The 253,214-nt window shown below is 42.1% G+C and overlaps 9 protein-coding genes and 1 long non-coding RNA gene across 11 annotated transcripts in view; 7 read left to right on the top strand and 3 right to left on the bottom strand.

Annotated features, from left to right (window-relative positions):
• Window positions 1–61,451: 61,451 nt before the first annotated feature.
• Window positions 61,452–66,250, top strand: LOC124286490. The gene is made up of 2 exons (XM_046722865.1): window positions 61,452–61,563; window positions 65,939–66,250. The coding sequence occupies exons 1-2, from the start codon at window positions 61,491–61,493 to the stop codon at window positions 66,217–66,219; spliced, it is 354 nt and encodes a 117-aa protein (XP_046578821.1). The 5' UTR covers window positions 61,452–61,490; the 3' UTR covers window positions 66,220–66,250.
• Window positions 66,251–67,550: 1,300 nt separating this feature from the next.
• LOC124286501 lies at window positions 67,551–78,627 on the top strand. Its single transcript, XM_046722875.1, has 18 exons — window positions 67,551–67,788; window positions 69,756–69,895; window positions 70,566–70,719; window positions 71,158–71,231; window positions 71,688–71,895; window positions 72,460–72,599; window positions 72,918–73,092; window positions 75,619–75,777; window positions 76,025–76,034; window positions 76,175–76,184; window positions 76,335–76,406; window positions 76,589–76,598; window positions 77,005–77,014; window positions 77,197–77,206; window positions 77,389–77,398; window positions 77,549–77,622; window positions 77,805–77,814; window positions 78,458–78,627. The coding sequence occupies exons 1-18, from the start codon at window positions 67,551–67,553 to the stop codon at window positions 78,625–78,627; spliced, it is 1,674 nt and encodes a 557-aa protein (XP_046578831.1).
• Window positions 78,628–78,823: 196 nt separating this feature from the next.
• Window positions 78,824–80,757, top strand: LOC124286489. Its single transcript, XM_046722863.1, has 3 exons — window positions 78,824–78,996; window positions 79,659–79,707; window positions 80,219–80,757. Exons 1-3 carry the CDS (start codon window positions 78,833–78,835, stop codon window positions 80,546–80,548), a joined length of 543 nt encoding a protein of 180 aa, XP_046578819.1. The 5' UTR covers window positions 78,824–78,832; the 3' UTR covers window positions 80,549–80,757.
• Window positions 80,758–82,989: 2,232 nt separating this feature from the next.
• On the bottom strand, window positions 82,990–158,336 carry LOC124286491 (interleukin-12 receptor subunit beta-2-like). 2 transcript variants are annotated; one of them, XM_046722866.1, is made up of 18 exons: window positions 157,454–158,336; window positions 129,879–130,953; window positions 121,910–122,187; window positions 119,557–119,695; window positions 114,415–114,438; window positions 111,441–111,589; window positions 110,919–111,055; window positions 109,521–109,695; window positions 105,313–105,401; window positions 102,531–102,738; window positions 102,298–102,431; window positions 100,269–100,428; window positions 99,462–99,605; window positions 98,988–99,152; window positions 98,293–98,374; window positions 97,098–97,155; window positions 94,940–95,047; window positions 82,990–93,273 (listed from the first exon to the last, which is right to left on the bottom strand). In XM_046722866.1, the coding sequence occupies exons 2-18, from the start codon at window positions 129,950–129,952 to the stop codon at window positions 92,425–92,427; spliced, it is 2,973 nt and encodes a 990-aa protein (XP_046578822.1). In that variant the 5' UTR covers window positions 129,953–130,953; window positions 157,454–158,336; the 3' UTR covers window positions 82,990–92,424. The 2 variants fall into 2 exon arrangements, with proteins under 2 accessions (XP_046578822.1, XP_046578823.1); XM_046722867.1 differs by lacking the exon at window positions 114,415–114,438.
• A 7,729-nt stretch (window positions 158,337–166,065) lies between these two features.
• On the bottom strand, window positions 166,066–175,679 carry LOC124286520 (glutaryl-CoA dehydrogenase, mitochondrial-like). Its single transcript, XM_046722890.1, has 11 exons — window positions 175,508–175,679; window positions 174,449–174,487; window positions 173,758–173,892; window positions 172,761–172,884; window positions 172,385–172,494; window positions 171,649–171,778; window positions 170,658–170,877; window positions 169,542–169,645; window positions 168,592–168,717; window positions 168,194–168,354; window positions 166,066–167,016 (listed from the first exon to the last, which is right to left on the bottom strand). Exons 1-11 carry the CDS (start codon window positions 175,605–175,607, stop codon window positions 166,946–166,948), a joined length of 1,320 nt encoding a protein of 439 aa, XP_046578846.1. The 5' UTR covers window positions 175,608–175,679; the 3' UTR covers window positions 166,066–166,945.
• A 1,633-nt stretch (window positions 175,680–177,312) lies between these two features.
• LOC124286536 (phenylalanine--tRNA ligase alpha subunit-like) lies at window positions 177,313–187,778 on the top strand. Its single transcript, XM_046722902.1, is given in 14 exon segments — window positions 177,313–177,476; window positions 178,652–178,789; window positions 179,204–179,305; window positions 181,879–181,962; window positions 181,964–181,998; window positions 182,200–182,292; window positions 182,590–182,718; window positions 183,151–183,266; window positions 184,634–184,718; window positions 185,155–185,254; window positions 185,802–185,967; window positions 186,578–186,655; window positions 187,082–187,196; window positions 187,505–187,778. Coding segments are annotated over 14 exon segments (1,497 nt in total). The 5' UTR covers window positions 177,313–177,341; the 3' UTR covers window positions 187,626–187,778.
• A 2,649-nt stretch (window positions 187,779–190,427) lies between these two features.
• LOC124286518 (protein phosphatase 1 regulatory subunit 7-like) lies at window positions 190,428–213,028 on the top strand. The gene is given in 13 exon segments (XM_046722889.1): window positions 190,428–190,468; window positions 191,529–191,801; window positions 192,733–192,891; window positions 195,697–195,787; window positions 195,789–195,887; window positions 196,190–196,258; window positions 197,935–198,066; window positions 198,915–199,019; window positions 205,064–205,194; window positions 207,502–207,567; window positions 207,827–207,917; window positions 208,274–208,345; window positions 211,882–213,028. Coding segments are annotated over 12 exon segments (1,239 nt in total). The 5' UTR covers window positions 190,428–190,468; window positions 191,529–191,637; the 3' UTR covers window positions 211,942–213,028.
• Window positions 213,029–214,418: 1,390 nt separating this feature from the next.
• LOC124286519 lies at window positions 214,419–233,819 on the top strand. Its single transcript, XR_006901050.1, has 3 exons — window positions 214,419–214,561; window positions 233,002–233,005; window positions 233,804–233,819. It is a non-coding gene; the product is annotated as an uncharacterized LOC124286519 (long non-coding RNA).
• Window positions 216,019–237,872, bottom strand: LOC124286517 (transforming growth factor-beta-induced protein ig-h3-like). The gene is made up of 15 exons (XM_046722888.1): window positions 237,609–237,872; window positions 230,057–230,158; window positions 229,394–229,528; window positions 229,123–229,217; window positions 228,614–228,801; window positions 225,870–226,061; window positions 224,779–224,929; window positions 223,882–224,022; window positions 223,161–223,373; window positions 222,068–222,204; window positions 220,763–220,933; window positions 219,793–219,891; window positions 218,518–218,664; window positions 217,633–217,723; window positions 216,019–217,178 (listed from the first exon to the last, which is right to left on the bottom strand). Exons 1-15 carry the CDS (start codon window positions 237,773–237,775, stop codon window positions 216,877–216,879), a joined length of 2,331 nt encoding a protein of 776 aa, XP_046578844.1. The 5' UTR covers window positions 237,776–237,872; the 3' UTR covers window positions 216,019–216,876.
• An 8,006-nt stretch (window positions 237,873–245,878) lies between these two features.
• Window positions 245,879–253,214, top strand: part of LOC124286541 — an 18,986-nt gene continuing 11,650 nt past the window's right edge. The window contains exon 1 of the mRNA XM_046722906.1: window positions 245,879–245,957. The gene's annotated coding sequence lies outside the window, so the exon portion shown is untranslated. The remainder of the gene's footprint in view (window positions 245,958–253,214) is intronic.

The following is a 253,214-nucleotide window of genomic DNA, read 5'->3' as shown; positions in this document are numbered from 1 at the left end:
TCCACACTGGTCACATTCAAAGACAAGTACTGGATACTGGGGATCTGACCTGGAATATCGTTAATGGGATCGTTAATCCTTCCACGGAAAGACAAGCATGAGGTACAGGGTCTCTGTTGTCCTGGATTCTCTATGGGAAGACAAGCATGAGGTACAGGGTCTCTGTTGTCCTGGATTCTCTATGGGAGACAAGCATGAGGTACTGGGTCTCTATTGTCCTGGATTCTCTATGGGAAGACAAGCATGAGGTACAGGGTCTCTGTTGTCCTGGATTCTCTATGGGAGACAAGCATGAGGTACTGGGTCTCTATTGTCCTGGATTCTCTATGGGAAGACAAGCATGAGGTACAGGGTCTCTGTTGTCCTGGATTCTCTATGGGAAGACAAGCATGAGGTACTGGGTCTCTGTTGTCCTGGATTCTCTATGGGAAGACAAGCATGAGGTACAGGGTCTCTATTGTCCTGGATTCTCTATGGGAAGACAAGCATGAGGTACAGGGTCTCTGTTGTCCTGGATTCTCTATGGGAAAACAAGCATGAGGTACTGGGTCTCTATTGTCCTGGATTCTCTATGGGAGACAAGCATGAGGTACTGGGTCTCTATTGTCCTGGATTCTCTATGGGAAGACAAGCATGAGGTACAGGGTCTCTGTTGTCCTGGATTCTCTATGGGAGACAAAGCATGAGGTACTGGGTCTCTATTGTCCTGGATTCTCTATGGGAAAACAAGCATGAGGTACAGGGTCTCTGTTGTCCTGGATTCTCTATGGGAAGACAAGCATGAGGTACAGGGGATCTAATCTTTCCACCATGCTCTATTATGAGATCATCCTTCAAGATGAATATGTTACTGTATGTCTTCCATCATTACTAATCACCTTTCACCATCGTCTATAAGATGAACAGTCAATAAATGGTCAATACTAACTCTGTCGTTAATTACGAGACTAGATAGCAGGACAACTACCTATAAATCACGTCCATTACATACACAATTCATCTCCATCTGCACTGTCTCCTGTTGCAGGAAAACATCGGAACACCGCGGATAATGATTACAGCCGCATGGGAAGAAGGAAGGCAAAAACGGACACAGATACCAGAAGATGTTTATTATTACCTTGCTGTTACAGATGGAGGTCTTGGGGAGCAGGTCGGGCAGACATGCTGGCGACACACTCTCATCATCATGTTATTATGTTATCATAAAGCATTGCATTGTTCGGTAACGGATAACACCTTATAGACATCTCCTTTGTGAGCAAGGTTGTTATACAGCACAGATGTTGTGTTGGTACAGATGTTGTGTGGGTACAGATTTACAATACATCAAGCACAAGAGAGGGGGGAAATTATTTAAATTTTTCTTCCGGGTTGACTTGAGGAGCACCTTCACTTTAAACTCTTTCAAAATATATTAAAAAACTTAATACACGATAAATCAATCAACATCATGTAAACTTGAGAGTTGGATTTCCTGAACACTATCGTGACTGTGAGAATTTTTCAGCTTCATTTGTCCTGGATCCATAAACTAAATCACAGACCATACATTCAAAATGGCCACAAACAGTTTGATGGGTATAAAAATAGGTTTTGAATTATTTGAGTTGGTTAAATTTATCGCATTTTTCATCAAATGAATTATAGTGATTATTATTTTTTTAAGTTTAGTCGTGTTGCCTGGGCACAATGATAATATTTTGTCAATGCCATTTCATTATTTACTATGCCATGGCATGCAAATTGAACACTATTTCGATCCTTGTTTAGATTTCAAACTGTGACTCAAACACTCACTTGACTGAACAATCTAGACAAAACTGACAACATTGAGTGAGTCTAGTTTTACGCCGCACTCAGCAATATTCCAGCTATAGGGCAGTGGCCTGTTAATAATCGAGTCTGGACCAGACAATCCAGTAATCAACAGCATGAGCATCACTCTGCATAAATCAGCGAGCCTGACCACCCAATCCCGTTAGTCGCCTCTTACGACAAGCATGGGTTACTGAAGATCAATATTCTAAGCCGAACCTTCACGGGCACACTGACAATAGGCTGTGACAACACCATCTACTTTGAATACAGTTTCAGTGTGACACTGATTGAATATTGATGAGTGTGGCATTCTGACACAGCAACCCATGCTGTAAGACTGACTGACTGAGTTTAGTTTTACACCGCTTTTAGCAATATTCCAGCAATATCACGGCGGGGGACACCAGAAATGGGCTTAACACATTGTGCCCATGTGGGGAATCGAACCCGGGTCTTTGGCGTGACGAGTCAACGCTTTAACCACTAGGCTACCCCGCCCCCCCATGCTGTAAGAGCGACTATAGAGATCGGCAGTGTGAAAAATTTCCCTAATCGTGTGGTCCCTAGCTAGTAAAATTTCATCAGGACCACTAAATGATAGCTTTGCAGTGGTCCTGGTGGCCAGTGAATTTTGTATTGATGGTTAAGTATATCTATGAATGTTATTTTGGACCAGTAGATTACAGACAGGACCATTAATTATTGTCCTCTCACTAGTCCTGTTGTATAGTGGGAAATTTTGAAAGGTTTCTTTCCCTGGATCAGTGACTGACATCATGAACATCAACTGTGCAATTGGGATATGAAGATATGCATCAAGTTAATGAGCCTCACCCATACAACAAAACCGTCTGATGACCATGGCACCTCGCGTCCACCCAACCTCACCCAGGTCCACCCAGCCTCACCCAAGACCACCCAGCTTCACCTCAGTCAGGTCTACTCAGCCTCACTCAGGTCCACCCAGCCTCCCCGGGGTCCACCCAGCCTCATCCAGGTCCACCCAGCCTCACCCAGTCTCACTCCGGTCTACCCAGTCTCACCCTAGTCCACCCAGCCTCATCCAGGTCTACCCAGCCTCATCCAGGTCTACCCAGCCTCACCCAGGTCCACCCAGCCTCACCCAGTCTCACTCCGGTCTACCCAGCATCATGTCTTCACAAAACATCTTGATGCCGACATTTTAATAAACCATTCAAGAACCATTTCTCAGTATTTCAGAAAGCACAGTTGGTATATTTTTTAAATCCACACTGAAAGATTTGCTTGTTGCCAAACTCATGTAACAACCTAACGTAAACACATCCTCAAAGAATGGAATATATTGTCATATTTTTATCAAAACAAAAGAAATTTCAATATTTCCAATTCTCACAATAGTTCTGCAAGCCAAGCAGTTTCCTTGGGAACCAAACGATCATTTAATTAAGTTTACCAACTCAAAGGAAGATTATGTAGTTCTACAATGGAACAGCTTAAGTCGGCATTCCAACATTTGCTCTTCATCCCTTGGGTTCTTACATAGCAATTTCTGCAAGGCAGCGTAGAAAAACTCCATTACCGGCTCATGTTAAATAATTGCATTGCAACACACGGCGTCATTACTGTAACATAAAAATCCCTTTGATGGCAAAATAGCACTGCATTGGTTCAATGTTTAGGAAATTGCAATGTTTCAGTGAAGTCACCCGCGCCGCACTGGGGCTGAAGTGATAAAACACACCAAGTGCATTAACGTAATCAATAGTCTATTTCGGGGTGCAGCCCTGTTACGCATCCGTTTCAGCCACATGCGCAACACAAGGAGTAGACAGCTGATGTGCATTACAACAGCACAACACTGACTTAGGGTTGATCCAGGAACCCACCTCAAGGACCAGGGGTGGAACTTTTAATATTACTTTTTACAAGCTGAAAAAACACAGAACTGCATCGTAGGAGAGTTTCGATCAGCATCAAGTCAATTAACAAAATTGGAATGCGTTGAACACGGTCGGTATCATTCGCTCAAGGCTTTTGGCGCCAAGCATCAACAATCTTATCTTTAAATGCTGTTCAGGATGGCCAAGACCCACAAGTTCTGTTACCATTTCATTAAGATACACTATACATTTAGAAATTCAGTAAATATTTTCAATAAAAACTTGGCCCATAAATCTTGAAAAAGCTGGCAAAGAGCAGCATCGCGATCCAAGTCCTGAAGGTCGACCGCTACATCAGCACAAAGACTGGCCACTTGATCTATCCCCACTTTACAGCATTACACAAGGAGCACACCAAAAACACAATTTGCGTGATTGGTCAACAACCAAAAGCCAATATTTCTGTGTCTGTTTGCAAAGTGCTCCTCAGAAGGCTGTCACTTGTACCTTAATCAGCACCAACTGACCCACATCATGTGTCTGTGTGCTCCTGAACTGGCAACAGTGTATCACACTCGGGTATCACTGTTGGTACCCCAGCAACACAGATCGATGTTGGTACCCCAGCAACACAGATCAATGTTGGCACCCCAGCAACACAGATCAATGTTGGTACCCCAGCAACACAGATCAATGTTGGTACCCCAGCAACACAGATCAATGTTGGTACCCCAGCAACACAGATCAATGTTGGTACCCCAGCAACACAGATCAATGTTGGTACCCCAGCAACACAGATCAATGTTGGTACCCCAGCAACACAGATCAATGTTGGTACCCCAGCAACACAGATCAATGTTGGTACCCCAGCAACACAGATCAATGTTGGTACATTAGCAACACAGATCAATGTTGGTACCCCAGCAACACAGATCAATGTTGGTACCCCAGCAACACAGATCAATGTTGGTACCCCAGCAACACAGATCAATGTTGGTACCCCAGCAACACAGATCAATGTTGGTACCCCAGCAACACAGATCAATGTTGGTACCCAGCAGCAACACACAGATCAATGTTGTTGGTACCCCAGCAACACACCCCAACAGATCAATGTTGGTACCCCAGCAACACAGATCAATGTTGGTACCCCAGCAACACAGATCAATGTTGGTACCCCAGCAACACAGATCAATGTTGGTACCCCAGCAACACAGATGTTGGCACCCCACAACACAGATCAATGTTGGTACCCCAACAACATCAATGTTGGTACCCCAGCAACACAGATCAATGTTGGTACCCCAGCAACATAGATCAATGTTGGTACCCCAGCAACACAGATCAATGTTGGTACCCCAGCAACATAGATCAATGTTGGTACCCCAGCAACACAGATCAATGTTGGTACCCCAGCAACACAGATCAATGTTGGTACCCCAGCAACACAGATCAATGTTGGTACCCCAGCAACATAGATCAATGTTGGTACCCCAGCAACATAGATCAATGTTGGTACCCCAGCAACACAGATCAATGTTGGTACCCCAGCAACACAGATCAATGTTGGTACCCCAGCAACACAGATCAATGTTGGTACCCCAGCAACACAGATCAATGTTGGTACCCCAGCAACACAGATCAATGTTGGTACCCCAGCAACACAGATCAATGTTGGTACCCCAGCAACACAGATCAATGTTGGTACCCCAGCAACACAGATCAATGTTGGTACCCCAGCAACACATCAATGTTGGTACCCCAGCAACACAGATCAATGTTGGTACCCCAGCAACACAGATCAATGTTGGTACCCCAGCACACAGATCAATGTTGGTACCCCAGCAACACAGATCAATGTTGGTACCCCAGCAACACAGATCAATGTTGGTACCCCAGCAACACAGATCAATGTTGGTACCCCAGCAACACAGATCAATGTTGGTACCCCAGCAACACAGATCAATGTTGGTACCCCAGCAACACAGATCAATGTTGGTACCCCAGCAACACAGATCAATGTTGGTACCCCAGCAACACAGATCAATGTTGGTACCCCAGCAACATAGATCAATGTTGGTACCCCAGCAAAACACAGATCAATGTTGGTACCCCAGCAACACAGATCAATGTTGGTACCCCAGCAACACAGATCAATGTTGGTACCCCAGCAACACAGATCAATGTTGGCACCCCAGTTGGTAACAATCAATGTTGGTACCCCAGCAACACAGATCAATGTTGGTACCCCAGCAACACAGATCAATGTTGGTACCCCAGCAACACAGATCAATGTTGGTACCCCAGCAACAAACATCAATGTTGGTACCCCAGCAACACACATCAATGTTGGTACCCCAGCAACACAGATCAATGTTGGTACCCCAGCAACACAGATCAATGTTGGTACCCCAGCAACACAGATCAATGTTGGTACCCCAGCAACACAGATCAATGTTGGTACCCCAGCAACACAGATCAATGTTGGTACCCCAGCAACACAGATCAATGTTGGTACCCCAGCAACACAGATCAATGTTGGTACCCCAGCAACACAGATCAATGTTGGTACCCCAACACAGATCAATGTTGGTACCCCAGCAACACAGATCAATGTTGGTACCCCAGCAACACAGATCAATGTTGGTACCCCAGCAACACAGATCAATGTTGGTACCCCAGCAACACAGATCAATGTTGGTACCCCAGCAACACAGATCATCAATGTTGGTACCCCAGCAACACAGATCAATCAATGTTGGTACCCCAGCAACACACATCAATGTTGGCACCCCAGCAACAACACACATCAATGTTGGTACCCCAGCAACACACATCAATGTTGGTCCCAGCAGCAATCAATGTTGGTACCCCAGCAACACAGATCAATGTTGGTACCCAGCAACACAGATCAATGTTGGTACCCCAGCAACACAGATCAATGTTGGTACCCCAGCAACACAGATCAATGTTGGTACCAACACAGCAACACAGATCAATGTTGGTACCAACACAGATCAGTTGGTACAAGCAACACATCAATGTTGGTACCCCAGCAACACAGATCAATGTTGGTACCCCAGCAACACAGATCAATGTTGGTACCCCAGCAACACAGATCAATGTTGGTACCCAATGTTGGTACCCCAGCAACACAGATCAATGTTGGTACCCCAGCAACACAGATCAATGTTGGTGTACCAGCAACACAGCATCAATGTTGGTACAGATCAATGTTGGTACCCCAGCAAGCAACACCCCAGATCAATGTTGGTACCCCAGCAACATAGATCAATGTTGGTACCCCAGCAACATAGATCAATGTTGGTACCCCAGCAACACAGATCAATGTTGGTACCCAATGTTGGTACCCCAACACAGATCAATGTTGGTACCCCAGCAACATAGATCAATGTTGGTACCCCAGCAACAATGTTGGTACAGATCAATGTTGGTACCCCAACAACACAGATCAATGTTGGTACCCAGCAACATAGATCAATGTTGGTACCCCAGCAACACAGATCAATGTTGGTACCCCAGCAACATACATCAATGTTGGTACCCCAGCAGCACATAGATCAATGTTGGTACCCCAGCAACACAGATCAATGTTGGTACCCCAGCAGCAACAGATCAATGTTGGTACCCCAGCAACATCAGATCAATGTTGGTACCCAACAACACAGATCAATGTTGGTACCCCAGCAACACAGATCAATGTTGGTACCCCAGCAACACAGATCAATGTTGGTACCCCACAACACAGATCAATGTTGGTACCTCAGCAACACAGATCAATGTTGGTACCCCAGCAACACAGATCAATGTTGGTACCCCAGCAACACAGATCAATGTTGGTACCCCAGCAACACAGATCAATGTTGGTACCCCAACAACACACATCAATGTTGGTGCCCCACAATGTTGGTGGTACCCAACACAGATCAATGTTGGTACCCCAGCAACATAGATCAATGTTGGTACCCCAGCAACACAGATCAATGTTGGTACCCCACAACATAGATCAATGTTGGTACCCCACAACATAGATCAATGTTGGTACCCCAGCAACATAGATCAATGTTGGTACATTAGCACCCCAGCAACATAGATCAATGTTGGTACCCCAGCAACATAGATCAATGTTGGTACCCCAACACATCAATGTTGGTATAGATCAATGTTGGTACCCCAGCCCACAGCAACACAGATCAATGTTGGGTACCCCAGCAACACAGATCAATGTTGGTACCCCAGCAACACAGATCAATGTTGGTACCCCAGCAACACAGATCAATGTTGGTACCCCAGCAACATAGATCAATGTTGGTACCCCAACAACACAGATCAATGTTGGTACCCCAGCAACACAGATCAATGTTGGTACCCCAGCAACACAGATCAATGTTGGTACCAACACAGATCAGCAACAACACAGATCAATGTTGGTACCCCAGCAACATAGATCAATGTTGGTACCCAAGCAACATAGATCAATGTTGGCACCCCAGCAACATAGATCAATGTTGGTTGGTACCCCAGCAACATAGATCAATGTTGGCACCCCAGCAACATAGATCAATGTTGGTACCCCAGCAACATAGATCAATGTTGGCACCCCAGCAACATAGATCAATGTTGGTACCCCAGCAACATAGATCAATGTTGGTACCCCAGCAACATAGATCAATGTTGGCACCCCAGCAACATAGATCAATGTTGGTACCCCAGCAACATAGATCAATGTTGGCACCCCAGCAACACAGATCAATGTTTGTACCTTAGCTGATGTTGACAGGCGGAGTGCGCTGCGCTCTGTGTGTTCACCAGTAATTGTAGGAAATACCTCCCGTGCCTTCAGTAAAGTCGGCCTGACACACATCCACAGGGGTGGAAATAACTCTAAAATTGACAGTGTACTCGGTACAGTGGCACATGTAAAGTCACTTGGACTCTCTTCACCAACACTCCACTCACAAAAACTTGGACACTCTCCGCCAACTCTCCACTCACACAAACTTGGACACTCTCCGCCAACTCTCCACTCACACAAACTTGGACACTCTCCGCCAACTCTCCACTCACACAAACTTGGATACACTCCACCAACACTCCACTCACACAAACTTGGACGCTCTCCACCAACACTCCACTCACATAAACTTGGACACTCTTCACCAACGCTCCACTCACACAAACTTGGACACTCTTCACCAACACTCCACTCACACAAACTTGGACACTCTTCACCAACACTCCACTCACACAAACTTGGATACTCTCCACCAACTCTCCACTCACACAAACTTGGACGCTCTCCACCAACTCTCCACTCACACAAACTTGGACGCTCTTCACCAACTCTCCACTCACACAAACTTGGACACTCTTCACCAACACTCCACTCACACAAACTTGTACACTCTCCACCAACGCTCCACTCACACAAACTTGGACGCTCTTCACCAACAACTCATCTACCTCACTGACAACAGTCCTTTTGGGCTGTTATGGATTTTCTGGCATATTACAACACTGTTGGTTTATCTGGCCGCATGTGATAGCTGGAGGAGGGGGCTCTTGTACTAGATGGGTTGGGAACCATTGTACACTGTTGTAGGTTTTAATATCCTGGGGCCAGTGACTTGTATATGTTGAATATTTCAGTCTGAGGACACCATGACTTTCATTCATTATATGGTCTGCATTCTGCTGTTCTTCCAGCTTGGAATCACTGCGCTAGACCAGAGGACTGTGTCACCCCAGCCATTACATCCATCACAGGTCATGAAGAAGGCGATATCAGTGAATCAGTGACATTGTAGGAGATGCTACTTGGTGAGTGGGTGAGTGAGTATCAGAGTGTCCGGTTGAGTGTGAGTGAGTGAGTGAGTGGACAACATCAGTTCACACACAGTAACCATATTAGGAATCAAACCCTGACCTTCAACATGATGTCAACTAGTCTACCCACCAGCTCTTGTGACCTGACAACTCCAGTGCAGAACAGCCTATTAGAAAAGTAGTGCATAGAATGAACTGTCCGATGAAAGCAAATGCTCAAATACTCAGCACAGCAATTCACACATGGTATTCATGTTATTGCTATTTTATATGTATAGTGCGACCAGAAATTATTGAGACTTTTAGGAATTTGTTTAATTGGATTTCTAGTATAAACAACCTTGACCAGCAATCAAGTGCTTGGTTTCATTCAAGAGAGACAACTCTGTTAATCCTTTTTCACTAGTTTGTGAAGAGTTATCCCCCTTTGTTTACTTGCTAGCAGACGACATTTTCAGTGATCCTCAGTATGGATGATTTAGAGAAGAGAAAGTTGATTTTAGAGTATTATAACATGGAAATCAGCTAAAGTGATTTCAAGTAGAACAGGCCTCCCTTTGTCCACTGTTTATCATGTTTTGAAAAATATTGCAAATGGATATGGCATTGAGCACCAGGGTGGCACAGGTAGGCCTGCACTGCTGCCCATGGTGACTTGACAAAATACTAACTGTTCACCTGTCTTTGAATCTGGAGTTATGTTCTGCTAATATTCACATTTAATACGTGAGTAATGAGTGAAAATTTTTAAAAAAAACTACAATCTTAAATTCTCAATAATTTCTGGTTGTACTGTACATACTCTTAAAAGTGATGGGGAAACACAACTTTGAAAGATAGTCCCTTCTCTCATTTCCTGCAATTATTGAGAAATCACATTCAATTTTTATTCCACATCAGCCAGTCAGATTCACAGAACATTAGATAACACACATACCTCGTAATGATCTCTCCACAACATGGAAACATAAACTGTACAATATCAAAACACCTCAGATCAACCCTTTGAGTGAAGCTAGTTTCATGCCACTCTGAGCAATATTCCAGCAATATCACAGCAGGGGTGAACAAGAATGGGATTCACACATAGTACCCTTGTGGTCTAAAGTTGATTGCCAATAGTTATACTTTAGAGGTTACAGTTGGAAAACCATGAATAAAAAATAAAAATTACATCCATTTGACATTTTGATGGGTAAGAGAGATACCATTATTTCAATAGACTACCTCTGAAGACTGTTAGAGGTAACATTATACCGAACCAGCCCTACTCAATATTGAATGAGCCGGCGTTGTAGACAGGAAGGGAGTGACCATGATTCCTAAATGCATCCATTTTGTGAGTCAATCAGGATGGCACATGACATTTCAGACAATTACAAAGGTCAAAATTGAAAACTATCTCCCAATACTGAAATCATTTTTTAACCGCGTATCAGCCTTACTCATCAGATAGAAGTGATCACGAGAGTGAATACAGTGCAGATCAGAAATAGCTGCACCTCATAACATGGTATCAGTGTTATAGCTTTGTGTTACAACACTTGAGAGCCAACAAGGACATTATGATGGCACTGGCTGGTGTAATGATATGGTAAGACATGGCGATGACTGTATTGCGATACAAGGCTTTGTGTTACAACACTTGACAGCCAACAAGGACATAATGATGGCACTGGCTGGTGTAATGATATGGTAAGACATGGCGATGACTGTATTGCGATACAAGGCTTTGTGTTACAACACTTGACAGCCAACAAGGACATAATGATGGCACTGGCTGGTGTAATGATATGGTAAGACATGGCGATGACTGTATTGCGATACAAGGCTTTGTGTTACAATACTTGACAGCCAACAAGGACATAATGATGGCACTGGCTGGTGTAATGATATGGTAAGACATGGCGATGACTGTATTGCGATACAAGGCTTTGTGTTACAACACTTGACAGCCAACAAGGACATTATGACACTGGCGGATTATGTAATGATACAAGGACATAATGATGGAACTGGCTGGTGTAATGATATGGTAATGATATGGCGATGACTGTATTGCGATACAAGGCTTTGTGTTACAATACTTGACAGCCAACAAGGACATAATGATGGCACTGGCTGGTGTAACGATATGGTAAGACATGGCGATGACTGTATTGCGATACAAGGCTTTGTGTTACAATACTTGACAGCCAACAAGGACATAATGATGGCACTGGCTGGTGTAATGATATGGTAAACACTTGACAGCCATAACAAAGATGGCGATGACTGTATTACGCGATACAAGGCTTTGTGTTACAACACTTGACAGCCAACAAGGACATAATGATGGCACTGGCTGGTGTAATGATATGGTAAGACATGGCGATGACTGTATTATGGTAAAGACTGTATTGCGATACAAGGCTTTGTGTTACAACACTTGACAGCCAACAAGGACATAATGATGGCACTGGCTGGTGTAATGATATGGTAAGACATGGCGATGACTGTATTGCGATAAAAGGCTCACAATACAATTCATCAGGGAAAGAAACCTTTCAAAATTTCCCACTAGACCACAAGACCAGTGAGTGGACAATAATTAGTGGTCCTGTCTGTACTTCACTGGTCCTAAATAACATTCGTAGATTTACTTAACTACCAATACAAAATTCACTGGTCACCAGGACCACTGCAAACTTATCATTTAGTGGTCCTGATGAATTTTTACTAGCCAGGGACCACAGGACCAGCATAAATTTTGCACATCATACATGGATTTCCAGCTCCTGTATCGCAATACATACAATACATACAATACATACATACAATACATACAATACAATACATACAATACATACAATACATACATACATACAATACATACAATACATACATACATACAATACATACAATACATACATACAATACATACAATACATACAATACATACATACATATAATACATACATACAATACATACATACAATACATACATACAATACATACATACAATACATACATACAATACATACAATACATACATACATACAATACATACAATACATACAATACATACATACATACATACATACATACATACATACATACATACATACATACATACATACATACATACATACATACATATATACATATATACAATACATACATACATACAATACATTACAGGTTGTGTTGATGTAAAACATGTGAATAATAACAGGAACAGTTCAAGGATCAGTTTATGCAGATTCTCTAGCTAGTCCTTATCAGTTACCGGAGTTTCTCCCTTACTATATTCCATCTTTGTCTGGGACGTAAGAACAGATTATTCAGGGATGTGATTCATCTCCAGAAAGGGAGAGAATATGAACTTATGAATTCGAAACAGTACTGGTATATCAACCGTATCAAATCCTTATTTTGGGGTTACGCATCGTATCATCCCCTCGAAGTATGGCTACATCTCAACTAGCCAGAATGAACTCTTGTGTGCGTTACACACTGGATCTACGCCTGGAAAGGTATGTGTGCCCATGACGTTAGGTGATTTGGTTGGTTGGTTATTTAACGCCGCACTTGGCAATATTTCAACTACCTGTAAATAATCGAGTATGGACCAGACAATCTAGTGATCAACAGTTATCATGAGGTTAGGTGAGGGGTAGAGGAGTAGATGAGGAGAAAAAATATATGGTAGATAAGTGGACGGTGAGGTTGGGGGGTAGATTAGTTGGGACGGGGGATAGTTGTCTGTAAGAGAAGATGGGTAGGTGGGTAGATTGATGTCTGGTTTGAAGGGTAGATGGGGAAAGTATTTATTTGGGTATAACGTAAATAGGTAGATAAGTAGATTGTTGTCTAGATAGGAGGGTAGATGGGGAAGTATTTAGTTGGGCATAACGTAGATGGGTAGGTGGGTAGATTGTTGTGTAGATGGGAGGTAGGTGGGTAGATTGTTGGGTATAACGATGGGAGGGGGTAGATGGGAGGGTAGATATTGGGTTGGGTATAACGTAGATGGGTAGGTGGGTAGCGTGTTGTCTGGATGGGAGGGTAGAGGAGGAAGTATTGAGTTGGGTATAACGTAGATGGGTAGGTGGGTAGCATGTTGTCTAGATGAGGAGGGTAGATGAAGTATTCGGTTGGGTATAACGTAGATGGGTAGCTTGGGTAGCTTGTTGTCTCGATGGGAGGGTAGATGAGGTAGTACTGGGTAGGTATAACGTAGATATGCAGGTGTTGGGTGGATCTTAATGTGTTATATGGTAAGGTTGGTTGACCAGTTAACAACAAACCAGTTAAGTCTATCCACATTCTAGCTGACAAACAACCAGGTTATGTCAGTGATCAATCATTAGTCAGCCATGACCGCTGCGTGGCAGTGATGATTAATGGATTCCTTAAGTGATTCACAACATTATTGTGGGAGTTTTACATCCACTATCTAAACATAAAACACCAACCATACTCTGTACGATACACAACCTACCCAGAGACAAATCCAAAGACAAATGGCGTTAACATATGGCCATTATCCCATCAGTCTCTCAACTATATTCTCTTCCATCAATTTACACAAAGTTTATGATTTCTGTGGATGGTCTGTCACTCAATGGCCATAATGTCAGGCACATAAAACAACATAAAATACTGGCTGCGTATCACACAGATAATTCAAGTGACCAATTATCATGCTTAGGAGAGAGAGTTGGAATTAGTGCTACCTTGAAGATGAATCCAGATCCAGTTATATCACAACAGCAAGTCTTAAGTAATGCCTGAGAGGACTGCTGTCAACATGTTAGTTAGATGTGTCAACAATCTCATGAAAATCAGACCTATGACTCCAGTTACACAAATACACACCTGACACTACAGATACTCCTAAACCCACTAAACAACACCCAAACCTTCAAACCTTACGTATATTTCTTATCCAAACTGGCCCTCTAGTTCGCACATAATACGGCATAACCAACCAGTACCAATATATAAAAACACACCAAACAAACTAACTTCATACACTGAAAACCCCAAAACAAAAACAACAAATACCAACCAAACCATCTCCTAGTTCATCCACCCTACCACTTCTGTCAAATGTCCAAAATAACATGGATTTATGCAGCCATAACACCCCCTTCAGGTTGTCATATCTTTCAGTCAAATCACCCCTCATTCAATCAAACACAACATGGCCTGGTGGGCCCCTGTGAGAAATACGCATTATGTTGGAAAGCACATATTAAATCTACAAATCATCATTATCATCATCATCATCATCCCTCTGAGTGAAGATCTGATGATATATCTATTGGCCTCGACCTCCACTTGGCCAGTGTCAAACTGATATGAGTGTACGAAGCATCCAGACAAGCTGCATGTGCTTTATGTATCTCAAGAACAAATTAGTGAGTTCTGAAGGCAATGCAATAAAGATGCACCATCATTTTGTGTGTATATATTACACATTCTTCCACTTTTGAGGGCCTGAAAAATATACATAGTAAAGAGAGCATTTTGGTGGTTCATTTGTGTTCTGTGTTGGTTTTCTTTTGTTTTCAAAGTTTTCTAATATTGTGAGTCAGTAAAGTTTTGTTGTTGTTTAATACGTCACTCAGCAATATTCCAGCTATATGGCGGCAGTCTGTATATACTTAAGTCTGGACTAGACAATCCTGTGATCAACAGCATGAGCATGGATTTACAAAACTGGGATAAAATGATTTGTGTCAAGTAAGTCTGCAAGCCTGACCACGCAAAACCCATATTAGTGGCCTCTTATGACAAAGATGGCTTGAAGGAGACAATTGTAGCCCTGTGGGGAATCGAACCTGGGTCTAGGCAACCCCAACGCCCCTCTTATGACAAAGATGGCTTGAAGGAGACAATTGTAGCCCTGTGGGAATCGAGAACCTGGGTCGAACCTGGGTCTAGGCAACCCAGGCAGCCCACCGCCTCTATGACAAAGATGGCTTGAAGGAGACAATTGTAGCCCTGTGGGGAATCGAACCTGGGTCTAGGCAACCCCAACGCCCCTCTTATGACAAAGATGGCTTGAAGGAGACAATTGTAGCCCTGTGGGGAATCGAACCTGGGTCTAGGCAACCTCAACGCCCCTCTTATGACAAAGATGGCTTGTAGGAGACAATTGTAGCCCTGTGGGGAATCGAACCTGGGTCTAGGCAACCCCACCGCCTCTCTTATGACAAATATGGCTTGAAGGAGACAATTGTAGCCCTGTGGGGAATCGAACCTGGGTCTAGGCAACCCCACCGCCTCTCTTATGACAAATATGGCTTGAAGGAGACAATTGTAGCCCTGTGGGGAATCGAACCTGGGTCTAGGCAACCCCAACGCCCCTCTTATGACAAAGATGGCTTGTAGGAGACAATTGTAGCCCTGTGGGGAATCGAACCTGGGTCTAGGCAACCCCACCGCCCCTCTTATGACAAATATGGCTTGAAGGAGACAATTGTAGCCCTGTGGGGAATCGAACCTGGGTCTAGGCAACCCCAACGCCCCTCTTATGACAAAGATGGCTTGAAGGAGACAATTGTAGCCATGGATTGTCACCAGTTCATTTAGAAAGCTGACTAACTAATTACTCCTCACCTTGATTGGGCACTCAAATTCCAATCAAGGTTCACCTGACCCAACATTCCGAGGGTTGGCTTCAGACCATGCAAAGGTATCAGAGTAGGAGATCTGGCTTTAACGAGATTGCTGTTCCAAAAGCTCAGTGTACATTTACATGCAAACATGGACTTGCACAACGAGAGAACAATAGTTGAGGTAGTACTAACATTTAGCTCAGGCTACTTGAACTGAGACATGAAATTAGTTTAATTTTATGAGTTGCCAACCTATTGAGACTTATTTCAGTGATCTACTTCTGTTTGACAATTACATTTATCTTGTAATCTATGGCTTAGTATGTTTCTCAGCAATAGGCCCGTGAAGATCCGGGTTAGGATATTGATCTTCAGCAACTCATGTTTGTCCCAAGAGGTGACTAACAGGATTGGGTGGTAAGGCTCGCTGACTTGGTCGACACATGTCATCGTATCTCAATTGCGTAGATTGATGCTCATGTTGTTGATCACTGGTCCAGACTGAGTTATTTACAGACTGCTGCCATATAGCTGGAATACTGTGGAGTGTCGCATAAACAACAAAACAAACAAAAATCTCTCAGCAATAACTCGAACTGAATACTGTTTCTGATGAGAAAACGTTGTTATACCAGTAATCCTGTCCCTTGCCGTGATATTGCTGTAAAAAGCAGCATAAAACCTCACTCAGTTACTCATGAATTCACAGATTCATGACGTCAAGATGTTCATAATGACAGACCCACCATTGTGTCAACTCACTGGTATTTCACAACATGTCATAGTTGGATTTAAATAAGAAAATACTCCAACTTTAAATTTTCATTCCAGACTATGTTTTCAAATAAATGCAAAAGTATTATTTAAAAAACACCAAACAAAATCGCACTATTTTACTGAGGCTGTAGTCAATTATATTTTTTTGCATCTGTTCATGTTTACTGCCAAAATAAATGCAACACTTTCTTCAGGAAGTAAGTACATTATTATGTGGATAGTGAAGGGTAATAAAGATAATAATATTTTTCAAGGGTCATAAATTATCATTATGCAATAAAATCATTTTGGGGTTTTTTAATTCATGAAAAAATGACACTAAATGACAGCCAGGGAATACAATTTATAGAAACATGATATATAAATGGAAATGTGAATTAATTATTTGAGCCACTTACCCAAATAGTCACACGGGGCTTGTATGTATTGAAAAGTGGCGGGACTCTCAAATCAGTGCATGTGGTTGACCCATACAGTAATCTCACCTGGCTGGTCAATCTGTCACAGCGCCGCTCAGTGGACACGCCGGAGCTAACAGAGTTACTGCCCTTTGACTGTCAGCAAAGCGGTATCTTTCAGCCAAGCCGTGATTCAGTGATAACGGTTACTCATTGTTCACACTACGTCATTAGCTACTTTCATTTTATTTGCACAAGGATCTATACAGAAAGTCAACCGACAACATATAACACATTATGCCATCTATAAAAGTATACTGCCCTGTTACTCACCAACTTCTAACATGCCAATCAAACAGAAATACTCGTTGATCCACAAAAACTCGCTACATTTGTATAAGCCAATGATAAACTATGGAGTTACGACAGGTCGTAACGTTACGAACGCTTTGTGGGTCGGAATTGTGGATTCTGATTTCTAAATCATGAGCGTGTTAAATGAATAACTATTTATGTGTATAACACACGACGTAACCGTCGTAAGAAGTATGTCTATTAAACAGTCTAACACTCTTCTTCTCAATAAAGGTCTCATTTCAATCTCGGGGCGGTGGGGTAGCCTAGTGGTTAAAGCGTTCGCTCGTCACACCGAAGGCCCGGGTTCGATTCCCCACATGGGTACAACTTGTGAAGCCCATTTCTGGTGTCCCCCGCCGTGATATTGCTGGAATATTGCTAAAAACGGCGTAAAACCATACTCAGCTCAGCTCAGCTCAGCTCATTTCAATCTGGATACATATATGTGAAGCTGGAAGGTATATGAAACCGTAAAACGGCGAGGGTCTCCGTTTCTGTAATCGATGCGGGAACGAAATCACTTACTACACAAGACGACTATATTTGTAAAATGAATTAAAAATAATAAAACGCTATCTGAAATATCAATTGATCTCTGTACTTACTTGAAATCCACTTGCCAATAGGTGCGTCTTTCAGTAAGGTAGATCTTTACTGATGCTAGTTTAACATTGGTAGGTTGGCGTATCAAAGATGCGCAACTGGAATCGTTTCGAAAGTGACATAGTGTCCAATTTGGAAACTACCGGTGTTCGTTGAAATAGAAAGGAAAGTGCGTAGGTGTTTGTGGAATTATGACGTAGGAAGGAGATTGTACGAGCGCTTCTGTAAACCTCTAGCTAACCACTACGCGGGTTGCCTACACTGTCAACCCGCGTATTGCACGGGGACACGGGTGTACGGGTTTAGTGTTATTTGAATATATTTTACGTTTTGGTGTAGCTACATGTCAGCATAAAGAACGCTGGTTTAGGGGAGATGTGTTTCCATTTCAGACGACAAACACACAAGGCAGCATATTGCACGTCATGCCGGACACGGATGTAATGTTTAGGTGCGCTTTCCAACATAACATGTATTTCAAACACGGAAGAGGTGCGGAGTGGTCTATCGCTATATATACGTACCGTGTGTGTGTGTGTGTGTGTGTGTGTGTGTGTGTGTGTGTGTGTGTGTGTGTGTGTGCGTGTGTGTAAAGGTCATTTTCAGCACTTGAGCTTTGTTTGTAAAATAATAGTGGATGGTGTTCCGCAAGAATGTGTATTTGTGTGTGTGGGATATTTTTGATTTTATTCGACAAAACATCACACATGAAAGCGTGGGAAGTCTAGAAGTTTATGGAAGAGATATGTCCTAACACATTATTTATAAAGGATAATATTTAATATTATATTCGTTTGATAACAGAACAAACACACATTCATGCGTGACGTGCTTGAAGTACACATAATACACAGACAATTGGAATAATAATACTTACAGTATTACCAAGCCTGATATAAATAATATTCTTCAGATAATATATATTTCATTAACCTGTTCAAACTAAACAACATATTCCCTATACCCAGTCCCTATAACTGTCCCTATACGATTTTCTTCGGAACTATAGTCTAACACCTGGCTGTCCCTTTCCCTGCACTCCTCCTTCGTAACAAATAGTGAACTGTGTCTATATTTTAATGATAGTTTGTTAAACAACTTTTTTTATTTTAGGACATAAATTCTGCAAACAAATTACAGAGTTGGTCTGATGTTTTGATTATGATCAGCGTTTCATTGAGTTTATTGTTTATTAGTTTTCGAGTTAGATTGCAATTCATCGGTCCGCTTTTGAGCCAAACGGACTATAGAATAAAGAGCGAGGTTAATTCTTTTCTATTTTTTTTCTTTTTTTCTTCAGAAGTTATCCAGGAAATCATATGGCTCGGGAACTCAACACCCCATACCGTTAAACATCAGTCTATAGCACTATTGTACTTGGTAGGGGGACGGAAAATACGACATGAACACATTATCAAACTGAAACTAAGTTAAAGCGACAATATCCGCTACGATTACCGTGTGTCATTTCCTGTACGTGTGTTATTTCAATGTACGGGATCATCGTGACCCAGCGACACGGATGATTACCCAATCCACTGGGTATTCAGGGGTAATGCGGAGACGATAAGTTGACATGACTCACTATCTGTCAGACCATGTTTGAAGTCAACTGCATGTCAGTAAGGAATCTAACAATCATCATTGTGTCACTAGCAGGAAATTCCTAGTCCTAAATACCTGAAACCCTACATAAGTCTTTTGGTGATTGAGTGAGTGAGTTGGATTTTACGCCGCTTTTAGCAATATTCCAGCAATATCACAGGGGGGACACCAGAAATGGGCTTCACACATTGTACCCATATGGGGAATCGAACCCGGGCCTTCGGCGTGACGAGCGAACTCTTTAACCACTAGGCTACCCCACCGTCCCTATAAGTCTTTTGGTGCTCAGTGACGTATGGTCGCCGATTGATCGGGCACCATTTTCCCGACCGTTGACATCTGTTGGGAGGTGAAATGTTTAACTATTCAAGATCACGTGCTTCCTATAGCGGTGAGCATGCACGTGTGTTCATGGCTGTGCCTGCTACTCCTGACTTCAAGTCGGGCTTGTGAAGTTCCACACCACTGAGCTGCCATGTCGTAGGGTAACATGGAGGTGCCACTCAGCATATACCGACTCCGGGCCGACCTGGTTTGTTTTATCTCCAGACGCCAAGTACGTATAATCGTTTGGTGTGAAGGGGCCAAGGTGTCGAAACACAACTTTAGCTCTCCAGATGTTCTATCTACAATACAATGGAGGCTGTTTATCTCATGTTGTGTAGAGACGGGCTGTCTTCCCTGGCCTGGACCAAACCGGGTGGGAATCAGGGTGAGATGGCGCCCCCATCAGTCAGTGCTGTTGATCGGGTGGTCTGGCTCTTTTGCCCGGTTGATATGGTTACCGGACAGTGGCTCATGATAGCAACCGCTGTGTTGACTTGTACAAGCACTATTGATGACAGCCGCCATCATAGAAACAAGCTGTGTTGACTTGTACAAGCACTATTGATGACAGCCGCCATCATAGAAACAAGCTGTGTTGACTTGTACAGGCCCTATTGATGACAGCCGCCATCATAGAAACAAGCTGTGTTGACTTGTACAGGCCCTATTGATGACAGCCGCCATCATAGAAACAAGCTGTGTTGACTTGTACAGGCCCTATTGATGACAGCCGCCATCATAGAAACAAGCTGTGTTGACTTGTACAGGCCCTATTGATGACAGCCGCCATCATAACAACAAACTGTGGCTGAGCTGGCTAGGCGGCTTTGTGTCCTGGCGATTATGTGCCTGATTCTGAGGGTGTGGGTTCGAAGTCTGGATGAGACTCAACCCAACAATAGTACTAGTATCTGTACTTTACTAAGAAAGTGTAATCCCAAATATAACATAGGCTACATTTGACCACTTTCAAAATGGCATTGTGCAATCAAAGCTGTACAAGCTGGTCCCAAGACATCCTTCAGCCTACAATCGCTAACGTCCTTGAAAGACGTACCCGAGGCGATAGCTTAAAGTCACCAGATCTCGTTTTAAATCGCTAAGCATGGTCTGTTTTGAGAATGTTTTGAATGTCTACAGATAAGACGCGCCTGTAAACACAAACTGACACTACTTCAAACGACGAAGAAATATAAGATGTCATAAGTGTTTCTCAGATGTCTTTAAGTTCAGATGTCACTATAGGTATGACGAAGTCAGTGATCAATAGGAGCAAAGACTGCCCCATGCTTCAAGTGCGTGGCCATTCACAGTTGGGTGTTTTAGCCTTGCTAGAAAGCTATGATAATATTGTTATGAGACAGCCATATACATTGCATAACAGTGTTTCACTTACTATACTTCGGGCTCAGGGAACATAAACAAACATGGAGGGTACATCAACCCATGTCCCCCTCGTGACCAGTGAACAACGTATAATATACATTGAACTTGTAGATTCAATAAGAAGCAGTTTTACCTGATCTAGACAGAATGATCTGGAAAGAACTACAGGGTACTAAGCCTATGGGTTGCTGGAGAATCTTCAAGAATTTGCTTTGGGAATATTTAAGGGGAACGAGTTACAGCCTCTCATCTCACATTACATTTCAAGTTCCCAGAAGACCAGGGCCCTTATTCTCGAAACGTTTTTAGACCTAAGAATTCTTATCTTTGATTAGAAGGGGCTTAAGAAGTTCGTAGGGCTACGAACGTTTAGAGAATAGCTAGCCAGCATTGCATTTGTAATCATTATACACAGGGACACTCTCTGCCTGGCCCCTTCCTCTAAGTTGGGTAATTGTTGATTGGAGGTGAATACCATGTGTTTACTGCTGTAATTACTGATGTTATACTATACTGCCTTGAAAGATGTACTGCTATGGTGATAACTTTGTTTTCAGCTGTTTTGTTTCGTCAACTTAGTTACATTGAGAATATATTTGTTGATACAGCACAATTCTTTCTTGTTAGATGGTTTCTCGCCTAGTTCGTTTCCCGACTGATTCCTGCTTACAGTTTTAGTTTCCTCTTTGGAGTGAGTGAGTGAGTGAGTTTAGTTTTACAGACTGATTCCTGGTTACAGTTTTAGTTTCCTCTTTGGAGTGAGTGAGGTTTAGTGTGTGAGTTTAGTTTTACGCCACACTTAGCAATATTCCAGCTATATGGCGGCGGTCTGTAAATAATCGAGTCTGGACTAGACAATCCAGTGATCAACAGCATGAGCATCGATCTGCGCAGTTGGGAACCAATGACATGTGTCAACCAAGCCAGCGAGCCTGACCACCCGATCCCGTTAGTCGCCTCTTACGACAAGCATGGGTTACTGAAGGTTCATTCTAACCCGGACCTTCACGGGTCTTCCTATTTGAAATCAACACGTGACAACATACAGAACATCAAAGAACTGATGACATACAGAACATTACAGGACTGATGACATACAGAACTGATGACATACAGAACATTACAGGACTGATGACATACAGAACTGATGACATACAGAACATTACAGGACTGATGACATACAGAACATTACAGAACTGATGACATACAGGACATTACAGGACTGATGACATACAGAACTGATGACAAACAGAACATTACAGAACTGATGACATACAGAACATTACAGAACTGATGACATACAGACATTACAGAACATTACAGAACTGATGACATACAGAACATTACAGAACTGATGACATACAGAACATTACAGAACTGATGACATACAGAACATTACAGAACTGATGACATACAGAACATTACAGAACTGATGACATACAGAACATTACAGAACTGATGACATACAGAACATTACAGAACTGATGAACATTACAGAACTGATGACATACAGAACTGATGACATACAGAACTGATGACATACAGAACATTACAGAACTGATGACATACAGAACATTACAGAACTGATGACATACAGAACATTACAGAACTGATGACATACAGAACATTACAGAACTGATGACATACAGAACATTACAGAACTGATGACATACAGAACATTACAGAACTGATGACATACAGAACATTACAGAACTGATGACATACAGAACATTACAGAACTGATGACATACAGAACATTACAGAACTGATGACATACAGAACATTACAGAACTGATGACATACAGAACATTACAGAACTGATGACATACAGAACATTACAGAACTGATGACATACAGAACATTACAGAACTGATGACATACAGAACATTACAGAACTGATGACATACAGAACATTACAGAACTGATGACATACAGAACATTACAGAACTGATGACATACAGAACTGATGACATACAGAACATTACAGAACTGATGACATACAGAACATTACAGAACTGATGACATACAGAACATTACAGAACTGATGACATACAGAACATGATGATGACATACAGAACATTACAGAACTGATGACATACAGAACATTACAGAACTGATGACATACAGAACATTACAGAACTGATGACATACAGAACATGATGAACATACATACAGAACATTACAGAACTGATGACATACAGAACATTACAGAACTGATGACATGAACATTACAGAACATTACAGAACTGATGACATACAGAACTGATGACATACAGAACATTACATACAGAACTGATGACATACAGAACTGATGACATACAGAACATTACAGAACTGATGACATACAGAACATTACAGAACTGATGACATACAGAACTGAACATTACAGAACTGATGACATACAGAACATTACAGAACTGATGACATACATTACAGAACTGATGACATACACAGAACTGATGACATACAGAACATTACAGAACTGATGACATACAGAACATTACAGAACTGATGACATGAACATTACAGAACATGACATACAGAACTGACATTACAGAACTGATGACATACAGAACATTACAGAACTGATGACAGAACTGATGACATTCAGACATTACATACAGAACATTACAGAACTGATGACATACAGAACATTACAGAACTGATGACAGAACATTACAGAACTGATGACATACAGAACATTACAGAACTGATGACATACAGAACATTACACAGAACTGATGACATACAGAACATTGACAACAGAACTGATGACATACAGAACATTACAGAACTGACATACAGATGACATTACAGGACTGATGACATACAGAACATTACAGAACTGATGACATACAGAACATTACAGGACTGATGACATACAGAACATTACAGAACTGATGACATATAGAACATTACAGAACTGATGACATACAGAACATTACAGAACTGATGACATACAGAACATTACAGAACTGATGACATACAGAACATTACAGAACTGATGACATACAGAACATCACAGAACTGATGACATACAGAACATTACAGAACTGATAACATACAGAACTGATGACATACAGAACATTACAGAACTGATGACATACAGAACATTACAGAACTGATGACATACAGAACATCAAAGAACTGATAACATACAGAACTGATGACATACAGAACATTACAGAACTGATGACATACAGAACATCAAAGAACTGATAACATACAGAACTGATGACATACAGAACATTACAGAACTGATGACATACAGAACTGATGACATACAGAACATTACAGGACTGATGACATACAGAACATTACAGAACTGATGACATACAGAACATCACAGAACTGATGACATACAGAACATTACAGAACTGATAACATACAGAACTGATGACATACAGAACATTACAGAACTGATGACATACAGAACATCACAGAACTGATGACATACAGAACATTACAGAACTCATGACATACAGAACATTACAGAACTCATGACATACAGAACATTACAGAACTCATGACATACAGAAAAGACTTCTTGTCAGTATTCCTGCGGAGTTTGGGTCCCGATCCACAAAGCGTTCGTAACGTTACGACCTGTCGTATCTCTATAGTTTATCATAGGCTTACCAATGTCGTAGCGCTACGGACGTTTTGAGGATCGGGACCTTGGGCCTGGTAGACAAGCAGTTGATAGCAGGGGCAACCACACCGGCAACGCTGCCGGGTACGACATCATGGAACCAGTACTCTCGCGCTGAAAGAACGGAATTCGCCACTAAACCCAAAGACACACCAACGTGGTCGACCAGTGAATAAGTCGACGACGCCTCATAGAAGTAACGCCAACGTTAGACATTCTTTGTTCCTGATGGACGGTGGAGGATGGTGCAGACGTGGGTCATCCAACAGGGCTGTCGGTGTCCTGCTTCGAAGGTGAAAAACATAGCGGCCCAGGGCTGTTGTGGTGAGATTTGTGTCCCTGATCTCGGACGACATCCAGGCTTACCCTAAAGTCCCAATTGTGCTCCCCCACAACAAAATTAATAAATTTAATAATAATTTTTAAAATAATAATAATGATAATAATAATAAAATCGAAAAAATTAATAATAAATAATAACATAAAAAATAAACACAAATTAAAATAAATCGATAAAAAATGAATAAAACAAATAAATTATAACTAGAATAAATAAATAATTAAATAATAATAGAAATAATTAAAATTTAATCTTCAATGAACAAAAATCCAAACAACAAGACACAAAACAACAACAAAGCACAACATCCGACACACACACATACTCACACACACACACACGCACACACACACACACACATCGCTATTCAATTTTGGTTCAATATAAGTATGTTTAAACCCCAAATGGGCGGTGGGGGTAGCCTAGTGGTTAAAGCGTTGGCACGTCACTCCGAAGACCCGGGTTCGATTCCCCACATGGGTACAATGTGTGAAGCCCTTTTCTGGTGTCCCCCGCTGTGATATAGCTGGAATATTGCTAAAATCGGCGTAAAACTAAACCCACTCACTCACTCACTTAACCACAAATACAATGTAAGTTATCTACCCTAGTCGGGTACTCGGTGTTTCTTGATCCCGTGCAAACCCTAATAGCAACAGCCCATATTAACACTACTGTTGTCTCTAGACAATGGTCACCTCGCACCCTGAAGGAGGTCCTGTCACAAGTATCAAACAGTCTCTTTTTGAACGCTCCTGAACAATTATCTTTAAGAAATCTGTAAATTAGAACCCGCACCGCTGTTTCAGCCTCGTAAATCAAAATTACCAAATAATACAAAGTCCTGGCCGCAATGATCCTTTACTTCTCTTCCCCATTCTGTAACCTAACACTCCCCGGACCAGTGGGTTCCAATACCAGGACAAGATCGTCCACTTCCGTGCCACCCTTTACAGATCCTCTGATGTCTGCCCACCCGAGACAGACCAACATAAACATGCATATGCTTGTAACCCAGCGCTTTATACCCCGTTGTGCTGTTGGGTAGACAGGAATTACACTCATGCATTAGCTTGCTTTGTTTTGAGAATGTAGACCAATAGGTCCTTGGTTAAGTGTCGCCGGCGGTAAAGTCACTGCGGGTGTATCCTTGAGATCATTACCTCGGGGTCATTGGAAGGATACATTAAACATCAGCCGAAAGGATATAAGCAGTCAGAGACATATTCTAACTGATGTAAACAGGAAAAAGCATTATGTGAATGGACGACTGAGAATCTGTGTTGACACCGGGTGTTCGTGAAGCAGGTAAGCGTGTCTTGCCCTGTGGCTCTCATCCTCGATAATCTCCAGGGTATACGCTACGATAACTCTCCACTACACCCTAGATGCATCCATGGCTTGGCCCGATAATTATATTACCCCCCTTTGCTGACTTTTTATCCAATCAGGTGTCTACACTGGGAAGTTGAGCGAACCAATCACAACTCCTTTTCGCTTCTTAAATTATCTAACCGTTAAACTTGGCAGCACAATTGATGCAGAGGTACTCTAGAAGGAGTTGTTTCACATATTTTTTTAAAGTTTCAGATCTGTCAATTTGTCTGTATAATTTCCCCTAAAATCTGAGTGGCGCTGTGAACAAACCTTCGCGACTGCGACCGCTATGGATCCGTGGATAAGCCGTGGATGCATCCAGGGTGTAGTGGAAAATGATCGTTACGTATACCCTGGAGATTATCGAGGACGTGTGGCTCTATGTGAACCTAAACAGTCACAGTTGCTGTACTAACGTGGGGACGGTGGGGTAGCCTAGTGGTCACAGCTCGTCACGCCGAAGACCTGGGTGGTTCGATCCCCCACACGGGTACAATGTGTGAAGCCCATTTCCCTGTATCCCTCGCCATAATATTGCTGGAAAATTGCTAAAAGCGGCGTAAAACTAACCTCACTCACTCACTGTAATTATATTGATACCATGCGAGCATCTAACCCGGCCATCCTTGCACAGATCAGCAAGGCGTCGAGTATCATTTAATATGTTATTCATATTTGTTAGTTTCCAATAAAAAGGGCTACAGACATATCAGTAATACAAGGTAGATAATTATTTTAATGTATTGTTTAAAGACGTATCAGTAAGAGTGGTGACGGGTTCTGGAACGTGTGTGATATTTGTTACCTTGAAGGCTGAATTCTGAACATGTACGGAATCGTGTGTACCCGAGGTGTACCCAAGGTGTACTCAGTGTGCAAAATAGTTTCCAAATCTTGTTAGCCAGTTGGGCTAACTATGCCCGAAAGTTACTAGCCCTCAAAATAGTTCACTATCCTGAAATTCGAATGTCGAAACTAAGCAAAAGATTGCAAAAATAGGGTTTCATAATTAAGCTGCCAATATGATGAACATTTTTGTCAGGCCATAACCTTGCATGATTTAAAAGTGTATTATAACTGAACAAGTCGGGGATAGTCATATATATACTACCCATCAAAAGTTTAGACTCACTAGTGTAAATGTAACCACATACTTCAGTCAGCTGTTCTAAACTAGAATTTGCAAAACATTCCATACTGTTTAAAGGTACAGTTTACACATGAACTGATGTATTGTAAAACAAATTCATAATGTTGAAAAGATTTTGTCATCAGTTCAATAAATGATGAATCTCAGTGAAAATTGGAGAATTCTGAACAAAACTTTACACCATAACGCAGCTGTTCACATGCACGATATTTGCACATGCTTTTCAGCAATTTGCTGCATAATCTTCGTGCAATTCATCTGCATAATATTTGCACTTGGTTCCCTAAGTTAGTGGAGAAATTCATCTTCTATGTAACCACACACACACACACACACACACACACACACACACACACATATATATATATATATGGAAGAACGAAACATGTTGGAGAAAAAGGCGTTCTGTTTTTATTTATCTATGTAATATATATATATATATATATATATATATATATATATATATATATATATATATATATATATATATATATGTAATATAACATATAGTGAGATCTTCAAGTGAGTCTAAACTTTTGATGGGTAGTATATTTACAAAATGACCCCATGAAAATTCACTATCCAGTCGGGCCAGTGACTGTGGAGATTAATGGCCCGACTGAATTATAAACTCGCCACAGGCTAGCGGGCCAGTGGCTATTTCGCACACTGGGTGTACTTGTTGGTACAAGAAACGTAGCCTGGGAGTTTCACAAAGAATGCACCGACATTGTCTTTTGTGCGAGCTGTGATCGATGTAACGGCAGGGGAGAAACAATCTTCACAGAAAGATGATAATAAGGCACACATCTTAATATCATATATCACAAAAGAATTCAAGCATGCATAGAACGTAATTGCATTTTATCCCGCTGTCTCCTAGTTACAAGGTTATCAGACACCAAGGTCATCAGACACCAAAGTTATCAGACACCGTATACAAGGATATCAGACACCAAGGTTATCTTAAACCGTATACAAGATTATCAGACACCGTATCCAAGGTTATCAGACACCGTATACAAGGTTATCTGACATCGTATCCAAGGTTATCAGACAGCATATCCAAGGTTATCAGACAGCATATCCAAGGTTATCAGACAGCACAAACAAGGTTTTCAGACACCGTATACAAGGTTATCAGACACCAAGGTTATCAGATACCGTATACAAGGTTATCAGACACCGTATCCAAGGTTATCCGACATCGTATACAAAATTATCAGACAGCGTATCCAAAAGGTTATCTGACACCGTATACAAGGTTATCTGACACCGTATACAAGGTTAGCAGACACCAAGGTTATCAGACACCGTATCCAAGGTTATATGACACCGTATACAAGGTTATCTGACACCGTATACAAGGTTATCAGACACCGTATACAAGGTTATCAGACACTGTATCCAAGGCTATCTGACACCGTATGCAAGGTTATCAGAGAGCGTATCCAAAGTTATCAGACACCGTATACAAGGTTGTCAGACACCGTTTCCAAGGTTATCTGACACCGTATCTAAGGTTATCAGACACCAAGGTTATCAGACACCGTATCCAAGGTTATCAGACACCGTATCCAAGGTTATCTGACATCGTATCCAAGGTTATCAGACAGCATATCCAATGTTATCTGACACCGTATCCAAGGTTATCTGACACCATATACAAGGTTATCTGACACCGTATACAAGGTTATCAGACACCGTATCCAAGGTTATCTGACATCGTATCCAAGGTTATCAGACAGCATATCCAATGTTATCTGACACCGTATTCAAGGTTATCTGACACCATATACAAGGTTATCTGACACCGTATACAAGGTTATCAGACACCGTATCCATGGTTATCAGACACCGTATCCAAAGTTATCAGACACCGTATCCAAGGTTATCTAGAATCGTATCCAAGGTTATCAGACAGCATATCCAATGTTATCTGACACCGTATTCAAGGTTATCTGACACCATATACAAGGTTATCTGACACCGTATACAAGGTTATCAGACACCGTATCCATGGTTATCAGACACCGTATCCAAAGTTATCTGACACCGTATCCAAGGTTATCTAGAATCGTATCCAAGGTTGTCAGACAGCGTATCCAAGGTTATCTGACAGCGTATCCAAGGTAATCAGACAATGTATCCAAGATTATCAGACAGCGTATCCAAGGTTATCAGACACCGTATCAAGATTATAAGACACCGTAATCAATACCGACCACGGAGCAAGTCGTCGCTGTCGTACCTGTATATTGTTCTCTGAGGCCGAAGACTTCTCGAATGTTTCAAGGTTGAATCTTGTCTACGTTTACATATATAGTTGCAAATGAAGAATAATTCAGAAATACCCTGGTTTGTTTATATAGGTGATATGTACTGTGTTTTCAGTGTAGAGTTAGGTTGCCTGAAGACATATTGTAGCAAAATTGAATTGAAACCGACTCGTGAATCGGACATGGGAATGGAAACACCGACGTACAGGACGTCGTGGTATGGTAGTCTTGTGGTTCAAACGTTCGCTCGTCACACCCGACTTCATTACTACATGGGTACAAAATAGCAAGACCACTCCTTGTGCACCGCCGGGGGTTTACTGCAATAGGAACAGAGTAAAATTCAACTCACTCATTCACTCTTCTATTAGTATCCTGTCATCTTTCCAAAACGATTTTAGGTATGTGTCCATGTGGTTTCAGATCAGATTCTCTGCTGGACGATGTCGTGTGCGGTCCTGTGACAGGGGATGTCTCAGTCATCAGTGACAGTGACGTCGTACGAGTCATTAGTGGCAATGATGTCGTCCCTGTTGCCGTTGCTTTTATTCTGTTTTGGAGGTCAAAGCCAGTTTATCCCCAACAAATATGGAGGTAAAATGTACAATTTGGACGTCATTGTTTGGTCCAGGAGTATATAACAGTTATGTAAGGTCCAGGAGTATATGACAGTTATGTCAGGTCCAGGAGTATATAACAGTAATGTAAGGTCCAGGAGTATATAACAGTAATGTTAGGTCAAGGAGTATATAACAGTAATGTAAGGTCCAGGAGTATATAACAGTAATGTAAGGTCCAGGAGTATATAACAGTTATGAAAGGTCCAGGAGTATATAACAGTAATGTTAGTTCAAGGAGTATATAACAGTAATGTAAGGTCCAGGAGTATATAACAGTTATGTAAGGTCCAGGAGTATATAACAGTTATGAAAGGTCCAGGAGTATATAACAGTAATGTTAGTTCAAGGAGTATATAACAGTAATGTAAGGTCCAGGAGTATATAACAGTAAGGTCGAGGAGTATATAACAGTAATGTAAGGTCCAGGAGTATATAACAGTAATGTAAGGTCCAGGAGTATATAACAGTAATGTAAGGTCCAGGAGTATATAACAGTAATGTTAGGTCCAGGAGTATATAACAGTAATGTAAGGTCCAGGAGTATATAACAGTAATGTAAGGTCCAGGAGTATATAACAGTTATGTAAGGTCCAGGAGTATATAACAGTAATGTTAGGTCCAGGAGTATATAACAGTAATGTAAGGTCCAGGAGTATATAACAGTAAGGTCGAGGAGTATATAACAGTAATGTAAGGTCCAGGAGTATATAACAGTAATGTAAGGTAACAGTAATGTAATGGTCAGGAGTATATAACAGTAATCCAGGAGTATATAACAGTAATGTAAGGTCCAGGAGTATATAACAGTAATGTTAGGTCCAGGTAGTATATAACAGTAATGTAAGGTCCAGTAGTATATAACAGTAATGTAAGGTCCAGGAGTATATAACAGTTATGTAAGGTCCAGGAGTATATAACAGTAATGTTAGGTCCAGGAGTATATAACAGTAATGTAAGGTCCAGGAGTATATAACAGTAATGTTAGGTCCAGGAGTATATAACAGTAATGTAAGGTCCAGGAGTATATAACAGTAATGTAAGGTCCAGGAGTATATAACAGTTATGAAAGGTCCAGGAGTATATAAGAGTAATGTTAGTTCAAGGAGTATATAACAGTAATGTAAGGTCCAGGAGTATATAACAGTAATGTAAGGTCAAGGAGTATATAACAGTAATGTAAGGTCCAGGAGTATATAACAGTAATGTAAGGTCCAGGAGTATATAACAGTTATTTAAGGTTCAAGAGTATATAACAGTAATGTAAGGTCCAGGAGTATATAACAGTTATTTAAGGCTCAAGAGTATATAACAGTTATGTAAGGTCCAGGAGTATATAACAGTTATGTAAGGTCCAGGAGTATATAACAGTTATGTAAGGTCCTGGACTATATAACAGTAATGTTAGGTCCAGGGCCCACCTGCACAAAATGATCTTAGCGTTACGAAGTTCATTTGTCTATGTTATAGCATGGGAGGTACGATCACCTTAGCGCCGGGACAGCTTTGTGCAACGGGAGCAAGGAGTATATAACATTTTTGAACAGACAAAGTAAATCACAATACTACCAACTGATCGTTATCTTTTCACTCTTCTTTGTTTTTAGAACTCCGGGAACCAACCTCAATCCAGTATTTATCGGAGAGACGGTTGTGTTTAAATGCCTCGTCACTGATAACAGTTTGCTTGTCAACGGCTCCTCCTCGACCATCTGGATGCGACGTTCATACTCCAACACCCCCATCGGCAGGATTGTAAATCAGACGGCGACGTCAGCGACGATAGAGGTGAATGTGACGTCCACCTCAGACTCCCGCCTGTACTACTGTACCCTGTCCACCCCTGGTGGAGACTTTGGCCTGGGGTATGCGTCGGTTGATGTAGACTGTAAGTAACAGCCAACCAATACACAAAAATCTCACTTTTTACTTGACGGAGAGAGTTGATCAACTTATGACTTTATCAGTATTTCGATGTTGAATGCCCATTAATCCATTAATAGATCGGTCAGTTAATTCATAATAATAAATGATTCAGTAAGGTGCTACATTATATTCCCATAGTCTATTCTTTACTGTCTATCGGCTAATTCTTGCAAAATCTTTTGATGAGTAATCTCTTTTACTTAAAATTTTCTTCAAAACATGAATTTAACACAAACATTTTTTACGTACTTAAGTGGCAGCGTGACCTTTAAGTTCATCGCTGTAGAATATGAAGCTTAGGGCAGCATTTTGTATTTTCGGTGTTTCTTATCGCCTGACCGACCCTTCTAATTTTATTGCCGACACGCCCCCCCTCTCCCAAAAAACCCCACTTTTTCCCCATTTCAACACCGCCGACTCGAACTGAAAACGTACCGCCTCGTCATATAAAATGTTTATCTAACTAAAATATTTTAATCAGTCGCCGCTACAAGTTCAAAGAACGCGAGAAATAAGAATTATAAATAAATGAGAATCAAGAACATTAATCGAATAATTTTGTCTTTTTTAAGCTTTTTCTTTCCACACTTGCACCGCATTTACCTGTTGCTCAAAACATAACACGCTGATACAATTGGTATAGCCAATCAATCAGACCACTAACTCACTCACTGTTTCAGACCCCCTTGCCCCTGTCACCGACTTGAACTGTACCGTGCCTCCGTGGAGGACGCAGCTGGGTTGTACATACACCCTGCCTCTACCGTACCGCCACCCCGAGGACATCCTGGGAAACGTGTACTACTACCCTCAGTGAGACATCCATCTCTATCATAACGCTAGTGTCGGTAGATGTTGGAAGACGGGGTTCCCTCAGTGAGACATCCATCTCTATCATAACGCTAGTGTCGGTAGATGTGGGAAGACGGGGTTCCCTCAGTGAGACATCCATCTCTATCATAACGCTAGTGTCGGTAGATGTGGGAAGACGGGGTTCCCCCAGTGAGACATCCATCTCTATCATAACGCTAGTGTCGGTAGATGTAGGAAGACGGGGTTCCCTCAGTGAGACATCCATCTCTATCATAACGCTAGTGTCGGTAGATGTGGGAAGACGGGGTTCCCCCCGTGAGACATCCATCTCTATCATAACGCTAGTGTCAGTAGATGTTGGAAGACGGGTTCCCTCAGTGAGACATCCATCTCTATCATAACGCTAGTGTCGGTAGATGTAGGAAGACGGGGTTCCCTCAGTGAGGCATCCATCTCTATCATAACGCTAGTGTCAGTAGATGTTGGAAGACGGGGTTCCCTCAGTGAGACATCCATCTCTATCATAACGCTAGTGTCGGTAGATGTAGGAAGACGGGGTTCCCTCAGTGAGGCATCCATCTCTATCATAACGCTAGTGTCAGTAGATGTTGGAAGACGGGGTTCCCTCAGTGAGACATCCATCTCTCTATCATAACGCTAGTGTCGGTAGATGTAGGAAGACGGGGTCCCTCAGTGAGGCATCCATCTCTATCATAACGCTAGTGTCAGTAGATGTAGGAAGACGGGGTTCCCTCAGTGAGGCATCCATCTCTATCATAACGCTAGTGTCAGTAGATGTTGGAAGACGGGGTTCCCTCAGTGAGTCATCCAGCTCTATCATAACGCTAGTGTCAGTAGATGTTGGAAAACGGGGTTCCCTCAGTGAGACATCCATCTCTATCATAACGCTAGTGTCAGTAGATGTTGGAAGACGGGGTTCCCTCATTGAGACATCCATCTCTATCATAACGCTAGTGTCGGTAGATGTGGGAAGACGGGGTTCCCTCAGTGAGACACCCATCTCTATCATAACGCTATAGCTAGTGTCGGTGGGAAGACGGGATTCATGTCCTCATACTTATCTCTTATACCGTTAACCGTCATTGTACCGAACAATTAGATGATATGAGATACGTGTCAAATGTTAAAAAGCAAATACCACCTGAAAAAAAATATGGGAAATCCCCAACTTCCTCAATGTTAACATTCAGGTTAGATATTCAGGTGACACATTAAGGTTATAGGACATTCAGGTAAGAATTCAGGTGAGACATTCAGGTAAGACATTCAGGTGAGATATTCAGGTAAGACATTCAGGTAAGACGTTCAGGTGAGACATTCAGGTAAGACGTTCAGGTGAGACATTCAGTGAAGAGATTCAGGTAAGACATTCAGGTGAGGCATTCAGGTAAGACATTCAGTGAGACATTCAGGTAAGACGTTCAGGTGAGACATTCAGGTAAGACGTTCGGGTGAGACGTTCAGGTAAGACATTCAGGTAAGACATTTCGGTGAGACATCCAGGTAAGACATTCAGGTGAGACATTCAGGTAAGACGTTCAGATGAGACATTCAGTTAAGAGATTCAGGTAAGACATTCAGGTGAGGCATTCAGGTAAGACATTCAGTGAGACATTCAGGTAAGACGTTCGGCTGAGACATTCAGGTACGACATTCAGGTAAGACATCCAGGTGAGACATTCAGGTAAGACATTCAGGTGAGACACTCAGGTAAGACATTTCGGTGAGACATCCAGGTAAGACATCCAGGTTAGACGTTCAGGTGAGACATTCAGGTGAGACATTCAGGTAAGACATTTTGGTGAGACATCCAGGTAAGACATTCAGGTGAGACATTCAGGTAGGACATTCAGGTAAGACATTCAGGTGTGACATTCAGGTAAGGCATTCAGGTGAGACATTCAGGTAAGACATTTCGGTGAGACATTCAGGTAAGACATTTCTGTAAGACATTCAGGTAAGTCCAGACGTAGGCATGTTTAGGACACCGTCTGTATTCTGCTTCAGCGAGACTGTCACTTTATGCATTATGAATCGGAGTTCCTGCTCTGACTGGCAAGTCAGGAAGGTAAAAAAATAACTTAATTTCCGGCATATCAAGGTTCTGATATTGTTCAATTTCCACCAATAGTCAGTGTCCTTCCAGTGATTCACCCCACCACCCCACCCCAGAACCAGAAATATCCAATAACCCATTGAGACTGCCTCTTCTAGGCCCTGCACAAACGTTCAACGTGACAGAAAAATATTTTTTAAATCTGAAAAGAGAACGACTCCTTTTTTTAAATCGTTATGTTTCCCTCTAATATCCCAACAGCTCCAGTGTCTGGTGTCACTGGGTTCCAAGGCACAATTAAACATACCCTTTTCACGAAGTTTTCAAAGAGGGTCATACGGCATTTGCTCAAAAGTTGCTTGGTAGAAATAATTATTTACAAATTTACACTTACAAATCCTACGTATCAATGACCAATTTGATTTAATTCTCAAAGGCGTTGCCTCAGGTAAACATTGCCTTGCCTTGCCTTGTCATGTGTTTGTGATGGGTATCGCCAGTGGGACAGGATACATTCACCTTTCACCGTAATCAACGGAGTCGTCACTATTTGATAGTAATTAATAAAATATATGCTCTGGGGAAGTTGGAATTGTGCAGCCGTCTGTGCTTTTCCGCTTTAATTTTCTTACAGAAATGACCGCCGTGATATTGCTGGAATATTGCTAAAAGCGGCGTAAAACCCAACTCACTTACACACACACAGAAAAAGAAAAATACGCTTGAAGAATCATCTATTGTAGTTTGTGATACTGTAATTGGCGTTCTTTTACAAGACTGTCTTAACAATAATAATTGATACGCATTGTATAGCCTTGGTGTTTCCTGTTTTAGGCGGGGCGGTGGGGTAGCCTCGTGGGTAAAGCTTTCGCTCGTCACGCCGAATACCGGGTTCGATTCCCCACATGGGTACAGTGTTGTGAAGCCTATTTGTAGTGTCCCCAGCCGTGATATTGCTGGAATGTTGCTACAAGCGGCGTAAAGCCATACCCACTCACTCATTTACTCTTTTTTGGCTTTCAGGAAATACATCGAATCAAGGAGCATTTGCTACAGTGGCCTCGACAGAAACTTCTCCTTACCAGCGGGAAACGATCTGTATTCTAACTACAGATTCCAAATTAAACTTTGGCACAACCGAAGAAATGTTTCCAAGGTGTCGAAAGAATTCACTGTCCGGCCAATTGAAGTGGGTAGGTATTGCAGGAATTCTCTTTGAAGCGGTCCAAATACATGCAAGCATGGTCTTTCTTACATTGTCTAATTATGTCTGGTTCACATTTGCCCTGCGATGGGTCTACGGCGCCCGTAAACTGCCCGTAGCTCCATTTCCGTGCGGTCACCGTGCGGCGGGAGGCGGTGGCCGTGCGATTATCGCACGGTTCTACGGGCGCCGTAGCCTCTACGATTTTGTCAAACAGCGAAGTTTGACAAATTTGGAAATACGTAAGCCAGTAGTCCGTTGGTAGCATCGCACGGGCATCGCACGGAGGCCGCAGAAATCGCACGGCAAGTGCACGATCACCGTACGATCTCCGCTTAGCCTCCGCACGGACGCCGCACGGGCTCCGTACGATGTCCTTTCAGTAGCTCCGAAGACCGCACGGAAACCGCACGATAACCGTACGATTTCTGTGCAGCCTCCATGCAGGTTTGCTTCGGCCTGTCACCAAGGAAATCGAACGATGCCTTTAGGCAATGTGAACACAAACGTCGTAGCCCGCGGTCTCCCACGATGCCTAAAACATCGTACGGAAAATCGTAGACCACGGCGCCCGTGGCAAATTAGATCCTGGTCTTACTACACTACATGCATCATTTCACCCAGTTCACCACCAACGATCACCACCATACAAGACCATGTACGCAAGGTCTCTAGTTGTATCATGGTAAGGTCAAAGTCACCATAATTAAAAGAGAAAAAATTATTATGTTAGATATGCCGAAGGTACAAATTACGAATACACAATATATGTATTATTGAGATAAACTCAAATCAAAATATTTTTGAATGACTCAATTATGCAGTTGATCAAAATTGCTGTACAGCTTCCTTCAAACTTAAGGTCTAGGTTCATTACTAAGCCTGTCTTTAGTTCCAGTCGTTCATTTCTTCAGTCCAACCATTATATGCCTTTGCGTATGCCTTGGCTTTATCGGCATGTGTTATCTTTAGAAATAGTCATAAATATTTCTGTGACGGAAAACACAAGTAAGCAAGAAAGTGGAGTGTAACTTGATCAGTAATATTTTCAAATTCAGCTCCCAGAAGCTCTCTGTTTTAACACAAGCACATCCATTTTTATTAAGGTGAGCTACTGTACGTCTAGTTTTGTGTATTTTCTTCCCGGGCTTACCACAGTGCCGTGTGTAACTTACCAAGTATATCTGGAGGCGTGTCTGACTTGTAGTTATCCCACCGCCAGTCGACAATGTACGTGTCACGGAGAGGAGGGCAAGGCGTCTCCAGTTGTCATGGCAGCCCGATCATTACATAGCATATGTATACCGTGTCACGTATACTGCTGTGTGGGGAGACGTCAAACAGGTAAGCATGTAGAATGGAGTCTGTCTGCAAAACATAGTGAAGAAATCATTTAAAACCAATTCGGGTTATGCATTTTCTCTATACTTATGTGCAGTATATCATTAAAAGTACAAATTTTTAGCATTTTTTATATTGATTGGCTTGTGTATGATACTTTTCGCATATTAATGACAATATAAGACGTTATGTGCATTTTATATCCAATTAAGGAAACTATCGAAAAATAAAACAACCCCAACAATTACGTTTAAAGGAACGTCTCTCAGCAATACCTATGATGTATCACATAAATGTAGAGGCGTGACTAACTTTCTATTGTTTCAAAGAAATCTTCCAAGGCTAGCAGTATCTTGTATATACGTGTAGGTGTGACAACTCACTGACGCTATAATGTCCTTGTTGTTGGAATCAGCTACTGGCGCCAGCACTTACAAAGGTCAATAACTCTTGAAAGTAGCATTTAATAAAATCACTGGAAGTCATTTTAAAAACAATCTGTTCTTTTAGATTTGGACAGTGCAGACAAAGTCTTCAGAGATCGTCTTACGGGAACTGAGTCCATTCACCAACTACTCCATCTTAGTTCAACGCCGTGAAAGTGATCTAGTGGCAGGGTACTGGAGCCAGGGGCGCGCGGTCACTGTCACCACGCTGGCCGATGGTAGGTGTGGGTCTAGGAGACACGGTGGTCATTGGTCAAGGTGACAAAGCAGTTGCGGTTCAAGGTGACTCGGTAGGTGTGGGTCAAAGTCACTCGATAGGCCTGGGTTAAGGTGACACGGTAGGCGTGAGTCAAGGTGACACAGTAGGCATGAGTCAAGGTGACACAGTAGGCATGAGTCAAGGTGACTCGGTAGTTGTGGGTCAAGATGACGCAGTAAGCGGGGTCAAGGTGACTCGGTAGGCATGAATCAAGGTGACTCGGTAGTTGTGGGTCAAGATGACACAGTAGGCGGGGTCAAGGTGACTCGGTAGGCATGAATCAAGGTGACTCGGTAGTTGTGGGTCAAGATGACACAGTAGGCGTGAGTCAAGGTGACTCGGTAGTTGTGGATCAAGGTGACACGGTAGGCGTGGATCAAGTTAACTGTGTAGGTGTGGGGTCAATGTGATTTGACACGTGTGATTGAGGGTCAAGGTGACCTCGATAGCTGTGATTAAGGTCAAGGTGATGACAATAAGTAAAATTTAAGAAATACACTTCGCTCTAGCACCATGTATAGTGTAATAAAACACACTTTTGCCCTGAACTATTATAGTTAAAGCACGAGGACGCTTGCGAACTGTATTTCTTTTCTAAGATGCCAAATTTAATACTTTCTAAGGATAATTACGATTAATATAAGACAGAAAACAAACGACGGTGTCTGTGACCTAAATTAAGAATCCTCGCACAGGGCTAACTGGCGCGCGGTTCTATTGATGTGTCTGCCCCCTTACGTTAAGACGAACGTTACCAGAAAAAAACAAATGATAACAGTCTGATGACGGTTTACGTTCGGATTAAATATCTTCTCTGAATTATTTTAATTACATCTGTTATTAACATAAACCATATGGGGCAATATGAACGTTGCATTTCTACTACCAACGTAAGTTTAGATCAGTACATCCAGAGGAAGTTGAGTAGTCAAGCGACATTCCACGATTGCATTGTGGGAATGTAAACATTGCGAACGTTACCGTGTCGCTGAAAACTTGTGAGTCGAAATGACACATTTTAACGGTCGTAAAACATAAACGTAATGTTTCCACCAGTGATGTTAGCTGCGTGAAACCAAGAAACGGGATGCAACGGAGTAGTTTACTGTAGGAGGCCGTACGAGGCGATGACAACTGACATGCTTCGTGACGTCGCTTTCATTGTGACGTAATGTAAAATGGTTCGATTACGAGGGGGGCACACTAGAATGGCGCAGTGACGGGATAACGTCATTCAATTGTTACGTCATCAAAAAACTATACCTTTATTGTCTTTCAGTGGCATTTAGAAGTTGTACATTGATGTCCAAGAAGTTTAATCCATAAAAAATATCCTATACCTTTATTGTCTGATAATGTATTTTTTTTTTTTCGATTGTTCTAACCGCTAGGCATCTTAGAATGTGTTATAATCTTCACTTTCAGCTCCAGGAAGAGCACCATGTGTATCACCTGCCGTGTCTGGAACTGCTGATGGGAGGGTTGTCGTGTACTGGCAGGTGGGAACTAGTTGCTTTATCAGGATAGTGGCGTGGCGGCCAAGTGGTCCATACCACAGCAATTAGCTGCCAGAGTTCCTTGGTCGTGCCAGGATCCAGAGGTCGTGGTTCGAATCCAGTATTCTCCTGATTTTGGTCCTCAGGATAACATGCGTGGACAAACCTCCGCTTTAGGCCTCACTTCTGATAGGCGATAAGCCACTCAGGTACATGATACACCGCATCTCTCAACATACACTGACATACAAAGGAAAATACGCTCTTGATGATTTGGGATAATATTTTTCCAAGTCTAGATTTCTTCAGTTTCAGGGAATCTCAGGTTTACTCTTTTATCATGTTGTGTTAAGAATTTAACAACGTGTTTTCTGTATACATTTTCATGTGGGAGACTCTCAACACGACCATTGGAGTATCGCATTAAGTGTCGTCGTTTGGAGGGTTTGACTGCAACATAGTTTACGGGGTTCCACCAATGTAATTTTCATGTCCACAGCCTCTGTCACCTAAGGAGGAGAACGGGGAGATGCAAGGCTACAGCGTCCAGTGTGAAGATGAGGGGGAGAGACGTGTTGGTCCCGGGAGGTTCTCAGCGACGCTGGACATTCCCACTGACCAGCGTGGACTGTGGTGTGACGTGTACGCGGTCAACAACGTCGGGATGTCGCCCTCGTCGTCCCTGTATATACCATCACGAAGGTCAGGTAAGAACTTGTTGTCCCTGTACATATCATCAATAGGTCAGACCACTGCAATAGTATGTGTGTGCCACCACGCAGGTCAGATCAGGGAACTCTCGCAAGTCCTCATGTGCTCAGACAATTTCTGAAGTTCTAAGACAATTTGTTTGTATGTTTCATAGTTTTCTATTGCTCAGACACGGTTTCTCGGTTTTGACAAATTATCTGGTACATCAAGTGCTATTTTGTATCAGGTACATATGATACATGCCATCACGGAGGTCAGGTACATATGATACATATCATCGCGGAGGTTAGGTACATATGATACATACCATCACGGAGGTTAGGTACATATGATACATACCATCGCGGAGGTTGGGTACATATGATACATGCCATAACGGAGGTTGGGTACATATGATACATGCCATCACGGAGGTTAGGTACATATGATACATACCATCACGGAGGTTAGGTACATATGATACGTGCCATCACGGAGGTCAGGTACATATGATACATACCATCACGGAGGTTAGGTACATATGATACATGCCATCACGGAGGTTAGGTACATATGATACATACCATTACGGAGGTTAGGTACATATGATACATACCATCACGGAGGTTAGGTACATATGATACATACCATCACGGAGTTTAGGTACATATGATACATACCATCACGGAGGTTAGGTACATATGATACATACCATCATGGAGGTTGGTACATATGATACATACCATCACGGAGGTTAGGTACATATGATACATACCATCACGGAGGTTAGGTACATATGATACACACCATCACGGAGGTTAGGTACATATGATACATACCATCACGGAGGTTAGGTACATATGATACACACCATCACGGAGGTTAGGTACATATGATACATACCATCACGGAGGTTAGGTACATATGATACACACCATCACGGAGGTTAGGTACATATGATACATACCATCACGGAGGTTAGGTACATATGATACATACCATCACGGAGGTTAGGTACATATGATACATACCATCACGGAGGATAGGTACATATGATACATACCATTACGGAGGTCAGGTACATATGATACACACCATCACGGAGGTTAGGTACATATGATACATACCATCACAGAGGTTAGGTTAGACCACACGCCTATACCGTCACGGTGCTTTGTAATACTGAAACATTAACCCCTGAATTTGTTTTCAGATCTGACCCTGCGGGACTTCTGGGTGGCGGGTGGAGAGGGTGACACCAACATCACCTTCCTCTGGGACTCGGGGGGTCGGGAACAACACAACTGTACAGCGTATTGGTGTCAGGCAGCAGACCTGACGAACTTGTGTCAGGTGAGACACAATATCATCAGACACAATATCACGCCACAGACAGACACAATAACACCACATAACAAGACACAATAACACAGCATAAACCAGTCACAATAACACAGCATAAACCAGTCACAATAACACAACACAACCAGTCACAATAACACAGCATAAACCAGTCACAATAACACAACACAACCAGTCACAATAACACAACACAACCAGTCACAATAACACAACACAACCAGTCACAACAACACAACACAGCCGGACACAATAACACAACACAACCAGTCACAGTAACACAACATAAACCAGACACAATAACACAACCAGTCACAATAACACAACACAGCCAGACACAATAACACAACACAGGATCACACGGGATGGAGAATACAATGTAGCACTTCTTATCACAAGGCACAGCAAAAACCAAACACAATGCTGCAAGCACAACTCTGTACAACACAATATATCACAACACTGAGTGCAGAACAACATAATTAAAGGCGCGCTTCTAGCCGTATATGTCTGAGAAACAGTCCCGCTTAAGACCCGGGTTCGAATCCACATATGGGTACAATGAGTGAAGCCCATTTCTGGTGTCTCCCGCCGTGATATTGCTGGAATATTGCTAAAAGCGGCGTAAAACCAAACTCAGTCAGTCAGTCCCGCTTAAACATATCTACCGAGAAGTATTACAAGGTATACAGGTACGGCATTAGACTGAGGATAGTCTCTGAATGTACATCATTTTTATAGAAACAAATAATCCTTATAAACCAAAAAGAAATCGAGACTTGCTTCCTTTAGGACTTCCTTCCGTTTTGCAGAAAGGTCTAGACATAAGGGGAGATAATGCGGTTCAGGGACTGAGAGACAGACTAGTCCGCTGTCAATGTTAAAGGTTTTCAATTTGTTTTCAACAGAACCCTGTCCAGTGGGAAACCGTGTCGTGCGACCATCAGAATCTGACCCTCGATACCGGTCACGTGATAGCTGACCAGCGCCTCATGGTGGGCTTCTCAGCGCAGTTGCCTGCCCCTGGAGGTCCAGTCTGGACCTCCATCAAGTGGCGGTATTGCGTCTATGCACAACGCAAAGGTTGGTACATAGGGTATTTTCTGTTCTTTATAAAGCATATATATTACAGTACAACCAGAAATTAAAGAGAAGTTAAAGATTGTAATGTTTTATATTTTTTTCACTCATTACTCACGTATTAATGTGAATATTAGCAGAACATAACCCCAGGTTCAAAGACAGGTGAACAGTTAGTATTTTGTCAAGTCACCATGGGCAGCAATGCAGGCTTCAATGCGGCGGGGCATACTACTGATCAAAGTAGTTAGAAAGTCGTGGTCCATGCTGTCCCAATATCCATCTCTTCTTTCATTTCAGCAATATTTGTCAGATGTTTCTTATTGATACTTTCCTTCATAAATCCCCAAACATTTTCTATTGGATTTAGGTCAGGGCTATAGCTTAACCAATCTGATAATGTCATATTTTGGGTCCGAAATCAGGCCTGTGAATTCTTTGAACGATGTTTTGGGTCGTTATCCTGCTGGAAAATCCAAAAAATTCCATAGAACACGTGAGCAGATGAAAGTAATGTCCCTCGAGAATATCTGTGTACCGCTCACTGTTCATATTCCCTTCAAATACACAAAGGGCGTTGCCCCTAACACAGATATGCCACCCTACACGTTAAATTCCGGACTGTACATTTTTTCAGTTTGTTTGGTCCAGAATTTCAGTGTATTAGGAAACAACCACACACAACTTTCACCTGAGAAACTCACATTGTCCCAGTTAAAATTTCTATGCTGTAAGCACCAGTTCAACCTTCGCTCCTTTTGTTCACGTTTCATGATCGGTGATGGAATTCCTCGACTGTTCTGCCAACCCATGGCATGCAGCTCAGTTCTAATTGTCTCCTTACAGACAGCCACAGTTCCTCTATCAATCATATCCAGCCTTAAGTTTTCTAAACCCCTTCGTTTGTTTTTAGAAACAAGAATACCAAGCCGCCTCCTGTCACCGACAGTCAATTTTCTGGGCCTACCTGCGCCTCCCTGGTGCTCAATGCCATATCCATTTGCAATATTTTTCAAAACACGATAAACAGTGGACAAAGGGAGGCCTGTTCTACTTGAAATCACTTTAGCTGATCTGATGTCCTTGTTATAATACTCTAAAATCAACTTCCTTTTCTCTAAATCATTCATACTGAAGATCACTGAAAATGTCGTCTGCTAGCAAGTAAACAAAGGGGGATAAGTCTTCACAAACTAATGAAAAAGGATTAACGGAGTTGTCTCTCTTGAATGAAACCAAGCACTTGATAGCTGGTCAAGGTTGTTTATACTAGAAATCCAATTAAACATATTCCTAAAATTCTCGATAATTTCTGGTCATACTATATCTCATCGAGTTACCTGAAAACAATATGCTTTCAGAGAGGCACTATTGTCAGTAGACAGGTATCTCACAGTAGATTGCCTGCATATTGCTGGTGATATTCACGATCTATATCTCAACTGTGTCAGTCTGGCATTAGACAATAAACACCAGGATCACGGGCATAATTATATTTGAGTTCTGATCACTTCCTTAGGGTGTTAGGTATGAATGTATGTATGTGTGAAAAAAGCAGATTGTATGACGTCATCAGGCTGCTGCTGATTGATGTGACGGCGCATGCATTGGTGCTGGTGGTGGTCACACAGAGTGCTCTGAAACCACGATCCTTTGTTTACTGAGACAGTTTACTGTTTACTGAGACTGTTTACTGTGACGTTCACTTTGGCTTTTACGACATACTGAAACAATGGTTGGCTCCGTACATGTGCCTGAGGCCATCGTTATTTCGTGCTACCATTGATATTTAAGCAGACACGACGTACCGATCAAAGCATCACTCACTCACTCACTCACTCACTCATTGTATGAGTGACTGTTGCAGTCCCTCCAGCCCCCGATGGGTTCCGACTTTCCCCGAGTCAGCCCCCTCTGAGTGTGCACGTGGAGTGGAGACCCCCTGCCTGTCGACAGAACCCCGCCCACATCACCAGTTACCTCCTGTCATACTGCCCGGTGTCAGGGACTGCTGACCACTGTTCAGGTGAGCTTTGTGTGGTCTTTAGGACTGTTCAGGTGAGCTTTGTGTGACCTTCAGGTCTGTTCAGATGAGCTTTATGTGACCTTCAGGTCTGTTCACGTGAGCTTTGTGTGACCTTCAGGTCTGTTCAGATGAGCTTTGTGTGACCTTCAGGACTGTTCAGGTGAGCTTTGTGTGACCTTCAGGTCTGTTCACGTGAGCTTTGTGTGACCTTCAGGTCTGTTCAGATGAGCTTTCTGTGACCTTCAGGACTGTTCAGATGAGCTTTGTGTAACCTTCAGAAAGTATATTGTCCTTTTCTCATACGCTTAACGGCAACTGTTCAGATGAGCTTTGTGTAACCTTCCGAAAATATATTGTCCTTTTCTCATACGCTTGACGGCAACTGTTCAGATGAGCTTTGTGTAACCTTCCGAAAGTATATTGTCCTCTTCTCATACGCTTGACGGCAACTGTTCAGATGAGCTTTGTGTAACCTTCAAAAAGTATATTGTCCTCTTCTCATACGCTTGACGGCAACTGTTCAGGTGAGCTTTGTGTAACTTTCAGAAAGTATATTGTCCTCTTCTCATACGCTTGACGGCAACTGTTCAGATGAGCTTTGTGTAACCTTCAAAAAGTATATAGTGCTCTTCTCATACGCTTGACGGCAACTGTTCAGATGAGCTTTGTGTAACCTTCCGAAAGTATATTGTTCTCTTCTCATACGCTTGACGGCAACCGTTCAGATGAGCTTTGTGTAACCTTCAGAAAGTATATTGTCCTCTTCTCATACGCTTGACGGCAACTGTTCAGATGAGCTTTGTGTAACCTTCAGAAAGTATATTGTCCTCTTCTCATACGCTTGACGGCAACTGTTCAGATGAGCTTTGTGTAACCTCCAGAAAGTATATTGTCCTCTTCTCATACGCTTGACGGCAACTGTTCAGATGAGCTTTGTGTAACCTTCAGAAAGTATATTGTGCTCTTCTCTTACGCTTGACGGCAACTGTTCAGATGAGCTTTGTGTAACCTTCCGAAAGTATATTGTCCTCTTCTCATACGCTTGACGGCAACTGTTCAGATGATCTTTGTGTAACCTTCAGAAAGTATATTGTCCTCTTCTCATACGCTTGACGGCAACTGTTCAGATGAGCTTTGTGTAACCTTCCGAAAGTATATTGTCCTCTTCTCATACGCTTAACGGCAACCGTTCAGATGAGCTTTGTGTAACCTTCAAAAAGTATATTGTCCTCTTCTCATACGCTTGACGGCAACTGTTCAGATGAGCTTTGTGTAACCTTCAGAAAGTATATTGTCCTCTTCTCATACGCTTGACGGCAACTGTTCAGATGAGCTTTGTGTAACCTTCAGAAAGTATGTTGTCCTCTTCTCATACGCTTGACAGCAACTGTTCAGATGAGCTTTGTGTAACCTTCAGAAAGTATATTGTCCTCTTCTCATACGCTTGACGGCAACTGTTCAGATGAGCTTTGTGTAACCTTCAGAAAGTATATTGTCCTCTTCTCATACGCTTGACAGCAACTGTTCAGATGAGCTTTGTGTAACCTTCCGAAAGTATATTGTGCTCTTCTCATACGCTTGACGGCAACTGTTCAGATGAGCTTTGTGTAACCTTCAGAAAGTATATTGTCCTCTTCTCATACGCTTGACAGCAACTGTTCAGATGAGCTTTGTGTAACCTTCAGAAAGTATATTGTGCTCTTCTCATACGCTTGACGGCAACTGTTCAGATGAGCTTTATGTAACCTTCAGAAAGTATGTTGTCCTCTAATGTGGAACCCTTTTCAGGTTCCAGTAGGAGCATGGTGGTGGACGGTGATGCCGTCAGCTATCTCATCAGCGACCTTGAGCCAGGAGCCATCTATAAGGTCAACATCCGGGCGGTGTCCCAGGCCCTCCAAGGTCCTTGGAGTGCTCCTGTCGTAGGACGAGTCGAGGATGGTAACACTTCTCTGTAATAATACAATGTTGTTCTGCCATTCTCATTTGACTAAGACGACAAACGACCTTTCTGGTGAGTGATGAGTTGGCCTAATGTCCAAAAATGTTCAGTGTTTGAAGCCTTTATTGGAATACATCTACAAACGGTAGAAACATCAACTGACTCATTTAACACATCAGTGATAGTGTAAGCACAACTGCATCACTGGTACAGTCATCACACAGATCTCACAAACATGTAACACAGTGATAACATTCACCTCTTTTGAATATGGAAGTCCACATGGTTGATCAAAGTTTGTATCTTTTAATGTTTTGTCAGATGCAAATCCTTTGAAGATAATACTGGCTGTCACCGGCTGCTTCTCATTCATCCCGGTCTTCATCTTGTGTTTCCACATCGTCAAGAGGTATAGTCTTTCATAGGCATTTAGAAGCTGCAAGAAAATGAAGTGGGTGAGTTTGGATTTACACCGCTTTTAGCAATATTCCAGCTATATCACTGCGGCGGACACTAGAAATGGGCTTCGCTTTAACCCCTTGGCTGCCCCACTGCCCCGAAGAAAATGAAGACATGACATTTTCTGGTAACAACTTGTTTATTGTTTGCAACGATGTTCTAGGCCTCCCGTTTCATCACATGAATACTGAGCAAGCGGACTGGGTTTTGTATATATCATGGTCGAGTGTGCAAACATCCACATTGTGAATCACGACTTTTAATCCAAGGAAGTGTCTTCATGAATATGTATTGAAAGATGTATTAATTTAGCTCAAAAGTTTACAGGAGCAGTTTTGCCGTAAGTATATCTTGATATGTGTACCAGCCTCTGACTGGGGAGTTCCATCATGTAGCCGTTGTGTCTCCCCAGTACATGCATGCTAATACTCAGTGTGGCGCTAGCGTAGCATACCCAGGAAACCAGCCTGACAGACACAACTTTTCAAACAGGATCCTACTGGCTGAAACCTCTTTCGTCTTGACACCTTTCATTCGGGTGTGGTTTCGTGCATATTCATGCCCTTAATACACCCTCTCCATTTGAGAACCGGGTATCGAGCTGAATACCTGAATATTCATGCCCTTAATACACCCTCTTCATTTGAGAGCCGGGTATCGAGCTGAATACCTGAATATTCATGCCCTTAATATACCCTCTTCATTTGCGAGCCGGGTATCGAGCTGAATACCTGAATATTCATGCCCTTAATATACCCTCTTCATTTGCGAGCCGGGTATCGAGCTGAATACCTGAATATTCATGCCCTTAATGCACCCTCACCATTTGAGAACCGGGTATCGAGCTGAATACCTGAATATTCATGCCCTTAATGCACCCTCTTCATTTGCGAGCCGAGTATGAATCTTGAATGCATCAACTATCTACATTTCAGGGCAAGGTCATCATTGAGAAGAGGACATTCATATTCATACCCGCCTTTTGTAAGTTCCAACAGTTAAACTCTATTTCATGCCTGTGAACAAAAAGATAAATATTATCTACATCATTAACAGTTACTGGATTGAGATATTTTGCATGGATACTATAAGTTACTGCTATAACGCGACGTGATTGTAAACTATCGTCCAAAAGAAACTTGGCAACTAATTTTTTTAATTGTTGAAAGACATATACTTTCACCTGAGAAACGTAACCAGAACTATTCCGTCCACGTGTTAGAGATGCGGTATTAAGAAAAACCAGAAAAGAAATGCCCTAACACAAGAACAGCCTGAGAGGGCCATAGGAATGCTGCAAATGGAGGTACCACAGACCCAAGCTGCAAATGGAGGTGCCACAGACCCATGCTGCAAATGGACATTGAACTGCTCCCATAATACTGTGGGCAACTTGGTCCAGTGACTGAGAATAACAGGTTGGACAACAGACAGACGAGATACAGGCAGGCCAAGGGTGAGCACGCCCCATGAAGATCGCTACCTACGCACCTTGCATCACTGACGAGAGCAGGTTCTGCATGTTTTATTCTGATGGCAGACAGCCTGTTTATCATCGAGGAGAGGAACGTACTGCCCGATGTTGCGGACAAGAGGTCGTACCCTTTGGGGGCAGGTGTGTCATGGTGTGGGGAGGCATTTGTATTGAGGAGACGCCAGTGGTAATCACTGATTGTAACTTAATTGCCGTACTCTACAGAGATGAGGTCCTACGCCCTGTCGTGCTTCCATCCCTTCAACACCCGCAGGGTATTGTCAACCGACACGACAATGCCAGGCCTCATACTGCTAACGTCGTGCCAAACTTCCTTAACGTCAACATCGTTCATGCGTTACCCTGACCAGCTCGCTCTCAAGCCCTTAATCCCATAGAGCACCTTTGGATATCATGGACAGACATATTCGACGGCGACAACAACCTTACAACATTCGTGATGAACTCATTGCGGCCCTCCATGAAGAATGGCGACGCATCCCACGTGACGTCATCAGGCGACTGACGAATTCAGTATGTAGGAGCGTGTTTGCCTGCATTCAAGCTAATCGAGGTCACACGTGCGACTAGGGTGATGCATAACACTTTGAAAAACTGTTTTGTGTACCCCACATGGACATTACGAGCCATATTCAAATATTTGTTAATGGTATGATTATGACTGTTTGTAGAAGGTTTTAGCACTTTTTTGCATAATGGATTTAAATCGGCTGCCAAGTTTCTTTTGGACGTTAGCTAATATTCAGACGGTTTCTGCTGTGGAACTATACATTTGCCACTATTTGGTGGAAGGTTTACATACACATGAGAACAGGTATGATGGAAAGTCGAGCAGGTGCTTCTAGGTCTGTGTGTAGTCTGTAGACAAACATATGAGAGCAGGTATGGTGGAAGGTCGAGCAGGTGCTTCTAGGTCCGTATGTAGTCTGTAGACAAACATATGAGAGCAGGTATGGTGGAAGGTCGAGCAGGTGCTTCTAGGTCCGTATGTAGTCTGTAGATAAACACATAAAAGTAGATGTGGTGGAAAGTCGAGCAGGTGCTTCTAGGTCTGTATGTAGTCTGTAGACAAACACGTGAGAGCAGGTATGGTGGAAGGTCGAGCAGGTGCTTCTAGGTCCGTATGTAGTCTGTAGACAAACACATGAGAGCAGGTATGGTGGAAGGTCGAGCAGGTGCTTCTAGGTCTGTATGTAGTCTGTAGATAAACACATGAAAGTAGACTGACTGACTGAGATTAGTTTTTCGCCGCTTTTAGCAATATTCCAGCAATATCACGGCGGGGGACACCAGAAATGGGCTTCACACATTGTGGGGAATCGAACCCGGGTCTACGGCGTGACGAGCCAACGCTTTAACCACAAGGCTACCCCACCGCCCCCATGAAAGTAGATGTAGGGGAAGATCGAGCAGGTGCTTCTAGGTCTGTGTGTAGTCTGTAGACCTACATACACAGGGGATATAAGCATATAGACGACTGTACAAATGGATGTCGGCATGGGCGACGTACAGGATGAACGTGTTGTGTCGGTAACAGCTGCATATTTGTGATGTCTGTTGCAGGTTCCTCTGAATGCCTACGGCCCTTGCCCCATAGTGGAATCTGGCGAGGTTGAGGAGGTCATTGATGACGGAGGATCAGGTCATGTAGTAGAGGAGGTCATTGATGACGGAGGATCAGGACATGTAGTAGGGGAGGTCATTGATGGCGGAGGATCAGGTCATGTAGTAGGGGAGTTCATTGATGACGGAGGATCAGGTCATGTAGTAGAGGAGGTCATTGATGACGGAGGATCAGGTCATGTAGTAGGGGAGGTCATTGATGACGGAGGATCAGGACATGTAGTAGGGGAGGTCATTGATGGCGGAGGATCAGGTCATGTAGTAGGGGAGGTCATTGATGACGGAGGATCAGGTCATGTAGTAGAGGAGGTCATTGATGACGGAGGATCAGGTCATGTAGTAGGGAGGTCATTGATGACGGAGGATCAGGACATGTAGTAGGGGAGGTCATTGATGACGGAGGATCAGGTCATGTAGTAGGGGAGGTCATTGATGACGGAGGATCAGGTCATGTAGTAGAGGAGGTCATTGATGACGGAGGATCAGGTCATGTAGTAGGGGAGGTCATTGATGACGGAGGATCAGGACATGTAGTAGGGGAGGTCATTGATGACGGAGGATCAGGTCATGTAGTAGGGGAGGTCATTGATGGCGGAGGATCAGGTCATGTAGTAGGGGAGGTCATTGATGACGGAGGATCAGGTCATGTAGTAGGGGAGGTCATTGATGACGGAGGATCAGGTCATGAAGTAGGGGAGGTCATTGATGACGGAGGATCAGGTCATGTAGTAGGGGAGGGCATTGATGACGGAGGGCCAGGTCATGTAGTAGAGGAGGTCATTGATGATAGAGGACCAGGTCAGTTAGTAGAGGAGGTCACTGATGACAGAGGACCAGGTCATGCAGTAGAGGAGGTCAATGATGACAGAGGGCCAGGTCAGGTAGTAGAGGAGGTCACTGATGACAGAGAACCAGGTCATGCAGTAGAGGAGGTCACTGATGATGGGAGGCCGTGTCATGTGGCTGTGGAGGTCACTGATGATTGCGGAAGAGCAATCTGTGTTTTGGGGGAGGCAATGGATAATGTGTCGGACACTGTCGGTGAGATAGGACCCTCAACTCCAAATGGCACAAGAACTCATCTTCTAAAAGATCGTGCATCAGTTAAAAATAGTGAGTATGTCTTCAACATGAGTCAGGCCGATTCAAACAAATCACCCCCACATAGCAACCAGTCCTACTCCAAGTTGACACTCACAGATGAGTCGGGATGCTGAGACAAGATGGAGGCAGTTTTAGGAGGCGCTGTATCGATGTGCCGTGCAGCAGTGAGAACCCGGATGTCCCTACTGCAAGTAACGCTGTGCATGGTTTGTTGATGGCGTCATGGTTTATTGATGACGTCACCGGGTGGACGTGACCTGTAGACATGTAGACCCTTATCACACGTGACCCTGACAGACCAGCGGATGGCCAGACCACAGATCCAATCAGGGAACTGCCAAGCGCCGGAATGTCACGTCCAAGGTGTTCCCCTTGACTTTTATTCTTGTATTGTTACCATCGTCAGTGTCTTGCTGATGAAATGCAGCATGCATGTGTTTACAAATCGTCACTGTAACCAAGGGGCAGGGTTTTCAGTCACTTGGTGAACTGACAGAAACATTTGCCAAAGCGAAACTGGCGAGACATATTTCACACATTTACCGTTTTTCCACATTGACATATTTCACACATTGACAGATTTTTCAGTGATTTTCGACATTGACTGAATTTCCATATTGACTGATTTTACATATTGGCCGTTTTTACACAGCGATTTTATACATTGACTGAGTTTCCATATTGACCGATCTTACACACTGACTGATGTTACACATTGACTGATGTTACACACAGACTGATGTGACACACAGACCGATGTTACACAAAGAATGATGTTACACATTGACTGATGTTACACATTAACTGATGTTACACGAAGACTGATGTTACACATTGACTGATGTGACACACAGACTGATGTTACACAAAGACTGATGTTACACATTGACTGATGTTACACATTGACTGATGTTACATATTGACTGATGTTACACATTGACTGATGTTACATATTGACTGATGTTACACAAAGACTGATGTTACACACAGACTGATGTTACACAAAGACCGATGTTACACAAAGACTGATGTTACATATTGACTGATGTTACACACAGACTGATGTTACACACAGACTGATGTTACACATTGACTGGTGTTACACATTGACTGATGTTACTCATTGACTGATGTTACACATTGACTGATGTTACACATTGACTGATGTTACACATTGACTGATGTTACACATTGACTGATGTTACACATTGACTGATGTTACACATTGACTGATGTTACACACTGACTGATGTTACACATTGACTGATGTTACACATTGACTCATGTTACACATTGACTGATGTTACACACTGACTGATGTTACATGTTACACATTGACTGATGTTACACATTGACTGATGTTACACATTGACTGACTGATGTTACACATTGATGTTACATTGACTGATGTTACACATTGACTCATGTTACACATTGACTGATGTTACACAGACTGATGTTACACATTGACTCATGTTACACATTGACTGATGTTACACAGAGACTGATGTTACACAACGACTGATGTTACACACAGACTGTAATGTACGTTACCAGACTAGACGCACACAATTGGATATATCCGGCAATGTTTTAGCGCACTGTTCCCCTCTGTATCTGATCATGGTGAGATGAGGACGACTGTGTGAAGATGTCACATTGGTTGCTTTCAAGCTTTGATATCATATAATATAAGAACTTTGTCTAGAGTGCATTTATCCACTAATTAAAGATATTCTGACTCGGGAAAGGTGTATGTTGTAGCGCTGTAGCGCCAGGTTGACCTGCAAGACTTAACTATTGCACTATGGAAAAAACACGCAGTCAGGCCAAGCCGCGAGTTTAGCTTTTGGATGGAATTCCTATGAATGCAGGAGCCGAGCAATTCTTTGTCACAACACATTTATGTGTGAAAAACTCATTTAATCCACAAACTTGTTATTTCCCAATATTCATTACATAAATGTTTCCATGAAAGAGGTGTATCGAATCACGTGTAACTTCAATTTCATGATGCTGTCACTTCAAACACTACCCATCAAATGTTTAGACACCCTTAGAGCATGGTTACATCGAAGATGAACATCTCCATTAACTTGGGGGAACCAACTGCGAAACGTATGCAGATGAATTGCACGAGGATCATGCATCAAATGGCTGAAAAGCATGTGTAAATATCGTCCATGTGAACAGCTGCCTTTTGGTGGAAAGTTTTGTTGAGAATGCGTCAATTTTCACTGAGTTGCAAGTGCATGATTTATTGAACTCCACAATAATCTTTTCAAAGTTACGAATTTGTTTTACAATACATCAGTTCAGGTGTAAACAGTACCCTAAAAAGTATGGAATATTTTGTAAAGTTGACTGAAGTAAGTGGTTATATTTACACAAGTGAGTCTAAACCTTTGATGGGTAGTATTATCTTGGCAGCTTCCCGTTTGTAGAAATATGAAATCTTGCACTGTTTGGCTTTTCGTGTTTAAGGTCTCAACACTTTCCATGAACGCAGGTTCGTGTATAGACTGACACGGTGAACAGTCGAGTCTACACAACAGTGACGAGAAATACTATACTGGACAGAAAGCGGGATATCTTTCTTCAGTAGAAACACTTCCCTGCCACATATTTCCTGCACGAGCCATTTCAGGCAGATATAGTTACTCAGATATCTTCACATGATCAGTGGGTTTTAATGCCAACGACGCACGCAGAACAAAAAGGGTCGTACATTGATGGATGCCATGCTAGACAGTAGAGGGAATGATGCTTAAGCGCCGCGGTCAAGAATACTGAAGATACGTCAAACTGGCCTTTAAAAGACTGGACCAGATAAACCACTGACTGACCGTCAAGGGACAAATATATGCACAGATCACACGATTATGAGTCAGTTAATCTCATTTACTGTGAAACATGACACTCTTAAGGTCAAATTACCTGATGTTTAACTCGCATAATAAGCTAAGGCGTCGTGATATAACTAAATGCATCACTCACTCACTCACGCACTCACTCACTCATACCAGATGACTTCATCCTGTGATGAAGATACAGAAAATAAAGGTTTCCGTGGCAACAGACCCGTGAAGATCCGGGTTAGAATTGATCTTCAGTAACCCATGCTTGTCTACCCGTGAAGATCCGGGTTAGAATTGATCTTCAGTAACCCATGCTTGTCTACCCGTGAAGATCCGGGTTAGAATTGATCTTCAGAAACCCATGCTTGTCTACCCGTGAAGATCCGGGTTAGAATTGGTCTTCAGTAACCCATGCTTGTCTACCCGCCGTGAAGATCCGGGTTAGAATTGGTCTTTAGAAACCCATGCTTGTCTCCCCGTGAAGATCCGGGTTAGAATTGATCTTCAGCAATCCATGCTTGTTGTAAGAGGCGACTAACGGGATCGGATGATCAGGCTCGCTGACTTGGTTGACACATGTCATCGTAACCCAATTGCGTAGATCGATGCTCGTGCTGTTGATCACTGGATTGTCTAGTCCAGACTCGATTATTTACAGACCGGCGCCATATAGCTGGAAAAATGTGGGATAATATTACTCTGCGTGCGGCGTAAAATTAAACTCACTCGTTCCCATGCCAACACAAACACTTCCCTCATAGCAGGCACTTCCTCGGACCAGTAAGTTTAATAACGCGCTGTTTATCTCACATGCAATGGATCTCGTCATGACACGCACATAACGTCTGTCTACCCGTCAATGGATATCGTGTTTCCACACAGCATTACAAACTGTGATCAGAGGTGGGAAGTGATTTCTGATTTCCCGTCAGATGTGAAGTGAAAGAAAAGACACTCGTCAAAGTCAAAGTCTACTGGTAAGTAAATTCAGATTTGCAATCGTGTATACAGGGTACAACTGGCGCTAGCATGATAGCCAGCGTCTCCAACGAGACTATCGTGACCAGGACAAGGTTCAGACTAACGGCTAAGCCAGGCATGCGTAACGTAACGGAATATCGCGTATTTGGCGAATACAATGTTGGCATGCAGGAGAGGTTGTTTTCAAATCTCAAACAAAGCACTGATGTAATTTCCTCCCCCTTTGTTGAGCATAATCCCTTCACCATTCAGATATTATTTTCCCCTTACACCAGTAGCTTCGTAAATGTATGTATATGTCAGGGTAGAGACTGCGATCTTGTAGAATCAGAGATTCTACCAGTAGAGATTGCGATCGGAGTCTCTCCTGGTACAGACGCTGATTCTATAGAATAACCTATGCAATCGCAATCTCTACCAGTAGAAGCTCAAATCTGATCCTACTAGTAGAGATTGCAATCTAAGTGAATATTTAGAAAAACAAAATTTACTTTCATATATTGTAAAATGACATCTTCCATTGAAAAGTGCACACTGTTTGTCCAACTTAATGTTTACAAACAAAATGGAAATAAAATATTGTTACTTTGTTTTCATTTATGATTGTTATTGTAAATAAAAGTAATTCTAAAATGGAAAAAATATTTCAATGTTTATTTTAGAAAATCTCACACTTTATTGTGAGTGCTAAAGTCAGCTATGTCCGTCAATAAATGACGTTAGCAACATTTAGGTCCATCATAAATGTGACATTATTTATTATCAACAATCACTGATGTGTGCACATTTCAATGTAAGATGTCGAATATTCACATAAAACAATATGTCACAAAAGTGAGTTTTGTCGGATCCATGTCACCTTCTTAACATGTCTCTGATCTCACCTCTCTGACCAGTAACTGACTGGTGTAACTGTTCACGGTGTCCTCCCAGGAATCCAGTCATTTCCCCACCTGGTCAATTCCTCACCTACCATTTCCCCACCTGGTCAATTCCTCACCTACCATTTCCCCACCTGGTCAATTCCTCACCTGCCATTTCCCCACCTGGACAATTACACCATCCAAATATATATCTGGCCGGTCATTTTCCCACCTTCCTGGGTTTTTTTGGTTGTTATTTCACTCAAATATAAGAGTGAATGAACAAGAAAAGTGAATGAACAAGAAGTAGTGTAAAATACATTTCATTCTTTAATACTGAGGTCCAATCCGGCTTCCACAGTACTGACAATATTTTTGTGTTGGGGACTATAAAAATATCTAAATAATTAGCACTTCATTATTAAGGGTAGAGTTTTCGATTGATTAAAAACATATATTTTAATGTAAAATCTTGTGTCTCACTAAATGAAGGCTTTACTGATTCCTTTGAGTGTATGTATGGCGTTTGACAGGGCTGTCAGTTGTCACCCTAATCGAGGGAGGAGGAAAGATCGGCCTAGCACAGAGCGAAAGATTATGCCCCTTTTGTATTGTACCCATTATTGAGTCTGAACATCACTTCTGCTTAGAATGTAATTTTTATAATAATCTTCGTCAGGCCCTGCTCCCTATTTAAAGTGTTATTACACTTTTCCATCTCTCCATATATTTGTACAATTGCTGTCATCTTATAATGCTTCTCTTCTCAATAATCTAGCTAGCTTTTAAGAAACGTTCACAATTTCTCAACTGAATTGATGCAATGTGGTACTCTACCTGATTTTATCTCATCTCTCATACATCATGTTCTATGTATCTGTATAATGGGCCGGTGGCCCCTTTACTGAAATAAACACAGTTTCACTGGAAACAGTCTAGTGTTACATCTGAATAAAATGCATATTATTGTTCAGCAAATAAAGTGTCTTTGTTGTTTGCCCACAGATGAATCGGAGTCTCTGCCAGTTGAATTGGAAACTGTACTGGTAGAATCTCCGATTGTACCAGCAGAGACTCCGATCGCAATCTCTACTGGTAGAGACTCCAATCGCAATCGCAGATCTCAATCCCTACCGTCATATATATCTCCATGGGAACACTTGGTCCTTACTTCCTAAATATCTTCTCTTGGTCTTTAAAGAGACCCTTCTTTCTTTGGTTCTTTTTTGGTCTGTAAATGTAAATTTAAAAAAATGTACAGCTAAACCTGGATATACCGCCACCATCCGTCCAGACAAATTTTGGCGGCAATTCCAGGGGCGGTATATCCAGGGGCGGCAATTCCAGGGGCGGTATATCCAGGGCTGGTATATCCAGGGACGGTATATCCAGGGGCGGTATATCCAGGGACGGTTTATCCAGGGGCGGTATATCAAGGGGCGGTATATCCAGGGGCGGCAATTCCAGGGGCGGTATATCCAGGGCTGGTATATCCAGGGACGGTATATCCAGGGGCGGTATATCAAGGGGCGGTATATCCAGGGGCGGCAATTCCAGGGTTGGCAATTCCAGGGGCGGCATATCCAGGGGCGGCAATTCCAGGGGCGGTATATCGAGGGACGGTATATCGAGGGGCGGCAATTCCAGGGGCGGTATATCGAGGGGCGGTATATCGAGGGGCGGCAATTCCAGGGGCGGTATATCCAGTGGCGGTATATCCAGGGGCGGCAATTCCAGGGGCGGTATATCGAGGGGCGGTATATCAAGGGGCGGGATATCCAGGGCAGTATATCCAGGGGTGGTATATCCAGGGGTGGCAATTCAAGGGGCGGTATATCAAGGGGCGATATATCCAGGGGCAGTATATCCAGGGGCGGTATATCCAGAGGCGGTATATCCAGGGGCGATATATCCAGGGGCGGTATATCCAGGGGCGGTATATCCAGGGGCGATATATCCAGAGGCGGTATATCCAGGGGCGGTATATCCAGGGGCAGTATATCCAGGGGCAGTATATCCAGGGGCGGTATATCCAGAGGCGCGGTATATCCAGGGGCGATATATCCAGGGGCGGTATATCCAGGGGCGGTATATCCAGGGGCGATATATCAAGGGGCGGTATATCCAGGGGCGGTATATCCACGGGCAGTATATCCAGGGGCGGTATATCCAGAGGCGGTATATCCAGGGGCGGCAATTCCAGGGGCGGCATATCCAGGGGCGGTTTATCCAGGGGCGGTATATCCAGGGGCGGTATATCCAGGGGTTGTATATCCACGGGCGGCAATTTCAGAGGCGGTATATCCAGGGGCGGCAATTCCAGGCGCAATATATCCAGGGGCGGTATATCCAGGCGGCAATATCCAGGGCAGTATAGGGCGGTATATCCAGGGGTAGTATATCCAGGGCAGCAATTCCAGGGGCGGTATATCCAGAGGGCAATTCCAGGGGCGGTATATCCAGGGTGGCAATTCCAGGGCGGTATATCCTGGGGCGGCAATTCCAGGGGCGGTATATCCAGGGCGGTATATCCAGGGATGTATATCCAGGGTGGTATATCCAGGGCAGCAATTCCAGAGGCGGTATATCCAGGGTAGCATATCCAGGGGTGGCATATCCAGGGGCGGCATATCCAGGGGCGGTATATCCAGGGGCGGTATATCCAGGGGCCGTATATCCAGGTGTGGCATGTCCAGGTGCGATATTTCCAGGGGTGGCATATCCAGGGGTGGCATATCCAGGGCGGTATATCCAGGGGCGGTATATCCAGGGCGGCAAAGGTATATCAGGGGTGGCAATTCCAGGGTATATATAGCAATTCCAGGGCGCGGTATATCCAGGGGCGGTATATCCAGGGGCGGCATATCCAGGGCGGGGGCGCGTATATCGAGGGGCGGTATATCAAGGGGGCGGTATATCCAGGGGCAGTATATCCAGGGGCGGTATATCCAGGGGCAGCAATTCCAGGGGCGGTATATCCAGGGGCGGTATATCCAGGGGCGGTATATCCAGGGGCGGTATATCCAGGGGCGGTATATCCAGGGGGGCGGTATATCCAGGGGCGGTATATCCAGGGGTGCAGGGGCGGTATAGGGGCGGTATCCAGGGGTGTATATCCAGGGGTGGCATATCCAGGGGCGGTATATCCAGGAGCGGTATATCCAGGGGTATATCCAGGTATATCCAGGGATGTAATTCCAGGGCTTGGCAATTCACAGGGGCGGTATATCCAGGGGCATATCAGGGGCAGTATATCCAGGGGCGGTATATCCAGGGTGGTATATCGGTATATTTCCAGGGCGGTATATCCAGGGCAATTTATCCAGGTATATCCAGGGGCGGTATATCCAGGGGTGGTATATCCAGGGATGGCATATCCAGGGGCGGTATATCCAGGGCGGGGCGCGGTATATCCAGGGCGATATATCCAGGGGGCGGTATATCCAGGGATATATCCAGCATATCCAGGGGCGATATATCCAGTGGTGGCATATCCAGGGCGGTATATCCAGGGGCGGTATATCCAGGGGCGGTATATCCAGGGGCGGCATATCCTGGGGTGGCATATCCAGGGGCGATATATCCAGGGGCGGTATATCCAGGGGCGGTATATCCAGGTAGTTACAAGACCGTGCTTGAACTAATGCAAAAAACATTGCCGGTGTAAAGTGACCCATGGGATAAGTTTAACCCTGAACAGACAAAGAGTTTGTGTGTAACATTTCAAAGATATTACTGACTGTAATTCTGCTCCTTATAACTCCTCGTACTGGAATAACCGTTTCCAGGTCACACCAAACTCTTCGCCATTTTAATGAAATGGCACTGGGGTAGCCCCAGTGGATATCAACGTTCGTCAACCAATAGGTCCGGATTCGATTCCACATTGCAAATTATCGATGTTCTGTGCTACTGTATATCATAGATTATACCTACACGTGAAATAAAATAACACTGCTAATCATCTTCTTACACATAAATTAAGATTTCTTTATATTTGTAAGTGGAAATGTAACTCTATGAATGAATCATTCTGTGAATGAGACGAAACGGGTCACGCGCCCTTGTACAGCAATACAATGGAAGATATACACCAAAGGATAAGATTGAACCAGTGATACATGCATGTTTCGGAATACTTTCAATAATTCACGTATGCTAGGATATGATCACCTTTGGCCAATGTTAGGGGGCCTGGATTCAGGTGGGGCTAAATTAATGTTCACGTGTATGTTTATTGCTGTTGTTTTGCTGAAGTTTGCCATCCGCTCAGTATGTACACAGAACCACTACGGTGGAATTGCAATTTGTCTCTCGTGTCCCTCGTAAAAGAATTTGTTTGCAGCAATTGGCTCTTTGTTTATTGCAGGTCTCATTCTCTAATTCCAACCTTCATCACACAGGATTGTCTCCCCATCCTCTGGTCACGCCGCACCTGTCCAATGTCAAGGTCACTGATGATGTTAATTTCCATCATATCAACGTCGGTGTCCTTCCGCCCAGACAGATACGGAAGTAAATTTTAGATGTATATATACTCAGCCGCAAAAGAAACGTCAGTACGAAATCAAAATTAGATAGGCACTGTAATCAAATCATTACAGAAATGGACATAATAAGAGGAACATTTTTTTGTGTACAATATTTTGACACATCAATGAATAATTCAGCACAATTCCAAGACATTACGTGAACGTTTGCAGTCTATTCAGACTCTTGACTTCAGTATCTAGTGTGACCACCACGAGCGGCAATAACTGCAGCACAGCGTCTATGCATGGAGTGCACCAATCGATTGATGAAGGCCATTGACACCTTGAACCACACTCTGAGAAAGGCCTGGCGCAATAAATCGGCTGTGTTCGGCCTTGGTATGACATTATTCAGTCTCCTCTGAATTTCAACCCAAATATGTTCAACTGGGTTTAAATCAGGACAAAGTGCTGGCCACTGCATAATGTTGACACCGTTCTGCTGTAGGAAGTCCCATGTAGCTCTGGCAGTATGGGCCCAGGCGTTATCATGCTGGAAAATGTTGTTCCGGTGACGTGCGAAATGTGGTATGACATGGGGTCTGAAAGCTTGGTCGATGTAGCGCACCGCTGTGATGCCGCCTCCTCTCCCTGGACCAAGGTTCTGGAACACCACAGGACCCACTCTCTGGTTCAGGCCTATTCCACCCCATACCATGATGCTTGCACCTCCCCATGAGACTCTTTCCATAACACATTGGTCTGAGTAAAACTGGCCACGTCGTCGCCATATTCTTGTTCTGCCATCTGCAGTTGATACGCAGTACCGGCTCTCATCTGTGAACAGAACAGTTCTCCATTGCCTGTATCCCCAGTTTTGGTGTTGTAGGGCAAACTGTAGACGTTCACGCCGATGACGAGGGGCGAGGATAGGTTCACGGTATGGTCTCGGCAATGGAGGTTCCCGCTGTTAAGACGTCGGCGTACTGTATCTGCACTGATTGGTCTTCCGTGTGTTCCCACTGTCTGGTGTGATGTTTCGGTTGCCTGCATGAAGGGATTCTGTACATGCTGTCGCACAACATGGCGGTCTTGTCGTCTTGTGGTCACCCTTGGTCTGCCAGTAGGGGGACGATCACTTGTGGTGTTGGTGGCCCGGAACGTTGCTGCAGTCTGTAGATGGTCCGAACGTTGACCTGGAAGTGATTGGCAACGGCTTGTGCAGTGTGACCAGCTTTAAGTCTTGCTAGAGCCTGGTTCCTCTGAGCTGTCGTGAGAAGGGGCATCCTGCTGACATTGTAATGTGAATGTTTCAACCAGGTTTATGGTGCATTTTATAGGGCTGGTCCTTGTGAACAGCAAGTGCAGCATGAGTTGCATGAAAAACATGGAGAACACTGTACCATGTCCAAGATCAGGTTGTGTTTTCGAGACCATTTCTAGGGTTCAATTCTGAGTTTGGGAAGGAATGTCTTTGCTTAGGTAAAGTTGGAGATGTTTTCAAAAATAAACAATCAACACATTAAAGGAGTTTACAGTTATCCGTTTCTGCGAAGGAAAATTCTAAACTGACGTTTCTTTTGCTGCTTAGTATATTTCCATAGAGTGCATTGTCATGTTCAGCTTGACCATGCTTTGAACACTGTTTAACCTGAGAATGTCAGAGAAAGTGATGCAGAAAATGTGTAATTTTGACAAACACGCCTGCACAAGTGTGGGGCTGACCAATTAAACCACGAGGTGGACCGGGGAATCAAACGTCCATAGCTAGGAGGCCGAAGGAGGACGAAACTCGGGTCTGCGATTTGGGCCAACAGTGGCCTACTTTGGTCACTGACAATGACATGTAATAACAATAATGATTATCAATAAAATCTGGTGGTAAGGTGGTCCAATGCACTCAAGGGTGGCCCCAGTCATACAAGACGCCCTATCCGTTGTGCAGAGTTTTCGTCCCCCTAGATATCAGGGATCCTATGATTGTTGATCGAATCCCAGTTCCCAACGCCTGGAGCCTGCATCAATTCGGACGTTATTACCAGCATTGAGATGACATGATGTGATAAAACTGGAACGCACTGTTAAACTCGGGGTTAGACTCAACTCCACTCGCTCATTTACACACGGGAATTAATCTCTGTGGACCTAAAATCACAAGATTTTGCAGCCTTGATAATTGGCATAAGTCCCATATTGTTACGGAGATATTATTAGTTACACAGAGTTTTGAAAGCGTGTACAGGACTGTAAGACCCTTGTAAATTCCATTTTCCTGGCGCACCCTTTCGAAACACTGTGTGAAAATATATTACCCTTAAGATCTCTTTAAAAACCATCATTCAATGAAAATAACCAGAAACGACGCTTTATCTTAAAGGTAACAAGAGTTTCGTATGCTTTCAGCTATTGACCAATCATAATTCGACAAAATTGATCTTAAGGGTACTAGCAATCTTTATGTCGAATAAACACGACAAAGGTGTAGATACATGAATTCGTAAATGTAAAACACAATCGAGTCCCCTCGAATCCTTTAGGATCATCGTCACAGTCAGCTAATCCATGACAAAGTTACGTCAAGATTTAAAAGTCTCGTGTGACAGCGACGTTCAGTGAATCTTTTCTTTAATGTCTTGACCAACCGCGATCCCCTTGTATTTTTCATTCGTCGTTACGCTATGAACAAATATCTCACATGAAGGGATTCTGTACATGCTGTCGCACAACATGGCGGTCTTGTCGTCTTGTGGTCACCCTTGGTCTGCCAGTACGGGCACGATCATTTGTGGTGTTGGTGGCCCGGAAACGTTGCTGCAGCCTGTAGATGGTCCGAACGTTGACCTGGAAGTGATTGGCAATGGCTTGTGCAGTGTGACCAGCTTCAAGTCTTCCTAGCGCCTGGTACTTCTGAGCTGTCGTGAGAAGGGGCATCCTGCTGACGTTGTAATGTGAATGTTTCAACCAGGTTTGGGGGTGCATTTAATAGGGCTGGTCCTTGTGAACAGCACGTGCAGCATGAGTTGCATAAAAAACATGGACAACACCGTACCGTCTCCGAGATCAAGTTGCGTTTTTGAGACCATTTCCTGGCTTCAATTCTGAGTTTGGGAAGGAATGTCTTTGCTCAGGTAAAGTTGGAGATGTTGTCAAAAATGTACAATCAAAACATTAAAGGAGTTTACAGTTATCCGTTTCTGCAAAGGAGAATTCCAAACTGACGTTTCTTTTGCTGCTTAGTATATTTCCATAGAGTGCATTGTCATGTTCCGCTTGACCATGCTTTGAACACTGTTTAACTAAGAATGTCAGAGAAAAGCCCGAAGTGATGCAGAAAATGTGTAATTTTGACAAACACGCTTGCACAAGTGTGGGGCTGACCAATTAAACCACGAGGGTGGACCAGGGAATCCAAACGTCCATAGCTAGGAGGCCGAAGGGACGAAACTCGGGTCTGCGATTTGGGCCAACAGTGGCCTACTTTGGTCACTGACAATGACATGTAATAACAATAATGATTATCATAAAAATCTGGTCATAAGGTGGTCCAATGCACTCAAGGGTGGCCCAGTCATACAAGACGCCCTATCCGTTGTGCAGAGTTTCGTCCCCTGTAGATATCCGGATCCTATGATTGTTGATCCGAATACCAGTTCCCAACGCCTGAGGCCTGCATCAATTCGGACGTTATTACCAGCATTGAGATGACATGATGTGATAAAACTGGAACACTGTTAAACTCGGGGTTAGACTCAACTCACTCGCTCATTTACACACACAGTGGACCTAAAATCACAAGATTTTGCAGCTTTGATAATTGGCATAAGTCCCATATTGTTACGGAGATATTATTAGTTACACAGAGTTTTGAAAGCGTGTACAGGACTGTAAGACCCTTGTAAATTCCATTTTTCCTGTGGCGCACCCTTTCGAAACACTGTGTGAAAATGTATTACCCTTAAGCTCTCTTTAAAAACCATCATTCAATAGAAAATAACCAAAACGACGCTTTATCTTAAAGGTAACAAGGTTTCGTATGCTTTAGCTATTGACCAATCATAATTCGACAAATTGATCTTAAGGGTAATAGCAATCTTTATGTCGAATAAACACAACAAAGGTAGATACATGAATTCGTAAATGTAAAACACAAATCGAGTCCCCTCAAAACCTTTAGGATCATCGTCACACAGTCGCTAATCCATGACAAAGTTACGTCAAGATTTTAAAAGTCTCGTGTGACAGCGACGTTTCAGTGAATGTCTTCTGTTAATGTCTTGACCAACGATCCCCTTGTATTTCATTCGTCGTTACGCTATGAAATATCTCAATGTGTAAAACCATTCATTGTGAGATGGAATGTCCTGCTAATGGTAAATAAATCCACTCCGTTCCTGATCACACGTGCGTCTCATTCCCAGAGCTTCAAACAAACCTCGATCGAGTCTTTATCGGAGAGACGATTGGGTTTAAATGCGCCATCACAGACGACAGTTTGCTTGTCAACTCCTCCGCTATCTGGATACGACGTCCAAACACCAACACGTCCATCGGCAGGGTTGTGAACCAGACGGTGACGTCGGCGACGATAGAGGTGAAGGTGACGTCACCCTCTGACGCCGGCATGTACTACTGTACCCTGTCCACCCCGGGTGGAGACTTTGGCCTGGGGTATGCGTCGGTTGAAGTGGACTGTAAGTAAAGGCCAACCAATACACAAAAATCGCACTTTAATAAATTTAATTTACTATAATTTAAACGGATTTTTCTTCAAAACATTATTTTAACCCGCACGAAACTTAAGTTTCGCAATTTCACAAGATCGAAATGTTCCGCTACTAGTTTATTAAAAAATACATCTAAGCAGAAGTTTTATTGGTCTTTTGGTTCCTATGGAATCGTTATGAATATTTACTTAGCGACAAGAGAAATACTAGAGATACGTCCGTGATAAGTCTTTTGTTGTTACCTTGTTGTGGTCAGATCCCCTAGCTGCAGTGACGAGCTTGAACTGCACCACCCAGTCTCAGCAACTCCAGTGTTCCTACAACCTACCCCGAGACTACCTCTATCCGGAAAACATCACCGGTCGGGTGTCTTACCACGGGTGCGTTACTCCTACCCCGAGACTACCTCCACCCACAACACATCACCGGTCGGGTGTCTTACCAGGGGTGCGTTACTCCCTACCCCGAGACTACCTCCACCCACAACACATCACCGGTCGGTGTCTTACCACGGGTGAGTTACTCCCTACCCCGAGACTACCTCCACCCACAACACATCACCGGTCGGGTGTCTTACCACGGGTGAGTTACTCCCTACCCCGAGACTACCTCCACCCACAACACATCACCGGTCGGGTGTCTTACCACGGGTGAGTTACTCCCTACCCCGAGACTACCTCCACCACAACACATCACCGGTCGGGTGTCTTACCACGGGTGAGTTACTCCCTACTTACCCGAGACTACCTCCACCCACAACACATCACCGTCTTACCACTGGTGAGTTACTCCCTACGCCGAGTGGTCGGGATTAGTCTTACCACGGGTGAGTTACTCCCACAACACATCACCGGCCGGGTGTCTTACCACAGGTGAGTTACTCCCTACCCCGAGACTACCTCCACCACAACACATCACCGGCCGGGTGTCTTACCACAGGTGAGTTACTCCCTACCCCGAGACTACCTCCACCCGCAACACATCACCGGCCGGGTGTCTTACGACGGGTGCGTTACTGTCACCCGATCCCGTTTGTCGTTAGTCATATGTGTATATGTAAACCTGAGTTTAATGGTGTGTAAAGCCCGTTCCAGGCCTTACCGAAGAAGAAATAATTCCTAATAATTCCTAAACATTTTACTGTAGTCATAAAATATCTTTGCTAAAAGAACATTCCCCTTCACCATGAGCATAAGTATCATTCGTTACCACTCGCCCCTTTCCGTAACCTCCAAGAAGACTCGTCCCCCTATTTAACTCAAATGCTCAGTTTGAGAAGTGGTGGTTTCAGCATTTTTATAACAGAATGTGGGTGCACGTTAAAGTAGACAGAATTAATCGTGTAACATACTGGAGTATATGTAACTTTGTGGGGTATGGATCCAGGTCAGAAGCGTCTGTTGAAACTGGCACGAACAGATCCTTCTCACTGCCGCCTGGATCTGACCTGTATACGCTGTACGACTTCCAAGTACAGCTCCTGTACAGCGGACGAAATGTGACCTCGACGTCTGAACTCTTCCACGTCAACCCGATGGATGTAGGTGAGAAACATTGTAAAATAGTACAGAATGGTCAGTCGACCGCGTAGACAACAACCAAGGGACGATAACTCTAAAAACACAGTATTCGATATTTTACGAGCACTTCATATGTTTGCCGCCACTGACAATGAGTGCAAGCAATTGAACAACAGTTTCTACTACCACAGAACACACGTGAATGCCTGTAATATACACATTCAGAAACAAGCAATGGTTGGGTATCAGGTTTCTTTATAGTTCTATGTAACTGTTGTTGGCTTGTGTTTGTTCCTACAGTGTTATACTTCTGTCTAACTGTTGTTGGCTTGTGTTTGTTCCTACAGTGTTATAGTTCTGTGTAACTGTTGTTGGCTTGTGTTAGTTCCTGCAATGTTATAGTTCTAACTGTTGTTGGCTTGTGTTAGTTCCTGCAATGTTATAGTTCTATGTAACTGTTGTTGGCTTGTGTTAGTTCCTGCAATGTTATAGTTCTCTAACTGTTGCTTGGCTTGTGTGAGTTCCTGCAATGTTATAGTTCTGTGTAACTGTTGTTGGCTGTGTTAGTTCCTGCAATGTTATAGTTCTATGTAACTGTTGTTGGTTTGTTTAGTTCCTGCAATGTTAACTGTGTGTTGGCTTGTGTTAGTTCCTGCAATGTTATAGTTCTATGTAACTGTTGTTGGCTTGTGTTAGTTCCTGCAATGTTATAGTTCTATGTAACTGTTGTTGGCTTGTGTTAGTTCCTGCAATGTTATAGTTCTATGTAACTGTTGTTGGCTTGTGTTAGTTCCTGCAATGTTATAGTTCTATGTAACTGTTGTTATTTGTGTTAGTTCCTGCAATGTTATAGTTCTATGTAACTGTTGTTGGCTTGTGTTAGTTCCTGCAATGTTATAGTTCTATGTAACTGTTGGCTTGTGTTAGTTCCTGCAATGTTATAGTTCTATATAACTGCAATGTTATAATGTTCTATTATATAACTGTTGTTGGCTTGTGTTAGTTCCTGCAATGTTATAGTTCTATGTAACTGTTGTTGGCTTGTGTTAGTTCCTGCAATGTTATAGTTCTATGTAACTGTTGTTGGCTTGTGTTAGTTCCTGCAATGTTATAGTTCTATGTAACTGTTGTTGGCTTGTGTTAGTTCCTGCAATGTTATAGTTCTATGTAACTGTGTTGTTGGTTTGTGTTAGTTCCTGCAATGTTATAGTTCTATAATGTTATAGTTCTGTTGTTGGCTTGTGTTAGTTCCTGCAATGTTATAGTTCTATATAACTGTTGTTGGCTTGTGTTAGTTCCTGCAATGTTATAGTTCTATGTAACTGTTGTTGGCTTGTGTTAGTTCCTGCAATGTTATAGTTCTATGTAACTGTGTAACTGTTGTTGGCTTGTGTTAGTTCCTGCAATGTTATAGTTCTATGTAACTGTTGTTGGCTTGTGTTAGTTCCTGCAATGTTATAGTTCTATGTAACTGTTGTTGGCTTGTGTTAGTTCCTGCAATGTTATAGTTCTATGTAACTGTTGCTGGCTTGTGTTAGTTCCTGCAATGTTATAGTTCTATGTAACTGTTGTTGGCTTGTGTTAGTTCCTGCAATGTTATAGTTCTATGTAACTGTTGTTGGCTTGTATTAGTTCCTGCAATGTTATAGTTCTATGTAACTGTTGTTGGCTTGTGTTAGTTCCTGCAATGTTATAGTTCTATGTAACTGTTGTTGGCTTGTGTTAGTTCCTGCAATGTTATAGTTCTATGTAACTGTTGTTGGCTTGTATTTGTTCCTGCAATGTTATAGTTCTATGTAACTGTTGTTGGCTTGTATTTGTTCCTGCAATGTTATAGTTCTATGTAACTGTTGTTGGCTTGTATTTGTTCCTGCAATGTTATAGTTCTATGTAACTGTTGTTGGCTTGTATTTGTTCCTGCAATGTTATAGTTCTATGTAACTGTTGTTGGCTTGTATTTGTTCCTGCAATGTTATAGTTCTATGTTACAGTCATCCCCAAAGCAGTCAGGGGTGTTGTTGTCAGAAATACGACAGCGCGGACTCTACAGTTGTCTTGGCAACCACCTGATGATGCACTTACGTATACGTTTCGAGTCACGTGTTTGGTTGAGTGGGACAACGATGAACAGGTGCGTCAAACGAACTTGAAGCTTATTTATTGATTGACTTCATCCTCGAAGTGTTTTTAACGATCCTAGGTCCCGATCCACAAAACTTTCGTGGCGCTACGACATTCGTAAGCCTATGATAAACTATAAAGTTACGACAAGTCGTAACGTTACGAACGCTTTGTGGATCCGGACCCTGATGAGATGGTACGTTGGTGAAGTGGTTCTGACGTTCACGAGTAAAACGTGATTCAATCGCTCAAGACCCTGCACATAGTCGGGTGGGCAGCAGAGCCCTTATTCTCGAAACGTTCGTAGCCCTAAGAATTCTTAACTTTGATCGTAGCCCATGTGTTAAGAATGGGCTTAAGAAGTTCGTAGGGCTACGAACGTTTCGAGAATAGCTAGCCAGGATCTTGCGTTTCTTGTCTTTTCTTTTAGCACCAAAAACAAATACGGATAGCTTTGTGTTTTTTACACTATGCTATTGTTTGGTCATCATTAGCAAATGTGAGAACTGAAGAGTAAGTTTGGCACTCCACATAAAGCGGTGCAATTCCCTGTAAAATTTCTGTCTCTAAGTACTGAGATAAACGGAGGTCAACTTAGATCAACTCTTAACTATGTTTTTGATTTTCATTACAAAACTTAGCCACTGGATCTTCAATAAATCCCTTATCTTTAATTTCAGATACACAGCATTCAAACGGACCTTACCCAGACAAACTTGTCGAGCCTGAGTCCATCAACTAATTATACCATCAACGTGCAGTGTCGAGAACGTCATCGCCAGGATGGTTACTGGAGTTATGGATCCGTCATGACTGTAAAGACGCTGGACGCCGGTAGGTGGCAGTCATGTAGGCTCAGGGTGATACTATTGCTGCCAAGACGCTGGACGCCGGTAGGTGGCAGTCATGTAGGCTCAGGGTGATACTATTGCTGCCAAGACGCTGGACGCCGGTAGGTGGCTCAGGGTGATACTATTGCTGCCAAGACGCTGGACGCCGGTAGGTGGCAGACATGTAGGCTCAGGGTGATACTGTTGCTGCCAAGACGCTGGACGCCGGTAGGTGGCAGATATGTAGGCTCAGGGTGATACTGTTGCTGCCAGGAGGTAGTGCCATGGATCGTATTTCGGCGGCGCTGATTTCTGGTTGTAACCAATATGTTGACTACCCGTTTATCCAGACAGATGTTTTGTAACACACCGCTTCAAAAATTTCATCCCTCAAGTTAAAACATATCAACAATGCGTTGATTCTGAATTACTTGGCTTTTAGTTCCAGGAAGAGCACCACGTGTATCACCTGCCGTGTCTGGAGCTGTTGATGGGAGGGTTGTACTCTACTGGCAGGTAGGTAGAAGAGCCGTGTCTGGAACTGTTGATGGGAGGGTTATACTCTACTGGCAGGTAGGTAGAAGAGCCGTGTCTGAAGCTGTTGATGGGAGGGTTATACTCTACTGGCAGGTAGGTAGAAGAGTCGTATCTGGAACTGTTCATGGGAGGGTTGTACTCTACTGGCAGGTAGGTAGAAGAGCCGTGTCTGTAACTGTTGATGTGAGAGTTATACTCTACTAGCAGGTAGGTAGAAGAGCCTTTTCAGCATCACGACCATAGTGATACCGGCTATCACAAGTGCGATTTTAACCAATGGGAGTTATTGATTCAAGGCATTGAAAACAGTATACATGGTTTTGGCAGTCATCATAAACAAAAAAGAAGAAATATCACCATGTCATCGTTGGGAGAGATTGATAGCTCCGGGGTTTATGGGATCCACTGAAGGTATACACATGACCATGTCCACAGCTTCTGTCGCCCAAGGAGGAGAACGGGGAGATGCAAGGCTACAGCGTCCAGTGTGAAGATGAGGGGGAGAGACGTGTTGGTCCCGGGAGGTTCTCAGCGACGATGGACATTCCCACTGACCGGCGTGGACTGTGGTGTGACGTGTCCGCGGTCAACAACGTCGGGATGTCGCCCTCGTCGTCCCTGTATATACCATCACGGAGGTCAGGTAAGAACTTGTCGCCCCTGTACATATCATCAATAGGTCAGGTTAGACCACCACAACGCAGGTCTGATCAGGGAACTCATGTGTCGGACATGTTGTTTGTATGTTTGATAGTTCTGGTGACCGGACAAAATCCACCCCAAAATTGCCACCCCGGACAAAATCCACCTCTTCTTAACAAAAAAATGGACAAAATCCACCCTTCTCAAATTGCGTCGGCCGTTGTTTGCGTTTTTTTAAATGTGGCAAGATGACTAAACATGTCATTAGGTTTTTTTTTCTTAGGGTGGATTTTATTAGGGGTGGATTTTGTCCGGGGTGGATTTTGTCCGGGTGGATTTTGTCCTAGGTTGCAGTTTTGGGGTGGATTTTGTCCGGGTGGATTTTATCCTGGATTCGATAGTTCTATATTGCTCAGACACGGTTTCTAGGTTTTTGACATGCTATCTTGTGGTATAGTACATAATATGCTGTTTGGTATCTGTATATAGTATGTGCGGACTGGGTGTGTCTCGCTATGTACAGTTGCGGTGTAGGGTTTTACTATGTAGGGGTGCTGTATTTCAGAGCTGACCCTGCGGGACTTCTGGGTGGCGGGTGGAGAGGGTGACACCAACATCACCTTCCTCTGGGACTCGGGGGGTCGGGAACAGCACAACTGTACAGCGTATTGGTGTCAGACAGCAGACCTGACGAACTTGTGTCAGGTGAGCGACACAACCAGACACAATAACACAACACAGCCAGACACAATAACACAACACAGGATCACACAGCATAGAGAATCCAATGCAGCATATCTGATCACAAGGCACAGCACAGCACAACCAAAACACAATACTGTGAGCACAACTCTGTAAGCACAACATATCACAACACTGAGTGCAGTACAACACGATTATAAGCACGCATATTTATCTGCTGGCAGTATGTGTGTGAAAAACAGTCCTATTTAAACATATCTACCGAGGAGCATGACAAGGCGTGCAGGTCCGGCTTCATTTTAAAAGACTTTCAACTTTCAGGCCTCGGTTCAGTGGGAGACCGTGTCTTGTGACCAACGGAATCTGACCTTCGATACCGGTCACGTGATAGCTAACCAGCGCCTCATGGTGGGCTTCTCAGCGCAGTTGTCTGCCCCTGGAGGTCCAGTCTGGACCTCCATCAAGTGGGATCATTGTGTCTATGCACAACACAAAGGTAAGGTGTAATATATACTACCAACAAAAAGTAAGGGAACTGATGAAATGACAGTGAATGTGAAATTGCTCTGAATGTCCACAAAATCAAATGTGGGCGTAAAGTTCAATATCTGGTGTGTCCACCATGTTGGGCAACACATTCACGACGCCTTGATGGCATACTGTTGATTAATTTCCGGATGGTTGCCCGTGGTATTGCCCAAAGAGCTGCACCAAGCTGGGCCAGATTGATGGATGCGGGGTCCCAGGCATACACCCTCCGACCGAGAACGTCCCACAGATGCTCAATTGGGGACATGTCTGGGGACTTAGAGGGCCAGTCCAATGTCTGTAAGTCCTCTTGTCAGAGATAAGCGCTGACAACTTGGGCACGATGTGGTCTGGCATTATCGTCTTGGAATTGAAAATTCCTGCCGATAATTCTAGCCAGTGGAGCCATGACAGGATGCAAAATTTCGTCAACGTATCGCTGACCAGTCAAGGATCCATTAACGATGACCAGATCTGATCGCCTGTCATGTGTAATATCGCCCCACACCATGACACTAACACCCCCATATCGATCATGGTCAATAATTGCCGCTCTGGCATACCGCTCACCGCTACGGCGCCAACAACGTTTTCTGCCATCTGTGAATCTGAGGCAAAACCTTGACTCATCTGAGAACATGGTGTAACGCCAATGGCGCAAAGCCCGTCCCTGATGCTGCCTAGCCCATGCAAATCTTTGGCGCCTATGGTGAGCTGTAAGGGTAACACCCTTGAAAGGCCGCCTTGCTTTCAGACGTGCTTGATAGAGCACAGTGAGTGTACGGAATTCCCTGTTGATGGCAGGTGCTGATTTGAACCTATTGCGTAGGGCCATTTATGTAATGAGACGATCCTGTCGTGATGTCGTTGATTTTGGTCTGCCACGCCCAGGTCTCATTGCAACCCCACCTGTTTGACGGTACTTGTCCCACAGGCGTGAAATTACACTTTTTGATTTACCCAACATTCGGGCAACTTGACACAGTGATGTCCCCCCCTCTATCATCACCACAATTCTCCATTTTGTTTGTTCATTGAGATAATCATACTGCCTCGGAGACATTTTTCAGCATGCGTTCAACTCTCTTGCATTAGTGATTGTGAGTTCTCCAATACGTTGACAGAGATTGACTTCTGTGTGCACGTACGCGTGCATCACGTGTTGGTAATGCATCATGTGGAGTTTCATTGTCATTGGATGTTGCGTTCGGGTGCAACGCTACGGTAACGCACCCTTTCACCTCTACGCTTGCTGCATTCAATTTCTAAGTTCCCTTATTTTTGGTCGATAGTATATATATATATATACTTAGAGAAAAAAAATGAGATCGCATAAAATTTCAGAATTTAATCACGTCAAATATAACAGACTTGAGTCATTGTTTATGGTATAAATGAAGGTCAGTATCGGGCCCCCTTCTCTCGACACTGTCTGGCAACGTCTGGGCATTCTTCCAATCAGTGTCCTCATTGTATATATAAATGTCCTTTATTTTTCCTTGAGTATATAGGATTTTATATATTGGCAGTAACGGCCAGTGTGATGGTAACAGATTAGTAAAACGCGTTTTCCTCATATTTGGACTTGCTTTGTCTGTTAGAGATGAGGCCTTTTTAGCATTCATAATTCCAGCCTTTAACGTGGACAAAATTTCCCAATATTTTGGCAATGATGGCTGATGATTTTCTATTTTCATATACTCTGTTGTTTATTCATGTTGACACTTTACTTGCCGCTGCATGTGTTTGTGATGATTGCCACTGTGGAACAGGGTAAGCTCTTTAAGCTGGTGTTGTACACCAGGCACAATCACTACTTGACAGCCACATGCTTATGAATCGTACGGTGATTTGAATATTGACGAGGGTGTGGGGAAATGGCGTTTAACGTGCTGTTACAGAATGTTTCACGTGCGGAGCGATGATCAGGCCTGTCTGGTGTTGCTGCTTGTACTGGTCCAGACTAATGCTGGCTTTATGGTATTTGCCCACTGAGATACCAAGCTACAATTTTAAGTACGCGGATTCTCGTCGACCAGTCCTGGATGTATTTCGTAAATGCTGAAATCACAAGCACCATCAGTTAACGTCTTTTGTATCACGTTGCCGGGATAAAACCACCAATATTCCGCTTTCGGCAAGCGCTCTGTCTGCTAGACCATGGTGAATAGACGTCGTGTGTGTTTTTCGCACGGGTGGCTTCCTCTTGCACCTGTGAGTCATTTAGAGCAGTACCTCTTGTCGATTGGAAAAACGCCAAAATATACGCCAGTTTACACTGTAGCATTTCAAACTTCATAGTCATCACACGATCATCAGGGATATTCATAACGGCTCAGTTCACTTTGTCTATTAGCATATCACTGCCTCATGAATATTCATAGGACTTCAAGCGAAGGATCGATTGTTATGTAAAAACGTATCAATTAACATTAAAAAAACACTACAACACGATGAGTTGAGTTCGTGTCAAAGTTTGAAATGACCTTTGCAGTCCCTCCAGCCCCCGATGGGTTCCGACTTTCCACGAGTCAGCCCCCTCTGAGTGTGCACGTGGAGTGGAGACCCTCTGACTGTCGACAGAACCTCGCCCACATCACCAGTTACCTCCTGTCATACTGCCCGCTGTCAGGGACTGCTGACCGCTGTTCAGGTGAGCCTTGTGTAGTCTTTAGGACTCTTCAGGTGAGCTTTGTGTGACCTTCAGGATATGTTCAGGTGAGCTTTGTGTGACCTTCAGAACTCTTCAGGTGAGCGTTGTGTGGCGTAATGGACTGTGCAGGTGAGCGTTGTGTGACCTTAAGGACTGTTCAGGTGAGCGTTGTGTGATCTTCAGGACTGTTCAGGTGAGCTTTTTGTAACCCTCAGGACTGTTCAGGTAAGGTCTGTGTGACTTTCAGGACTGTTCAGGTGAGCTTTGTGTGACCTTCAGGACTGTTCAGGTGAGCGTTGTGTGACCTTCAGGACTGTTCAGGTGAGCTTTGTGTGACCTTCAGGACTGTTCAGGTGAGCGTTGTGTGACCTTCAGGACGTTCAGGTGACTGTTTCAGGACTGTGCAGGTGAGCTTTGTGTGACCTTCAGGACTGTTCAGGTGAGGTCTGTGTGACCTTCAGGACTGTGCAGGTGAGCTTTGTGTGACCTTCAGGACTGTGCAGGTGAGCTTTGTGTGACCTTCAGGACTGTTCAGGTGAGCTTTGTGTGACCTTCAGGACTGTTCAGGTGAGCTTTGTGTGACCTTCAGGACTGTTCAGGTGAGCTTTGTTAGTGAGGACAGGACTCAGGTGAGTTTTTTGTGGCGTTCAGGACTGTTCAGGTGAGCGTTGTGTGGCGTATAGGACTGTGCAGGTGAGCGTTGTGTGGCGTATAGGACTGTGCAGGTGAGGTTTGTGTGACCTTCAGGACTGTTCAGGTGAGCGTTGTGCGACCTTCAGGACTGTTCATGTGAGGTTTGTGTTACCTTCAGGACTGTGCAGGTGAGCTTTGTGTGACCTTCAGGACTATGCAGGTGAGCTTTGTGTGACCTTCAGGACTGTTCAGGTGAGCTTTGTGTGGCGTTCAGGGCTGTTCAGGTGAGCATTGTATGGCCTTCAGGACTGTTCAGGTGAGCTTTGTGTGGCCTTCAGGACTGTTCAGGTGAGCTTTGTGTGACCTTCAGGACTGTTCAGGTGAGCTTTGTGTGACGTTCAGGACTGTTCAGGTGAGCTTTGTGTGACCTTAAGGACTGTTCAGGTGAGCATTGTGTGACCTTCAGGACTGTTCAGGTGAGCTTTGTGTGGCCTTAAGGACTGTTCAGGTGAGCTTTGTGTGACCTTCAGGACTGTTCAGGTAAGGTCTGTGTGGCGTTCAGGACTGTTCAAGTGAGCTTTGTGTGACTTTCAGGACTGTTCAGGTGAGCGTTGTGTGGCCTTCAGGACTGTTCAGGTGAGCTTTGTGTGACCTTCAGGACTGTTCAGGTGAGCTTTGTGTGACCTTCAGGACTGTTCAGATGAGCGTTGTGTGGCCTTCAGGACTGTTCAGGTGAGCTTTGTGTGACCTTCAGGACTGTTCAGGTGAGCTTTATGTGACTTTCAGGACTGTTCAGGTGAGCTTTGTGTGACCTTCAGGACTGTTCAGGTTAGCTTTGTGTGACTTTCAGGACTGTTCAGGTGAGCTTTATGTGACTTTCAGGTCTGTTCAGGTGAGCTTTGTGTGACCTTCAGGACTGTTCAGGTGAGCTTTGTGTGACCTTCAGGACTGTTCAGGTGAGCTTTGTGTGACTTTCAGGACTGTTCAGGTGAGCTTTATGTGACCTTCAGGACTGTTCAGGTGAGCTTTGTGTGACCTTCAGGACTGTTCAGGTGAGCTTTATGTGACCTTCAGGACTGTTCAGGTGAGCTTTGTGTGACTTTCAGGACTGTTCAGGTGAGCTTTATGTGACCTTCAGGACTGTTCAGGTTAGCTTTATGTGACCTTCAGGACTGTTCAGGTGAGCTTTATGTGACCTTCAGGACTGTTCAGGTGAGCTTTGTGTGACTTTCAGGACTGTTCAGGTAAGCTTTATGTGACCTTCAGGACTGTTCAGGTTAGCTTTGTGTGGCCTTAAGGACTGTTCAGGTGAGCTTTATGTGACCTTCAGGACTGTTCAGGTAAGGTCTGTGTGACCTTCAGGACTGTTCAGGTTAGCTTTATGTGACTTTCAGGACTGTTCAGGTGAGCTTTATGTGACCTTCAGGACTGTTCAGGTAAGGTCTGTGTGATCTTCAGGACTGTTCAGGTGAGCTTTGTGTGACCTTCAGGTGAGCGTTGTGTGGCGTTCAGGACTGTTCAGGTGAGCTCTGTGTGGCGTTCAGGACTGTTCAGGTGAGCTCTGTGTGGCGTTCAAGACTGTTCAGGTTAGCTTTGAGCAAGTATAACTTTGCAAAGATTATGTAATGGAATTACTCAAACAAATTACTGTTGTACCTGTGGAAAACAATTACCTGTGATGTTCTTAAAGAAATGTCTGTCAGTCTTCAAGCGAACTCACAGCCTCTAAGGGTGATGGTTGGGGAGGAAACTAACATGCCTCTCCTTCCACTGTTAGACTGACTGACTGACTGACTGAGTTTAGTTTTACGCCGCTTTTAGCAATATTCCAGCAACATCACGGCGGTAGACACCAGAAATGGGCTTCACACATTGTACCCATGTGGGGATTCGAACCCGGGTCTCCGGCGTGACGAGCCAACGCTTTAACCACTAGGTTACCCCACCGCCCCTCCACTGTTAGAGTGCAATAACTGACGTATTATATACATGAGTATATGCCGTTGTGAAGAATGACATTTACCTGAATATTTTAAACCCTCCACAGGCTCCAGAGGGAGCAGAGTGGTGGACAGTGATGCCGTCAGTTACCTCATCCGCAACCTTGAGCCAGGAGCCCACTACAAGGTCAAAATCCGGGCGGTGTCCCAGGACCTCAAAGGTCCTTGGAGTGCTCCTGTCAAAGGACGAGTCGAGGAGGGTAACACTTTTCTGTAATATCATCTCTAGTCTACGAGTATATGCCATGTGTCCAGATGAACATATTAGAATAGCATTCTTCTACATATGAAATATATTAACAAGAACATTTTCACCATTTAAACCTTCATTTCGAAGTGAATTATTTTTACATTGCATAACAGTTAAATCAGTGTTGGCCCTAGGTATAAAAATTTAGGAGTCATCATGACTCCCTGATGTCATGAGAGTCACCTCTATTCCTTTTAAAGAGAAGAATCTCAGATATATAAGCAATATAACGAATATTCCTATTTTTGCAGAACTTCAACCGTTGAAGATAGTCCTTCCAGTCAGTGCATGTCTTTTACTTCTTGTAGGCATTCTCTGTGGCCTGCTTCTTAAGAGGTCAGTATATGTCTTCAGCTGACTTGGCTGAGACCAGGCACGTATAGCTGGTGTCTGGCGTGAAAAAGGAGATACCGTTAAGTTTTGTCCGAATTTCAGTAATTTCTACATTTTTTGTCAATTAACAATGAAAGTGCTGTGATAATGTTATCATTTGGTATCTTTACTGCGAACGGAATACTGACTGTTACCTGAATGATATGTCAAAAAGGGCGAAATTTACGATGTACCTCATTTTCAACCTATTTTGCTTTGCCTAAAATGACACAGGGTACTATCATACAGCGTCTGGAAAGTGTGTTTGTGTGAGTGATGTATGCTGGATTTTATTCTACTTCACAGTGAAGGTTGAAGAGAGGGATACATATGTCTCACTGTTGGCCCAGAGGGGTAGCCTAGTGGTTAAGGCGTTCGCTCGTCACGCCAAAGACCCCGGTTCGATTCCTAGAATGGGCACAATACGTGAAGCCCATTTCTGGTGTCACCCGCTGTGATATTGTTGGATTATTGCTAAAGGCGGCGTAAAACTAAACTCTCTCACTGTTAGACAGGCGGGTATACTCATGTTTGTTGCGTTGTATGTAGTTGCTCTTACAGTCAACTCACTGTTAAACTGTTGATATGTATTTATGTCTCTCTAAGTTCCGCTGTTAACTTTCCAGAGCAAGACAGTGCTTGAACAAAAGAGAGGAGTTCAGTTATCCATCCATTGTAAGTTGCATCAAGTCATTTGCAATGTTTCTATTAAACTCGAAGATTTCTTCTGTACACAGTGTAAAATTATTCGGTAAACATAACCTCATCCTCCACAATTTAGGTTATTATACGTAGTGACGAATCATCACCAGATTGACAAACACATGGTCATGTGTAGTTTTATTTCCCATTTTGCAACTCTGTCTTTAATACTTACTTAACGTAATGAGCAAGTTCGTAGGAAAGAAAGTGATGTAGAGTTAGAAACTGGTCATTTATAACAGAGGGTATTTGGGGTCGAGGAAGGGAGGTGTCACCCCCAACGTATACCAGTCTCCAGGGACGGTTCACCAGCAAATTATACTTTCTGCGGAGGGTCATACAAATAGTACATATAGCTGGAGAGGCCATGAGAGGGAAGTTAAATATTTTCAAAATCCTGCATCTCAACCCCATCCCTGAAACACATACACAGGCTCTTATACTTCTCGGTGAACAAATTAGAAATGTACGTTGTGTCCTGCAGCGTGGCATGGACGACTCGACCAGGCTGCCAAACACAGAGTCAGAGAGGGGTAGCTGCCAAGAGACTGGACGTGTTTCAACAGGAAAGTCAAGCCCGGAATCAGTTCAGTGTGAAGTCACTGAAGGTAATGGATCTGAAGCGTCTGACGAGAAACAGGAAGGGTTTACATACACCTGGAGTTACGGCTCCACCCCCAACTCCTTCTACAGTGTGGTGGCTAGAGCTGTATGTCCAGACCTGTCTGACCCATATGTGCGACATGAGGTGTGGGGGACGACACTGGGGGGACAGGTCACTGGCACTACCGTCACAGATACTGGTTGTGAGTAACATTGGGTGGACATGTCACTAAATGGGAGAAGGGGGTGATTGATTGGTCGTGCACCTGTTTGGCATCAGTCAAGGACTACGTGAAGGTGGTGAAAAAATGTTGGACATGGGTCAAGGACTGGGCCAGAAAGACAAGCTTTAGGACGTGGGTCAGGGATTAGACGAGGCAATTAAGGTTGTTGAACATGGAACAGAGACACGTTGAGGGCAGTTAATGTTGTTGAACATGGAACAGAGACAAGTTGAGGGCAGTTAATGTTGTTGAACATGGAACAGAAACAAGCTGAGGACAGTTAAGTTAGTTGCCTCAACTAGTTTCTGATCCATGTCCAACACCATTAACTGTCCTCAACTAGGTGAGAGGACAAGAACGATGGATGCTGGACTTGGGCCAGACTGTGACTGGGGGTTCCAATGATGATGGATGGGATGGAGTATGTTGAGGAAGTTCACAGATCACGTGAGCTGAGAGATCTTCATGGAATCATCGGGAAGGCCTCTGGACTGATGCATTGTCACTGGAGAAGTTCTTATTTGTACAAGACTGAACAGAAGGAAGTAGTGTTCTGAAGTGAGCTTACATCACTCCATCGTATTGGACGTTTCCAGAGACTAGTTCTGAGTGAAGGTGGTTTGTGTCCAAGCTATATGTACAGATACCATGGAGGATTGCCTGTGTAGATGACACAGAACACTTACAATTTATCATGAAACGAAGGAAACCACACAATTCATTCTACAACATAACCTTTTTCACAATTAATTATAGAAGACGCTCTCACAATTCACACTCACAATTCATTATAGAAGACGCTCTCACAATTCATAATAGAAGACGCTCTCACAATTCATTATAGAAGACGCTCTCACAATTCATTATAGAAGACGCTCTCACAATTCATTATAGAAGACGCTCTCACAATTCATTATAGAAGACGCTCTCACAATTCATTATAGAAGACGCTCTCACAATTCACAATTATTAGAAGACGCTCTCTCACAATTCATTATAGAAGACGCTCTCACAATTCATTATAGAAGACGCTCTCTTCACATTCATTATTATAGAAGACGCATCTCACAGATTCATTCATTATAGAAGACGGCTCTCACAATTCTTATACAAGACACTCTCACAATTCATTATAGAAGACGCTCTCACAATTCATTATAGAAGACGCTCACAATTCACAATCACATTCATTATAGAGACGCTCTCACAATTCATTATAGAAGACGCTCTCACAATTCATTACAGAAGACGCTCTCACAATTCATTATAGAAGACGCTCTCACAATTCATTATAGAAGACGCTCTCACAATTCATTATAGAAGACGCTCTCACAATTCATTATAGAAGACGCTCTCACAATTCATTATAGAAGACGCTCTCACAATTCATTATAGAAGACGGCTCATTATAGAAGACACTCACAATTCATTATAGAAGACGCTCTCACAATTCATTACAGATTACAGAAGACGCTCTCACAATTCATTATAGAAGACGCGGCTCTCACAATTCATTATAGAAGACGCTCTCACAATTCATTATAGAAGACGCTCACAATTCATTATAATTCATTTATAGAAGACGCTCTCACAATTCATTATAGAAGACGCTCTCACAATTCATTATAGAAGACGCCTCACAATTCATTATAGAAGACGCTCTCACAATTCATTACAGAAGACGCTCTCACAATTCATTAGAGAACAATTCATTTCATTATAGAAGACGCTCTCACAATTCATTATAGAAGACGCTCTCACAATTCATTATAGAAGACGCCTCTCACAATTCATTATAGAAGACGGCTCTCACAATTCATTATAGAAGACGCTCTCACAATTCATTATAGAAGACGGAAGGCGGCTCTCACAATTCATTATAGAAGACGGCTCTCACAATTCATTATAGAAGACGCTCTCACAATTCATTATAGAAGACGCTCTCACAATTCATTATAGAAGACGGCTCTCACAATTCATTATAGAAGACGCTCTCACAATTCATTATAGAAGACGCTCTCACAATTCATTATAGAAGACGCTCTCACAATTCATTATAGAAGACGCTCTCACAATTCATTATAGAAGACGCTCTCACAGAAGGCGCTCTCACAATTCATTATAGAAGACGCTCTCACAATTCATTATAGAAGACGCTCTCACAATTCATTATAGAAGACGCTCTCACAATTCATTATAGAAGACGCTCTCACAATTCATTATAGAAGACGCTCAGATGCTCTCACAATTCATTACAGAAGACGCGAAGCTCTCACAATTCATTATAGAAGACGCTTCATCATTATAGAAGACGCACTTCACAATTCATTATAGAAGACGCTCACAATCATTATAGAAGACAATTCATTATAGAAGAACAATTCATTATAGAAGACGCTCTCACAATTCATGAACACAGACACTCATCAGCGTTTACAACATTTATTTCAGATTTGTACATTCTACCAATATTCATGCTACAGGCAACTGAATGTGTTCATTAGACCTGGGCAGTGTTTTCCTTGTTAACAGGTTGCCTCGTAAAAGTCACACAAGCTACAAAAAGGTATCTCAAAAACCAGTGTTTCCGATTACAGCTTCATCTGCCAGTCATGTTGGCCAGTAGCAAATGAAAATACCATATGAATGAAAATGAAATAGAAACATTGTCCCTTGTTGATTCAGTGTCATTGTATATGTGTCAAGTGTTGACATGCAGCTGAAAAGGTTGAGGCTCACATATTCAGTAGCACCAGAATGTTCAAATGTCTTATACCACTTCCGGTAACTCGACAGAGATTCGTTAAATTTACCTCACCTTGCAGGTTATATGTTGGACTTTCTCCAAAGATTTGACCATAACATTGTCTGCTTCTGACCCAACATCCCAAGTATGCAATCAGAATAGATCGTTATTTAACCATGCGAGTGAAGTTAGTGATGTATATCAAGATAACAAATATTGCCTACAAAATCCAAATGGAAACATTTGATGTGCTATCATGCATTTAATGATTGGTCGAAACTCTGTGCTTATGGTAGTAATGGATGTTCCATTTATGTTACTGAAAATAGACATATAAATGATTTAATATGTACAGTGATATGATATGCATTTTCTATGAAAACTTCTGTCGGAAACAAGGACCGTCAACCCTCAGATTGCCTGGGTCTCCTTTCCCAAAGCACCAAGGTGATCGTAAGTCACTAAAGTAAACTCCCAAAGAATGGGAGTTAAGGTTAACTTCAGTAAAGGATGCTTCGTGAAAGGATCCCTGATCAATATCCAGGTTATATCAGAGAACGGAAACACTGATCATGATGTGGTTTCAAAAATACCTCTTCACATACAGTACAACAACAAGCTTACAGGCAGAACACAGCAAGCAAATCATCATGTGTGGATATTTAGTGTTTAAAGCTGTAGTTCAGTCTTCTCGAGCGTCAAATCAACAAGCAGATAACACCCAAACACAAGTTAAACCAGAAGAAATTATATCCCACAATAAGCAAATTTGGATTCCATGAAGAAAATAACGATCCATATTCTACAGGTTCAAGCTTAGAGTTTTGTTTTCCTTTAATTGTAGTCAAACAAGCATGGAGAACTGCATTTCAGAAGGAGATGCTTTACTTCATTTATTAACAATGGGTGCATGGAATGGTTGTAATTAATGTTATGCATGATGTTAACGAAGACAAACTATTAGAAAAAATACACAAATAAAATCCATGAATATATGGTGAAAAGAGTCTGTCATACACATAATGTTTAGCACCAAAAGACACACGTTTGTTGTAAATCACCGGATTTCCATGATATTTTTGTTACAAATAAAAACAGCTTGGCATTTCAACCAGTCAATTAAAGGGAGATAACCGTTGCAGCAATTGGTCCCTTGCCACATGATCAATCAGCGATGGCAATTTTCTGCTGATCCGCTGATTTCCGCAGATTTTATTTCAAATTGATCATTCTGAACCTGCCATTTGATGACACAATATTAAGTTTTCAGCTGAAAATACTTATGGGCACAAAGTAAATGCACTTTTGGTTTAGATAACAAAGTTGGACAACACAAGGTCATATAGTAAACTCAAACAGCAAACACAAACAGTTATTGCATACTGATAAACATGCATAGACAAATGGTTAAATACCATCTACAGAGGTTCAACGGTTACATCTACCAAAAACATCTTTATCACTACAAGTGCACTGCACTACACTTACAAACAACAAGAGATTCAGCTAACAGTGGGAGGAAAGCCAAATGCTGAGTTGGAGTATGGCATCTGTAGTCACTGGATCCCGACAAGGCAAAGGGACATAACCCAATAACTGCTAGACTGACTGACTGACTGAGTTTGGGTTTATGCCGCTTTTAGCAATATTCCAGCAACATCATGGCGGGGGACACCAGAAATGGGCTTCACACATTGTACCCATGTGGGGATTTGAACCCGGGTCTTCGGCGTGACGAGCCAACGCTTTAACCACTAGGCTACCCCACCGCCCCCATAATAACTGCTAAAACTTGAGCAATGCTTGATTACCTTAATTCACCATTCATGATTATTTCCTTACAGTACACCAGGACATGAGTTTATATGTGACTGTCCTTGTCCAAGATCAACAGAAGCACATTAGGTGTTGTTTTCTACAAATCTGGTTTGCAGATTGTCAGGAATGTTACAACATACATGTATATTCAGTTGATGATTTTTATGATGAAAATAAAGTTTGACAATCATGCTAAAGAAACAAAACATTGTTTGCAACACACAGTACCACCATAATGACATAGAATTGGTTTCCACAATACCATTCATAGCTTCACCAGCACTCCTAACTGTAAGTGTGCTTGTTTCCATGGAAACACTAAAAATTAAAAACATTTCTGTCAACATCCAACAAAATGCAAAAAGAACCAATAACTAAAGAAACTGCCCAAACCAAAACATGATAAATGATTAGTTTGATTTTATTTTAATAAAAATCTGGAGACAGAAATCTTTGAACAATCTAATAAAACAACACAATTCAACTCCTCCACATTTTAAAATGTACCGAGACTCCAAGGTGTTGAGGTGGATATCACTGTGATGGCATCAGCACAGGGAAACTATAACAAGGAACTAAGTGAGGCAAGTGTACTGTGGATCTGTGACCAGCATATGGCAAGGAAAGGCAGTGTCTGAAGAAAGATGCTGGGGAATTACCCATTGTTGTATGTGGAATTTTCGAGATAAAGCCGTCAAACATTGAAACTGGACTATGTCTGAATTGCTTGAAATAATGATGTTGTATTGACAAAACATAATTTGCCAGTGTTGTATTGACTAAATCATGACATACCAGTGTTTAAATACCTCTAAATCTACATCTGTATGTACAACAACTGTAAGACAGAGACTGATGGATCTATGAAAATAATGAGACAGTTGCCACAGTGATGACAGGAGGGTCTGTTTGAGCAGACCCCAGTGATGACAGGAGGGTCTGTTTGAGCAGACCCCAGTGATGACAGCAGGGTCTGTTTAATCAGACCCCAGTGATGATAGCAGGGTCTGTTTAAGCAGACCCCAGTGATGACAGCAGGGTCTGTTTAAGCAGACCCCAGTGATGATAGCAGGGTCTGTTTGAGCAGACCCCAGTGATTTGAGCAGACCCCAGTGATGATAGCAGGGTCTGTTTGAGCAGACCCCAGTGATGACAGCAGGGTCTGTTTGAGCAGACCCCAGTGATGATAGCAGGGTCTGTTTGAGCAGACCCAAGTGATGACAGCAGGGTCTGTTTAATCAGACCCCAGTGATGACCACAGGGTCTGTTTGAGCAGACCCAAGTGATGACAGGAGGGTCTGAGCAGACCCCAGTGATGACAACAGGGTCTGTTTAATCAGACCCCAGTGATGACAGCAGGGTGTTTAAGCAGACCCCAGTGATGACAACAGGGTCTATTTGAGCAGACGCCAGTGATGACAACAGGGTCTATTTGAGCAGACCCCAGTGATGACAGCAGGGTGTTTAAGCAGACCCCAGTGATGACCACAGGGTCTGTTTGAGCAGACCCAAGTGATGACAGGAGGGTCTGTTTGAGCAGACGCCAGTGATGACAACAGGGTCTGTTTAATCAGACCCCAGTGATGACAGCAGGGTGTTTAAGCAGACCCCAGTGATGACAACAGGGTCTATTTGAGCAGACCCCAGTGATGACAACAGGGTCTATTTGAGCAGACCCCAGTGATGACAGCAGGGTCTGTTTAAGCAGACCCCAGTGATGACAACAGGGTCTATTTGAGCAGACCCCAGTGATGACAACAGGGTCTGTTTAAGCAGACCCCAGTGATGACAACAGGGTCAATTTGAGCAGACCCCAGTGATGACAGCAGGGTCTGTTTAAGCAGACCCCAGTGATGACAACAGGGTCTATTTGAGCAGACCCCAGTGATGACAACAGGGTCTGTTTAAGCAGACCCCAGTGATGACAGCAGGGTCTATTTGAGCAGACCCCAGTGATGACAACAGGGTCTGTTTATCAGAAATGCCAGGCAAATGAAAGTATATACCCACATTTCATGGTGAATAAATACAATTCGGACAAGAACTAGTTATTCAATGGTGATGTATTGGATACGTTTTACAGTTATGTTTCAGACAGTAAGTTAACAGTTTTCAGGCCTCTGTTTTCACCCAAGGAACATTTTGCAATTATTTAGTCAAATTTTCAAGCGTATACTTTCTTTTTAATAGTATACATGTATAACTTTGAACTAGGCTACTGGCTTTATTGTACAACCTTCTGTGGCTAAGTCAAAACATACCATGAAAATATTTTATAAGGTTTAGATTCCAACATGAAAATAGTATCTGATTTCACGTTCATTCCTTATATTGAAATTAGTACTTTGAAATTTGTTCACACAAACAAGTCCCGAAATAGATTTGAAAACAAATAACAATTCTTTTGCCCAATATATAGCAGGCCCCTTTATACAGAAGACAATAATCTATCCTTGTAAGGAATATCAACTTGATGTCAAGTGCAGGTGTCGTGTCTTAGCGAGTCTTAAGGATTGAAAAAAGAAACAGACAAAAAAGAAAAGACAATTTTTGAGAGAACCCCTGTCCCGAAATGCTTCTGAGTACAATAAATCAGGATGTTATGATTTATTGTACAGTGAAGCATTTTGAGTTGAGGGTCATCTCAAAAGTTGTTTTATTTTGTTGTTGTTTTTACTCTTTAATCCGCTCAAAAACACGAGGGCCTGTGGTGTCAAGTACTTCACTTTACAAGCAGAATATCATACTATGCAAAGATTTTGAACGGTAATCGTGGTCTCTTCACTTGATGTTGTAAAAGTCTACCTAAAGACATAAAAATATTTTATGTACATCTGAGGTCTGACAGACGTTTTCAGTGACAGATGTTAACACAATGTCTATGGAATCCATAACAGAGACTATGACATCATCAGTCACAGATTCGCCTGAGGACCAGAACAGACCTGGGTCCAGAACATCTGACCACAACTATGGCGGCAGGTCTTGAGGTACCATCTGACTGTGAACAAGGTCTCATGGAAATTTACATAATATCAACGCCTCAGAATGAAAAACATAACTGTTTGAATGAATTTCAAAACAATTTGGAAAATATCAGTATGAACAAAATAGAATTAAAAGAAGAACAATAAAACAATAAAACAAAAACAAAACAAGGAGCAAGGGGAATGTCGGGAGGAGGAGAAGGGTGTATACGTACAAACAGACCAGCTTGTCAGCTCCTATCTGTAGATTATTGCTAAAATCACGAATTAAAAGTTGAGAGGCCTGCACCTGATGGACGCGATGTTACTATCATTGTACAGTTCTCTGGTCAATTAGATCCCCAGTCTGAAATGGACCCTTCATTTCAACAGTTTTACGCTCTGTTTAAATGAAAATGCTAAAAATAGTATCCCAATAAAACAGCACGTTACATTAATGAAATGCAAGACTGAGTTGCCAATGTCACTTCCTTAACAAAATTGGGCAGCGGGCGGGCCCTGGATATTTGTCACAATGCACCAATACCAAAAAGAAAATACTCTGGAAAAATAAGAATTAGGCCGATAAAAAAAATCATAATGAGTGCTGTTGTACCAGGCAGCTTGGAATCCTCAACTGTTAAGTGCACACAGATTTCACTTCAAGCATAATGATATATTGCTTTACGACTATGAATTAACATGGGATAACTTATAAAATAGGTTTCTGGGATTTCAAATGACACATTATATGTATGTAAGTATTGAGATGTTTCTATTCTATACAGTAAGGTCATACACAACTATATCGAGCTGTACTAAACAAAATCTAGTCTAGAATAAGTGACCTGATGTTTAACAATGAGCAATGGTTCAGCCATATCACACTGAAGAATTTGAGAAATAACAAAAGCTTGAAGCAATGATTCCTAGTGCTTGAAGCAAGTGACAGGATTACTCAACCTTGAACAATTGTTACAATTACTGGTACTTGAAGCAATAGTTGTGATTAATGAACTTGAAGCAATCATTATGATTATCAGCCTTTGCCGATTTTACTGGAGCTTGGAATCTTAGAGAAGAGAATGAGCTCAATCTTCCAAGAGCACTGGTAAACCTATGGCTTTCTTCTAAATCGTTACAACATGGCTGTCTTCTAAATCGTTACAACATGGCTGTCTACATCCACACAGTCATAAAATGACATGTCTCAATTCCACATCATTCATAAAACTTTAACACAGAAAAATTCAAACGGCCATTTATAACAGAGCGACATCGTTGACCGACAAGCAACTACCACGAGCTTATTACAAGCACTATAATGTATCCTCCTCGACTTGACCCACACATCAGAAACAGCTGACAAGTCACGAGGCGGAGAAAAGATGGAGGCTTGCATTGATCAACTTCCATTCAATGGTAATACTTTCATGAGAGGACGGATATATTACGAAATAATGATTGAAAAAACTGACTTACACGGTTACCACAATTAGCTAACATTCCTGTCAACATTCAATTTTTTACACAAAGAACGTCAAAAAGTTGGTAAGCATTATAGGAAGGGAGATAATGGAGGTTGGTCAGCAATAGAGGTGGGCGACTGATTACTCCAAACAGATGAATATTTAACTGTTAGGGTTTAACAGACTCAATCAGCTAGAGACAAAAGCTACAATAGAATAGTTACAACTAAATGTACAATATCACTGAAACCTTCATTATGTGTCAACTAGCCAAAACATGAGAAACAGTACTCCAGCACTGAAGATGACATGGATGATGTTGGCAACAACGTCAACTGTTAACAAAAACAGCAACACTAACAAAACCTGCTGTCAATATTGATATTCAAATATTCAGACATACGTTTTGATTCTGGCAACATACCTAACAAATATGACCAAGTAATGGCCTAAAAAGATATTTCCAAAAGGCTGCCATGGAGGCCATATTGAATGTTGAATGTGAACCTCTTGAACAAATTCAGCTTAAACAATTCTTTCGGATGTGGAGTTTCAGTTTGGTTGGTACAGTGGTTTCTGGGGACAAGATCATTTAGACATTCAAACAGGCCGCGACCAAATATCACTTTACTCGGGTAAGCTAAGAAGAATAACCGATATTTTCGCACAAAAAAACAATCGCTACACTACATTGTCTGTTGTTTCTGGTGACTGAAACCATCCTAGTCTCATGATGTTGTGAGCTACAACACATGTCACCTAGCATTTCCTAACTTTCCTCAGAAGATCTGATCGATCGAGACACTGAGTTTATTTTTATGCCACGTTTAGCAATATTCCAGCAATATTACAGGAATACCACAGTGGGGACACCAGAAATGGGTGTCACACATTGTACCCACCTGGGGAATCGAACCCGGGTCTTGAGCGTGATGAGCAAAAGCCTTAACCACCTATGCCCCTTGATCAATTATATAATACTGTTGTGTGATAACGATACATACATATCACATAAGCTTATGACATTATGTATATATGAAGGTAAAGTACTGTTAGATGACCACTCCACCAAAAGGATTTTGTTTCTGTTCAGTCAAGATCCTACACACAAAACTAGAAGACATAACAGTTGCCTTCTCTTCCACTGTGAGAGGACCATTTGTATCATGGATGGGATGAGGTGCCATTTGTATCATCCCATGTTGTCATACTCTCAGACAGAGGATGGGATGAGGTGCCCATGTTGTCATACTCTCAGACAGAGGATGGGATGAGGTGCCCATGTTGTCATACTCTCAGACGATGGATGGATGGAGGGTCAGCAAGGATGACTAGAGGCAGTTACTGAAAAAATACTCCTCTCCCCACAACAACTTAACACTCCAGATACACTTGAGGCAGTGGATTATTGTCTTCAGGTGCCTCCACGATGGAGGACTGTAACTGTCGAGATGATGCCATCAGTGCTTGAATGTATTGAATAATTGGTACATAAGCGACTTCACGTTACCTTACACTACAAACATAACAATATACATTCCCGATCAAAGACATCTTTTTACAAACATGATTAACATGTGAAATGATCAGCTGATAATGCTGGTTCCTTAAAATATGAAATCTCAATAACAATATGTTTTTCAGAACTTGTAAAAATTGCACATTTTTTAATAATATCTTGGGGTTTTCAAGAAATATATTGATAACAATTTCTAATACTACTCAATGTACTAAAGAGATCAAAACCCTGAACACAAGGATGAAATATATTTGCCGATGCCCAGTAAATTAAAAAACATTCAAAATCAATGAATAGATTGGATTGTTTGAACATGAGACAGGTATACTTTGGGCAAGTAAATGTCTACCATGTTCAATGGATTTGTGAAAATACTATTGCTACAAAATTCAATCTGACAAAATATCAAAATTGAACTTCCTGGAACAGAGGAACTTCTATTATATTGCCACAGAAAAAGACAACACATATTACAGGTAAACCTTGTTTTTGCAACCATTAGTGCAATGGGAGATCTCACTGCTGTATGGCTATGTCAGTTCAATACATGTTAAGTAACCCCTGTTTGAAGGTGACAGATCACATGGGCATGTAAGGTATAGCGCTGACACAGCTGTTGCCATCAGGGCTAGAGTTCACCTGAGGACGTCCAAAACTGCATCATGAAACAAGGAGCTAATGCCATAACACCATCAACAAATAACAATCGGTAAATGCTTCCAGGAAATGTTTTACACTTTCCGTTTCCTCTGAAAGTTAAATATTGTAATGAATATATAAACTAGCAGTTATTGCCTGCTTGTGAGATGTGATCTATTCATGAGGACACTGACCTCTAGAGGTCGGCTGTCAGATACATTCATGAGACAATGTCCTCTAGAAGTCAGCTGTCAGACATGTTGGTGAGGCCCTGCCAGTACTGTATAGGTCAACTGATTGTCATGTTCACATGAGCAGGGTAAGTAGTGGAGCCCTGCAACAAAATCCTTACACCGAGAAGCAAGTGTTCCAAATTTCATACACGTTTGCAAGCTAGCTTGAAGGGTTGATCTGTGGGTTGATCTACGGTGTGTTTTGCCATTCAAGTGTTCTTGTTGTTGATGTTTCAGAGTGACGATATTGTGAGGTATTCATCTCATACACAAAATTATCATTGGTTACTGACTAGTACTATTTCCAGAATATCATACGGACATAAAAAGCTGGATTTCAAAACAGAGAATATGGCCATCATTGTCTATGTCGTAAGTCACTTCACCGGGATGGTTTCCACTCAAACTGATGTCTCACACATGATGTGCCTGAAGGGTTACACGAAATACAGATGATGAAGTCTGGCAACTGACTACAGCTTGGTACTGATGTCTGTGACGGAAATGTAACTGGGGTTTGCTTCTGTTCCAGCAGGAGGTTGTTCAAATCGGGAAATCTCCTCCAGCGCATGTTCTTCTAATGGGAGAATGGCGGGGTGTGCTGCAGAAACACATGCCACATAGTCCGGGTGTGTGGGAGATTCTGGTGAGGTTTGCACATCATCAGAACCAAGACCAGCCTTCATATAGGCATCCAAGGAACCTGATGTTGACCTAGAATTATCTGACCTTGACCCAGAATTATCTGACCTTGACCCTGCAGATGTTTCTTCTCTACAAGCATTCACCAATGGAACTGGTACATAATTCTCATTGAGGATAACTGGTGGGCTTGTGTTGGAAAGGTAGTCAGGATGAAAAGATCTATAAACCTCAGTACCGACTGTCTTCACACAAGGAACTCCATTAGTCACCTGCTGTTCTTGGACATAGTCTGGGTGGAAAGGTTGAGCCACATTGCCAACAGCGGTCTCCACATTGGGTGACATATGATTCAAGCTGAGAACACCAAGATCTTTGTTGGAAACAACTGGATCTGCTCCCGGAAAACTGGACACTGCTGTGTCAGAAAACAGGGAGTAATTCTCTGGTGGTCTATTACCATGGGTGGGTTCAATATCACCTATTTTCTTGTAGTCTGGGCAATGAACAATTCCATTCTTGACATCAAGCTGATTTGGGTCGATGGCCACCTGAATTCGATCTGGGTCACTTGTCAGCTTCACGACAGCCTCAGTAGGCAGGCTGCCAGGCTGGCCACAGTGCATGTTGGTATCGGAGTTGGTCCTTGTGCTGTCGCTGGAACCGGAACGGATCACATCCTGCAAGTAAACATCAGTGTTTTCCTTAACTGATCCTAGAACTAATCCTGTAACATTCCTGTTACTACTGTAACTAATCCTGTGACTGTTCCTGAAACTGATCCTATACATGATCCTGTTACTAATCCTAAAACTGATCCTGTAGGTGATGGTGTTACCTATCTTAACACTGATCCTGTAGGTGATGGTGTTACTGATCCTAAAACTGATCCTGTAGGTGATGGTGTTACCTATCTTAACACTGATCCTAAAACTGATCCTGTAGGTGATGGTGTTACCTATCTTAACACTGATCCTAAAACTGATCCTGTAGGTGATGGTGTTACTAATCCTAAAACTGATCCTGTAGGTGATGGTGTTACCTATCTTAACACTGATCACTGATCCTGTAGGTGATGGTGTTACCTATCTTAACACTGATCCTGAGGTGATGGTGTTACTGTCTTAACACTGATCCTGTAGGTGATGGTGTTACTGATCTTAAAACTGATCCTGTAGGTGATGGTGTTACCTATCTTAACACTGATCCTGTAGGTGATGGTGTTACTGATCTTAAAACTGATCCTGTAGGTGATGGTGTTACCTATCTTAACACTGATCCTAAAACTGATCCTGTAGGTGATGGTGTTACCTATCTTAACACTGATCCTAAAACTGATCCTGTAGGTGATGGTGTTACCTATCTTAACACTGATCCTAAAACTGATCCTGTAGGTGATGGTGTTACTAATCTTAAAACTGATCCTGTAACACTGATCTTAAAACTGATCCTGTAGGTGATGGTGTTACTGATCTTAACACTGATCCTGTAGGTGATGGTGTTACTGATCCTGTAACTGATGTAGGTGATGGTGTTACCTATCTTAACACTGATCCTGTAGGTGAAATCTTAAAACTGATCCTGTAGGTGATGGTGTTACCTATCTTAACACTGATCCTAAAACTGATCCTGTAGGTGATGGTGTTACTTATCTTAACACTGATCCTGTAGGTGATGGTGTTACTGATCTTAAAACTGATCCTGTAGGTGATGGTGTTACCTATCTTAACACTGATCCTGTAGGTGATGGTGTTACTGATCTTAATGGTGTTACCTACTGATCCTGATCCTGTAGGTGATGGTGTTACCTATCTTAACACTGATCCTAAAACTGATCCTGTAGGTGATGGTGTTACCTGTAGGTGATGGTGTTACTGATCCTAAAACTGATCCTGTAGGTGATGGTGTTACCTATCTTAACACTGATCCTGTAGGTGATGGTGTTACTGATCTTAAAACTGATCCTGTTGGTGATGGTGTTACCTATCTTAACACTGATCCTGTAGGTGATGGTGTTACTGATCTTAAAACTGATCCTGTTGGTGATGGTGTTACTGATCCTAAAACTGATCCCTCCCTTCTTCATAACATAGCAACATGGTGATTTTAGTTCAAATACACTCGACTAATTGTAGTATGAAAGTTAATTTTTTATGCTTCTCAAAAAGGTGGTAATTCCATAAAAAAAACAACCCACCAACTTACGATTTATGCACATGTACTTGTAGCATGTCACAGCGACAATCAAATCAGGATTTATACTCAGATATTTTAGGTCACAGCATGAAGATCAGTGGACACCTCCAGAGGAGTAATTGACAATCTTCTATTTGAGACCCTAGTTACCTCCTCCGTGGCCCTTGTTTGGTTGGTTGCGCCCATGGAGGACGACTCTGACGACGAGGTATCCGACCTCAGCATGTCATGTGATGGGGATGAATATGGGCTTGTCCACTGGAACAGACAAACAGGTTATCAGGACAGGACATATCCCCCAGTCAGGTTCACTTTCAGAAGAGAGTTTGGCTTCTTACACCACAATTTGGGTTCACAGCCTTCAGTGAAACCAAAATGTAACATCAGTAAGTATTTTTTCAATATCGCAAGTAAAAAACACCAGTTCAACCCTAGACTAATCTGTAAAGTTTCAGTGTTTCAATAGTAAAAATTCCATAATTTTGGAATTCTGCCTCAGAAATGAGCACAATCCTCAGTTTTAGTATTTGTCTAAATTGTCATCAGGAAAATCAACCAGAAATACAAAAATAACAAGTGTTTGACACTGATATGACAATGTCCCCCAACCGCCAAGAATGGAATATCTATATTTACTACTATCTATTTTTTGGTCACATACAAGATGCCTGAAATGACTGGTGTCTGCATAATCACCCAATGTAGGCTGTCAACATAATTGAAAACATTGAGTGCAATGTTTTATGAAATATCGCGTTAAAATAAGTTTGAAAAGCGGTCAAAGTGTTGTGGTGACCTTGAAGATAAGGTCAAGGTCACCCAATAAACTGGTGTCTGCATTATCCCCCCAATGTAGGCTGTCACCAAATTTGAAGACATTGGGTACAACAGTCCATTAGTGGTGTAACGATTCATAGATAGTATCGATGTTTACATCATCAACTATGCGATACGAGTGCATCGATACAAAACACATTTAGGCAATATATCAGGATATTTATATCGAGAGGGTCCATTGATGTATCACCATAAGAGACGATATATACCGATACAACTTAAATATTACTTAAAGGAGTATTGCATTAGGAATAGGACAGGAGTCTCCTTGAAATTCTTCAGAATTTTAAAAACAAATTGAACATTTTACAAACTCTGTGACCTGTAGAATACTTGTCTTCAAGTAATTGAAACATGCAGATGTTTTAGTTGTTTGACAAATAACACCATTTGTTAACAACTATGAACGATGTCTTAGCTTTGTTGAGAAAGAGAACTAAGAGAAGATAAAATTAGAAGGCAGACTTAAGAGTTTTTTTCAGTGATTCTAAATTCTGCTATTAATTACATTGAGTTGATTGTGAAAGCACTGGTGTAGAAACAACTTTCCAAGGGAAACTTCACTTTCAAATGTAAATATATATATATTAGATCAAGGTAAAAATAAAGTTTCAGTCATTTTATCTACCATATCTGTTCTGTTATCACAGGGTGGAAGTGCTGTCCACATGTAATGTGGAGTTGTCCCAAAAGCAACTCCATTTCCTCGCTGGACAGTGAAAGAAGAACAGTGGCGCAAGAGTTATGGTAAGTTTACCTCGCATTTGCATTATGTTGCAAGTATATCAGGTTTTGCCATTTGGCAGAAGGATCTAGAAAGTAACAGATCTTTCTGTAATAGCTTGACACCCTCTGTATTCATTACAATTGCGCGTTAGGCGAGGGCACCCTCCTGAATGTCGAAAGAAAATGATCGTTTCAACACGAAATATGGCATCCTCATCAGCAGACACACCTTTTTTTTTGCTGTCAGTTCTTAGATATAGTGATTTTATGTCTTCATTCGCAGTTTAGGCTTCAATGCATCGGTAATTTTTGAGTTATCGTCGAAAAATCAAACCGTACATTTTACATGGAGTTGTTTTGAAACTGTTCATTGCTTTGAATGTTTACGTTGAAGTAACTGTCCATGTAGTTGCATGGATTTTAGAGCATTAACTGTTGAAACCCCACAGTAACTTACCAGCTTTATAAAAGGAAACAACAAAAGCACCAATTTCCCACATGGGTACAATGTGTGAAGCCTATTTCTGGTGTTCCCTGCCGTGAAATTGCTGGAATATTGCTAAAAGCGGAGTAAAACTAAACTCACTCACTTACTAAGCTGGTGTGATAGTCTACATAAGGTAAGACATGAGTCATTTCCTTGATGACGATCACTTTAACCAGCAGGTAGATGATAAACACTGCTCAATATTTTCGATACACCTGTGAAACTTTTGAAGGTGATGACATTGCCACAGCAACTCACTTTGGGTAAGCTGATTGTTTCTGATCTCCAACACTGTTTTCTCCTTCTGTAGCAGCATCTGCAGAGGAAACCACAGGGGCTGTTTTCACAAGGAACATGAACACTGCTTTACAATTGTTAATATGTGTGACCCACTCACCTTTTCTCTCTTTCATTTGTTTAAATTACCCTTTGTCAGCTTGGATCAAGATCTTTTCTCAAATTAAATGTCAAGTAGGTACATTCTAATTCCCCACCAGAACAGACCTGAGAACAGAACCATTAGTTCCTTGGATTTGGGACACATGGTAATGTTCTCTAACTGCTGGTATCAGACAGTGAGTGAACACTGCTTCTGTGAATGGTATTTTGGTTGTGACAGCATGACAGCTTGATGTGGGAAGGAGGCCTGAAGTGATGAATCCCTGACATTTTTAACTTTGATGAAATTTATTAATACTTAGATGTTTCTGACAGATGAAGAAACAATCAGGTTCCTGAAACATCTAAGGTAAGCAACTCTGCACAACAAATTCTGGTTACCTAATTGCCTGCCATCCCTCCTTCTGATAACACGGTGACATGCTATAAATGTTCTCCGTGACATGCTATAAATGTTCTCCGTGACATGCTATAAATGTTCACCGTGACATGCTATAAATGTTCTCTGTGACAAGCTATAAATGTTCTCTGTGACATGCTATAAATGTTCTCCGTGACATGCTATAAATGTTCTCTGTGACATGCTATAAATGTTCTCTGTGACATGCTATAAATGTTCTCTGACATGCTATAAATGTTCTGTGACATTCTATAAATGTTCTCCGTGACATGCAAAAATGTTCTCCGTGACATGCTATAAATGTTCTCTGTGACATGCTATAAATGTTCTGTGACATGCTATAAATGTTCTCTGTGACATTCCATAAATGTTCTCCGTGACATGCTATAAATGTTCTCCGTGACATGCTATAAATGTTCTCCGTGCAGGCTATAAATGTTTTCCGTGACATGCTATAAATGTTCTCTGTGACATGCTATAAATGTTCTCCGTGCAGGCTATAAATGTTCTCCGTGCAGGCTATAAATGTTTTCCGTGACATGCTATAAATGTTCTCTGTGACATGCTATAAATGTTCTCTGTGACATGCTATAAATGTTCTCCGTGACATGCAATAAATGTTTTAGGACCCATGGATGTCATGGAACTACTTACATGGCAATGACAACCGCCAAGATAACACAGACAATAGCTGCTGCTACAGCAGATCCAAACACCAGAGGGGAATCAAAATATCCTGAAAAATAAGAAGCATATTATTGATGTTGCACACAGAATAGAAGCCTCTGTACCAGTGCTCATGATCTTCACCGTCAGTACTTCATCACAATTATGTCATTCGTTTGAATACACTATGTTCCTCTTTCACACAATACTTCACAGGTTTTTCCACCCTTTGTTCCTCTTTCAGACTATTCACCTGGTACAGGGGGTCAGGTAACTCACCACGATCTGATGGAATCATCTGTTACAGGGGGTCAGGTAACTCACCATGTTCTGATGGAATCGTCTGGTACAGGGGGTCAGGTAACTCACCACGATCTGATGGAATCATCTGGTACGGGGGGTCAGGTAACTCACCACGTTCTGATGGAATCATGTGGCACAGGGGGTCAGGTAACTCACCACGATCTGATGGAATCGTCTGGTACGGGGGTCAGGTAACTCACCACGTTCTGATGGAATCATGTGGCACAGGGGGTCAGGTAACTCACCACGATCTGATGGAATCATCTGTTACAGGGGGTCAGGTAACTCACCATGTTCTGATGGAATCGTCTGGTACAGGGGGTCAGGTAACTAACTACGATCTGATGGAATTGTCTCGTAAAGGGGGTCAGGTAACTCACCACGTTCAGATGGAATCATCTGATACAAGGGGTCACTGATTGGTCCAGCTCCAGCGGAGGACAAGGCTTGTAACCTGAAGCTGTAATTTGTCCCAACACGGAGATCCACAGCGACATGTTCGGTTGTAGTCAGGTTGTAGGTGAAGTTCCTCTCATTGATGATGTCTGAAAACAGCAGCATCACATACACTGCAACCTGGTTCAGATCTGGACCAGACAAACCAGTGATACACACATGGATGACTGCTGTTTGTGCATATGACACGTGCACTGTATTAAAGATGATTTCCTGTTTTCATTTACAACATTTTACAAAACCAGAATTCATTTGGTGATATGTTTTGAAATAAACAACTACCAACCACACTTATACATCAGCAGTGATTACTAAACATGATCTGTTTCAAAAAAAAGTTGTTTACACTCCATAGAGCTTATACAAAATATACTTTGTTGGAACGGAAAGGAACATACTATTGCCAGCCACTTCTCCCATGTACAGCCGGTAGCTGGTGATGAGTGCTGTGTCAATGCACCTCGTCTTGGGCCACTTGAGCTTCAGACTGGAGGGGGAGGCTGTCTTCTCCACCTGGAGTCCTCTCGGCTTCACGGTTGGCCCTGTGTACGATACAGCGGGAAACTTGAATAACAAAAGACATGTTTCACTTTATCAAGCTACACATTGTCTCGTCTCTGACTATCCCGTGACTGTAAACTGTTCACTGCCTGTACATGGGCTGTTCATTGTTTAACATTGTCTGTACATTGTCTGTTCATTGTCTGTACATGGGCTGTTCATTGTTTAACATTGTCTGTTCATTGTCTGATCATTGTTCACAGTCTGTTCACTGGCCATTTCGGGGTTTGGGGTAGCCTAGTGATTAAAATGTAAACTTGTCATGCTAAAGGCCTGGGTTTGATTCCTCACATCGGTTTAAAGTGAGAATCCTATTTCTGGTATCCCCCATCTGATATTGCTGGAATATTGCTAAAAGTCTTGTAAAACCAAACTCACTCACTCACTCACTTGTGTGTTGGCGTCTGTGTATTATCTGTTCACTGCCTGTCCATTGTTTTTACACGACTGTCTGATACTTGAGTGACTATCTTGAAGTGTATGAACAGTTTTGACCATCCTGAGCCAAAGGTGACATTATCATAAACAATAATAACAGACTCAGAAATGTAAATATGCTTTAACTAACATTGACTATCACTGATGGACTAGATATATCTTCCTTGAAATTCATCAACTTATTTAACAATGTGATCTACTCACGTGTGAACCCTCCACGACAGTACACTCCGACCACGTGATACCCAAGGTCACGTTTTCCAAGATGGCTGACACACCAAACAAGTAATCATCAACAATGACCGTCTCATCAGGGATCAAGAATGAGGTCTTGTTGACCTCAACTAATCCCCATTTCAGGAGTTTCTGGAAAAATGTGTGACTTTTCTATAATAATGTACACGTGAGAACAAACATACCATACTCCCACCATATCACAATCACCTAACAATGGAGGTTATTTCATGCAGACTAATACAAACATTGATGCAATGTCCTGTGATCCGACAGCATACATAGCTCTGCCTTCAGTCTAATTAAAGGCAGGTCTTTCACTTCAGTATGATATACCTCTGCATGAACATATGACAAAATCTTAATAAGGAGTAGCCTCAGGCAAACTTTTTAATCAAATAAGCATTGTGTCTTTTAAAGTTTTGGCAAAAGATAACAATTCCTTGACTCCAGCACATAAGAACCAACCAACAAGAAACTCCCAGAATGTATATATGAAGGCGTCCATAGATCACAGCATAGAAATCGTAGCAGAGCAAATATTAGTCTGTAATGAGTTCGGTTTCTCTAGTGATTTTCTCAGTGTTTCACTGAATATATATCAGCAATGGTCTTCAAGAAATCAGCGATGGTCTTCAAGCAACGCTTTTTTCCTAAAGTTATCTCTAAAACCTGTAATTCTGTCAAGCACAGTTTTGATATTAACCACTGACGTTAACTATTGACGCAAATTATTTACGTTAACTATTGATGTTTTGACATATACTGGTAATTGACTCTAACTATTGATGTTAAAGCGTGACAGAAATGATCAATATTGACTATTAACGTTAACTATTGGTGTTAAAAGTGTGACAGAAATGATTGATGTTGACTATTAACGTTAACTATTGGTGTTAAAAGTGTGACAAAATGATTGATGTTGACTATTAACGTTAACTATTGGTGTTAAAAGTGTGACAGAAATGATTGATGTTGACTATTAACGTTAACTATTGATGTTAAAGTGTTACAGAAATGATTGATGTTGACTATTAACGTTAACTATTGATGTTAAAGTGTTACAGAAATGATTGATGTTGACTATTAAGGTTAATTTTTGGTGTTTAAGTGTGACAGAAATGATCAATGTTGACTATTAACGTTAAATATTGATGTTAAAGTGTTACAGAAATGATCAATGTTGACTATTAAGGTTAATTTTTGGTGTTTAAGTGTGACAGAAATGATTGATGTTGACTATTAACGTTAACCATTGATGTTAAAGTGTTACAGAAATGATCAATGTTGACTATTAACGTTAAATATTGATGTTAAAGTGTTACAGAAATGATCAATGTTGACTATTAACGTTAACTATTGGTGTTAAAAGTGTGACAGAAATGATTGATGTTGACTATTAACGTTAACTATTGATGTTAAAGTGTGACAGAAATGATTGATGTTGACTATTAACGTTAACTATTGATGTTAAAGTGTTACAGAAATGATTGATGTTGACTATTAACGTTAACTATTGATGTTAAAGTGTGACAGAAATGATTTATGTTGACTATTAACGTTAACTATTGATGTTAAAGTGCTACAGAAATGATTGATGTTGACTATTAACGTTAACTATTGGTGTTAAAGTGTGACAGAAATGATCAATGTTGACCATTAACGTTAACTATTGGTGTTAAAAGTGACAGAAATGATTGATGTTGACCATTAACGTTAACTATTGGTGTTAAAGTGTGACAGAAATGATTGATGTTGACCATTAACGTTAACTATTGATGTTAAAGTGTTACAGAAATTATTGATGTTGACTATTAACGTTAACTATTGGTGTTAAAGTGTGACAGAAATGATCGATGTTGACTATTAACATTAACTATTGATGTTAAAGTTTGACAGAAATTACTGATGTTGACTATTAACGTTAACTGTTGATGTCAACTACTGAGGTCTTGACCATGGTTGACATGTTTAGAGACACTGCGAGATAACTTGACATACCTCACACTTCTTTCTGATCGTTGATCCAACGCACCAGTACACATACAACTCAGATATCTCCCCTTCAGGTCGCTTCCACATGGCCTTGACCTCTCTGTCAGACACCATGATGGTAAAATCTTCAATTTTTGTACCTGTAGGATATGAAACTCAGTTGAAACAGTCCACCAACAGACCCCATGCTCTCTCTTAAAAACAGCTAAAGCGAGCTTTGTTGAAATGTTGACACTGACCTTGACCTGTGGGTGGTATGACAATTGTGGAGGGGCTGCCGGATGCTCCCACACTGGTCTCGGCATCCAGGGAGATGACATGGCGTTTGTCACACGGCAGACTGAGAGCTGTGAACTGGAACTCGGCAGCATCCAGTGTTCTGCTGATACCGTTGTACTCCACCAAATACTGGGTGATCTTCCCATTGCTATCTGCTGCTCTTGGTTCCTGCAGCAGAGTGTCATGTGACTAGGTGTCCGATCACTCAGGTGATCTCGTGACACACTTAATAACAAAATGGCTACTGTCAAATTTATCACATTGGGATATAGATAGGTCTTTATACCCCCAATACGGTATTTCCTTACACCAACTAATATGTTTTCCTGGCAGCACATCCACATAAATGCAAATGTTATGAAATCTGGCTGTTGTTGTTTTGAGAGAGAAACAAAACTGAGATTAAAAAATACAAATGCTAATTTTTCACTACACATTTTACCCATTGTATAAAGTCTGGCAGTTCAAGATATCCTCCATACCCGCCAACATATTGGAAAGCTTCAGTTTATTAAATCCAGCTTTGCCTGGTCTAATGACACAGTTATTACTTTCACTAGTCTCACAACTATTGAAAATACCATTCTAGAAACATGACAAAATGTTCACAAATGTTGGTGCTCAAGAAAAAGGCTTTTGTGGTCTCATATCTGTTTAAATTTCACCCCAAATTCAATGTTCTTCCAATAAAAACCGATACCTGCATTTTGAAATCTAAAAAAAAAATAATATTTTTTGGACATGGAAAGGACATGCCAATATACATGTCAACTCTCTGGACTGCTGAACAGTGTCAAGTGATATGTTGAACAGTGTCAAGCAATGTGTCAAACAATGTCAAGCGATACTTTTAACAATGTCAAGCAATACTTTGAACAGTGTCAAGCGATATGTTGAACAGTGTCAAGCGATATGTTGAACAGTGTCAAGTGATATGTTGAACAATGTCAAGCGATATGTTGAACAGTGTCAAGTGATATGTTGAACAGTGTCAAGCGATATGTTGAACAGTGTCAAGCAATGTGTAAAAAAGAATGTCAAGCGATATTTTGAACAGTGTCAAGTTATACGTTGAACAATGTCAAGCGTTACTTTTAACAATGTCAAGCAATATTTTGAACAGTGTTAAGTGATATGTTGAACAGTGTCAAGCGATAAAATGAGTATGAGTGATAATGTGAGTTTGGTTTTATGTTGTACAGTGTCAGCGATGATGTTGAAGTATCAAGCAATATGATGAGCAGTGTCAAGCGATAATGTTGAACAGTATCTAGCAATAAGTTGAACAGTGTTAAGAGATAATGTTGAACAGTGTCAAGCGATATGTTCAACAGTGTCAAGCCATATGTTGTACAGTGTCAAGCGATATGTTGAACAGTATCTAGCAATATGATGAGCAGTGTCAAGCGATAATGCTGAACAGTATCTAGCAACAGTATGTTTTGACAGAGTCAAGCGAAATGTTGTACAGTATCAACTGATAATGTGGAGCAGTGTCAAGCGATATGTTGTACAGTGTCAAGTGATATGTTGTACAGTGTCAAGCGATATGTTGAACAGTATCTAGCAATATGATGAGCAGTGTCAAGCGATAATGTTGAATAGTATCTAGCAATATGTTTGACAGAGTCAAGCGAAATGTTGTACAGTATCAACTGATAATGTGGAGCAGTGTCAAGCGATATGTTGTACAGTGTCAAGCGATATGTTGTACAGTGTCAAGCCATATGTTGAACAGTATCTAGCAATATGATGAGCAGTGTCAAGCGATAATGTTGAACAGTATCTAGCAATATGTTTGACAGTGTCAAGCGAAATGTTGTACAATATCAACTGATAATGTGGAGCAGTGTCAAGTGATATGTTGTACAGTGTCAAGCGTGATATGTTGTTCAGTGTCAAGTGATATGTTGTACAGTGTCAAGCAATATGTTGTACAGTGTCAAGCGATATGTTGAACAGTGTCAAGCGATATGTTGTACAGTGTCAAGCGATATGTTGTACAGTATCAAGCGATATGTTGTACAGTGTCAAGCGATATGTTGTACAGTGTCAAGCGATATGTTGTACAGTGTCAAGTGATATGTTGTACAGTGTCAAGCGATATGTTGTACAGTGTCAAGCGATATGTTGTACAGTGTCAAGCGCTATGTTGAACAGTGTCAAGCGATATGTTGAACAGTGTCAAGTGATATGTTGTACAGTGTCAAGCGATATGTTGTACAGTGTCAAGCGATATGTTGAACAGTGTCAAGCGATATGTTGTACAGTGTCAAGCGATATGTTGAACAGTGTCAAGCGATATGTTGTACAGTGTCAAGCGATGTGTTGATGAGCAGTGACTGCTCCAGCTGGGTCGTCCAGCATCCCAGCCAGACACCCCTATTAATCCAACTAACTCACACCCGTGGCCAAAGCACGAAAATGTATTTTCCAGTGGTTGCATTCCTTTAAGTACTATTTCAATTGAGGTACTTAAAATTGCTTGAAGATCTTTAAATAAAAGCACTTAGCTCAAGAAGAGATCACATTTTGTACAGATACCCTGTCCCATTGGATCTCAGGGAGATCTTGCGAATGGAATGAACACTTCACAGCAAATGATTGTTTTCCCAAAATACCCCTAAAATATTTAAAGGATAATCTATTCAATAGCACGAAAGGCGAGTCTCCAGTGAAACTAAAATGTGACCTTGAGAATGATCAGAGTGTAAGTAAATGTTGCAAACAGCTACTTCTTACCTGCCAAAACACCGTGACATCATGGACGTTGGAATGACAGACCTCTGAGTAGAAGCTGCCTTGTGTAGTGTGTGGCCCGGTAGACGGCACTGTCAGTGAGTGAGGGAGTAAGATTTTATAAAGATTTCAGCAATATTTCATCAATATAACAGCAGGCAAAAAGCTTAATACATTGTACTAAAATCACATTGCTGGTTTGAATATTAAGAGCGAAGACTTTCACCATTTGACTCCTGCACTGCCACTGAACCCGATGAATTGGAAATATGAAATACATGAAAGGAAATGGTCAGTGGTACTTAGCTTCTGGAATTTGGTACCCGGTGAATGTCAAAGATCATGCCAAAGTCAAATGTTAGACATTAGATAGTGATAAAGCACACAAACCTACTTTCAAGATATTCGTCATTCAAGAGTGAGTGAGTGAGTTTGGTTTTACGCTGCTTTTAGCAATATTCCAGCAACATCACGGCGGGGGACACCAGAAATGGGCTTCACACAATGTACCCATGTGGGGATTCGAACCGGATTCTTCAAGATATTCGGTCATTCAAGAAAAATATTAGTGTGACATGAATTAAAATATAATTTTCTTGTGCTCATTCAGACTTCTGATAGTGTGCAAAAAAAAGACACATTATGTTTCATTTACAGGGAATTGAGGTTTTTTTTGCTCTAAGATACTGTAAGCATTTTGTGTTAGTTATCACTTTCATGCCAAAACAAGTTTGTCATACTCTTTCTCAAATATAGATATTTGTATTTGTGTCAACCCACATCAGATTTACACAAATAAGGAAATGGGCGACTCTGTAACATTTTTAACACTTAAATGTCAAGGAATGTCGGAATCAGATCCTTGAGATGCTTCTTTATAGCTGGGAACATGGGTCCATTTATCATCCTCACTCTGGGCGGAGATTTCTCTCAAAACATCGTCATCAGAGAGCATGTGTCCTGCCATGATTTTGTGGCTTGTCATGGTCTCGCCAAAAGGGCACCACACGTATGTGCCTCATCCTAATTATAGGCATGGGGGCGGTGGTGCAGACTATTGATAAATGCGTTCGCTCGTCATGCCGAAGACCCGGGTTCGATGCCCAACATGGGTACAATATGTGTAGCCTATTTCTGGTGTCCCCGCCGTTATATTGCTGGAATATTGCTAAAAGCGGCGTAAAACCAAACTCACTCACTATAGGCATGATGACACTCTGCACCTTGCCAAGGTAGGGGAGATAACTCATCCTCATATAGCAATAAAGGGCCTTGAAAACCAAGAAATATAATTATCTTGAAAAATCATGATGTGGGTAGTTCACTATTTTACCCCAACCCCAAATGTTCACCTACATCTTGAGTTAGCAGCAGCTCTGACTAACGTATGACCTTCACTACTCACACCCAACCTCCAACACTCACACCCAACCTCCAACACTCACACCTGACCTCCGACACTCATACCCGACTTCTGACACTCACACCCAACCTCCAACACTCACACCTGACCTCCAACACTCACATCTGACTTCCGACACTCACACCCGACCTCCAACACTCACACCCGACCTCCAACACTCACACCCGACCTCCAACACTCACACCCTGACCTCCAACACTCACACCCGACCTCCAACACTCACACCCGACCTCCAACACTCACACCCGACCTCCAGCACTCACACCCGACCTCCAACACTCACACCCAGTCTAAGTAAACTTTGGCTCAGCATTATTCGTTACACTGTTATACTGAGTCTAACAAAACCTTGTGGAAGGTCGCGTCAGGTAACCTTTGAGGGACCTATGACCGTCCAATCGACGGACGAACAGATTTAACCAATCAGACAACAGCTACTATTTAGGGTTTAGCGGGACTTACAAAATGGATATTCTCTTCCCCGGTCGCCAGCACTGATATCATAACAAATGAAAACCCGCATAAAACACAGATATATGACCTGCAGAATATACTCTTTTGGGTTTCTGTTGCTAATATTTCCGCAAGCTGACATCCTTGAATACTGACAAAACTCTATTCTCAGTGACTGTTTACTCACTCTTGTGGCGTGCTCCATGTGCATCACTCGGAAGTGATCGTATGGAAAATAGTATTCGGAATAGTTAGGGTACAAAACTTTTTCAAGGTAAAAGTTCAAAAGGTATGTGCGAATGTTAACGTTCGCGATTTGGTAAGCTGTGTTCTGATTGGTCCATTGAAAAGGTCAGCTGACGCGACCTTCCACAAGGTTTTGTATAGCAGTGTAACAAACAATATTGAGCCTAATTTTTTTTAGACTGCACTCACACTCAACCTCCGACACTCACACCTGCGACCCAATGCTCACACCCAACCTTCGACACTCACACCCAACCTCCGACACACCTGCGATCCAACGCTCACACCCAACCTCCGACACTCACACCTGCGATCCAACACTCACATCCGACCTCCAACACTCACACACGACGCTCACACCCCACCTCCAACACACACACCTGACCTCCAACACTACACACCCCACCTCCAACACTCACACCTGACCTCCAACACTCTACACCTGACCTCCAACACACTCCAACCTCCAACACTCACCACCTGACCTCCAACACTCACACCTCCAACAGTCCCCTCCAACACTCACACTCTGACCTCCAACACTCACACCCCACCTCCAACACTCACACCTGACCTCCAACACTCACACCTGACCTCCAACACTCACACCTCCCACCTCCAACACTCACCTCCAGCACTTCTCATACCTGACCTCCAACACTCACACCTGACCTCCAACACTCACCTGACCTCCAACACTCACACCCACCCCACCTCACTCACATCCACCCTGACCTCCAACACTCACACCTCCCCACCTCCAACACTCACACCTGACCTCCAACACTCTCACACCTGACCTCCAACACTCACACCCTGACCTCCAACACTCACTCACAACTTGACCTCCAACACCTCACACAATTCACACCTCCAACACTCACACTTTGGACCTCAACACTCACACCCCACCTCCAACACTCCACCTACACTCACACCCCTACCTCCAACACTCACACCCCACCTCCAACACACACCAACACGCACACTGACCTCCAACACTCACACCTGACTGACCTCCAACACCTCACACCCACACCTCCAACACTCACACCTGACCTCCAACACTCACACCCACCTCCAACACTCACACCTGACCTCCAACACTCACCCAACCTCCAACACTCACACCCCACCTCCAACACTCACACACCCTCCACCTCCAACACTCACACCCCACCTCCAACACTCACACCTAACCTCCAACACTCACACCTGACCTCCAACACTCACACACCCACCTCCAACACTCACACCTGACCTCCAACACTCACACCTGACCTCCAACACTCAACCCTCCAACACTCACACCTTGGGCTCCACCTCACAACACTCCAACACCCCACCTCCAACACTCACACCTGACCTCCAACACTCAACTGACCTCCTCCAGCACTCACACCCTGACCTCCAACACTCACACCTGACCTCCAACACTCACACCCTGACCTCCAACACTCACACCTGACCTCCAACACTCACACCCAACCTCCAACACTCACACCCCACCTCCAACACCTCACACCTCCACCTCCAACACTCACACCCCCTCCCAACCTCCAACACTCACCTCCACCTCCTCCACACTCACACCCCACCTCCAACACTCACACCTGACCTCCAACACTCCTCACACCCGACCTGACAAAACAACACTCACACCCAACCTCCAACACTCACACCCCACCTCCAACACTCACACCCTCCACCTCCAACACTCACACCTCCACCCCACCTCCAAACACTCACACCTGACCTCCAACACTCACACCCCACCTCCAACACTCACACCCCACCTCCAACACTCACACCCCACCTCCAACACTCACACCTGACCACCTCCCAACACACACCTGACCTCCAACACTCACACCCAACCCCAACACTCACACCCCACCTCCAACACTCACCTGACCTCCAATACTCACACCCCACCTCCAACACTCACACCCTGACCTCCAACACTCACACCCCACCTCCAACACTCACACCCGACCTCCAACACTCACACCCAACCTCCAACACTCACACCCGACCTCCAACACTCACACCCGACCTCCAACACTCACACCTGACCTCCAACACTCACCATCTTCTAGTGTCCTCTTGGTCCTCCTGATCTTGTTGCTCCAGTATCCAGTGGTCAGTGAGGGTCGGGTGTCAATCTCCACCTCATACTGGGTGTACGGCCTCAAGCCGGTCTCCGTCCTACTGAAGTGTGGAGGCTCCTCATCAAAGTTAGGTTTAGGTGGGATGCGGATTTCCTGTTGCCCAGATTTAAAGTTACGTCATTTGATAATAGCTTCCAAAACAATAAATAAATATAACCCCGAACAACTCTAGATCTAGACCAGTTCTTGTAGACATGATTTGTAAAAAATGAAAAACCCGGCCTTCTGTTCCAGTGGTTGATATCATGATCAACAGTCCATGTCGTCACGGCAACATGAATGCCAAGCAACCAAGGTGAGCATGACTGAGTCATGGCATACACAGTATTTCTACTACAGTTGACCTTGGTGGTGGGTCAGAGGCCCATGACAGGTGACTTGAACAATCACTGTACCAATACACCTCTATATTGGAATACTACTTTCTAAAAAGTCATGATTGTTGCTCGTGTTTGCTGAGATGGAATGAGGTGAGGTGAGGTGAGGTGAGGTGAGGTGAGGTGAGGTGAGGTGAGGTGAAATTGGGTTTAACGTCGTGCTTGAGAATATTTCGCTCATATGACGACGTGTGTATGTGTATGTGCGGCTGCTTGTACTAGCCCAGACTTAAGCTGGTTTTATAGTGCTAGCCCACTGAGATACCACGCCGCAGTGAAGCATGAATACCCCACTCAGACACTTTATACTGACTCCGAGCCGACCAGTCCTTGTTGTACCCATTAATGCCGAGCGACAGGCAGGGACCAACAAGTACCATATTTTAACGTCTTTTGGTATGACGCGGTCGGGGATCGAACCCGCGACCTTCCGCTCTCCGGGCGGACGCTCTAACCACTACACCACGGAGGCGGTCATGAGATGGATGACTTTCAGAAAATAGCACATGTTCTGTTTTCATGCAACAGGTACAGGACCAGCACACAGGTTTCAAACCCTGGTCAATATGGGTACTTCAGTGTTAATTTCCAGCAAAAAGTGGCAGCTGTATTTGTCACATGAAGAAAATTAGTACATACAAAGATCATGGTTCAGGAACTACTGATGACAGAGTTGTCTCCCTTAGCCATGCCAGGAGTTACTGATATTAGGCTTGAGTCTCACCCATAATAAGCTATCTGATCTGTCAGCACCATGCTGCTGACAGAGAGACCTGCAGCATTTCAGTACTTTCCTCCACCCATGATGTCACCGAATATCTCCTCAAAACAAGTTAAACCCTTCCCACTCTCTTAATTTGCATAATTCTGCAGTCATAGAGATATCAGACAATGATATTTCGTATCCATGCACACAAAAGAAGCAGAATGGAATCATACCTTCCAGGCTGGGTCATCCTTTTCATGAAAACGAATTCGGTACATTTTCTCTCGATGGGGTCTGTTATGATTCCAGATCAAGGTGAAATTAGATTTTGTTACAGTGATGTTGATTACATTCACTGGATCAGGTTTAACTGGAAAACAGAATATCCATACAAATAAAGTTTTTAAAGCAATGTCACTTGTGATTTCTTCTCACCAATGTTCAGACTAATGTTGGCTTTATATAGGAGGTCAGGTGGTCATAGAAATATCGAGATCATCAGCAGTTCTCAGGCTAAATTAGTAAGAAATGACCTTGACCTTTAAAGTCAGCCATTTTTATCCCAACTATTTTGGCTATTATACATTATGTTTACATGGTTACCCTGATTCACCAATGGCAGTTTTGTCCAATCTTCATTCAGATATTGTGTAAAATTAAAGTATCTGAATTTCAAGAGATTGCCAACTCCAAACTGTGTTAGAATATCAATGGTTGATTAAAACTTACAACAGAACACCCAACAAGATCCTTACCAAGATCATTAGATTTAAAGGACGCTGGTTTGACATTTACACTATCATTTGTTCTCTTGTTCTTCACACGGACTGTATACACGATTTCCAGAGAGTTGTATCTTGAAAAGTAGCACCTCGTCTTGGTCTGGTTTGGACATAGAGCTGCCCTGTTGACATGCAAAAGGGAACCATGTCATGATATTGAAGACACGTATGTATGTATCTTTACTGCAATGGATGCGCCATTTAGGTGTAGATGCTAACACCGTTATCGAGCAAGTGATGAAGTTGTCTATCCATTGATATAGTGATCTTGATCATCATACCAGTTTCTAAATGCCACTCAAACAAGACATACAATACAATACAATACAATACAATACAATACCAAATCATCCAGGTGTTAATATATTTTAATCTATCACCACACCTGCAGGTATTGATGAATGTGAGATGATGAAACCTGTGGTTGATACCATAAGCAATAATTCATCCTGGCAGAGACAGAGACTATCACCATCTTTAGTTACGGTTGAAACTGGTAAAGGTGATCTTTTACCATCTTCATCTGCATGTACAAATATACACATCTAACTGTTAATTTTCTTCAAGCAGTTATAAATTACATACAGTGTTTATTAATTTTTGTCTCATGATCTTCTGAAATGTCATTTTCAGAGTGTAAACACTAAGTCAGAGGTAGGTACAGAATGATTATCTTCTTATAGCATGGCATTCATCACTGAAAGGGCACCATGCAAACACATTTGATACAATCTCAGGGAAGCTATGTATTGTATTAGTATACCTGAATAAAGAATCATGTTGTATAGTAGTAGGTATGGTGGCAATCAGAGACGGAGGAAGTTGGGCATTTGATCTTCCATTACTTGGTCTGCAGATACCAGACAAAATCAGGAGCAGATACAATAAAAAGTCTGCTTATCACGTTCATGAAGGTCTCCAGATCGTCTCCCTATTTTACATGATATGTTTTGTGATATTATTGGCTGATAACAGTAGGGTCTAACTGAAGAGACTGACTGAAGGGTCTAGCTGAAGAGACTGATTGAAGGATCTAGCTGAAGGGTGTGATTGAGTGGACTGACTGAAGGGTGTGATTGAGTGGACTGACTGAAGGGTCTAAGTGAAGGGTGTGATGGAGTGGACTGACTGAAGGGTGTGATGGAGTGGACTGACTGAAGGGTGTGATTGAGTGGACGGACTGAAAGGTCAAAGTGAAGGGTGTGATGGAGTGGACTGACTGAAGGGTGTGATGGAATTGACTGACTGAAGGGCATGATTGAGTGGACTGACTGAAGGGTGTAGCCGAAGGGTGTGATTGAGTGGACTGACTGAAGGGTGTGATCGAGTGGACTGACTGAAGGGTGTGATTGAGTGGACTGAAGGAGTCTAGCTGAAGGGTGTGAAGGGGTGTCTAGCTGAAGGGCTGAAGGGTGTGATTGAGTGGACTGATTGAAGGGTCTAGCTGAAGGGTGTGATTGAGTGGACTGACTGAAGGATCTAGCTGAAGGGTGTGATTGAGTGGACTGACTGAAGGGACTAGCTGAAGGATGTGATTGAGTGGACTGACTGAAGGGTGTGATTGAGTGGACGGACTAACGGGTGTAGCTGAAGGGTGTGATTGAGTGGACTGACTGAAGGGTGTGATTGAGTGGACTGACTGAAGAATCTAGCTGAAGGGTGTGATTGAGTGGACTGACTGAAGGGTGTGACTGGACTGAAGAATCTAGCTGAAGGGTGTGATTGAGTGGACTGACTGAAGAGGTGTGATGGAGCGGACTGACTGAGCTGAAGAGGTGTGATTGAGTGGACTGACTGAAGGGTCTGAAGGATCTGACTGAAGGAATGAAGGGTGTGGATTGAGACTGAAGGGTGTAGCTGACTGACTGAAGGATCTAGAAGGGTGTGATTGACTGGACTGACTGAAGGGTCTAGCTGAAGGGTGTGATTGAGTGGACTGACTGAAGCGTGTGTGACTGAGTGGGACTGACTGAAGGGTGTGATTGATGGACTGAGCTGAAGGGTGTGATGGAGTGGACTGACTGAAGGGTGTGATTGAATTGAGTGGACTGACTGAAGGGTGTGATGTGATGGAGTGGACTGACTGAAGGGTCTAGCTGAAGGGTGTGATTGAGTGGACTGACTGAAGGGTCTAGCTGAAGGGTGTGATTGAGTGGACTGACTGAAGGGTGCGATTGAGTGGACTGACTGAAGGGTGTGATTGAATGGACTGACTGAAGGGTGTGATTGAGTGGACTGACTGAAGGATCTAGCTGAAGGGTGTGATTGAGTGGACTGACTGAAGGGTCTAGCTGAAGGGTGTGATTGAGTGGACTGACTGAAAGGTGCGATTGAGTGGACTGACTGAAAGGTGTGATTGAGTGGACTGACTGAAGGGTCTAGCTGAAGGGTGTGATTGAGTGGACTGACTGAAGGGTGTGATTGAGTGGACTGACTGAAGGGTGTGATTGAGTGGACTGACTGAAGGGTGTGATTGAGTGGACTGACTGAAGGGTCTAGCTGAAGGGTGTGATTGAGTGGACTGACTGAAGGGTGTGATTGAGTGGACTGACTGAAGGGTCTAGCTGAAGGGTGTTATGGAGCGGACTGACTGAAGGGTCTAGCTGAAGGTGTCAGTGGAAGTGGATGACTGAAGGGTGTGATTGAGTGGATGAGTCTGAAGGGGTCTTAAGTCTACTATTATGATTCCCATCACCAACCCAAAGCTCTGACAATTAAATCTGCAAACCAACTAATAAACAGAAATGGCCAAAGTGTTGGAGGGGTTGAAGGAAGGTGTCAGTAGGAAGGACAGGATGAAGACACTGAGTTAGTGGATGAGTGAGTGAGTGAGAGTAGGGTTTGACTCCACTGTCGGCTCCACCTTATCAACTGGACGACCTTAATGCATACATCACTGTGTTCATGTCATGCAGAGAGATTGTGTTGTAAATGCAATGAACATTACCCAGTGAGATCTGTGGAATTATCACTGAAAAATTAGTGTTGAAAAATACAAACACAATGATTATGACCAGTTTAAGGTTGTCTGGTATTTCCAGAAGAGACTTGTATTGTATTATTGTTAACATTATTGTCAAAATATATATGATAGTTTTGTACAGCCTCCTGTAGCTGTGAAAACATTATAAGATAATGTTGTGTGTGAAGTGTGTTGACATTGATGGCTGGTGAAGTATTGTAAAAACTGGCTTGGCCATCTTCACCTGGTAAAGTATTGTCAATACTGTCACGATCTCTTTTTCATCTGGTGATCTATACTCGTCATATTGTCTCATGGTGAAGGGTATTGTCAATACTCATTGTCACATTGTCTCATGGTGAGGGTATTGACAGTACTCATTGTCATATTGTCTCATGGTGAAGGGTATTGTCAATACTCATTGTCATATTGTCTCGTGGTGAAGGGTATTGTCAATACTCACTGTCATATTGTGTCATGGTGAAGGGTATTGTCAACACTCATTGTCTCATGGTGAAGGGTATTGTCAATACTCATTGTCATATTGTCTCATGGTGAAGGGTATTGTCGACACTCATTGTCTCATGGTGAAGGGTATTGTCAATACTCATTGTCATATTGTCTCGTGGTTAAGGGTATTGTAGGAACTCATTGTCATATTGTCTTGTGGTGAAGGGTATTGTCAATACTCATTGTCATATTGTGTCATGGTGAAGGGTAATATCAACACTCATTGTCATATTGTCTCGTGGTGAAGGGTATTGTCAATACTCATTGTCATATTGTGTCATGTTGAAGTGTTATGTCAATACGCATTGTCTCATGGTGAAGGGTAGTGTCAATACTCATTGTCATATTGTCTTGCAGGGAAGATTATAGTCAATACGCATTGTCTCGTGGTGAAGGGTATTGTCAATACTCATTGTCATATTGTCTTGCAGGGAAGATTATAGTCAATACGCATTGTCTCATGGTGAAGGGTAGTGTCAATACTCATTGTCATATTGTCTTGCAGGGAAGATTATAGTCAATACACATTGTCTCATGGTGAAGGGTATTGTCAATACTCATTGTCATATTGTCTCATGGTGAAGGGTATTGTCAATACTCATTGTCACATTGTGTCATGGTGAAGGGTATTGTCAATACTCATTGTCATATTGTCTCATGGTGAAGGGTATTGTCAATACTCATTGTCTCATGGTGAAGGGTATTGTCAATACTCATTGTCATATTGTCTCATGGTGAAGGGTATTGTCAATACTCATTGTCATATTGTGTCATGTTGAAGGGTATTGTCAATACTCATTGTCACATTGTCTCATGGTGAAGGGTATTGTCAATACTCATTGTCACATTGTCTCATGGTGAAGGGTATTGTCAACACTCATTGTCATATTGTCTTGCAGGGAAGATTATAGTCAATACGCATTGTCTCATGGTTAAGGGTATTGTCACAACTCATTCTCATATTGTCTTGCAGGAAAGAGTTTAGTCAATACGCATTGTCTCATGGTGAAGGGTATTGTCAACACTCATTGTCTCATGGTGAAGGGTATTGTCAACACTCATTGTCATATTGTCTTGAAGGGAAGATTATAATCAATACGCATTGTCTCATGGTGAAGGGTATTGTCAATAGTCATTGTCATATTGTGTCATGGAGAAGGGTATTGTCAACACTCATTGTCATATTGTCTCATGGTGAAGGGTATTGTCAATACGCATTGTGTCATGGTGAAGGGTATTGTCAACCCTCATTGTCTCATGGTGAAGGGTATTGTCAACACTCATTTTCATATTGTCTCATTGTGAAGGGTATTGTCAATAAGCATTGTCTCATGGTGAACGGTATTGTCAACACTCATTGTCATGTTGTCTCATTGTGAAGGGTATTGTCAACACTCATTGTCATATTGTCTCATGGTGAAGGGTATTGTCAACACTCATTGTCATATTGTCTCATGGTGAAGGGTATTGTCAACACCCATTGTCATACTGTCTCATGGTGAAGGGTATTGTAAATACACATTGTCATATTGTGTCATAGAGAAGGGTATTGTCAATACTCATTGTCATATTGTCTCGTGGTGAAGGGTATTGTCAATACACATTGTCACATTGTGTCATGGAGAAGGGTATTGTCAATACTCATTGTCTTATTGTCTCGTGGTGAAGGGTATTGTCAATACTCATTGTCACATTGTCTCGTGGTGAAGGGTATTGTGAACACTCATTGTCATATTGTCTCGTGGTGAAGGGTATTGTCAATACTCATTGTCATATTGTGTCATGGAGAAGGGTATTGTCAATACTCATTGTTATATTGTGTCATGGAGAAGGGTACTGTCAATGCTCATTGTCACATTGTCTCGTGGTGAAGGGTACTGTCAATGCTCATTGTCATATTGTGTCATGGAGAAGGGTACTGTCAATACTCATTGTCATATTGTGTCATGGTGAAGGGTAATATGAATACTCATTGTCATATTGTCTCATGGTGAAGGGAATTGTCAATACTCATTGTCACATTGTCTTGTGGTGAAAGGTATTGTTAATACTCATTGTCACATTGTCTTGTGGTGAAGGGTATTGTTAATACTCATTGTCACATTGTCTCATGGTGAAGGGTAATATCAATACTCATTGTCATATTGTCTCATGGTAAAGGGTAATGTCAATACACACTGTCAAGGGTATTCAATACTCATTGTCATATTGTCTCATGGTGACGGGTAATGTCAGTACACACTGTCATATTGTCTTGTGGTGAAGGGTAATGTCAGTACACGCTGTCATATTGTCTTGTGGTGAAGGGTATCATCAATACTCATTGTCATATTGTCTCATGGTAAAGGGTAATGTCAATACACACTGTCATATTGTATCGTGGTGAAGGGTAATGTCAGTACACACTGTCATATTGTATCGTGGTGAAGGGTATTGTCAATACACACTGTCATATTGTATCGTGGTGAAGGGTATTGTCAATACACACTGTCATATTGTATCGTGGTGAAGGGTATTGTCAATACACACTGTCATATTGTATCGTGGTGAAGGGTTTTGTCAATACACACTGTCATATTGTATCGTGGTGAAGGGTATTGTCAATACACACTGTCATATTGTATCGTGGTGAAGGGTATTGTCAATACACACTGTCATATTGTATCGTGGTGAAGGGTATTGTCAATACACACTGTCATATTGTATCGTGGTGAAGGGTATTGTCAATACACACTGTCATATTGTATCGTGGTGAAGGGTAATGTCAATACACACTGTCATATTGTATCGTGGTGAAGGGTATTGTCAATACACACTGTCATATTGTATCGTGGTGAAGGGTATTGTCAATACACACTGTCATATTGTATCGTGGTGAAGGGTAATGTCAATACACACTGTCATATTGTATCGTGGTGAAGGGTATTGTCAATACACACTGTCATATTGTATCGTGGTGAAGGGTATTGTCAATACACACTGTCATATTGTATCGTGGTGAAGGGTATTGTCAATACACACTGTCATATTGTATCGTGGTGAAGGGTATTGTCAATACACACTGTCATATTGTATCGTGGTGAAGGGTATTGTCAATACACACTGTCATATTGTATCGTGGTGAAGGGTATTGTCAATACACACTGTCATATTGTATCGTGGTGAAGGGTATTGTCAATACACACTGTCATATTGTATCGTGGTGAAGGGTATTGTCAATACACACTGTCATATTGTATCGCGGGTGTCAATACACACTGTCATATTGTATCGTGGTGAAGGGTATTGTCAATACACACTGTCATATTGTATCGTGGTGAAGGGTATTGTCAATACACACTGTCATATAGTATCGTGGTGAAGGGTATTGTCAATACACACTGTCATATTGTATCGTGGTGAAGGGTATTGTCAATGCTCATTGTCCTAAGTTATTTTGTAGTTCAGTCTTGTCTGACAAATTTCAGTACTCTCTACCGACATCAAGAGGCTAACTAATGAAGGTCAACCGTTCGATGTAAAGTTCCAAAGTGCTTTGTTCTCCTAGTGACTGGGAGAGTGAGTGTAGCCTGCAGTCTTCTAGCTGTATCCTGGTGTCCTATAAGCTAACAAACTGAATCATCATTCATCTACCATCCAGGCAAACACAACCTGTGAAGGTGCGGGTTAGAATGTGCCTTCAGTAACCCATGCTTGTCGTAAGAGGCGACTAACGGGGTCGGGTGGTCAGGCTCGCTGACTTAGTTAAAACATCATCAGTTCCCAATTGCACAGGCTGATGCTTATGCTGTTGATCACTGAATTGTCTGGTGCAGACTCGATTATTTATAGACCGCCGCCATATAGCTGGACTATTGCTGAGTGCAGCGTAAAACTAAACTCACTTACTCACTCCAGACAACCACCAGGGACTGGGGGTCTATTCATAATCAGCCCTGGGAAACAATCAAGTCATGCAGGTGGAACCATTGTGACATTTTGTTCCTGTGAAACTTCAAGTGGACCATATACACCATACTGGTCAAACAACATGTCAGAGTCGAACTCGGGTCTTTGGTGTGATGAGTGAATGCTTTAACCACTCTGCCACCCCATCGCCCCACAACATGTCACAAACTACAGTCTGTCTGGTTTCATTTGAGACTGATGAATTGCTCACTAACACAAAATCTAATAATTGCAACAAAACCAAATTTTGCACAGTCACATGAAATCTACAGACTAACTATGATGATTTGTCTCATAATTTTGGACACCTGAATGAAAAAGTTGTTTAACAAATGACCATTATTTTGTTGTCAATTTTTGCTATTTTTTATAAAGGGGGGGACCACTTGCTGGTAGAACAGCCGGGTAATCACACGTGCAATTCAGACCCCTGGAGTTGCACTTTGGAAACCATGCCAGTGGTTGATGAAATGAGCACCGATCCATCCAGTCAGAGCAGGATGACCAACAATAAACCAAGTCCTTACAACCAATTTATCTGTTGGCCTCATGGGCCCAAAATAGGTCCATTTCTGTCCTGGACACTAAACCCATCTGATTGTGTTAGCTGTTTTGGAAAAAGTACATTTAATGCTTATCTATATTAAACAGGCAAATCTTAATACATACCTTCTCCCCATTTTGAACAGAAACATTACTTCAATATTGGAAGCATTGACATAGTTTACACCAAGGTCCCAGTGACAGGTCAGTGGAGAGTCCCAGTTGTCCTTCACACAGGTCATGTTCACCACTGGCTCAGGGTAATCTGGAACAGTGATAATCATAGTGATGTTACAACGGGCTTAGGGTAATCTGGAACAGTGATAATCACAGAGTGATGTTACAACGGGCTCTGGAACAGTGATAATCAGGGTAATCTGGAACAGTGATAATCACTGTGAGTGATGTTACAACAAGCTTAGGGTAATCTGGAACAGTGATAATCACAGAGTGATGTTACAACAAGCTTAGGGTAATCTGGAACAGTGATAATCACAGAGTGATGTTACAACAAGCTTAGGGTAATCTGGAACAGTGATAATCACAGAGTGATGTTACAACAAGCTTAGGGTAATCTGGAACAGTGATAATCACAGAGATGATGTTACAAATCACAGCTTAGGGTAATCTGGAACAGTGATAATCACAGAGTGATGTTACAACAAGCTTAGGGTAATCTGGAACAGTGATAATCACAGAGTGATGTTACAACAAGCTTAGGGTAATCTGGAACAGTGATAATCACAGAGTGATGTTACAACAAGCTTAGGGTAATCTGGAACAGTGATAATCACAGAGTGATGTTACAAACAAGCTTAGGGTAATCTGGAACAGTGATAATCACAGAGTGATGTTACAACTGGCTCAGGGTAATCTGGAACAGTGATAATCACAGAGTGATGTTACAACAAGCTTAGGGTAATCTGGAACAGTGATAATCACAGAGTGATGTTACAACAAGCTTAGGTAATCTGGAACAGTGATAATCACAGAGTGATGTTACAACAAGCTTAGGGTAATCTGGAACAGTGATAATCACAGAGTGATGTTACAACAAGCTTAGGGTAATCTGGAACAGTGATAATCACAGAGTGATGTTACAACAAGCTTAGGGTAATCTGGAACAGTGATAATCACAGAGTGATGTTACAACAAGCTTAAGGTAATCTGGAACAGTGATAATCACAGAGTGATGTTACAACTGGCTCAGGGTAATCTGGAATCACTGAGTGATGTTACAACTGGCTTAGGGTAATCTGGAACAGTGATAATCACTGAGTGATGTTACAACTGGCTTAGGGTAATCTGGAACAATGATAATCACAGAGTGATGTTACAACCGTTAAGGGTAATCTGGAACAGTGATAATCACAGAGTGATGTTACAACTGGTTCAGGGTAATCTGGAACATTGATAATCACAGAGTGATGTTACAACTGGCTCAGGGTAATCTGGAACAGTGATAATCACAGAGTGAGTTACAACTGGCTTAGGGTAATCTGGAACAGTGATAATCACTGAGTGATGTTACAACTAGCTTAGGGTAATCTGGAACAGTGATAATCACTGAGTGATGTTACAACCGGTTAGGGTAATCTGGAACAGTGATAATCACAGAGTGATGTTACAACAGGTTAGGGTAATCTGGAACAGTGATAATCACAGAGTGATGTTACAACTGGTTCAGGGTAATCTGGAACAGTGATAATCACAGAGTGATGTTACAACTGGCTCAGGGTAATCTGGAACAGTGATAATCACTGAGTGATGTTACAACTGGCTCAGGGTAATCTGGAACATTGATAATCACTGAGTGATGTTACAACTAGCTTAGGGTAATCTGGAACAGTGATAATCACAGAGTGATGTTACAACCGGTTAGGGTAATCTGGAACAGTGATAATCACAGAGTGATGTTACAACTGGCTTAGGGTAATCTGGAACAGTGATAATCACAGAGTGATGTTACAACAAGCTTTGTGTAATCTGGAATAGTGACCAATCTTGCCCTGGATGGCATGTTATCAATGACCAATCTTGCCCCGGATGGCATGTTATCAATGACCCATCTTGCCCTGGATGGCATGTTATCAATGACCCATCTTGCCCTGGATGGCGTGTTATCAACGACCTATCTTGCCCTGGATGGCATGTTATCAATGACCTATCTTGCCCTGGATGGTACAATATCAGACACCCATCTGGATGGTGTGTTTGATGTGTGTTTGTTGCGTAATGCTTCAGTAAGCAATGATGCTTTTATTTTTACAGCAGCCTGAAAATAATTGAGTCCAGTTAACAACTTGACCAAACAAACCAGTAACTGCTACAAATGTCACCCCATCGCCTTAGCTTGACCACCCAGTTCATGTCGTGTCCCAGACCCAGACCCATTTATATCCCACCGTCTACAATCACTGATATCTGGACACATGTAACCCAATATACACTCAAGTCAAAGGCCAGTAAGTGGACTCACGTTCAACCTCCACCACGCGGGATCCCACAAACAGACTGCCATCGCCCTCATCGGTTCCTACCCAGCAGTAGTACTTCCCAGCATCATGTAGAGAGCCGATGGTCCGGTTTGTCGCAGCCGTTCGGTCGTCAATGATGGTCATGCTTACATTCAAGTTGTCCCCCTTCTCCAGAAACAACAGGCCTGAGTCGTAAGTCGTGGAACTATTCAGACGACAGGTTAGCCGCAGCTGTTGACCAATTAAAACATAGTCCCTCCTGGAGTTGACGGAACCAGTTCTGTAACCCAACAACATGTTTTCAGAAGGTTGTTATACCTAATACCATCTTGCCTGAAAGGTGCGATATCAGATAGAACCTTGCCCTGAAGGTGATATCAGATAGCACCTTGCCCTGAAGGGTGTGATATCAGATAGCACCTTGCCCTGAAGGGTGTGATATCAGATAGCACCTTGTCCTGAAGGGTGTGATGTCAGATAGCACCTTGCCCTGAAGGGTATGATATCAGATAGCACCTTGCCCTGAAGGGTGTGATATCAGATAGCACCTTGCCCTGAAGGGGGTGATATCAGATAGCACCTTGCCCTGAAGGGTGTGATATCAGATAGCACCTTGTATTGAAGGGTGTGATATCAGATAGCACCTTGTATTGAAGGGTGTGATATCAGATAGCACCTTGCCCTAAAGGGGTGATATCAGAGAGCACCTTGCCCTAAAAGGGGTGATATCAGATAGCACCTTGCCCTGAAGGGTGTGATATCAGATAGCACCTTGTATTGAAGGGTGTGAGTATACGTTAGTACCCTCCTCAAGGGTGATATGGATTTCAACGCTCGAGCCGTCAGGCGAGAGCGTTGAATCCATATCACCCGCAGAGGGGGGGGTGCTAACCTACTTATACCACGTGGGCGCCAAATGGACTCGTACATTGCTTGTTGCACGTGTGTTTCCTGCACCGCCAAGGTTGTTATCCACATATCAACCTCTGCACGTGCAGATAGAAGGTTGATACACAGAAAATCAACCTGCCAGAACAATGGACATAACATACCCTAGTGGTATAATATCAGATAGCACCTTGTATTGAAGTGTTTGGTACCACTGCCAGTCAGTATTTCAACTCTTGTATAGAACATAAAAGATTTAAGACTTCTGCTCAAAACACATTGAAAGCTGAAACTAATCCAGATCACCTTTGTTCATTGAACTTCATCCTCTATACAGGGCTCATATTGTTGTAGACCTACACTACGCCCTGCATCCATCACAAGAGACAATTCCAACATATTCCAACAATTTTGAGCATTTGGCATATCCAAAAGAAAAATGTAATTTTTCAAGTAAAATTGATATTTTTATACTTATCCTGACTCATGATCTTTTGCTTATCTCCCTTTTCCTTGCGAATGGTAGTGGAACACTTGAATCCCTTGAAGTTCCCGAAGCGGACGTAAAAATACACTCACCCACGAGTTACCTCCCTTTTCCCACGTAAACAGTCATGTGACCAGCCTTACTTGTCACTCTCTCCTGATTTTTCTGCCCAAGCACTTGGATCTGCTGTGAAATCCGAAATGTTTCCAGCGGGGAGGTCGGGAGGGCTTGACCTCATGAGTCAGGATAAGTATCTTTTGCTTATAGAATCCGATGGATTGATGGCGGGTCAGGCCACTTCCTGGATTCATCAGCTGTCCTTAGATACGTCCTGTATCCCCCCCATGGGATCTGCGTACGTAGCAGCATTTCCAAGATCCTATTCTTCCAACTTCCGTTATAACTCGGGGGGGGACCACTTCTTGTCTTACTTCCATCTCAGACAAGTTGAATCGTCTTGATTCATGTGGCTTCAGATAAACTAGTAACTTCTTATTACTAGATATCTTATAACAACCCAAAGATTATGATTACATCTTTATCATAAATGAGTTGCAACCCCTTCACGTACAGGTAAGATCTTTACCCGTACAGGATCTTTAATCATTCATGCTAGCCTGTCCTGGACTGTGCGCATGGACTTTCAAACTAATACTTTTCTTTAGTAAAAGTTATCAACAAGTCAACGTGATAAAGGGTGAGATTTTCCAACTCAGCTCCTTTGTGAAGCCCTTAGTAGCTGTGCTACAACGAGAGGCCCATATTAGTGAATGCCTGAGACGTCTTCAGTGGCTATGTCTCGGAGGTAGTGGTTGGAAAACACTGGGTCCGACTTCTAAAAGCAGCCCTCCATAATTGCTGATATAGAGCAATTTCCATGCAGAGCTAGTGTTGACGCCAATGCTATGACTTCGTGTGGGTTGGAAGCTCTAGGAGGTTCTAGTCCTGCTGCTTTATAGGCTCTCAATATGACGGCTCTCATCCAGAATGATATCGTCGTTCTTCAGACTTCTGCTGATGTCTCTGTGGATAATGGGATGAACAGGTGCTTGAATTTTTGTCTCCTTGTCTCAGTCTTTTGAAGATATATCTTCAGGGCTCTGACCGGACACAAGGATAGGTCTTCTACATCCTCTGGGCCAAGGATTGCAGATAGCGCTGGTATGTGGAACTGTCTATCTGGCTGACCAGGTAGTTGGTTCTTGGCAATGAAGTCCCATCTAAGTCCCAGATGAACTGCAGCATGTTGCCCCGTGTTGAATCTGGTTTGACCAAAGTCCAGCACATGTATCTCTGATATTCGAGCTGCCGTAGCTAGCGCAAGCAGGAACAGAGTTTTCTGTGTCAGCAGCTCCAGGGTAGTCTGGTCTAGATGATATTCCGCCATTGGAGGATGAGTAGCTTTCATCGCAGTGAAGCCATTCCGCCTTGCATAAGTCTCAAACTTCAGCCATTTGTCATCATACAGGTTACGTGTAGATCTGCGTAACCCTAGCGTTACTGCCTTGGCTGCCCTGGCAGAGTATCCTCTTTTCTTCAAACATGTTTTGACATGGTCCACACGTGTAGCTGGAACAGTGTTGGGTTCCTGTGGACTTGCTTGGTGTGCGGATGTATGAGTAGGTTCGGCCAATCTGGTGACTTGATTGTTGGACTTCTGAGATCTTCTATTAGGTCTAGGAAACATACTCTCGCTGGCCAGTATGGCGTGACCAAGGTCAGTTGTAGCGCCTGTGTCTGTTTGATCTTCAACAGTACTTTCGGTAGTAATATCAGTGGTGGAAACACATAAGCGTTTAGTCCTTCCCATGATATGTTAAGTGCATCTGTTGCCCAGGCTTGAGGATCTGGAACTGGTGAGACGAACGTCTGTAGTTGTTTGTTGAACCTCGTGGCAAACAGGTCTATGCATGGGGATCCTATTTCCTTTATGATGAGCCAAAATGCTTCTGGATGGAGTATCCATTCCGTAGGTGACGGGTGCAGTGGTCGGGAGAGAGCGTCTGCAAGCACGTTCTTGGCTCCCGGGTATGTGACACGCCTATATCCAGTTGTTATGGAACTTGAATGTGAGCTGTAGTAGGCTTGGTGATCTTGTAGATCCTTGCCGATTTATGGAGAATGCCACTGTAGAGTTGTCCGTGTGGACCAACAGCATTCTGTTGATCAGCGAGCTCGATCATAGTTGTAAGGCGTTGATCACAGCTTTCATCTCCAGCAGATTGATGTGAAGATGCTGCTCTGTTTGGACCACTTCCTTGATGCAACTTGATTGTTGAGATGTGCACCCCAACCTTGTATCGATGCGTCTACGTAGAGATGTGTGTCGAAGGCCGGCTCTTGTAAATAGGTCCCTCCGCAGACGTTCGACCTGTGGGTCCACCAAAGTAGGTACCTCTTAAGATTGTCTGGCAGCAAGATAGGGTCGACGCTGTCCAAATGTTTTGTCAGGAACCGTTGCAGCGGCCTTAGTTTTAATCTTCCTGTGCCAGTCAAGTCCTGCGCCGAGGTTAGAGACCGAGTAGACATTGCCATGTTCGTAGTGTTAACGGAGAGATGACTGCTTGTGGAATCATAGCTTGTATCTTGATCCAATGATCTTCTGGGACCACAATTCAATTCTGTGTTGTGATAATTCTTATTCCCAACAATTGAAGATCTTGTTTGATTCTAACTCCAACTTCATCAGGTTCACTAGCCATCCTAGTTGCGTGAGCAACTTAATTGTGAAGTTAAGCTGCTGTCTGAGTTGATTGGCACTTTGAAGAACCTGTATGCCGTCGTCCAGATAACCGGCACTATGTAGACCTCGATGCTGCAGATAGGTGCCGATAGGCTAGGCTTGGTTATTCGTATGAATAATCATAAAGCCGACAATATTCCAAACGATAGGACGTTCAATTGGAAGTGCTAACCTCTGATTGCAGTGATGATACATCATTCTTCCCCCTTATATACGCAGGCGATCTGTGTTGATCAGCGTACATCGAAGCGTTGTCTATTTATAGCAAGGCTGGCTCCAGTGTAGCATCGAAGGGGACAGGTACTCGTACCGACTTTTATCAGCGACATCTTCCAAAATAAACATCGTTTATCCTGCTGTCAAGGCTAGACATCTATTAGATTCCCATGATGATAACAGGCCGTAGTTGTATACTGTTTCCAAGGCTGTCGAAGTCATCAGCGTATATGCAGTACGTCTCTGTTGGGTTGGAGTGAGTGAGTGAATGACAATATCTGCAGGCCATCTGCTACCCGGTATAAGACCTCAGCATCCGTATTGATGAAGGGATTCCTTTCATCAAGTAGGTTGTTGTCCGAAACTGCAGCTATACAGGTATAAGGTTTGTGCAGGTTGTAGAGTTGTGCAGGCTGTAAACTGCAGAGATCACACATGTTGTAGATCTTTTTTTTTTGAGTTTTAAACTCTGACAAAACCATCCGTTTTCATCATTGCTTCGTTTTATTCAGCCGTATGGTAATAGAGTCGACGTCAACATCCTGCCTGTTGATGTAAAGATTTGTTAACCCTAGGGTTCGCGAACCCTGTAGATGTCTGCGTTGCTGTTATCTGCCTGTAGATCTGAGAGTTCTCGAACCTTGTAGATGTCTGTAGCTTTCTCACAGCTGTGCGTAGGTTAGAAGGTACCTTGGATATAGGTTCAATCGGAGGAATAGTCACCAAGTCAAAGTCGTCATTACGCATCCTATAAGTGTAGACTTCATCTATATCCTTAGAAGGAGACTCCACGTTCAAACCATTGGCTATCCAATCTGTAACCTCTGAGTCCGGGAAGACGAAGTCTGGTTATTCATCAGTTATCTCCTGATCGGTAGAGCTATGCCTCCGCGAATCATCCTTCTGCGAACCTTATCCCTTCTCGAACCTCAATCATCCTTTCGTGAACTGAAGATTCCTCCCTTCGCGAACGTCTTTCTTGAGAGTCCTATCTTCGCTAACCTATATCTGTAGATTCATCTCTTCGCAAACTTCTGTGATGTGAGCTTTCTCTTTGCACACGTCTGTTGCTAGATGTATCCTTTCCCGAAGCTCTGTGATGTGAGCCTTCTCTTCGCTAACCTCTGTCTCATGATGAGTGACTTCATGAAACCTCTGTGAGAGATAAGAGATCTCGATCTAGAGCAGCTAGATGTAGGAGATGGATCCTTCAATGTTTTCGAACGTTGAGGGTTCGCAGATGTAGAATGATGAGTAGGCATCTCATGTCTTCTATCCTCCTCCAAGATGACAGAGTCGTCCGACTGTGGAGACCTTCACAAAGGTGTACGTTTGCAACATAGTCTTGAGGCGTAGTTCTCTGAGGAGTAGGTTCGCGCAGGTCCGTAGGTTTGCGCACGATGTCAGTAGATGAGAGGCTTCGCCGAGCCTTCGCTTCTTCCTGGAACCTACGTTCCATCATGGCCATCATCTGGTTGGTGAATTGTCTCATAATTTCACCCGGATCGAGTTCTGCATTGATTGAAGCTGCTGCGGTGTAGAAGAAGCGTTCGCGATGAGTGGTGTGCCTCGACTTCACTCTGTTGAGAAGTTGGTGGTAGTTCGTCAAACAGCTGGCCTGCTGTGACCGTTGCAGGAGACGATCTAGTAGTCGTGAAAGTCGATTGAGTCGCCGATGTCGTAGGTACTTAGGGTATAAGTAAAGGAGGATCATCAAAAAACATCTACTTCACGCGGAGGTAATATCTCTTCGTTGAAGGATTTCTGATGCATTGACTTACTAGGCCGCGTAGATTACCCTCCGAACTGGTAACAGATGCTTTCTTCTGCGACGTAGAAGAAGACGACGTCTTTTTCTTGGCTTGAGTCGGAGTCAACTGCATTGTAGCCGATCTCTTCTTGGCCCCTTTACCAGCAGACTGCCCCTGCAACGTACTCAACATAGCACCAGTATTATGAATCTCCGCAGTAGCAATCAACATACGGTTTGCAGGCTGATCTCCTGTTTTATCAGCCGTGACTTGAAATGACTTCCTCACCCGATCCATGGCACGTCTCTAGATATAAGACAAATATTGATTAAATTGTAGATTTGATAAATCAACACAATAAGTACAACTCAAGCTGGAAGAACATGGTTTTATGCACGAAAGGCATTGGGGGTGAGGATCAGCCATGGATAACCTGTGCCTGCAAACACTGCAAGATTTCATGAAATGTAAACAAAGTTACATAAACGATGAAATTATGACACAAATACAAATAATTTTTACAAAAAATACGTAGTAGTCTATGTCAAATCCATACACAGCGTAATTTTGAAGAATAGGACCTAAATAAAAAGGATATAATGCCATATACGGGACTCCAGTGCTCGCCCAACCATCCACTTGGGCGAAAAGGGAGAGAGTGACAAGTAAGGCTGGTCACATGACTGAGAGAGGTCACTCGTGGGTGAGTGTATTTTTACATCCCCTTCAGGAACTTCAAGGGATTCAAGTGTTTCACTACCATTCGCAAGGAAAAGGGAGAAAAGCAAAAGATCATGAGTCAGGATAAGAAAAATATAAAGCTTGTACAAAGGTTGTTTATTGCTTGTCTATATGGAAGGATTTTACCATTACTTTATGTATCAAACGGACAGTACTCTTGTGTTTGTGACAATTATGTTTCAACAATATTTCTTTTTAATTACTCTATTTTGTTGGTTATGAAATGTTTGTATTTATTGATATATCACAGCATATTCAAAAGTTAAAAAACAATGAAATGAAACGTGAGCTGACAATAGTAACAGTACGAGAGAGAGAGAGAGAGAGAGAGAGAGAGAGAGGGGGGAAAGAGAGAGAGAGTCTTGTAATTTCACAAAAACTTTATTTTAATTAATGGGGACCGGCAGACATGTTGTTGACATCGCCAAACTACCATTGAAATGGTTTGTAACATGTATTCTGATTGGCTAATGAAAATCCATCCTTGATAATCTCCAGGATATACGTTACGAATCCTCTCCACTATACCCTGGATGCATCCACAGCTTGGTCCGATGATTTTATTACCTCTCTTTGCTGGCTTTTTAACCAGTAAGGTGTCTACGCTGGGAAGTTGAGAGAACCAATCACAACTCACTTACGCTTCTTAAATTATCTAACCGTTTAAACTTGGCAACACAATTGATGCACAGGTACTCTTAATGAGGTAGAAGGAGTTCTTTCATATATATTTTTAAAGTTTCAGATCTGTCAGTTTGTCTGTATTATTTCCCAAAATATCTGAGTGGCACTGCGAACAAACCATCGCGACTGCAACCGCTATCTTTGTTGACACACTCGGATGTAAAGGTTGCTTTGCTGATTGGCTACAGTGAGAATGCGGAGCCAGCAAAGGGAGGTAATAAAGTTATCGGGCCAAGACGTGGATGCATCCAGGGTATAGTGGAGAGTGGTCGTAACGTATACCCTGGAGATTATTGAGGATGCTGAAAATCAACAATCATGGAAATCGATCCAAGGACAACCGAAATGTTTTATACAAAACACTGCAAATATGAACATGTTTGCAACAAATATATTTGATGTAAGAAACAGGTAAAGAGTTGTTTTGTAAAGTCCGACCACAAACCCAAGTCACATCTTACCTCCAAGCGGCCATTCTGCTGCAGCAGCTGGGAACCAGCGTCATGAACAACACAGGAACAATGTTCATGGACATGTTGAATCTACAGACTTCTTCAGTCCAGTCCAAGAACTGCAGGATTCACAGATGGCCCAGGGACTGTCATGAGACTAACATGAGACACACACATCTTTACATGAGACACTTCACGTCCAGCACAAATCATCAGAGACTATCACACATCTTCACGTTCAGCACATGCCAAGATAATGTTCTCTTCATGAACTCTGGTTGATGAAATCTACAGACTGACTGGCATCCCACATATACAAGGATCATTATCACAGGAGACACCAAACTTGACACATAAAACAAATTAAATCTCTTTCTGAGAACTGTAAGTATTATTCCAGACCAACACGAGCTAACACAGATGTCTTTCTGGTTCAGGACAAATGACTGTAAACAGGACACAAATGGCTTCATGTTCAGTGACACACATATTGCAAAGGATGGGAGTATTCAGGTGTAAAAATGTCTGTTTCCCTCAGGCAGTGTAATAAATAGGTTGACTAGAAATCTTGTCTGTAATCTTCACAGCAATAAGTAGTAGCACCATCACATGTCATGTAGCTGTAGATCAGAAGCTGTATATCAGTTGATATATATCCTCAAAGTACGTCCTGTGACCTCAACGATGTCATCTGGCTTGGGCAGACATTGCCATAGTTACTATCACTAAACATGGATATTTTTCAGATTTTGAAAAACGATTGAGTGTTTATGATCCGTTATCTGAAATAAATATGGCACTGTCACACGGCAAGTTGAAAATAAATAGTTTTAGAGATTAGGGAAAAGTTATCCTATATGAAATACTTTCATTCTGTTGAGAAAATAATTTTCACAATTTCACTGTTTGACATCACAGATCAACATCCAATTTTGGATTGGTGATTAGCATGACCACATTCTCGACTTGCATTCACTGCAAGGTGGCAGCATAATATGGCGCTGTTCCCTGGACAGTGACCCAGGTCGCCACCGTTGTCTTCGTAGCTGTACTTCTGCCATCAAAGTCAGATATGTCCTTAAACCTGTGAAACAGAAAACAAAAAAGTATATTCCGCTTATTATAATTATATCAGCTTTATTATAATTATATCAGCTTTATTATAATTATGAAAAATTTCAACCACAAGTATATATAAAATATTAAACATGAAACAAAGGTTAAGTGGAAATAGCACGGAGTAGAGCACTATTGATCTCCTGGTACAATGAATCAGGCAGAACCTTTAGCCATCAGCAAGGTGAAGTATACAACTGACACAGTGGCTACTGGTAAGCCTCCCAATGTGGACAATGTCATGTGAATGAGCAGTATGAAAGTACAAGGTCTGAAAACTGCGGCTTTAAAGAGGTTATTTAAGATAGGCAGACAAGAGGCTTCGATGCTTAGACATTTCTATTCTGAATGTTAGGGGCCGTTCATAATTTATGGCTAGGGGTGTGTGGATGATTTTTATGGAGAAGCATGTACGATGTGAGTGACCCTCCTACAATTTATGTACAAAATAAGTGACCCCCCTTGCATTTCAGGTACAAAATCAATGACCCCCTACCCCTTCCCATATTTCTTAAGCATAATATTTCAATATTTTTATGTACAAAATTGCTGACCCCCCTAGTACATGTGTACAAAATTGCTGACCCCCCTAGTACATGTGTACAAAATTGCTGACCCCCCTAGTACATGTGTACAAAATTGTTGACCCCCCTAGTACATGTGTACAAAATTGCTGACCCCCCTAGTACATGTGTACAAAAGTGTTATCCACCCTACCTCCCCAGAACAAAATGGATGACCCCCACTTGAAATCACCATCACCACCCCATAGATTTACATAATCCAACAAGAGATTACTGAACACAGTGGGTAAAGATCTGTTTATGACCCAGTGTCGATACTCACAGTGACAAAGGTGTTATTTTAAGCCGATTCATTACACCCCAGGCAGGATAGTCACAAGTGAGTTTGTTTGTTGCTTAAAGTTGTACTCAACAATTGGAGCCATTGGTTTTATATTAGCTGACAACCTGACAATTTATTTAATATCTAGTTCATTTTATTTCATCTGTCCTTGCCCTTCAAATCCATTTAACATATTTCCATTATTCTTCATGATCATGCAACAAATTACCTGTCTGAAAATAATGTCCAAATATATCATTTTCAACTCCCTGGGAAATATACACCCTGTAAAAATCTCAGTTAACAGTCACAAACCAAGTCATTGTCTCCCTGTCCAGCAAGTCTTTGATTTTGTCAACACTTTCATCTGATTAATAGAAGCATGGTTTATTGGTGACCAAGTCAGCCACAGGCTCCGGACTCAATCAGATGAATATATAAATACCTTCCAGAAAGTACAGAAAAGTAAAACAAAAAGAAACGTGCAGATTCTGGGACTTTAGGGGGTTGAGAACCCCGACTCCCAGCGTAATGCACCCAATCCCTCACACACAAATTCAGCGATATAACCTACCCATTGACTTCTTTGAGTGGCATTGTTAGAAGTTGGAAGTCAGATAGAACAAGTATATATGGATAAACCTGGGGAGGTTATATAGAACAAGTATATATGGATAAACCTGGGTAGGTTATATAGAACAAGTATATATGGATAAACCTGGGTAGGTTATATAGAACAAGTATATATGGATAAACCTGGGTAGGTTATATCGAACAAGTATATATGGATAAACCTGGGTAGGTTATATAGAACAAGTATATATGGATAAACCTGGGTAGGTTATATCGAACAAGTATATATGGATAAACCTGGGTAGGTTATATAGAACAAGTATATATGGATAAACCTGGGTAGGTTATATAGAACAAGTATATATGGATAAACCTGGGTAGGTTATATCGAACAAGTATATATGGATAAACCTGGGTAGGTTATATAGAACAAGTATATATGGATAAACCTGGGTAGGTTATATAGAACAAGTATATATGGATGACAACTTCTTTTATTGTAAAGCACGACATTTCCATACAGGTTCTTGTATCATTTTCAAGTGAGAATGGTACAGGGAGAGAACAGGTGATATATACTGAACAGCAAACGAAACGCAAGTTTCGAAAAAATGAAATCACATGAAGGTAAGCGTTCATGTTTATGGAACATTCATGGTAAAGTGACGTAATGATCCAAGATGAGATGATGTCATGCAATTTGACGTCCATACAGACCATTCGCTCAAACACACTAACAGTGCAGCAAAACCATAATTTTAGCACGTGCATCGACAGTTCTGGATGAAAAGCATGCATTTCACTCTGAGGTATCCTTTATAATGGTTTGTGTCAAAAACAGTTCTGTATTGACGCTAGGAGGTGTACACGCCACACAAATGATGCCTACACTAACGACCGAGCAGAGGGGAATGGCCATTGGAAAGTTGCATGGAGGTAGCTCTGCAACCGCTGTAGCTAGACAATTGGGCTGCCATCTTACCACCATTACACCACTTGCTCAACGTCATCAGCAAACCGGGGTTGCTGCTGATCGTCTCCGTAACTGACGGCAACAAGTGAAATCTCATGCGCAAGATCGGTTCATCCGGGTCACTCATCTAAGGAACCGACCAGTAACAGCAGCCTTAGTTCATGGGTCAAGGGGAGCAGTGTCCAGCGATACAATTAGGCGTCGTCTTCGGGCTGCTGGAAACCACTGCCAAAGGCCATATGTGGGGCCAATTTTGACACGCCAACCACGCCAGCAACGTTTGCAGCCCTCCCACAGCAGGGGTGTCAATGGATTATCTGGCTCAAAACAACATTAACGTTTTTCCATGGCCATCTCTTTCCCCGTATATGGCTCCCATTGAACATTCTGGGACGAAATTGGACGGAGGATTGCTGCAAGTAGACAGCCACTCACACTTGCACAATTAGAATAGAGATTGGTGTTTGAGCGGAACCAGTTGCCTCAGGCATTCTTTCAGATTCTAATGAACTCAATGAGGCCACGTTGCACGGCCTGTGTGCAAGCTCAAGGTGGCCATATACGCGACTAAATAGACTGTCACTTTTCGCGTTCAGGGGTATCTGCATTTGACGGACTGTGATCAATTTGAACTTAATGCAATTCAATGTCAAAGCAACTTTCAGCTGTTAAATTGACAGTGTTGTCTTTAGAATAAATGATGGGACATGATTTTGGTTGTCTTCTATTCACAAACTTGACAAAAAGCCAGACTTGCGTTTCTTTTGCTGTTCAGTATATATATAACAAGACTAATTAACAAGGCAAGGTGGAATAACAATGTGATGATAACAAATAAAGGGATAACCGAGGATTACAGGGATAAACATAGAGGCGAGCCAGCGGAAGCCAATGATACACAGAGCATAGAATGTATACAAGATTAACATGGAGGCCAGTGGAAGCCAATGATACACAGAGGATAGAATGTATACAAGATTAACATAGAGGCCAGTGGAAGCCAATGATACACAGAGGATAGAATGTATACAAGATTAACATGGAGGCCAGTGGAAGCCAATGATACACAGAGGATAGAATGTATACAAGATTAACATGGAGGCCAGTGGAAGCCAATGATACACAGAGCATAGAATGTATACAAGATTAACATGGAGGCCAGTGGAAGCCAATGATACATACAAGAGGATAGAATGTATACAAGATAAACATGGAGGCCAGTGGAAGCCAATGATACACAGAGCATAGAATGTATACAAGATTAACATAGAGGCCAGTGGAAGCCAATGATACACAGAGCATAGAATGTATACAAGATTAACATGGAGGCCAGTGGAAGCCAATGATACACAGAGCATAGAATGTATACAAGATTAACATAGAGGCCAGCGGAAGCCAATGATACACAGAGCATAGAATGTATACAAGATTAACATGAGGCCAGTGAAGCCAATGATACAGAGAGCATAGAATGAATATAAGATTAACATGGAGGCCAGTGGAAGCCAATGATACAGAGCATAGAATGTATACAAGATAAGATAGAGGCCAGTATACATTCTATGCTCTGTGTATCATTGGCTCTGGCTAACCTCCATGTTTATTTTGTATACATTCTATCCTCTCTGTATCATTGGCTTCCACTGGCCTCCATGTTAATCTTGTATTCATTCTATCCTCTGTGTACCATTGGCTTCCACTGGCCTCTATGTTTATCTTGTATACAGTCTATCCTCTGTGTATCATTGGCTTCCACTGGCCTCTATGTCTATCGACCAAAGCAAACAAGGCATTATTTTCTATAAAGAAGTTAATCTACATGTATCCAAATATTCCAGTTAATATTCTTTTTAAGCTCTTTGATACCAAAGTGAAGCCAATTTTACTTTATGGTGCAGAAGTGTGGGGTTATCAAGAACGACAGTTGATAAGCAAATTTCATACAAATTTCTGTAAATATGTTCTTGGCATAGGTAAACATGTTTCTAGCAATGCTATATTAGCAGATTGTGGTAGATATTGTATAAGTGTTGATTATTATGTTAAATGTGTACGTTACTGGTGTATATTACTTCATATGTCTGAAGACAGGTATCCTAAGAAATGTTATATTTTGATGAAAAATCTCGACTCAGCTGGTAGATATACTTGGGCATCATACGTAAAAAGTTTGTTAAACATCAATGGGTTTGGATTTGTGTGGTTTAGTCATGATGTTGGCAATATTACTCATTTTATATCCATGTTCTAACAGAGGCTTATTGATGTAAAGGGGCAAAGCATATTGAGTAGAATTAATGAATCATCGAATTTAGCTTACTACAAGACCATTAAATCTTTATTAGATGTAAAGTTTTATGTCTCAAATGTACATTTTAAAGAATATAGACTGATATTTATGCTTACTTCTTTAGACTTCATCACCTACCCTTCTTTTGTAATGTAAGATGAAAAGATGATAGTTATGCCTCAACAACATGTAAAATGTGTAACAGTAATGTCCCAGAGGATGAATTACATTTTCTTTTTGTCTGTGATGTATATGTAAGGTTATGTAGTATATATTTACCAAATTTTGATCAATGTCCAACTATCATTAAGTTTAAAAACTTAATGCTATGTAATAACACCAGTATTCTTCTTAAAACTGTGCAGTTTATTAAGCATGCCCTCGTGATCAGATCAAATGTGTGGAAATAATGTGTAACCTTGTATATTGCCTTGTCTAAAATGATATTTTGTGTCCTATGATTGTACATGGGCCGATGGCCTACTTACAGAATTAAAATTCATTCATTCACTGGCCTCTATGTTTATCTTGTATACATTCTATGCTCTGTGTATCATTGGCTTCCGCTGGCCTCTATGTCTATCGTGTATACATTCTATGCTCTGTGTATCATTGGCTTCATTTGGCCTCTATAATGCCATCGTATACATTCTATGCTCTGTGTACCATTGGCTTCCACTGGCCTCTATGTTTATCTTGTATACATTCTATGCTCTGTGTATCATTGGCTTCAGCTGGCCTCTATGTCTATCGTGTATACATTCTATGCTCTGTATACCATTGGCTTCAGCTGGCCTCTATGTTTATCTTGTATACATTCTATGCTCTGTGTATCATTGGCTTCCGCTGGCCTCTATGTCTATCGTGTATACATTCTATGCTCTGTGTACCATTGGCTTCCACTGGCCTCTATGTTTATCTCGTATACATTCTATCCTCTGTGTATCATTGGTACAGTGGCACATGTAAAATCCCTTGCCCTGAAATTTTGTTCCGCTATACCGGCCGATTGTTTTGGTGATTTTTTTATATAAGCAACATAATTAACATTGGAATGTCAACGGACACCGGTACAGCGTGATATACAAATGTGCTTGCCCGACAGAAACACTGGACTTGGACGTTGGGCAATGGGTTATTTCCACCCCTGCTTGCTTTATATAACCTACCCAGGTTTCCACAAAACTGGAAGTGGACAGCCATTAGTCCAGATCACGTACTTTGTGTTACCTTCTGACAAGTGTAAACCGGCACAGCACCCATGGCTTGTGTATGGCTTCATTTTGTACAGTGGAACCATTTTTTAATATTAGTCCCATGATTTTTTCTTGTATGTTGACGGCTGTATTTCAGGTTACATGTCTGTATTTATGTAGATGTCTCTATTGTATGTTAGGGGCAGTGGGGTAGCCTAATGGTTAAAGCGTTGGCTTGTCACACTGAAGGCCTGGGTTTGATTCCCCACATGGGTACAATGTGTGAAGCCCATTTCTGGTGTGCCCTGCCGTGATCTGGCTTGAATATTGCTAAAAGCGGCGTAAAACCTAACTCACTCACTCACTATTGTATGTTACATGTTTGTATTTATAACGATGTCTCTATTCCAGGTTACATGTATGTATTTATAATGATGTCTCTATTCCAGGTTACATGTATGTATTTATAACGATGTCTCTATTCCAGGTTACATGTATGTATTTATAACGATGTCTCTATTCCAGGTTACATGTTTGTATTTATAATGATGTCTCTATTCCAGGTTACATGTATGTATTTATAACGATGTCTCTATTCCAGGTTACATGTATGTACCTCTCATATGAAACTAATGTTCTCCATATCACATCATCAACATGAGGAAGTCATATTGATAGGCTTCCACACATTTGTAACATGGACGGACCTGAGTCAGCCATATTCAGGATGTACTGCAGCTCTGTATTTCCTTGACAGTTGTGATCATTGATCACACAGAAAGTAGGAAGGATGTTGAATTTGACAACATTGCATTCAAATATCCTGCAATACGGAACATATATTCTGTGTAGATATACAAGCTGCCCTGCACACCTACCCTGTGTAAATATACAAGCTGCCCTGTACACCCACCCTGTGTAAATATACAAGCTGCCCTGTCCGCTCATCCTGTGTAAATATACAAGCTGCCCTGTACACTCACCCTGTGTAAATATACAAGCTGCCCTGTTCACTCACCCTGTGTAAATATACAATCTGCCCTGTACACCCACCCTGTGTAAATATACAAGCTGCCATGTACACCTACCTTGTGTAAATATACAATCTGCCCTGTCCACCCACCCTGTGTAAATATACAAGCTGGCCATGTACACCTACCCTGTGTAAATATACAAGCTGCCCTGTACACCCACCCTGTGTAAATATACAAGCTGCCCTGTCCACCACCCCTGTGTAAATATACAAGCTGCCCTGTACACTCACCCTGTGTAAATATACAAGCTGCCCTGTACACCCACCCTGTGTAAATATACCAGCTGCCCTGTACACTCACCCTGTGTAAATATACAAGCTGCCCTGTACACTCACCCTGTGTAAATATAAAAGCTGCCCTGTACACCCACCCTGTGTAAATATACAAGCTGCCCTGTACACCCACCCTGTGTAAATATACAATCTGCCCTGTAAACCTACCCATGTAAATATACAAGTGGCCATGTACACCTACCCTGTGTAAATATACAAGCTGCCCTGTCCACCCACCCTGTGTAAATATACAAGCTGCCCTGTACACTCACCCTGTGTAAATATACAAGCTGCCCTGTACACCCACCCTGTGTAAATATACCAGCTGCCCTGTCCACCCACCCTGTGTAAATATACAAGCTGCCCTGTACACCCGTCCTGTGTAAATATACAATCTGCCCTGTAAACCTACCCATGTAAATATACAAGTGGCCATGTACACCTACCCTGTGTAAATATACAAGCTGCCCTGTCCACCCACCCTGTGTAAATATACAAGCTGCCCTGTACACTCACCCTGTGTAAATATACAAGCTGCCCTGTACACCCACCCTGTGTAAATATACAAGCTGCCCTGTACACTCACCCTGTGTAAATATACAAGCTGCCCTGTCCACCCACCCTGTGTAAATATACAAGCTGCCCTGTACACTCACCCTGTGTAAATATACAAGCTGCCCTGTTCACTCACCTTATGTAAATATACAATCTGCCCTGTAAACCTACCCATGTAAATACCAAGTGGCCATGTACACCTACCCTGTGTAAATATACAAGCTGCCCTGTACACTCACCCTGTGTAAATATACAAGCTGCCCTGTACACTCACCTTGTGTAAATATACAAGCTGCCCTGTACACTCACCCTGTGTAAATATACAAGCTGCCCTGTAAACCTACCCATGTAAATATACAAGTGGCCATGTACACCTATCTTGCGTAAATATACAATCTGCCCTTAACACCCGACCTGTGTAAATATACAAGCTGCCCTGTACACCCACCCTGTGTAAATATACAAGTTGACCTGTACACCCACCCTGTGTAAATATGTTGCAGATGTATTTCTTTATTTCAAGTGTTTTACACATATTTGTTAGTTTCATTTAGATTTACCAGTCAGCTATTACACTTTATCAAAAGTTTCTAAAGTCTGATTGCTTTGTTCACCCTGTGTAATCTCCCAGCACATGACTGTTCAGGTCAGCAAAGAGACAAGCTGTAATCAGATGAGTTAAATATCCATTACCAAAATGTTGTATTCAAATAATATAGTATGCTTACATTGTGTCCTCAAGTAAAATGAATGTATGTCCTGTAAACATCGGCTAGGACTTCACAAGGATCACGGAAATATTCTATTACTTCTACTAAATGAATGAATGAAAGTGTGCAAGAACATGTGCTTATCTTCTGTAAATAGTCTGTGTAGCATACAAAGTTTGACATAATGCATGCAAATGATTGTAAAAAGCATGTGGGCAGTATCACGTTCAGTATAGTTAGTGAGTGAATGAGTTTAGTTTTATGCCACACTCAGCAATAGTCCAGCTATATGACGGCGGTCTGTAAACAGTCTGGATCAGACAATCCAGTGATAAACAGCATGAGCATTGATCTACACAATTGGGATACAATGACATGTTTTAACCAAGTCAGTGAGTCTGACCACCCGATCCTGTTAGTCGCCTCTTACGACAAGCATGGGTTACTGAAGACCATTTCTAACCCAGATCTTCTAAATGCCCTTCAAAGATCAGATCTTCATGGTTCAGTATAATTAGCCTACATGGACTATTTCGTTCGAGATCATTTCCGTTTGCTGCTGCATCTCTATGGAATTCCCTCCCTGTTGACTTGAAGTCATCGTCAACCTTCACATCTTTCAAAGCACGCCTCAAGACCCACCTTTTCCGAAAATATCAGTAACATTTCTGCCAGCATCTCCATCCCTGTATATAGATTTATAATGCTCAGGGAGAGCTTGGAGCATGGCCATGTGTAGTAGAATTAGCGCTATATAAATACACTGCTACTACTATCTGTATCAGGTTAGAGAATATAGCAGTACTGTAAGCATGGTGTGGCAGTTTGAATCTCAGCCTGGTATCACTAGCAGGGTATGTTCTTTATATACAGTGGAAACCGCCTAAGTAAAGACCGCTTAACTAAACAGACCTGATAAGTAAACACTTTTCTTTGGTCCCGGCAAATTTCTTCATTAATTATCACTATTAGAGTCCGGTTAACTAAACTCGGATAAGTAAACAATACCGCTTAACTAAACGTCTTCTCACGGTCCCTGGAAGTAAATTACCTTAACAAAAGAGACTGGATAACTAAATTAGCGATCACCACATAATCCGACATGAGGAGCAGTCGTGTCAGTCTCCAGTCAAACAAACATCCTACTTACAGCTCGCTGGCGTCAAGCAGTTGACAATACACTGACAACTGGAGGCCAGCCCTGATAAGTTGTTCATTGTTACATATGCATACATATACATGCATATGGTTGTCATTTGCAGGTTTTTATAAGTTTGGATAAGTAAAATACCTGATAAGTAAACAATTTTGGCGAGTCCCTTGAAATTTTACTTATCAGGTTTCCACTGTATGTGCAAGGCCAGGGTGTATATCTCCATGTAATAATCAAGTTAATGCACTAGTGTATATCTTTCTCCATAAGTAATGTCAGGGTTCGACACTAAGGCACGTCTGAACGACATTGTCTAGTAAATGGTCTGGTCTAGTTAAGATCGTGTCTGGCTAGCCGGACTGGTCATGTAGATATTTAATGAATGCTGTTTCAAATCACAGTACTTGTTTATTTTTGTTTTTAAAAATCTTGCACAGCATTATGTATTTTCAATATCAAGCAGGAAATCCAAAATCTACTATTAGACGTGATGTATGCTCCAGTAAATTTTAAGACCCACTAGTCCACTGGGTAACATTATACAATTATTGACTTCTAGTGAGGTTGAGCCAATGATTTATCGACCTTGGACATGTCATATTCACCGAGGCGAAGGTTGATAAATCATTGGATCAACCGAACTGAAGTCAATAATTGTTTTATTATGTGACAAAAGTACTGAATACCTGTTCTTCTGTGACATAAGAGAGACTCAATATAAGCTGGAATAGGCTTACAACTTTCAGAGGCAGTATTAGTAAATGAAAGCAATTTTTTAAAAATTCAACTTGTTTATTATCACAATCGTTTAGATATCTTTCAACAGTCAATAACATTTCAACATCTTTAAAACATCACAGTTCAAATATTTCAAGTCTCAATTTCAGCAGTGCGGAGTTCACAGCTGGAATATCCCAAATCTATTTTTAGCCACGGGAGGTGCTTGGATTGTTATATCAACCTCTCGCGATGTGGCGAGGTTGACATCGCTTAGCGTCACAGCTGTCATGTGACCAAGTGGGCCAATCAGAAGGGCGGAAATCTACCCGTCATATAATAATGTACAAAACAAACTTAGCACTAAGACTACCTTATGTGTATGTTAAGGTATGGGAGTTACGGTCACCTTAGCACTAAGACTACCTTATGTGTATGTTAAGGTATGGGAGTTACGGTCACCTTAGTGCTAAGACTATCTTATGTGTATGTTAAGGTATGGGAGTTACGGTCACCTTAGTGCTAAGACTATCTTATGTGTATGTTAAGGTATGGGAGTTACGGTCACCTTAGCACCAAGACTACCTTATGTGTATGTTAAGGTATGGGAGTTACAGTCACCTTAGCACTAAGACTACCTTATGTGTATGTTAAGGTATGGGAGTTACGGTCACCTTAGTGCTAAGACTACCTTATGTGTATGTTAAGGCATGGGAGTTACGGTCACCTTAGTGCTAAGACTACCTTATGTGTATGTTAAGGTATGGGAGTTACGGTCACCTTAGTGCTAAGACTATCTTATGTGTATGTTAAGGTATGGGAGTTACGGTCACCTTAGTGCTAAGACTATCTTATGTGTATGTTAAGGTATGGGAGTTACGGTCACCGTAGTGCTAAGACTACCTTATGTGTATGTTAAGGTATGGGAGTTACGGTCACCTTAGCACTAAGACTACCTTATGTGTATGTTAAGGTATGGGAGTTACGGTCACCTTAGTGCTAAGACTACCTTATGTGTATGTTAAGGTATGGGAGTTACGGTCACCTTAGCACTAAGACTACCTTATGTGTATGTTAACGTATGGGAGTTACGGTCACCTTAGTGCTAAGACTATCTTATGTGTATGTTAAGGTATGGGAGTTACGGTCACCTTAGCACCAAGACTACCTTATGTGTATGTTAAAGTATGGGAGTTACAGTCACCTTAGTGCTAAGACTACCTTATGTGTATGTTAAGGTATGGGAATTACGGTCACCTTAGTGCTAAGACTACCTTATGTGTATGTTAAGGTATGGGAGTTACGGTCACCTTAGTGCTAAGATCACTTTGTACAACGGCATCCTGGTCTAGTAGTAAAATATGTTAACATCAAACCCTGAATGTACACATTTACACACACAATGTTTACCTATAATGTAGTCATTCATATTTTAACTAAAAGTCAATAAGTTATATCCATTTTATTACTGAAGATTGTACAGTTTGAGAGGTATTCTATTCTACTTACTATTGTCTTGTGAAGCATATGTTCCCCTCTACATATCACCGAATTAGTGCTCACCTATTATAGTATCAACAGTGGATGATTGATAAGTTAACATGATACCTATTGTGAAAAGATTATGATTTATATAAGTATGTATCATATATGATTATACTTGTTATTATGTGATTATGTGTTCCAGGGTGTCTATCATCATATTTCATCTCCATACCAACGCGAGCATCATCCACAATTGAAGATCTCACACCTAGTAGCATGGGCTGGCTGATACCAACACGATATTGACTGCTACAAATGTACAGGTGTGTACAGGTATGCAGGTGAAGGCAATATTGCAGCACAATAATCAATGATGCTTGCACATACTATTAGCAGTGAATGACATTAGGAAGCTGTTACATAACACATGACGCAGAATAGAACACAATATAGAAGTTGATAAACATAACATACTGTACAGGACACTGGGTGCTTGATAACGGTGTTAGTACCTTCACCGAAACATCGCACTCATTGCAATAAAGAAGTTGACTATCCATAAACTTGGTTTTCCTTGATACAGGGGTTGATAAACACAACATACTGTACAGGACACTGGGGGATACAGGGGTTGATAAACATAACATACTGTACAGGACACTGGGTGATACAGGGGTTGATAAACACAACATACTGTACAGGACACTGGGTGATACAGGGGTTGATAAACACAACACACTGTACAGGACACTGGGTGATACAGGGGTTGATAAACACAACATACTGTACAGGACACTGGGTGATACAGGGGTTGATAAACACAACATACTGTACAGGACACTGGGTGATACAGGGGTTGATAAACACAACATACTGTACAGGACACTGGGTGATACAGGGGTTGATAAACACAACATACTGTACAGGACACTGGGGGATACAGGGGTTGATAAACACAACATACTGTACAGGACACTGGGCGATACAGGGGTTGATAAACACAACAAACTGTACAGGACACTGGGGGATACAGGGGTTGATAAACACAACATACTGTACAGGACACTGGGCAATACAGGGGTTGATAAACACAACATACTGTACAGGACACAGGGGGATACAGGGGTTGATAAACACAACATACTGTACAGGACACAGGGGCATACAGGGGTTGATAAACACAACAAACTGTACAGGACACTGGGTGATACAAGGGTTGATAAACACAACAAACTGTACAGTACACTGGGGGATACAGGGGTTGATAAACACAACAAATTGTACAGGACATTGGGCAATACAGGGGTTGATAAACACAACAAACTGTACAGGACACTGGGTGATACAGGGGTTGATAAACACAACATACTGTACAGGACACTGGGGGATACAGGGGTTGATAAACACAACAAACTGTACAGGACACTGGGGGATACAGGGGTTGATAAACACAACATACTGTACAGGACACTGGGCAATACAGGGGTTGATAAACACAACATACTGTACAGGACACTGGGTGATACAAGGGTTGATAAACACAACATACTGTACAGGGCATTGGGGATACAGGGGTTGATAAACACAACATACTGTACAGGACACTGGGCAATACAGGGGTTGATAAACACAACATACTGTACAGGACACTTGGTGATACAAGGGTTGATAAACACAACATACTGTACAGGACACTGGGGCATATAGGGGTTGATAAACACAACATACTGTACAGAACACTGGGTGATACAAGGGTTGATAAACACAACATACTGTACAGGACACTGGGCAATACAGGGGTTGATACACACAACATACTGTACAGGACACTGGGGGATACAGGGGTTGATAAACACAACATACCATACAGGACACTGGGCAATACAGGGGTTGATAGACACAACATACTGTACAGGACACTGGGGGATAGAGGGGTTGATAGACACAACATACTGTACAGGACACTGGGGGATACAGGGGTTGATAAACACAACATACTATACAGGACACTGGGTGATACAGGGGTTGATAAACACAACATACTGTACAGGACACTGGGCAATACAGGGGTTGATACACACAACATACTGTACAGGACACTGGGGGATACAGGGGTTGATAAACACAACATACTGTACAAGACACTGGGCAATACAGGGGTTGATAAACACAACATACTGTACAGGACACTGGGTGATACAGGGGTTGATAAACACAACATACCATACAGGACATTGGGCAATACAGGGGTTGATAAACACAACATACTGTACAGGACACTGGGGGATACAGGGGTTGATAAACACAACATACTGTACAGGACACAGGGGGATACAGGGGTTGATAAACACAACATACTGTACAGGACACTTGGGGATACAGGTGTTGATAAACACAACATACTGTACAGGACACTGGGTGATACAGGGGTTGATAAACACAACATACTGTACAGGACACTGGGCAATACAGGGGTTGATAAACACAACATACTGTACAGGACACTGGGTGATACAGGGGTTGATAAACACAACATACTGTACAGGACACTGGGCAATACAGGGGTTGATAAACACAACATACTGTACAGGACACTGGGTGATACAGGGGTTGATAAACACAACATACTGTACAGGACACTGGGTGATACAGGGGTTGATAAACACAACATACTGTACAGGACACTGGGGGATACAGGGGTTGATAAACACAACACACTGTCCTGGAGTGATGAACATGTTCCTGAGAAACATGGACAGACATGTATCTGACAAACACGTTCCTAACTGACAGGTTCCTGACAGACATGTTCGTGACAGATAGGTTCTGGACAGACATGTTTCTGAGAGACAGGTTCCTGACAAACATGTTCCCAACAGACAGGTTCCTGACAAACATTTCCCTGACAGACAGGTTCCTGACAAACATGTTCCCTACAAACATGTTCCTGATAGTCTGAACCTGCCCTGACACATAATTAGTTGAGGAATACAGAAATAGTCTGAGTGAGTGAGTGAGTGGGAGTGTGGGTATGTAAGGAGTTTTGCACGACCTTCATTAGTGTTTTGGTTACATAACATCTCAGAGAGTCTGTAACGATGCAGGTGTTGGCGTGGGTACAGTGCCAACAAACCTGGAAAATACAAGTGGGATTCAAACCCATCACACGTTTCCAACAAACCTAAGGGACACTACTCTTGCTGTGGCATTGTTGTGCATTAGAAGAGCAGGCCACCAACAAAGAGGAATATAATAGCCAAGATCTATAAATTTACAAACAATACCACAAATACTGTCATCTTGTTGACAGGATTCACATGAGGCAAGTCCAGGTTAGGATTCATTAATCCTCATACGTGTTCTTAAACAGTAACTGGTCTGTCTGAGCACACCAATTTCCCAGAATGCAGCTGACTGAGACATGGAACAAAATTCACTCACTAACTCAAGCTGGGCTAATTGAAGGAGGATCCTTTCTAGTAGCAACTTTAAATCTACCATCTTTAAACACCACAGAACCAAACAAATCCATAAACAATGTGGCATCTACAGATACATTTTCTTCCACCATCTGAAGCAAAATTAGAGTAACCTTGAACCTCTGCTCATTGTATCCAACCTAAAGTAGATAAACACATACTTGACAACTGTCAACAGTGTCCGATCTGTGCATGCTCTAAACTGCAGATACGTGTATTAGTGGCAGATTTAAGTTCAAGTGCAAATGTGAAACTAGGTAACTACAGTGAAATACTACCTGTAAAACGAAGAAGGTGACGTGGCAGCTGATCCTGCTGATTACCTGAGCCAGGAAATATTACCCAGACCCACTGCAGCCATATTGATTTGTTCTTTCAATACTCACTCAATGAATAGACTAGATTGCCTAACAGTTTTTTGTTAATCGGCATGGTAACAGCTGATACAAACACTGTTTGTGTTGTGCTTTCTTTTCAACAGATACATGGCTCAGATAACATTCGGAATCCCGTGAAATATTGAAGCATTTAACTTGGCTGGAGGACGTTTCACTTCAAAAGATTTGATGTTATCTATTTGAGACAAGTGACAACAGCCTTTCTCATACATGTCAATGGTGCACACAAATAATCAATTAATCAATAACAAACAAATACTATCGGTGAGAACACTATGCAATACGTGACACAAACCTCAACAGCAGCAATTTTCTTTCAAGAGAAATACAAAAGGAATATAGCCCTGCCATATCAGGAACCAGTTTCAGGGCAGCCCTGTCATATCCGGCACAAGAGTCAGGGCAGCCAGGTCATATCAGGCACAAAATACAGGGCAGCCCTGTCATATCAGGCACAAGATACTGGGCAGCCCTGTCATATCAGGCACAAGAGTCAGGGCAGCCAGGTCATATCAGGCACAAAATACAGGGCAGCCCTGTCATATCAGGCACAAGATACAGGGCAGCCCTGTCATGTCAGGCACAAGAGACAGGGCAGCCAGGTCATATCAGGCACAAGAGACAGGGCAGCCCTGTCATATCAGGCACAAGAGTCAGGGCAGCCCTGTCATATCAGGCACAAGAGTCAGGGCAGCCCTGTCATGTCAGGCACAAGATACAGGGCACCCCTGTCATGTCAGGCACAAGATACAGGGCAGCCCTGTCATGTCAGGCACAAGAGTCAGGGCAGCCCTGTCATGTCAGGCACAAGAGTCAGGGCAGCCCTGTCATATCAGGCACAAGATACAGGGCAGCCCTGTCATGTCAGGCACAAGATACAGGGCACCCCTGTCATGTCAGGCACAAGAGTCGGGGCAGGCCTGTGTCATATCCGGCACAAGAGTCAGGGCACGCCTGTCATATCCGGCACAGATACAGGGCAGGCCCCTGTCATATCAGGCACAAGATACAGGGCAGCCCTGTCATATCAGGCACAAGATACAGGGCAGGCCCCTGTCATATCAGGCACAAGAGTCAGGGCAGCCCTGTCATATCCGGAACCAGATTCAGGGCATCCCTTTCATATGAGGCACAAGATACAGGGAAGCCCTGTCATATGTGGCACAAGATACAGGGCACCCCTGTCATATCAGGCACAAGATACGGGGCAGCCCTGTCATATCCAGAACCAGATTCTGGGGAGTTGTGGTGATTAATGTATATACTGAAAGGCAAAGAAACACAAGTGCAGTCCGGTAAATAGTTTATATCATTTTCAGAGTCAACATGGAACTGATACATGCTTACATGTTAACAGTTGCAAAGATCATTTGGTTGACAAATGTTTGGGATAGTGCCGTAACATTCACGGAGACTTGGATGATCAGGCATCAAGGTCACAAGGTCACAAAAGTCAGTACCATGTATATATGACCGCCATTGGCATTTACCACTGCGGCACAACGCCTGTACATGGAATGCACCAAATTGTTGGTAAAGTTCAGTGGGATGTTGGTAATTGTCTGTCAACAAGGAATTTGTTGGCCTTGTACAAACTTGGTTTAGTCGTCTTTGAGTTTCATCCCACAACTGTTCAGTTGGGTTTAAGTCAGGGACTCATGGATGGCCAATCAGAACAGCAATGTTGTGATCTTGTGTTACCCTTGCAACATGCGGTCTCGCATTATCATGCTGGTAAATGTGGTTCTGATGTCTGGCTGAAAATGGCACAACATGGGGTTGGAGAGCCTGATCAACGTATCGCTGAGCATCACACCATTCCCCTCCCCAGGACCAATATTCTGAAACACAACTGGCCCTAGTCTCTGGTTGTAGCCAATACCTGCCCATACCATTACACTCGAGCCGCCCATGCAATGCATTCCTTTCCATCACACACTGATCGGCATAACGTTGACCTCGTCTTCGCCATATCCTGAAAAGTCCGTCAGCATGGGAAAGACAGAATCGACTCTTGTCCGAGACATGGTACCGCTGTCTGTGACAACAGTTCAGATGCTGTGTTGCCCACCTGACGGTGACGTGGGGTCAGTATAGGACAACGAGGCTGCGAAATTTCAGGTTGTTGGCCTTCAGTTGACGTCGTCCGGTACGGCTACTAATGTGGTGTTGGTGAGCTCCAATGGTCCTTTGGGCTGTTTCATGGGACCTGCCTGATGTTGATGACAGATGAACTGGTCTTGTCTGGGCGTGGTCACTTTTGGCCTACCACTTCTTGGACGGTCAGCAGTGGTCTGAGTGGTTGCCTAACAACTTTTAAGGTGATAAATGGTCGTAGCATGGACGTTAAAAGTGCGGGCAAAATCATCCGCGCTTTGGCCTGCATTCAATCTACCAGTAGCTTGGTCCCTTTGACATGCATTTACTCTTGGCATCTTGAAGTCAGCTATCGAATAGTGACAGAGACCAACAAATCCATCAGTAAGGTGCTCACCAGTAGCGCTGACTTTAACTTCAGTCTTGCAAGTGTTACCATGGTTACTTGAAACGGAGTGATAACGAAGAACATGCGAGAACTAAACTGAAGCTATCCAAGATATTTTTATGGATTAAACTTCTCTTTTTTAATTTCTCTCACGACCTGGAATGGTCTCGAAACGTCGTGAGAGAAATTAAAAAAGAAGTTTAATCCATAAAAATATCTTGGACATCAATGTACAACTTTTAAATGCCACTGAAAGACATTAAACTGAAGCTGCTACTTAGCACTAAGACCACACAATCATTGTGGCATATATTATTGCATGTATTATGATTATGTTAATATATTCTGTATTTGCCATAGTAAGCACCCCAGGCACACGAAAAACTAGAAAGGGGGAGTGCTTCAGATCTTTCTTTGGCACATATGTCTTGAAATTGAGGACGGGAGGTAGACATAAATCGTTATTGTGAAAAAAAGGGACGAAAACCTTTCAGAAGTACAATGTGAATTTACTCATAAAAATGGATGCTTCCCAATCTTTGGTTTTTGAAACATTACTCCAACTCGTAAGTTGAAATGTGTTTAAAATCAGTAATAGCAAAAACTACTTTTACAGATTCTGGTTTTTTGCATAACTGAAGCAGCATAACAGACTGATGCCACAGTGGCTATTTATCGGGATTATGGCAGATGAAGACTAATGAACTTGTAACACGTTAACAATCAGCGCTCGACATTCATGCTATCCCACTGGCCCGGGTCTAGTAAAATGTTGACAGGACCAGTGCAATTTTGATAAGTGCTGTCCCGATGGTCTAGTAGATATTTAAGGCTGTCAATATAATTGTACAGGTTTTGAGCTTTAAAAAAAAATATGAATGAATGAATAAAAGAAACGAGTGAACACAACAACGTGTGAATGTATAAAATTCTACAAAGCAGGTGCAAATTTGAATTTGACATAAAGAGTCCCACAGCAGGACCAGTAAGAATCTGTAAGAACCAGTGATTTTTAAAAGTTACTGGTCCTGTGGTCTTGTTCGAGAATTTGGGTTAATGTCAAGCCCCTGTAACAATCTCAAAACTTGCTTTGATGGAATTTAACAAGAGTAAATATTGAAGGTACACATGGAAATGCAATAGGTCAGCATGTGGTCATTGCAAATGTTTCATGAAAAAATATTAGAGTTATGGCTCAATACAAATCCTAGACTTGCGACTGAATCCAACTTGTTTCAATGGAAACATAACAAAATCACATTTGGTAACAAATCAAAAGACCAAAAGTCTTCAGTTAAATTGAAAAGCAATGCATGTGCAAGTTTTGTTGAATATCGTATGGAAACGAACCCTACCCTCATTTGAGACTACATTGAAACTGTTTCTTTGGAATCCAAAAGAAAAATTGAAAAAGTTTAAAAGTTATGGCTCAGAATATGATTGGAACGCTGATGCCAACCAACTACATTTGCATCAAAAACAATATTGTTTTCAAATTGAAAACTGGGCACACATTTAACTCGGCTCCTCACTTAATCTTAACGTAATGTCAGTCAGGCAGGCAGGGATAATCTGCTTCATGCAGAGCTGTCAACCCCTAAAGATGGTTTGGAGTGAGACTGAAAAAAATAAGCCGGGGTCCAGCCGGGGTCATGTCGAGGGCAATGCCCTGGTGGGGGGTCTCTGGGGGGCGAAGCCCCTCACCCCCGAAAATGAAGTTTAGTGATTTTCAGGAGCATTTGGAGCCTTCTGGTGGCATTATTTTGACACTAAAAGATGCATGCTAATAAATAATAATAAGCGAATCATTCGCATAAACATCGTTTTAGTACTTCGTTCATTCAGGCATTCTTTCAATGTTCAACTTTACGCAAGAACGAACGAAAATGCGTATTAATTTTGAAATTATTTTTGGCTACCAGATATGCGTGAGATTATTATTTGGAGGCGTGAGAGCGTGACATTTGTCAATAAAGCGTGAGACTCACGCCAAATGCGTGAGAGTTGACAGGTATGTTCATGTGATGAGGGAAATTTGTGTGAGTGAGTGAGTTGGGCATCCCTCATGTCAGCATGACATGGCTTAATGTGGAAGGAGTGAGTGAGTGAGTGAGTTGGGAATCCCTCATGTCAGCATGACATGGCTTAATGTGGGAGGAGTGAATGAGTGAGTGAGTTTGGCATCCTTCATGTCAGCATGATGTCAAGTCAGCTAGTGGTGTTCCGATTAATTGAAATAATTGAAGATTGGTCGCAGTGACCAAACGACCAATCAATCGATCACATTTTCTCATAATCGAACATAAACGATTTTGGAACTACTGTTTTAGTCTTTGAAATACATGACAATGGAATGAATCTTAGAAGTTGTCAGGGCCTGTAAACGTGTTTAATTCACTCCTCACTATCTGAAAAGTCATGACTGAATATTTCTCTAAGACTCAAGGAAGTTTATGGTCATGATATATTAGTCATCACTTTAAAGTAGCAAGTTGCATCATGTTATACATATCTGCAATTACAACCTGGATAGGAAAATCTGAAAAATGAGGCTAACCAATTTTTTCGATGATTGTTCGTTGGTAATGAAGCAATCATCAATTGTGAGATTTCAACCACTTCCCAACACTAATGTCAGCATGACATGGCTTAACGTGGGAGGAAGATCAAAGTGAAGCTGATCTCAGACATGTACAACTCGTGTCAAACCCCAGAACATTGAAATAGTGCTGACAAACCTAGAAAGATTAGTCGGATAAGCAATCCACAATCACAGACTCCTGACATGCCAAAGGGATGCAACTCCGCAAAGCTAAATGCAGAGCCACAGACTCCTAGGCCATAAGAGAAATTTGAAAAATGGACCTTAATGGCGACAAAAACAACTGGCATGCAGGATGGATTGTGACATGCCAACGTGCAAGAAACAAGTTTTATTTTTCCGCGCAAACAACAAATTTCATTTTTTTTAAAGAGATCAAATGGTAGGTGAACAAACTTAGTTCTGACAAGGAAACTGATTTTTTTTCAATTATAGTTACAAGGTATTTATTTATCCCTTGCACAATACTGTTTCCTGTAAAACAAATTAGGTAATACAGACAATCAAATGTGGACTATCATATAAAGTAGTGGTATTGATAAAGATTACTTACATATTGGTCTAGAGATTGGGATGGGGGCACTTGATGGAGCCAGTGCTGATTACCCCAAAAATAGTGTTAGAAAGTTTCGGCAACGTTAACATAAGTTACTTTAGAATTCAAGGTGTTCAGGATGCCTAAATGATTCACACACTAGTTGTTGATGAACAGGGCGGGAGATTTTCACAAAGCTGTCACTGACAAAGGCTGGCTCCTTTACACACAGTATAATTATCACGATTACTGATGTGGAACGTTTTAAACTGTTCCAATGGCTGGCCGCAAACACTGCTATTCACATCTCACTTCGGTAAATTGATCAAGTTTCCGGTATTGACAACAGTGCAGCCAAGGTGAACGATGTGTCAGGGGATATATTTAATAATATTCTACTGAGTTGTGTTGGTTGGTTGTTAAATGCCGTTCTCAGGAAAATTCCATCTATATAGCAGTGACCTGTAAATAATCGCATCTGGACCTGACAATCCAGTGATCAATAGCATCTGGACCTGACAATCCAGTGATCAAGTAGCATGAGCATCGATCTGCACCCAGTACAGTTAACCCAGTATACAATGACATCAGTCAGTCAGCGAACCTGACTACCCAGTAGAGCGAACCTGACTACCCAGTACAGCGAACCTGACCACCCAGTACAGCGAACCTGACCACCCAGTACAGCGAACCTGACCACCCAGTACAGTGAACCTGACCACCCAGTACAGCCGAACCTGACCACCCAGTACAGCGAACTGAACCTGACCACCCAGTACAGGAACCTGACTACCCAGTACAACCTGACCACCCAGTATAACCTGACCACCCAGTACAGCGAACCTGACCACCCAGTACAGTGAACCTGACCACCCAGTACAGCTGAACCTGACCACCCAGTACAGCTTAACCTGACTACCCAGTACAGCTTAACCTGACCACCCAGTACAGCTTAACCTGACCACCCAGTACAGCTTAACCTGACCACCCAGTACAGCGAACCTGACCACCCAGTACAACCTGACCACCCAGTACAGCTTAACCTGACTACCCAGTACAGCTTAACCTGACCACCCAGTACAGGGAACCTGACTACCCAGTACAACCTGACCACCCAGTACAACCTGACCACCCAGTACAGCTTAACCTGACCACCCAGTACAGCGATCCTGACCACCCAGTACAGGGAACCTGACTACCCAGTACAACCTGACCACCCAGTACAACCTGACCACCCAGTACAGCTTAACCTGACCACCCAGTACAGCTTAACCTGACCACCCAGTACAGGGAACCTGACTACCCAGTATAACCTGACCACCCAGTACAGCTTAACCTGACTACCCAGTACAGTGAACCTGACCACCCAGTACAGGGAACCTGACTACCCAGTATAACCTGACCACCCAGTACAGCTTAACCTGACTACCCAGTACAGCTTAACCTGACCACCCAGTACAGCTTAACCTGACCACCCAGTACAGCTTAACCTGACCACCCAGTACAGCGATCCTGACCACCCAGTACAGCTTAACCTGACCACCCAGTACAGCTTAACCTGACCACCCAGTACAACCTGACCACCCAGTAGAGCAACCTGACAACCCAGTACAGCTTAACCTGACCACCCAGTACAGCTTAACCTGACCACCCAGTACAGCGAACCTGACTACCCAGTACAGGGAACCTGACCACCCAGTACAACCTGACCACCCAGTACAGTGAACCTGACCACCCAGTACAGCCGAACCTGACTACCCAGTACAGGGAACCTGACTACCCAGTACAACCTGACCACCCAGTACAGCTGTAACCTGACCACCCAGTACAGCGAACCTGACCACCCAGTACAACCCTGACCACCCAGTACAGCTTAACCTGACCACCCAGTACAGCCGAACCTGACCACCCAGTACAACCTGACCACCCAGTACAGCTTAACCTGACCACCCAGTACAACCTGACCACCCAGTACAGTGAACCTGACTACCCAGTACAACCTGACCACCCAGTACAGCGAACCTGACCACCCAGTACAGTGAACCTGACCACCCAGTACAGCGAACCTGACCACCCAGTACAGCCGAACCTGACCACCCAGTACAGCTTAACCTGACCACCCAGTACAACCTGACCACCCAGTATAACCTGACCACCCAGTACAGCTTAACCTGACCACCCAGTACAACCCTGACCACCCAGTACAGTGAACCTGACTACCCAGTACAACCTGACCACCCAGTACAGCTTAACCTGACTACCCAGTACAGCGAACCTGACCACCCAGTATAACCTGACCACCCAGTACAGCTTAACCTGACTACCCAGTACAACCTGACCACCCAGTATAACCTGACCACCCAGTACAGCTTAACCTGACCACCCAGTACAGCTTAACCTGACCACCCAGTACAGGGAACCTGACCACCCAGTACAGCTTAACCTGACCACCCAGTACAGCTTAACCTGACCACCCAGTACAACCTGACCACCCAGTACAGGGAACCTGACCACCCAGTACAGCGAACCTGACTACCCAGTACAGCTTAACCTGACTACCCAGTACAACCTGACCACCCAGTACAGCCAGACCTGACCACCCAGTAGAGCGAACCTGACCACCCAGTACAGCTGAACCTGACCACCCAGTACAACCTGACCACCCAGTACAGCCAACCTGACCACCCAGTACAGCTTAACCTGACTACCCAGTACAGCCTGAACCTGACCACCCAGTACAGCTTAACCTGACCACCCAGTACAACCTGACCACCCAGTACAGTGAACCTGACCACCCAGTACAGCGAACCTGACCACCCAGTACAGCGAACTTGACCACCCAGTACAGCGAACCTGAGCACCCAGTACAGCGAACCTGACCACCCAGTACAGCGAACCTGACTACCCAGTATAGACTTTTTGCAGAGTGTGGTGTTAAACAAAACATATGGATTCAAACAAGCAGATTATGCTTGTGCATCTAATGAGACACATAATTTGTGTTCATTCTCAAATTTAGGTGTAACTGTGACAGTGGTATGCCTGTGGTAACACCATGTTTGTGGTTACACCATGCCTGTGGTAACACCATGCTTGTGGTAACACCATGCTTGTGGTAAGACCATGCCTGTGGTAACACCATGTTTGTGGTAACACCATGCTTGTGGTAACACCATGTTTGTGGTAACACCATGCCTGTGGTAACACCATGTTTGTGGTAACACCATGCTTGTGGTAACACCATGTTTGTGGTAACACCATGCTTGTGGTAAGACCATGCCTGTGGTTACACCATGCTTGTGGTAAGACCATGCCTGTGGTAACACCATGCTTGTGGTAACACCATGCCTGTGGTAACACCATGTTTGTGGTAACACCATGCCTGTGGTAACACCATGTTTGTGGTAACACCATGCTTGTGGTAAGACCATGCCTGTGGTTACACCATGCTTGTGGTAACACCATGCTTGTGGTAACACCATGCCTGTGGTAACACCATGCCTGTGGTAACACCATGTTTGTGGTAACACCATGCTTGTGGTAACACCATGTTTGTGGTAACACCATGCTTGTGGTAAGACCATGCCTGTGGTTACACCATGCTTGTGGTAACACCATGCTTGTGGTAACACCATGCTTGTGGTAACACCATGCCTGTGGTTACACCATGCTTGTGGTAACACCATGCTTGTGGTAAGACCATGCTTGTGGTAACACCATGCCTGTGGTAACACCATGCTTGTGGTAACACCTTGCCTGTGGTAACACCATGCTTGTGGTAACACCATGGCTAGGAGTACACCAGGGTTACATCTGAATAAGGCACTGACATCACCATGGTGATGAATTGAATGTCTTGCCTGCATCACTCCAGCCTTGTTTCTTACATAAATGATGTTCATGCTGTTGATGATTGGATTTTCTGGTCCTGACGATTATTTACAGATTGCCACAATTTAGCTGGAATACTGCTGAGTGCAGCATTAAACAACAAACAAACAAGACTCACATGAATATGACTGACTGACTGACTGACTGACTGACTGACTGACTGACTGAGTTTGGTTTTACGCCACTTTTAGCAATATTCCAGCAACATCACGGCAAGGGACACCAGAAATGGGCTTCACACATTGTACACATGTGGGGATTCGAACCCGGGTCTTTGGAGTGACGAGCCAACGCTTTAACCACTAGCCTACCCCACCACCCCCACATGAAGATGACACCCTGGATATAACTGAATTACAGTGTAAACTCGTTCACTCATACAAGGTTAAATATGGCTTAGTATGATCCTTGGCAAGAGATTATAAATGTTGATATTACGAGACATGTGTAATCTATGAAACTGATAAGTGTACTTGTGATCCAAATTTATCCTAAGTGATCATCTGAGATCATAGTTTTTGTCTGCTGTAAGAGACAACCATTCTGCCATTACAGGATTCTGTTGTAACTTTTATACTTTAGAACATTATAATGTCCAGGGAATTCTACCCAAAATTTCCTCATTGTCTCCTGATTCTTAGTCCAGCATATAACTAGAAGATTTGGCACTAATAATATACAAGGTGTGCCGGGTCCGATGTAGGCCTTAGCTGGAATACGAGTTTATTTTTATGAACTACCTGATTCTAAACTTATACCACATCGACCTGCAGCTATTAAAAATAAGTAGACTTGGTAAACAAAGACATCGGTTTCAACTCATGAAGTCTGCGTTACATAGAAATATACATACATATTAAAAACCGAGGGATCTGGTTTTAAAACTAATCGAAGAAGCTGAATATTGTTGTATTTTCGTGAAATAAGACGATCATTATTCTTCGCATCAAGATGTGCGGTCTGTTCCGGAATAAACATATGACAGTGTCATAAACTATCACATACAATCTCATCAAATAACGGAAACTCCGATGCATCAATTATACTTCCTTTATGACAAAACGTTAACTTTAAACCAGCCGCTGACGACGTAGCCACAAGAAGAGAGACCACCATCGACGGCAACTCAATGTTATGATCAGACCGTCTGATATCCTCAAGACATCTCCCGCACTCACAGGCCACTCTGAGCCGTGTGACATCCTAGCACGGGCTGCGCAGGTAAACAGAGAGGGGTAATATATCAGTTTGACAGTGTTATCGAAGCAACTCACCTCTGGCTTTTGTCCTCGCACAACCGCGTCCTATTTTCTGTCAAGGCTGCAACGAGGAAGGGAAATCCCCAGACCAAATCCCCACCTGTGAAAGCTGAAACTGGGTTTCCCCAAACGTTTCGTTGCAATAATCTCGCAACACTTTCAAGGATGGCGCCCAATACAGATCCCAGTTCATAGGCAAGGGAGATAATTATTCGTTTTCCGATTGTAACAAATTGTATATTATGTGGGATAGTAGCATATTTGAGTATATATATATGCCAGTTTTATATACTGTTGCAGTTCCTATGTTACTAGAATGAAACAATATTTCCACTATAATGTGTTTTCAGTGTATCACAGGACATTGTTCCGTTAGTGTTTCTTGCAACAATATTTCAAAACATACTTCGAGGTGCTCTAGCATATTGTGGTGTGTACATATGAGAACAATTTTAACACTCTTTGATCTACTTTCATTTTCATCTTTTTTTCAACCAGCTGTTAACGCCACATAGCTAGCGATTGGCGCCACAAGTTCACAGTCTCAAATCGAATCCTATATTGTACTCAATCCCCGATTTTCAAGTACTAGAAATAGAATCTGCGCTTTAATAAGAAAGTGTAATCCAAAGCAATAACACCTTTTACATTTGACCACTTTCTAATAAAGGGCATTGTGTATTCATAGTGAAAATTCTTACAAATACATGGACCTTATTTATTATGTAAGTTTTCAACTGTTGAAATATGAAATTGATGAGAGCATTGTTTTCCACACTTCACATTATTTTAACATTGTCCGTGAAACAATTTGTGTTTATTTATTGCCGTTCATGTTGATACCCATTTTCAATTACCTGATCGGCGCATTTGTGTCGTCAATCTCAGTGTTTTCCTGTGTTTTTTATCAGAGACCATATAATAGATTATATGGTAATATTATATGGTCTCTGTGTTTTATTTTCAACTGGTTCTTTTGCATTTGCAGCATGTCACTACCCTTACTAAACAGAAATATTTCTCACTGTTCGTAATTTTGAAATGTACGTGAATGGTACACAGTAACACTCAATAATTATAGACGGAAATCATTTTGTTATTTTCATCACCGATAACCCTGTAAACCAACCAGTACTGTACTCTACTAGACGATTCATTTGCCTGCCAAACAAACGAAACGGGATTTTAAATAACTTTACTGTCAAGATTAAACTGTCTGTCACCTTGCAGTTTGTACTTTAGGAAAATTCGTGTCAGCTTTTCTTGCACAAAAATGGACATGTATCTGAGATAGTCATATAGTGCTGTGGATATAAGACTGACCGATCCAAATAATTTAGCAAATACTCTGATCGTGTTTAACACATGCTTGTCAAATGCGTATGGTTAATTATAACATGTAAGGTATGTGATAATTATAATATCAAACTAAACAAAATATATAAAAATATGACTTGCATATAAACATCTGAATACCTATGACGGTAACGCGCAAAATTCAAATTTTGGGTTCTTTGCTACAATACTGTTACATCCCCAAATGGGAATATGGTTTGTATAATCAATATAGGACACACATGAAAGTCAATGTCACAATGTCACGAAAATATCGTATCAACCCTGCGCCCCGTGAAGATCTCAGGCTTAAACTGCCATAAGCCTATGTTACAGTATAGTATATGTTACAGTCTATGTTACAGAATAGTATATGTTACAGTCTATGGTACAGTATAGTATATGTTACAGTCTATGTTACAGTATAGTATATGTTACAGTCTATGGTACAGTATAGTATATGTTACAGTCTATGGTACAGTATAGTATAGTGAAGTCCATTTCTGAAAGTATAGTATATGTTACAGTCTATGGTACAGTTGCTGGAATATTGCTAAAAGCGGCGTAAAACTAAACTCAGTCAGTCAGTCCGTACAGTATATGTATATGTTACAGTCTATGGTACAGTATAGTATATGTTACAGTCTATGTTACAGTATAGTATATGTTACAGTCTATGGTACAGTATAGTATATGTGGTACTACAGTCTATGGTACAGTATAGTATATGTTACAGTCTATGGTACAGTATAGTATATGTTACAGTCTATGTTACAGTATAGTATATGTTACAGTCTATGGTACAGTATAGTAAATGTTACAGTCTATGGTACAGTATAGTATATGTTACAGTCTATGGTACAGTATAGTATATGTTACAGTCTATGGTACAGTATAGTGTATGTATGTTACAGTCTATGATACAGTATAGTATATGTTACAGTCTATGGTACAGTATAGTATATGTTACAGTCTATGGTACAGTATAGTATATGTTACAGTCTATGGTACAGTATAGTATATAGTATATGTTACAGTCTATGGTACAGTATAGTATATGTTACAGTCTATGGTACAGTATAGTATATGTTACAGTCTATGTTACAGTATAGTATATGTTACAGTCTATGGTACAGTATAGTATATGTTAGTATATGTTACAGTCTATGGTACAGTATAGTATATTATAGTATATATGTTACAGTCTATGGTACAGTATAGTATATGTTACAGTCTATGGTACAGTATAGTATATGTTACAGTCTATGGTACAGTATAGTATATGTTACAGTCTATGGTACAGTATAGTATATGTTACAGTCTATGGTACAGTATAGTATATGTTACAGTCTATGGTACAGTATAGTATATGTTACAGTCTATGTTACAGTATAGTATATGTTACAGTCTATGGTACAGTATAGTATATGTTACAGTCTATGTTAGTATAGTATATGTTAGTCTATGGTACAGTATAGTATATGTTACAGTCTATGTAATGTTACAGTCTATATAGTATATATGTTACAGTCTATGTTACAGTATAGTATATGTTACAGTCTATGGTACAGTATAGTATATGTTACAGTCTATGGTACAGTATAGTATATGTTACAGTCTATGGTACAGTTACAGTCTATGTTACAGTCTATGGTATTATATATATGTTACAGTCTATGGTACAGTACAGTATATGTTACAGTCTATGGTACAGTATAGTATATGTTACAGTCTATGGTACAGTACAGTCTATATGTTACAGTCTATGGTACAGTATAGTATATGTTACAGTCTATGGTACAGTATAGTATATGTTACAGTCTATGGTACAGTATAATTATATGTTACAGTCTATGGTACACAGTATAGTATATGTTACAGTCTATGGTACAGTATAGTATATGTTACAGTCTATAGAACAGTGTAGTATATGTTACAGTCTATGGAACAGTATAATTTATGTTACAGTCTATGTTACAGTATAGTATATGTTACAGTCTATGGTACAGTATAGTATATGTTACAGTCTATGGTACAGTATAGTATATGTTACAGTCTATGGTACAGTATAGTAAATGTTACAGTCTATGGTACAGTATAGTATATGTTACAGTCTATGGTACAGTATAGTATATGTTACAGTCTATGGTACAGTATAGTATATGTTACAGTCTATGGTACAGTATAGTATATGTTACAGTCTATGTTACAGTACAGTCTATGTTACAGTCTATGGTACAGTACAGTCTATGGTACAGTATAGTATATGTTACAGTCTATGGTACAGTATAGTATATGTTACAGTCTATGGTACAGTATAGTATATGTTACAGTCTATGGTACAGTATAGTATATGTTACAGTCTATGGTACAGTATAGTATATGTTACAGTCTATGTTACAGTATAGTATATGTTACAGTCTATGGTACAGTATAGTATATGTTACAGTCTATGGTACAGTATAGTATATGTTACAGTCTATGGTACAGTATAGTATATGTTACAGTCTATGGTACAGTATAGTATATGTTACAGTCTATGGTACAGTACAGTATATGTTACAGTCTATGGTACAGTATAGTATATGTTACAGTCTATGGTACAGTATAGTATATGTTACAGTCTATGGTACAGTATAGTATATGTTACAGTCTATGGTACAGTATAGTATATGTTACAGTCTATGTTACAGTATAGTATATGTTACAGTCTATGGTACAGTATAGTATAGTATATGTTACAGTCTATGTTACAGTACAGTATATGTTACAGTCTATGGTACAGTATAGTATATGTTACAGTCTATGGTACAGTACAGTATATGTTACAGTCTATGGTACAGTATAGTATATGTTACAGTCTATGGTACAGTATAGTATATGTTACAGTCTATGGTACAGTCTATGGTACAGTATATATGTTACAGTCTATGGTACAGTATAGTATATGTTACAGTCTATGGTACAGTATAGTATATGTTACAGTCTATGTTACAGTATAGTATATGTTACAGTCTATGGTACAGTATAATTACAGTATAGTATTACAGTCTATGTTACAGTATAGTATATGTTACAGTCTATGGTACAGTATAGTAAATGTTACAGTCTATGGTACAGTATAGTATATGTTACAGTCTATGGTACAGTATAGTATATGTTACAGTCTATGGTACAGTATAGTATGTTACAGTCTATGGTACAGTATAGTATATGTTACAGTCTATGGTACAGTATAGTATATGTTACAGTCTATGGTACAGTATAGTATATGTTACAGTCTATGTTACAGTCTATGGTACAGTATAGTATATGTTACAGTCTATGGTACAGTATAGTATATGTTACAGTCTATGTTACAGTCTATGGTACAGTACAGTCTATGGTACAGTATAGTATATGTTACAGTCTATGTTACAGTACAGTATATGTTACAGTCTATGGTACAGTATAGTATATGTTACAGTCTATGGTACAGTCTATGTTACAGTAGTACAGTATGTTACAGTCTATGGTACAGTACAGTATATGTTACAGTCTATGGTACAGTACAGTATATGTTACAGTCTATGGTACAGTACAGTATATGTTACAGTCTATGGTACAGTATAGTATATGTTACAGTCTATGGTACAGTATAGTATATGTTACAGTCTATGGTACAGTACAGTATATGTTACAGTCTATGGTACAGTATAGTATATGTTACAGTCTATGGTACAGTATAGTATATGTTACAGTCTATGGTACAGTACAGTCTATGGTACAGTATAGTATATGTTACAGTCTATGGTACAGTATAGTATATGTTACAGTCTATGGTACAGTATAGTATATGTTACAGTCTATGTTACACGTTTGCTTGTTATGCTTTGTATATGGTTATTATGGCAAGTAATACATTCCTAGTTTTATAGTTCATTCCTATCGTATCAAGATATGTATAAAACGTATGATAGGTCGCAAAATCAATCATGGATGTGAGAAATGTACGTTGTGATTTTACAGATTTGAAATTATAGGATACTTGAAGCGATTTCTGACCTTTTTACGCCGTCTTAATTATCTGTGTCTGTTAAAGAGGGATAGAATTCGTAATTTTAAAACTGTGCTATGTACAGTGAGTGAGTGAATTTAGTTTTACGCCGCACTTAGCAATGTTCCAGTTCTATGGCGGCGGTCTGAAAATAATCGAGTCTGGACCAGACAATCCAGTGATCAACAGCATGAGCATCGATCTACGCAGTTGGAATATGATGCCATGTGTCAACCAAGTCAACCTGACCACCCGATCCTGTTAGTCGCCTCTTACAAGCAAGGGTTACTGAAGACCAATTCTAACCCGGACCTTCACGGGTAGACAAGCATGGTTTACTGAAGACCAATTCTAACCCGGACCTTCACGGGTAGACAAGCATGGTTTACTGAAGACCAATTCTAACCCGGATCTTCACAGGTAGACAAGCATGGTTTACTGAAGACCAATTCTAACCCGGACCTTCACGGGTAGACAAGCATGGTTTACTGAGGACCAATTCTAACCCGGATCTTCACAGGTAGACAAGCATGGGTTACTGAAGACCAATTCTAACCCGGACCTTCACGGGTAGACAAGCATGGTTTACTGAAGACCAATTCTAACCCGGATCTTCACGGGTAGACAAGCATGGGTTACTGAAGACCAATTCTAACCCGGATCTTCACAGGTAGACAAGCATGGGTTACTGAAGACCAATTCTAACCCGGACCTTCACGGGTAGACAAGCATGGTTTACTGAAGACCAATTCTAACCCGGACCTTCACGGGTAGACAAGCATGGTTTACTGAAGACCAATTCTAACCCGGACCTTCACGGGTAGACAAGCATGGTTTACTGAAGACCAATTCTAACCCGGATCTTCACGGGTACTATTGCTACAGAGGCAGTGACATACATTGCATTTCATGGGTATATACATAACAATGGACTTGTACAGCGCCTAGTTTCCACATAGGTTGCTCAATGGCCCTGATCATTTTTACCCCGGATAACTGAAGCTGCCTGTTAGGCGCTAGAAGGTTAATAGTCATCCCACCGGGTACCCATTTTCTGCTGGGAGAACAGTGGCAATTTTGAACAAACTCACTTGCCTAAGGTGAGACCACGTATATTACATGTGCTTGGTATGGGGCAGGACCCAAGTCCTAGAAACTCAGGAGTCAAGCTGCCAATCAGGTCACTCTTTAACAGCCATGCATGTTATTAGCTTTTTCATCACCTGGATATTTTCTTCTTTCGTAAGGATGCGGAAGTTATATCTTTAGTATCCTCTATAATCAACGTAATGGAGTTTTGCTTTCACCTACCAACATCATTTATCTATGTTTCCGGAATTTCTGTTTTCAGTATTCAGTGCTTTAAATATCTTGTCAGAATATGTGGGAATGTGTTGCAAAAAATTGTGTTTAAAACAAAGATTATTTGACAACTCTTGTGTTTTATGTACCACATACTCCACTTTGATTTCTTTTTATAGTTAATGAAACATATAAACTTAATTTTTCGACTTTAACTATCATCAAATGCAATCTTTTATTGAGAATGAGTGTACATTAAAATATTGATGTATCCTCGCATGCAATAATTACAAAACCAATTTCATAACAAATTAACATGATCACCAAATAAAGAGAAAAGACGTATGTGTATTCCAGGTGAGATATTAACTGAAGCGGCCTGATTCGGTAATAACGTGAAGAATATAAGAACACAAGATCTACCGTTATATGGCACTGCATTGTCTGAAAGAGTGAGTGAGTGAGTTCAGTTTTACGCCAATTTTAACAATATTCCAGCTATATCACGGCGGGGACACCAGAAATGGGCTTCACATTGTACCCATGTGGGGAATCGAACCCGGGTCTTCCGCGTGACGAGCGAAAGTTTTAACCACTAGCCTACCCCACCGTCCTGTCTGAAAGAGATGATGGTTACCTTGAAGGCTGGTGAATTGGGCATTCCATAACAAGAAGACACCTCATGAATGTTTATACATCACTTTGCTTTTTATTTACAATATATGTACACTTGGGTATTAATATTGTAGAATACATTTACAGATATTCATTGATCAACAAGCAAAAAGCATCCACACTGAAAACAAAACAATTATCACAATCTGTATAGTTAGTAATGTCATACTAATTTGAAAACCTCACACCAGACCCTATGTGATGAGACATCTTTGGCACTATTGTATTGATACTGTAGATCCCTCAAACCATGAGTATTAAACATTTAAACCGTTGCCCTTTTGTTTGAAACTGGTTATTAATTAACAGAAATGTCCAACTTTGTGATCATTAAACCTTTTTGCCGTCATTGATCGTGCAACCTGATGAAACATGTCTGTCGCGAGCAAATCTGCAGCTATTTGATTACAGCTAAAAAATAGGGAACCAACCATTTGATATAAAAAGAAAACCCCCCATATATTTCCCTGAACATCTGTTATGTGCTGAAAATGAATGTTGAAAAAACCCATGTATAATGATTATTCATCTGGGTTCAAGCGTTATGTGAGATTTGGGTGTTGAATTGCAGGTGCATCAAAATCAGTGTGAAAATCTCAGTGTCATCCAATCATACACTCCTTACAAAATTAGTCAGATCACAGATCTTCTCTTAACAATATAGCATCTTTCATCAATGCAGGCAAATCAAGGTCACATCACTCTGGAATATAAATGCATCTTCTCTTAAAGGCCACAAAGTGCAATGTAAATTGTGTTTAATGGTGTGTCAATACAAGCCTGAGCCTGGCGTAGACACCACTCTACCACAGGCCCTCGTGTGTTTGTGAGGATTATAGATTTTTAAAAAATATAAAAAATTTGAGATGACCCCCGACTCGAAATGCTTCACAGTACAATACATTATGTCATAATGAGTCGGGGGTCATCTCAATTTTTCTTTCAACATCTTTAATCCTCGCAAAGACACGAGTGCCTGTGCACCCTACCACAGCAGACACTGCTCGGTGTCTAGTCCTAGAGCCTGCATGCCTTGTAGCAACTAGTGGAACATATCAACAGCTGTTTTGTACATTTCAACAGCAGTCAACTCAGTGTATAACATATAGTCCGTCCCACCGTCCTTGACGGTCTATTTTTGTGAAGGACGGTCTATTAAATAAGTAAGGCTGTCCATTGGTCAAGGGAAATGTTTGAAAAATAAACTTAACATGGTTTGAACTTCATGTTGAACATCGTTTTCCTTCAAGTTTTCATTTGAACATTTGCTGATTTTTTGATTGTTTTAGTTTTTGGGACTGGCTGTGTTGGCTAGAATGGACTTTACCTGGTGCAGCCCTAGCTGCTCCCTTTACGATCGTTAGGGTTAGGCACCCTTTATGATCCTTAGGGTTAGGCACCCTTTATGATCCTTAGGGTTAAGGGTTAGGGTTAGGTAACCCCAGCAGCGCTAATTATTAATCTGAAAAAGTGCGCCCGGTAAAGTGCAGTACTCCCACTGCAAGAGGAACATTCCAGAATGGGTGTGTATTAGAATTGGATTTATCTGCCCTTGCTGTGCACATACACATGGCAAGCCTACTGTTTGATAAGTTTTAGATTGGAAGGTTTCTTGAGGGCTTGATGTGACAGGGTGTTTCTCACCTACTTACCCTGTACAGTTTGGATTCCAATATGGAAACACCAAATACCTTCCACCTCCACCAGTCTAATGTCACGAAAAGTCATAATCTCTATCAAGACATTCAACACTGAAACTATTCTGATCATTCCTGAGTGCATTCGATACAATAATGGAACCATGTTAATTACTGCCACTTGCCTCTTATTGGAACCAATGTGTTGAATTTTCGATCGTAAACTTAAAATTGTGTTTTTCGATCTACTTTTTGATTGTTCATTGATCTTGCATGTATGTTTCCTGATTCCACAATTTAGTTCTGTGTGTTCTGATATCTGGAATAATATCTGTGGTTCAGTTTCGAAATGAGCTTGTAACAACGGCAAAGCCATCCCCTGGTGAACGACCAGGACATTTTATACTCAATGCCTGATGCTGTCCACTGACGGAAAACAGCTTCGATATTTCAGTGCAGCAGTTCTTGACACGTGACTCTAATACTCTGGGTTTGCCTGACTAGGGTTTCACAGAGTCTTCATTAATCAGAGGTAAACGCCTGCAGTCCTGTGATGGCTCGGCCGAGAATCAGTGCATGGATGTCGTGTGTGCCTGGAAAGAAGAGATAGCGTGAGAGTCAACTAAGTGAGACGGATTGTACACTGCTTTAGCAGTACTCCAGTAGTAGTATAGGTCCTAGGGTACGGTGCAACTCAACATTAGCCATCATTTTCACCCCGCTGCTTAGCAACAGCTTAGCATTGCTACATTTGCAATGCTTTGTTAAGCAGTTGCTTGATGTTCCACCAGTTACCCTGTTTGTAGTGGGGGGTGCTGGAGCTGATCAATTGGGGTGAAAATGATTAATAAATGGTGGGTTGCAGCCATACCCCAGTACCTATACCACTCCAATTCTATCACAGCATGCCAAGTTCTGGTGGGAGGACATCTTGAAGTGATGTTGGTCTCAGACGTTTACCATTCTGGTGAAACCCACAAGCACGGGTATAGTGCTGACACACATAGAACCATAATCATGGTGTCTTGTGTGTGTGTTGGCTGACTAAAGGACTGACTGACTGACTGAGTATGGTTTTACGCCGTTTTTAGCAATATTCCAGCCACATCACGGCGGGGGACACCAGAAATGGGCTTCACATTGTACCCATGTGGGGATTCGAACCCGGGTCTTCGGCGTGACGAGCCAACGCTTTAACCACTAGACTACCCCACCGCCCCTCTGACTAAAGGAAATATTAACACTACCGGCATGTTTAACATATGCAATCTAATACAAATATTGAAACTAGAATTAAAAACAACTGCTTTTTGGACAATGATTGATGATATTGGTTTAATATGTGGATGAGGGATTTTTTAGAATCAATGGTAAAGCTTTTGAGGGATTTCCAGTTTGGTTAAGAGAATGTGTGACCACAGTCATACAGCCATTTCTGGTCCAGGCCGACACAGGCATCAGGGTCACTGTCAGTATTGTCTGCAGGTTCGTTGATGGCAGACATGTTCATGACCTGATATTAAATATCCTGCCCCTCTGTAAAAGATCACTAATATGTTTTCTATGTTGAACAAGTGTATCATCATGACATTACATGTAATTTGAGCCTAAATGCATACAAATAATGAATTTAACGATTTCACCCCAAAACATACATCTGAGCTACTAAATAACGTACAGGTTATGTAGTGTTGAGTCTGAAGTGTTCAAGATGTAGGTTACAGTGTGAGCAATTATCACCCAACATCCCTGCCAATATAGTCTGCTCACCTTCGTACGTGTTAACCGACTCGAGATTCATGACGTGTCTGATGACGTGGTACTCGTCAGAGATGCCATTTCCCCCTAACATGTCCCGAGAGTTCCTTGCAATCTCCAGAGCTTTGCCACAGGAGTTCCTCTTGATCAGGGAAATCATCTCTGGAGTAGCTCTGGAACACGATACCCAAAAACGTTGTGGGTAAATAGCAGCATTGTGTATCACATCTGTCAAGTATATGACCTCATTTTGGGCATATGTTTTTATATATATACAAGCTATGTCAAATCACAATGAGTGTCCATTTCTTCTATGTATTAGACAATATGACACAAAATAAGTACCCTCCACTGATCATTTGATGGGATCATGGTTATCACTGGAAACAGGTGTGTAGTAACATGATTACCTCCCTTGATCCTTCAGTCGCCCAACTTGGAGACATGACTGAAGACCGATGGAAATTTCTGTCAACATGTCTGCCATTTTCTTCTGAGGTAGTTGGTTCTTGGCCAGGGGTTTGCCAAACTGCTTCCTGAAACATACCATGCTGGACTTGTGTTGGGGGTACAGTTGGGTTTGATAATAGTTGTGTTTCCTTTACGAAACAGTTGGATTTGTAGAACAGCCATCTCTGTGTCACAACAAATATTTTACGGTAGTTATGACCCCAAAATACTTTGGAAAAAGGATCCTTGACATAAAACAAAATTCCTGCAAATCTGATATGACTTGCATAAGGACATATGTATGAGTTTGGCTGTTTTAGTCAGATTCCAGTGATAACTGGGCAGTGGACAATAGGCTTCACACACTGGACTAGAACCTGGACCTACAGTGTGACAAACAAACCACAAGGCTAACCCCGCCTAAATTCATACCAATACCCAACAACAGACTATAACAGATATTTATCAGTTTTTCTTATGTTGCACATGTTCTCAATGACTCAAGTGTAACCAGGTTCCCCACCCACCTGTCAAGCGTGTACTGTCTGCCTGTCTCCCCACGGTGACCCACCTGTCAAGCGTGTACTGTCTGGCTGTCTCCCCACGGTCACCCACCTGTCAAGCGTGTACTGTCTGGCTGTCTCCCCACGGTGACCCACCTGTCAAGCGTGTACTGTCTGGCTGTCTCCCCACGGTCACCCACCTGTCAAGCGTGTACTGTGACCCACCTGTCAAGCGTGTACTGTGACCCACCTGTCAAGCGTGTACTGTCTGGCTGTCTCCCCACGGTCACCCACCTGTCAAGCGTGTACTGTCTGGCTGTCTCCCCACGGTGACCCACCTGTCAAGCGTGTACTGTCTGGCTGTCTCCCCACGGTCACCCACCTGTCAAGCGTGTACTGTGACCCACCTGTCAAGCGTGTACTGTCTGGCTGTCTCCAAACAAAACTCTGCAGCTCCAAGACTTCCCCATGCAATTCCAAACCTTGCATTGTTCAGGCAGCCAAACGGACCCTAAACACACAAAACCATCTCTGTTTGTATTGACGACATTATTATTCATAGCACATTTCTTCAACATAACTTACCATGTATATAAACCATGTAAACGGTGGCACCAGTGATCACCACATCATCCAGATATAATAACACAGGATTTATCAACATGTTTCTCACAATAATAAATGATGAACAGAATGCATGTTACATATGTTATATTTGGGATTACACTTTCTTAGCAAAGAACAAATTCTAGTACTTTTTGGGTTGACTCCCATCCGGGATTCGAACCCACACCGTCAAGAGTCAGGCACCTAATCGCCAGCACATAAAGTCAGCCACCTAAACCGCTCAGCCACGACTTAAAAAAAATGGAAGTTGGACAACTGGTAGTCTAGACTGCGGACGTTGTGTAGCCCTTTCTAAATGGCATTGTGTAATCATCGCTTTCGGCCATGGGAGCCAGGCCAATTTACACTTATCAGAAGGGTACATAAAGTCCTTAGTGTCAGTAAACCCAGCCGTCCTAAAAGTGTTTTAACGTCTTATTCAAGTTGATTGCACTGCTATAGTAAATGCATGTATATGTGTGTCAGTGTGGCAGGTTCTGCAGTCAGGACCATGTGAGGTTACCATGACACAGAGTACTAACTATGAGCACACTGGTCCATCTTTATCCCCTTAATGCAAAACACCAGTACCTCAGTACCAACAAGTACCACATTTAACATCTATTGGTGTGATGTGCTCAGAGGATTGAACCACTGACTTTCTTCTCTCCAGTGTTCTATCCACTAGAATATGGAGGGTACCATAAGTGAGTGAGTGAGTTTAGGTTTATGCCGCATCTAGCGATGTTCCGGCAATAGAGGACTCCATCTATGGGCTTCACACATTGTACTCATGTGGCGAATCAAACCCGTGTCTTCGGTGTGATGAGCAAATGCTTTAACCACTAGGCTACCCAACAGCCCCAGAGGAGACCATGAAACAAGCAATAGTTTATCTATGCCTACTGGGATCATACCCCAAGTCCGCTGGCTGCAGGAAGCAGGTTTTCCTCTGGGATCTCCACGTCCTCCATTACAATCTGTCCAGTGATACTGGCTCGCAGTGAGAACTTGCCCTCAATCTTAGGGGTAGATAACCCTTTCATCCCCTTCTCCAAGATGAATCCTCGAATCTTGTTATTGACATCACTCTTCGCCCAGACAACGAACACATCAGCAATTGGGGAGTTGGTGATCCTGTAGAATACATGTAGGAAAACCATGACTCAGGAAAAAGGAAATGTTTGGATCTTTAAGATATAACAGTATAACAAAGGTGTTCATTTAATAACTTAAACATAACATTCAGTATCAGCATTAACTGCCCAATGCACATCATAAGCTTTTCAGTGAGTAGGATTATGACACGTTTAGCAAGATTCCAGCCATATCATTTGGATCGTTGGATTGTCCCCCCTTATTGTTTCCATGTCAAGAATCAAACCTTGGCCTTTGTTAAATAAGTCAGAGCTTTTACCATTAGGGTAACCCACTGCCCCAGTGACTTTGGGAAGAACTACTCACAGCCATTGTTTCTTAGCCAAGCAGTTCAGTTATATCACTGAATAACATCTGTGAGAACATGATTTGCTGTACAAGCTTAACTCATGGAACTGCTACTGGCATCTAGATATAGGTTGGGAATGATATCTAACGATTAACTATCTCCAGTGCTTAGGGTCCAGTCAGGTTTGGAAATAAATTCAGTTCACAGCCGTGTTTATAATTCCAAAACATGATACAGTCTCTGGAATTTGGAACATGAAAACACTGATTCCACAATTCTCATTTACAAGGATTACACTGCCAAAGAATTTACTGACTCGCTACAATTTGTCCTTTCTTTGGTTTGTTTAGTTCTGCAAGTATTTCCCTATGAAGAGTTGACAAAAAACGCCACATGTCCAGGTTAACTATGGTTGACAGCTGGAGACTAAGACCAGTGATGCTGACATACTGGTGACCTACCATGACTTGGAGCCATTCAACACGAAGGTCTTCTTGGAGGAGTTGTATTTAGCATTGGTCTCCATTGAAGATGGATCACTTCCATGATTGGGTTCCGTCAAACCAAAGGCACCAATCAGCTCACCCCTGGCTGAACAGCAAACACAAAGGTCCTACCTTGTCAAATACACTTTACAGTTATAAGCCTTAAGCAGTGATACATGATCAAGAGTGAACAAAAACATACCATTGTTTTCCAAGCTGAAGGCAGCAATGTCCAAGATAATTCACAAGTGATTGTAAATATTTGAGTCTGGGTCAGATAAACAAGGAACTGACAGTTATAACATGCATAACTGACATCAAGGTCAATGACCTACATAGTCTGTGTACGATGACTATCAACCAGGTCACATGTGAAGACACGCATGACGTATGTCTTGGGTCCGCATTTGGGTATCTTAAGTGAATTTGGTGCACAATGTAATCACAATACAAAGATGTGCCCAGTAGGGTTAGATGGAGGTAGTGATGCAAGTAATATCCATCACAACACAATCATTACCCATGTCAATGGTTCATTGCATGCTCACTAACATTCTCTGCTCCATGGGGATAATACAATTCTAGATGTGCTGGGATATCCTTGCATATAAACTGCTGCTCACATGTGCTACTCTCAGTTATTCTGTAGACTTGTTTCAAAGGATTGAGATACAGATAAAGTTACTATGTCTTCACTGACAAAAGTTGGTACCTAGTTTAGGAATATATTTCTGCCTCTGCTCCTCGGTGCCGTATGCATAGATAGGCCACATGACCAGACTGGACTGAACACTCATGGCTGACCGGTAGCTGCTGTCCACCCTGTCACAACACAAAGGTCAATGTACCAGCAGTGAACCTGGAGAGAGAAATGACGTCGTTGTCCTTTCAATGCTAAAAGTGTACCCAGTGGTACATTGAAGGAAAACAGAACTTGAAAGACCCAACACCCCATTTAGTCACCTCTTATATCCAGCAACAAGTTACTGATGATCTTTGCTCTAAACAACAAGCAATGTTAGATAGAGTTAGAACTTATCAGTTGAATGTCGAGGTCTTGTCAAACCTATCACACACAATGTACCCACCTCTCCAGTTCTCTGGCCAGGAGTCCGTACCCCACGGAGGAGAGCCCAGCACAGCCGTAGCCCTGTATGGTGGGGCCCAGTACCCCCAGCTCCCCCATCTCTCGCATGATGGCGGGGTCAAACACTGCATGATGGAAATACACAGGATTCACCATACACAGGATTCACCATACACAGGATTCACCATACACAGGATTTATTAACAAACTGACAGTAGGGGAAGGTTTATTCTACAAATAACAGTGGATAAATGAAAATCAGCAGTATCAACAATGATCAAATTATAAGTCGTTTAATTTCATGATTTGCATCACATTGAAATTGATTGTTTTGACTTATTAAATAATTGATTCTGGTCCAGACAAACCAGTGACTAACACATGATATCATGGTCTACTACAGTCACATCATGGTCTACTACAGTCACATCATGGTCTACTACAGTCACATAATCAACCAAACCACTGATTGTCACAGAACCTCGCAACCTGACAATGATGCACACTGAGGTGGCTATTGACAAACAAATGTTGCTGGGGATATTTTCTAATTAGAATCAAGTTTCTGTCATGTTTCTGAACAGATAATGAAACGAACAACCTTCCATGGTTACTGACATTTGAAATGTCACTGCTCAGACTCAAAGACTACTAATACCACTCATGATGTGTTCTGAGTGTTAATGAACCTGTGAAGATCCGGGTTAAAATTATCTTCAGTAACCCATGCTTGTCGTAAGAGGCGACTAACGGGATCAGGTGGTCATTGTATCCCAATTGCGTAGATTGGTGCTCATGCTGTCAATCACAGGATTGTGTGGTCCAGATTGATTATTTACAGACTGCGACATATAGCTGGATTATTGCTGAGTCAGCATAAAACAACAAACCAAAATCTGAGTGTTAAACCCCTGTACAGCTGAAGTCGGTAGACTGCAGTCAGTGGCAGTCTGGATGTGAGACACTAGCTCTGGTTCCAGTCACAGACTGTGTCATACCTTCATTTCTGTTAGCAAGGAGGATTCTGGGCATAAGTTTTTCCTGGCAATAGGATCGGAACTGGTCACGGACAATTATTTCCTCCTCCGTTAAAAGGCTGTTGAGGTTGAGAGCATCACGCCAGTCAAAAACAGCTGAATGTGAAAACATAAAGACATAATTGAAACCTGGTAAATTCAACTGACATTCTTCAGCTATCACAATATTGAAAATTTTCATTATTGATTATTTATTTCACAAGTTGTCCTTCCCCATGATGAATTCTCAAGAGATCAAAGGTGAGTATTATCCATCTTAAAACCTTCAGTAGAGATTTCTATCATGGTAGAAAATTTCTCAATCTATAACAGGTGACCAGAAAGAGAATGATTCCAGTTGGGTGTCAGGTGATCATCCACTGACATCCAGGGCAAGAAGCATGTTTTGCATGTGCTTCCAGTAACTGCAAACAACAATAACTGCTGGAGCTGGAATGTGTTTGGGTGAGTTGTTACAAGAGGCTGGAAACTTTGTTCCAGTTTGTTTCCACTCCAGACTCGAAAGACATAACATGAGATGGGATAAATTGGAAATGTCATTGAAGATACTTATCAGAGATGTTCATGATATTGTCACAGGTGATCATGGTTATTGGGTACAGCAAACTACAATATATCTTTGCATTAATCACTGTATTAGAAATGTGATTACCTTTGCTTTTGCTTGATTTGTCATCGTTGTGAAGTTGCTCTGACAGTGTCAAGGTCATTCAACAGTTTAAAAGGTGCATGAGGTGCATCATAGTGCTTTCAATCACCTCTATCAATCATTGTCTTCCTCACAAATAATAGAAACTGCAATGCCCAATCATTTTCTGAACAAAAACAGTTATGGCCAAAAGAAAAATCTGGTCATAAAATCTTTGCCATTAGTGATTTGATGAAAATATGTTGCGTTTTGGTATTCTTTTTCCATTTTTTATTGTTTTCGGGGGGGGGGGTTCTAACTGAAAGGAAATTTGCTTTATCAAGAGAAACAAATCAGATCATAAAGTTGTTAATGATGCAGATATATGGTAGTGAATATTGATTTCTAAATGGCATCATTGTTGGTATTTCATGATAAAACTCTGTCTAAACAAAGAGATAATGATAAAATGTAATTGAATATACCTGCTATTTCAAACACATACTTTTTAAAAGCAGCATGAAACTGTGACATGTAGCATTCCCATAGAGTAATGAAGAAACAGGTGTTTTACAAACACTCATTTGGGCATATACATCATATTTTTAGACTATATGGACCCACAAAAGTATTTGTGAAGTTAACAATTGTGTTCAGAGGAAACAACTGAAATTTTTAAAATAAATTTCAGTCTGTTCCACATAAATGCTTTTATGAGTTTTGGATCTTTGCACTTCTGATAAGATAAACAAATAAAAAAACGAAATTATCACAGTTGTGATCTCACTTTATCATATGTGAGCTATCTGCGCCTGTTGTGTAATCAGTGACCTTGGACGATATTTCCAGCCAATCAGATGCATTTATCAAGCACACACCTCCATGACCCAAACATATGAGAAGTGAAGAGAATATAATTGATTAACACAAGTCAATACATTTGACACTAACAATCGCAAAGAAACAAATGTGTTACTTGATATTTTTGTGATAGAAAACTTGGTTTATGTTTAAACGCTGCTAACTTTGCGAGTCAAGCAAGAACAGGTGGAAAATTATCCGTTCTTGAAACAAAATGGATACTTTCTGCTGCTGCCGCTGTCCCTTGAAATCGTCTCGATCCAGTCCTGGTTAGATATTTACAGAGCGTCTGAGCAGACACATATGATTTGTTCAAAGACATGATGTCAACGTGTTCTCAACCAAATGATGTTTACGAAACACCAGACTAGTCTACATCCGGTATAAATGTCAAGTCAAAACTTCTTACACATATATCCCATACAATGTGTTCTATGAGCGGGGCCTATCTTCGGTGTTAGGAGTTCCACGCGCACCTGTACAAGCTCCTCGCAGCGATAAGGCTGGTCAGTCTCCAAGCTCAGCCTCAGGGTAACTTTTAGGACACCAAAGCTAACGGCATTAATATGAATCCGTTAATGTCGCGGTATTTCATGGTGGACACACTTCATCCAACAAGCGGAGCCATTCTTGTATTTAAATAAAACCCCAAAGCTAATTTATATCTGAGACAAATGTACAATAAAATCAGTATTTATAATAAATTATCTAACAAAAACGTTTTTAGACGTCTATATGAATTAATTATGTTAAAATATATTGTAGACCTAAAGAGCACATGATATTATCAGGGTTGTAGTCAAAAGGGCCAAAGGGCCAAAGAAAAGTCAAAAGGGCCATAGATCAAATTTTAAAAAGTACATACAAACTATATATTGTATATATACAAATACATCACACACAAGCATTGAAAAATATGAACGTTTATAGATTAAAGCGCAATACTAACACTACAACAATATTGTTGACTTGTTGTTTATTTACTGAGTAGATTGTATACCAAGTGGTGAATTATTGATATCACATTATCTTAGATATCAATACGCGGTATTGTGATAGCTTTACATGATTTACTTTATAAACGATCGGATTTATGATATCAATAATCCGTATTGATCACAAATCATATTGATATTCATATGATGGTTTTCATACCAATAAATGCATTTTTTACATATAAAATAGGGATGAAATAACAAGAACGCCTCGTATATAATCAATTACTGCATGAACACGTAGTAGTTACGCAATCTAAAAACAAGATAGACGATTGGCGAGCCTGTGTTGTTTGACAGGTGAATATGTCGAGGGCATAGCCCAAGACACAAATATTCAGCTGTCAATCAACCCTCAATCTTTTTTCAACTGCCCTCCTTCGTCGGGCAGTTAATGGAAGACCTCGGGCTTCTGCAAATGATAATGCCCTCAAAAATAGCATTACCCTTATAATAGTGTTACGCTCGACTGCCATCATGAGAACGTAATTAATGCAAGTAAGATACCTAATAATTCTAAATGATAGTGTTTGACTTGTTTTCCATGACACAGTATCTATGTAACGGTAGGTGGCGGTATGGCGGTTGTTTCTACATACCACGGCACTTTATTCCCGATATTATTGTAGGTATAATTTTGCTAAAATTACAATATTCTCATGAATATTTTAACAGTATAGTATCTTTTGAAATCAAATAAGAAAAATCACACAAGCCTAATGAATGCTAATTTATCTTGGAAATAGACGTGTGCCTGTATTATCCTAAACATTATTACTGAAAATGTCAGCGTTTGAACGGGCCAGCCAAAAGAAGATTCTACTTTATGTCGTCTTGTATCGGTTAAGGCTAGCGGACAATTTATTAATGGCCAATTATATTTCAGAGAAAGGTTTCAGAAGAGTTAGTTCTAAGGCATTCACACATGCAAAAAACAAAATGATAGTATTACTATTTTTGGTAACAGTTTATCTCTCGACTGACGAAATAGATTGAAACTTACATATATTGTTCCAGAGCTTTTTCGTTTTAAGTGATAGTCGGTTTTACAACAACCCAAAATGGCTGACTTGGAACTCGTGTTGAAGGCTGTCGACGATACCGGTGGTATTGACAGTTTAGAACTTGCCACAAAGTTAAATACCGACCACCAGAAGGTTGTTGGCGCGGTAAAGAGTCTACAGTCACAGGAAGATGTAAGTAGTTGTTGTTGTAGTATTTATTTTCAGCGCAAGTGTTCGACAGATTCGTCTGCTAGAAGTGAATGGATGACGAAATCATGTTCCGTATTAATGAACAAGTTTGCAAATAACGGCTCCCAGGCTTTACTCGAGAAACTTGGGAATTAACGGGATAATTCTGCAGCGTAGTTACAATTTGTGTAATGTGTACTATATAAATCCAGTTAAAACGTGACGGTGTCTTTGTTTCAAATCTACCATCTTCTTCCATCAGTCAACATCACCCTAAGGCTAAGGGACCGTTCATAATTTATGGCAAGGGGGTGTGATGAAGATTTTTATGGAGGAGCATGTACAATGTGAATGACCCCCCCTAAAATTTATGTTTAGAGTCAGTGACACCCCCACACACACTGCATGTCATGTACAAAATCAATGACCCCTTTCCTCTTCCCATATTTTTAAGCATATTATATAAGGTTTTGATATTTTTGTGTACAAAATTGCTGACACCCCTCCCCAGTTCTCACATGTACAAAATGGGTGACCCCCTCTTAAAATTATCATCACCCCTCGAGCCATAAATTATGAATGGTCCCAAAGGCACATGAGACGAACTCAGCAGGCATGTTAATATGTTGTATACACTAATATTTGATTCTTTTTCTTTTTTTAAATCGTTTTGAAATGTTATTACGAAACACACACACACACACACACCAATGTCATGCATAGATAGGCCTATCAGGTTTTGTCATTACATATACATTCATAAATTTGTTGACACAAACTGATCTTTCGCTCTATTTGTGAAAATATTTATATGTATCATTTTTGTAAGTTACAGAGTATTTGTATCAGGAATCAGTGTATTTGATGTATTAGTGAAGTGAATCAGCACTGAATTACTCCATACTACAGGATTTGTTGTACTTGCTGCATTGGTGGATTGGTCAACCCTTATTATTTCATACTACAGCAGATATGCGTGAAATGTCTGGAATTATCTCCTTAATTTGTCCACGTCCTGGGCTATATGTTCATGTTGTTTTAATGAATAGTCCCCTTTTACTTTTTGTAAATGTTTGCTGCCACAATGATCAGTTCTTTACATGGTCAATGTTGATTTGTTGTGTGTAGTTTCTGTGATGGATGTTATGTCATCTGACCCCTTGTTGTTATTCTTGCAGCTCATTCAAGTTGAGCAGAGGCAGAGTAAACGATGGGACATAACAGAGGAGGGCAAGGAAGTGGTTGCCAATGGCAGTCACGAGGCCAGAGTGTACAGAGTTGTACCCGACAGTGGAATCACACAAGCAGAAATCATGGTAGTTACCTCTATCCTGGACAAATATTCTCATAAACCTGATTATATGGAACAATATTGATCACATTATTGATTGTGCTGATAAAGGTTTATCAGCACAAAGGTGAAGTGGGTTTTAACATTGTAACTGTGCTTGAGAATATTTAGGACAGACTTGGGTAGCTCAGATTACGGAGGCATGCATGCGTGTGTATATGTATTATGTGCGCTGCTTGTACTATGAAATGATAATTTGAATTAAGAATTAAAAGCGAATATATATTGCATTTTGTGTTCAAATCACTCGAACATGTTGGTTGTGTTATTATTGTTCAGTCTTGATGATGGATAAGATGTACTTATGTTTCAAAAGTTTGGTGTACAATCTCAGATTGCTTGTTCATTATGTGTCATGATCTTAATTTCATCTTTTCAGAGCTCTGTTCCTAATGCCAAGATTGGATTCAGTAAAGCAATGTCTGCCAAGTGGATAAGAATGGACAAAAATGCTGAAGGAGGCCCTAAAGTGTTCAGATCAGTAAGTGTGTCTGGTGATAGTGTAGCTAAAGTGTTCAGATCAGTAAGTGTGTCTGGTGATGGTGTAGCTAAAGTGTTCAGATCAGTAAGTGTGTCTGGTGATAGTGTAGCTAAAGTGTTCAGATCAGTAAGTGTGTCTGGTGATGGTGTAGCTAAAGTGTTCAGATCAGTAAGTGTGTCTGGTGATAGTGTAGCTAAAGTGTTCAGATTAGTACGTGTGTCTGGTGATAGTGTAGCTAAAGTGTTCAGATCAGTAAGTGTGCCTGATGATAGTGTAGCTAAAGTGTTCAGATCAGTAAGTGTGTCTGGTGATAGTGTAGCTAAAGTGTTCAGATCAGTAAGTGTGACTGGTGATAGTGTAGCTAAAGTGTTCAGATCAGTAAAGTGTGTCTGGTGATAGTGTAGCTAAAGTGTTCAGATCAGTAAGTGTGTTTGGTGATGGTGTAGCTAAAGTGTTCAGATCAGTAAGTGTGTCTGGTGGTGATAGTGTAGCTAAAGTGTTCAGGATCAGTAAGTGTGTCTGGTGATAGTGTAGCTAAAGTGTTCAGATCAGTAAGTGTGTCTGGTGATAGTGTAGCTAAAGTGTTCAGATCAGTAAGTGTGACTGGTGATAGTGTAGCTAAAGTGTTCAGATCAGTAAGTGTGTCTGGTGATAGTGTAGCTAAAGTGTTCAGATCAGTAAGTGTGTCTGGTGATAGTGTAGCTAAAGTGTTCAGATCAGTAAGTGTGTCTGGTGATAGTGTAGCTAAAGTGTTCAGATCAGTAAGTGTGTCTGGTGATAGTGTAGCTAAAGTGTTCAGATCAGTAAGTGTGACTGGTGATAGTGTAGCTAAAGTGTTGAGATCAGTAAGTGTGTCTGGTGATGGTGTAGCTAAAGTGTTCAGATCAGTATAGTGTGTCTGGTGATAGTGTAGCTAAAGTGTTCTGATCAATATGTCTAGGATGATACTGTAAGTAAATATTAAGTACTGTTAACAAGGACATCAAAAAGAGATATTTACTAGTTCATCACATGTCAACCCCTGTTGGATGTAGCAGCCTCCATTCTCCTATATAGTAATCGGAATAGAGCAGAAGAAAGTTCAAGAAGTATAAGATGAACTGACAGGAACCAATTCTTTGGCCCTTATGAGGCACTGCTACTGTAATACTATCAACAGCATTATAAAATCCAATAATGCAAATTATTGTCAAAAAAAGGGCACCTACCTTCGTTATAATATTTATGGTTGTATCATGCTGGTCAAGCCTATTGTAGCTCAGGAAGCAAAGTGTTCACAACAATTAGATAACCATTCCAGCTGTTGATACTGAATGTAAGATCTGCCATGGTTGTGTGTTTCTAGGCAGACAGTATAGAGGACAAGGTTCAGTGTAAGATCTGCCATGGTTGTGTGTTTCTAGGCAGACAGTATAGAGGACAAGGTTCAGTGTAAGATCTGCCATGGTTGTGTGTTTCTAGGCAGACAGTATAGAGGACAAGGTTCAGTGTAAGATCTGCCATGGTTGTGTGTTTCTAGGCAGACAGTATAGAGGACAAGGTTCAGTGTAAGATCTGCCATGGTTGTGTGTTTCTAGGCAGACAGTATAGAGGACAAGGTTCAGTGTAAGATCTGCCATGGTTGTGTGTTTCTAGGCAGACAGTATAGAGGACAAGGTTCAGTGTAAGATCTGCCATGGTTGTGTGTTTCTAGGCAGACAGTATAGAGGACAAGGTTCAGTGTAAGATCTGCCATGGTTGTGTGTTTCTAGGCAGACAGTATAGAGGACAAGGTTCAGTGTAAGATCTGCCATGGTTGTGTGTTTCTAGGCAGACAGTATAGAGGACAAGGTTCAGTGTAAGATCTGCCATGGTTGTGTGTTTCTAGGCAGACAGTATAGAGGACAAGGTTCAGTGTAAGATCTGCCATGGTTGTGTGTTTCTAGGCAGACAGTATAGAGGACAAGGTTCAGTGTAAGATCTGCCATGGTTGTGTGTTTCTAGGCAGACAGTATAGAGGACAAGGTTCAGTGTAAGATCTGCCATGGTTGTGTGTTTCTAGGCAGACAGTATAGAGGACAAGGTTCAGTGTAAGATCTGCCATGGTTGTGTGTTTCTAGGCAGACAGTATAGAGGGTACAAGGTTCAGTGTAAGATCTGCCCATGGTTGTGTGTTTCTAGGCAGAGACAAGTATAGAGGACAAGGTTCAGTGTAAGATCTGCCATGGTTGTGTGTTTCTAGGCAGACAGTATAGAGGACAAGGTTCAGTGTAAGATCTGCCATGGTTGTGTGTTTCTAGGCAGACAGTATAGAGGACAAGGTTCAGTGTAAGATCTGCCATGGTTGTGTGTTTCTAGGCAGACAGTATAGAGGACAAGGTTCAGTGTAAGATCTGCCATGGTTGTGTGTTTCTAGGCAGACAGTATAGAGGACAAGGTTCAGTGTAAGATCTGCCATGGTTGTGTGTTTCTAGGCAGACAGACAGTATAGAGGACAAGGTTCAGTGTAAGATCTGCCATGGTTGTGTGTTTCTAGGCAGACAGTATAGAGGACAAGGTTCAGTGTAAGATCTGCCATGGTTGTGTGTTTCTAGGCAGACAGTATAGAGGACAAGGTTCAGCAGTGCCTCGTCAAGATACAGAACCTTCAGCTGGATGACGTCCCTCAGGACCAGCGGGGCTGAACTCAAGAAGAGGAAACTCATCTCAGAAGTGTCAGTTGTCTTCCTCATCAGTCAGAAATAGTTTTTGTTGATATTATCAAGGTGTGTAAGATCTGCCATGTACCTCCCAGTCAGCTTGAGTATTGTTTTATATCCTACTTTGTACAAAATATGCTCAACAAATTATGATGTGATTCCATTCCAAAGGTTGGGCAACATGTTTAAGAGACAGTTGTTCTTTTCTTTATTCAGGAAAGTTACCAGTTATTTCATTTCCAAGGGAGACAAGTTTTCATTGACCGTGTCAAAGGCTGATGTGGACCTCACCCCAGAGATGATCTCGAGGTAGGCTGGAGGGAAGAGGCAGCACAGTGTTACACAGTGGGAGGGAACATTCACTCCATCAGTTAAAACCTCCATATCCAAGAATTGCCTGACAACTCCGAGAATGTTTGACAGTTGCATCTATCAGTGAAGACGTCATGTGAGGCAACATCCTAAGAAGTGTCTATGATATGTTATTAAGTTCAACAAACAGTTTAGAAAAATGGGTTAGGAATAATTTTCTAGTGCCTTTTCCTGGTATTTTATCAATGTCGCCCCTTTTGTTTGTGTCATACCATGAGTTTCTTCCTCCTACAGTGGGTCCTGGAAGACTAAAACATTCAAGCCGTACAACTTTGATGCACTTGGGATCCCACCACCCACCGGACATCTTCACCCTCTCCTCAAAGTGCGGGCTGAGTACCGCCAGATCTTCCTTGAGATGGGGTAAGTCTGGTCAAAGTGCAGGCTGAGTACCACGAGATCTTCCTGGAGATGGGGTAAGTCTGGTCAAAGTGCAGGCTGAGTACCGCCAGATCTTCCTGGAGATGGGGTAAGTCTGATCAAAGTGCAGGCTGAGTACCACGCGAGATCTTCCTGGAGATGGAGTAAGTCTGGTCAAAGTGCAGGCTGAGTACCACGAGATCTTCCTGGAGATGGAGTAAGTCTGGTCAAAGTACAAGCCGACCATTGCCAGATCTTCCTGCAAATGACTCTTTGTCTCTGTGTGTGACTTCATGAAGTTCAGTTGAAACAAACGGGAGTTGATTTGGAATGACATTAATCAAGTTTTATGGGACTGGCAACTGCCAAAGTGTTTTTCCACTGTTCGAAACACAAATTTGTTAAGATTTGAATGCTGTGTCTATTTGTCTGCAGATTTTCCGAGATGCCGACCAACAACTTTGTAGAGAGCAGCTTCTGGAATTTCGATGCTCTCTTCCAGCCCCAGAAGCACCCAGCCCGAGATGCTCACGACACCTTCTTCATATCAGGTGCATGTTGTAGTCATGGTCAAAAAGATTTCTTTCTCTGCTCGAGAACCTGTACGGCATGTAAACTTTTGTGATTGCAGTTTCATTTCAGTTAAGTGAAAGAAAAATAATTCCCCATATAACTAGAACCCTAATTCCTGATTTCAAGTATCACAGCAAGTTTCAAGTACTTAGTTTAGCAGCCGAGAGTCTGACTGAATAGTATTAGTAATGATGCTTTAAGGCTTGCCTGAACATCATCTTCGCTGGAGCCACCACTCAGTGCTTGGACATTCCATGGATATCCTAGCTTGTATATGTCCTTTATAGCTGTAGGACATCTTCATGCCATGTCAAGGTTCAAGGTCATTGTCAAGGCCATAGACTAAAATCAATCCTGAGAAGGATTTATTGTAGGTCAATGAAACCTGGTACATGTGTACTTTAGAGTGTTCCGAAACAGAAAAGGTCACAAGGGGCCAATGGTCACTGTGAAGATCATTCATAACAGTTCTTGTCACATTGTCTGGTGTACAGCATTTCATTCTCACAAAATCTTTGAGGTCAGGGCAGTGCGGTAGCCTAGTGGCTTAAGCATTCGCTCGTCATGCCAAAGACCCAGGTTTGATTCCCCACATGGGTACAATGTGTGAAGCCCATTTCTGGTGTCCCCCGCTGTGACATTGCCAAAAGCAGCGTGAAACTAAACTCACTCACTCACTTTGAGGTCAACTGCAAGCAGATTCTTCAATGAATGTAATCAGTGGGATCAGAAAAAAATATAATTGCAGATATCTGTCTTTTTAGAAGGCACTAAGATGACATGCGATGGAAATGTTTATCATCTTACAGCTTTTAAACAGGACTGCAGAACTACACATGTTCATACTGGTGAAGATCTGAATGATGTTTGTAGGTTTGATTCCCCACATGGGTACAAATTGTGAAGCCCATTTCTGGTGTCCCCCGCTGTGACATTGCCAAAAGCAGCGTGAAACTAAACTCACTCACTCACTTTGAGGTCAACTGCAAGCAGATTCTTCAATGAATGTAATCAGTGGGATCAGAAAAAAATATAATTGCAGATATCTGTCTTTTTAGAAGGCACTAAGATGACATGCGATGGAAATGTTTATCATCTTACAGCTTTTAAACAGGACTGCAGAACTACACATGTTCATACTGGTGAAGATCTGAATGATGTTTGTTGTGTCTGCATCTTGCATATTCTTGACATTATACCAGGTTTTGAGCATGAACAGGAAGAAGGTACAACTTTTATACAGACACAAATTTGACAAACTTACAATCAATATGATTGTGTGTATAACATGGTCTTCCTCAGTTTAAGATCACATCATAGCAAGTGAAAACTTTGTATTTTGCAGACCCAGCAAATGCTCAGATATTTGAGGAGGATTACCGCCAGCGGGTGGAGAAGGTTCATTCTGAAGGAGGATATGGGTCACTGGGGTAATCTGTTTATAAATTTGTCTGTATTTCAACTCTGTACTTAACTGGGGCGGTGGGGTAGCCTAGTGGTTAAAGCGTTTGCTCGTCACGCCGAAGACCCAGGTTCGAATCCCCACATGGGTACAATGTGTGAAGCCCATTTCTGGTGTCCCCCGCCGTGATGTTGCTGGAATATTGCTAAAAGCGGCGTAAAACCAAACTCAGTCAGTCAGTCTGTACTTAACTGTAGAATCTGCCGTCACATTGGAGACAATTTCTCCATAATCAGAACATTATTTTCGCAGTTCTCTAAATGTTGTCGGTCAACCCGTGAAGATCTGGGTTAGAATTGATCTTCAGTGACCCATGTTTGTCGTAAGAGGCGACCATGGCTTCTCTTTCTCCATGACGTGATATGATTGGGTGCCTGTAGTCATGCTTCTCTATGTCTGTGCAGGTACAAGTGTGAGTGGAAGATCGAGGAAGCCAAGAAGAATCTGTTGCGTACACACACAACGGCGGTCAGTGCACGCATGCTGTACAAGACTGCCCAGTCTGTAGGTATTCCTGGTGTCTGAGTATTGTGACATTGACTGATGAAACTGCCTTTAACAGAGGCATCAAGGATTGTTTTTACTACTGCAATAGTTTCCCTATAAATATGATTATAGTCCCTTGGATCTGTAAGGAAAAGGAAACTGACAATTATTTATAATAGACAATGTTTGGTGCCCAATAGTTTTCAGCTTTGCAGCCTTCAGTCTCTTTGTTATGCCAGGATCTGCTGATTCTGTGTTTGAATCCCAAATTATGACTTGGTTTGCCAGCACCATGCCTGTGTTCTTGGCATACACCTGCATCACCTTGAGTGTCACACTCACATAACAGACCGGTGTTAGATGGGAAATCCTAACAACTATTGTGTAGTATAGTTTATTGACATCATCATGGGGTCATCTTTCCTGAAAGTACTATATCCCTAATGACAGATACAAGGTTGGGAGAATTTAGAATTTAGTTGAGAACACAATAGAACAGATATCATCTGATAATGAGAAAATGACAAGTACAATATTGACTATTATGTGTTTGCCATCCCTCCAGAACACCCTGCCAGTGAAACTCTTCTCCATTGACCGAGTTTTCCGCAACGAGAACCTGGACGCCACCCACCTGGCCGAGTTTCACCAGATAGAGGGCGTGGTGGCAGACAGAGGACTCACACTCGGGGACCTGATGGGAATAATACACGCCTTCTTCCTCAAGCTGGGTCAGTGTCTTGTTCAATACCTGTAGTCAGTTCACTTCATAGCCTGTTACAGTGAGATGATAACTGACAAATGTGATAGCTGATAACAAATGATGTCATGAACAATTAAATTGATTGCTTGTCCTTGTGTGATTCTAGGTCGTGTGGCTTGTTGCTTGATGACTGTTTTGGTTTGTAACTTGCGTCATTGTCCCCTGATGACACTAGAAATTAACTTCACTAAAACACACATAGACATAGGGAATTTAATTAATGCTGAAATCATTTGGCTACGATGAATTGCCGATGATGATGATGAGGTGGCTAGGGAGGGTGATGATGATATTTCGGGGGGGTAGCATGTACAATGTGAATGACCTCACCCCCCCTTTAAAATGTATGTAAAGAGTACATGACACCCCCTGCATGTCATGTATAAAATCAATGACCTCCCAAGTGCATGTGTACAAAATTGATGACCCCCCCCTACCTCCCCAGAACAAATAGGTGACCCCCACCTTTAAATCACCCCGCCTCTCAGCCCACCATATATTATGAACAGTCCCTAAGTGACAGTGTAGGAGGCAGATGTTTATTGGTGGTCAAGCTTATTTCTCATTTTGTTTTACAGGTATCACGAAACTGCGTTTCAAGCCAGCATACAACCCCTACACAGAGCCCAGCATGGAGATCTTCAGCTACCATGAAGGTAACGCCACCCTGAAACAATACTTCAGTGTAAAACTAACATTTCTCTTACCATAATGCTTTTATAGTTTTGTTTGTAACACAACAGATAATAAAGTGCCAACGTTTCTTTATATTCATGTATTGTCTCTAATCTCTTTCGTGCTTGACACCCTGTACATGTCATACCATCAATCCCTACCAAGCACTAGTAAGATAATGATTTCATCTGTTCTACGTCACACATTACAGCTATAGTGATTTGAGATTTTGTGATGTCTTGTAGATAATTTCCATGGTTACCGATGTATTGTGTACAGTGTTAAATTGCTGACTGGGACCACGGAGGTCTAGGCTTGGACACACGGCATTTACAAGTGAGAGAACCCCATGGCCTTGAAACTAGACAGACACATATGCTGAGTGTTGCTTGTTCTGTTTTTGTTAGGCTTGGAGAAGTGGGTGGAGATCGGCAACTCGGGGGTGTTCAGACCGGAGATGCTGCTGCCGATGGGGCTGCCTCCTGATGTCTCCGTCATCGCCTGGGGACTGTCTCTAGAAAGGTAAACAGTGGTGTACTGATATCTTGAAGTTGTCGCTGGGATACAACAATTGTACAAGAGGACAGTTTGAAGGCCGTGTCTCCGTGATGGCTTGTCAGGCTCAGTGTTCAGCATGGTTCTGGTTAATTTGACTTTCTTGCTTGGACAATATATGGATGTACAGCTTCTTTATTACATACCGGGTATCCATATATTGTCATCCTTCCTTATTGATCCTACTTCTAAATGCCTCTCAAAGAAGTTCATTGGATCTTGCTGTCATAAATAATCCTAATTGTTATGATTAACAATGAACATATTTGTTCCAGACCAACAATGATAAAGTATGGCATCAACAACATCCGTGATCTGATTGGACCACGAGTGAATCTTCAGATGGTTCACGACAACCCAATGTGCCGACTAGAGAAATCTCGGACGGCATCCTAGATCACAATGTAATCTATTTAAATCACTTTGGCTGTGCCAATTTTCTGACCCTTATTTGGGGGGCCAGTGTCGGATATCATGGTAAACTTCATCACTTCAGCACCTCGGAGAACACATGAAATCTTTATGTCAATAAAATCTATGCTTCTATGACTAAAGTGTCCTAGTGTTTGTTGATGAATACTTAGCGGCGGTTTAGCTCTGTAATAATTCTCACTAAAAGGATATGTTAATATGTGGAACAATGAGCTGTCATGAACCATTTCACCGATTTTTGTACCTTAAGTCATTAAATGGCCTGGTTACAAGCACAGACTGCTGGGAACCAAATTGGCGATGACCGCCCAAGAACAGTGAATTCTAGCGTTGTCATCCATCAATGTCAGATGATTGGAAAGAGGATGGTTATCAAAATGAGGCTTGATGGCGGTATCCAGTACTTCCTGTTGATATGTTGACCATCGAGTGACCCAGTTAAAGTAATGAGATCCATCTCCAGCCATAAAAAAACCCAACTCCACACCCTAACTGAGCCACCACCAAGGCTTCGCTGTATAGATCATCTCCAGGTGATATGCTTCCTTACAATGTCTCCATATGCGACAATGGGAGTTGGCAACGCATAGAAGATAGCGACCTTCTCTCACCAATGAACTCTACACCATCTGCTCAAGGTTTTCTCGGAGCCTGTGCCCCCCAGATGTTCCTGCATGTGCCTGTCTGTGAGAAATGGTTGTCAGATTGGAAGACATTTCCTCTGACCAGCAGCCTCTTTCTGATGGTCTGCCAGGCCCTGGACTAACATTTACTTTACCAGTGACCACTTGCAAGTTAACAAATAAGTGTGTGATTAATGTTCAAGCTAAAGGTCACATGCAACGTAAAACACAACTTTGCAGATTCTGATACCTTCGCATGGACTGACCGAAACAAATCATCAAAATGCAAATTCAACTTATAAAGTTGAAAAATAACCCGATGAAAAAAAACGCGAAATCGGAGTTCAAACGATTCACTAATTTCCCCGACTTTTCGGGAAAACTGGTTTCAACAGCTGGGCTGCGCTCATAGCACATGCGCAGTGAAATAGGTTCAGCAACTTGGAAGCAGGCTGTCCGGTGAATACTCGGAGAAGGCTTTGGTGTGAGCTATTTTCCTAATGTTTTGTTGATATCTCACAGGCGCGAGCTTTTATATGTTATGACAGTAAATAAACTGTTTATATAATTTCATTTGTCTATTTCATCACACTTTCTTCTTACCGAGTCACTTTCTCAGTTCGATACTTAAAAGCAATGTCATTATTTAGCGTTGACAGAATTTCTAACTGTGATATAGATATGTCGTTGTCACAGACAAAACTCAATGTCTTGTTTTATTGACACCTGTGTGTCTGCCTGCCTGTCTGCTAATGACAATATTCAATACACAACTGCGATCACTGACCACATGCAATTTGAACTTAACACCAATCAGGCTATACACCATAAAAAAACGCATTGATTTATGGCCCGAGTTCGGTCTCTGTCACATTATGTAATTACACAGACAGGCAGGTGTGATACTTGAACACATGACATGTTATGATGTCTGTTGATTGCAAAATGTTATACACAAAAAGGAGCATGTATTTACAAAACCCAACATCTCTATATGTACACACACAATGAGCCGTGAGGGCATCTGCAAATGAACCAGCCATTACACTTGAGTGCACACCCACCAGCTCTGACTGGGTTCGGTATCCCCGCTGCTTCGCTTTTTGGGAAGTAAACCCAAGTACACAATATTGCACTTTTGATTTGCGATTGTACGCTTATAATTTTGTTTATATGTTTTTTCATAACCAGCAATGTATATTATATGTTATGAATAAGTGATAATTGTGTTTTAATTATGTTTGATTTTTTGGTTGCATGTGACCTTTAACAGCTACTAGTATTTCAAGACACGACATCCCTGTGTCATGCCTCATAATAACCAACCATCATGTACTTTCTGAAAGTCTTTCCATGTCGAGAAAAGTTCAGTTTTAGTACTGTCATCTGCTAAACCAGTGCACATACTGCAAATATCAAATTTTATACCTCAATGTGCTTGGCGCATTCACAGCAAATGAACTATTGTGTTAATTGTGTTAAGCATGTTTCACATGAGCATTCCTACACTAAGGTATGATTGCCTGTATTTATATAATGGCAGAAGCAACTTAACAACTCAACAGAGGATGAAAATATGATCCACTATACTATATGCCATAGCTCCTATAGTTGTCCACTGACAACACAGTCGGGAACAAAAATACAACTAATATAGCTATTGTGTATATACATCTGATTTGTGCCAGAACTGGTGGACACCCTGTCAGTTGTTGTACTACTCACCACAGCCACATGTTGTATGGTAGTTATGGTAAGCTTAAATACAGGCAGTAAATCATATGTACAGTACACGTGCAGGTAGCCGAGAGCCGCGATGCGGTCCTATACAGTCAAGACATGACCCTGCACTGTATAGGACCGCATCGCGGCTCTCGGCCAACGTGCAGGCAAAGTTAAACTTAAAAATGATGTCAAACCCCATTTCATCTCACCTCACCAATTCTAATGCTTGAAAACAGAAACTCTTTAACTCTCTTCTCTTATACCAAAATAAGGTTTAATTTGCGTTCTCAAATTTTACAATCAGTTTCGACGTACACATGACTGACGTACTGACACCGAGTTTGCTGTAGAGCGTAGGGTTCACTAGGCCCTTATTCAACGCGCTGTACGGAGTTTGTAATACGGAAGTTGGAGAAGAGTCGTTCCCCTTTGAAAACGCTTCCTTAGAAACAGCGAGTGGTAAGACACGTAGATGATCCAAGCTCGCTTTTCTACATTCATTTTGAATAAACACAAGTAAATGTTTCACAATCTAATTAACATTTTGGTGATACATTATACATGCACCAGTTATGTGTGCTTAATCGAAATACAATCAAGCTATTATTATGATACTTGTAGTCATGATAAGACGCACCTGCACTTTCGTGGGTATCGGTATCCCTTACTCAAAACAAATGGCAGTGAAAGGCTACTGAGGAATACGGTTTAGCTTTCTATTGCTGCCTCAAGGTGTTATCAGTCCTTCTGGATATGTTGTTATATAGTCTAGTGAATGAGTGAGTTTAGTTTTACGCCGCACTCAGCAATATTCCAGCTATGGCGGCGTCTAGTGAATGACAGTATGGTACATATCAATGAATACCCTGTATCCAACAATAAAGTTCTGCTGTGTGTTTTTCTGTACCAATCACTAGAAAAAGGTTGTTTAAGAAACTATCATGCTCTATGTCATCTTTACAGGAGGCATAACAGTAGGAGGAACAGCACTTTTGTAGATTATTGGCATTAACATAAAATTTCAACTTCAATTTCATAAATAATTCTTTCACTTAAGTAAGATCAGATAAATGAAGTGAAAGCTAAAAGCCAATTAAAAAGATGTACAGAGACCATTGATTCAGCTGTCAACTTTGTTGTCTCTGTGTGGCATAAAGAACGGTACACCATGGGTCAGAATATCCTCATGATAAAACCTTTCACATGTGTAAGAAGCCATAAATTTTCCATATTAGGACGCAATGAATTATTTTTTAGGCGTTAACCCAAGTATTTTAAGGTGAGGATGGAGATATATATATATATTAGGTTCTTTCAAAAGCATCTTCATACAAGGCATTTGTAGACAAATGAATTTTAGGTTGGAGTGTGTGTGTGATTGTATTCATCATGTAAAGAAAGAGGGGAGGACATAGTTGTCTTCACCAGTAGGTACAGCCAGTAATGCTGTGTAAGATTCATAAAACTCTGATAAGCTGTTATTTTGTGAAAACAAGCTGGTGCTACAACTGTGTTTCAGATGTTCAACATGGAGGACACACACACTCCCAAGTAACACTTGGTGCCTGAGAAGAATGTGAGGCGGTGCTGCAGTATTAGTGTAGAGACCTGTGATTCCTTAGAGAATAATGGGGACGTATTTAACACCTGAGTTTGTTGAACGCCGCATCTCACGGCTGACAACAGTGCCAGATGGGTGGAACGCATCAACTAATCGCACACTGTACCAGCTTGACTTGAAGATGTGCCAGGTGAAGTCCCTCGTCTTCAGCTTTGAATGGGGCAAGGAAAGGTAACTCTTCACAGCGATGTGTTTCAGTGTATCATGTAGATCAATTTCTGATCTGTATACTGTTAAACCGGCAGAAGGCAGTACTTGTCTAAGTCTTAAAGCAGCTATCTTGTTAGCGAGTTCTCACAATGCTTAACAATATAATAACATTACCAGTGATAGGGAATGTTCTTGTGGTCACTGGTTCGTTATGAAAAAATAAATGACTAATTTGACATAAATGCTGTTGCCTTTCAGATCGTTAGCAGTGAGAAGTTTTGTTTGATGTTTAATGCTACACTCAGCAAAATTCCAGCTATATTGCGGCAGTTAGTAAAGAATTAAGTCTGAACCAGACAATGCAGCGATCAAACACAGTTGAATATGATGACATGTGTCAACCAAGTCAGCGAAACTGACCACCTGATCCTGCTAGTTAACTCTTACGACAAGAATGGATTGCTGAAGACCAATTCTAACCCAGAAAGCCCAAATATATTGTAGATGTTGGCACATGAAACCCACATCAATCAAACCAACAATCACTAAATTAGATTCTGTTCCACTTTCTGCTGTCTGCCACCAGATAAATCACACAGTATACAGTGGAAACACTTTTCTTCTTCCTCATATTTTCGTCCATGCTATTGTATTATATGCTGCTTAGTTAAGTAGGAAAATAAGATGCAGAACATGGCATGTTTCTGTTGTTGACATACCGGTACATTATGATTTGAACCCAACTCACTCACTCACTTCCTTGGTGTATCATATGAAAATTTGTGGAATTCAGTTGTATGTAATATGTCTGATATTAATTATGTATTAACATAATAAAAAACCCCACAATAATTGATTGAAGTCTGAACTAATTAATTCTCACCCAGGTCACATTAATGCTGTTTAGAAATATCTGCTTCAACAAGTTGTCAGTGTTCATTCTTATTTACAGAGAGGGCTTCCTGCCGAGGCAACCCTCTGTCCTTGACGCTCCAGAACGTATCCTCCGTCTGGATGTGAGTCTCAACGAGCTGGGCTTCCTTCCCCATGACAGTCTCCTCCCCTTCCGTAACCTCCGCGAGCTGGATGCATCGCTCAATAAACTCAAGAAGTAGGTGGCCTTTGTTGTTGTTTGTTTACAACTAAACAGGATATAGAAATATTTTTTTTGTTCACAAGTGTGCAGAATGATCTGCTACTGAGTTGCCATCTTTAGGGGTAGAAGTGGTTGTCCTCAGGAAGTGTCAGCCACATGTCCTGAAGTTTGCCTGTTTGGATCCCAGCTGAGAGGGAGAGAATGTTACCTGTTGTTGATATTCATACATTTACCAGTTTAATGTCTTGTTTTGTGGCCTGTCCCTATGACCAGTATTGACCACAGTACACAATCACACTGTTTGACAACGCTGTATGACGACCCTGCATGCCAACACTGTATGATCACCCTGCATGCCAACCCTGTATGATCACCCTGCATGCCAACACTGTATGATCACCCTGCATGCCAACACTGTATGACCACCCTGCATGCCAACACTGTATGATCACCCTGCATGCCAACACTGTATGATCACCCTGCATGCCAACACTGTATGATCACCCTCCATGCCAACACTGTATGATCACCCTGCATGCCAACACGGTATGATCACCCTGCATGCCAACACTGTATGATCACCCTGCATGCCAACACTGTATGATCACCCTGCATGCCAACACTGTATGATCACCCTGCATGCCAACACTGTATGATCACCCTTCATGCCAACACTGTATGACCACCCTCCATGCCAACACTGTATGATCACCCTCCATGCCAACACTGTATGATCACCCTCCATGCCAGCACTGTATGACCACCCTCCATGCCAACATTGTATGATCACCTGCATGCCAACACTGTATGATCACCTGCATGCCAACACGGTATGACCACCCTCCATGCCAACACTGTATGATCACCCTCCATGCCAACACTGTATGATCACCTGCATGCCAACATTGTATGATCACCTGCATGCCAACACTGTATGATCACCTGCATGCCAACACGGTATGACCACCCTCCATGCCAACACTGTATGACCACCCTCCATGCCAACACTGTATGATCACCTGCATGCCAACACTGTATGATCACCTGCATGGCAACACAGTATGACCACCCTGCATGCCAACATTGTATGATCACCTGCATGCCAACACTGTATGACCACCCTCCATGTCAACACTGTATGATCACCTGCATGCCAATACGTGTGACCACCCTGCATGCCAACACTGTATGATCACCTGCATGCCAACATTGTATAACCACCCTCCATGCCAACATTGTATGACCACCCTGCATGTCACACACTGTATGATCACCCTGCTTGCCAACACTGTATGATCACCCTGCATGCCAACACTGTATGACCACCTTGCATGTCAACACTGTGACCACCCTGCATGCCAACACTGTATGATCACCCTGCATGCCAACACTGTATGACCACCTGCATGCCAACACTGTATGATCACCCTGCATGCCAACACTGTATGATCACCCTGCATGCCAACACTGTATGATCACCCTGCATGCCAACACTGTATGATCACCCTGCATGCCAACACTGTATGATCACCCTGCATGCCAACACTGTATGATCACCCTGCATGCCAACACTGTATGATCACCCTGCATGCCAACACTGTATGATCACCCTGCATGCCAACACTGTATGACCACCCTGCATGCCAACACTGTATGATCACCCTTCATGCCAACACTGTATGACCACCCTCCATGCCAACACTGTATGATCACCCTGCATGCCAACACTGTATGACCACCCTGCATGCCAACACTGTATGATCACCCTGCATGCCAACATTGTATGATCACCCTGCATGCCAACACGGTATGATCACCCTGCATGCCAACACCTGTATGATCACCCTTCATGCCAACACTGTATGACCACCCTCCATGCCAACACTGTATGATCACCCTGCATGCCAACACTGTATGACCACCCTGCATGCCAACACTGTATGATCACCCTGCATGCCAACACTGTATGATCACCCTGCATGCCAACACTGTATGATCACCCTGCATGCCAACACTGTATGATCACCCTGCATGCCAACACGGTATGCCAACATATTGAACTAAGACCATGTGCCTCATAGATTTCAGTAACATAAAGTATCCTGACTGAATCCACACCAGTTATGCATACTGTTGCTATATTGAAAAACACAATGCATTTGTCATTGCTAGGTTATCTCCCTTTGATTGGATTGTGATTGAAGATATAGCAGTTAATCTACTTTACATAGATCAAGTTGATGGAAACACTTGCCTATATAATGGAACCATACAACAATGTTACATTTTAATTAATCATTTGTGGAAGTGAATTAAGGGACTGTTCTTAATTAATGTGTGTGTGTGCGTGTGTGCAATTGCGTGCGTGTGTCATGCATCTACATAAAAATCATCATCGCCCACCTAGCCATATGTTATGAACAGTCCCTAAACATATATATTTTATTTGCCAATCAGACACCAATTGCGGTAAAGGTACTTTGTGTACAGTATGTGAGCAAATGTCCAGAGTAGAAATTATTCCAGTTGTTACACTTGCTGATTATGATGGAGTATTGGGTTCAGAACCATTTCCTTCCTCTCAGTATCAGGCAATGCATGGTTCGCACAAAGTTTATGCATGAGATTAGACAGGCAAGTTTCAAGCAGCTTCATTGTTGGGCTGATTAAAGACAGACACACGGAACTCAGACAACACAAAGTGATGTCAGACCGAGACTGTCTGGAATGTTGATACATATGACATGATACAAAATAGAATGTACGAATAAAGTCTTCAAAAGCTGAACTATAGATATTTAAGCCTGTGTATGTTTTCAGCTTCCAGGGCATTGAGGTGCTGCATCATTTGTTCAGCCTTAATCTGGCCCACAATGCATTGCGGCACATTGATGGACTGACAACCAGTTCGATCTCTAGTCGAAATCGATTTGAGTATGAATGAAATTCGAGACATTTCCAGCTTGCCAAGTCTCATCAACCTACGGATTCTAAACCTCAGCAGTAACAAAGTAAGTTACTTGGATCCTGAAGATAAGCAGTGAGAGTGAGTGAGTGAGTGAGGGGAGCTGAGAAGCTGGGTGGATGGGTAACCTCAATAAGACTGAAACATTTTGCTGTACATTTTCATGTACTACCATACTAAGACAGTGGCCTGTGAGTATTGAAGCAGGGTGCTTAATATAGTGTTTACGGTATATGGATTTCAAACTCTGTGTATAAAATCCACCTCAGCAGTATGAACGTGAGCAACTCAAATCCAAACCTCAGTCCTAATGTAACCATCTTCATCCTCATCATGGTCCTGTTGCAGCTGATTAGCTTGGAGGGACTGTCATCTTTACCCAAGTTGGAAGAGCTCAATGTTCAGAGAAATCAGTTGGTAAATATAAAGATGATTTTGTTAAAGGTCACATGCAACCAAAAAATCATACATAATTAAAACACAATTATCACTTATTCATGGCATATAATATACATTGCTGATTATGAAAAAACATATAAACAAAATTATAAGCGTACAATCGCAAATCAAAAGTGCAATATTTTGTACTTGGGTTTACTTCCCATGAAACGAAGCAGCCGGGACACCGAACCCAGTCAGAGCAGGTGGGTGTGCACTCAAGTGTAACGGCTGGTTCACTTGCAGATGCCCTCATGGCTCATTGTGTGTGTATATATATAGAGAGATGTTGGGTTTTGTAAATACATGCTCATTTTTTGTGTAAAACATTTTGCAATCAACAGACATCATAACATGTCATGTGTACAAGTATCACACCTGCCTGTCTGTGTAATTACATAATGTGACAGAGACCGAACTCGGGCCATAAATCAATGCATTTTGTTTATGGTGTATAGCCTGATAGGTGTTAAGTTCAAATTGCATGTGGTCAGTGATCGAAGTTGTGTATTGAATATTGTCATTAGCAGACAGGCAGGCAGACACATAGGTGCCAATAAAACGGACACTGAGTTTTGTCTGTGACAACGACATAGCTATATCATAGTTAGAAATTCTGTCAACGCTAAATAATGACATTGCTTTTAAGTATCGAACTGAGAAAGTGACTCGGTAAGAAGAATGTGTGGTGAAACAGACAAATGAAATAATATAAACAGTTAAATTGGTAATCTACTGTCATAACATATAATAAGCTCGCACCTGTGAAATATCAACAAAACATTAGAAAAATAGCTCACACCAAAGCCTTCACCGAATATTCACCGGATAACCTGCTTCCAGGCTGCGCGAACCTATTTCACTGCGCATGTGCTATGAGCGCAGCGCAGCCCAGCTGTTGAAAACACCTTTCCCCCAAGCTCTGGGGGGAAATTAGTGAATCGTTTGAACTCAAATTTCGTGCAGTTGTTTTCATCGCGTTATTTTTCATTTTTATAAGTTGAATTTGCAATTTTGATGATTTGTTTCGGTAAGTCCATACCGATAGGTATCAGAATCTGAAGTTGTGTTTTACGTTGCATGTGACCTTTAAAAAAACTGAAAATGGCATTTCACTCTATACCTGTGTCACTGATTACTTGACAGACACACCTGTGTCACTGATTACTTGACGCACCTGTGTCACTGATTACTTGACACACCTGTGTCACTGATTACTTGACACACCTGAGTCACTGATTACTTGACACACCTGTGTCACTGATTACTTGACACACCTGTGTCACTGATTACTTGACACACCTGTGTCACTGATTACTTGACACACCTGTGTCACTGATTACTTGACACACCTGTGTCACTGATTACTTGACACACCTGTGTCTGATGTATTTACTTAAGTCTCAGTTTCACTTGATTCCAGTGAAAAGCTTGCTGTGAGATTCAAAGAGTGAAAATCTAATTGCATCGTTGGTTGTCGGAGCCAGTGTTATTCCAGCACATTAGCCCATCACCCTCTTCGTATGAGATTGAATAAAGCATCATATGTATATGGAATCTTTTAAATGCTAGTGTAATGAACCAACACAAAATCATTGTGCTGATTTTGTTTGTTAAGCCAGCTGTATACTGATACTGTAATCCCGCCCCTCCAGGTGAGTATAGTGCCGATCACCAGCTGTCTCCATCTTCGGATGCTCAACGCTGCCGAGAACGAGCTGAAGGAACTGGACAGTGTCACTGCCGTCCTTCAGAAGATGACATGGCTGCGGGTCCTCAGTTTACATGTGAGTCAGACTGGTGCTTAGTTTACATGTGAGTCAGACTAGTGTTCAGTTTACATGTGAGTCAGACTGGTGTTTAGTTTACATGTGAGTCAGACTAGTGTTCGGTTTACATGTGAGTCAGACTAGAGGTCAGTTTACATTTGAGTCAGACTAGAGGTCAGTTTACATGTGAGTCAGACTTGTGTTCAGTTTACATGTGAGTCAGACTAGAGGTCAGTTTACATGTGAGTCAGACTTGTGCTAAGTTTATATGTCAGTCTTACGAGTGGTCAGTTTTACATGTGAGTCAGACTTGTGCTTAGTTTACATGTGAGTCAGACTAGAGGTCAGTTTACATGTGAGTCAGATTAGTGGTCAGTTTACATGTGAGTCAGACTAGAGGTCAGTTTACATGCGAGTCTTACTAGTGGTCAGTTTACATGTGAGTCAGACTAGAGGTCAGTTTACATGTGAGTCAGATTAGTGGTCAGTTTACATGTGAGTCAGACTCGTGGTCAGTTTACATGTGAGTCAGACTAGAGGTCAGTTTACATTTGAGTCAGACTAGAGGTCAGTTTACATGTGAGTCAGACTTGTGCTAAGTTTACATGTGAGTCAAACTAATGGTCAGTCTACATGTGAGTCAGACTTGTGCTAAGTTTACATGTCAGTCTTACTAGTGGTCAGTTTACATGTGAGTCAGATTGGTGGTCAGTTTACATGTGAGTCAAACAACACAGACAGACAAACAAAAAACCTATTATATCTTATGTCACTATTGAACCCTTCCAGTCTGAGACCCTGCTCTCTCCCCCAGATCACTGGATGATAGGGGAACTTTACCATCATGTTCACTTTGTGTGTTTCAGGGAAACCCAATAGATCGAGAACACAACTACCAGACTGACATCATCCGAGCTGCAAATGTCATGACCCTCGACAACATCAGTGTCCGACCGTTGCCAAGGAGAGGTGTAAGTGGTTTTTGTATTGAGAAAAGATGACTATAAGATGCGATATATGTCTGTTTTCATTCCCAGTGATGAACCCCAGTTTGAAAGGACAAATATATTTGAAAATGTCCATTTGTCCCTGGTGTACATTATACAGTATGAATCTTCCCTGTAGAGGAGACACTGCCATGGAGTCATGTCCTGGTGTACATTATACAGCATGGATCTTCCCTGTAGAGGAGACACTGCCATGGAGTCATGTCCTGGTGTACATTATACAGCATGGATCTTCCCTGTAGAGGAGACACTGCCATGGATTCATGTCCTGGTGTACATTATACAGCATGAATCTTCCCTGTAGAGGAGACACTGCCATGGATTCATGTCCTGGTGTACATTATACAGCATGAATCTTCCCTGTAGAGGAGACACTGCCATGGAGTCATGTCCTGGTGTACATTATACAGCATGGATCTTCCCTGTAGAGGAGACACTGCCATGAATTCATGTCCTGGTGTACATTATACAGCATGAATCTTCCCTGTAGAGGAGACACTGCCATGAATTTATGTCCTGGTGTACATTATACAGCATGGATCTTCCCTGTAGAGGAGACACTGCCATGGAGTCATGTCCTGGTGTACATTATACAGCATGGATCTTCCCTGTAGAGGAGACACTGCCATGGATTCATGTCCTGGTGTACATTATACAGCATGAATCTTCTCTGTAGAGGAGACACTGCCATGGAGTCATGTCCTGGTGTACATTATACAGCATGGATCTTCCCTGTAGAGGAGACACTGCCATGGAGTCATGTCCTGGTGTACATTATACAGCATGGATCTTCCCTGTAGAGGAGACACTGCCATGGAGTCATGTCCTGGTGTACATTATACAGCATGGATCTTCCCTGTAGAGGAGACACTGCCATGGAGTCATGTCCTGGTGTACATTATACAGCATGAATCTTCCCAGTAGAGGAGACACTGCCATGGATTCATGTCCTGGGTGCCGTTCCACTAACCGATCTTAGCCCTATGCCAATCGTAAACCCCTAAAATCCCAATCTTAGTGTGACGTTACGATCGGCATACCGTTCCACTAACCAATCTTACCTAAGTCAATCGTAAAGTTAAGATTCAAAGTCTAAGTTGCTCATGACCAACTTAGGATAGCTAAAATCAATCGTAGAGAAACCAAAATGGTGGCTTTCCTATTCTATGTGAAAAATAAGAGCGAGCATTTAACCGTGAGCGTCCCCTAAAGTCCCCCATGAAATGAATTTGTATATTTCTGTGATGTAAACAAACACTGCGCTGAACAAGCCTTACAAATGTCAGGCCAGTCTGACCACTGTCGCCATGGGAACACAACCGAAGCGAAGTCGGTGTAACACATTTGTACAACAATATTGCAACGCCATGGTTAAGAATAGGGACAGCCTTGAAGTGAACAATGTTCTGAAGCAAAAGATACAAATATGCTTGATTTCACTGCGCATATTTGGTGGGGATTCTGAAGGCAGGCCGCTGTGGTTATTCAAGACCACTGACAGATTCTACATAATGCTATAGCCTCGTCCAATGCCTTGTTTATTCTGATTGACAAGGTTCAGGCACATATTAAAAGCTCTGACACAATTGACAGACTTAAAACCTGTTCTCAGGATATTACTTATAATCTCGGCTGTAAATATTCTCGTGTAAATTATAGATCTGTACACAGCGCTTTGAGCATGCCCACTGATGTGGAATAGGCGCACTATAAATATGCAATTATTATTATTATATTATGCTTGATACCCAGCGTTCTCACGCACTTGCACCTGAAACCAAGGTGCTTAGTACCCTAATATTTTGCTCTAGGTTTTTTCTCCACGTTTACACTTGGTTGGAAAAATACCCATGAAGGACCGTGTTAGAATATTGAACTTCAATAATTAACCCATGCCTGTCGTAAGAGGCCACTAACGGGATCGGGTGGTCAGGCTCGCTGACTTGGTTGACACATGTCATCGGTTCCAAACTGCGCAGATCGATGCGCATGCTGTTGATCACTGGATTGTTTGGTCCAGACTCGATTATTTATAGCTAAGATACATAGCGTTTACTAACATGAACGCTCATGTTAGTGAACGCTATGCATCTTAGCTAGATTATTTACAGACCGCCGCCATATAGCTGGACTATTGCTGAGTGCGGCGTAAATCTAAACTCACTCACTCACTCAGTTGGTTCGTAAACTACTTTCTATCATTTGCTAGACTATGCAAAGGGAGATAACGCGTGCCTCGCATTCCTCTATCTCTCGCACGAAACAGTCTCGATCTAAGCTTGGATCGGATCGTAAGATCGGGACCCGCTACGATCGGCCTAAGATCGGTTAGTGGAACGGGTGTAACTTTGAGCTAAGGCGATTGTAAAATTGGCGTAACTTGCTAAGATTGATCTTAGTTAAGATCGGTTAGTGGAACGGCACCCTGGTGTACATTATACAGCATGGATCTTCCCTGTAGAGGAGACACTGCCATGGAGTCATGTCCTGGTGTACATTATACAGCATGGATCTTCCCTGTAGAGGAGACACTGCCATGGAGTCATGTCCTGGTGTACATTATACAGCATGAATCTTCCCTGTAGAGGAGACACTGCCATGGATTCATGTCCTGGTGTACATTATACAGCATGGATCTTCCCTGTAGAGGAGACACTGCCATGGAGTCATGTCCTGGTGTACATTATACAGCATGGATCTTCCCTGTAGATGAGACTCTGCCATGTATTCATGTCCTGGTGTACATTATACAGCATGGATCTTCCCTGTAGAGGAGACACTGCCATGGAGTCATGTCCTGGTGTACATTATACAGCATGGATGATGTCTTCCCTGTAGAGGAGACACTGCCATGGATTCATGTCCTGGTGTACATTATACAGCATGGATCTTCCCTGTAGAGGAGACACTGCCATGGAGTCATGTCCTGGTGTACATTATACAGCATGGATGATGTCTTCCCTGTAGAGGAGACACTGCCATGGATTCATGTCCTGGTGTACATTATACAGCATGGAATCTTCCCTGTAGAGGAGACACTGCCATGGAGTCATGTCCTGGTGTACATTATACAGCATGGATCTTCCCTGTAGAGGAGACACTGCCATGGAGTCATGTCCTGGTGTACATTATACAGCATGGATCTTCCCTGTAGAGGAGACACTGCCATGGATTCATGTCCTGGTGTACATTATACAGCATGGATCTTCCCTGTAGAGGAGACACTGCCATGGATTCATGTCCTGGTGTACATTATACAGCATGGATCTTCCCTGTAGAGGAGACACTGCCATGGATTCATGTCCTGGTGTACATTATACAGCATGGATCTTCCCTGTAGAGGAGACACTGCCATGGAGTCATGTCCTGGTGTACATTATACAGCATGGATCTTCCCTGTAGAGGAGACACTGCCATGGAGTCATGTCCTGGTGTACATTATACAGCATGGATCTTCCCTGTAGAGGAGACACTGCCATGGATTCATGTCCTGGTGTACATTATACAGCATGGATCTTCCCTGTAGAGGAGACACTGCCATGGATTCATGTCCTGGTGTACATTATACAGCATGGATCTTCCCTGTAGAGGAGACACTGCCATGGATTCATGTCCTGGTGTACATTATACAGCATGGATCTTCCCTGTAGAGGAGACACTGCCATGGATTCATGTCCTGGTGTACATTATACAGCATGGATCTTCCCTGTAGAGGAGACACTGCCATGGAGTCATGTCCTGGTGTACATTATACAGCATGGATCTTCCCTGTAGAGGAGACACTGCCATGGATTCATGTCCTGGTGTACATTATACAGCATGGATCTTCCCTGTAGAGGAGACACTGCCATGAATTCATGTCCTGGTGTACATTATACAGCATGGATCTTCCCTGTAGAGGAGACACTACCATGGATTCATGTCCTGACTTCTGATACAAGGTGTTGCATGGGAGCAACTGACATGCTGTCTGCTTGACTGATGTCATTATCTGGATCTGTTTTCTATGACGTCCATCACATCCTTATCATCATTCTCAGTTTGCATGTCGCAGGTTTTACTTATCAGTATAGTCCTATACATACAGGGAGGGTTGCCTCGATGCCTTGTGGTTAAAGAGTTCGCTTGTCACGCAGAAGTCGTGAGTTCGATTCCCAACATGGATAAAATGTATCAGGCCCATTTTTGATGTCCCCCGCGGTGATATTGCTGGAATATTGCTAAAAGTGGCATAAAACCTAACTCACTCACTCACTCCTTGAGGATGCATTACTTTTGTTTTGAGGTACTGTTAGCAAACGATTGTCCAGCATCATGTAGCACCTACAGCATTGAATAACATCAAACACTGCTGTCTTGTTGATAGCCAGAATTGGTTGTTGATCTTGTGTTGAAATGTTTATATAGATAATGAGTGGTATGCATGTTACTGTAGGATGATCCAACACCGTCACCTAAACTACATACTCGAGCCGCCCGTCCAATGGCAAGTCCAGCAAACAAATTATTATAGTGACAACATAGCCGGCACCATCATTACAACTTAGTGCTTATTTCTGTAGTTAGAGAAAATTAATCCTTCTGATGATTCTAGTGCCACATCACTCCAACATCTGTGAATATGTACAGGTGAAAAGTTGTGTAGCATTATTCTGAGTGATGTGATGTATTGGCGCTGTATATACTTACCAAAGTTGGATGAGTATAACTCCATGCCTTATAATGAGCAAAACCTTCTGTTGCCTAATACGGTAGAGATGTCTGGAACAGAGGCTGCAAGGCTTACATTGTTTTGATGAGAACTATCACTGTTGTATAGTACTTTTTGGTCTCAGCATTCTGGTTATCTGCAAATCAAGCCTTGCATCATTGATTAAAACGGCAGCTTCTCTACGTAGCAGCCATAAGTATTCCTAGATGATGGATGAACATCTTGTGTACAAACCAGTGATTTAGTATTTGAACTGATTAGATTCAGTTTCTCATTGATACTGTCAGTCTGCTAGTTAATTCTCTTGATGCAGACACAGGTACTTGTTTCGAGTAGGTTTTGTTGATCTATCAATGATTTCTCACTTAAACTGTTCTTGTATTCTGAATTTTATCTTTTCACTTCGCTTGTAGTTTACTTCTTTCAAACTTCGTTTGAATGACTAATATCATATGTAGCAATTTATAAAAGCTGATGTCCTGTAAAATATGTCCGACTAATTCAATTCCTTTGTTTTTGATAACCATAAAATTAGCAAAATTTGAACTGGTGTTACACTTTTATATCCATGAAACATTTAGGATTAGACTAGAGGAAAATAGTCTCTTGTCTTTTAACAATGGAAGCACTGATTGTACATAGTGGTTCAGATCCCCCACAGTACCAACAGTAAGACTTTCAGGTTATCAGCACCATAGATGAGCTCTTGGATATCACTGACATGGTACACATCTAAGACATGAATAGCTTTGTGCTTTGCTCTCACATTCTCCATGACACAGCTGAAATACTGTTAATATCAGCTTCACACGACCCTCACTCTCGCTTGTAACCACACGTCTCATAGATTCACACTTAGTGTATGTAATATTTATATATTACAGTAGTTGGATTTAAGTTAGTAGTCTTTATGAACTTTTCACATTTACTTTCATTTTTTATTTATCAAATGATTATGAATCCATATTTGAATTGTTGATATCTTATGTTGTTATTCTGCAGAAGTTTTCACAATGTTTGATTTTGTCTGCAGTTTTTATGTTGTAAATTGTGTGAAGAAACAATTCCTTATAAATGAAAAGATCAATGGTTTTGTGACTTTTTATATTTAATATGATTTTCCATTTTGTAATTGACTTTTTTTGTAATGAATGAAATGTTCAACTGTAGCATGCTGTGTTGTAATTCAACAGTCTTTTTTCCAAATGTCAGATTTTCTGCAGTTTTTGTGTTTTCATTTGTGAGGAACAATTCCTTATTAATGAATGGATCAATGGTGATGTTGGTGCTACTGCAGGTGGAACATCGGCATCACATTGACAACATCATCACCCTAAAGGATGCGGCCAAACAGGCCTTCGAAGAGCGCATGCGTGGAGCCCGGGGAGCCATGGAGGACAATGTCAGATTCCTGCAGCACAGGATACAGTAAGTCTACACAGGGCAGGGCAGGGTAGGGTGGGGTATGACGGGGCAGGGTGGTGGAGGGCATACACTCGGACAGACAGATGAACAGACAGGTAGTACAGACAGTATTCGTAGCATGCACAGACACTCAGACAGTACACACAGATGGTCAGACAGGTAGTACAGACAGACAGTATTCATGGCATGCACAGACACTCCGACAGTACTAACAGATGGTCAGAGAGGTAGTACAGACAGACAGTATTCATGGCATGCACAGACACTCCGACAGTACACACAGATGGTCAGACAGGTAGTACAGACAGACAGTATGGACAGACAGGTAGTACAGACAGACAGTATTAAGTAGCATGCACAGACACTCAGACAGTACACACAGTATGGACAGATGGTCAGACAGGTAGTACAGACAGACAGACATTCAGTATTAGTAGCATGCACAGACACTCAGACAGTACACACAGATGGTCAGACAGGTAGTATAGACAGACAGTATTCGGAGCATGCAGAGACACTCGGACAGTACACACAGATGGTCAGACAGGTAGTACAGACAGACAGTATTCGTAGCATGCACAGACACTCAGACAAACAGATGGTCAGACAGGTAATACAGACAGACAGTATTCGTAGCATTCACAGACACTCAGACAAACAGATGGTCAGACAGGTAGTACAGACAGACAGTATTCGTAGCCTGCACAGACACTCAGACAGTACACACAGATGGTCAGACAGGTAGTACAGACAGACAGTGTTCGTAGCATGCACAGACACTCTGACAGTACACACAGATGGTCAGACAGGTAGTACAGACAGACAGTGTTCGTAGCATGCACAGACACTCCGACAGTACACACAGATGGTCAGACAGGTAGTACAGACAGACAGTATTCGTAGCATGCACAGACAATCAAACAGTATACACAGACAGGTAGTACAGACAGACAGTGTTCGTAGCATGCACAGACACTCCGACAGTACACACAGATGGTCAGACAGGTAGTACAGACAGACAGTATTCGTAGCATGCACAGACACTCAGACAGTACACACAGATGGTCAGACAGGTAGTACAGACAGACAGTATTCGTAGCATGCACAGACACTCAGACAGTACACACAGATGGTCAGACAGGTAGTACAGACAGACAGTATTCGTAGCATGCACAGACACTCAGACAAACAGATGGTCAGACAGGTATTACAGACAGCATTCAGCAGACACACTCAGACAGTACACAGAGATGGTCAGACAGGTATTACAGACAGACAGTATTAAGTAGCAGCACAGGCGGCTACAGTACACACAGATGCACAGACACTCAGCATGCACGAACCTCCGACAGTACACACAGATGGTCAGACAGGTAGTACAGACAGACAGTATTCGTAGCATGCACAGACACTCAGACAGTACACACAGATGGTCAGACAGGTAGTACAGACAGACAGTATTCGTAGCATGCACAGACACTCAGACAGTACACACAGATGGTCAGACAGGTAGTACAGACAGACAGTATTCGTAGCATGCACAGACACTCCGACAGTACACACAGATGGTCAGACAGGTAGTACAGACAGACAGTATTCGTAGCATGCACAGACACTCCGACAGTACACACAGATGGTCAGACAGGTAGTACAGACAGACAGTATTTGTAGCATGCACAGACACTCAGACAGTACACACACAGATGGTCAGGAAGTTGATGCCAATCTCACAAGGCTTAGTCCAGGATGAAATTCTCTGAGGGTTTAATATTATAACTCTGATTTGGATTGTAAGCAGCACAGGATACAGTCAGTACGCAGTACAGACACAGTCAGACACACATGGACAGGAAGGTGATGTCAAGCTCACACTGGGCTTAGTTCGGGATGAAACTCTAACTGTCTGAGGGAATAATGTTATCCATTTGTTTTGGATTGTTATTTAAATTCACACTTCATGTGAAACATTCAGATCTTTTGTATTATATTCTTTTGTATTGTTGTAGTGAATGTAACTGGCATGCTTAATAAACTGCAGTGCTGAACTGAGTAAAGCCATAATGTTTCAGGGTTCTGAAACATATATTGTCAAAGAAATTATCTACTGGGAGTTAATGTTAGCAATATTACAATCTTGGAGATCTGCCATTCAGAAATACAGGATGCTGTCACGGTCTGTACTTAGTGAACTTGAACTGATCATGAGTGAGTGTTAATTTAAACGAGTGTCCAATGTTTTGCCTGATAATGGTAATCAAGCATCAAGAAATGTCTTTCAAGACAGAAATAATATACTGACATTGTCTCAAGGTCACTTCAACATGAATACCAGGAGTTTGAGCACAAGATGAGATCTGACCTGGACGTTTGCCTAAGGTAGGACTCTCAGAAATTATGAATTCAATATCCCATGTGAATTAAAATGGCAGTTCATTGAGTTTATTAGTCAAAATATTTCCAGTCTTTTTCCTGAAGACAATACCAAGTACCAATGGTACCAAGTACTCTGTTGTTTGACTGAGGTCATGGTAGTCGTGTGTGATGTTGTATTGTTCCATTAAAGTTGTATGATTACACACTTATAAATATAGGAACTGAACTGTTGAATGTTCCAAATTTGTGTAAATATTTCTAGGTACATGGATACCTTGAGTTCTACAGAAGCCAGCAGTTTTGACCGGCGGTCATTGAATTTCCAGCCTGGTCATGAGAGACCGTGGGAAGGAGTATGTTGACTGAGATCTTCTTAGTTTCATTTCATTTAAAAACCATGCTTGTAGACTGTTGACAGTCTGTTGGAAACTTGGATATGATCTTTAAAAATATATGATCATCTCTGTATTTAGTCTTTGTATTTGTGGATAATTCCTTAACGGCTTGACCACAGTTCACCAATATATATTGAAAACTCCTTGACAAGTGTTACTATGTGTGTGTTGTGTGAACTGTCATGATTTCAGACTTCATGATTATGGGACGAGATCTGATTGTAGATGTTATAGAAAGTAAATGTTACAGACAGCGTATGTTGAGAAGCTGGCTGTGTGGCCACTCTACTGACTCTAGCTCTGTTATGTGACAGTACAAACACAGAAGTCCCAGACCAGACCACAGACACAAGGAGGACTACACGGATGTGAAGAACACAGATGAGGTGAGGGAGGGAGGAAGGAAGGAGGAGTGAGGAAGGGGAGCAGAGATGGAGAGAGTGATGGAGAGATTAGTGTAGAATGAATGAGGAGGACTATGCAGGATGGGAAGGAGAAAATGAGGGAGATGATGAAGTGAATGAGGTGGGAGGGAAAGGAGTGGGAGAGAGAGGGAGGAGATCTCTGAGTGATGGAAGGAGGGAGAGGATGAAGTGAATGAGGTGGGAGGGAAAGGAGTGGGAGAGAGAGGGAGGAGATCTCTGAGTGATGGAAGGAGGGAGAGGATGAAGTGAATGAGGTGGGAGGGAAAGGAGTGGGAGAGAGAGAGGAGATCTCTGAGTGATGGAAGGAGGGAGAGGATGAAGTGAATGAGGTGGGAGGGAAAGGAGTGGGAGAGAGAGGGAGGAGATCTCTGAGTGATGGAAGGAGGGAGATGATGAAGTGAATGAGGTGGGAGGGAAAGGAGGGAGAGAGGAGGAGATCTCTGAGTGATGGAAGGAGGGAGAGGATGAGGAATGAGGTGGGAGGGAAAGGAGTGGGAGAGAGAGAAGAGATCTCTGAGTGATGGAAGGAGGGAGATGATGAAGTGAATGAGGTGGGCGGGAAAGGAGTGGGAGAGAGACAGAAGAGATCTCTGAGTGATGGAAGGAGGGAGGGAGGACTCCTGGATGGGGAAAAAATGATAGATGAGAGACAGGAGTGAGAACTTGAGATCTCTGAGTGACGGAAGGAGGGATAGATGAGAGACAGGAGTGAGAACAGGAGATCTCTGAGTGATTGAAGGAGGGAGGACTCCTGGGTGGTGAGAAAATGATAGACAAAATAAGGGAGGTCAGGATGAGAGACTGAATGAGAGACCGGGGTGGTCTCACGGTGGGGATTGAGGGAGAGATGAGGGGGAAGGGGGGATGGGAAGAGGAGGGAAGAGTGAAAGTGTGAGTAACAAAGGAGAAAGGGAAGTAGTGATTGGATGATCTTGTGATAACCGTGAACATCTGTCAGGAAAATGTGGAAATGTTGGTAATGCGTGTTTGAACACATGTAATTGTTCCCCATGTTGGCTCTTCCTTGTTTGTCAACACCTGCATCCTGCGGAGTTCCTCTCCCTCGTAACATCGTCATCACCGCTGCTCAGTGTACAAGGGTCACCATGTACTTGAGGATGTCAGTGTATTAGGGTCACCACGAGTAAGCTTGACATGAGATGTGTGACAGTGTACTAGGGTCACCACGGAGTAAGCTTTACATGAGATGTGTGACAGTGTACATGCACCTACCATACAAACATATAACTCTCCTTTGGTCCATGTATCACAATAGCACACTTTGTTGTTAGTGTTTGTTTGAGCCGCGTCACAACAAGATGGTGATAGTCCTGTGAACGTGTGAGAGTATGTTATGTATATGTGAAGATATAGTTTGTACATGCTTGCTGACATTGTGATCTGTATGATCAGTGTTTCTCCTGTGTCACATGTCCATCACTACCTTGTCCTCAAGGACCAAGTGGAAGTATATTGTTCAGGCCAGAAACAAATGTCAAACATCAGTATCAACAAGGGAGGTAACCCAGGAAGTCTGAAATAATATACGTGAGGTGTAGGTTTTGTTCTCAAGCAAAGGTAGATTTCTCAACTTTAATTTGACTGCTTCCTCTCAAAGTTGAACATTTGTTAGAGGAACACTGATGGTGTAGCATTGAAAGACACTCATCTGTATGTCCTGAAGGTGTGGAGATGAGAGACACTACTCTGTATGTCCTGAAGGTGTGGAGATGAGAGACACTACTCTGTATGTCCTGAAGGTGTGGAGATGAGAGACACTACTCTGTATGTCCTGAAGGTGTGGAGATGAGAGACACTACTCTGTATGTCCTGAAGGTGTGGAGATGAGACACACTAATCTGTATGTCCTGAAGGTGTGGAGATGAGAGACACTACTCTGTATGTCCTGAGGTGTGGAGATGAGAGACACTACTCTGTATGTCCTGAAGGTGTGGAGATGAGAGACACTACTCTGTATGTCCTGAAGGTGTGGAGATGAGAGACACTACTCTGTATGTCCTGAAGGTGTGGAGATGAGAGACACTACTCTGTATGTCCTGATGAGATGAGAGACACTAATCTGTATGTCCTGAAGGTGGAGAGATGAGAGACACTACTCTGTATGTCCTGAAGGTGTGGAGATGAGAGACACTACTCTGTATGTCCTGAAGGTGGTGTGGAGATGAGAGTCACTACTCTGTATGTCCTGAAGGTGTGGAGATGAGAGACACTAATCTGTATGTCCTGAAGGTGTGGAGATGAGAGACACTACTCTGTATGTCCTGAAGGTGTGGAGATGAGAGACACTACTCTGTATGTCCTGAAGGTGTGGAGATGAGAGACACTACTCTGTATGTCCTGATGGTGTGGAGATGAGAGACACTACTCTGTATGTCCTGATGGTGTGGATGATCCACTGTATGTCCTGATGGTGGAGATGAGAGACACTACTCTGTATGTCCTGAGAGACACTGTGGAGATGTGGGAGATGAGAGACACTACTCTGTATGTCCTGAAGATGTGGAGATGAGAGACACTACTCTGTATGTCCTGAAGGTGTGGAGATGAGAGACACTACTCTGTATGTCCTGAAGGTGTGGAGATGAGAGACACTACTCTGTATGTCCTGATGGTGTGGAGATGAGAGACACTACTCTGTATGTCCTGTATGTGTGGGAGATGAGAGACACTACTCTGTATGTCCTGATGATGTAATCTGAGATGATGAGACACTACTGTATGTCCTGTATGTCATGTCCTGAGGTGGGAGATGAGAGACACTAATCTGTATGTCCTGATGATGTGGAGATGAGAGACACTACTCTGTATGTCCTGATGATGTCCTGATGTGGAGATGAGAGACACTACTCTGTATGTCCTGATGGTGTGGAGATGAGAGACACTAATCTGTATGTCCTGATGATGTGGAGATGAGAGACACTACTCTGTATGTCCTGATGATGTGGAGATGAGAGACACTACTCTGTATGTCCTGAAGGTGTGGAGATGAGAGACACTAATCTGTATGTCCTGAAGGTGTGGAGATGAGAGACACTACTCTGTATGTCCTGATGATGTGGAGATGAGAGAGACCTGACACTACTCTGTATGTCCTGATGATGTGGAGATGAGAGACACTACTCTGTATGTCCTGATATGTCCTGATGATGTGGGTGTGGAGATGAGAGACACTACTCTGTATGTCCTGAAGGTGTGGAGATGAGAGACACTAATCTGTATGTCCTGATGGTGTGGAGATGAGAGACACTACTCTGTATGTCCTGAAGGTGTGGAGATGAGAGACACTACTCTGTATGTCCTGATGATGTGGAGATGAGAGACACTACTCTGTATGTCCTGAAGGTGTGGAGATGAGAGATACTAATCTGTATGTCCTTAAGGTGTGGAGATGAGAGTCACTACTCTGTATGTCCTGAAAGTGTGGAGATGAGACATGAATCTATATGTCATTCAGGTGTGTTAATCTCTGTGTGCAGGTGTTAAAGTGTGCCTACAATGAGCTGGCTCGAGACCAAAGCAGACTGGAAGATGTGTAAACATCTCGCCTACAGTGACACACAGAGGCTGAAGATACGTTCACACAGCAGGATATGAAGAAGGGTCGATGGATGATATCTTCCTTGTTTGATAGACACTTAACTTTACTAACCTATGATAACCTCTACCTCATGTTTTTCCTTCAAGGACAGAGCCAGGTAAACTGGCGCGGGGTTACTTGGGTTGAGTAGGTCCGGATTTGAGGCTGGGTACTCACTGAACAACGCTTAGTCATGTGATATATTGTTCAGTGTGAATAACAATGAAACTCAAAGATTGTTATAACACTCTATATAGGTCATGATTTCTGACTACGCACACACACACGAGCTGACTGTTATCCACATACCGTCATCCCTCACAATAACTCCCCTTGTGATATCACGGTCCTGGTTAAACCTCAGGGTAGTCCGTAGTCTAGGTAGTCCGTGGCTCCCATATATATTCCCATCGATCACACATCTTCACGTCATCACAAATAGCATATCAACTAGCTGCTCAAGCTAATCATTATGTCAGGATGAACTAGGGAAATTCAGTGTGGAAAGTAATACAAAGTGTCCTTTGTTTATCTATGTATTGCAGGTTTTCAGATGGACCCGAGGGCCAGTGTTATAGCGAGGGATGACTGTATCTTTATTGTTTTATTAGGGATTTTGCAAATCAATTCCAATTATGGAACCCCTCTGTTGGGAACTCCTGGAGCAGTCTGGTAGAGCTAGGTTACTAGGGGTCGGGTACCTGATTGCCCTATTTCAAATCATTCAGTAGGTCGTGTGAAGAGAATTTTGAAATACCTTGGGAAGACATGTGGAAGGCTCTTGCACTTTAAATATATGAATTGTTCCTCAGTCCCGTTGGTCCCGGAGACCGGGAAACAACCCCTGGGGCATCGTGTGTTCTGTCAACGTTACCTGCTTACACTGAGTGAGATCTTCACTGACTTGATGTTGCATTGTTTTAAAACCATCACTATTAGTGGTTTGAATGGACATTTCTAGTTATCGTAGATATGCTTTGGCTCCATGCCAATAGAAGTATGTTAATGATGTTGTTTTGAGAAAGATTTAATGTTTAAAGATAAACATTTGACATTGTTGTATTTATTATGGTACTTGCCAACAGCTGAAGTAATGGTTGGTATCCATAGTTCTACTAGAAGTACTAAAGTTGATTGAAATCAGTGGAGTGCGTGAGGATTGTCTGTGGAGCTTCTGTTGGAGATGCATACAATGTTACCAGATATACAGGGTCTCAGTGCAACACCGAGTGGTTAATGTTGTCAAGTATCAGTCCAAGGACGAAGATTCCAGTACAATGAGAGATGCCAGTTGTTGTGTCCTCAACTGTGATTGGCTGATATAGAGTATAGTAAAACCACGCTCACCCACTCTGTGTAGCACCTATTTGTCAGCCATACAAGTCATTTTGCAGCCAAACATTATATTTCCGTCCACTTGTCCTGTGATACGGTGTTAAACCGATCTCACCCACTAACTCCCTGTGATACGGTGTTAAACCGATCTCACCCACTAACTCCCTGTGATACGGTGTTAAACCGATCTCACCCACTAACTCCCTGTGATATGGATGTCTTCATTATTTTCTGTTTCATATCTCTCATCTGGTTAATATTATCTTATGTTGTAATTGTTAATGTTGGCTTGTCTGAATGATTGTGGGAGGCTATGATCAGACTCTTAGTACATTTACTATTACCACTGTTATTATATATTTGTATATATTTGTGATTGCCAACCAACCGGTGTCTTCATCTTGACACAGACTAAGGAAATAAAACCAGCTACTCAATTCCCATGTTTCATGTCATTGGGGGAGGGCAGGGGCGTGGTGATAGAGTGAGTTGTGAGTGAGTGAGTGAGTTTAGTTTTACGCCGCACTCAGCAATATTCCAGCTATGTGGCGGCGGTCTGTAAATAATCGAGTCTGGACCAGACAATCCAGTGATCAACAGTATGAGCATCGATCTGCGCAATAGGGAACCGATGACATGTGTCAACCAAGTCAGCGAAACTGACCACCCGATCCCGTTAGTCGCCTCTTACGACAAGCATAGTCGCCTTTTATGGCAAGCACATGGGTTGCTGAAGACCTATTCTACCCCGGAACTTCACGGGTCGCGTGGTGATCGAGCTGTCAAAGGCGCCAGGCTGGTCATCCAGCGAGTTTAAGGTGTCCGGATCGAGGCCACCTGTGACCGGGTGTAAAAACCTTGGAGTCAACATTGTGTGCAGACTCTTTCAGTGTTGTCACAACCCCTAGTGTACAGTACACAACCCTGTGCACTTAAAAGAACCCACGAATCCGTTGATATATGACCAGATGGTGGCCACATGAATACGTGCAAACACCTAGTTGCGGGTACAGCAACGTGCCTCGTTCAGTAAACTTGGACAAAGTACTGTGACTATGTGTCCCAGTCCACCCAGCTGGGAATGGGTGCCTCGTAAGGATGGGAAAGTCACATTAATTTGGTGCGCCTAGTGGCTGCAAGAGTTTGTATGATCCGCATTGAGTTGAGATTGAAAGTACGATGTGCCGCTGACATAGACATCCAATGATCGAGGGACGAAATACCAGTGCCTTGAGCATGTACTAGTTGCGTGGATATGTGCGCTATATATATATCATGTGAAGTGCCGCTGAGACTGACATCCAGTGATTGAGGGAAAAAACCAAAGCGCTTTGAGCATGCACATGGGATGGACTATTGCGCTAAAATTATACCCATAAAAATAAATACTAATACCTAATACTTTGAACTGATATGATGGTGTCATTCTGCCCAGATAGTGTTAATTGGTGCTCATGCTGTCAACCCCTGGTTTATCTGGTCAAGACATCGGTGGACATCTGGATTACAACAGGTCCCCATCCCCCTGTCCTGTGGTGACTGTCCTGAACCAGGTGGTGAGGAACTGTGCTGACTCCATGTTGTGTATCGGCAGTATTGGTCGGTCTTCATGAATGCTCTCTGTCACGTGTGTCCAGTCCAGATGTTTACTGGTCTCTGTCATACAGCTAGAATATGGCTGACTGGCATGTAACAACATTCATTCAGGTGATGGCCAAGTGGACTCCGGAATCACATGTGATGAGCAGTGTGGCTTTGGGTCAAAGATTCCAATCCCGGTTTGCCCCATAGAGGCTTATGGTGTTAGTGTCTGAAAGACATTTTCACTTTAGGCTTTATCCCACACTGAGTTGAGATGCTGTGATATAACCTACTTTATCACCCGCACTCACTCCACTCGTCAGCCATGCATCGTCACTGTCTCGATCAAACACTAACTCTTTCCCACATTCATTCAATCACTGTCACAAAATCGATGAGTCACTCATTCACAAAACTGTCTTCGATCCTCTCTCTATCGATGAGTCATGTGATCGCACTCACTCTCAAAACTGTCACTCATTCTCACTCTCAAAATGTGATCACTCGCTCACTCACTCGATCACTCATCTTCTATCGATGAGTCATCACTCGTGATCACTCTCAAAACTGTCACTCATTCATCTCTCTATCGAAATGTGATCACTCGTCACTCATCCGATCGACCACTCTATCGATGAGTCATGTGATCACTCGCTCACTCACTCACAAAACTGTCACTTCGATTCGATGTCTTCTCTCTCATCGATGAGTCATCTATCGATGAATCATGTGATCGCTCTCACTCACTCACAAAACTGTCACTCATTCGATCACACTCACCTCACTTATTCGATCTTCTCTCTATCGATGAGTCATGTGATCACTCGCTCACTCACTCACTCACAAAACTGTCACTCATCCGATCACTCTCTATCGATGAGTCATGTGATCACTCGCTCACTCACTCACTCACAAAACTGACACTCATTCGATCACTCTCTATCGATGAGTCATGTGATCACTCGCTCACTCACTCTCAAAACTGTCACTCATTCGATCACTCTCTCTATCGATGAGTCATGTGATCACTTTCTCACTCTCAAAACTGTCACTCATTCGATCCTCTCTCTATCGATGACTCATTCACTCACTCGGTGTCATAAAGAAATCACAAGATGTATAAATTGCATATTTTATTAGAAAGAATATTAATGAGTTTCAAGATGGAGTACTGTTCTGTAGATGTATGACGTACATGTATAGGACATCACATTGCTATGTACAGAGGCAGGAGGTTATGTACAGAGGTGGAGGAGGAAACATCGACCATGTGGACACCTGGTGTCACTCAGCTCACTCACTAGATCATGAATGAGAATGGTTTTACGATATTTTGAAAATACTCCATTAATACCAGAAATGACAACTCATGTGAAACTCTGACATCAACTCAGTTTGGGCAATCCTAAATTGATTGCTATATAATTAAAAATTGTTTTGACTGACTTGATGACAGTTTGAACATTCTGGCTGCCTGGTCTCCAGCAATACATTCTGAGTGAGTGAGTGAAGTTACTCTGCTTGTATATGCAACCTCTAACTCTGTAATTTCTGGCATACTAAAGTAGAGCCCAGCTGTAATGAGCCATATCACCTGACTGGAACACCTCACAGAGGGATAGCTCGTAGTTGGACACCTTAGAGCAGACCACCTGACAGTAGAACACCTGGCAGTTTAACACACAGAAGAAGAATACCTGCGAGGGAAACATTGTAGGGTAGAACACCTTGTGGCAGTGAAACAAATGGCAGTATAACATATGGCAGTACAACTCCTGGCAATATACATAAGATATCAAAAATGTATGTTTCCTCCCGAAATTCCAAATTAAGACCAAAAAACATCAAAAACAGAAAATAGGTGAGAGACTAACTGATCTTGTAGCTAAAGTCACTCTGCGGTAGGTATATAAGTCCGTTCTTGTTGTCATGGCCACAGATCCCCTGCTAACGAGCTTGTTGGTGTCGCCGTCTAGGGCTAGAAGCGGGGTCGCACGTTGCGGCCCCTCCCCCAGTTCCTATGGCCCCTCCCCCAATTCCCATGGCCCTTCCCGAGCAGCCTGGCTAGCATCTGCTTTCTCTCCCCCTCCACCAGCACACGGTCGATGACGTGGACAACCCCGTTACTGCCGGTGTTGTCGCACTCGGTGATCATGGCGGGTCCGATCCGGATGTAGTCATGGCTCCGTCGCTCCAGCCGGAACACCTCACCTCCGATAGTCCGGAGTCTGGGACTTCCATACCAGCCGTTCTTGAAAATACTTGCACAGCACAGGGCGTCTGGTGGAACAAACAGATAATACCTTTGTATAGTAGCCGGTATGTCCTTCAGTCAGGACAAGTCAAGGATCAAATATATAACAGGCAGGCAGGCAGGCAGGCATCCATCCATCCATCCCATCCATCCATCCAATCCATCCATCCATCCATCCATCCATCCATCGTCACAGGTGGGCTCGATCCGCGTCACCTCACCTCAAGCTCGTTGGATCACTAGCCTGGCGCTTTAGCCAGTTCGCCCACCACGCCCCCAGGCATGCCATTCTGACGAGTACAACACAAGGATGAAGTATCTAGCAGGCATGTCCTTGATGTATTGATTTTACAGACCACCTTGATGTATTGGTGATCTAACGTATCAGCATTCATTCGTTCGTTATTACATCATTCGACCAACTTTTAGAAAGATTGTTTTCTCACTGAAGGTTTTATAGATATATTCAGTGCTACCTACCCTTCGCCAGATGGTTTTTCAGGACGGCCCTCAGCTCGTCGGTGTTGTTCCGTAGCCTCTTCATGGCGTCCTTGCCCAGAGTCTTGAAGGCCTGGAGACAGCGAGGCATTGGTGGTAAACCAGAAGGGAAGGGAGCGGGGATTCACAGGAAGGTCATGAGGTCATGAGTGTGTGTATGTACTAAATTTGAGGGACTGGTCATGTATTGTCATGCGGTCATGGAACAACGTCCGTACATATATATGTGTTTCTGTGTGTGTTAGGGGCAGGGTGGGTCTGGTTGGCCGGGCGGTTGTTGAAGGTGTTTATTTACAGTCCTCAGAAACGACAACTTTAAACTTCCCCAGTGGTGTCCAGGGTGTCTTTGTACAAAGCAATCCTAGCGCTAAGGTGACCGTAACTCCCATACCTTAACATAGACTTAAGTCTTTAGCGCTAAGGTTGTTTTGTACAACGGCACCCTCGATGCTGGTAGAAAGTCAAAAGCTGATATGTTTGCCCTGTTTAATCATTAAGCTAATTGGATCATAAACTTCAGGTTATGTAAACTCTCATGAGTCAAACGTGCTTTTACTGCCAAAGAACAGAATGAAGACCTCCTTTAAGTAAACTCAAGATCTTGCGTCACGACATCACAGAGATATTTCCCAGGTACAAATAGCATAACAGAGTGAGCGAGTTTGGTTTTGCTCTGATCTCAGCAATATTCTAGCCTTACCACGGCGGGAGGCATCAGGAATGGGCGTCACACATTGTATCCATGTGAGGAATCGAACCCGGCCTTCGGCGTGACGAGTGAACACTTTAGCCACTAATCTACCCCACCGCCCCGGCATAAAAGAAATAGAGGAATGGGACATGTAATAAAATATCGTTTTTCCTCACTTGATTTGTTGGGGCGAAGATGGTGAAGGGTCCTTCCTCCTGGAGCTGGTCCGCCACACCCGCCTTCTTGATGAGGCCCACCAGCTGAGAGAAGCGCGAGTCCAGAGCCAGGACGTCCACCACGTTGCCGGTCGGAGGGATCATCACCTGGGGGTGACAGGTTTAAACGTTGAATTTAATAATTTGTAAGCAACATTTCTTAGGTATAACGGCAGTTCTGGGCGTATTGTGGCGAATACAAACATAGTATATATCATAACCGTAGAATTATGAAATACTGGAAGCAAGAGGGTGATCAGGTCTTGGCACTGAGCGCTGATTAGAGCACTGATAAGTCAGGAATCCTTAAACCAGTGAGCAGCAAGACTTGAGGTTTATACAGTAGCCAATGAATAATAGTAACGTACGACTAAATTTAGTGACATCACCACTTCCACTGTCACGTCAAAGGTCAAAGGTCCCGCTATCCCGTAATTATACCTATTTATTATCGCATTTCATGTCTCTCTTTTCTGCCAACAATGGCTGGCCTTCCAGTGTTCCAGTACACCTACTGAATATCGGGTACTCATCCGCCGTGTTTGTGACATGACTCTTTTAAAGACATTATCCCGCTTCCATTTGTATTTTTTAGCATGATTAAACCTTAAAATCGAATATCAAAGCAATTTCAACAAAAAAGCAAAAAACATCGATAATCGAACAGATAAAATACTCGAATAGAAGTTCCAAAAGTGAGTGCGGCAATCTCATCAGTGACATCCACCGGGAACACAGTTAAACAAACACCCCGTAGTTATCATTTCTCTCTGGAAGCCTAAATCATGATATAATATTTACTTACGTCAGCATTTGTTTCAAGTCGTTATGTGGGTGACTACATTCCCAGAAGGCTAAAAATACTGCGAAAAACGGATGCCCGTCAAATCGCCCTAGCTACAAAATGCCACAGCAAATTTGGTCAAAATGCCCCAAATTATTTAAAATGGTTAAATGTATGCCGTAAATGCATAGTTTTTGTCAACTTCCATATTATATTCTTCACATAATATAATATAGCAATATTTCTGATAAATGTTCTATTAGTCAACTGAAAAGAGCAAAAGTCATATTCATGTATAAGGATTCCAAGCCTTACCGTTTCATGAAGCCCCATAAACTGTCTCTGTAATGAACATGTCTGTGATGGCCTAATCCACAGTGTATGGAACCTCTGTCTACTATGCAGCTAGAGGGTGCAAACATCACCTCCAGCTCTAAGATTTGGTGGCCTACCTTCTCGATAATGTTGATGACGCCATTACACGACTCCACGTCTCTGGTTGAGATTGGAGCACACTGGGCAGTCTGCTTCCAGTCGGTTCCGAACGGGAACTGTAAAATGAGCAGGTTTTCAATGTTTCAGATTGTCTTGAAAAGTCAACCAATCCATACACCAGCTTATCCAAAACGGTTACCCACAGCAGATCTCGCTTGGGGCCACATCTAGCAATAGCTCCCGGGAACTATCGCTAGAATGAAAATGCATCAGAATGCTTTTAACATTTTTGAGACGTCATCGTTATCATGACGTTACAACAATGTTCTCCCGTACTATGCCAAATGGACGTAATTTTACCCGTGGTCTTATAAAACCTTTGAAGAGACATGTGAACGTTTGATCGACCAGGTCTAAACTATGGATCCATAAGCAAAAACCTACAGAACAATGTGTGAAGCCCGCCGTGATATTGCTGGAATATTGCTAAAAGCGGCGTAAAAGTAAACTCACTCACTCATCAGTGCCCCAGGTTTAATGTCCTAAGAGGCGACTCACGGGATCGGGTGGTCAGGCTCGCTGACTGGGTTGACACATGACATCGTATCCCAATTGCATAGATTGATGTTCATGCTGTTGATCCCTGGATTGTCTGGTCCAGATCCGATTATTTACAGACCGATGCCATATAGCTGGAATATTGCTAAAAGCGGCGTAAAACTAAACTCACTCACTCTTCAGTGCCCCAGGGTTAACCAGACAGAAAAATCAGACCGCCGATTAGGAAAATAAAATCTGAATCTCTAATCAAATCTTCGAGACCTACTGTAACCAGCATTTCGAAAGTTCAATATACAAGCATGTACAGTGTACGTCTTCATGTACACTCAAGGACAATGACCACGACTTCAAGGTACTTCAAACTCCAACGTTCTGACATCCATCAAAGCACAAGCCATTCACACGAACATGTTTACCGTGGCCTACCGAGGAGTATTCGTTGATCCTAATCCTCTTGTCGGAGTTGGATGTTTCCAGAAGGAAGTTGTTGTAGAGGGCGTTGAAGGAGACGCGGTCGGGGACGATGTGATACTGAAGCAGCCGCCTCAAGGAGTCGGGGTTGGCCCTGAGGGAGTTGACGGTCTCCTCGGGGAGGTCCTGAAATACACAAACAGGTCTCATTGTATACAAGTAAAGGAACGCAGGTCTCATTGTTTACAAGTAAAGGAACACAGGTCTCATTGTATACAAGTAAAGGAACGCAGGTCTCATTGTTTACAAGTAAAGGAACACAGGTCTCATTGTATACAAGTAAAGGAACGCAGGTCTCATTGTTTACAAGTAAAGGAACACAGGTCTCATTGTATACAAGTAAAGGAACGCAGGTCTCATTGTTTACAAGTAAAGGAACACAGGTCTCATTGTATACAAGTAAAGGAACACAGGTCTCGTTTTATACAAGTAAAGGAACACAGGTCTCGTTGTATACAAGTAAAGGAACACAGGTCTCGTTGTATACAGGTAAAGGAACACAGGTCTCATTGTATACAAGTAAAGGAACACAGGTCTCGTTGTATACAAGTAAAGGAACACAGGTCTCATTGTATACAAGTAAAGGAACACAGGTCTCATTGTATACAAGTAAAGGAACACAGGTCTCGTTTTATACAAGTAAAGGAACACAGGTCTCGTTGTATACAAGTAAAGGAACACAGGTCTCATTGTATACAAGTAAATATGTGATAGGTCTCATTTTATACAAGTAAAGGAACACAGGTCTTATTGTAAAGAAGTAGCTGAGTGGTAGGTCCCATTGTATACTAGTGGGGGCGGTGGGGTAGCCTAGTGGTTAAAGCGTTGGCTCGTCACGCCGAAGACCCGGGTTCGATTCCCCACATGGGCACAATGTGTTAAGCCCATTTCTGGTGTCCCCCGCCGTGATATTGCTGGAATATTGCTAAAAGCGGCGTAAAACTAAACTCAGTCAGTCAGTTGTATACTAGTAATTGAAACAGACGTCTCATTACATAAGCACCGGTCTCATTGTGCACAACAGGTCTAACACAGGCCACATTGTACACAAGCATCTGTGACAGAGGTCTCATGTTAGACAAACATCTGTGACAGAGGTCTCATTATAGACAAACAACTCTAACACAGGTCATAGTGTAAACACGCATCCCAGTCAGAGATTTCAGTATATACAATCAGTTCTAACACGGGCCATAAATGATACAGGCATCTGTGACAAAGGCTGAATCATTAATTACAAGCAGCGAATACCAAGGTTACCTGGATAGCCTTATTGGAGGGGACGAAGAAGGTGACGTTGCTGGCCTTCTGAAGGTCATTCATCATTTTAGCCTCTTTCAGAAGGCCAAGGATGAGGGTTGCCCCGTGCTTCTCAACAATGTCCGTTATACGCAGGGCTGGAATGTACAGTGTGTGGTTAGACATGATTAAACAATACCTTAACTTGCAGAATGTAACGAGGTCGAGGTTTGAATGTCAACGATTCTGGCAGTAGCAACATATGTACTGGGACGATTGAGGTACAGGTACAACAGACGATGAGGACAGCCTTGTAGTGTGAATACCATCACTCTAATGTTTGTGACGGTGACACTAACTGCGTCTGGTACTAGACGACCCATTGCGCTTATATTCTACAAGGCGGAAACCGAAACTGACTGTCTAATTATATTACCTGTTAAAAGAATCTTTCAAAGTCTAATATCCAACGGTATTTTTGAGCTTCGTGCATGTCTGATTGCCGTCTTGGTTTGTGCTGTTATTGCTTGTGTAACGCCATTGTAAGACACTGTAGTGGGCAGAATTGGAATCCGAAACAATGTCGTCAAATGTATTTATAGACATAGATGTCACTATAGATCCACATGGGTCATGATCCATATTTCCAGGCGATCCCGTTAGTCGCCTTTTACGACAAGTTTGGGTTACTGAAAACCAATTCTAACTCGGATTTGTGTTCGGTAATGAAACGTTGTCCTTAATCCAGAAATAGGATAATCTCGAGGAAGAGTATTTTACAAAACAGCTTTTCAGTAAGTAATACGTTCGGTTATCAACACTAAGACTCAAATGGTCAGAGTTACTTTGACTGATTAACGTAGATGTAGGTTCCGGCCAAGTGCAGAGAGTGAGTTTAGTTTTACGCCGCTTTTAGCAATATTACAGCAATATCACGACGAGGGACACCAGAAATGGGCTTCACACATTGCTCCCATGAGGGGAATCGAACCCATGCCTGACGAGCGAACGCAGTAGCCACTAGGCTACCCCACCGCCCCACCAAGTGCAGTAGATGACGCTTGCTATAGCTAGTGACTATCTGGGGATATGTGACCCAGAGGTTCGTGTCTACCTTCGTCTGGTACCAGGACGTCATCAATCACGTGGATGACGCCATTCGTTGCCATCAGGTCCTTCTGTACGACCTGCGCCTTGCCCACAAACACCTTGTCGTCGTCGTCACGGGTGAGGTTGATGTAGGCGTTGAGGAGGTTGTAAGACTTGGCGTGACCTTGGATGATGGCAGAGCAGATGACATTCGGCAGAACGTGGTTCTTCAGCACCTCTGTGGAGCAGAACAATCGGGAATAATAAAAAGCAACATGAGGGAGTCAGCTCGTTGGAGAAGAACCCAAATTACTTCCGGTATTCGACCTTGACCTAAGACTACTGGATCATGACCTCTGCAAGGTGACGGGAAGAAACAGCAAGACATTACTGTTCACGGAAAAGCTTTATAGACGACACTGAGCTTAGATAATATCCATTTAAACTACCAGTACAAACGAGCGAGTGCACCATCTACATAATAACGGCCTAAAATAGAATGGACCAGGAACACCACTGGTTGATAGCACGAACAGGAGTGGACCACGCCGTCGGGTAGATGACACAAAATAAACTACATCACATAATGTTATTTCCTCGTCCTGTTTGTTTTTCATCTATGCAAGTCTCAAGTACCGACTGTTTAATTGTTTGGACAAGGAGCCTGAGACTGTTTTTGCCAAATGTCTAACAAGACTGCTGGGCTCCTCCTTCAAGGCAACTCACTGAGGCTGACGGTCACTCACTCTGTAGACACTCTTCCTGTCCACTCAGCAGCTTCTCAAGGAGTTGTGGCGCCATCTTCCTGAAGGCGGCGTCTGTGGGGGCGAACACTGTGAACTGACCCTCGCCTCGGAACATGTGGACCAGCTTCGCCCGGGCTAAGGCTGAAACAAACATTACGGGTCATTTCTGGACTTACAAGGCCAGCGTTGCATTCTCTGGGTTGGGTCAGAGCGATCTGGGTTGTCAGTATATGAGGGCTCCCTGTTATGTTTCAGTTTGGTGAGTGAGTGGGTGGGTGGGTGTGTTTGGGTGTATGGGTGAGTGAGTGAGTGGGCTATCCACGATATTCCAGCTTCATGACTGCATGTCAGCTGAAGCCAAGCCTAAGTGATGTTTTTGTTGGTTTGTTGTTTAACGCCGCACTCTATGAAGGCGGTCTGTAAATAATAAAATCTGGACCAGACAATCCAGTGATCAACAGCATGAGCATCAGTTTACGTGGCTGGGATACGATGACATGTCAGCCAAGCCAGCGAGCCTGATCACCCGATCCCGTTAATCGCCTCTTACGACAAGCATGGTTGCTGAAGACCAATTCATACCCTGATCTTCACGGGTTTAAAGTCATGGAGATCATAGACGTTACCATTTTAATGAAACTGACGATGGTGGGTTTATAACATCATGTCGTACCTAAGGGACGCAACGTGGCGTTTTACAACATGTTTAGACGAACTGGCCACCTGTACCTCTGGGGACTGAATACATGGCTATAACTTTCTGTTGCAGTTATGATAAAAGACAATAACGGATAAAGCAGGACGTCTGTAATCATTGAATAATGATTGAATCACTGGTAGTGATGTTGGTTCAGTTATCGAACTTGACATGACTTTGGCCACACACTATCCACTGACCGGTCTTCAGGATGCCGAACTGTGGCGACTTGCTGATGATGTCGACAATGGTGCCAGTCACAGGTTGCAGCAACGACTGAATCTTGTGAACGACACCGTTGGTGGCCACGATGTCAGCAGACTTCACCCGTACACAGTTGGCGGTCATCAGCTACGTAGAGTTGAATCAATAGATATTAGAACGGAAAATCGGGTCAAACGCGGCCTTGAAAGATGCGCCAGTTACATCACTGACAGCTAGATAAAGGAAAGAAACTGAAAGAGATGAAAGACACCCACGCCCACACAAACACACACAGACAGACAGACACTTGCGCGCACACACACACGCGCGCACTCACACACAGACGGACAGATACAACTTTTCGCATTAGCAGGTTCGTGACAAGTGAGCCAGTGAATTTAGTGCTGTTTCATTCAACCACATGCAACGTTTTATGGGAGGCGCACATCGGCCATCAGCGATCCTGGCACGTCTAAGGAGGACAAGTCTTTACACCAAATTGCACAGCCATCATCGACAAGGATATTTGTGCCCCTCGTTACAGGGAATGAGAAACTTCTACATGGGGAAACACACTGCTCCATCAGACAACCCTAGCTTTCCTCTGCTTGTCTGTCACAATGGATGAAGCATTTGCTGTAGACACTTGACCTAACACAGCCATTTCCTGACTATGTTACCGTTTTGCCCCGGAAAAATGACCAATTCTAACTGAGCATTGTCTTTTGTTTATGTCTATTGTTTTATTTGTTCTTTTGTTTTGTTGTTTTAAGGGCGGCCGAGAGCCGCATGTTGAGATGCAGATATGTTGAGTTCACGTAAGTCAAGCCATCCACTGTTCCACGTCATAAAACAATTCCACCATTATATTAACTTTGGTATTGTTCCAACAAGGGCTATAAAACACAAATTCTTCTTTCTTCTCAAAATATAAGACTATGGGTAATGAAAAGAATAACCTTCTCTCAACTTGGAATTACCAATCAGAACGCCCTTACCACCCAAGTTGTCATTCACAACGTCACAACACATTACTGTCCCCGTTCCCTGAGGTTAGTTTCTAAATAATCCATGTCAGTAGACATACCCTCTGTGGTCCCTCGTAGAAGTTGATCCTGATCTTGGACTTGTATGGACTTCCGGTCTCCACCAGCTGCTCGTCCTGCAGGTTGCTGATCTTGTACTGACCAGAAGCCATGTGACCCAGGAGGAGGTTCTGAGTGTCCGTCAGCACCAGGTTGGACACTGGCTTGGACACCATCACCACATTTGGCATGTCCTAGAAAACGTGAACGAATTGAGTGAGTGAGTGAATTGACTAAATATCGCTAACAGTACTTCCGTTCAGTGTGTGGTGTTTCTGCTTGATGTGGGAGAAAGGCAGTTGTCGAGGAATTCTCAAGGCCAGATTCACGTTCATGGTGAAGTCAAACCAGGAAGCAATCTGGGATTAGAACCAACCATGCGGGACTCGGGCAAATCCAAGGGAAGCAACTCTACACACATATATCACATGGCAAGATTGAAAGAGCAAGTGACTTGTCTATACATGGATATGGCAGGAAAATCAATGTACAATGACACACTGGCAAAATGGTTTCAACTTGACCTTGACTCTGAATATCATATATTGTAACAATAGGTTGTCACGTGTTACGATCTTCGCGTTTAGTAGTACATGCAGTTTACTTTGAAGCGTCACAAATGGAATCTATTTTTATTTAAATTTAAAGTGTCCAAATGCGTATATATTTTTGTCAGTGCTGGAGATGGCCTATTTATATCATGTACTGCCATTTACTGAGCAGAACTCAAATCAGAGATTGTTGTGTCGAATCCCATATTGGCCCTGAATATGGTTCTGGATTTATCACTGGCTAGCTTCAAGTGGTAGCCGGCATCTATATTCCTCCACATTACAGTGACATGACGTGATGCAACTGAAATACTCATTAAAACGGCGATTAGAAAATCATATTTTGAGGAAATTATGAAATCAATGGAATGAGTCGATGAGCTGTATGGTGTATGCTGTATGTTTTACACTGTATGTTGTATCTTGTATGTTGCATGTTGTATTTTGATTTTGAATGTTGTATACCGTCTGTTTATGTTGCAATTGTATGTTGTACGTTATATGTTAGATGATGTACTTGTATGCTACTTGTAATTTGTATGTTGCATGTGATACGTTGTATGCTCTATGCAATATACTGTATGTTGTACTTTTGTTTTATGCTGTATGCTGTATATTTTAATTTGTATGTTGTTTGGGTCTGTGATATGTTGTACGTTGTATGGTGTATGCTGTGTGTTGTACAAGTTTTGCCCTTGAACATGGTGTAAATGTCAAGGGTTTTACCTAAAGTAACAAAACTGGATGTCAATGGTAACCCAATAAATGTCCTCTAAAGAAATGAAATGTTGTGAACCGTTCAACAGATTTCAGGACATGAATTTGAAGACATCTCTATTTCTTTTCAAGAATGAGCTATAACGAATGCTTTTGTGTGATTATCCCTCGACATATTCTTTTTGTGCGTTTATACTTTTGCCTAACTGACACATTTCTGCGTCGTGTAAACACTCCGGACTCCCTCCTGTGTGTCAGGGTCGGGGGAGTGTCAAGGGGGTGGGGTAGTGTGTGTGAAAGGGTCTGTTAGAATGCATTTACTCAAAGAAAAAGCCAACTGATTGAATCTGGTGAATGCATTCCAAAGTGGCACGTGAGCATCCAGCAGTAATTGTCCTTGACTTATTTCTTAACCAGATTCAGCTGACAAACAAACAACCCCAGGGGGAGGTTTGGTAGATACGCTCAGTGTGCATCACGCAATATGCATGACCGTCAGTATGCATCACAGAATGCCCTACACTCAGTCAACTCGAATACTGTCCAAGTTAATCCTGTATCTTAAATGTTCTTTACGTCGGGCGTTTTCTTTCAAGGACAGAGATTTCAAACTTCTTTGTTTATATTCAACGCCGCAGTCAAAAATATACCAGCTACACTAAACCCCGTTTATAACGAACTGACGAATATGTATATTTTAGTGTAAATGTGACAACGAACTACAGTTAGCCCTTCGACTTCGTTAGACCGTAGTTTACTGTCTATGAAGGCAATCTGTAAATAATCGAGTCTGGACGAGATAATCCAGTGGCTGACGTAAAACAAAAATATCCACACAATTGGCACACGATGATAAACACACCAAAATACATCAGCCTTGTCAACGACCCTGAGTCTGTAAGTCGCCTTTATGACAAGCACGGTCACTGAAGACCAACTCCAAGACTAAAGGTTTCCGTTCACCACCGTCCTGTGGTCTGGAACTCAACCCAGGACGGGTACGATCAATGCCGCTTTAAGCGATGTCGGTATCAGTCGGTCGAACATTGGATTCCCATTCAAGCGGTATCTTACTGTAAATATAAGTTACTAGTATACTAATACGCTAGTCTTCCCATAATATCCTCTGGAGAATGGTGACACACGTATGCACCAGGAAGACCTGACTTAGAATGTATCCAACCAAATGTTGGTTATTCGGTTCACCGCCATTGTGAGCATGCGGTATTAAGGACCGTATTACCAGAGGTGGTAACCTCTACATCCCATAACCCCTACATCCCATAACCCCTACATCCCATAACCCCTACATCCCATAACCCCTACATCCCATCACCCCTACAGTGTCGATTAAAGACATTGTAGCAATCACTCCTTGTCAGCAACTGGTCTCTCGCCTTAGTCGCGTCTAATGACGTTCAGGAACCCAGAACCCAGTCTGTCCATACTGGGTAAGAGTAACGATCATGGTCAGCTACCTTTGGCATAATTTTCTTCAGTTCTGGCAGAGCGCTTCTCAAGTCCTCAAAGGCTTTGTTTTCCGGGACGAAGAGAGTGAAGTTACCCTGTTTGAACTCCTCTGTGAGGGACACGCTGTCGGCTGCCCGCAGGAACTCGCTCAGACCCAGACTCCGGACTGTCCCTACCAGGTCCTTCAGTTCCACCTCTACAACAACGGACATTAGTTTATGCAGACAAAAACAGTATTCTGGACTGTACTCCCTAGAATGTTCCAGCTCTACAACAGCGGTCATTATTCCAATCAGACATTCCCCAAAGTCAGGTCGGTTAAGTTATCCGGATTAACAAATGTCTTGTTTATCGAAGTGGTTCCAAAATAATCTTGCGGACAACATGACGTTTAATTTTGGTCACGAATGTGCCATTCTTTCAGACTGATTAAAGATCCTAGGGCATACTGCTTTGCAAAAATGTATAGATTGGTGTTAAGATAATCCTATTATAGTCTTTTTCGAAAGCCATATACTTCTCGGACAGCCAAATTCCGCTTCCTTTCTCGCGTATCCACGGCAACACTCGTACACTTCCGTCACGACCCTCTGCTTGTCCATGACCTTTGACCTGAAGAAGATGAGGTCAGAACTACATGACAGCATCACATTCTGTAAACTTGAAGAGCCCATTGTATCAACAATAACTTCAACTCGCTTTGTCCTCTCGGAAAAAATATATAATTCAGGTAATGTACCAATTTCAATGACGTGATAAACCTAGGTGACGCGACGACATATACTCACGTGATGGTGCATTTATAGGCAGACTCGGTCTCGTCGCACACGTGCTTGTGGAAGCTGAAGTGACGGGCGATGGTGCCGACCCCCGTCTCCGTGGTGTTCGTCTCCTCGTCCGTCTTGGTGAGGCACACGTTGGGGCTGAAGAGAACAGGGCCATGTGACTCGTTAACACTGAGTATCTCGTGAAAAAATGGTACTGAACTTGTTTAAATGATATGTTCGACGTAACATCTATACTTGGGATGTTTACTGTCAGTTCGACATAACGTGTGTATATGTCGGAGATTATTACCGTCAGTTCGACATACGTGTATATATGTCGAATATTATTTTATTGTGACTCGTACTGTCAACAGTTGTTGGTGGGGTCCACACAAGAATATGCACATGCAAACAGAAAGTGGTTGCAATACTGATAGTTGCGTGCGGCGTAAAACAACATTTGCTCTCTCGCACACTGATATCGGAGTCCGCAGGGTTTCACATACTAGAACTCTTTAATCCCAATCTCGCTATCAATTTTCATTATATGCATAATGCTAAAACTTTAATCAGTAATACATTAAAAATATATGCTTAAATCCAAGATGATGTCATTAGAAATGTAAATTCCTTGAAACAATGTTGTCCCCACGTGACAGGGTCCACTGGCAGCTAACCACTCACCCCTTCCACCAGTCTCTGGATGGCTGGTTCCAGCCGAAGTCGAAGTTAAAGACGCGGTCCTCGTCCTGGCCAAGGCCGAAACCATACTTCCGGGTACCCAGTCTGCAACATGACGCCATATTAACTGATCACCTTTATCTTCCTCACGGAGACAATATCTGTACCGTGAATACTACAGTAGTGTACTGTTATGATGTATACATAAAACATTATCATTTATCCGTATAAGTAGAGACATTATCTGTATACATAGAGACATTATATCTATGCACATAACATTATCTGTTTACATAGAGACATTATCTGTATACATAGAGACATTATCTCTATGCACAGACATTATCTATTTACATAGATACATTATCTGTTTACATAAAGACATTATCTGTATTCATAGACATATTCTGTATACATAGAGACATTATCTGTATATAGAGACATTATCTGTAGGCATAGAAACCTTATCTGTTTACATAGAGACATTAGTTTACATAGAGATATTATCTGTATACATAGAGACATTATATATATACATAGATCCATTATATGTTGATAGAGACATTATCTGTAGGCATAGAAACATTATCTGTTTTCACACACATATTTAAAAGACATTATCTGTTTACATAGAGACATTATCTGTTACATAGAAACATTATCTGTATACAAAGAGACATTATCTGTTTACATAGAGACATTATCTGTATACATAGATACATTATATGTATGCATAGACATTATCTGTATACATAGAGACATTATCTGTATACATAGAAACATTATCTGTATACATAAAATTATCTGTATTACATAGAGACATTATCTGTAGGCATAGACATTATCTGTATACATAGAGACATTATCTGTATACATAGAGACATTATCTGTATACATAGAAACATTATCTGTATACATAGAGACATTATCTGTATACATAGAGACATTATCTGTATACATAGAGACATTATCTGTATATACATAGAGACATAGAGACATTATCTGTAGGCATAGAGACATTATCTGTATACATAGAGACATTATCTGTTGATACATAGATAGACATTATCTGTATACATAGAGACATTATCTATATACATAGAGACATTATCTGTATACATAGAGACATTATCTGCATACATAGAAACATTATCTGTATACATAGAGACATTATCTGCATACATAGAGACATTATCTGTGGGCATGGAGACATTATCTGTGGGCATGGAGACATTATCTGTATACATAGAAACATTATCTGTATACATAGAGGCATTATCTGTATACATAGAGACATTATCTGTATACATAGAGACATTTTCTGTATACATAGAAACATTATCTGTATACATAGAGACATTATCTGTATACATTGAGACATTATCTGTAGGCATAGTGACATCTGTAGGCATAGAAACCGTATCTGTTTAAAAAGAGACATTCGTTTACATAGAGACATTATCTGTTTACATAGAAACATTATCTGCATACATAGAGACATTATCTGTAGGCATAGAAACCTTATCTGTTTAAAAAGAAACGTTCGTTTACATAGAGACATTATCTGTATACATAGAGACATTATCTGTTTACATAGAGACATCCGTTTATATAGACATTATATATATATACATAGAGACATTATCTGTAGGCAAAGAAACATTATCTGTTTAAAAAGAGACATTCGTTTACATAGATACATTATCTGTATACATAGTGACATTATCTGTAGGCATAGAGATATTATCTGTAGGCATAGAAACATTATCTGTTTACATTGAGACATCCGTTTTTATAGAGACATTATATATATACATAGAGACATTATATATATACATAGAGACATTATCTGTATTCATAGTGGCATTATCTGTAGGCATAGAAACATTATCTGTTTAAAAAGATACATTATCTGTTTACATAGAGACACTATCTGTTCATAGAGACAATATCTGTATATAGGGACAATATATGTATACATAAAGACGTTATCTGTAAACAGACATTATCTGTTTACATAGATACGTTATCTGTTTACGTAGAGACATTTTCTGTATGCATACAGACAATATCTGTACACACAAAACAACATAGTCGGGACTGTTAAAGCGGATTCTTTTAACAACGTTGCCGCTCGTTTGAACGGGATTTATCTGTATACACAGAAATCTTTAAGCATATTCCTTTGTGAACCATCTTCAGCATATACCAGAGTATTTAGGGTGTTCGCAGGGTACGGGGGGTATGTTACAGTGTGTGTATGTCCATGTGTGGAGAGAGTGAGGTTCGGGTGTGGGTCTCGAGTTTTAGGGTGTGTGTGTGTGTGTGTGTGTGTGTGTGTATTTGGCATACATATAATTCGGTGCTTACTCAGGTAATCAAGAAGCCCGTTATTAACCCCATCCCCCATTATGTGAAACTCCCATGCAACGCTAGATGTTCACTATGGGCGTGGTGGAGGTTGCGAGGACGACCTGTTTGTACCAGATTCCCGGATTCCATCACTTGTTGATGAGAGGATATGCTTCAAACGCTGAGTGCTGAGGAGGAAGTATATATAGCTAGTTTCAAGAGAAGTAAATGTGACAAAGATGTCAAAGGTTATTTCCGCCGGAATTGCTGTCATCAGAATGTAACATATACCATACAATGTATGCTAAGGGTTTGTGTGTAAACTGTGCTGACATGTTCTGCTCGGCAGTGCGAAATGAGTGAGTGTGGTTTTACGCAGTTTCAAACAATAATCCAGCATTATCACAGCGGGGGGCACCATAATGGGCCTCACTCATTGTACCCATGTGGGGAATCGAACCTGAGTCTTCAGCTTGACGAGCGGACGCTTTACCTACTAGGTTAACCCACCGGCCCCAGTGTGAAATGATGTCTATCAAGAACACTGTGATATATGAATTATTCGGGCAAGCTATGGTTTAGTGTTATATGGAGAGTTATGTTCACAAAATGTCTGTGTGTTTCAATATAAAAATTCACACAATTGATTCCGGATCTTTAGGGCCCGCTGTTCGCAAGTATATATGTGACTTGAAATGACCAAACTGTCGTCGTCATCATCATCATCATCATCATCATCATCATCATCATCATTATCATTAATTACATATTAACTATTCAACCCGACGTCCTGCTATACCATATCGCAAGTATGGTGTAGTATAATGTATATGTATTCTAGATACAGGACAATATAATGTTTATGTATACTGAATATAGGGTAATATATTGTATATGTATGCTAAATATAGGATAGTATAATGCATATATATATGCTAAATATGGGTAATATAATGTATATGTATTCTAAATATAGAGTAATGAAATGTATGCTAAATGTAAGGTAGTAAAATGTATATGTATGCAAAATATAGGGTAGTATGAAGTATATGTATGCTAAATATAGGGTAGTATAATGTATTTGTAAGCTAAATATAGGGTAGTATATTGTATATGTATGCAAAATATAGTGTAGTATATTGTATATGCATGCTAAATATAGGGTAGTATAATGTATTTGTATGCTAAATATAGGGTAGTATATTGTATATGTATGCAAAATATAGGGTAGTATATTGTATATGCATACTAAATATAGGGTAGTATAATGTATTTGTATGCTAAATATAGGGTAGTATATTGTATATGTATGCAAAATATAGTAGTAGTATATTAGGGTAGTATATGCATGCTAAATATAGGGTAGTATAATGTATTTGTATGCTAAATATAGGGTAGTATAGTATATTTATATGTATATGCATGCAAAATATAGGGTAGTATATAGGGTAGTATATTGTATATGTATGCTAAATATAGGGTAGTATAATGTATATGCATGCTAAATATAGGGTAGTATATTGTATATGTATGCTAAATATAGGGTAGTATAATGTATATGTATGCTAAATATAGGGTAGTATATTGTATATGTATGCAAAATATAGGGTAGTATATTGTATATGTATGCAAAATATAGGGTAGTATATTGTATATGTATGCAAAATATAGGGTAGGTATTGTATATGCAAATATAAGGGTATGTATGCAAAATATAGGGTGAGTATATTGTATATGTATGCTAAATATAGGGTAGTATATTGTATATGTGCAAAATATGGGTAAAATATAGGTGTATGCAAAATATAGGTAGTATATTGTATATGCATGCTAAATATAGGGTAGTATATTGTATATGTATGCTAAATATAGGGTAGTATATGTATATGTATGCTAAATATAGGGTAGTATAATGTATATGTATGCTAAATATAGGGTAGTATAATGTATATGTATGCTAAATATAGGGTAGTATATGCTAAATGTATATGTATGCTAAATATAGGGTATAATGTATATGTATGTATTAAATATAGGGTATGTATATGTATGCTAAATATAGGGTAGTATAATGTATATGTATGCTAAATATAGGGTAGTATAATGTATATGTATGCTAATTATAGGGTAGTATAATGTATATGTATGCTAACTGTAAAGTATATGCATGCCAAATATAGGTAAGTACAACGTGTATGTATGCTAAATATAGGATTGTATAGTGTATATGCATGCTAAAAATAGTAGAGTGTAATGCATGTATATGCATATATATGTATGCTAAATATAGGGTAGTATAATGTGTGATATATTTAAATCTACACACGTGTGTATTTAGAGGCTGGAATCGGCACCAGAGGTTCTCATGTATCGAGGACACATTAGCATGAAGCGTGTCGATCCCTAACCTATTTCGAGCAGTATACTCCATTCCACTCATATGCTGACTCACCCGTCTTTCACAAGGAAGAATACAAACCATTCTCACCGAACCTGGTCTGTGCAGTATTTATCACTCAAGGGCTTACCGCGTCCAATAAGATAACATTAATGGATAACTACCGTGAGGAAAAACATTTCAAACCCAACAAGCGATATCACAAGATGGCGGGAGTGTATGTCAATGGCGGGGTTATCGCTGTGACAAAGGATTAGGGCAAATCTCTGTGATATTTGTCGAGGTTTGAGACCTAACTCCACGAGTTGATTGCAGGCTGAGGAAATTAAACGCATATATTTGACCAAAAAATATTATCAACTGTTAGGGACCGTTCATAATTTATGGCTAGGAAGGTGTTGTTGTTGTTGTTGTTGTTGTTGTTGACGGTGGTGTGTGGGTGGGCTGGGTTGTGATGATGTTGACTTTAATGGAGAAGCATATGTACAGTGCTTAGCATAATTTATAAACATTTTTGTGTAGAAATAGAATTGCTGAGGACACCCCTCCATCACATATGTACAAAATTGAAGACCCCAACCTACCTCCTACTAGTCTGAAAACAGTTTCCGAAACACGGCTAACTAGTCAGGTAGCTATGTCAAATACATATACATGTTTTTTAGTTTTCGCCTTCTTAAAATACTGACGTATACTTCATTTGCATGTTGTTGTTATTTAACTTTCCACATGTTTAGGTATAACAGAGAGTTCACAATGTAAGGTACGAGTTTGCTACTGGTGGGAGTTACGTCCCTTAGTAAAGAGTAGGTTAGAGTTATGTCCCTTAATCATGCCAGATTCGCCTAATTATTACGTTTCATGGTGTGGGTTTCCTTCTTTGACCCACATCGGATTATGGTCGCTCTCGATATGAATCTGATATTTAATGTTAACTGACATACAAGAAGCGCTTAACCCAAATCACTGTTGAAACACTATAAATATTGGTTTATCTCTCATTTTCATATACTCCTAACCTAAACAGTAAACAAACAAACAAACATGTTTGATAATAATGTTTATTTATCTTCCATAGTTTGAGAACGTTAACGTAAAGGGAGCTTTGCTTGTGGGCAAAATAATCTTTCTCAGTTTATTTGGCTCTAAAATAACCTTGATATAGTGATTTGGCCTTTGTTATCTTGATAGCAAAGAGACATTAGTGGTTTAACAAACGCGTTGAGGTAAACCAGGCGACATGTTGTGAACACCCCCACGTGATAAGGGGGGAAGTATTTTATCATGAACTGCAGATCCTAGTATACGGTAGCAATGTGGTGTATTGCTTCGTACACTTGCGATTGAATAACGGCCAATATAACTGTTATCTACTTTAAGAATAAAATAATGAACTACGTTTGCAACATATTATTAACACAATTCTAGAAGTATGGCGATTGACCTTCACCTTAATTATTGAAACCAGGTATTCAAGCTTGATGAGCGAACACACCAACCACTGAGGCTACCCACACACCCTTTGACATAAGAAACCACGTATATGTTAGCAAAGAGCTTCTGTCGAAATATTTGTGCTTAACAATATGTGTTTCACCCTACTTTGTAATAGCGTATATTTTGCATGTGTCTTGCAACAAATTAGAACTTGGAAATATTTTAAAATATGACCAGCATAATGTTTCTGCGTCAGATAACTATACGCTCATTTGTAGCTAGCATGTTACAAACATTAACTTAAGTTTGACGTTGAATTAGTCAACAGCCCTGTTATTTTGCTTTTTATACAGTATTCACGTCCAACAGCAGGTGTCATATCTACTCACCGGATATGACGTCATTGGAAACAGATAACGATGCTTAAATAACTGGCTTTATTTCCCACCACTCCTGTGTAGGGAGTTTAGAACCAAGATTCAAAACATTTTGGATTTCAATGCTATTTCATTTTACGCGTTTGCACTCACTGAACTGTTTATGAAAGAATATTTGCCACAAGAAATTAACCCTAACATCCTGCTCCCAAAATGCCACATATGTTAATTAACATTTCGCCCCGACTCAAAGTTGTTTATATGTTGAGGATTTAGTTACAGAGCTTGAGAGAGAACTGGAGCCAAAGAATCGCTCTCGGAACTGACTTTAGGCATGTTAGTTTGGAAATATGACTCGGCGAAAAATCGAAAAAAATCGAGGCCATTTTCTTTCCTTTTTCTGAGCACGGACGTCATAGAAGACAACTTACCGGAAACCGTTTAGAATGAACGTAAACACGTAGCTAATGTCACTGTGTCTTGCATGAAAAAGTGGCGTGCAAAATATCATATCGAAGATATCGGTTCTATCTTTAATTCATGTGTAGTATCTGCCACCAGAAAGTTTGTATCTGCCATCAGAAAGTCTTGCAGAAAGTGGAATTAAATTATGACAAGCAATTAACTGCGAGCATGGTAATCTATTTGGAAATGTATTCAAATATATTATGAATTGTTTTTCTGGCACAAAGATTAAAGAATAATCATGTCTGGTTGATGTTTATGTAAAGAAAATCATCCGAAATATGCAGATGACAAATATATGAACAGCCATGTTCTCTTTCACTGACCCTTGGATATGGCAAGTCGCAGATAGATAAGAATTACAAACAAAACAATCGCAACAACATTAAGTTCATTCGTATTCCGGGAACAAAAGATTTAAGGTTTTGAGTCTTAAATAATTCAAAATGTACCCTACACATAACGCACGACCCCTAACGACTGGAACAGCATGTACAAATGAACCTGCTTTAATGTCCAAGCTCACCTTCCCATCAGTCTGTCCAGAAAAGATTTCCAGTTCTGAGAAGATGGCCAGTCCCATGACGACCTGTCTTTCTGCACGTGTCGTTGTCGCTTCCCACGTCTTCGTCTGCCGTCACAGACGGCAGAGAGCAGGAGCAGAACTACCACAGCAACTACACACAACCTCATGACGACTTCTGACACAGGGATGCTAACAGTCGTCCAGCACGGGGAGGTACTGGCAGCGGAATACTGCTGCAGACGGTGTGTTATTGTTTGGAGATTTATGTAAGCTGGACGGAGGGGGCTTAGTCATACACAGCTGTTCTGGAGGGGGAGGGGAATTGGGGGCTTTGGGAACCGGTATCACTACAGGGGAGGGGTTGAGGGTTACAGCATTCGCAATTTCTTAGATGTATTTTTTAGACCGGAAATTAAAAGAACAACTGGTACTTGAGTCACAGTCTCCATTATTTCATCTATAAGTGTTGTTCTGGTTTTCTAAATGACCTTGGCGTCTCTAAATTGATGTAATGTGTGCCGAAGAAAGAAAACACAATTAACCCCGATGTACTTAGACGACTGTAACTCGGGTGATTTTCATGTTGTGCGAGATTGTAAAGAGCACGCGCACTTTGATATTACAGTTATGTGATATGATTCAGTTGGGAACGTCACGCGTCAGTGGGGAGAGTGAGATCTCGTGCTGATGGTCGTGCTGGATGGGGACCAAAGGTCATTCAGCTAATCACGGGCAACTTATCAAGATGTTCCAAGACAAAGAGTGAGAGAGTTAACATCAGCCATTTCTCTCGACATAAGGGTAATGGCTACAGTATCTAGCCGAGTGCTTTGTGCGTCGTTTGAAATCGTAGTTCTAAGGCAGTTCGATTCCCAGACTTGTATGTGATGTTTCTTTTGTATTGCAATTGACAATACAGCTACTATTTATCCTGTCACTTACTTTACCTAACAACTTTACAGCTACTATATACCCTGTCACTTACTTTACTTACCAACATTACAGCTACTATATATCCTGTCACTTACTTTACCTAACAACTTACAGCTACTATATACCCTGTCGCTTACTTTACTTACCAACATTACAGCTACTATATACCCTGTCGCTTACTTTACTTACCAACATTACAGCTACTATATACCCTGTCGCTTAATTTACTTACCTACTATAACATTACAGCTACTATATACCCTGTCACTTACTTAATTTACTTACCAACTTTACAGCTACTATATATCCTGTCACTTACTTTACCTACCAACATTACAGCTACTATATACCCTGTCGCTTAATTTACTTACCAACATTACAGCTACTATATATCCTGTCACTTACTTTACTTACCAACTTTACAGCTACTATATACCCTGTCACTTACTTTACTTACCAACATTACAGCTACTATATACCCTGTCGCTTAATTTACTTACCAACATTACAGCTACTATATATCCTGTCGCTTAATTTATTTTACTTACAACATTACAGCTACTATATATCCCTGTCAATTAACTTTTACTTACCAACATTACAGCTACTATATACCCTGTCGCTTAATTTATTTACTACCAACTTTACAGCTACTATATACCCTGTCAATTACTTTACTTTACCAACATTACAGCTACTATATATCCTGTCACTTAATTTTTACTTACCAACATTACCAGCTACTACTATATAATTCTGTCGCTTACTTTACCAACTTACAGCTACTATAACTGTTACAGCTACTATATATATATCCTGTCGCTTAATTTACTTACCAACATTACAGCTACTATATACCCTGTCCTGTCTTATATACTTATTTTACTTTACCAACATTACAGCTACTATATATCCCTGTCAATTACTTTACTTACTTACATCTACTACTATATAACTTTACAGCTACTATATATCCTGTCACTTACTTTACTTACCAACATTACAGCTACTATATACCCTGTCGCTTACTTTACTTACCAACATTACAGCTACTATATACCCTGTCGCTTACTTTACTTACCAACATTACAGCTACTATATACCCTGTCGCTTAATTTACTTACCAACATTACAGCTACTATATATCCTGTCACTTACTTTACTTCTACTAACAACATTACAGCTACTATATACCCTGTCGCTTACTTTACTTACCTTACTCCAACATTACAGCTACTATATATACCCTGTCGCTTACTTTACTTACCAACATTACAGCTACTATATACCCTGTCGCTTACTTTACTTACCAACATTACTATATAATTCTGTCTTACTTTTTATTTCTACCAACATTACAGCTACTATATATCCTGTCACTTACTTTACTGTCAGCTTATATTGTCAGCTTATTTTACTTTTACCAACATTACAGCTACTATATATCCTGTCACTTAATTTACTTACCAACAACTTACAGCTACTATATATCCTGTCACTTACTTTACTTTAACTTACTCTACTATACAGCTACTTGTATACTAAACATTCTGTCGCTTACTTTTACTTACCAACAACATTTATAGCTACTATATACCCTGTCGCTTACTTTACTTACCAACATTACAGCTACTATATATCCTGTCACTTACTTTACTACTTACCAACATTACAGCTACTATATACCCTGTCACTTACTTTATTTCTACTAACATTACAGCTACTATATATCCTGTCGCTTACTTTTACTTACTAAACATTACAGCTACTATATATCCTGTCGCTTACTTTTACTTTTACCAACTTTTATTACAGCTACTATATACCCTGTCGCTTACTTTACTTCTACCAACATTTTGTACAGCTACTATATACTCCCTGTCACTTACTTTTTACTTACCAACATTACAGCTACTATATATCCTGTCGCTTAATTTACTTTACCAACTTTACAGCTACTATATATCCTGTCACTTACTTTTACTTACCAACATTACAGCTACTATATACCCTGTCTTTTCTTACTTTTACTTCTACCAACTCACAGCTACTATATACCCTGTCACTTACTTTTACTTACCAACATTACAGCTACTATATATCCTATCGTTAATTTTGTTTACCAGCAGTACAGGTAGTGCATTTACTGGAGGCTACCCCTATTTTACTAACTGTATTTTCATGGGTGAGTGAGTGACTGAGGGAGGGGGTTGAGATAGTCCCGACAGAACACACACAGGCATTTATTGTCCACAACTTTTTGAAGAGGGCCTGTGAACCAGGTTTAAAACGTAACTTTAGGCAGCGTGTTAGTCTAGGACCTATGCTAACAGACCCAGCTTGGGTTGGATTTACTGTAAATAATTAACCCAGATTGCCTCTAGCTCCTAGATTGTTACAGGCCTTGTTTGAAGTTGTTATCGATGTACAGTTTTAAATAAGATAACTTTATTTCTGAGATTAAATGTCTGTCTAAATGAGTGCATGAGTATTTCTGTTCTGTCACAAGCCCGTGGTGATGGAGGTCGCTTACCCTGAGTGAGTGAGTGACACTCACCCATGTGTTACGTAATATCACTACTGCTGTAAAGGGGTGAGTGAGTGAGTATGGTTTTACCCCGCTTTTAGCAGTATTCCAGTAATATTACGGCGGGGAACACCAGAAAATGGGCCGTACCCATGTTGGGAATCGAACCCAGGCCTTCGGCGTGACGAGCGAACGCTTCAACCACTAGGCTACCCCACCGCCCCACCTTTGCTGAAACCTACCAGCACGGATATGTAGTCTGTCATCACCTTGAAACAACTATACCCAATGCAGCCCGTGCAAGTCTATAATGTGTTACCAGTCTTGGACATGAAGAAAGTCTCTGTGCTCCTTTTCATTGTACTTTTTAACTTCTAAGTTTTGTCTGTAAAATATGTTCATTCTTGTAGAGACCAAATGTTACCTAGGTTAGATGACAAAACATGTAAACGGATAAACACAGTTCAAACCCACCAAGGACATAACCTTCACTCACAAATGCAGCACTTTGTAAAAGCTGGCCACCTCTTCCACTGACGTCCGAGAGACTCGCCCACAGCTTACTGGATTTAGCCATTAAACCCACAAGGATAATTTTATTCCAAAATAACTATAACATTACATTACTTTACCTATGACACCCCTTCTACCATCGCCACATTGTATGTGAAAAGTGGTATCCTTTAATTCGAGAATACACATTAAGGATAAACACATTAAGGATAACTCTGCGTTAGTATTACTAATCTAGTGCACGTGGTTGGTTCATTTGTTGTCCATGTGACGTGTAGAGGGAAAATACAGATCATAAGGATTATATTTATTATCATTCTTGGAATATATACTAGTTGGCTCCTTTATATTTTGATCTATTTAAAACAATGTGAAAGTGTAAATTAATAGTTCTGAGCTAAAATGTTTACTGAGTCACGCATACGTAAGGTAATAATAATAATAATAATAATAATAATAATAATAATAATAATAGTAACAAATCATCATCATCATCATCAAATGTACTATCATCAATAATATCATCATCATCATCATCATCACTATCACTATCATCATCAATTACCATCACTCATCATCACCATCATCATCATCATCATCATCACTACTAATAATATAATAATAATAATAATAATAATAATAATAATAAATAAATAACAAATAATAATCACTTTCGACAACAGCAGCCTACCAGATGTTATATGCTGATCATATTTATCGTACCAGTGGATCGCATAGTGTTCATAGTCGATGGCTTCACGTATTCCCAAAACTAGATGACCTCTAATTAGGGAAACAATAATACACAAATTAGAGGGATGAAGTCATGCTTACTTACATGACCTTACGTTTCCTTCCTCCTCCCCTGACATAACCCTGATTTTCTGATTCACATCCTAGCCTCATGTCAGATTACCACTTCCACTATCCCTCCTACACTGAACCCCCTGCCTCTCTCTTTTCTCCTACACACACCCCTCTCCCTTCTCCACACCACACCTCCACACCCTAACCCTCCCTTCTCCTACACAATCCCACACCTCCCACACACAGCCCCCTTTCCCTCCCACACATACCCACACCTCCCACACAATCCCCTCCCTCTCCCTTCCACACACCTTGAGATCTCGATCCAGATCTGGAGACTTTGATCTCGATTTTTGAGGATCTCTTGAATGACGCGCAAAAGCGCAAAAGCGGAGGACGGAGGACGCAAAAGGAAGGAAAAGGAAGGAAGGACGGAATGGAAGGAGGAATGGAAGGATGGAAAGGAAGGCACACACAACCCTCCCTCCCCTTCTCCTCCCACACAACCTCCACTTCCTTTCCTCCCACACACAACCCTCCACTACCTTCCCTCCTACACACAACCACCTCTCTCTCTCTCTTTGTCCCAAGTACACAACCCCCTCTCCTTCCTCCTACACACAACCTCCCTCCCTCTCCTACACACAACCCTCTTTCTCCTACACAAACCCTTCATGTATTCTCTCATACATATACAACCCTCTCTCTCTTTCCTATACACACAACCCCCTCTCCTTCTCTATACACATAACCCTCTCCCTTCTCTATACACAATAACCTCCTTCCCCCTTCTCCTCCTACATTACTAACCCTCTCTTCTCATATACACAATCCCTCTGTTCTCATACTGCACAACCCTCTCCTCCCATACACACACAACCCTCTCCCTTCTCATACACACAATCCCTCTCTCTGTTCCTATACACATAACCCCCTCTCTCTTCTATACACTCAATCCCTCCCTCTGTTCTGCATACGCACAACTCCCTCCCTTCTATACACACAACCTCCCTCCCTCCTTCTCATACACAACCCCTTTCTCCCTTTCCTCTATACACACACAATCCCCTCTCTGTTCCTACATGCACAACCCTCTCCCTCTTCTCTTCATACTAATAACCCTCTCTCTCTTATACACACAATCCCTCTGTTCTCTTTACGCACAACCCCCTCTCCCCTTTCCTATACACACACAACCCTCTCCCTTCCTTCATATACACATTAATCCCTCTCTTGTTCTCATACGCACAACCCTCTCCCTTTCCCTGCGTAATACACAACACCCGCTCTCTGTTCCTATACGCAATAACCCTCCCTTCTCCTACACACAACCCCTCTCCCTTCTCCCTACCCTCACTGCTCCTCGCTCTCCCTTCTCATACACAATCCCCCTCTGCCCCCTACACTCAACTCCCACTCTCCTTCCTCGTACACACAACCCCTCTCCCACTCTCCTTCTCGTACACACAACCCCTGCTCTCTGTTCTCCCTCCTCCACACACAACCCCGCCTCTCTCCTACACACACAACCCCCGCTCTCTTTTCTCCCTACACACAACCCCTCTCCCCACCCAGACCAACCTCTGGCTCTGAATCTAACTACTGACTGATGTGTTTGGGATACAATCCAAGAACGATACATCCATATCACTGCGCGTCTGAACAGATCTCTGTAAATCATTAATACTACATCGCTACAGTTTTTGCTTCTTTCGTAAGCTTGCATTTTCATTAAAAAATAAATTTATTTAAGTTGTAGTTGTATTATTTCAATTTTATTATAAAAATAAACTTCATATTTATCAACATGATATAGGTAATGTCTGTGAATGTCTACATCTCTACAATCCAAGATGGCGGTCAAATGTGAATAACGAACAACGGATATAGCGAACTAAATTTCTTGGTCCCTTGGAGTTCGTTATATCCGTGTTCTACTGTATCTAGAACATGAGACATGCGGTGTAGTGGGAGAAGACTGGATATCGGTGAGGGGTGGTCGCGAGGTGGCCTCCGCTGCAGGTCCAAAGTGCTTGTCAGGATGTTTTGCACCCTCAGCCCACTTCAATCCGGTTGCACTGTAGTACTGACTGACACTGTATATATGTAGTGAATCATCATGAACTGAAAAGGGTTAAATTTAGCAATACAGCCACACTGTGCACTTAAAAGAACCCACGAATCCGTTGGTATATGACCAGATGGTGGCCACATGAATACATGCAAACACCAAGTTGCGGGTACAGCAACGTGCAGTGAACTTGGACAAAGTACTGTGACTATGTGTCCCAGTCCACCCAGCTGTGAATGGGTACCTCGTTAGGATGAGAAGGCCACAATAACTCGGTGCGCCTAGTGGCTGTAAGAGTTGTATGCTCCCCAGGGAGTTGAGATTGATAACACGATGTGCCGTTGAGACTGACATCCAATGATCGGGGGAAAAATACCAGCGCCTTGAGCAAGCACTAGTTGCCTGGATATGTGCGCTATATAAATATCATATAATAATAAAATAATAATAATAATAACTTCCGCCTTCCCCGCCAACAGCTCTACGCTTGTTATGTCTGCCACAGTATGTGTGCATGATGTGCATCTCATTACGTTACCTTATAAAACTTTAAATAGAATCTTTGCGATTTATAAGTGTGATATTTCACTCAGCTTGTGTCACACAGAGGAAGTGTATATCAGCTTGATTATCTTTTTAAAAGGTTTGTTTCAGAAATCGTGAGTTTGTTTTGTAAATGTATCACGATATCATATCGTTTCTTGACTTCTTTCTGTATTCTCTACTCGTCACGTTATGGCTGAAATATTGCCGATGTGACGTTAAATTTTAACTCACTCACTCACTCTGTATTCTCTGACACCTTGAAAACGTGTAAGAAAGTAATGTACTCTTGGTGTGAAACTACAACTGATTCCATGCAACTTGACGGCGTACAACCACATTCCCAAAGCACTAGGTTCGGAGGTCCTTGAGGTGATGACCAGTAGGTGGTCTAGTGGATTGAGCATCTGCTTGGAGAGCGGAGGTTAGGGGTTCGAACCCTGGTCGCGTCATTCCTATGTAGGATAAAACATGGTTCCTGCTGCTTTAAGGTTTTAAGTACTAAAACAAGCGCAAGTCGGCTCGGGCCAGTGTACTGTGTCTGAGTGTGGTAGCCAAGAGCACACACGCTCACGCACGCACGCACGCACACAGGGACACACACGTACAGATATGTCGGTAACTAAGTCGCAAACGCACTCACAGGGACACACACGTACAGATATGTCGGTAACTAAGTCGCAAAAGCTTAAGCGCGAAGTTGAACCCAATACTGAGATCGGATCTGTGCCAGGACTCGCCTTAACAATACAGGTCAATATGTCAGGTACCAGGATACAGTCAAGAAAAAAACCAGTATAATCGCACTGTTGCGGATCGATTTTACCTCTTATCGCGCATGTCAAATCTCCTCAAAAGTAGGCCAACACGAGTAGCCTCCCCTTGTCATTTGTTACTTGATCGCTACCTGGCAACGCTCAGTGACAAGTGACAATAACCAGTCTGTGGATTTGAGGTACGATATGTGTGTACAATCAGTGAATGCTTTATTATTGATGATAATCGACATATTGCAGTTTATTATTACATATTACAGTTATCGCACTTGACTCGTGCTATGGCCAGAACTAATCGTCTTATTCAGTTTCACGGCGATTTGACAAAGCCTGATTATTATTTCTTAATTACTGGCCTCGACCTTGAGCCAGCATATTCTACAGCTGTTATTCAACTATGTGAATGGTAATATAAAGTATATGAATATTTAAAGTAATAAAATAGCGTACCTCTATTTCTGTCCATGGAAAACTGCAGTCTTCATATTAAATACATTTATCACCCGACAGTATGAGATAGACTTTGTGAGGGCCACAGTCCGTTATTTCCTGCTATAGTCTGCCCTGACAGTGTGAGATAGACTTTGTGAGGGCCATAGTCCGTTATTTCCTGATATAGTCTGCCCTGACTGTGTGAGATAGACTTTGTGAGGGCCATAGTCCGTTATTTCCTGCTCTAGTCTGCCCTGACAGTGTGAGATAGACTTTGTGAGGGCCATAGTCCGTTATTTCCTGCTCTAGTCTGCCCTGACAGTGTGAGATAGACTTTGTGAGGGCCATAGTCCGTTATTTCCTGCTCTAGTCTGCCCTGACAGTGTGAGATAGACTTTGTGAGGGCCATAGTCCGTTATTTCCTGATATAGTCTGCCCTGACAGTGTGAGATAGACTTTGTGAGGGCCATAGTCCGTTATTTCCTGCTATAGTCTGCCCTGACAGTGTGAGAGATAGACTTTGTGAGGGGCCACAGTCCGTTATTTCCTGCTCTAGTCTGCCCTGACAGTGTGAGATAGACTTTGTGAGGGCCATAGTCCGTTATTTCCTGCTCTAGTCTGCCCTGACAGTGTGAGATAGACTTTGTGAGGGCCACAGTCCGTTATTTCCTGCTCTAGTCTGCCCTGACAGTGTGAGATAGACTTTGTGAGGGCCACAGTCCGTTATTTCCTGCTCTAGTCTGCCCTGACAGTGTGAGATAGACTTTGTGAGGGCCACAGTCCGTTATTTCCTGCTCTAGTCTGCTCCGACAGTGTGAGATAGACTTTGTGAGGGCCACAGTCCGTTATTTCCTGCTCTAGTCTGCCCTGACAGTGTGAGATAGACTTTGTGAGGGCCATAGTCCGTTATTTCCTGCTATAGTCTGCCCTGACTGTGTGAGATAGACTTTGTGAGGGCCACAGTCCGTTATTTCCTGCTCTAGTCTGCCCTGACAGTGTGAGATAGACTTTGTGAGGGAGGGCCACAGTCCGTTATTTCCTGCTCTAGTCTGCCCTGACAGTGTGAGATAGACTTTGTGAGGGCCATAGTCCGTTATTTCCTGCTCTAGTCTGCCCTGACAGTGTGAGATAGACTTTGTGAGGGCCACAGTCCGTTATTTCCTGCTCTAGTCTGCCCTGACAGTGTGAGATAGACTTTGTGAGGGCCACAGTCCGTTATTTCCTGCTCTAGTCTGCCCTGACAGTGTGAGATAGACTTTGTAGAGGGGGCCACAGTCCGTTATTTCCTGCTCTAGTCTGCCCTGACAGTGTGAGATAGACTTTGTGAGGGCCACAGTCCGTTATTTCCTGCTCTAGTCTGCCCTGACAGTGTGAGATAGACTTTGTGAGGGCCACAGTCCGTTATTTCCTGCTCTAGTCTGCCCTGACAGTGTGAGATAGACTTTGTGAGGGCCACAGTCCGTTATTTCCTGCTCTAGTCTGCCCTGACAGTGTGAGATAGACTTTGTGAGGGCCACAGTCCGTTATTTCCTGCTCTAGTCTGCCCTGACAGTGTGAGATAGACTTTGTGAGGGCCACAGTCCGTTATTTCCTGCTCTAGTCTGCCCTGACAGTGTGAGATAGACTTTGTGAGGGGGCCACAGTCCGTTATTTCCTGCTCTAGTCTGCCCTGACAGTGTGAGATAGACTTTGTGAGGGCCATAGTCCGTTATTTCCTGCTATAGTCTGCCCTGACAGTGTGAGATAGACTTTGTGAGGGCCACAGTCCGTTATTTCCTGCTCTAGTCTGCCCTGACAGTGTGAGATAGACTTTGTGAGGGCCACAGTCCGTTATTTCCTGCTCTAGTCTGCCCTGACAGTGTGAGATAGACTTTGTGAGGGCCACAGTCCGTTATTTCCTGCTCTAGTCTGCCCTGACAGTGTGAGATAGACTTTGTGAGGGCCACAGTCCGTTATTTCCTGCTCTAGTCTGCCCTGACAGTGTGAGATAGACTTTGTGAGGGCGATAGTCCGTTATTTCTTGCTCTAGTCTGCCCTGACAGTATGAGATAGACTTTGTGAGGGCCATAGTCCGTTATTTCCTTGCTCTAGTCTGCCCTGACAGTGTGAGATAGACTTTGCGAGACTCCGTTATTTCCTGTGTCTGCTCCGACAGTATGAGATAGACTTTGTGAGGGCGATAGTCCGTTATTTCCTGATATAGTCTGCCCTGACAGTATGAGATAGACTTTGTGAGGGCGATAGTCCGTTATTTCTTGCTCTAGTCTGCCCTGACAGTATGAGATAGACTTTGTGAGGGCGATAGTCCGTTATTTCTTGCTCTAGTCTGCTCTGACAGTGTGAGATAGACTTTGTGAGGGCGATAGTCCGTTATTTCCTGCTATAGTCTGCCCTGACAGTGTGAGATAGACTTTGTGAGGGCGATAGTCCGTTATTTCCTGCTCCAGCATGCCCTGACAGAGTGAGATAGACTTTGTGAGGGCCACAGTCCGTTATTTCCTGATCTACTCTGCCATTACTGTGTGAGATGGACTTTGTCAGGGCCATAGTCCGTTATTTCTTGCTCTAGCCTGCCCTGGCAGTATGATGTAGACTTTGTACATGTGTGTTTTAGGTGTTCATGTGTGTTGTAAGTGTTTATGTGTTTTGTGTGTGTGTTTTGTGTGTTTTGTGTGTGTTGTTGTGTGTGTTGTCTATGTAGAGTTGTATTGCTAGGACCCAGGCATGCAGTGACAGGGCTGTGCATACCAGTTTTCACATGCTCCAACGAGTGGAACGGCTGAAAGCGCCGTCGTGTTTGATGTAATTATACACTGGATCCGTTGTGTCTTAACATCTGCTTGCTATCTCATGCATATTGATAGTATACATGATGTTAATCTTTCTTACAGTATCAAAAAAAACCCTGGATACTCTGTCACAATGACCCGTCTGTTTCTTTACAAACGCAGCATTCGGTGGTGAAACAAACCGCCTGCAGGGTGCTCTGATGCGTAGACCAATGATGCATGTCAGAGAGACAAAGATATAACGCCATGAGGTGATGTTGGTGGGTAATGTGGAGCTCGCTTCGTTGTTGTTGTTGTGTTAGTTGCTTTGGAGGTCGCCTTCGCCGGTTGGCATGTCGGCAGACCTATCCCTCCTTGAGATGCGTGGGGGACGCTCGCTTCGGCGTTGTGGACACTTATGTACCCCCTGAGGAGGCGAATGGCGTCGTTGTGGACTCCCAGGGAAATCCTTTTAAATCACAACGATTTGTTTATCATGGGGAGATAACGTTTGTAAATTTACTGTTGGCGAGTTTAATAGTGACTGCTTAAGTTATTAAAGAACCACTAAACTTTGTTTTTTGTTACTCTTTTAACCATTACATATGAAAGATTTGTGGTTAGTCTTATGCGGAACACCAAATTTATTCTTTAAAAACTTGTGGTTTATTAATACCGAGCGATTAAAAGTGGCCAAAAAGTCGCCTGCTTCCCTCTCGCCCGCCAACGAAACCACAGACAGGTTACGTAAGAGCACTGCAGTGACGTCATATGAGGAACGATTTTCAGTTAGTTGTATCAGGGAGACTCTGTTGTAGAGTATCCCTGGTTGTATAGAAAGTGTGTAGCACGCTCATCATTTTGATGATTTCTCGACATGAACGACGACATGACGAATCGTTGCTTTGTCGTCAATTGCTCCTAGGGGTCGGGTGATGGTGTCACCATGCACAGATTTCCACAGGACCCCGCAGTTCGTGCTAAATGGGTTATGTTTGTGAGTGCGAAGCGAGCGTTGTGGAAGCCTGAAACGATATCTTACTTGTGTTAAGATCGCTTCACGGAAGTTAAAGAATCAAAACTACTTACTAGTTATAGTAAAATATGTATATGATTGATGACCATAAAGATTTTCCATAACACAACTTGTAACATAACGATTTCTTCCTCGGAAGTGAGGTTGTGGTCGAAGTAACAATAATATTGTAAGTAGTATTATATTGACTCCCACCTCGCTGCCACGAGAAATTGTTATGTTATACGCTATGTCATGCAAAATCCTATTGGCCATCAATAAAATACATATTTTACTACCAGTAGAAAGTAGTTTTGATTTTTAACTCGGTGAAAACAAACCTAAATAGCATTTATCCACAGACTGGCGGATGTTCCCGACAGGGCGCCGCCATTTTTGAAAATCGTAAAGTCTGTTAGAATTAATGAGATTATAGTTTGTTTTCATCAAGTTAGAAAATCAAAACTACTTTCTACTCGTAGTTAAATATGTATTGGAATCATAACCAAAAGGATTTTGCATGACACAACTTATAACATAACGATTTCTTCCACGGAAGCGAGGTGGGGGTCGAAGTCACAATACTGCGCGATAAATTTCTTGCTACATTCACATGGTTAATGTCCACTCACCAGTATGTAGATACTAGTCAATGTGCGTCTTTATATTTGGTCTTATAATCCTAATTAGTTTATTATCATACTTTTATGCATTTTGAAACTAAATGAAAAGCTGACGATCTGCTGATACTTATAGTGAATTTATAACAGAACTGTAATATCTAGACATTTTATAGTTTGCCAATGTGAATCATAATTCGCACACACACCTAGTGTATGTTGTCTGTCTCATTACACTTCACGGCGAAAACAATGATTCTGTTGAATGCTACGACAAATGAATAAAAAACAAAATGCAAATATTAAAATTAAAACAGATTAAAGTTATAGGAACAATATCAGGTCATTACCTTGTTTGAGGAATGTATCCATCAATATCCACAAAACTGTTCCAAATGATGTGTCTTTTAACAGTTTAATATACGAAAAAGAGATAAATCTTTTCAGGTATTGGTGTATAGTCTCATTGGTCACCCAAGATAGCACACCTGGCAACTAATTGCATAATGTCCGCCTTTCATTAAAAACAGTAATTTAGTTAGCCAATAATGGGCAATCAATCAATGTATTGGCGGTTAATCCTTTGAAAGAAGGACGTTGTTTTTACGCAGACACCGACACGGCAGAGTGTATTCAGTATAGATTAGTAAATCTACATACATAAACACTACCTTTGACAATTCCGCTGTGTAAGATAAAAGTAATTAATCAATCAGCGTGTTATCGGTTAATCCTTTGATCGATGTTTATAATGTTGAATATTTACTCCAGACACAAGAAATGCCAAATGGGAACCTTTGTCGGGTAATCTAAGTGTGTTACCACTAATTATACCTGTTATAAATTCATTAACTGACCATCAAGTGAATGATGACAAATAACATGTGTAGCTTTATACCACCTAACACGGGTTACAACAAGGGAGTATTAATTGCTGTATTGCATGTGAAAACTTATGGGCCGACACTGTTTTGAGAATACAAACAGATTTTTACATGACATGATTAAATATCGAGGTAAAAAAACACAGAAATGGGATCAATTTGGATCAGTCATTATACAAATAGGGCCTAACGCCACCAATCAATTGTGACAGAAGCGTCTATGAAAACAAGTTGTAACTCGGAAACTAGGCAAAGCGGGGAGACAAAATTAAATGACAGTAGATTGTGAGAACATATAGCTTTCATTTTCCACAACAATTGTCACGATTTCAGGTTTATACAAGCCTGTAAACAAGATAATTTACCCCCTAAAATGTAGATGAATTCTGCATCGGCCCTCAAAGCTATTCCTCATATGACGTCACAGAGTCGCGCCGCTCTGATTGGTTGAAATTTCGTTCGCGGGTGAGAATTGTGCACTGTTGTCAAAAAGGTCGATTTAAGTCAATTAAAGGTCGAAATGAGTAGTTTTAATGACGGGGTTTCATTTATAACGATGCCAGTTAGTGATTTATGTATTTTTACCCCCTAGGGTTTATGTGATCTTTAATCACTGTCATAAAGCTTACCGCCGAAATATATCCTGTTCATTGAAAAAAGTCTGACAACACAGTATAATCGGGAGGCGTTTAAAAGCTCGTAATTGTTATCGCCATCGGAGTATGACGACAGCTGCTTGTGAATTGCATACTTAGAAATATGAATATTAGTTCATGGTTACAACTTTATAAGACTACCTAATTTCTCCTTGGTGGTGCTTCGTGTCTCCCTGGGTGGTGGTAGGACATGCTTCGTGTCTCCCTGGGTGGTGGTAGGACATGCTTCGTGTCTCCCTGGTGGTGGTAGGACATGCTTCGTGTCTCAATGGTGGTGGTAGGATATGTTACGTGTCTCTCTGGGTGGTGGTAGGACATGTTACGTGTCTCCCTGGGTGGTGGTAGGACATGCTTCGTGTCTCCCTGGGTGGTGGTAGGACATGCTTCGTGTCTCCCTGGGTAGTGATAGGACATGTTACGTGTCTTCTGGTGGTGGTAGGACATGCTACGTGTCTCCCTTGGTAGTGATAGGACATGTTACGTGTCTCAATGGTGGTGGCAGGACATGCTACGTGTCTCCCTGGGTGGTGGTAGGACATGCTTCGTGTCTCACTGGTGGTGGTAGGACATGCTTCGTGTCTCCCTGGTGGTGGTAGGATATGTTACGTGTCTCTCTGGGTGGTGGTAGGACATGTTACGTGTCTCCCTTGGTGGTGGTAGGACATGCTTCGTGTCTCCCTGGGTGGTGGTAGGACATGCTTCGTGTCTCCCTGGGTAGTGATAGGACATGTTACGTGTCTTCTGGTGGTGGTAGGACATGCTACGTGTCTCCCTTGGTAGTTATAGGACATGTTACGTGTCTCCTGGTGCTGGTAGGACATGCTACGTGTCTCCCTGGGTAGTGAAAGGACATGTTACGTGTGTCCCTGGTGGTGGTAGGACATGCTTCGTGTCTCCCTGGGTAGTGATAGTAAAGGTTACGTGTGTCCCTGGTGGTGTTAGGACATGCTTCGTGTCTCCCTGGGTAGTGATAGGACATGTTACGTGTCTCCTCGCGGTGGTAGGACATGCTACGTGTCTCCTGGTGGTGGTAGGACATGCTACGTGTCTCCCTTGGTAGT

Source organism: Haliotis rubra, unplaced genomic scaffold (genome assembly GCF_003918875.1).
Source record: "Haliotis rubra isolate DU_JTF1 unplaced genomic scaffold, ASM391887v1 Scf385, whole genome shotgun sequence".
NCBI classification, from domain to species: Eukaryota; Metazoa; Mollusca; class Gastropoda; order Lepetellida; family Haliotidae; genus Haliotis; species Haliotis rubra.
The sequence above is the reverse complement of the archived record's forward strand: the minus strand, read 5'-3'. Positions and strand labels throughout refer to the sequence as shown.

Coding starts and splice junctions, on each gene's coding strand:
- LOC124286490 (XM_046722865.1), top strand. CDS start 61,491: ATGTCAAGGTCACTGATGATGTTAATTTCCATCATATCAACGTCGGTG. Junction 61,564..65,938: donor CCGCCCAGACAGATACGGAA/GTAAATTTTAGA, acceptor TCTCATTCCCAG/AGCTTCAAACAAACCTCGAT.
- LOC124286501 (XM_046722875.1), top strand. CDS start 67,551: ATGTGGGTGCACGTTAAAGTAGACAGAATTAATCGTGTAACATACTGG. Junction 67,789..69,755: donor CGTCAACCCGATGGATGTAG/GTGAGAAACATT, acceptor TCTATGTTACAG/TCATCCCCAAAGCAGTCAGG. Junction 73,093..75,618: donor TGTCTATGCACAACACAAAG/GTAAGGTGTAAT, acceptor TGACCTTTGCAG/TCCCTCCAGCCCCCGATGGG.
- LOC124286489 (XM_046722863.1), top strand. CDS start 78,833: ATGAGAGTCACCTCTATTCCTTTTAAAGAGAAGAATCTCAGATATATA. Junction 78,997..79,658: donor TGTGGCCTGCTTCTTAAGAG/GTCAGTATATGT, acceptor TTAACTTTCCAG/AGCAAGACAGTGCTTGAACA. Junction 79,708..80,218: donor AGTTCAGTTATCCATCCATT/GTAAGTTGCATC, acceptor TGTGTCCTGCAG/CGTGGCATGGACGACTCGAC.
- LOC124286491 (XM_046722866.1), bottom strand. CDS start 129,952: ATGTCCATGAACATTGTTCCTGTGTTGTTCATGACGCTGGTTCCCAGC. Junction 102,739..105,312: donor ATGTCACGGTGTTTTGGCAG/GTAAGAAGTAGC, acceptor ACTCTGCTGCAG/GAACCAAGAGCAGCAGATAG. Junction 100,429..102,297: donor CGATCAGAAAGAAGTGTGAG/GTATGTCAAGTT, acceptor ACATTTTTCCAG/AAACTCCTGAAATGGGGATT.
- LOC124286520 (XM_046722890.1), bottom strand. CDS start 175,607: ATGTCTTTGAACAAATCATATGTGTCTGCTCAGACGCTCTGTAAATAT. Junction 172,495..172,760: donor CTGGCCAGAGAACTGGAGAG/GTGGGTACATTG, acceptor GTGTTGTGACAG/GGTGGACAGCAGCTACCGGT. Junction 168,718..169,541: donor AGACAGTACACGCTTGACAG/GTGGGTCACAGT, acceptor GGTATGTTTCAG/GAAGCAGTTTGGCAAACCCC.
- LOC124286517 (XM_046722888.1), bottom strand. CDS start 237,775: ATGAGGTTGTGTGTAGTTGCTGTGGTAGTTCTGCTCCTGCTCTCTGCC. Junction 229,529..230,056: donor TCCAGAGACTGGTGGAAGGG/GTGAGTGGTTAG, acceptor TGTTCTCTTCAG/CCCCAACGTGTGCCTCACCA. Junction 224,930..225,869: donor TCTACGAGGGACCACAGAGG/GTATGTCTACTG, acceptor AACTCTACGTAG/CTGATGACCGCCAACTGTGT.